General features: G+C 46.1%; 17 protein-coding genes across 30 annotated transcripts; 14 read left to right on the top strand and 3 right to left on the bottom strand.

Annotated features, from left to right (window-relative positions):
• The first annotated feature begins 7,741 nt into the window (after window positions 1-7,741).
• On the top strand, window positions 7,742-10,339 carry LOC119198336 (neoverrucotoxin subunit alpha-like). Its single transcript, XM_037455374.2, has 3 exons — window positions 7,742-7,850; window positions 8,241-9,698; window positions 9,792-10,339. Exons 1-3 carry the CDS (start codon window positions 7,760-7,762, stop codon window positions 10,337-10,339), a joined length of 2,097 nt encoding a protein of 698 aa, XP_037311271.1. The 5' UTR covers window positions 7,742-7,759.
• Window positions 10,340-15,730: 5,391 nt separating this feature from the next.
• On the bottom strand, window positions 15,731-18,220 carry LOC119198340 (stonustoxin subunit beta-like). Its single transcript, XM_037455384.2, has 3 exons — window positions 18,127-18,220; window positions 16,381-17,841; window positions 15,731-16,287 (listed from the first exon to the last, which is right to left on the bottom strand). The coding sequence occupies exons 1-3, from the start codon at window positions 18,215-18,217 to the stop codon at window positions 15,731-15,733; spliced, it is 2,109 nt and encodes a 702-aa protein (XP_037311281.2). The 5' UTR covers window positions 18,218-18,220.
• Window positions 18,221-27,527: 9,307 nt separating this feature from the next.
• On the top strand, window positions 27,528-28,696 carry LOC119198341 (neoverrucotoxin subunit alpha-like). Its single transcript, XM_037455385.2, has 2 exons — window positions 27,528-27,924; window positions 28,018-28,696. The coding sequence occupies exons 1-2, from the start codon at window positions 27,543-27,545 to the stop codon at window positions 28,575-28,577; spliced, it is 942 nt and encodes a 313-aa protein (XP_037311282.1). The 5' UTR covers window positions 27,528-27,542; the 3' UTR covers window positions 28,578-28,696.
• Window positions 28,697-43,159: 14,463 nt separating this feature from the next.
• Window positions 43,160-46,468, top strand: LOC119198681 (neoverrucotoxin subunit alpha-like). Its single transcript, XM_037456107.2, has 3 exons — window positions 43,160-43,339; window positions 44,041-45,501; window positions 45,595-46,468. The coding sequence occupies exons 1-3, from the start codon at window positions 43,249-43,251 to the stop codon at window positions 46,155-46,157; spliced, it is 2,115 nt and encodes a 704-aa protein (XP_037312004.1). The 5' UTR covers window positions 43,160-43,248; the 3' UTR covers window positions 46,158-46,468.
• A 1,900-nt stretch (window positions 46,469-48,368) lies between these two features.
• On the top strand, window positions 48,369-54,498 carry gars1 (glycyl-tRNA synthetase 1). The gene is made up of 17 exons (XM_062559195.1): window positions 48,369-48,683; window positions 49,095-49,196; window positions 49,568-49,670; window positions 49,754-49,895; window positions 50,089-50,177; window positions 50,724-50,800; window positions 50,909-51,054; window positions 51,150-51,299; window positions 51,400-51,562; window positions 51,877-52,041; window positions 52,130-52,238; window positions 52,368-52,512; window positions 52,607-52,692; window positions 52,775-52,884; window positions 53,299-53,392; window positions 53,528-53,718; window positions 54,013-54,498. Exons 1-17 carry the CDS (start codon window positions 48,432-48,434, stop codon window positions 54,136-54,138), a joined length of 2,250 nt encoding a protein of 749 aa, XP_062415179.1. The 5' UTR covers window positions 48,369-48,431; the 3' UTR covers window positions 54,139-54,498.
• A 3,826-nt stretch (window positions 54,499-58,324) lies between these two features.
• ctdspla (CTD (carboxy-terminal domain, RNA polymerase II, polypeptide A) small phosphatase-like a) lies at window positions 58,325-78,529 on the top strand. 2 transcript variants are annotated; one of them, XM_037456187.2, is made up of 8 exons: window positions 58,325-58,907; window positions 70,116-70,282; window positions 71,282-71,314; window positions 72,926-73,027; window positions 76,015-76,071; window positions 76,807-76,899; window positions 76,992-77,177; window positions 77,526-78,529. In XM_037456187.2, exons 1-8 carry the CDS (start codon window positions 58,832-58,834, stop codon window positions 77,649-77,651), a joined length of 840 nt encoding a protein of 279 aa, XP_037312084.1. In that variant the 5' UTR covers window positions 58,325-58,831; the 3' UTR covers window positions 77,652-78,529. The 2 variants fall into 2 exon arrangements, with proteins under 2 accessions (XP_037312084.1, XP_037312085.1); XM_037456188.2 differs by lacking the exon at window positions 71,282-71,314 and having other exon boundaries at window positions 58,327-58,907; window positions 77,526-78,528.
• A 598-nt stretch (window positions 78,530-79,127) lies between these two features.
• Window positions 79,128-88,457, top strand: vill (villin-like). 3 transcript variants are annotated; one of them, XM_037456179.2, is made up of 21 exons: window positions 79,128-79,313; window positions 80,286-80,324; window positions 81,849-81,932; window positions 82,070-82,144; window positions 82,238-82,437; window positions 82,564-82,672; window positions 82,966-83,076; window positions 83,355-83,560; window positions 83,672-83,750; window positions 83,837-83,935; window positions 84,084-84,237; window positions 84,324-84,424; window positions 84,523-84,660; window positions 84,746-84,904; window positions 85,019-85,198; window positions 85,324-85,469; window positions 85,703-85,847; window positions 86,627-86,815; window positions 87,035-87,103; window positions 87,284-87,508; window positions 88,077-88,457. In XM_037456179.2, the coding sequence occupies exons 1-21, from the start codon at window positions 79,269-79,271 to the stop codon at window positions 88,188-88,190; spliced, it is 2,667 nt and encodes an 888-aa protein (XP_037312076.2). In that variant the 5' UTR covers window positions 79,128-79,268; the 3' UTR covers window positions 88,191-88,457. The 3 variants fall into 3 exon arrangements, with proteins under 3 accessions (XP_037312076.2, XP_037312077.2, XP_037312079.2); XM_037456180.2 differs by lacking the exon at window positions 87,035-87,103; XM_037456182.2 differs by lacking the exon at window positions 79,128-79,313 and having other exon boundaries at window positions 80,061-80,324; window positions 81,854-81,932.
• Window positions 88,458-88,578: 121 nt separating this feature from the next.
• plcd1a (phospholipase C, delta 1a) lies at window positions 88,579-98,477 on the bottom strand. Of its 2 annotated transcripts, none has more exons than XM_037456184.2 (15): window positions 98,268-98,477; window positions 94,869-95,027; window positions 92,361-92,589; window positions 92,114-92,243; window positions 91,786-92,014; window positions 91,495-91,696; window positions 91,076-91,220; window positions 90,820-90,972; window positions 90,471-90,617; window positions 90,234-90,390; window positions 90,028-90,144; window positions 89,770-89,948; window positions 89,488-89,623; window positions 89,246-89,395; window positions 88,579-89,145 (listed from the first exon to the last, which is right to left on the bottom strand). In XM_037456184.2, exons 1-15 carry the CDS (start codon window positions 98,296-98,298, stop codon window positions 89,054-89,056), a joined length of 2,256 nt encoding a protein of 751 aa, XP_037312081.2. In that variant the 5' UTR covers window positions 98,299-98,477; the 3' UTR covers window positions 88,579-89,053. The 2 variants fall into 2 exon arrangements, with proteins under 2 accessions (XP_037312081.2, XP_037312080.2); XM_037456183.2 differs by lacking the exon at window positions 98,268-98,477 and adding an exon at window positions 96,792-97,256.
• Window positions 98,478-100,445: 1,968 nt separating this feature from the next.
• Window positions 100,446-113,873, top strand: dlec1 (DLEC1 cilia and flagella associated protein). The gene is made up of 37 exons (XM_062559056.1): window positions 100,446-100,780; window positions 100,890-101,030; window positions 101,130-101,286; window positions 101,404-101,517; window positions 101,603-101,781; window positions 101,876-102,099; window positions 102,904-102,988; window positions 103,071-103,158; window positions 103,372-103,545; window positions 103,630-103,766; window positions 103,853-103,945; window positions 104,035-104,125; window positions 104,225-104,387; window positions 104,544-104,736; window positions 104,840-104,916; window positions 105,058-105,220; window positions 105,320-105,416; window positions 105,559-105,689; window positions 105,815-105,976; window positions 106,074-106,204; window positions 106,346-106,496; window positions 106,603-106,719; window positions 107,077-107,198; window positions 107,282-107,467; window positions 107,540-107,607; window positions 107,687-107,837; window positions 107,934-108,202; window positions 108,448-108,659; window positions 108,830-108,988; window positions 109,088-109,210; window positions 109,306-109,400; window positions 109,514-109,607; window positions 109,710-109,856; window positions 109,951-110,112; window positions 110,189-110,339; window positions 110,830-110,947; window positions 111,044-113,873. Exons 1-37 carry the CDS (start codon window positions 100,697-100,699, stop codon window positions 111,156-111,158), a joined length of 5,124 nt encoding a protein of 1,707 aa, XP_062415040.1. The 5' UTR covers window positions 100,446-100,696; the 3' UTR covers window positions 111,159-113,873.
• A 526-nt stretch (window positions 113,874-114,399) lies between these two features.
• Window positions 114,400-147,370, top strand: map3k22 (mitogen-activated protein kinase kinase kinase 22). Of its 2 annotated transcripts, XM_037456185.2 has the most exons (18): window positions 114,401-115,302; window positions 125,868-125,951; window positions 126,581-126,625; window positions 130,491-130,600; window positions 131,630-131,667; window positions 134,723-134,822; window positions 135,360-135,476; window positions 135,649-135,763; window positions 137,223-137,344; window positions 138,010-138,083; window positions 138,986-139,047; window positions 140,370-140,441; window positions 141,081-141,245; window positions 142,240-142,388; window positions 142,498-142,629; window positions 143,489-143,618; window positions 144,365-144,542; window positions 146,215-147,370. In XM_037456185.2, exons 2-18 carry the CDS (start codon window positions 125,933-125,935, stop codon window positions 146,441-146,443), a joined length of 1,857 nt encoding a protein of 618 aa, XP_037312082.2. In that variant the 5' UTR covers window positions 114,401-115,302; window positions 125,868-125,932; the 3' UTR covers window positions 146,444-147,370. The 2 variants fall into 2 exon arrangements, with proteins under 2 accessions (XP_037312083.2, XP_037312082.2); XM_037456186.2 differs by lacking the exon at window positions 126,581-126,625 and having other exon boundaries at window positions 114,400-115,302.
• Window positions 147,371-148,826: 1,456 nt separating this feature from the next.
• On the top strand, window positions 148,827-153,775 carry cry-dash (cryptochrome DASH). The gene is made up of 14 exons (XM_037455603.2): window positions 148,827-149,124; window positions 149,762-149,934; window positions 150,249-150,342; window positions 150,441-150,571; window positions 150,678-150,826; window positions 151,255-151,343; window positions 151,449-151,522; window positions 151,625-151,714; window positions 151,828-151,907; window positions 151,988-152,047; window positions 152,158-152,315; window positions 152,453-152,572; window positions 152,706-152,882; window positions 153,340-153,775. Exons 1-14 carry the CDS (start codon window positions 149,062-149,064, stop codon window positions 153,445-153,447), a joined length of 1,566 nt encoding a protein of 521 aa, XP_037311500.2. The 5' UTR covers window positions 148,827-149,061; the 3' UTR covers window positions 153,448-153,775.
• Window positions 153,776-154,047: 272 nt separating this feature from the next.
• On the top strand, window positions 154,048-157,258 carry myd88 (MYD88 innate immune signal transduction adaptor). The gene is made up of 5 exons (XM_037455604.2): window positions 154,048-154,490; window positions 154,768-154,899; window positions 155,584-155,761; window positions 156,266-156,357; window positions 156,455-157,258. Exons 1-5 carry the CDS (start codon window positions 154,181-154,183, stop codon window positions 156,610-156,612), a joined length of 870 nt encoding a protein of 289 aa, XP_037311501.1. The 5' UTR covers window positions 154,048-154,180; the 3' UTR covers window positions 156,613-157,258.
• Window positions 157,259-157,473: 215 nt separating this feature from the next.
• oxsr1b (oxidative stress responsive kinase 1b) lies at window positions 157,474-182,283 on the top strand. Of its 3 annotated transcripts, none has more exons than XM_037455601.2 (19): window positions 157,474-158,241; window positions 163,720-163,832; window positions 167,592-167,700; window positions 170,166-170,307; window positions 174,839-174,894; window positions 174,999-175,108; window positions 175,260-175,361; window positions 175,488-175,621; window positions 175,890-175,938; window positions 176,230-176,295; window positions 176,419-176,541; window positions 176,757-176,828; window positions 178,339-178,374; window positions 178,589-178,753; window positions 178,857-178,912; window positions 179,108-179,160; window positions 179,974-180,042; window positions 180,141-180,205; window positions 180,368-182,283. In XM_037455601.2, exons 1-19 carry the CDS (start codon window positions 158,172-158,174, stop codon window positions 180,440-180,442), a joined length of 1,665 nt encoding a protein of 554 aa, XP_037311498.2. In that variant the 5' UTR covers window positions 157,474-158,171; the 3' UTR covers window positions 180,443-182,283. The 3 variants fall into 3 exon arrangements, with proteins under 3 accessions (XP_037311498.2, XP_037311497.2, XP_037311499.2); XM_037455600.2 differs by having other exon boundaries at window positions 176,751-176,828; XM_037455602.2 differs by lacking the exon at window positions 176,757-176,828 and having other exon boundaries at window positions 157,476-158,241.
• An 885-nt stretch (window positions 182,284-183,168) lies between these two features.
• On the top strand, window positions 183,169-185,861 carry slc22a13b (solute carrier family 22 member 13b). The gene is made up of 10 exons (XM_037456238.2): window positions 183,169-183,620; window positions 183,755-183,858; window positions 183,941-184,095; window positions 184,315-184,486; window positions 184,564-184,684; window positions 184,771-184,865; window positions 184,962-185,176; window positions 185,255-185,363; window positions 185,451-185,645; window positions 185,723-185,861. The coding sequence occupies exons 1-10, from the start codon at window positions 183,246-183,248 to the stop codon at window positions 185,793-185,795; spliced, it is 1,614 nt and encodes a 537-aa protein (XP_037312135.1). The 5' UTR covers window positions 183,169-183,245; the 3' UTR covers window positions 185,796-185,861.
• LOC119198760 (xin actin-binding repeat-containing protein 1) lies at window positions 185,806-198,235 on the bottom strand. Of its 6 annotated transcripts, XM_062559247.1 has the most exons (11): window positions 196,713-197,905; window positions 196,332-196,487; window positions 196,128-196,215; window positions 195,697-196,035; window positions 195,482-195,560; window positions 193,869-194,014; window positions 193,358-193,405; window positions 192,481-193,005; window positions 188,035-188,165; window positions 187,251-187,432; window positions 185,806-187,163 (listed from the first exon to the last, which is right to left on the bottom strand). In XM_062559247.1, the coding sequence occupies exons 2-10, from the start codon at window positions 196,457-196,459 to the stop codon at window positions 187,267-187,269; spliced, it is 1,650 nt and encodes a 549-aa protein (XP_062415231.1). In that variant the 5' UTR covers window positions 196,460-196,487; window positions 196,713-197,905; the 3' UTR covers window positions 185,806-187,163; window positions 187,251-187,266. The 6 variants fall into 6 exon arrangements, 5 of the variants coding, with proteins under 5 accessions (XP_062415231.1, XP_037312136.1, XP_062415228.1 ...); XM_037456239.2 differs by lacking the exon at window positions 192,481-193,005 and having other exon boundaries at window positions 196,713-197,013; XR_009942754.1 differs by lacking the exons at window positions 185,806-187,163; window positions 187,251-187,432 and having other exon boundaries at window positions 188,041-188,165; window positions 192,481-192,639; window positions 192,852-193,005; window positions 196,713-197,909.
• Window positions 198,236-248,628: 50,393 nt separating this feature from the next.
• On the top strand, window positions 248,629-261,187 carry csrnp1b (cysteine-serine-rich nuclear protein 1b). The gene is made up of 5 exons (XM_062559230.1): window positions 248,629-248,975; window positions 255,160-255,355; window positions 257,114-257,373; window positions 257,483-257,779; window positions 257,910-261,187. The coding sequence occupies exons 2-5, from the start codon at window positions 255,178-255,180 to the stop codon at window positions 258,900-258,902; spliced, it is 1,728 nt and encodes a 575-aa protein (XP_062415214.1). The 5' UTR covers window positions 248,629-248,975; window positions 255,160-255,177; the 3' UTR covers window positions 258,903-261,187.
• Window positions 261,188-263,157: 1,970 nt separating this feature from the next.
• On the top strand, window positions 263,158-268,489 carry LOC119198928 (Golgi reassembly-stacking protein 2-like). Of its 2 annotated transcripts, none has more exons than XM_037456541.2 (9): window positions 263,158-263,379; window positions 264,557-264,637; window positions 265,098-265,301; window positions 265,471-265,557; window positions 265,677-265,807; window positions 265,924-266,038; window positions 266,130-266,247; window positions 266,338-266,460; window positions 266,696-268,489. In XM_037456541.2, exons 1-9 carry the CDS (start codon window positions 263,314-263,316, stop codon window positions 266,962-266,964), a joined length of 1,194 nt encoding a protein of 397 aa, XP_037312438.2. In that variant the 5' UTR covers window positions 263,158-263,313; the 3' UTR covers window positions 266,965-268,489. The 2 variants fall into 2 exon arrangements, with proteins under 2 accessions (XP_037312438.2, XP_037312437.2); XM_037456540.2 differs by having other exon boundaries at window positions 266,127-266,247.
• The last annotated feature ends 7,250 nt before the right edge of the window (window positions 268,490-275,739 follow it).

Here is a 275,739-nt window from a genome sequence, read left to right as displayed (position 1 = left end):
TTTTCCACAGAGGTCAAGGAATAGTGGTGAGGAATAGACGTTAGGAGGAAATGATCAAGAAGGTGTGGACTGGTTGTGACATCATCAGTCACGTGAGGAACTGCTTTTGCAGAGTGTTTGGACAGACGCGTAACACTTGAAAGCATTGTCACCTCTGAACTAGTGTGTATTGGCTTTTAGACTAACTTGTCTAATTTCTGGGCTGTTAAATAATGAGTCAATTTGTAATATTCAGACAATTAGCAAATGATTACTAATCATTTTGCATATAAAATCGAATCAATGAAACATCACACATTTGAACTATTCTCATTATTTTATTTGAATATCTTTGCATGTGCATAAGTTGCTTTTTTCTAATTGTGGAAGTTCAACTTCAGTTTAAATAATGACTGTAGACAAAATACAGACAAGTTGTTACGATATGTGGCCAAACAAACAGACTAGAAAGCAACAAGGGGAACTTATTGATTATCAGGAAAACACCTATAGAGACAGTCAGGGAACGGCAGACTGGGGAACCGGGAGGATGGATGATTGCTTTTGCTCTAGAGACAGGGTCACAGGAAATGCAAAAAAGAACGTTGTATCTCTGAAATATCTGTTCAACAAAGCAGCCAAGCGCATTCACTACCAGGTCGGTTTAAGCAACGATTTGGCGACGAGTGGATGAAGAACTATACCAGGGGTTTTCAAATGCGGTGAATGTGAGCCTCCCCTTACAGTAGGTAAGGATAGCCGAGCCCCCCCTTCCCCAAAATCCCGTCTGCCTGCCCTAACCCACACATGCCTCTGCAGTAAATGCCATAAGGTTCAATAACAAATGATAAAATGTAAATATCTTTCTTTAATATTGTATTTGAAGACATTTTATTTCTACAACTTTTTTAACCCTCCCTTAATGCTGCCTTCTGTTCACTTGGGACTTGCTGCCACTTGGTCAACTCATCTCAAATCACAACGTTCAGTTTCACTTCTACGAAGACGACCTTCAGATCTACCTTCCTGTGATTATGAACAATTGTTCTGCGCTGGACCCTTTCCAAAACTGCCTCCGTGACATCAAACAGTGGCTTTCCCAGAATTTCCTTCATTTAAATGAAGGAAAGACTGAGTACATTCTGTTCAGCCCAGACTCAACAAACAGTGCCCCCAGTTTTGGTCCTCTGACACCTCAGTTCGCACCCACTGTGCGTAACCTGGGTGTTATATTTGACAAAAGTTTGAATTTCGACAATCAAATCAGTGCAGTTATGAGGGCAAGCTTTTTCCAGCTAAGGCTATTAAGTACGGTCAAACCATTCTTGTCCCGAGCTGACCTTGAGAAAGCTATTCATGCCGTCATCAGCTCGAGGTTAGACTACTGCAATGCACTCTACACTGGACTCAGTCAATCACTCCTTAATCGACTTCAACTAGTACAAAACGCTGCAGCACGTCTTCTCACCAACACTCCCGGTACGGTTTAGGGTGGAGTATAAGGTCCTGCTTTTTGTGTTCAAGGTCATCCATGGCTTGGCCCCCACCTATCTCACCAAATTTGTAACTGTTTACCGTCCAACTAGAACTCTACGCTCCTCCGAACACACCACTTTGGTTACTTCCAAGTTTAACTATAAAAAGTATGGAGGCCGGTCATTTTCCATCCAGGGACCTAAGCTGTGGAACGCACTTCCAGCTCACCTGCAAAGCATCACGGTGTTTCTAAATCACAGTTGAAAACACATCTATTCAGACAAGCTTTTAATACGTAGCCTCCGACTGGACTGCTATTTTTATTTTTATGTATATCTGAGGTTTTAATTACTGTTTTGTTGTTTTAACTGAAAAGCGCCTTGTGCACCTTTTGGCTGTTGTAAGGCGCTCCACATATAAAACTTGATTGATTGATAGGAAACGATGCATTTTACAGCTAATAATTTTTTTCTTCATGTGTTGTCAACCGTCCCGTATCACCCGGGACATCCCGAATTATGGGCAATTTTGATTTGTCCCGTCCGGGACAGCTCCAGTCCCGTTTTCTAATCACAATATACTGTATAATGCAAGGTGATTAGTACATGCAGGCAGCTTAGTTGTCTGGTTTGGTTAAAAGAAAAGTAATTAGGGAGTCTCAATGACTTATTACAATATCTTTGCATTTACACATACTTTTTTAAATCCAGAGTGTTCACTGATGATGACCTTCAGCTGCACTGGTTCCTTTTTGAATAGAAGAGCAGAATCTTTCCACAGAAGAGGAGACACACCCAACTGATTATAAGGCCTCATCATGATCAGAGAAATTCTGTGGAACTAATACTGGATTTACGTGTTGAGACAAACCGACAAACTCCACCTTAAACAGTTCCTGACTAACTGCTGGGAATTATTATTTTTTTCCAGATTGTCCTCTTTATATTTGAAAGGTCTTTTTGATGCATTCTCAGGTAGACAAATTATTAATTATTTTTTGACGATCAATCACAGAAAGAGCTTTCAGTAAGTTGTCAATTAAAAGCTTTGCTTTAAACATATATATATATATATGTATATTTATTGCAAAAGGTTTAAGTGTTGACTTCAAACATTTTTGGGACTTTTAATTTGGCAATGCTCTTCAGTAAGTTTGGATCCCACTTGTTACAAAATCTTTGCATTCACACATACTTTTTTAAATCCAGAGTGTTCACTGATGATGACCTTCAGCTGCACTGGTTCCTTTTTGAATAGAAGAGCAGAATCTTTCCACAGAAGAGGAGACACACCCAACTGATTATAAGGCCTCATCATGATCAGAGAAATTCTGTGGAACTAATACTGGATTTACGTGTTGAGACAAACAGACAAAGACCACCTTAAACAGTTCCTGACTAACTGCTGGGAATTATTTTTACAGATTGTACTCTTTATATTTGAAAGGTCTTTTTGATGCATTCTCAGGCAGACAAATTATTAATTACTTTTTGACAATCAATCACGAAAGAGCTTTCAATAAAATGTCAATTTTAAAGCTTTGCTTTAAATATATATATATCCTATAACACAACATTTTCAATTTACTTACCTTGATGAGGAAGTTGTATCCATTCACAATCTGTTTCTTGTATTATACTGCTTTGAAGGCATGATAGTTCTGGCCTGTCATTTTCTGCACTTTGTCCTTCACCTGTGTATGAATTAGTTAAAATGTGATGTAAATCCACACTGAAAAAAACAACCAGCATTGAGAGATTTTCAGGGAGTGTGGAGGTTGTGAAGAATGAAGGTAGATTGAATCTCACCTGATCACAAATCTTCTGGATGTCCTTATTGGCATCCTTTGTCTCACTCCATCCTCCAGGCATCTGAGCCATTGTCACAAGGTCTGTTGAAGTTAACAGAGAAGTCACCTGTAGATCATGTAAGTAACCGTTAACTCATTTATTTTGCAACCTTGTTAAAGTAATACTTTGAACCTGGTTGTTTCATGTTGTCTGTATGACTCAGCACCGTAACAACACATGGACGAAGGCATGTAAGATGCGCTTCCTTTTAGTACATCTTTAGAGAAATGTAAGTTTGACGTCACTAACATGCGTCTCCCGTTGCATCATAACTACGTAGCTTAGTGAAAGTAAAGTAGGACCCCTAAACACTGTGGTTTTCTTCTTTTTCTAAATCCTCATGAACTCTTCAAACCAACTTTACTTGACCCCATGACGTTTTCCACAGAGGTCAAGGAATAGTGGTGAGGAATAGACGTTAGGAGGAAATGACCAAGAAGGTGTGGACTGGTTGTGACATCATCAGTCACGTGAGGAACTGCTTTTGCAGAGTGTTTGGACAGTCACATCACATACCCCCATGTCCCAATGGAGTTATACAACAGGACTCCAAAGCCACGGTGCCACAAACGCTTCAGTTGGTGTTCTGTTACAACTGCACTGAACGTGAGATAACATGTTTCTTTACCATGTTTGGGAGGATTCTTTGTCTGTCTATTGATGTTGTGTTGCAGCATGCCCTCCATAATAGTGCTGTTGTTGATCTCCATGAGTTTTTCTCTCGCTTTAAATTATGACCTGTCTTAAAGCTGCACGCGTTGCTCGGCTGAACGCTCGCACAGAATAGGTGCGTCAGGCAAAGAAGGACAGACGCAAAGCAAAAGGGTCACTCTTCACTTTAGGCAACAGTTTCGCTTGCAAATGGAGGCGAGAGAGGCAAGAAAGAAAATTGTTCACAGTTTATTGAGTAGCATCTATGAAGCCTGGAAACATTGTGTATAGCAGCAGAGTTTGACAATGGAAAAAGTTGTTCATAGAAACTTCCTTAATCATGACCAAGTTTAATTAAGTACTCTGCCGCAATGTTTTTAATGCATGCACTTAACTGCATTTCTTTTATATTATCTGTGTCTAACAGTAACTCCTGTGCAGACAGAAACTATTTTACATCTAACCTTTAGTGTTAAGCCCACTCTTTTGTCAGTTATTACGCAATAAATGTTACTGTTTGTGGAAACAATAAAAGAGAAGCAGCAGGTTCACTGCAGTTCTTTAAAGAAATAAATAATTTAAAGAACTGTCTGGTGATTCCTATACGAAGTAAAATCCTTTTGGCCAGAACAAACAACTTGGTTACAAATAAATTGTAAAAGGCAAATTGATTTCTTTTTTTCAGCCTCAGGTTTACTGGGTCCAGTAAATATCATATTGTATCTTTCATTTTAGTGGAAAACCTATTGAGAGAACTAGAATCATGTGTATGAAACAATGCACTAATAACTATACATGTAGGTCAATACAGAAATACAGTTATCCACTATTACTTCTTTTCACTACACACAGATCCTTTTCACTGTGTAGTCATTGTAACATAGTATTTAGCTGTCAGTGACTCAAGACCTTAACTTGTCTACGTTCTGGGCTGTTACATCATGAGTCAATTTGTAATATTCAGACAATTAGCAAATGATCACTAATGATTTTGGATATAAAATCGAATCAATGAAACATCACACATTTGAACTATTATCATTATTTTATTAGAATATCTTTGCATGTGTATAAGTTTATTTCTAATTGTGGAAGTTCAACCTCAGTTTATTTAATGACTGTAGACAAAAGACAGACTGTTGTTGTTATGATATGTGGCCAAACAAACAGACCAGAAAGCAACAGGGGGAACTTATTGATTATCAGGAAAACAGCTATAGAGACAGTCAGGGAACGGCAGACTGGGGAACCGGGAGGATGGATGACTGCTTTTGCTCTAGAGACAGGGTCACAGGAAATGCAAAAAAATGTATATCTTTGGTTGAAACAACGATCTGGCGACGAGTGGATGAAGAATCGGGGTAGAAATACTGCAAGGTGATCCGTAAATTGCAGGCAGCTTGGTTGCCTGATTAGGTTAAGAGAAAAGTAATCAGGGAGTCTGGAAGATTCATTACAATATTTTTGCATTCACAAATAGATTATTAAATCTAGAGTGTTCACTGCTGATGACATTCAGCTGCACTTGTCCTTTCTCAATTGAAAAACAGAACCTTTCCACAGAAGTGACACACCAACTGACTGTGAAGGGCTTATCATGATCAGAGAAATTCTGTGGAACAAACAATGGATTTATGTGTTGACCCACACACACACACACAAACACACACACACACACACGCACACACGTCTCTATATACAAAATAAGTCATTGGAAGTTCTCAATTAATTTGTGTGCAGGATTTCCATCCAATACATATGTGCAGACATAACTCAATCAAGAACATCCATTCAATATGCAAAAAGCTCTCTCAATCTTGATGTAACTGACTTCAGCTAGCGGCCGTTTTGTTTCCAACTTAGTTAACCAGAAGTAAACAAACTATTTTGTTGCATTAATCTTGGGAACATTTATTGCATAGATAAATTAACATGTCAACGTTTACATATATAATTTACAACTCCCGATGTAAAAGGCATGAACCAGCTTCTAATTTAGGGTAAAAACATTCACATGAAAGTGTCTACGCTATGAATAAAAAAAGCTCTATGTATAATAATCTAAAAATAATCAACAATTCTGATTAGTTAACATAGGTGTACAAAAAATACCACAATTGACCATGACTTGTTAGTTGATAAAAAATTTAAAATTAAAAAAAATATGCTTCCATGTGTCAGGTGGCGGAGGATTTCTTGTGTTATTATGAATTACAACAATACTTTTATCTAGAAAGTCACTGCACAGATGGGTAAATTGGCCAAACAAATTCTCCGTCTTAGTCTGTAAAATACATGTCACATTGGAAATTGATATTTTTGCATATTGTTAATTTGATATTAAACTCTTTTGGATTTTTAAATCCAATCCAGCTGATACTTTGACGTTGCATTTGTGGCTGGAGGAGAAGTGTTTTGGCCGCAGTGTTCTGTACAGATAGACGGCACATCTACCAAGTTTCCTGAATCAAAGACTGATGAACAACAACATCACTTGCAGGTTTCCTTTGGTTTTCATTCCACAAGGTCGTATATGATCTTTAGACATTCAGATGAGACCTTTTCCAGCAAAGAGGGCAAAAAAACGTGCACAGACATTTATATGAATTTGTTTTGACTCTGACGTGCACAGGCCATGAAACTATGTACGCTGCTGCCAAAATGCTGAAGAAGCTTTTTGTCAGTGGATAAATCACTGCTCTGTTTGGAAAAAAAACTAAATAAACTATATTTCCCCATCAGCCGAAAACAAATATCATGTAAAACAATCTTGTTAGAACAATGCCAACAAAGTTCGATCTTTGGAAAAAAAAGGTAATATTTTGCAGTTAATCAACCTTTTTTGGACTGGACGTGCAAAAGAAAAAAATAATTTGAGCAGATATGTATGGAAGATCTTGTTACTTGTTCTTCTGAGTTTGTATCTCTATGTGGAAATGCACTTATTGTACGTCGCTTTGGATAAAAGCGTCAGCTAAATGACATGTGATGTAAGATCTCAAACTGATGAAACGCATTTTAATTAGTTTAATTGGCGGATGCAATGAGTTTGCTTTCCAATAATGCTTTCCAATCCTTTCAGAACAGCAATACAGACTTGATACGGCCTCTCAATTCATGCTCAATGTTGAGCTTGGATCTGTATTTTGTTTTGAAAGAGGCAACAGCAGTACTTTGTACTGTAGTAAGATGAGAAGTTCTCAAACGTTTGAACTAAAATAAGTATAACTATTTTCCCCACTTGTAATACCACTGCACATAAGTATTAATGTGTTAGCCTTGTTACATTAAAGAGGAACTGCACACTAAAACAGAATTTTGTGCAGGTTACTAAATGTTATAACTGTTCTTTGTTTAACTTTATATTAAATCATTATGATCATTGTCAATGACATCTGACCACAGGTAACAATCATCTCAAGGAGGGTGTATCACAATTCTGTGGTGTGTGGAGTTAGGCTCAGACTTTGGGAGGATATTACACAATGTTAAGATACGGCAGAAGTAACATCTGAAGGCGTGTCATGTGCAGAGTGACAGCAGAGGCTCTCCGACAGGATAAAAGCAGTGGGACGACATCACAGATCATCACTCTGGAAGCTCCAGCTGAACGACCAGGAGACTCTCACAAGACTCGTCTGATCATCACAACTTCCCCAGGTGAGGACAGAAAGAGACAGGTGAACATTTACTGCTTAACTGATCTGCAGTCTGTGCAAAGATATGTCTGTCTGTTGAGTTGATTGCCTGTTAAAAACTAACCATACTGTAATATGTAAAGCTTTTCTTATCAGGTTGGTGAAATGGCCTCAAATCAAATGGAAGTTGCTGCTCTGGGTCGACCTTTCACCCTCGGAATGCTCTATGATGCTCAAAGAGATGCACTGATCACAGGTAAGTCTTGGAGTACACTGTTATTAAAATTATTTTTCTGTATAATTGGATTGAAATCATTTTACTATCTAATCCTCTCCTTTCCTCTCCTCATCATCATTATTTATTATTTAAGGAATTAGCAAATGCCATTTGGTTTCACGACGGAGCTGTGAATTTTCATTCGTTTTTTTAAAAGAATTCTGTATTATTAGCGGATCTTCAAACAGCTAATTAGGTGGCTTTGTATTGTTGACCATTTAATTGGCAAACTATCTAACAGAACAAGTGAACGCAAATTATTAAGTTTTCACGCTTCCCTTCTTCCATATGTAGTCACTTTTAAGATTGATTCAATTTATTCATTTCCATAAAATTATCCTACTGCTTTGTGTTTTCTAATTTTTAAAGGATTGAAGTTGTGGGATGATGAAACTCTACAAGGAAAGACAACTAGAAAGATCAAACCCAGCAGTGATTTTGACATTATTGAATCTGACTCCATTGAATCCAAGTCCTCTCTGCTGGAGGTTGATGATCCTCGGAAGGTCAGTGTCCTCTGTGGACTGATTCAAGTGAAAGGATCTGCCGAATACCTGAAAGATCAGAAAGAATTCAAGAATCAGAGCAGAGTGACTGGTCAATACAAATCTACATCCCACTTGGAACAGTTGTCAATGACTGATCTGATGTCCTTAGAACCCCAACAAAAGGACGTTATCATAAAGAGCTCTGCAACACACATAGTCACAGGCATCCTTTATGGGGCAAATGCTTTCTTTGTGTTTGACAGTGAAAAGTTAGACAGCAGCGTTGAAGAAATTGGGGCCAGCATGAAACTTATGATGATAAAGATCCCCTTATTAAGTGTGGATGACCAGGGGAGCACCAAACTGACTGAGGAAGAAAAAGCCCTGAGTGGTAAATTCTCTTGCAAGTTCTTTGGAGACTTCACCCTTCAAAGCCTCCCTTTCACATTTGAAGATGCAGTGAAGACCTTTGGACAACTCCCACAGCTACTGGGGGAAAATGGAGAGAAAGCTGTCCCAATGAAGGTCTGGCTGATGCCACTGACTAAACTATGTCCAGAAGCTGCGGTGCTGAAGAGTGAGATCAGTGTTGGACTGGTGGGAAGGATGCAGCATACTCTTGTAGATTTGAGGGAAATCCAAATGAGAAGCAATGAATCTCTTAAAGATAGAGTGGTAAAGAACTTTCCGCATGTTACAGAAGAGTTAGACACTTTCCAGAAGTTGTGTCACCTCTATACGTCAAACCTTCAGGGCACCATGAAGAAGAAACTCCCCTTCATCCGTGAAGGTAAAGAAGATGAGAGCTCATTAGAAAAAAGCATTGACAACAGAGACGAGTCCCCATTCAGTCAAGAAAAACTAATCAATTGGCTGGATGATAAGGAGAGAGAAATCAACGTCATCAGATCCTGTGTAGAGACCATGGAGGGAACAAAGATCGTCAAAAATCAGTCCGAGCTCGACAGAGAGGTTCTTGCTGCAGATGTACACAATACTTTGTGCTTTGTTTTCACCTCCACCAAACGAGGCGACACTTACCTTGATGAGATGGCCACATATTTGGACACTCCTAGAATGGGGAGTACCTCTGAAGACGAATGGTTCAACTCAGATGAAGTCTTGAGTCTTATGAGACAAAAAGCCAAAACTTTCCAAGACTTCGCCAAAACACAGAAGAACAACAACCGGATCCGTTTCCTCATCGCAGTCATTCCAAATGAGAAATATAAAGGGGCAACCGTCTACCATTACAAGCAGGGCAAACTGGTCAGCAAAGATTTCTCAGAACCTGACCTTCATCCTGAAAAGATCACGGACAGAAGAGATCTGAACTTGTGTAAGTTTATTTATGCTTTTAAGTCATAGTTAGTTATAGTAAAAGTTCTGCAGAAAAGAAAAACCTGTAAATTTGTTTTGTTTTCTCCATCAGATGCCTGTGATCTCACCCTGGACCCGAACACTGCTTACAATTACCTCGTTCTGTCTGATGGAAACAAGAAGGCAACAAGTGGATCAATATGGCAGAAATATCCTGATAATCCAGAGAGGTTTGATTCATTCACTCAGGTGTTGTGCCGAGAGGGTTTATCTGGGCGCCATTACTGGGAGGTTGAGTGGAGTGATGCTTCTGTTCATGTAGCTGTTGCATACAAGACCATTGAAAGAAAGGGAAATAGTTACTGCTGCCAATTGGGAAATAATACAGTATCATGGTGTTTTGGCCAGGGGGGTACACGTACGTACGAACTCAGTGCATGGCACAATGGAAATGTGTGGCAATCTCCTTTTCCCTGTGGTGGCTGCTCAACACTCGGTGTGTATCTGGACTGGCCTGCAGGCACTCTGTCCTTCTACAAAGTCTCCTCTGACACACTGACACACCTTTACACCTTTCACACCAGATTCAATGAGCCTGTGTACCCAGGCTTCTGGGTTTACCGTGCAGGCAACTACGCCTACCTGCGTCCTCTCGAATAGGACCAATGCTGGTGACTTGTTGGATCCTTGTTCTGTTAATAGAGGGATGGGGTTACAAGTAAAGTTTCAAAGATGAAATGGTATCCAATGTTCGTTTAAACTTGTTGAGTGTTAAATATATTAAGTTACAAAATATTTCATTTTAACAGTTTTAGGCTGAACAAATATGTGTGAATCACATTTTTATTTCTTTTCTTATTGCTTTTAGAACTTTGGAGACACTGATGTCAAAAAGCTAATGCCAAAACTTGTGTAACTACTTTGTAATTGTGTGATGGTAAAGTGGGCTTTGTACCAATTCTGTACCTTAATTCAGACCAAATTTAATAAAGTTACTCTCCCGCAATATTTTAATGTGCATACTTATTGCAGAAGAAAATGTTTTATCTTCAAATGCCAAGTGCATCCCTTTTCTATTATTTTTTTTTATTTTATACGTCTGTTTCTAACAGTAACTCATGTGTACACAGAGACTATTTTATATCAACTAACACACCTTTTGGGGCCGAGAGCCCAGACCTGTGAGAGGTCCCAGCTCAATGAATCCATTCCCTCGTGCTTTTTAATACACACTTAATTAAGCTCATCTAAATCACCTACTAAAGACACAAGTTGTGTTCTAAGACCCATCTCACAAGAATATCTGACAACAGACACACATCCTGAGTGATAATGGTTTCAGGGTCCATTGTCCTTCCTGAGAATTTCAGTGTAAACCACATTTTTTCCCCATGTGTATTTACTGTTCTTTATTACAATAGCAGTGAAAAATATACTGTATTTATTACAATTACATTACATTTACAATACTTTTGAGGAGGAACCTATTTACTACCTATGACCTTAAACTCCAGTTTGTATGTATTTAGAGAAAACTTTTATCCCAAAAGAGAACACTTTAAGCAAATGTGTGTGTACTAAGCAAGAAAACAAAAACCTGCAAAAAGGCTTAAGTTTAACTGTGCCTAACTAATCAGTTCAGAGTAAGAATGTCATGCATAATATTTCAGTGAAGTCAACTAAGCATGTATGTGAGGTCCTGCAGAAATGCATCAAACGTCCTACTACTCTACTGGCTCTCAGGCAGGAAGACCGAGAGTGACCTCTGCTGCCGAGGATAAAATCTTTAGAGTTACCAGCCTGAGAAAGCTCAGATTGGAGTCCACATAGATTCCTCACAGAGCTCAAGTAGCAAACACATCTCAACATCAACTGTTCAGAGGAATGCAGCTGGCAATAAAAGGATATGGGTTCTTTCAGCGTCTTTTCAGTAGTGAACAACAGTAACTTGATCACATGATTAGGGTGTTTTTACAGCCTACTACGTACTGTTGATATAGACAGAAAAAAGTTGGATAGAATGCACTGTGTAGCCTGTGGATTAATATGGAGGACACACGATAGCGTCATGCTCAAGCCAGAGCTAGTTTTATTCTCAGCTGCGTGTGAGTGGAGCCTGAAGCTACATTATCTCCAATAGATCCACCAGCACCACAGCAGCATCTCCTGACGTGATCGTGTAATACCTCAATATAACGTCTGAAAGAATGTAATTATTAACAAAGAAAAAGGGGGGGGGGGGCTGTTTTAAAAAAAAACACCACTCAGGGGCGTAAGACCGCTGACAATTACGTGTTACAGGTACCAGGATTGGTACCAAGTATGCAGATAATGTGATTCTGTAAACACAACACACAAATGACACACAGCTCATTCACGTCTTGGTCATTGCGCTTCGCTCCGCAGAATAACATACTTATTTAACATATTCACAATAAAGTGCAAAACATGGTAAGCTACATGGTAAAGACTTTTAACAGTCTTTTACAATATCACAGGAAATGTTCAGAGCCAACCAGAGTACTCTCGGTGGATGTGACGGCGTGGCGCCATTTTTGCTAGCGCGGCACACCGAACAATAAACTAGACACCCACACAAACCAGGGGCGTAGCCAGTAATGGGCCAGGGTGGCACTGGCCCGCCCACATTACTCACTAGCCCACCCAGGCAAGTTTGATAAAATTGTTTTTTAGTTAATCATTTTTAGTTTATTTTTACTATTCAAATGTATTTTAGAAAATATATTATAATAAAGGTGTAACTGTTTTTGCAATTTAGCTTTCCTCTTTTCTACTCTCTAAAGTTTAATTATTATTTAAGTAATTTTTTTTCTACAAAAAACTGTAGGCCCACCCACTTTTTCACTGGCCCGCCCAAAATACGATTTCTGCCTACGCCCCTGACACAAACACTCATAGATACGGTTACAGACATTCATATGCTAGCAAGCTAAACGCCAAAATAATACTTCTATCCAATGTCATTCATTACTTAATATTTTCCTCACCCATCTGTAAACAGAACACACAAATGACACACAGCTCATTCACTATGGAATGCCATTTTATTCTAAATTAAATAAATGAATAAATTGAAAAATAAATTAAATATGCATTGGAAATACATTGTTAAATAATAAATGAGGCAATAAATACATAAATATTAAATACATTTAATCATTTCATGGTACTTTTATTTCATAAGTACACATTTCTTTATTTCATAATGGTACTTTTATTTCATAATGGCACCTTATTTCATAATGGCACCTTATTTCATAATGGCACTTTATTTCGTCTTGAATTTTTGGGGAACCTTTTTATTGCAGTCCAAACTTTGAGAAATGGTGCTTTGGAACTGTTAGGTTTAAACCCCCAACATTGTATTCAACAACCTGCACAAAGAAAGACACAGAGAATTGAGTATGGTATACTTGCAAGGAGAGTGCTCGGAGACTGTTCAGTTACAATCCTCCAAACTCACTCTGAAGCAGCCTCCGCTCTCCTGGCATTTTATTGTCTTAAAACTCTAGCAAAAGTAGCAAAAGTATGACTTTTACTTTGAAGATATTTTAAAATCTGTACAGTAAAAATGCTTGATATTCATCATGGCAGTAGTCTAGGAGGTCCTTAACACAGGTGCCTAGGTATTTGCCTGGAATTATTGCTAAATCTGTCCAAACTTTGATAAATGGTGCTAAAACGCAGTCTAGAGCTGCCGAAGTGGGAACCGCAAGCCCTAGTATTTCCAAAAACCCCTCAATATGTGTCAAAATAGTATCTGCAGATAACCTATGTTGATCGATTTGATCTGCTAATGCTAGCATGCTATCTCGGAGCCCACCGATGTCTTCAATTATGTCAACACTCTCACGTCCCTTACCCAGCCTTTTTTTGCACACAGCTCTGTTGTCTGTTCTGAATGTGAGAGATAGCCACGCCCCCTGATTTGCATATAAGAACATGAAATGAAATACAGTGCCATTATGAAATAATGTGGCATTATGAAATAAAGTGCCATTATGAAATAAAAGTGCCATTATGAAATAAAGAAATGTGTATTTATGAAATAAAAGTACCATGAAATGATTAAATTTAATATTTATCTATTTTATTTATTTCACATTGTATTTCCAATGCATATTTCATTTATTTATCTATTTATCTATTTATTCATTTATTTAATTTTAAAATAAACGGCATTCCATAATTCACTTCTTGGTCATTGCGCTTCAAAATGAACCTTTGATTCTAAACATTTGTTGCTGTTTGGAATAGATTAACTGATTAACTGTCATTCATGATTGTTGTGTGAAATTGTTATTATTATTTATCAACTAACTAGCCTACTTTATAACTAGCTAATACGAGCCTGCTAACTGAGATAGCTAACATTACTATATAGTATGGTGTGTGTGTGTGTGTGTGTGTGTGTGTGTGTGTGTGTGTGTGTGTGTGTGTGTGTGTGCGAGTATATTTATTTATTTGGGTACTTATTGATCTATTGAAAACATTAATTTTATGTTTCATCCATGATGTCATGGTTGCTAGATACACAGCTGAAATGCTGGATGATGGGAGAGGCAGTAACTGGGCTGGACTCAAGACTATTGTCCAGGTGGCAGTCATCCACCTGGAAATCCAACTGAACAAGATCAATCCAACTCAGAAGAGTCCTCTGAAGAAGAAAGTGTCCAAATCATGTCCATTAGAATGAGGCGGAAGGGCTCTTACTGGAGCGGGTCACCTCCCCCCCAGGGCAGAACACAGAGCCACAATATCCTCACAAGTCAACTGTAAACCCTGATTACTGAAGCAATGGAAAGGTGTTTGGTGACAAAAGCCACAACCCAGGCACAAGAAAGAAGCAGACAGGGCCAACCAAAGGGAAAGAGGTGTCAGATCTGCCCAAGTAACAAAGATCGCAAAGTCAACAATAGGTGTGGGAAATGCAGTGTGCAATGATCACAGCCAGAAACAGGTAGTTTGTCTGAACTACATACAGTGATGAGACAAGAAGGCAAAACAGGGAAAGAGAGAGGAACTGTCAATGACTGGACAGTTACACACATACACACACAATGGATGTTCACTTTTTTCCATTGCTGTTATGGGTAATTTTGTTAAAAAGTGAAAAATAAAGCTATTTCAAACATGAAATCATTCTTGTATGGTCATAAATATAATACAAAACATTATACAAGTGATTATTCCTAACCAAAATGGCATAAAACACATTGATATTAAATTGGGTCATTTTTGACCCGCTTATGGAAAAGTGTAGGGTTCAGTCACTCGTGTATCTAAGGGTTAATATAAAAGATTTGCAGTTCATTGAAAATTACATTTTAAGTATGTGCATTAAAAGAATCGTAGGAGAGTACTTTATTCAACTTGGTACTCTTTAAAGTTCAGAATTGGTAGAAATCCCACATTTACAAAATTACAATTTAGTTATACAAGTTTTACAGTAACATTTGATTATAATAATAACATATGATTCACACATAGAGTTAAATCTAACTTTTAAGCAGAAACCATATTGAGGTTCTGCATCAACTGAATAAGTAAAAAACTGAAAATGAATTATTTTGTAACTATTAATAACTATTGTAAATATTTTTTAAACTTTGGGAATTTGTTAATACAAGTCAATTTCATTTGAATAGCACATTACAACATCAAGGTAGTTCAGAGTGCTTCACATAAAATGATTAAAAACATCATACAACAACATAAAGATTATTAAAAGATTTGTTAAAAGCCTGTTAGGAAACAAGTGTAGTTTAAGTATAGCAAAATTCTGAATTTGTGTTAAAAAAAGTTCAAGCTAATGTTGGATGCCATTTATACATTGAATCTTTACTTACACATAGAATTTTAGGCTCTGCATGAACTGGACATGTAAGTAAAATTAAATATTGTGTAACTTAATAAATGTAACACTCAAGTTAAAGCTAACATTGGATGCAATTTTACCATTGAAACTTTACTTGTAACCCCATCCCTCTATTAACAGATCACAGATCCAACAAGTCACCAGCATTGGTCCTATTTAAGAGGAGGCAGGTAGGCGTAGTTGCCTTCATTGTGAACCCAGAAGCCTGGGTACACAGGCTCATTGAATCTGGTGTGAAAGGTGTAGAGGTGTGTCAGTGTGTCAGAGGAGACTTTGTAGAAGGACAGAGTGCCTGCAGGCCAGTCCAGATACACACCGAGTGTTGAGCAGCCATCAGAGGGAAGACGAGATTCCCACACCTTTCCATTGTGCCATGCACGAAGTAGGGGTAAGATACTTGTACCTCCCTGGCCAAAAGCCCACGATAGGGTATTATTTCCAAATTCGCTACTGTTACCCTTTCTATCAATGTTCTTGTATGCTACAGCTACATAAATACGTTTTCTGAACGAGGCATTATCCCACTCTACCTCCCAGTAATGGCGGCCAGATAAACCCTCTTTACACAACACTTGACTGTGTGCTTTAAACCTCTCTGAGTGTTGTGAATGTGGTTGCCGCTTTGATCCACTTGTTACCTTCTTGTTTCCTTCAGACAGAACAAGGTATTTGTTGACAGTGTTTGGGTCCAGGGTGAGATCACAGGCATCTGATGGACAGAACCAAACAAGTTCAGGTTTCAAGTTTCTACAAAACAGTGATTAGAACAGTGTATTTGACTTAGAAGCATAAATAAACTTACAAAAGATCACATCTCTTCTGTCTGTGATCTTCTCAGGATCAAGGTCAGGCACCGAGAAATCTTCGCTGTCCAGACTGCCCTTCTTGTAATGGTAGATAGTTGCTCCTTTTGATTCCTTATTTGGAATGACTGCAATAAGGAAACGAGTCCGGTTGTTCTTCAGTGCTTTGCTTAAGTCTTTGAAAGCATTGGCTTTTTTTCTCATAGAGGTCAAGACTTCATCTGAGTTAAACCACTCGTCTTCAGTGGTACTCCCCAATCTAGGAAAGTCCAAATATGTGGCCATCTCATCAAGGTAAGTGTCGCCCGGTTTGGTGGAGGTGAAAACAAAGCACAAAGTATTGTCTACATCTCCAGCAAGAACCTCTCTGTCGAGCTCGGACTGATTTTTGACGATCTTTGTTCCCTCCATGGTCTCTACACAGGATCTGATGACGTTGATTTCTTTCTCCTTATCATTCAGCCACTTGGTTAGTTTGTCTTGACTGAATGGGGACTTGTCTCTCTTTTCAAAGGTTTTTTTTAATGAGCTCTCATCTTCTTTACCTTCACAGATGAAGGGGAGTTTCTCCTTCATGGTGCGCTTGAGGTTTGATGTATAGAGGTGGCACAACTTCTGGAAAGTGTCTAACTCGTCTTTAATATGGGGAAAGTTCTGTACCACTGTGTCTTTTAGAGATTCGTTGCTTCTCATTTGGATTTCCTTCAAATCTTCAAGAGTATGCTGTATCTTCCCCACCAGTCCATCGTCAATCTCACGCATCATCTTAGCAGCTTCTGGATATAAAGTAGTCAGTGGCATCAGCCAGACCTTCACTGGGACAGCTTTCTCTCCATTTTCCCCCAGTAACTGTGGAAGTTGACCAAATGTCTTCACTGCATCTTCATATGTTAAAGGAATGCTTTTAAGAGTGAAGTCTCCAAAGAATTTGCAGGAAATTGTAGCACTCAAAGCTTTTTCTTCTTGAGTCAAATTGAGGCCTTCCTGGTTATCAATTTGACTTAACGAGGGGATCTTTGTTACCATAGCTTTCATGCTACACCCGATTTCTCCAACCTTGCTGGCTTCCAACTTTTCACTGTCAAACACAAAGAAAGCATTCGCCCCATAAAGGATGCCTGTGACTATGTGTGTTGCAGAGCTCTTCATGATAACGTCTCTTTGATGGTCTTCTAAGGTCATCAGGTCAGTCATTGACAACTGTTCCAAGTGGGTTGTAGATTTGTATTGACCAGTCACTCTGCTCTGATTCTTGAATTCTTTCTGATCTTTCAGGTAATAGGCAGATCCTTCCACTTCAATCAGTCCAGAGAGGAAGCTGGCTTTAAGAGAAGCATCAACCTCCAGCAGAAAGGACTTGGATTCAATGGAGTCAGATTCAGCAATGACAAAATCACTGCTGGGTTTAAAACTGTGAGTCTTCTTTTCTTGTAAAGCTTTATCATCCCACAATGTCAAACCTGAAAACAAATTAATAACCAACTGAATGGCCCATAATTTAAAAAGACATTTAATTGTCTAATCAATCATAGGATAATCAGTTACTATTACAGCATGTTCGTCAAATAACAAATGAATGTTTACATCTCCTTTGTGGAACTTAAAAGCATGTGATAATTCATTTAATAGTGAAAAATAAAGGTGAGGATTTAAATGAAAAATGATTTCAGTTCCTTTAATGCTTCCTTTAAAGCTGTTAAAGACACAGGTAACTCATTTTAATACCAGTGTAGTCCAAGACTTACCTTTGATCAGTGTATCTCTTTGAGCATCATAGAGCATTCCGAGGGTGAAAGGTCGACCAAGAGCAGCAACTTCCCTTTGATATGAGGCCATTTCACCAACCTGATGAGAAATGCTTTTAACACAGAGACAATTCTACACCTTCACTCAACAAAAAACACAGAAGGACCGAGTCTAGATCAGTCAAGCAGTAAATGTTCACCCTTCTCTTTCTGTCCTCACCTGGGGAAGTTGTGATGATCAGACGAGTCTTGTGAGAGTCTCCTGGTCGTTCAGCTGGAGCTTCCAGAGTGATGATCTGTGATGTTGTCGTGACTGCTTTTATCCTGTCAGAGAGACCTCCGCTGTGACTCTGCACATGATTTGGCACATGATTTGGCAGACACCTTCAGATCTCTGCCAAATCTCAAGATTAATTTATTCCCCAGGTATGCGCCTAACTCCACCCACCACAGCATTGTGAAACACCTTCATTGCGATGATTGTTACCTGTGGTCAGAGAGCATTAACAATCATCACCATGATGTAATATGAACTTAAACAGGTATAACATTTTGTAAACTGCTCAAAAACCTGTGTCAGTGTGCAGTTCCTCTTTAATGTAACAGGCCCAACACACAAAGCAATGCTTTTAATTTAAAACGTTTTGAAAGCTCTTTTGTGGATTGATTGTCAAAAGATAAATAATAATTTGTCTACATGAGAATGTATCAAAAAGACCTTTCAAATATAAAGATGACATTCAGTAAAAATAAATTCCCCAGCAGTTCATCAGGAACCGTTTAAGGTGCTTTGTGGTTTGGCAACACGTAAACTCCAGTATTATTTCCACAGAAATTCTCTGATCATGATAAGGTCTTTACAGTCATTTGAGTGTGTCTCCTCTTCTGTGGAAAGTATTCGGCTTTTCTATCAAAAAAGAAACCAGTGCAGCTGAAGGTCATCAGCAGCGAACACCCTGGATTCATTGATGTACGAGTGAATGTAAAGATATTGTAATAAATCATCCAGAATCCGATGACTTTTTACCTCACCTGTTCAGGCAACCAAGCTGCATGGAATCTACGAATCACCTTGCAGTATATCTACCCCGATTCTTCATCCACTCGTCACCAGATCGTTGTTTCAACAGAGCTGCTACTGCGCTTGGCTGCTGTGTTTAACAGATATTTCAGAGCAATAAGGTGTTTTTTTCTGCTTTTCCTTTGACGCTTTCTGTTCGGATCACTTAAAGCACTGCTATGCTAAACTAGCTGCTAGGTTAAGCTAGCTGCTAAGCTACTTCCATCTCAACATCTAACGTTACCCTGCGCGCTACACAGTCTGCAGAGGAGCACCGTGTCCCTAAAAGACTGTGGTAATAGACTACATCTACTGATCATAATGAGCCCTTTACAGTCAGTTGGTGTGGCTCCTCTTCTGTGGGAAGATTTTGCTTTGCTATTCAAAAAGGAACCAGTGCAGCTAAAAGTCATCAGCAATGAACACACTGGATTTAATGATTCATGTGTGGATGCAAACATATTGTGATTAGTCATTCACACTCCCTGATTATATTTCACCTCATTTTGCACAGATAGAACTTTGTTTTAATTGTTCTAACAAGATGGTTGTAGATTTTACTTGTTTTTGGCTGATGGAGGGATGTCGCTTACTTGAAAGTGATTGCAATTTCTTCCTTCTAATATTTGAAAAACCATAGATGGAAATTTCACAAAATGTAATTTTAATAGTAACTTGTCGGTCATGGACATCTTTTTGTCCTCCAAATTGGGTCTTGACAGAAAAGGTTGAGAACCACACACCTCTGAGACTGTAAAGACCTTATCGCAATCAAGGAACTTCTGTGGAACAAATACTTCATTTACATTGTGATACGGGCCATGCACGCCCACACACACACACACACACGCCCACACACACACACACACACACACGCCCACACACGCACACATATACACGCACAAACACGCACACACACACAAAGCAATGCTTTTAATTGAAAATGTTTTGAAAGCTCTTTCGTGGATTAATTGTCAAAAGATAAATAATAATTTGTCTACATGAGAATGCATCAAAAGGACCTTTCAAATATAAAGATGAAAATCAGTAAAAATAGATTCCCCAGCAGTTCATCAGGAACCGTTTAAGGTGCTTTGTGTTTTGGCAACACGTAAACTTCCACAGAAATTCTCTGATCATGATAAGGTCTTTACAGTCATTTGGGTGTGTCTCCTCTTCTGTGGAAAGTATTCTGGTTTTCTATCAAAAAAGGAAACAGTGCAGCTGAAGGTCATCGGCAGCGAACACCCTGGATTTATTGATGTACGAGTGAATATAAAGATATTGTAATAAATCATCCAGAATCTGATAACTTTTCACCTCACCTGTTGAGGCAACAAAGCTGCCTGGAATCTACAAATCACCTTGCAGTATATCTACCCCGATTCTTCATCCACTCGTCACCAGATCGTTGTTTCAACCAAGCTGCTACTGAACAGATATTGAACAGATATTTCAGAGCGATAAGGTGTTTTTTTCTGCTTTTCCTTTGACGCTTTCTGTAGAGTAAAAGCAGTCATCCATCCTCCCGGTTCCCCAGTCTGCCATTCCCTGATTTTCTCTATAGCTGTTTTCTTGGTAACCAATAAGTTCCCCCTGTTGCTTTCTGGTCTGTCTGCATGGGTTCGCTGCCACATATTGTAACAACTTGTCTGTGCTTTGTCTATACAGTCATTTTATAAACTTTGTATTACATTTGACTCACAATATAACAGCCCAGAACATACACAAGTTAAGGTCCTGAGTTACTTACTGACACATAAATACTATAATACAATGACTACACAGTTAAACAGATCCGTGTGTAGTGAAAATAATAGTTCTCTCAATAGGTTTTCACTAAAATTAAAGATACAATATGATATTTATCTGAGACTGAATTTAGGCGAATGACGCTAACAGCTTCCCATCAGATTAGACTTTGCAATGACTGACACTTTACAGACAAAGGTGACGCAATGTCACTTTTGCTGAAGGTTTAGGCATGTGCAACTTAAAAGATGGAGGGTGCCACAACTTTTCATCAGCGCTTCCAGGGGGCCAAATAGGACAGCGCACTTCCTATCCAGATTAATGACAAAAACGCTATTTTAAATAAGACCAAAATATGTTTATATGTCTGTATGTATATTGAACCAACATAATCACAGCATATATCATGCTCAAATGCATGCATTTTAATATTTTCCCTGCATGTAGTGGCGACTTAGGTTGAAATCTTTCATAGCTAATAGCGTGTCATAGCTGGCTCAAGCTATGCCAAACATCAGGAGCAGGAGACAGTATGAGATGACAAAAATACATGTTTATTAAATTATAACCCTAACAGAAAGAACTTATATGATAAACTGAAATCACATATCCAAAGCCATAAGGATCCTATGAGGTGGGTAGTCAGTAAGTCAGTGTTGTAAGTGTGAATGTGTGAAAAATGGTGTGTGTATGCATGAAGAGAATAAATCAACAGAACTGAAAACACATGGAGAGTACTGCCGGAGCGAAGGCCGGGGCTGCCTCCTCTCGAGTCCCCCCCTCCAACTGGCAGGAGCATGGCATGTATAGACCTGACGAGAGACACCGGGCTCAGGTGCTCTCCATTAGCCATCAGGACAATGCCCCACCCAGGCTCACCTGTAGGGAGACAGTTAGGTAGGCACCATCCACACACACTCATTATGTGTGTGGGGCATCACAAGCGTCTCCAAGCAAACTAGGCACATGGGTTTGCCTTTAAATTCGGTAAACAGATCATCCACTTCCCATTTCACCTGAAAGATACGATTTCTTGATGTGCCTGAATGATTCTTTGTAGGTCAGTGTGACAGTACGTTTTAAGAGGGTAAGATGAAATAAAGAAAAGGAAACGTGAGCATGTAGATAGCTGAGTATATTAGGTTGAGAAAGTCTTCCAGTGAAAGTACTCAAAAGGAAAGCTGACAGTTATCAGTTATCTTTACTTTTCAAATAAGTTTCCAGAAGAAGGAAGTATTGATTAAGAATACATGACCTTATGTATTGTGTGTTACCGCAATAAATTTGTACACTTCTAATCTCCTTATGTTGCTGATTAAACTATTTTAAATGTCTGTCAGCTAAATTGGAAGCTAATTCATACATTCATGGTTCTCGGATAATTCATCTAAACAAATATGAGCATGTGTCACGTGGGAAGTTGCTGTTGCGCAGGGAGGACTCAGACGCAGGATTTCAAAAGGTGCTCTTTATTCCAAATAAGACAAAGTGCTTCAACAGCAGATAGGCTTGACATTAACATAGACAATGACGCAACAGGGGACAAGAGGCACACAGGGCTTAAATACACTAGGGAGGTGCAGGTGATTGGACACAGGTGGAAACAATCAGGCAATCACAGGACAAGGCAGGAAGTGAAGCTAACCCAGGGACACAAGAGACATGAAACTACAAACTAAAACAGGAAGCAGAGCCAAACCGTGACAGCATGTTAACCTTTCGTACCCTGCTGTGCCTCAGAACAGCTTCAGAGAACTGTAGACAAGTAATGTTGTTCTTCATTTGTTGATTCAGGGAACTTGTAGACCTGTAATTATTGTAAGTGTATTTCCTCATTTTAATCTTAGAAGAATGTTCACCTGTCACAGAACACACGGAAGGACACTGTTTCCTGGTTTGTGTGATCAGAACACAAGATATGAAAATTTAGCATATGTATGTAAGTGACTTTTTATTAGGGCTGTCAATAGGGTGGCCATTTCCTTCACGTCAAAAAGGAAGACACTTTGCACGGGGACACGCAAGCAGATATTTGTTTGGTATGATCCGGTTTCAAATTTTACTATGTTTTTCCACCAGATTACATAAAGATGCATACACATACCACACAGCTAATAAAAATATACAAGATACAGCTCATGACAACGTGCTCTTCCAATTCAGATTACATAGGTCTAATAATATTTGTTATGCTAATTAACATGAACAGGACTGAGTTGTATGACATTCTCACCTTCAGATAAACTTTAGTAAGTTCTGCAGCAGCAATTTTGTCATCCTGAGGTGATGAACGTTCGTGAAAAAATGAACTAAGAGAAGAGGCACCTGCTGCACTCCGATTGTTAGCTCGATGCTTGTCACTGCTAGCATGTCTGTCAATTAGGCTTGGGTATCGAGTATCGAGGATCGATTGGAATCGGGACTAGCTTTGCGATTTACCCGGTATCGTTCAAAAGTTTAAAATTCGATTCCTAGTTTCGATTCTCAGTCCGCTGGCGCCGACCGGGAATAGAAACCGCTGAACACCAACGAAGAAGCGTCCACCGGAAGTGTTGGCTAACTATTTCCTTCAGAAAGACCCTTGGTTAGCTAGCTCATTTAAAAATATCTTAAACTTAAACTTTTTTTACCCTGCCTCTTAAAAGAATCGGAATTGAGAACCGCTGGGAACCGGAATCGAAACAAGGAATCGCTGTGTGACGGACAAGCAAATGTCTGTGAGCTTGACTGGTCCGCTGATTACTGAGACTACAGTCAAAGCCTCTTCTGCATTGTCCCCATCAGGTTGTGCATCTTGAAGAGAAAAACAAGACCAGAATAAATCTCTCTCTCGCTCTCCATATACAGTATATATACAGTATATAAACTAGGGCTGTCAAATGATTAAAAATTTTAATCAAATTAATCAGAATTTTTAGTGGATTAATCAGGATTTATCACTGTTTGCAATTACACCTGAATCCTAACCATTTTTTCTTTCTGAAATGCATACCAAAGATATATAACAGGACACAGATACATAATTATTATTATTATCATCATTATTATTTTTTACATAAATACATGTTATTGATATTTGACTTGGTTTAATTCATTCCAGAAAATAATCAAAGTAATGTTATTTGATAAGTTACAGACTGATTTACCTGCATGGCTCAGAAGGGTCTCGAGCCTCTGCAGTTTATCCCACTTTGCTGCGGTCGGCAAAACAAGTTTGTGCTCCTGATGGTCCAGGGCTGCGATGACGGCCTCTTTATTCATGCTCACGCCCTTGACCATTTCCAGCGTCGAATTCCAACGTGTTGGAACATCCTGGATCAGTGGCTCTTGCTTCTTTCCCAGGCTGACTTGTTGTGCTTGAAGCACACAGCATTTGCTGGGCTGTGCTTAAAATGACCGACAACTTTGCGAGCCTTGGCCAAAGTATTTACAAAGCCGCTGTCAGCAAGACTCACTGTGACACTTCTCTGCATCATGTGAGCGACACAGTTAATGTGTTCCTAGCGTGTAAGAGCTCGTGGATTTTCGTCATAACCGTGGCTCTTGACGGTGGCTTATAGGATGAGTCTTGAGACGCCACTTGCAAAACATCAGGGAAACCTGAGTCTTCTACAATGCTAATGTGTCTACAATCCTTTGTGATCCATTTTGCTATTGTGTTGGTCAAATGATCTTAGGTTGATTTTGTTAATGGCCTGCGAACTTTCAGCGTGGACTGGCGCAAACGACTTGCTGAACCTGACGGCCTGACATATGCCTGCAGGTGGCAGTAATGTGTTGTATAGGATGAAGTGCATTCCCTAGAGGAAGAGGTACTTTCCTGACCGGAATAATTTGTCACACTGCGCATGCGTGAAATGTGTTTAAAAATTTGACGTAATTAACAACAAACAACTAATTAAAGTTGTTAACGCGCTATTTTTGAGAGCCCTAATAAAAACATATGGAAAATACTCAATAACCTCAACAGGTTAAAATGCATGCGACTTAGAATGTTAAAATATTAAAAAATAACTTTTCAAAAGAATACATGTCTGAGTGTTGCCTGCAGTACCATTCTGGAACAACTGGGAATTGGAATGAATGCGTCGAAGAGTCTAAGGCTTACTGCTCGTGGAAATTCATGAAGCCGTTCTTCTCAGCAGTGAAGCATAAGTAGGTGACATACTTTAACCACTGCACTTTCACTATACCCTTACAGCCAGAGTATTCGCACCGGCCCTTTATCTCCACCCACACAGGCCAATGGTCAGTGGACTGACGCACAGGTGTTCATGGCACTGATGACTTGCTTCTTGCTTCTTCTCAGCCAGGTCTCCCTCAACATTCTGTGATCAAAGTTCTGTTCTCTTCTTCAAGACTTTCCTCTCATTGCAAAAGCAATTTGCGACTTCAGCTTTGAATTTGAGCAAGCTATATTCATCTTCGTTTGGGACGCCACAGTTTTTGACAAGAGTGAAATCCATCATGTGGAACACAATCTTGTGACACCACTTCCTTGACCCGATCATTGTTCTGTAGAGAGCAATCAGTGAGTCCAGAAGTTCCACTCCTCCCATACTCCTATTGTATGTCTGCACAACACTTAGGCAGGTCACCTGCACTGCACTGCACTTTCTTTTTCTTATCCCATCTTTGCAGAGATCGTTGAGTTGGCTGAGGAAAAGGTTGACAGGAGATGGACAGCACGGTGTCATGCTATTTCACTGCCCTGAGTTGGACTCCATCATGACTTGTGACTTTCTCTTCAAAGGCTCCCCTGACCTTCTTCTTCATGGCTTTATCCTCAGAGAAGCTGCACCCTGTCAGTCGATTTGGCTGCACTGTTCCAACAGTGGATCTTTTGGAGAATGGTCTGGAGATTACCACTGGTGAACCAGTTATCAAAGAAAAGCTTGTAGGATTGGTTGCCTGGAATGATGCTCTCAAGTCGCAGAATGATGTGGCCACTTGCCCCAATATCTGGCATGCAATCCATATACACCACGGTGTCATGGTGAATCCATAATGGCACGGTGCATTTGCATTTACTTTTTAGTTTACATTACTTAATTAGAAAAGACAAACTACACTGAAAAAGGCCAGGAAAAGCCTTTTTTAGCTCATTTTTGGGGAGAGAAATGGTTGAGTCGATCCTCGTTGGGCAGTCAGCAAAAAAAGGTTTTCAAAAGGGCCTCCAGAGAGTCATATTGTGGGGATACGGGACAGGGTCACAAGGGGGAGCCACAGTAATTCAGGAGGTAGCTGGTGGGACTCTTGTTCTCTCTTCTGTGGTCTAATCAGATTGATGCAGGGCAGCTGGGAGGAGTGCACTCATCGCTGGCAGCTGCTGCAAGTCTTCAGGGAGCAGTTAAAGAGGGACATCTTTCAGAGGTTCGGCGCCGAGGGATTGCCGAGTACAGCCTTCCAGACACGCGTTTTCCTGGGTCTGGAGACTTCAGTGGCTTCCATTCCTACGTCACGATGGAGACACGGGACGCCGCCGACGACGGCGGTGCATTGCCGGAAGGCCTGAGTATTTGAGTTGTTTTTGAGAGACATTCAGTTCTACGTTCGGTGCGGAGGATTGCCGGAAGGCCAGAGTATTTCAGTTGTCGTTTGGAAAGAGAGACAATAAATACGCATTTTGTGTTTATACTTTACCTGGTTCCGGCGTTTGCTTTTGGATCCCTCTCACGAGCCGTGACACATATGACAAATTCAAACACTACTTTTGGTTCCTTATGGTCCTAACTCGTATTTAAAGTATTGCATCACAACTGGGGATGTATTGTGAGAATGTAGAAGGCCAAAAATGGGTATCTTGCCTAGAGGCAACATCATACCATACAGGGTTAGAGTGTTTAAGGCCAGGCGAAAAATGTAGGATGCGTTTGGTGTGAACGTACCATAAGTAGTTTTGACTGCACCAGTTCCTGGGCCAGTTCCTTTTTCAGAAGGTCAAGTTCCTTTTTTCAGAAGGTCAAGTTCCTTTTTCAGAAGGGAAAGTTCCTTTTTTAGGGCAAGTTCTTTTTTTCAGCATTAACTGATCTCCAAACAGCATGTAGCGGCATTGACCCACCTCCTCATCCAATGAATGCACAACGTTAAATTAACCTCGATACAGATGAAAATCGAACCATTATCGTGCAAAAGTTCATTTATTTCATTAATTCAACTTAAAAGTGTCAGGCCGGATCGGGAGGCAGGACTCAGACGCAGAGCAGGTTAGTTGGAAGGCAGTTTAATAACACAGGGTAATAACCAGTGTCGGGCAAGTTACTGAAAATTAGTAATTAGTTACATTTACTCACACGATGGCACTCTCGGCCATCGTGTGCGCTCATTGATTGATTTGATTGGTGTATCCGTCACGGCGAACGCCCTCTCTCGTCGGGGGACAGGCGGAACCAATTATCGCCACCTGTGTGCACTCGAGTGGAATAAAGATGCGCACATCTTCATTCCGAGGGGGATAGTTTGAACTGGAAAAACGTTAGAAGAGATCGGATTCTTATCAAGCTTTCCTGAAGCTGTGCGGGATTAAGTAACCATTCAAAGACTGAACAGACAACCGGTTAGATTACCGTTAATCAGCATCGTCATCAGATCCTGTGTAGACATCATGGAGGGAACAAAGATCGTCAAAAATCAGTCCGAGCTCGACAGAGAGGTTCTTGCTAGAGATGTAGACGATACTTTGTGCTTTGTTTTCACCTCCACCAAACAGGGAGAAAAATCGGGGAGTACCACTGAAGACCCGTGGTTCTACTCAGATGAAGTCTTCATCTCTATGAGACAAAAAGCCAAAGCTTTCCAAGACTATAGAAAAGCACAGAAGAACAACTACCGGATCCGTTTCCTCATCGCAGTCATTCCAAATGAGAAATACAAAGGAGCAACTATCTACCATTACAAGCAGGGCAGACTGGTCAGTGAAGATTTCTCAGGACCTGACCTTCATCCTGATCCTGAAAACATCACTGACAGAAGAGATCTGACTTGGTGTAAGTTTATTCATGCCTTTAAGTCAAATACACTGTTCTAATGAATGTTCTGCAGAAACTATAAACCTTAATTTGTTTGGTTCTCTTCATCAGATGCCTGTGATCTCACCCTGGACCCAAACACTCTCAACAATTACCTGGTTCTGTCTGATGGAAACAAGATGGCAACAAGTGGATCAACATGGCATCAATATCCTGATAACCCAGAGAGGTTTAATGTACACACTCAGGTGTTCTGCCAAGAGGGTTTATCTGCGCGCCATTACTGGGAAGTTGATTGGGATAATGCGTCTGCTACAAAATCTATTTATGCAGCTGTTGCACACCGTGAAATGAAAAGAAAGGGAGATGGTAAAGATAGCGAATTTGGAAAAAATGACCAGTCATGGGCTTTTGGCCAGTGGAAAAATAATGCACAACATGAACTCCGTGCATGGCATGGTGGATATATATGGCAATATCCTTTTCCCTCTGATGGCTGCTCAACACTCGGTGTGTATCTGGACTGGCCTGCAGGCACTCTGTCCTTCTACAAAGTCTCCTCCCACACACTGACACACCTCCACACCTTTCACACCAACTTCACTGAGCCTTTGTACCCAGGCCTCTGGGTTTACAATACGGGCAACTACGCCTACCTGCGTCCTCTTTAATAGGACCAATGCTGGTGACTTGTTGGATCCTTGGTATGTTAATAGAGGGATGGGGTTACAAGTATTCAAAGTAAAAATGACATCCAATGTTAACTCGAACTTGTTTTAACACAAATTCAGAATTTTCTTTCTCTACTACTTGTATTTTAACAGCATTTTTTAAAATCTTTTTAATGGTTTTTATGTTTGGATGTGTAGTGTTATAAAAATCATTTTTAGGTTCTTAATTTTTCAGTTGATGCAGAACCTGAAAGTTGTTCCTACTTCAAAGTCGGATTCTATGGAATGCCGTTTTAGTCAAAATTAAATAAATGAACAAATACACGGTAATGCATAATGACACTGCATTTCATAATAAATAAATGAATAAAAACACGGTAATGCATAATGGCACCGTAATGCATAATGACACAGTATTTCATTTCACGTTCTTATATGCAAATCAGGGGGCGTGGCTATCTATCACATTCAGAACAGACGACAGAGCCGTGTGCCGTCGACACCGCTAGCGAACGCGGAAGCACCCCCCCCCCCCCCCGATCGAATTGGGTCGCCTCTTGTCATTAAGGGGTAAAGGTGGGTCCCGAAGCCAGACAAGTTGAGAACTACTGGGCTAAGGGACGTGAGAGTGTCGACATAATGGAAGACATTGGTGGGCTCCGAGATAGCATGCTAGCATTAGCGGATCAAATCGATCAACATGGGTTATCTGCAGATACTATTTTGACACATATTGAGGGTTTTCTGGAAGTACTAGTGCTTGCGGTTCCGACTTCGGCAGATCTAGACAAACGGCCCACCAGTTGAGAAACACTGCCTTAGCCAGCCCTTTTTGCACACGTCTCCGTTGTCTGTTCTGAATGTGATCGATAGCCACGCCCCCTGATTTGCATATAAGAACGTGAAATGAAATACTGTGTCATTATGCATTACGGTGCCATTATGCATTACCGTGTTTTTATTCATTTATTTATTATGAAATGCAGTGTCATTATGCATTACCGTGTTTTTATTCATTTATTTATTATGAAATGCAGTGTCATTATGCATTACCGTGTTTTTATTCATTTATTTATTATGAAATGCAGTGTCATTATGCATTACCGTGTATTTGTTCATTTATTTAATTTTGACTAAAACGGCATTCCATAGGATTCATCTGTATTTCACGAATCACACTTTCTTTTCTATTTCTTTCTGAGCTTTGGAAAAACTTATGTTCAAAAGATAATGTAACTACTTTATAACTTTGTAAATGGTAAAGTGGGCTTTGTACCAATTCTCTTTAATAAAAAGTTTAATAAAGTATTAAATGTTTCATTGTATATATTTATTGTAGAAGAAAATATTTGATCTTTTAATGAACAGCATTCCTTTTACATTACCTTTGTATGTCTCTGTCTAACAGTAACTCTTGTACCTACACAAAATATTTTTTATACATCAACTAACACACCTTGAGGGGCTGTGTGAAGAGAGCCCAGACCTCAGGAATCAGGAAACTTTTATTGCCATAATATGTATGTGTATATGTATACATGGAAATTGTCTTGGCGGTGGTGCATGACAGAAGACAATAATGACGACGTAGTGCAGCAATAAGATAAAAATAAAATAAAAGTATAATAAATCATATGCTATGGGTTAGTACGCTAAAGCTATGGGTTAGTAAGTTAGAGGAGATAAGATAAAATTAGAAATAAAAATAAAGATAAAGTGCACCAGCTAAACAAAGTGACGAGTGAAAGTGACAAAGTGAATGAATGAACATGGGAGTGAGAGTCAGGGGGGGCCCCGGGCTCTGTTGATGAGCCCGACTGCCAAAGGGAAGAAACTGTTGGTGTGGCGGGAGGTCTTAGTCCTGATGGACCTCAGCCTCCTGCCGGATGGAAGGGGCACAAACAGTTCATGTCCAGGGTGGGAGGGGTCGGCTACAATCTTTCTACAATCTTTTCTTTCTTTCAAAGTCCTGGAAGCGAACAAGACCTATGAGAGGTCCCAGTTTTATGAATCAATCACCTTGTGCTTTTTAAAACACACTTCATTAAGTGAATATAAATTACATACTACAGACACGAGTTGTGTTAGACCCATTTCACAAGATGATCTGACAACAAACACACATTCTGAGTGATAATGCTTTCAGGGTCCCTTTGTCCGTCCTGAGAAGTTCAGGACAACCCACATCTTGTCTTAACGGACTAAACTTATTTTTCTGTTCATTACACCAAAAGAGTAACACAATAACTCACAATAACTTTCAAGAGGAACTTATTCACTACTTCTTAAGTTCCAGTTTGTATGTATTAAAAAGTGAATAAACACTTTGTCAAATGTAATGAGTCAAATGTGTGTGTACTGTAAAATAAGTTAGCCGTTTCACTTTATTTTTCTAGGCAAAGTAACTAAAACCTGCAAAATGTTAAGTTTAACTGTGCCAAACTATTAAGTTCAGAGAAGCGCATGCATAATATTTCAGTTGACTCAACTAAGTATGTGAGTATCAACTCAACTAAGTATATTCACAGAGGCCCTGTGAAAATGCATCCAACGTTCTGATGGAACTGGCTCTCAGGCAGGAAGACCGAGAGTTACCTCTGCTGCCGAGGATAAAATCACGACAGTTACCAGCCTCAGAAAGCTCAGATTGGAACCCTGTCCGTTTTCTTGCAGAGGCCAAGGGAAGCCAGGCTTCTTCACTTTAATTCAGAATATAACTTATTTAATCACCATTAATGATTTGTAATGTAATAAAAACAATTTTTAACAGTTTACGTAATACCTCTGTGGTGCATCTCTCTCGTCTCCTATTAGTCTCTCTTCATTCATTATCGAGCGTTTTATGATGTAAAACAGCGCCCCTCTAAATGTTACGTGGTGAATAAGCGTTACTGTAACCGGCAGTATCGGGAGTCGCTTTTAATCTCGTCGGGTAATTCTCACGCACTCTGCGCTGTGTGTTTGTTTTCATGCCGATCATCGCTTTTCATCCCGTCGTGTTTTTCTACCACACCTTGAATACCAGTCCAAGAAATGTTCTCTAACCAGTCTGAGGGGAAAAAGATCAGGGACCACAGCACTACAGGTATGTGCCCCACACTTTGAGAAACACTGGCTAAAGGTCAGTAAACACTCTAGATTTAGTAATCGCTCATCTAAATAGAATGCAATAAATATAGTACATTTTTACCCAGTGAAGTCATTTTTAATGTATTTTTTTATGTGGAAATCTATAAAAGAAGCTCTTTGTGATAAAAATGGAAGGCCATGAGAACAAGGAGTCATGATGAGCTGGGATTGTGCATATTTACCTTTTAAAGACGAAATGCAAAATGAAAAAGGATTTTACAGTTTCTCTTCAAATTGCTTGGAAGCATTGTTCAATACTGAAACCACACTTTCAAAACTCTTCACACAGTCTGCATTTCCTAGATTCATTTTGGCCAAACAGTTAAACCTACAAAACTCACTCAGACCAACAAAACACTTCATACATGTCTCAAAATAAGCTTGTTCCACCAATCACTGGAAGCAGATTCTCATTCAGTAAACATACATGTCACTCATAACACACTGACCTAAAGAACACTAGAAACAGGGAGCATTACATCAATTATGAACTTTTATTGAAAGTTTGAATGAATTTTCATATGAAGATTTCATAACAGAATAAACAATTTTAGATCTATTGAATGTACTAAAGCATACTTATGCAATAAAAATGAATCTGAATTGGTTTTCCTGCACATTTGAAAGGTTTCAGGCTCTCCTTCCTCTCTAAGGCAACCGTTGGATCCTACAGTCAGGAATCAGGAAGCGTTTATTGCCATCACATGTCAGACATACATGAAATTTCACTTGGCGGTTGGTGCATGACGGAAGACAGTACAATAATGAACAACGTAGTGGAGCAATAAGATAAAAATATAATCAAATATATGCTATGGGTTAGTAAGTTAAGATAAAGATAAATTTAAAAAGAAAGTGCACCAGCTAAACAGAAAGTAACAAGTGACAAGTGAAAGTGACAAAGTATGTGCGGTGAGTGAGAGAGTCAGTAAAAGACAATTACTGTATTGTAATAGGAAATGTAGACTCTGTATTGTACTGTAAAATGTATCATCTCACCTGTTGTTCTGCCAAATAAATTTAGTACCATTGGTGCATCTATTGAGCGGTGAAGATTTGGCTGCAGCCTCAGACTAGCCTCTCAAGGCGAGACCATGTTCACATTTACTGTATTTCATTAGACCTTACAGCAGCAGCGGAGGTGCATCTGGACAGATGGGACAGCTATGCCACCCTCTAGAGGCGACTGTTTCGAGACAAACCTGTGGCAGTGCTGGTCAGGGAATTAGGAGCGTATTCAATCCACCCGAGCTGCGCGCTCCAGGTGGTGGGATTGGTGGTGGTCACACACATCGTAGCTTAGCCCCCATGTCCTGATTGGCCATTGGTCTGTGAGTGATAACCCGAATGAGAGACTGACTGTGGCACCCTGAGCTTGACAGAATGAGAATATAAGGCCTGGAGCTTGATTAGCGAGATGCCTTTCAACCGTGCAGGTCAATTGGTGGGAGGGGCACCACCAGACCACGACAGCTTGGACTGATAATTCTTTGATTTTACCCTAGATTTTCTATATTTCAAAATAATTACTGCAGAGATGTTTGAAATTTGTCATCATTCTAATTTGAATGTAGTTGTATCAGTTTTATAAGCAGTGTGTTAGCATATGAAGAATATCCTGCAAATACACAGTGTTTTGCAGTTTGTGGCAGTCGGACGACATCACAGATCATCACTTTGTTGTAATTACTCCCCATGCACAATCTACTGGCCTGTATTTGCCCCCATACTCTTCTTTCCTTAACCCTATTGAGGAATTCTCCTCATGGAGGTGGAAGATATACGATAGTAACCTTTCTTTGGCTGATGAAAACATCTATTGTGATGTGGATAAGAACCTGTTGCCAGATCCACAAGACCGGATAAACATGTACATGTAGGTAATCAAAGCTTTTTCCCTCCCAGGTGTGGAACAGAAGGAGTTTGTATTGTATTTCATAACAGTCAAATTGTGTTCAATGATTCCACTGTGCCTGTACTATTTTTACTACAGTAGTACTTTTACAGGGATGTATTTAGATTTAGCACAAGAATGAAATCTGTATCATCTATTTTGTACAGAAATATTGAATGATTGTACAAACAACAAAATAGTGAAACAATGGGTATCTTGTGTGTTGGTGATCCAAACTAATGTTACGGTTGTTTGAACCAATGAACCCACATGTGAAAGTTTTCTTTAAATATATGATTGTGCAGAGCAACTTTATGAACATTGCAGAGCCTGTGTTACAAGTGAAGACTGTTGTGCATTTTGTATCTAGAGTTTGAAGAAATCAGGAATCAGGAATCAGGAAACGTTTATTGCTATTATATGTTAGACATACATGGAATTTGACTTGGCGGTTGGTGCATGACGGAAGACAGTACAATAATGACAACGTAGTGCAGCAATAAGATAAAAATAAAATAAAAGTATAAAAAAATATATGCCATGGGTTAGTACGCTAAAGCTATGGGTTATTAAGTTGAGAAATAAAGATAAAATAAAAAATAAAGATAAAGTGCACCAGCTAAACAGAAAGTGACAAGTGAAAGTGACAAAGTGAATGTACATGGGAGTGAGAGTCAGTCAGGGGGGGCCCGGGCTCTGTTGATGAGCCCGACTGCCGAAGGGAAGAAACTGTTAGTGTGGCGGGAGGTCTTTGTCCTGATGGACCTCAGCCTCCTGCCGGATGGAAGGGGCACAAACAGTTCATGTCCAGGGTGGGAGGGGTCGGCTACAATCTTTCTACAATCTTTTCTTTCTTTCAAAGTCCTGGAAGCGAACAAGACCTATGAGAGGTCCCAGTTTTAGGAATCAATCACCTTGTGCTTTTTAAAACACACTTCATTAAGTGAATATAAATTACATACTACAGACACGAGTTGTGTTAGACCCATTTCACAAGATGATCTGACAACAAACACACATTCTGAGTGATAATGCTTTCAGGGTCCCTTTGTCCGTCCTGAGAAGTTCAGGACAACCCACATCTTGTCTTAACGGACTAAACTTATTTTTCTGTTCATTACACCAAAAGAGTAACACAATAACTCACAATAACTTTCAAGAGGAACTTATTCACTACTTCTTAAGTTCCAGTTTGTATGTATTAAAAAGTGAATAAACACTTTGTCAAATGTAATGAGTCAAATGTGTGTGTACTGTAAAATAAGTTAGCCGTTTCACTTTATTTTTCTAGGCAAAGTAACTAAAACCTGCAAAATGTTAAGTTTAACTGTGCCAAACTATTAAGTTCAGAGAAGCGCATGCATAATATTTCAGTTGACTCAACTAAGTATGTGAGTATCAACTCAACTAAGTATATTCACAGAGGCCCTGTGAAAATGCATCCAACGTTCTGATGGAACTGGCTCTCAGGCAGGAAGACCGAGAGTTACCTCTGCTGCCGAGGATAAAATCACGACAGTTACCAGCCTCAGAAAGCTCAGATTGGAACCCTGTCCGTTTTCTTGCAGAGGCCAAGGGAAGCCAGGCTTCTTCACTTTAATTCAGAATATAACTTATTTAATCACCATTAATGATTTGTAATGTAATAAAAACAATTTTTAACAGTTTACGTAATACCTCTGTGGTGCATCTCTCTCGTCTCCTATTAGTCTCTCTTCATTCATTATCGAGCGTTTTATGATGTAAAACAGCGCCCCTCTAAATGTTACGTGGTGAATAAGCGTTACTGTAACCGGCAGTATCGGGAGTCGCTTTTAATCTCGTCGGGTAATTCTCACGCACTCTGCGCTGTGTGTTTGTTTTCATGCCGATCATCGCTTTTCATCCCGTCGTGTTTTTCTACCACACCTTGAATACCAGTCCAAGAAATGTTCTCTAACCAGTCTGAGGGGAAAAAGATCAGGGACCACAGCACTACAGGTATGTGCCCCACACTTTGAGAAACACTGGCTAAAGGTCAGTAAACACTCTAGATTTAGTAATCGCTCATCTAAATAGAATGCAATAAATATAGTACATTTTTACCCAGTGAAGTCATTTTTAATGTATTTTTTTATGTGGAAATCTATAAAAGAAGCTCTTTGTGATAAAAATGGAAGGCCATGAGAACAAGGAGTCATGATGAGCTGGGATTGTGCATATTTACCTTTTAAAGACGAAATGCAAAATGAAAAAGGATTTTACAGTTTCTCTTCAAATTGCTTGGAAGCATTGTTCAATACTGAAACCACACTTTCAAAACTCTTCACACAGTCTGCATTTCCTAGATTCATTTTGGCCAAACAGTTAAACCTACAAAACTCACTCAGACCAACAAAACACTTCATACATGTCTCAAAATAAGCTTGTTCCACCAATCACTGGAAGCAGATTCTCATTCAGTAAACATACATGTCACTCATAACACACTGACCTAAAGAACACTAGAAACAGGGAGCATTACATCAATTATGAACTTTTATTGAAAGTTTGAATGAATTTTCATATGAAGATTTCATAACAGAATAAACAATTTTAGATCTATTGAATGTACTAAAGCATACTTATGCAATAAAAATGAATCTGAATTGGTTTTCCTGCACATTTGAAAGGTTTCAGGCTCTCCTTCCTCTCTAAGGCAACCGTTGGATCCTACAGTCAGGAATCAGGAAGCGTTTATTGCCATCACATGTCAGACATACATGAAATTTCACTTGGCGGTTGGTGCATGACGGAAGACAGTACAATAATGAACAACGTAGTGGAGCAATAAGATAAAAATATAATCAAATATATGCTATGGGTTAGTAAGTTAAGATAAAGATAAATTTAAAAAGAAAGTGCACCAGCTAAACAGAAAGTAACAAGTGACAAGTGAAAGTGACAAAGTATGTGCAGTGAGTGAGAGAGTCAGTAAAAGACAATTACTGTATTGTAATAGGAAATGTAGACTCTGTATTGTACTGTAAAATGTATCATCTCACCTGTTGTTCTGCCAAATAAATTTAGTACCATTGGTGCATCTATTGAGCGGTGAAGATTTGGCTGCAGCCTCAGACTAGCCTCTCAAGGCGAGACCATGTTCACATTTACTGTATTTCATTAGACCTTACAGCAGCAGCGGAGGTGCATCTGGACAGATGGGACAGCTATGCCACCCTCTAGAGGCGACTGTTTCGAGACAAACCTGTGGCAGTGCTGGTCAGGGAATTAGGAGCGTATTCAATCCACCCGAGCTGCGCGCTCCAGGTGGTGGGATTGGTGGTGGTCACACACATCGTAGCTTAGCCCCCATGTCCTGATTGGCCATTGGTCTGTGAGTGATAACCCGAATGAGAGACTGACTGTGGCACCCTGAGCTTGACAGAATGAGAATATAAGGCCTGGAGCTTGATTAGCGAGATGCCTTTCAACCGTGCAGGTCAATTGGTGGGAGGGGCACCACCAGACCACGACAGCTTGGACTGATAATTCTTTGATTTTACCCTAGATTTTCTATATTTCAAAATAATTACTGCAGAGATGTTTGAAATTTGTCATCATTCTAATTTGAATGTAGTTGTATCAGTTTTATAAGCAGTGTGTTAGCATATGAAGAATATCCTGCAAATACACAGTGTTTTGCAGTTTGTGGCAGTCGGACGACATCACAGATCATCACTTTGTTGTAATTACTCCCCATGCACAATCTACTGGCCTGTATTTGCCCCCATACTCTTCTTTCCTTAACCCTATTGAGGAATTCTCCTCATGGAGGTGGAAGATATACGATAGTAACCTTTCTTTGGCTGATGAAAACATCTATTGTGATGTGGATAAGAACCTGTTGCCAGATCCACAAGACCGGATAAACATGTACATGTAGGTAATCAAAGCTTTTTCCCTCCCAGGTGTGGAACAGAAGGAGTTTGTATTGTATTTCATAACAGTCAAATTGTGTTCAATGATTCCACTGTGCCTGTACTATTTTTACTACAGTAGTACTTTTACAGGGATGTATTTAGATTTAGCACAAGAATGAAATCTGTATCATCTATTTTGTACAGAAATATTGAATGATTGTACAAACAACAAAATTGTGAAACAATGGGTATCTTGTGTGTTGGTGATCCAAACTAATGTTACGGTTGTTTGAACCAATGAACCCACATGTGAAAGTTTTCTTTAAATATATGATTGTGCAGAGCAACTTTATGAACATTGCAGAGCCTGTGTTACAAGTGAAGACTGTTGTGCATTTTGTATCTAGAGTTTGAAGAAATCAGGAATCAGGAATCAGGAAACGTTTATTGCTATTATATGTTAGACATACATGGAATTTGACTTGGCGGTTGGTGCATGACGGAAGACAGTACAATAATGACAACGTAGTGCAGCAATAAGATAAAAATAAAATAAAAGTATAAAAAAATATATGCCATGGGTTAGTACGCTAAAGCTATGGGTTATTAAGTTGAGAAATAAAGATAAAATAAAAAATAAAGATAAAGTGCACCAGCTAAACAGAAAGTGACAAGTGAAAGTGACAAAGTGAATGTACATGGGAGTGAGAGTCAGTCAGGGGGGGCCCGGGCTCTGTTGATGAGCCCGACTGCCGAAGGGAAGAAACTGTTAGTGTGGCGGGAGGTCTTTGTCCTGATGGACCTCAGCCTCCTGCCGGATGGAAGGGGCACAAACAGTTCATGTCCAGGGTGGGAGGGGTCGGCTACAATCTTTCTACAATCTTTTCTTTCTTTCAAAGTCCTGGAAGCGAACAAGACCTATGAGAGGTCCCAGTTTTAGGAATCAATCACCTTGTGCTTTTTAAAACACACTTCATTAAGTGAATATAAATTACATACTACAGACACGAGTTGTGTTAGACCCATTTCACAAGATGATCTGACAACAAACACACATTCTGAGTGATAATGCTTTCAGGGTCCCTTTGTCCGTCCTGAGAAGTTCAGGACAACCCACATCTTGTCTTAACGGACTAAACTTATTTTTCTGTTCATTACACCAAAAGAGTAACACAATAACTCACAATAACTTTCAAGAGGAACTTATTCACTACTTCTTAAGTTCCAGTTTGTATGTATTAAAAAGTGAATAAACACTTTGTCAAATGTAATGAGTCAAATGTGTGTGTACTGTAAAATAAGTTAGCCGTTTCACTTTATTTTTCTAGGCAAAGTAACTAAAACCTGCAAAATGTTAAGTTTAACTGTGCCAAACTATTAAGTTCAGAGAAGCGCATGCATAATATTTCAGTTGACTCAACTAAGTATGTGAGTATCAACTCAACTAAGTATATTCACAGAGGCCCTGTGAAAATGCATCCAACGTTCTGATGGAACTGGCTCTCAGGCAGGAAGACCGAGAGTTACCTCTGCTGCCGAGGATAAAATCACGACAGTTACCAGCCTCAGAAAGCTCAGATTGGAACCCTGTCCGTTTTCTTGCAGAGGCCAAGGGAAGCCAGGCTTCTTCACTTTAATTCAGAATATAACTTATTTAATCACCATTAATGATTTGTAATGTAATAAAAACAATTTTTAACAGTTTACGTAATACCTCTGTGGTGCATCTCTCTCGTCTCCTATTAGTCTCTCTTCATTCATTATCGAGCGTTTTATGATGTAAAACAGCGCCCCTCTAAATGTTACGTGGTGAATAAGCGTTACTGTAACCGGCAGTATCGGGAGTCGCTTTTAATCTCGTCGGGTAATTCTCACGCACTCTGCGCTGTGTGTTTGTTTTCATGCCGATCATCGCTTTTCATCCCGTCGTGTTTTTCTACCACACCTTGAATACCAGTCCAAGAAATGTTCTCTAACCAGTCTGAGGGGAAAAAGATCAGGGACCACAGCACTACAGGTATGTGCCCCACACTTTGAGAAACACTGGCTAAAGGTCAGTAAACACTCTAGATTTAGTAATCGCTCATCTAAATAGAATGCAATAAATATAGTACATTTTTACCCAGTGAAGTCATTTTTAATGTATTTTTTTATGTGGAAATCTATAAAAGAAGCTCTTTGTGATAAAAATGGAAGGCCATGAGAACAAGGAGTCATGATGAGCTGGGATTGTGCATATTTACCTTTTAAAGACGAAATGCAAAATGAAAAAGGATTTTACAGTTTCTCTTCAAATTGCTTGGAAGCATTGTTCAATACTGAAACCACACTTTCAAAACTCTTCACACAGTCTGCATTTCCTAGATTCATTTTGGCCAAACAGTTAAACCTACAAAACTCACTCAGACCAACAAAACACTTCATACATGTCTCAAAATAAGCTTGTTCCACCAATCACTGGAAGCAGATTCTCATTCAGTAAACATACATGTCACTCATAACACACTGACCTAAAGAACACTAGAAACAGGGAGCATTACATCAATTATGAACTTTTATTGAAAGTTTGAATGAATTTTCATATGAAGATTTCATAACAGAATAAACAATTTTAGATCTATTGAATGTACTAAAGCATACTTATGCAATAAAAATGAATCTGAATTGGTTTTCCTGCACATTTGAAAGGTTTCAGGCTCTCCTTCCTCTCTAAGGCAACCGTTGGATCCTACAGTCAGGAATCAGGAAGCGTTTATTGCCATCACATGTCAGACATACATGAAATTTCACTTGGCGGTTGGTGCATGACGGAAGACAGTACAATAATGAACAACGTAGTGGAGCAATAAGATAAAAATATAATCAAATATATGCTATGGGTTAGTAAGTTAAGATAAAGATAAATTTAAAAAGAAAGTGCACCAGCTAAACAGAAAGTAACAAGTGACAAGTGAAAGTGACAAAGTATGTGCAGTGAGTGAGAGAGTCAGTAAAAGACAATTACTGTATTGTAATAGGAAATGTAGACTCTGTATTGTACTGTAAAATGTATCATCTCACCTGTTGTTCTGCCAAATAAATTTAGTACCATTGGTGCATCTATTGAGCGGTGAAGATTTGGCTGCAGCCTCAGACTAGCCTCTCAAGGCGAGACCATGTTCACATTTACTGTATTTCATTAGACCTTACAGCAGCAGCGGAGGTGCATCTGGACAGATGGGACAGCTATGCCACCCTCTAGAGGCGACTGTTTCGAGACAAACCTGTGGCAGTGCTGGTCAGGGAATTAGGAGCGTATTCAATCCACCCGAGCTGCGCGCTCCAGGTGGTGGGATTGGTGGTGGTCACACACATCGTAGCTTAGCCCCCATGTCCTGATTGGCCATTGGTCTGTGAGTGATAACCCGAATGAGAGACTGACTGTGGCACCCTGAGCTTGACAGAATGAGAATATAAGGCCTGGAGCTTGATTAGCGAGATGCCTTTCAACCGTGCAGGTCAATTGGTGGGAGGGGCACCACCAGACCACGACAGCTTGGACTGATAATTCTTTGATTTTACCCTAGATTTTCTATATTTCAAAATAATCACTGCAGAGATGTTTGAAATTTGTCATCATTCTAATTTGAATGTAGTTGTATCAGTTTTATAAGCAGTGTGTTAGCATATGAAGAATATCCTGCAAATACACAGTGTTTTGCAGTTTGTGGCAGTCGGACGACATCACAGATCATCACTTTGTTGTAATTACTCCCCATGCACAATCTACTGGCCTGTATTTGCCCCCATACTCTTCTTTCCTTAACCCTATTGAGGAATTCTCCTCATGGAGGTGGAAGATATACGATAGTAACCTTTCTTTGGCTGATGAAAACATCTATTGTGATGTGGATAAGAACCTGTTGCCAGATCCACAAGACCGGATAAACATGTACATGTAGGTAATCAAAGCTTTTTCCCTCCCAGGTGTGGAACAGAAGTAGTTTGTATTGTATTTCATAACAGTCAAATTGTGTTCAATGATTCCACTGTGCCTGTACTATTTTTACTACAGTAGTACTTTTACAGGGATGTATTTAGATTTAGCACAAGAATGAAATCTGTATCATCTATTTTGTACAGAAATATTGAATGATTGTACAAACAACAAAATTGTGAAACAATGGGTATCTTGTGTGTTGGTGATCCAAACTAATGTTACGGTTGTTTGAACCAATGAACCCACATGTGAAAGTTTTCTTTAAATATATGATTGTGCAGAGCAACTTTATGAACATTGCAGAGCCTGTGTTACAAGTGAAGACTGTTGTGCATTTTGTATCTAGAGTTTGAAGAAATCAGGAATCAGGAATCAGGAAACGTTTATTGCTATTATATGTTAGACATACATGGAATTTGACTTGGCGGTTGGTGCATGACGGAAGACAGTACAATAATGACAACGTAGTGCAGCAATAAGATAAAAATAAAATAAAAGTATAAAAAAATATATGCCATGGGTTAGTACGCTAAAGCTATGGGTTATTAAGTTGAGAAATAAAGATAAAATAAAAAATAAAGATAAAGTGCACCAGCTAAACAGAAAGTGACAAGTGAAAGTGACAAAGTGAATGTACATGGGAGTGAGAGTCAGTCAGGGGGGGCCCGGGCTCTGTTGATGAGCCCGACTGCCGAAGGGAAGAAACTGTTAGTGTGGCGGGAGGTCTTTGTCCTGATGGACCTCAGCCTCCTGCCGGATGGAAGGGGCACAAACAGTTCATGTCCGGGGTGAGAGGGGTCGGCTACAATCAAAGACCAGATTCTCTCCCAATTACATGCACTTGTCCTTTTTGACACATTTCAATACCATTGTCTCGGCCATGTGATGATTACTGCAATACTTAAATAAAGAGCAAAAGATCTTTGGAGTGCTACTTTGGAAAGAGGAAACAGATGAAGGGGATAGAAGAAGAGCCTATAACTTCAAACAAAAAAAGAACGCTTCACTTAACCGGCAGTATCGGGAGTCGTTCTTAAAAACTTGTTTCATGCCAATCATATGTTTTCATTCCGTCGTGTTTTTCCACCACACCTTGAATACCAGTCCAAGAAATGTTGTCTAACCAGTCTGAGGGGAAAAAAGATTAGGGACCACAGCACAACAGGTATGTGCCCCAGACTTTGAGAAACACTGGCTCAAGGTCAGTAAACACTCTTGATTTTGTAATAATAGCTCATCTAAATAGAATGCAATAAATACAGTACATTTTTACCCAGTGAAGTTTGTCATTTGTCATTAATGTATTTTTTCTCAAATCTATAAAAGAAGCTTTTAGTGATAAAAATGGAAGGCCATGAGAACAAGGAGTCATGATGAGCTGGGATTGTGTATATTTACCTTTTAAAGAGGAACAGCAAAATGAAACAGTATTTTAACAATTTACTAAATACTATAATTTATCCCTGCCTAACTTTATATTAAATCATGATGATCACCGATGCCCACAGGTGACAAGGTTATCAATGAAGATGTTTTTTGGTGGGTGGAGTTTGACTCATAACTTGGGAGGATTTTAGACAATGTTAAGATACGGCAAAAGTAACACGTGAGGGCGTGTCATGTGCAAAGTCACAGAATCTCCGACAGAATTAAAGCAGTCAGACGACATCACAGATCATCACTCTGGACGCTCCAGCTGAACGACCAGAAGACTCTCACAAGACTCGTCTGATCATCACAACTTCCCCATGCTTTAAAATGTAAAGCTTTTCTCATCAGGTTGGTGAAATGGCTTCAAACCAAATGGAAGTTGCTGCTCTGGGTCGACCTTTCACCCTGGGAATGCTCTATGATGCTCAAAGAGATGCACTGATCACAGGTAATTCTTGGATTAATATTAAAATAATCTATCTGTATAACTGTCTTTTACAGCTTTGCTTAAAGCAGTGGTTCCCAAACTGGGGGTCACGGGCGCAGTGGGCAGACAGGGAGGTTGTTGCTTCTCTGGGGTCATGGTTAAGACATAACCATGACTATACAATTGTTTAAAATAAAGAAAAAGAATAAAACATTTTTTTGTTTTTCTTATTGAGGGGGGTTGTACAATTTTCCTATATCCTGAAGGTTTGTGGAATCACTGGCTTAAATGGACTTTGAAATCATTTTCCTATTTACTCCTCTCCTTTTTAACATTATTTTTCATTATTAAAGGAATTATCAACAGAGTATCAACAGAGTTGTGAACATCCATTAGTTTTTAGTTTTTATAGAAGCATGCTGTATTATTAGCTGATTAATTAGACAATTTAATTGTTGTTTTTCTGGTCAAACGTGTCTGTGTTTCTTGCTCTTTTGGAATCAAACAGCTAGTTAGCTGGCTGTGTGTATTTTGGGACATTTAATTGGCAAACTATTTAAATGAATGTTGAACATGACCACAAGTAAAAGAATACATTATTTGGTTTTCACTTTTCTCTTCTTCTAAAGGTGGTCACTTTTTCCTTTCTATTTTTCAGATTGATTCAGTTAATTTATTTTCACAAAATGATCCTACAACTTTGTATTTTCCATTTTTTAAAGGTTTGACGTTGTGGGATGATAAAACTCTCCAAGGGAAGATGATAAAAAGTCCTAAACCCAGCAGTAATTTTTTCATTACTGAATCTGACTCCATTGAATCCAAGTCCTCTCTGTTAGAGGTTAATTCTTCTCTGAAGGCCAGCTACCTTTTTGGACTGATTGACGTGGAAGGATCTGCCAAATATTTGAAAGATCACAAAGAATTCAAGAATCAGAGCAGAGTGACTGGTCAGTACAAATCTACAACCCGCTTGGAACAGTTGTCATTAACTGACCTGATGACCTTAGAACCCCAACAAAAGGACGTTATCATCAAGAGCTCTGCAACACACATAGTCACAGGCATCCTTTATGGGGCAAATGCTTTCTTTGTTTTTGACAGTGAAAAGTTGGAAGTCAGCAAGGTTGGAGAAATCGGGTACAGCATGAAAGCTATGGTAACAAAGATCCCCTCACTTAGTAGTGGGGGCCCTGTTGACAACAATCTGACAAAGGAAGAAAAAAACCTGAGTGCTAAAGTTTCCTGCAAATTCTTTGGAGACTTCACCCTTCAAAGCATCCCTTTAACATATGAAGAAGCAGTGAAGACCTTTGGACAACTTCCACAGTTACTGGGGGAAAATGGAGAGAAAGCTGTCCCAATGAAGGTCTGGCTGATGCCACTGACTAATTTATGTCCAGAAGCTGCTAAGCTGACGAGTGAGATCAGCATTCGACTGGTGGTGAAGATGCAGCGTACTCTTGAAAATTTGGTGGAAATCCAAATGAGGAGCAATGAATCTCTGGAAGACAGAGCTGTACAGAACTTTCCACATATTAAAGAAGAGTTAACAACTTTCCAGAAGTTGTGTCACCTCTATACATCAAACCTCCAGGGGACCATGAAGGAGAAACTCTCTTCCATCCGTGAAGGTAAAGAAGATGAGAGCTCATTAGAAAAAAACTTTGAAAAGAGAGACAAGTCCCCATTCAGTCAAGAAAAACTAATGAAGTGGCTGGATGATAAGGAGAGAGAAATCAACGTCATCAGATCCTGTGTAGAGACCATGGAGGGAACAAAGATCGTCAAAAATCAGTCTGAGCTCGACAGAGAGGTTCTTGCTGCAGATGTAGACAATACTTTGTGCTTCGTTTTCACCTCCACCAAACGGAGCGACACTTACCTTGATGAGATGACCACATATTTGGACACTCTTAGATTGGGGAGTACCTCTGAAGACGAATGGTTCAACTCAGATGAAGTCTTGACCTTTATGAGAAAAAAAGCCAAAGTTTTCCAAGACTTTTGCAAAGCAAAGACCAACAACAACCGGATCCGTTTCCTCATTGCAGCCATTCCAAATGAGAAATTCAAAGGAGCAACTATCTACCATTACAAGCAGGGCATTCTGGTCAGTGAAGATTTTTCAGGATCCGACCTTTATCCAGAAAAGATGACGGACAGAAGAGATCTGATGTTGTGTAGGTTTATTTATGCTTTTAAGTCAAATACACTGTTCTAATGGGTGTTCTGCAGAAACTATAAACCTTAATTTGTTTGGTTTTCTCCATCAGATGCCTGTGATCTCACCCTGGACCCAAACACTGCCAACAATTACCTTGTTCTGTCTGATGGAAACAAGAAAGTAACAAGTGGATCAAAATGGCAGAAATATCCTGATAATCCAGAGAGGTTTGATAAATACACTCAGGTGTTGTGCGGAGAGGGTTTATCTGGGCGCCATTACTGGGAGGTAGAGTGGGATAATGCTTCTGCTTCAAGACGTATTTATGTAGCTGTTGCATACAAGACAATCAAAAGAAAGGGAAATGGTTACTGTTGCGAATTTGGAAATAATAAAGAATCGTGGGCTTTTGGCCAGCGGGCTACAAATGTAAAACACGCACTCCGTGCATGGCACAATGGATGGGTGTGGGGATCTTATTTCCTGTGTGATGGCTGCTCAACACTCGGTGTGTATCTGGACTGGCCTGCGGGCCACCTGTCCTTCTACAAAGTCTCCTCCGACACACTGACACACCTCTACACCTTTAACACCACATTCACTGAGCCTGTGTACCCAGGCTTCTGGGTTTACTATAAAGGAAACTACGCCTACCTGCGTCCTCTTAAATAGGACCAATGCTGGTGACTTGTTGGATCCTGGTTAATATAGAGATCCAATGTGATGAACTTGTAATTTTACATTAACTTGTATTTTACATTAACACCTTTAGGGGCCGTGTGAAGAGCCCAGACCTGTAAGAGGTCCCAGTTCAATAAATCAAACATAATCAAACAAACTCATTGAGCACCTATAAATTGCCTACTACAAACACAAGTTGTTCTAAAACCCATCTCACAACATTATCTGAAATACACATCCTGAGTGATAATAGGTTCAGTGTCCCTTGTCCTTCCTGAGAAGTTCAGCACAATCCACACAATTTGCTTAACTATTAACTACTACTGTTCTTTATTACACAAGCAGAGTAAAATGTACTCTATTTATTACAATTGGATTACATTCACAATAATTATTGACAGGAACGTATTCACCAGAGGTGTGGACTCGAGTCATGTGACTTGGACTCGAGTCAGACTCGAGTCATGAATTTGATGACTTGAGACTCGACTCGACGTACAAAGACTTGCAACTCGACTTGGACTTTAACATCGATGACTCGTGACTTCACTTGGACTCGAGCCTTTTGACTCGAGAAGACTTGCTACTTCCCATGAAAACAGGGGGAAAACATTTTCACACGGCCGCGCCGCTCTGTTTATCTGCATCTGTCAATGAAATGTGCGCCACCTGTATGCAGAGAGCGCTGCCTGCACGACATCCAATCACTGCAGTCCATTTGACCGTATCAACGAGACAGCTCGTTCATGGTTACAAAAATCGGGATTTTTGAACCCGGATTCAGACTCCGATGGAAATCCTCGCCAACATTATGTCAACGTCCGTTTTAAAGTAGTGTAATGAGCTGAGTTAATGTTATTAGTTAATCAGTTATGCAGATGTTGCATGTGTTCACGTTATGCTCTGTTACCAGCTGTAGTTACGCGAGACAACCCGAGTTTTGGGGGGCCGTGTATACGGAAGTGTTCGTTCGGCGTGGTGACGGCCAACAGTGACCGAAGTTGAGTTGTTTTATATAAATAAATGCAGCGGAGTTGCAAGCCAGTCATCGCCTCCTTATTTACGCTGCAGCATTGGGGTGAGCGTTACAGTACTATAACACAGTCACAGTCGATCCACCATTACCCTTCCCTTCGTAGTCTAGGTCTGTGAGGCAGCGCACCATCACCCAGGGTTCCCCGTCCCCACTATAATAAGAGGACTTGAGATTACTCGAAACTAAAATGATAAGACTTTGGACTCGACTTGAGAATTGTTGGCTTTGACTTTTGACTCAACTTGGTACCCCTAATCTTTGACTCGTCTCCGGACTCGGGAGCAACGACTTGAGACTTACTTGTGTCTTGCATAACAATGACTTTGTCCCACTTATGGTATTCACTACTATGACCTTAGGCTCCCGTTTGTATGTATTCAATACCTCAAGTAAGTGAACACCTGATTCGCAAATGTAATTATGCATACTGAAAAAAGGTTAGCCTTTTCATCCCAACCTTCTAAGCAAGGTAAAAAAAACTGCAAAATGTAACTGTGCCCAACTAATCAGTTCTGAGTATGGCTTTGCTACCACAGCATTCTGCTGTCATGACATGCTGTCACATCTAGATGGCGCTATTCAACCAAGGAGCGAGTGACCGGGTGCTGAGTCCTTTCCTCCACAATTACCACCTAAGCCTAAGAATGCCAAGAGTGTGCAAAGCTGTCATCAAAGCAGAAGTGGGCTATTTTAAGAATCTAAAATATAAAACCTACCCTGATCTGTTGAGGATTTTTTTGTTTACCAAATAATTTCAGTGGTGAGTGGCTTTTAATGGATATAAATAAACAGAGAATAAACTGTATCAACATTTTTGTTTCCTGTTACTTGTTGTTACTAGTTGTCCATCCTGTTGTCAATACTCTTTACTTACTTTATGCCACTAGTACTACTACTTACTTAAGTGAATACTTTCTTCAAATGAAAGCAAGAAAAAATGTAAATAAAAAATAACTATGATATTTAGGTCAGTAGATACAAACAATAGTTAGAATTATTACATTGTAATCTTGGTGTATAATTTTGGTGTATCAATACAAATCAAATTTAACATTTCTAAATGTGTGTGTGATAAATTAACAATCCTTTTAGTAATCCTTTTTCATATTCATTTCTGATGAATATGCTGATGCGTCGTCGCCTGTAGCGAAAGGGCTCGACCGGAACACAAGCTGCGTTTACTCGTGTCCCAGATATTTCATCATTCTCTTCTCGCATTACGGCGGTCCATGCTTCGTAGCGCAGCATCAGCACTGCTGAGGAGGACCAGCACTGACATCCCCGCCCTCCGCCCGCTAACGACGGTCCGGATCGCTCGGCAGTCGCTCCGCTACGACCCCAAAAACCGGCCGTTTTCCACGTCGGTCCGCTTGAGTAAGAAGAAGAAGCAAAGCCTGTGGCTGCAGCCGGCGGAAGGACAAACCATGAACGGCAACATTGAAGCGGTTCTGGCCCCCTTGAGGCTGGCCGTAAAAGAACAGGTAACGCTTGTTATCTTATAAATCTCCACCCTAATGAACCGAATGGGTTGGTTGTGTGTCATATATGCTTTAGTGCCTCTGGCTGGTTGGCATTCAGCTCGTTAGCTTGCCAGGCTAACCGGACCTGTTTGCCAATGAAAAACGAGCTATCACCCGCTAGCTAGCGGCTAGCTGCCAGCTAACTAGCACTGTGTGCTATGTCTGCACCCTTTGCCACGTTTCAGTATTCTGCGGTTGTTGCAGACATTTGTGAGCTGGGTGGGATCAAGAGAAAAGGCCAAATAAATGCTGCTGCCTTAAAACAAAAAGCCCCCAAATGGCCGGTTGCTCTGTAAACCTTGTCGGACACAAGTTGACATGCAGGCTCGGTTTTTGTTTATGCCAAATCTCAAGCCACCTTCTCTGCTTCAGGGGGACCTGGTGCGGCAGTTAAAACAGGATGGAGCTCCAGATGTGGATGTTACTAAAGCTGTGGCTGAACTGAAAGCAAGGAAGAGAACCCTGGAGGCCAAGGTGAGTGGCTTTTAATGATATTCCTTCAAACTGATTTAGTTAAAAGTAAAAAAATAATAGTTAATAATTTAACTATTCTAAGCCTGAAAGTCTACTTTATCTCATGGTCTTCATGGATCAGGTGGTGCTATCAGGTGGAGACCACCTCATATAATGTTACTGCCATCGCTAGAAACTTATAAAACACAGCTGCAGATACAGTGTTTAGATTATTTCTACATTCATAATAAGGTATTTACACGTTTGTAACACTTTTTCTGTTCTGTTTCTTATTCATTTTTTTGGAAGACATATTTAGGATAAATTGCACAAATGTGTGGCTTTTATGGTTAAATATATCCATAATGGTGAAAATAAAATGTACATTGCAGGAGCTGTCATTACAACCCAAAGATGACATTGTAGACAGATCAAAGATGGAGGATACCCTCAAGAGACGGTTCTTTTACGACCAGGCTTTTGCCATCTATGGAGGTGAGCCTTTGAAAGCTGAAGGTTTTCGGATGATGCTCCCGTCATCTTTAAGCAACCTGTTACCATGCAGTAATGCTCCCCAGGTGTGAGCGGCCTGTATGACTTCGGCCCCGTGGGCTGTGCCCTGAAGAACAACATCCTGCAGGCCTGGAGGCATCACTTCATCCAGGAGGAGCAGATTCTGGAAATAGACTGCACCATGCTGACCCCGGAGTCCGTCCTCAAGTATGTGTCCCTAAAGCGAGTTTTGTGTGTGTGTGTGCGCAAAAATTCATTTATTATTTGTTTTTATCGCTTATGTTTTATTTATTAATGAAACTAGAGAAGACAGTGTAGCGTGTTTCATAGATTCAGCTGCAGGCTGCTAATCATTTTAAAATATATATTTATTAGTGCAATTTGCTTTACTTTTATTCAGGACATCAGGACATGTGGAAAAATTTGCTGACTACATGGTGAAAGACGTCAAAAACGGCGAATGCTTCAGGGCAGACCACCTCCTCAAAGGTAAGCCTATTGTATTTCGGCCTGTGTGTATTTACAGGCTTTCGACACTACAGTGTAACAACTAAAACTGAGTCATCATGAAAACCAAAAAGGCCCTTGTAAGCTGTTCACGTGTATTATTCATGAGTCTCTGCAGACTGGTGTTGTCAGTAGCTTCTGCTGGCTGACCGAGCTGCCGAGTATCACTGTTGAGGGAGAAGGGGAGGGGCCGACGCAGCAGGAATCACATCGCAGGCTGTGGCTGTGCCAAACAGCAGGCAGAATGAAATGATATGAGGGAGAACATGGTCGTACCTGCTATGTTTGTAGGCTAATAGTCTCATATAAAGAAGCGAAACTGGAAATTTGTTATGTCATGAAAATGCAAAATGTGAGAAATGTCAAGAGACATTTTGACATTTCGAACGTACTTAAACTATGTTCATGTCATCCTGATTTTTTTTTAGCTAATTTTCAGTGCAGTAGTAATAATTGATGAAACTCAAGGTTCCCTTTTTTCAATAATCTTTAGTGGAAGCTTTGTTTTAACGTGTCCGTGTCCCACAGCCCACCTCCAGAAGCTGATGTCTGATAAGAAGTGCACAGCAGAGAAGAAGGCCGAGATGGAGCAGGTCACAACTCAGGTCAGTGTTCGCTGAGACTCAAACCGCTCCTTTGAGGGGTCTATTTTGGAAAATCTTTTCTTCCGACCAATGTTTTAAACGTTTCACGGTGTCTTTTACTGTTTTCAGATGGACAACTACACCCAGCAGGAGCTGACCGATCTCTTTGTGAAATACAACGTCAAGTCGCCCACCACAGGAAACGACCTCACACCTCCCATCTCCTTCAACCTGATGTTTCAGACGTCCATCGGACCAGGGGGGAACATGCCGGGGTAAAAAAACAATACTAATACCACGGCAATTATTTTCTTGACGATTTTTGGTAAGTGATTTATTAGTTGATTGATTTTTCAATGTAACTTTGCAGGTACCTGAGGCCTGAAACAGCTCAGGGAATCTTCCTCAACTTCAAACGCCTGTTAGAGTTCAACCAGGGAAAACTGCCCTTTGCTGCAGCTCAGATAGGAAACTCCTTCAGGAACGAGATCTCTCCTCGCTCTGGGCTCATTCGTGTCAGGTGAGAGATCCACCGTGTCGCCCCGTTGTTCCCTCGTGTGTTTAGTCTCTGTACTTGTGCAGATGACTCGTAGTGAGATTGTATCACTTCTTCCTCGTAGAGAGTTCACCATGGCGGAGATTGAGCACTTTGTGGACCCAAACGAGAAGGTCCACCCTAAATTCTCAAACGTAGCCGACCTGGACATCACGTTATACTCCTCCAAGGCTCAGACTAGTGGCCAGTCTGCACACATCATGAGGCTCGGTGATGCTGTGGAGCAGGTTAGAACAATATTGTCACACATCTTTTTTTAGAGATGTCCTTTTGTACATTTTGAAGCTTCATTCATAAGTAATATGCATATGTAACTAAATGTGTATGATTATTAATTGATCTTGAAATACTGCAATCCAAGATGAAATATTGTATTATAATCTTGATACATATTGCCCACCCGGGGTATTATAACATACACAGTAATAAATGTGATCTAAAAAAGTGGATTCAAGCAAATACAATATTTGACCCACAAACAATCTTAACTCAAAGTGTACTAATTATCTAATTAATTCATATCTTCCTACCTCATTTCAAGGGAGTCATCAATAACTCTGTCCTGGGATATTTCATCGGGAGGATCTACCTCTACCTCACCAGAGTTGGTATCGCCAAAGACAAGCTGCGCTTCCGTCAGCACATGGACAACGAGATGGCTCACTACGCCTGCGACTGCTGGGACGCCGAAGCCAAAACCTCCTACGTAGGTTCTTCCGCCGCGCCGATTCCTGGTGGCTGGGCGGGGCGACTCCGCCCACTTCTTGCTCAAAGGAAATGCTTGTGCCTTGCAGGGCTGGATTGAAATCGTGGGGTGTGCCGACCGCTCGTGCTTCGATCTGCAGTGCCACGCGCGGGCCACGAAGGTCCCTCTGGTCGCAGAGAAGCCTCTGAAAGAACCCATATCCTAAAGCTCAGGCGGCACTTAACGCTGCAAAAAGGAACTCTCCGTTCCCATCAAACAACAAAAGAACATTGTTAAGCAGCCAAATGCCTTTTTCTTTTTTTTGTTATCCTTAACTTCCCTGCACAAAGTTGTCAATGTCGTCCAGTTTGAGCCAAACAAAGGAGCCTTGGGAAAGGCGTACAAGAAGGATGCCAAGATCGCCATGGAGTATCTGTCTCAGTGTGACGAGGACTTCATCGCAGATCAGGAGCGGCTGCTCAGTGAGAGCGGGTGAGTCCCACAGCGTGCGGCGCTGCCCGACGAAAGCTCTGCGCTTTCGCCATTCGCAGCCCAGTCAGTCAGTGTGTTCTCTTCCTGTCCACAGAGAGTTCACCATCGAGTCGGAAGGCAAGTCCTTCAAACTCACCAAGGACATGGTCGCTGTGAAGCGATTCCAGAAGACCCTGCATGGTGAGATTTATTATGTTGCGGTTTATTTTTCTGATTCCGCTACGGCTCCAATAACACACACTCGTCTCCGTCGTCCCCGCAGTGGAGGAAGTGGTTCCCAATGTGATCGAGCCCTCCTTCGGCATCGGTAGGATCATGTACACCATCTTTGAGCACACATTCCACGTCAGAGAAGGTGACGAGCAAAGAACGGTGAGTCCAAAGTCTGGATCATAAACACAAAGGTGATCTGGCAGAGTGATGTGAAAGTTTGAATCCCCTCGAAGATCCACAACTCCTTCTAAGGACTCTTAAAAGATGTTCTGTCAGAGTTCATCTTTGACACACATCATTTAATGCTTGTCGTTATGTAACTGTATTGCTGCTGTGTTTTAGCCAGGTTTCTCTTGAGAATGTGATGTCTGTTTTTAGATATTGGTTGGATATCACATATCTTCCGTCCAATCAGGGTTGATAAGAGTTTAAGAAGTTTAAATCTGTTAAACACATGGCAACCACCTCATTACAAAAGCCGTAATCAACTGCCAGAAATGATGTTTTTATGACTTGATTCTTGTTCTTCCGCTTTGCGTTTAATGAAGTCATTGTCTCCCTTCTTCTCTTCAGTACTTCAGCTTCCCAGCCACCGTGTCTCCCTACAAATGTTCTGTCCTGCCTCTGAGTCAAAACCAGGAATTCATGCCCTTTGTGAGGGAGTTATGTAAGTGGCCACATAATGACAACGTGCCTGTTCCGTCTCCGTCGGCAACCGTGAAAAACAACATGAGCTGCAGCTGTCTCAACGTAGCAATCTTCTCCTATGTTTTTTTTTTTTTTTTTTTCCTTTCTTCCTCAGCTGAGGCGATGACCAAAAACGGCGTGTCCCACAAGGTGGACGACTCCGCGGGATCCATCGGCAGACGTTACGCCAGGACGGACGAGATCGGGGTGGCGTTCGGCATCACCATCGACTTCGACACGGTGAACAAGGAGCCGCACACCGCCACGCTGAGGGACCGCGACTCCATGAGACAGATCCGGGCCGAGGTACAGCACACAGCTTGCTGTTACAAGAGATTACAAGCAGGATCCTACCACAACACCGGGAGAGCTACAGGCTGCGCCCAGTTGGTGTCGCTGTAGCAGCATTGCCCAATGTAGTCTGCTTTGTTGCCCTTTAATGCCTCTCTCAGGCGTTGACCTCATTATTTGACCCTATGAATGAACAGCATTTTGTTGGATGGAGCTTGAAGCCGCTTCAACAAGAGAGCTGATCAGAAGTAGCTGTAATTACACGCACCATTTAACGCAATTAACAAAAGCACATCTTTCTCCCCTCAGGTCAGTGAGTTGCCGGTGATCGTTCGGGATTTGGCCAACGCCACATTGACCTGGGCCGAGGTGGAGAGCAAGTACCCCATCTTTGAAGGACAGGAGACCAGCAAGAAGGACACAGTCGAAGAGTAAAGTTCACTCGTCTGCCAGACACGCGATGAAAATCCAGACATGTTGCGTACGCATCACCAGGAAGAACATGGCAACTGCATTGTGATGAGCTGAAGTGGTGCACCGAGGCCTCCTTGTGTTCTGCGCCACTTCCATCACTAAAATATCATGTCCCCATCATATCTGGCATGGCTGTTGTTTCTCCGACGGGCAGCATTTCATCCATGTACGAACACGTCAAAATGTTTAAAAAGGGAGAAATTATAATCAGGTTTTTGTTGTCGGTGGAAGGAAAAATCCACCATTCCGGTTTTCTGGCAGATATGATTCAGCGATTTAACAATTTCAATTAAAATGACCAGCACTTACTGGACATGGGTATTCAAACGTAATGTTTTCTATCAAGTGTCAGACTCTGCTGCACACAGTGACCAAACAAAAGCTCAGCAGACAAATGGAACAAAGGAGATTGTATCAGAAGCTTCATGTAAGTTCATTTTTGGGCATGAAATGTAACTTAAATGCGAGGGGATGTGGGTTAAAATGCAAAGTGCAGTTAATCACTCATCTGTTATTGTGACATCGAGGTTCTGGATGAAATCCTCATTGGCGAAAAATCATTATTGACTTTGAATATGACTCACGGAACAACTTTATTTTCCGAGTAATGTATTTTGTCTCCTAAAGAATTGCTATTAGTGCAAGTTTCACTGTATTTTGAACTTCATGCACCACTACACAGTTCAGAATTGGCGGATGTCCTTTTCAATTTCTTCCAAACATCCCTCTCGAGTGGTTTCTCCGTCTGCTGAACAATGGAGGATGAGGTGTGTCGGTACAATTGTAGAGCACGAAAGCCGATGTAACACAGGCCCTCAGATACGGTTGAATCACTACAAATAATCTACCGTGTGATATTTGCTCTGCCTGACTTCCCAGAATTGCCTTTTTTGTAAAGACGAGGAGACCTGCGAGATAAATACCAGACGCTTTGCATTTTTCTCGGGCTTTTACAGAGGAATAACAGAACAGGTGACATTTACTGTTTCAGTATCTTTTTTTGAACCCCTTGATAAGAGATTTCTAACGGGACACTGAAACGGAGGGAGCTAAATGGACCTCAGCCATCATTAAATGACCAACATCTTGTTGCACACATAATCTGATCTACTGTAGTGAAGACGATTGGATTCAGAAATACATCAAAATCAAAAAAAAAACACACAGAGTATGATGTATAATCTTTCTAAATGTGCAAACATGTCAAATAGGGTGGTTTGAAAATAACCTCCTGATCTATTCCACCAGGTGGCGTCACAGGCCAATTTAAAACCTTTTAAAAATTTGATGTCTCCCGTGATGCAAATCCTTCAGCGCCAAAGGTGCAATTTTGTTTTGTTATTGATCGTTTAGAAAACCACTTTGGAGCATATTGTGACAGTTTAAGAATACTTTTACTCTGCCAAACATCTGGATTCTGTACAGAGATATTTATACCATTCAGGAGTTAGTTGATTCCATTCTTTTTATAATCTGTTGAGTCTTGTCTTTCCAAACCTTCTGAAACTGTGAATGCACCCACCAAATTGTAATAATGTTACCCTTTATTTGAAGGTTGGACGAAAAGGGACACAACCTCTTCTTCATAGCAGCGAGACACAGACTGTAATCAGTTTAGTTTAATGTCTCTTTGTGGTCATCTTGAAGCTCTACCTGATCTGTGTGTCTCTGTTGGCACCACCCATCGACTTGATGGACCCTTCAGTAATGAATGACTTTACCAGATTTACCCCTTTAGTGTTTAATTGTGCCGGATCTTTAGGGAAACAAGGTGCAAAAGGCCAGAAAAGATTCCAATTCCTTCGTCAACTTTCACCCACGTTCATAAATCATTCAAGGGCTTCGCAGTCCGACAGCACACCGGATGAAAGTCACCTGAAGGCGGTGAGAAAGATCATCTGTGTCCCATCAAAGCTAAAACCAAGCCTGAAGTTATTTCAATTTTTCATCAACGGAAATACGTTGCCTGAGGGAGAGAGAAGTGTCAGAGACCAGCAGTGTTATGTGTCCATGATCAAGGAGTGAGTGCTGCTGAGATCGGCCTCATGTCTGAAGTCAGTACAGCTGCCTCGTGGTTGGTGTTTTATGGCTCTTTGACCCTCGCGCACTTCTACCAACCAATAGGAAAAGGAAGTGTTTGTGCCATGCAGCGACTATTTATGTCCCCTGCAAGCTCCTAAATGTTTAGCTCAGTCATTCTGGACTCAGTGTTGTGGCATACTTCAAGGTTTCATTAGACTAAATGTTATATAATATATGACCAACCTTAAAATTACATAAATACTAATAAAACAACAACAACTGTCAAACAGAATAGTGCTTCATGGATCAACTGTCAATGGGTTGCCAGGTTGTTTAAATCCTGTGTAGCAGGTGCTGATCCCTTCATTATAATCCCGTCATTGGTTTTCTGCCACTAGGGGGCAGTGAAACTAAGCTGTGAACACAGAACCGACACATCGCCTTTATGTCGATAATGCAAACTGCTTTGCCCACTAGATACACATCTACAGCATTTATTTTGACTCTTGTTTCTGGCCGCCTGATGCTCCGTTTTGGTCTCCACCAACTTCTGAGGGAAATATATCTAAATATCTGTCTTTGGTTCCTAAATGCTCCGCTTTGTCCACCGCACAGCCGCTGACTTTGTGTTCTTGGAAGGGAAGTGGACCATTGTTTTTTGTTTTTTTGCTAAGGCCAGAAACAATGCAATGGGAATCACAGGGAAGTTATGAGGCAGTAATCCAAGACAGTAAATCTAAAATAAAGAAGCCTCCCTTGTGCTGAGTTGATCTGCACAGTTGACCTTTGACCTCATCAAGGAATGAACCACCGATCTTTCCCGCGTAATAAACTCTCTCTACCAGTGGAAGGTTTGCCCCTGGAACTAAAATGATTTTCTTGCCACCTCCTCCCGGCGTCCCGATGAGGAATCCTTTGAATTAGTCCATTTCAAGTAGAACCGCTCTGCACTTACAACCTCTGTGTGTCACCACATCTTCAGTGGCAGACACAGTAACCCGACACCGAACGTCAAGTGCTGAGAAGCGATTGTCATCGTGCAAAGTGTTGTGGTGTCAGTTGTGTACGTTTCTGCATGGCTGTAAACATCAGGGCAGAGGCACGGACCCACGTGGAGAGCGTCCTCAGCAGACGCCAGGCTGCACTTACTGCTGTTTGCCATCATGCATGTACAGTTGTCTCTGAGGGGGGGGGGGGGGGGGTGACAGCAAAGGTGAAGAGGGACAGACGCTGAGACGCGTCACTGCTGGCTACGCACCAGAAACCCATTTCATCTTCCATGTTGTTATTCCACGGCCCACCGTGGGATGGCTTGATGGCTTGGGTGACGGTTGGTGGAGGGTGGAGGGTGTAGCTCTGCAGCGCACGGGTGGATGTCGGTTTGAGGGAAAGGGGAACGACGTGAACAACAGATTACAAGGGATTGTTCAGGGATCGTATGAGCTTTGTCAAGTCTGAGGAAATGACAACGTCAGAGTGATGTCATCAAGGTTATCGCAGGATGGGCTTTGGAAGTGCTTCATTTTATACATAAATCCCGTAAAAAGCTTTCACCAAACGAAATTATGCAAAGACTGGAATGAGAAGGATTTACTTCTGTGGGCTCCGTGGACTTAAAGTTATTCATGTTAAATGGTAAAATATTTGTAGGCCATTATTTACAACATGGGTGTCTTATTGTAAATGGATACCATCTTCTGACCCTGACATTATTCAAGTCCACTGGACTAGCTGTGTAAATTCAACACTTTGATGAAGTAAAACAAGATGGTGGAAGATATGTTTCGCCCGTCTCGTGTTTGTAAAGAGCTGCTTCTAAATGCTCTGCAGAAGGCCGAAGCCACTGGGGACACCAAGGTCAACATTTTAAAAGTGAATTTATTAAAATAATCCTGGCATTTTTGTGGAGGCTTTAAAACAACATTTAGTCCATAATTCATGGAGATTTAATTCTCCAGTTGCCCTTTAATATGTAAATAAAAAAAACTGGTGGACTCTTAACGTCACTTTTACCAAAAGTACTACTGTCATAAAACGTATTTCCAGAGGCATCTTTAAAAATCTTGGTGAAGTGAGCCCCCGTCATCCCGCCCTGAGCCCCTGAAGGTGGGCGGACACATCGGAGGCGTGTTGTTGTAGTGAGCGCGCGTGGCACCGTGGCAGGAGGACGGTCGCCATCTCTGCGTAAAAACCGTCGAACCGCATCACGCTGTTCGACTTCGTGGTGTTTGTGTGTGTGTGTGTGCGAGAGAGGGGAGGGGGTCGAAGCCGGAGCGGGCGGGGTGCTGTGCTGCCTGCACGCAGGCGGACACACACACACACACACACACACCTCTTCGATGCGGGACTGACGCTTTGTTTGTCTCCTGCACGTCGGACTGTCCCCTCGGATGTTTTACGGACGCGTCTTTTCTCACTGACATTTCGACTGGCTCGTGGGCTCCCCGCGTGGGTGCGGGTGTGCGGTGCGTGGGGGGCGGTGTGGGGGGAGCGGGAGTCGGGTGAAAATGGGACTGAATGCTTCGAACGAAATGGGATTTTAATGCTGCGAGCAGCGGACGCTTCGTGCGCTCGGCGATGTTTGCCAGGGAATAAAAACGGTGCGGCCGAAGGTGCGTAACATCTCGTTTCCATGGACAACACGTCCATAATAACACAGGTTGCAAATCCGAAAGAGGAGGAGAGCATTTCTTCAAGTCCCGATAAAGGTAAGACGCACAGCAGTTGACAACTGACACACACACACACACACACACACACACACACACACATGCGCACTCGATTTTAATGTGGATTTGCATCTGCAGATTGTTTACGTTGCTCGGTTGCCAAATGTGATCTGCCAGGGGTCGCTGCATAGAGGACACTGGGTGCAACATTAAGACTCGCAGGATCCACAGAGAAGCTCCATTGTTCATCAGGTCGGATGTAGGTGTCACGTTGGAAGTGCATAACAAACCTCATTTGAAACGTTGAAACATTGTGGGACTTTAGTAGGTGATGATGTGTGTGTGTGTTTGGGGGTGAGCTGGCTTTTACTACGGGGGGGGGGGGGGGGTACTCTACCCCTGTGCCCTGTAAAATGCCCCGTGTGCCACCAATAACACCAGCAATCATCAGAGGTCACCAGTTTAGGCGGCGGTGCACGAAGGAAAAAACGTTAAAGTACTTCAGCGGGAAAACATGCACAGCTTTATTATTCTAAAAGAAAACCACTGGAGGCACGGATATATTTAGCCTTCTCTATTACAGTGTACAGCGCTTGGTGATAACCAAACCACGGAAGGCTCAGAAAGGTCCACTTCCAGATGTGTAAAAAAAAAAGAAAAGTGCCTGAAAACAACAGCCCAACAGCTGCTCTACAGATTACAGCGGCTGAAAGAAAACACATTTTCTCTCTGTTGTTTTGCACAAGTCGAGTCGCCATTTCACCATGTGGCGATGACATCAATGACAAATCCGCCCCATCAATCTGGAGCTTTGCAGTTTCATTAACTTTGAGGGGGAGGGGGGGTCGGGTTGTTGAGGACAGTAACACATTTTTTGATTTGAATCCAGCGCACAAGAATATCTGCCACCGCTGCACCGTGTGACCTCACGTGGGACACAGACAGGTGTCCGCTGTAGCGGGGAGGGCGTGGCTGAGCTCAGGGTGCTGACATTCTCCCACCAGGACCCAGCCCCACTCAGCCACAACGGTGGGGGGGGGGCTCTGGAGGCCGGAGGGACCACAGCTTCCCGCTACACCCATGTTGCTCGGTTAAAGAAAAGGTCACCTCCCTGCGACGTTCAGGAGCAACTGCGACCCCTCTGACCTCCTGGCCGGCGTTGGCCTAAATGAGGACCTGGAGGCGATGAGTCGGGATTAATGCGACGCAGCACGTTTTCCGTTGTTCCTTTTTTCCTCGTCAGCTTCCTCCGATCTTGTGACGCCGCCTCGATAATTAAACCCCCCCGTGAACTAACTATCGCTGACAACAAACACACAACGGAGGAGTGTGAAGGATCCTCCAGGAAATTTGTTAGAAATCAAATTAAACCGCTTCCATTAGCACATTTGTTTTTTTTTCCCACACTCTGCAACATCCTGCTCGTCCCCGGACAGTAAATCCCCGACGGCATGGGGAATCTGACAATTAATCTGGCGGGATGAAATCCAGGGTCGGCCGCTCACCAGCGAGGACAGGAGGACGCGCACGTGCACACGCACGCACGCACGCACACACACACACACACACACATTGAGTCCCGGCCCCTCCCCCCCCCCTGGCTCTGTCAAAGCAGACAACAAACAGAGCTTGTTGTCCAGGACACTTACTCTGTGACCTGCTCGGGCTACGCTGAAGCCACAAAGGATCACACACACACACACACAAGCACATGCTGAATATTTCAGAGCACGAGCAGGCTATTTTTAGGTGTCAGTTTCATTTGAGGCAACGACGTAGTAATTTATTAGAGCCGCGTTTCTTTGGTCACTTAGTCAGGTGGAGGATATCTCTTCATGCATTATGGATTGTGTTAAATGAGGGTTGGAGTCGTAATGTGGGCGGTTTCTTTCTTCAGCACCTGAATCGGCTCAAAGTCAACCGCCTCCCGCTGTTGGTGGATAACAGGCTGTTGTTTCATCAGCTTCATCAGTTTGATGATGGTGTAAATATTCTTCTTTGGTAAAACGTGGTACTTAGAGGCCTGATATTTCGCGGGAAGCAGCGCGTGGAGCTCATGAGGAGGCTGAGAAAACCCAAACGAGGCTTCTCATTTCTCAGACCCTTTACGTTTCTGATCTGATGCAACGCGATGCAACGACTGGACAGGCGGCCAGCCTCTCTCTGACTCCGAGGCTTTGGTCTGATCACTTCACAGCTTGACAGGTATCAATGGAGCGGCTGTTTAATCAGATTAGGTATAATCTGAGTTTAGCTCCTCACTGCTGAGCTGCGACTGATAAAAGTGTTTAGCTGCTTGGGCTCCTGGTTGACACCTAATTCATCTCTTTGCAAAGATTCCCTACTTAAATTAGCCCTCAGTAGGAATAACAAACAAAATGTTTGTCATTCCTACTGAATTTGGGCTACATTAGGTTTAGTAGAAATAAGAGATGAACCTCTTCACTAATGCTTTCAGAGAGCCAATAAAGCAAACGTTTAGTGTTGTTCCACAGATGTCTTTTAGACCGTGTTAATGAATCCCTCCAATACTTTCTTGTTTATCTTTAAGTGGCAGTTTGAATGTTCATGTTAATTATAAATGAGACACATAGAAACAGGAAGTCTTGGTACACTCTCGTTAGTTAATCATCGCTCTTGGTCTTTTCATGGTCTTGTTTGTCATAAGAAGGCTAATATTGTAATATATATATAGTAATATCATATCTTATTCTTAAGTTTGCCATATGAATAAGTTTGTCCGTTTTTCACATGGTTTATTGGTTCACCTGAAGTTCTTTATTTGAATCTTTTACTCCTGGGGACAAACAACGAACCCAAAGTGTGTTGTAGTCATTGCATGCATGTTTTTTCCCGGTTGAAGCTGAGTAATATGCGTTTTCTAGAAGAGGCCTAATTGGCCATTCCCCGACGTCATTACTCCAATGGCATCTCATCGCTGCTGCAAGACAATGTCACAGAGCCCATTAGCATCCAGTCTCCTTAAAAACCGGGGATCAAGGGACTCTGTCTGCTTGAGATGTACAATTTCGGATGAAGCAAAGACGAGTAGGACCATGATGTGCATATGGCATGTTAAAATAATTCCCCAAAAGGCTCGTTGGTTAGAAAAACTGCAGCTGAAGCTGTAATTAAATATAAAAATTTTGTGGAGAAAACCCTGTGATTTCACACTCGTTTGAGGTTGTTTCTGGAACGCACTGCTGTAGATTAATAAAGTGTTTATGGTGTGTGGACCACACCTGCAGCGCTGTGTGTGTGTGTGTGTGTGTGTGTGTGTGTGCACCACAGTTGGGGAGCTACTGTGAGTTTTGGCTTCCCCAGAGTCCCTGGCACAGCCTGCCACTCTGTTGTCACGACCGGACTGTGCAGCGGAGGATTACCGCCGTTCTACCCAAACACACACATTGGATCCCTGTGTGCATACAGCGAATTAATTCAGTGCACCGTTTGAACTTATAAAGAGAGAAAGGCTTGAGTCTTTAAGTGCCGGCCCCGTAATGCAGAATTGGGTGTATTTCAGCCAGTGCTGCTCAGAAAAGCTGATTATCTGCACCTCCAAGGATGTGTTGGAGTGTTGGACACGTCTTAATTGCTTTAGTCCAATACCATACTCTGCAGCTGATTGGGCAGAGTTGAATGTTTTTCTTCCATGCCTAAGCCCCTTGACTGGTAAGCTCGTTAACAGTGTGGGACCGGCCTCAGTGTGTGTGTGTGTGTGTGTGTGTGTGGATGCACATGTCTAAACTGGAAGTTGGTTGTGTTAATTTACATCTTTTTTTCATTCATTCGGACTCCCAACTAGAGGTGATGAAATGCTTTTACGGGCTAACAGTAAGCCGCAAATACACGAAATGTCTTTGTAAGTCGGTGTTTTTTTTCATGTCGCGCCGCACAGCACTTGTTTGTGGACTCGCCTGCACCGAGTTCCACAGTATGTTTGAGCTCATGCACAGTCAATCATCTCCTGATGCTCCTGTAGGCTGCTGCTGATGTATCACTCCCTTTTTACTAAAGGTCTTTTTAAAAATACTGTCAAAAAACCATAATGTTGATCTATTTATAAACTTTTATAATTGATTATCATTTGCCAAGAATAAGATGAGAAATTGATAAAAACCTGATTCAATGAATCAGTATGAAAATGTAAGGATTTTAACCCATTACTGGGCTAACTTAAAGCTAACCAAGTAGCATCTCTTGCTATGCATTTGTAGCGCCTTTCCTTTGCATTTTCTTCCTTCTGGATTTCAAATGAGTTTTGTTTTTTCGTTTTTTTTAAAATTGAGACAATGTTTCTCTGGTGACAGAGAATGCATTAGGAAGATCCATGTCCGATTTTAAGATGAAGAAATCTGGTTGCAAAAAGGAAATCCGTGAATTTGCCCTTTAATCACGAGGCGCGGACTGTTAGAGATTCATGGATTTGTGAGACACAGCGAGGAAGAGACGCAATTGCACTGCAATCCGTCCCCGCAGAGGCCACCGGGGGAAAACAGTGTGGGTGGACGCTTTCTTCACTCCTACACTGGCTGACTGTGAATACTTAAACCGCCACTATGGATGCACTTCTAACTGAACAAAGCAGAGAAGCGAGTTCACATCGATGCTGCTCTGAAGTCTCTGCACCGGCTCCCAGTTCGAAATAGAACGTTAATGTAATTCAGCCTGTTCATAAATCTGGGTACAGACATTGTTAGTGTGTGTGTGTGTTTTAAGTGGTGGATCCACATGTTCCAGCCCCGTTATGATCATATATAAATATATATGTATGTATGCGTGTTTGTCAACATGTAATTGGCCCGTTCAAAGGAAGGTATACTTATACGCCTGCCTGCTGCACATCAGAAACTGGACATTTCTCTGATCCCAGTGACTCGCTCTGTTATTCTGTCATTTTTTTCAATACGTTTTTTTTTCTTTTTTTTCTGGGCGTCCCTTCATGTCTGTGTGCTTTGGACCATATGTTTGACTGCATTGTGGGAAAGTTTCATGTTTGAATGTTTGCCTCGAGGGTAGCTCATGCGCTGGGGTTGTTTGTCTTGGAGCAACTTCTGCTTCCAAATATCCAGCCTGGGCTTTAAAGAGACTATTAGTAGGAATTCAAGTTCAAGCTTCTTCATAAAAGGACCTTCTCCTCAGTAGATCTCATGTCATCTCTATTGATTTACAAGCTAGATATACATTCTAGGGCAGGACAAGAGAAGAAACTCCATCCATTCTGGTTTGCGTCTTGTGTGTGTTTTCAGTTTTTAGCCTAATTGACTTCAGCTGTCTTCAGTGTCTTTGAGCTCCTCAGACTCCAGCAGACGGAGGGCTCGCTCTCCCCTGCTGCTGCTGCGCTCGCCGCGTCTCCATTGTTGTGGGATTACATCACTTTTTGCCTTTTTTTACCCGTATGCCTCGACTCTTTCGGCATTCAGAGGCCCGCGGACCCAGTGAGGACCGTTATTAACGCTCCAAAAGCCACAACCCAGGAGGCTGCTTCCTGTGACGGGGCGCTGAGGAACGTGCACCCGGACGGGCTGGGATCAACTGAGCATCCAAGGCCAAACGGACGTTGTCAAAAACTGACACAATGAGAGAAAAGTAGGGGTCAAGGAGGAAAGAGAGAGAGATAGAGGGGGGGGGGGGGGGGTTAAGGAAGAGAGAGCAGGAGAAAGCGCTCAAGTAGCATCTGTGTGTGCGTCTTGGTTTGCGAGCAGGTAGGCAGCCGGGCTCCGACAAGGTGGTGGCCTTTCCCGCGTGTTCATCCCCAGTAATTGGCCATCTAAAAGGGAGACCGCGTTTCATCCCCAACGATTTTCCGTGGCCCCTCCTGAAGCACGTTGCCTGCCACTCCGTCAGCGGTTTGACAGGAGATCATGCAGAGCGTATGCATCTCTTTAATCCACGAGCACGGGGTGGAGCACGGAGGCCGCAGAGGACCCAAAGAGGGACTGTTTGTGTGCCTCTCCGCAGGTAAAGGTGAATACCGCGTGGCTTTGGAACCTCGAGGGGCGCTAAAGGGGGACATGCTGTGTGGGGAAATAAAGAGATGAAATGTAGAGATGAAATGTAGAGATGAACGCCTTCTCGGAGAGCACAGGCCGGGGGGAACTGTAGCAGCAGCACATGCTTCCCAACACGCACAAAAATACATGACCTACTTGTTGGCTCCGTCCGTAGCTCGCACAATTTCAATGCACCTGATTTTATGAACCACAAGCAATTTGTTGCGTTGATGCAGGCCAAGTTCAAGGATGCATCCATATTTAACGACAACTCTTAAAAGAGTCATTTCACAGAATTGACATAACGTGGTTTGTTTATTTGTCGTGCAGGGTTTAGAAGAGGTGCTCACTTACAGGGAGGATATAGGCTGTGTATAAGAAGTGGACACTCGGTGGTTTTGAATTGTTGCCGTCTTTAGTTCATCTTGTAAGCTGCCGTATGTCCTGGAAAGGTCAATAGTAAACTGTTGGGAGTTCCCCTTTAAATTCCATCCGTCAACAGCTCAGCGGATCAACTCGACCTTTGGGATGAATTGTAACAGCTCCAGCATCACCGAGCACACAAGCATGTCTACAATTTGAACACAATCTAACATTCAATCTGTAACTAACCGACCGAGCAGGAGGATTTCCCGTCAGTCAGATGAGGACTAGATGAGAATATGAAAATATCTATGTATAAATAATAAACTGCCGCAGCCCCAGACAGCGTGGGCTGCGTTGCTGCCGGTTGCGTAACCGCAGCAGAGCAGTCAGATCTCCCTCATTATTTCTCCCTGAGCCCTCAGAGGGTTAATTCCCCCGCGCTTGTCATCTCCTTTATTACGCCGAGCGCTGAAGAAGCAGCGCCCCCCCTCCATCATCCCCCCTTCAGGCAGCCTGGCACCGCCACCACGGCGCCCACTCCGCTGCACCCCTGGGACAGTGAAGCAAGGGAAGACCTGCCCACACCTTCTTCTTCTTCTTCTTCTTCTTCTTGTCCCAGAGTCCACGGCAGAAGCTGAGAGACCGAAGCCCCCCAGCAGGACGACGTACGCGCTTTAATCTCTCCGTCCTAACTTCAAATGCAACTGGGTCATGGAATAAATGTCAGTTACATAAGGCCATGTAGGATAAATACACACATATATATATATATATATATGTGTGTAATCCTTTCCGATAAGTAGGGAAATAAGGCCAGAGTGGTGACTAGAGGCTGGAACTGAGTGTGCGGCACCTCCACAAGCTGGAACCCTTCTCAGGCGTCCTTTTGTGGGGAAGTGAGGAGGCTTAGTGGGAGTTTATTTTATCACGCTGTGCTTTTGACAGCAACCCTCGGACCTCAGCGGTGTGACCACACGCAGGCTGCAGCAGCAGGCTCGGCACGTCTGATGCTACCTAACTCCACTCAGCTGTTTGGATGCGATGTGCTTGTGTGTGTGTGCACGCCCCCCCCCTCACTCCCCCCCTCACTGCTTGTCGGTTGCTGTTACTGGAATCCGGAGACAGAAACGTCTTCTTCCTCAGGTTCTCTCTCTGCCTCTGAATGTTGTCAACGCAAGACATTAGATGCCTGGGCTCCAGGCTCCCAGCGTGTTACCTGCAGAGTGTGTGTGTGTGTGTGTGTGTGTTTGTGTGTGGGGAGAGTACTCTTTAGTACATTTTGGCTGCGGCTGAATAAATACTTTACGTCACATATTGTTATGTAAGGCATAGACAACTGGTACCACTTTCAATGAAAGCAGCCCACGCTCCAAATCTCAGTGAAGGCAGGTAGGACACAATCCCAAAGGAAGCCTGCCCACCGGTCGAGGCGATTGAAGGGCTCATTCTTGTCAGAAAGGCTTGGTTTTTTTTTCTTTCTCCAATTGTACAGTAGCTTCGTGTAACACAGCATTAAAATCTCCACGGCAGCTGTTTTTACTCTGCTGCACGTGAGGTACCCGGCTGTGCCATTTAAAACCGACCCGTTTTCCATGTTAATTATTTAAACTGCACATTCAAATGGACCGTTCTCACATTTACCTCCGCGCCCCCCCCCCCCCCCCCCCAAGGAACTGTACACTTTACTTTACCTGGCTGGCTAGTCGGCTAACTGCTGCTGAAGTGCAGTTCAAGGTCTGTCACACAGTAACAAAACCAGCGTGTTCATTCTGACAAATGCAGGTGTGCGGTTGGACTAAACGGGTGGGAAAATGCAGCTAGAAATGTTTATGATTATTAACTTTCTTTTGTCAAATTGTGTGATTTACCCCCCCGCCTGGTAGCAAACATCACCACATGCACGGTTCAAAGCTGCGTGGTCGTCCCGCCGCTAGTGTTCACTGACGGCTCTGACTCCGCCTTGTTGCAGCGATGTTGTCGTTCTTCGATCTGAGCGCCGTGCGGACCGCTCGGGAACATGCTTCTTGCTGCGCTAAATCGGTCGGCGGGAAGCATCTGGCTCAGGCACGATGGATGTCCTGTCACAAGCCCCTTTTAGACGCCCATCCATCAGCTAAAACCTGAAACCACCGTCGTGTTTTCAATGTGGCATGTTGTGTTTGGACTGGCTGCGTACTTTATGTTTTTTTTAAAAGCTGCAGTAAAAAAAAAAAAAAAAAAAAAAAACGAGGCCACCTCAAACGTCTTGGTGCTAAGCCGGGGATCGTATTCCCTCTCAGGAGCTCGGCTCCAGTCCAGGCCGTGGGTCACGGGGGTGATTATCTCTTCCTGTCAGGAATGCAGAGAATTTCCTGCGTTTTCTCCCTCCTTCCGGCCTCGTTAGTGGTCGTGCGTGAACACGTGACCGAGAGCCCGGGCCCCCCCCCCCCCCACACAGGCTAGGCTCCGATTGACTGGAGAGCTTCTGGTCGTGGTTACCCAACGTTCAGCAGGAGCACAGGCGCTGCCATTTAAGGGGTTTTCTTTCTCCTAACGGCTCTGACGCCGAGGCGATTATGCTGATTCGAGCGAGGTGTAGTCAGCGGGTAAATAATTCTGCACCTGCTCTGATGGCGCTTTGGCCTCGCGTCTCTCTCTCTCTCTCTCTCTGCAGGGAGCTTTTGTTAGATACAGTGAAACCACTCGCATACAACGCCCCCTTTATTCCAGTGAGGAGGAACAATTGACTACTTCAGCTGCAGACTTTCTGCTGATTCCTGGACGCTTTAGTGTGACTGATTTGAACTTCCTGCTGTGTTACTGCAGGTCAACACACCCGTATCTTGAATGGCAAGCGTTGACCTTCTGCTGTTATTCTCAGCGCTACTACTCGGCCAGGCGAGTCCCCCCCCCCCCCCCCTCCAGTCACATTCCTGAGCAAGGACATCCAGAGGGAAAAGTTTGTGTCAATCGGTGCACGTGGCTCTTTGCCTATAAACATGTGAAACATATGCTGCGTGCGTGTGTGTGTGTGTGTGTGTGTGTTTGCCCGGCGTCCGGGAGCAGTCGACTCTCAGCTATGTTGCTTGTGTCAGAGGGAGAAAGGAAAGCTCTGTTGGTGTAGGGTGGTGGTGGTGCAGGAGGGGGTGGAGTAAGAATAAGACTCCAGTATTGGCTGTCTCGCCTCAGTGACTCTCCCCACCCATTCTAGGCCCTTTTTTTCTTCTTCTTTTTTTTTCCCCTCCCATTCCAAGACCCCTCTTCCTTCTCCCCCCCCCCCCCACCTGCTTTCGTCTGGGTGGTTTCAGACCAGGGCGGGAAAATGTACACGTTCTCAAAATGGAGGAGAGAATAATGACATCATGGGGTTGGAGGCCAACTTTAAAAACAACATGACACTTCAATAATACTTTTATTAATGGCTTGCAGTCATCTATAGATTATGTTTTTCATTAACCATTAAAAAGCCATTAGATACAGCTTGCAAACATGGGTAGAAATGCCGTTATTCAACGTCAATGATATTCCACCCACTTCAAATAAAAAATCAATCTGCTTTGCCGCTTCACAGTCCAGGAGAACCAACCAATTATAATTTGGGTAATTTTCTGTAAAGGTCATGCCACAGTATAAAGTTTGACATATGTGTTTGATTACACCACATTAGCGAGACTTCTACAACTTTGTGTGCGATTAGTGACCTCCCGTCTCATGGGGTTAATGATTTCAGTGTGTTCCCCCATCGGATGACTTCCTGTCGCGTTCAACCAATCAGTTCATAACAGTAAATATCCAAGTCTACTTTTAAAAACCCCTGGACATAAACAGAGAAATACAGGGTGTATATTTGTAGTCCGTTGGGTTTAATCCGGCAGTGAGTGCGTCACGGATACGGGAACAGAACCTCTCCTTCGATCATCAGGCAGGTTCCAGTAACGCAGGATTTCAGGATTTCCCTGCCGAGAAATTACCTTTTTAAAGAAATGAGAATTTCTGCTTCGGGATCACCTCAGGACAATCGCGCCGTCAGATTCAAGCCTTTGTACTGGAGCTGCCCAAATTTCTATTTTCATCCACTCGCCCTCACAGACAGAAAATATTTATGATTCAATAGTGTGAAAGTAGGCCACGAGCTTCAGAGACAGTGAAGGAGGAATGACGCAACCAGGGACGTGTAGAAGTGTGGGATGTTTTCTCCCCCCCGGAGCTTTGCACCCTTCTGCCAGCTCTTCTGTTTGAGCATGTGACTCTCGTTACGGGTTAAATCGCTTTCAGACTCAGTCAAAGTCATAGAAATGCTTTTTGCATATGGTATATCCAGCAGTCTTAATTCTCTTTTATATGAACGGTTCAACATTTTCTTTCTTGTATCGTCACATATTCAGCTTTTTTTCCCTTTTGCACGTGATACTCATCCGTCTGTCCTCCCCTCTCTGTCTTCCTTGACGTTAATTAACTGGACTTCCTTCCCGGAGGGCGCTCCGATGTAGCCTATTTTCGTCCCCCCCCCGTGCTCCCTAGTGGTGTTGTGCAAGATGAATCTCAGCTCCTTCTGTCACAATAATGTGATGATGCATGTTGAACGCGGTCCGACGGCCACTCCGGGCATCCCTTCTGTCCGGTCAGAGGTTGCTGTGCGTTAACATGAATGCTTTAAAATGCTATACCTGCTCTCAACAAGCGGTTACCGTTGTAGCGGTGCTGTAGTGCCATCCCAAGCCATAAGACGTCTAAGCTACATGGTGTAACGTGCAAAAGGGGATATACGTCTCCACAGAGTACTACAAAAATACAGAAATTGGAAAAGACAAAATGTCAAACCGCATGCAGGAGTTTCCCCATGAAACGGAGCGTGCTGTTGCTGTCGCGCTTCCTGTAACCTGTCGCTTTCTCTCCTTGTCTCTCCCAGTCTCCCAGTCCAACTGCAGCCTGAAGAAGCACCGCAGCCGCGGCATCTTCAGCCCGTTCCTCTGCTGCTTCCGCAAACACAATGACTACAATGTGGAGCCGCCACCCGCCAACAACAAGACGCTCTCTGTGCCCCCGCCGCCCGAAGAGAACGGCGGTCCCCCCAAGGTGAAGCTCATCTTCTTCTTTTTTTTTCTTTTTTTTTTTGCACCCACGTGACTGTGAAAAAAACCTTCTGACATGTCGAGGAATCCCAGTTTTTGTCACAGCGAGCTTGTAAAGTGTTGCCTCGCTGCGCTCCCCTCCACACGCGATGTTTTCCAGCTGCTTGGAACCCGCTGAACTCGGAGGTTGTTTACCGGCTCCAGGACACACGGGCTCGCTTCCCATCTCGCATTCTTCCACATCGGCCTGCGCACGCAACGGCTCACACAAAATAGCGAACCCCCCCCCCCCCCACACACACACACACACACACACACACACACACAGTCTCACTCACCGTCTCACCACATATCCATGACACATGTATGCACACACACACACACACTGCTTTAATCCCCATAAAGTGGGCCTTGTGTGTGTCCGGTGTGATGGATTGCCTGGCGCCCATGCTTTCCCCCCTCTCCTCGCACACACTGACCAGTGTAGTGGGGATGTGTGATGTGACGGTTATGCCCCCCCCCCCCCCCCCCCCTCCCCCTGACCCCAGCACCCCCCTTCCCCCCGGAGCTTCTCCGCAAACGCGTTTTTTTTTTTCAGCCGCCGAGGCAGGTACGCTGGGCTATAAAAGGAGCGACATCGTATCACATTTCCACTCCTGTTTACCTCATTCGGGGCGGGGGGGGGGGGGGAGGAATGCACTGCATGTGGGCAGCGCTGACCCGCTCCGGAGTGAACCTGGCGAACCTTCGCCATAAAAAGCCTGGTTACAGCGGCGGGCCGATTTTTCCCTCCCAGCGGCGTGCTGTTGCTGTATTTCTGGCGGGACGTGTTTGTTGCTATGGCAGCACGCAGCTCTCACTACCACAGTGTGCAGCATTCATCCCTTTTCCTCTGTCCCTCTCCCTCCTTCTCTCTCGTGTTCATTACCATGTGGACGTTGTTGTGTTCTCTCTTGTCTTTTACCACCATGCGCCTCTCACTCTCTCTGTTTATCTTCTGCAGTGTGACCAGGTCCAGGTCATCCCCATCCCCAGTGTATGTATTATTATCTGTTCATTTTTCTCCATCACAGTTACCTCTCCCCCTCCGCTGTGCTTCATCATTCCAGCTGCATGTGGATGTCAGCTTTCTGCCCGCTTACCCTCTAAATCTATTCATTGTCGCTGGGTTCATTTCTTCGTCCTGATGTCTGTTTCTCCTGTTTTCCTTCCATCACGGGAACAGAACATGACATTCATTTCCTTATTAGATCAGATTCATTGGACTTGAGTCTGCCAAAACAAGGGCTTCAATAGTTTTTACTCCACCGGAAATTCACTTTGTTTGTGCTGGAGATGTGTTTAGTTATTTTGGAATCCCCGCTGTGCCTTTACTGTAATTTATAATATTCACACAGCATCCAGCATAGCAGGCAAGTTTCAAGCCACGTCACACGTCCCTCCAACGGCAGGAAGGGCATGTGGCGATAAGGCCTGCTCTTTGCTCCGGGCGAGAACTCTGAAAGGCGACTTAAATAACTCTTTACAGTAACTCAACTTGTTGAAATCAACATAGGAACCAGACAAAAAACAAGACTCTGACATTTGTTATCTTTGTCAAACAGCAACACTGTAACTCAACCCCTGACTACTAACCCATTTAATTGAACTCATTCACTTATAACTGGTTCCAATGTAAGTGCAATTAGATAATAGGTCATTTACAGTTGCAGTACTTTTTTGAGCGTTATCGTTCCGGGGCGGCGTCCCTTGGCCGTGACTCTTGGTTCAAAGCTTCTTTATCTCCGTGCGGCTCCCTGGTGAAAAGGTCAAGGTCCCGGTCAATCACTCTTTCTTTGCTCAACCTGCATGTAATCACGGCCTGCTGGGCCCGGCAGGATGTCATTCAGAGTCCGTGCTCACGGGGGAATTCTTCCCATGATGCAGCAGCGCGCCGTCCCGCGATAAAGACGCGATAGCTACAGACGTCGCGAAAACCCACACAGACGCATGCAGCACGATAGTGTGTACGTGTAAGATGGCAAAGTCCTTGCTCCTCACCTCTATATAGATTTGTGTGATTGTGTGTGTTTCTCTGTGTGTGTGTGTGTGTGTGTGTGTGTGTGTGTGTGTGTGTGTGTGTGTGTGTGTGTGTGTGTGTGTGTGTGGGGGGGGGTCCCCTCTGGCCCCACCATCTGGCCCCGGTCTGCTTGGCAAAGGACGTAAGCTTTTCAATACTGATTTAAGGCTCTGCCATAAATGAGCTATTTACTAATATGAGCTTTCATTAACGATGCTGTCTCTGCAAATTCTTCTAATTGAGAAATCGGACCGTTTTTTTGCACTTTTGATGTCAGAACATGTTGCAGATTCATTTTCTGAAGGTCAACAATATGAATAGTCATCTGTAAATACTAGAAAGGAGTGATAACAATCTATTTTGGAATATTACACCAACAAACAGTAATAAAGTATAATAAAACAATCACCTTCCTGAGGGGCTGTTAAGTGTTTCTTTAATGTTGACCAAGTGATAGTCTGCCTCTCTCTCACCTGAGCCATCATCCATCATCGCACTCTCAATGTGGGTGCATTTTGCAGCAGGTTCCCTATCATGCACCTCTCTGTGTATACACAATAATGTAATATAAATGCATTGTCCCTGCAGCCTCCAGACAAGTTCCTTCTGCCGGAGGTCGGTGTAGACGACTTTGGCAAGAACTGCGTGGTGATCGACCTGGACGAAACCCTCGTGCACAGCTCCTTCAAGGTAATTCACCACACCCACAACCCTGCTTCTCAGCCCGCGAGGGACACCGGGATTAAACCACAATTGGTCCAGAAGACGACATTCTTTGCTGTGAAAATGAGCACGGTGGCAATTATTTTATTTAAAGGCCACGTTATCTCAGGAAGGAATGCCTGTTATTATGGCTTTTATGCACCTAGCTGTCACTATAACAAGGTGTTGGCATGGCAACCAATTCTACCTCCGCATCGTGCAGTTCTTCACTATGAAGAGTTGTTTGGCAGGAAGTGTAATCTCTGTCCTGGGAGAAAAGCTTTTTGTGAGCTGCCTCAGACCTCAGACTCTTTTTTTCCCTGGGAGTCGACCACCGACATGTCGGCGAAACACTAATGTACAATAGCACGATAAAATGCTTGCAACGACTACATGGCTCACATGCAAAAAAAAAAGCATAAAATTAAGGACCACGATTGGAAAAACATCTTCAGCCAAGGAGGATTCTTGATATTTGACAAATGATGAGACCAAATGATGTCCCCCGCCCCCCCCCTCTACTGACGCCCCCGGAAACGAATTCGCCGTGGAAAGTCAAACGAAAGGGAAAAATGTTCGCACACTGCGCTGCACACGCCCATCGCATTCACAAGCCAATACAAGGGGCCACACACACACACACACACACACACACACACACACACACACATGGGTGTGTCAAGTACAGACTACTCTCGCCTTGAATGACCGCAGGAAGAATTTCCTAGAAATCCTGGAGCAGTTCTAATGGTCTGAAATGTTTCATTCTCCTCTCCTGACAAAACAAAAAAACCCTCCCCCCCCCTCCCTCCCCCTCCTTCTCAGAGAACTCGGCTGCACACTTCAAACTCTGAATTAATTTAGCTCAGAGTACAAGCACGTGGGTATGAAATGAGTACGAAATAGATTCAGCCAATCCGTAACTGTAACAAAAAAACCGACAGAAACTTTGGGTTTTCAGTTCCGTTCAGAAGCCTGCAGGATTTCCTGAAGGTTATTCATTTGTAGACGTGAAGTCAGGATGCGATTTTGCATCACAATGTAAAGCGATTCTCATCCGTAAAAAGTCCCTCATGGGAGTTTGACAACTAGTGCGGAAAAACAACCCACACGGACGATTCACAGATGGACATTACATAACACGTCCTGTATTTTATGGATGAAAAGATCATTCCTGTGCTTCAGGATTAAATCCACTGCGTGTTGGACGTGTAAAGATGGCTGATCGGGTGTATGATAATAATAGTAGAGCTTATTTATGTAACACTTGTCTGTCCTTAAGATGCTGAGGCTTGGCTGCTGGGATTTGAACCCATGCAGCCACGAGAGCGAAAGGGGGGGTCGGGTTCTGGCGATACGGCGCTGCGCCTCGTCTTAAGGGCGTTCAATGGGGTCCAGGTCAGGCTCAGCAGTACGATGAAGCAAAACCAAAAGGCAGAATCATGAAAGAAATGTAAGAGTCAGGATGCTTTAACTTTGTGCGTTTGAACCTAGTTCAAAAACAATTGATCAAAAAAGCATAAATATTTTCATTGAATTATATATAATACATACATAAATACATATTTCTTAAACAAAATAAGGAATGCATTAACCATAAATCCTTCAATTATTAAAGGGCCACACAATTAAAAAATAGTTTCAGATGGTGATGTTTTTTTCAAGTGAGTACAGTGATACTGAAGGTATCAAGTGTTTATCAGGTGGAATCTATTCATGTAAAGGAATCATTTCATCAGTAATGAAACGATCCAGACGACGTTCCCTCCACCCGGCCGGTCCAGCAGGAATCCATCATACACACACACACACACACACACTCTTACAGCATTCTCTATCTACTTAATCCCTCTCACACATACGTCTCCCTCCATCACGGCTCTCGCCCTCTCGTATCCGGGCCCGTTGCAGAGCAGCTGTTGTTGTGTCCGGTCTTCACACGATGGAGCGATTCGGCAGGAGAGCAATCGGGAAGATAACAACAAACCTCTCTGTCCCCTCGTCTCTTTGTGTCCCCGGTTCGGGCTCATAACCCGTTCTGTTTTTAGACAACGGAGGCCACAGAGCCGGATCCATCACACGGCTCGCATCGGTCCGTCATCTGTCTGGGAACTGGATCTTTTATTGTGCATTGTTTGACTCCCGCATCACCAAACATCTCCACAGTGGGTTCATTGTTTCACTGTCGCCACCAAGAAGAAGCAAGTGACTTGCGGAGGATCAAAAACGCTTTTTTATTATTCCTACAGCAAACACCCCCCCTGCTGGGTGGCAGGTAGCTGTACCTGCTGAGTGTCGTACCATCATCAGGACGATGTACATTAGTGTGATCTATAAGCAATATACAGACATTTAACAAGTGGTGTATATGTGTGTAAGCGTTGATTAATATCACGGGCAGATTTGTGATGTGCTGAATTAAAAATGATACATTTAAAAAGATTTCATCTTAAGCTTACAAAAGACATTTTTTGCTAATTTACCTTCATTTTTAAATATGACTTCTAAATAATCCTCAATCCTTTTTTTGTATTAACAACAAATCAGGCGCAAAATCTTTTTTTTTTTTTGTGCTGCTTAAAAATCAGCAACTTTTCCTCCTCCGCCACCATGTGACCTTTCTTTTACTTTCCCTCGCGTTCCGACATCACACCGCCATGCCTCCCACCTTATCCCTTCATCTCCATCCTTCCCCCCCCCCCCCCCCCCCCCCACACTCCTCCGCCTCCCGTTCCTCTCCTCGCTCCCCTTTCTCGCTTTTAAAGATGACACGAGTCGGCGCTCCCGTCCCGCCGTTTCTCCCGGGGAATCTGACTCCTGGTTTTTATGTGACGCTGAACCACCCTGTGATTAAAAAACTCACTTTATAGAAGTACTTATTTTGGGGGGGGGGATCTTGCTCCATGTTTCTTTAAACAAAATGCCGTTTATGTGCCTCATTCTCAGATTGTTTTAATCCCTTTGTGTCCCTGCAGCCCATCAGCAATGCAGACTTCATCGTTCCAGTGGAGATTGATGGGACTGTTCATCAGGTACTGTTGCAATGATGTGGAGGACTTTGATAAGTGGGCTTGAATAAAATATGAATAATATGTATTAATTTATAAGATCTCCCTCGGAAGCTGTGGCTCCATTTTCTTCCCCTTGGAATTCATTATTCTCTATTATCTTGTGCGTTACTCTCCTCCTCGAATCTGTTCCCTTTTATTATAAAAAAAATGCGCTGTGCCGTGACCGTGTCACCTGGTAAACAAATGTGTCACAAAGCGTGCCGGATGAGAGATTCTGCCACTGATCTTTTTCTCTGAGAGAGAAGAAGTGAAGAAACGCTCTCGTTGTGACCTGAGCCAATGGGCGTTATCTGCGTCCTCCTTGAAGCAGAAGCAGCCGGACCGTAGCTGTGACCGGGTTCAAGTAATCCAGGATAGGCTTTTTTGCATCTGTGTTGGCCTGTGCTTGGTTACTTGCACTCGGGCTCAGCAACTGACCCCTGGAGACCTACGGAAAGGGGACGAGGACGAGCAGAAATGGTAGAAGAGCCGCACAAAGACTGTTGTTTTGAGGGTGTTTAATCCTCACAGGCATTCTTCAAAGTCTCCGACGGGCTTTAAATAGCGATCTGTGTGCGCAGGTTTTCTTTTGCACAAACACCGGGGTCACATTTTATTATTAGAAATAATGAGCTATCAGCGCCGGTCCTTGTTACTTCGACAGCTGCGTTGGTGGGTTGTTTATTTTTGGCCTTTTGTTTGTTTGTTGGGTTTCAGGTGTATGTGCTGAAGAGGCCCCACGTGGATGAGTTCCTCCAGAGGATGGGGGAGCTCTTTGAATGCGTCCTCTTCACGGCGAGCCTAGCTAAGGTTGACCTTTGTTAGCGCCCCGGTTCAACGCCGCCGCAGGCTTCCGGGGGGGGGCGACTTTAACTCGCTGGTTGTTGTTTTTTTCCGTTCAGTACGCCGACCCTGTGGCCGACCTGCTGGACCAGTGGGGGGTGTTTCGTGCCCGCCTCTTCAGGGAGTCGTGTGTTTTCCACAGAGGGAACTACGTCAAAGACCTCAGCCGGCTGGGCCGGGAGCTCAGCAACGTCATCATCATAGACAACTCGCCCGCCTCCTACATCTTCCACCCGGAGAACGCAGTGAGTCGCTCTTCTCGCCGTCGAAGACAAAATGTCGTCCCGTTGGGGGTGCGGGGAGGGGGCACTGGAAGTCGATGGAGGCACTTTATTGACAGGATGGTCATTGATGGACAAGCTTTTGCATCACAATTCATGGTGATTCAATCATATGTAATATGTAAAAAAGATGACTGGATGAACAATATGGGATCCACTAAGTCCGGGGCAGACTGAAGGGGCAGGAAGGCGTTTTAACTTAATTTATTGAGGCCCTTTAAACGCTCTGGTTCCGGCCACGTCCCAATATGATTCCCTAAACCTGTCTCTTTGCTTTTCCTCCCCCCCCCCCTCCCCCCTTCTCCCCCACAGGTGCCGGTGCAGTCGTGGTTCGACGACATGACGGACACGGAGCTGCTTGACCTCATTCCTCTGTTTGAGGGACTCGGCAAGGAGGAGGACGTCTACAGCCTGTTACAGAGTCTGAGGAACAGGTAGCAGACGGCGGCTCCAACTTCCCTGGCCTCGCCGGCCTCTACGGAGATGCCCGGACACCCCTCCCCCCACCGAGGGGCGCCGGGACTCCCAGCTCGGCTCTAAATCGGAGCGCTTTGGAGTGGAATCCAGAGGCCACAACTGTCAGGATCCTCTTTCAGACTCTTTGTACAGGACTCGTACTGATGAAATATTATGTCACCCTATGTACATAATATATGTTTCTAAGCAAGACTTACATAAAGTAATTTTTCTATGAGACAGTGGAGGTTTTACTATTCCAACAAGTAATATTTTAGTTACCAAAACAACAACAATAGACTCTATTCTTTTGTTGAGAATGGGGGAGGTTTTGTTTGGTTGTGTAGAGCTGTGCTATGCAGGTTGTTGTATCTCGTCTGACCTTTCATTCAAACAACTGTGATTTATCTTCTCTTACAGAATGAAGTGCCTTCATTACTGCGCTGATTTTGTTGTGTCGGGTAATGGGGAGCACATTTTTATGCTGCATATTGTCTCAAATCTCCAAATACATATGAACTACAGTAAATCCTCTGGAGTTGGAAATGTGTTCGACCTGGACAGTGTTTTGCTTGTGAATTTAATAATATTTAATTGGTAAATTTACCAAAGATTTCGAAAATTCAATGCGATGCGTGTTTAAATGACGTCATTTGATCTCCGACACTGACTGTAAATTAAAAGAAAAAAGATTGAAACCCCACTTTATAGATGGAAAAAAAATAATCTTTGACATCATTGCAGTCCACCAAAAAAACATTAAACCTTTGAGGAAGATAGAAAAATTAGCTTAGATAACATGGCATTCTATTTATAGGGAATGCTGAGGGGGGCGGGGGTGCATTGTAAAGACTGCTGTTTGAAATCGTACTGTACGACATCATTAAAGTTGCAAGTTTCGGTTTGCACCAGCGTGTCGTCACTTATAGCTGCTACCTGTGGTCTGCTGTCATCTGCCGTGACGTTGCTCCGTGTCCTCACTGAACGTGTCAATGAGCAACTGCAGGCCAACTATCAGCTTAAGAGGAGCTGACGCGTCGATGTCGTGTTCACGGTTTGTTTCTGCTGCCGCCTGTTGGCGAGAAAATCAGATGCGTGACGGTTTTTCATCTTTTAGTTTGCATTTAAAATGTGTTTCGTCTTGAGGTTTAAAATGATTTCTTAACCTTAGTAACAGCAGTTGACAAAACCATTTTCCCGATGATGTTTTTTTTTTTTTTTTTTTTTTTTGCTGGTCTGGAAAAAATAGCAACAGGTATACAGTATATCATGCATGTTACATTCAATGTCATTTTAAGCACTAAGTGGGCACAAGAGGACACTACTTTGCTCCATTCTCTGATCTGCAGATGCATTACTAATATGTATAAAAAACTGGTTAATGTGCAACCAAGAGGTGCTGAGCTTCATGTGATATCTTGATGTGAACCTTTAGCTTCCGCTTACGTAGCAGCCGTGGATTAGGCATTACAGAGCCTGTTGTTCAAGCCTGAAGCTGCAGCTTTCGGTTTTTTTCTCCCCTTTTTCCTCTCACTTTTACCTTCGTCCCTGAGATATGTGGGAACTGAAGTTGTTGATGGACACGATCATTTTTCCATAATGGATTACAGGGTTGAATCTAAAAATGAAAAGCCGTGGTCAAAGGTAAGACTTTCAGCCTGCGTGTGGACTTGAAGCTGTAGTTACACAACAAATCAGATTCCCCGGCAGGGGTTGCGTGAACCGTTGTAAGACAAAGGCAAGCGCAGTAGATGTATCCCTGAACAGAAAACCTCAGCGGGGGGGTGAGGGGAGTCCCATCTGTGACTCATGCACTCACTGCAACACGCGACAGAAGACGTTTGGAGATGGTTCAAACCGTTTGTGGGGAAAGTAGAGGCAGAGTTTGATGCTTGATGTGGCCTTCAAGGTTGTCCTCGGCTGTGAAAGCCACCCCCCCCCACCCCCGCCCCCCACAACGCGTTCATGCTGTTTCTTTGGATTAACGTCCACGTGCTGCAAAACGACCTGGTTGCAGCATGTAAATGCCTTACCCGCATGTAGCAAATACCACAGGGCCCCCTTCAAAGCCCCATGCTGCAAACCTCCAACAATGTCGAGCGAGTGGAGCACCTTGAGTCCAATTCCCCCTGCTGCCAGCTGTAACGGTTGCTGGATGAGTAATTGGTGCCAAGTGGCCCCCGTGAGGCCCCCGCCTCGGGCCCCTAACAGGAACACGACCCTCCAATGGAAGCAATCGGGACCTCGAGTGCGGCTTGAGTCCATTCTCCATTCACGTGTTGCAGATGATTTTGTCAATTGTCTCGACTGTTGAGTCGGGCTCCGCTCACTCATCCCAACCAGCAGGTCGGAACCCCCCCCCCCCCCCCCCCTCTTTCGAAACAGCTTTGTTTCAGAAGGGGCTGGTAACAATGTGAAGGGAGGCGCGTTGAGGTTGTTGCAGAGTAAATATTGAGGCAGGAAATTGCAGGTGTGTTCAAACCTGGGTGTGGAGACAAATAGACGCAGCGCTCTGTCCGCCACACACACTCCAGCTTGTGCACAGGAGGGAAGCAACACTTTATCACACATCGCCATTCATTTCACTAATCTAACTGCACTCCACTCGACCTACAGGACGCAGCGAGGCCTTCACTCCGCCAGAAGCTAGCCAAGGTACGGTTCCATCATTTTGCTTTGGAGGGAGCTTTCTCTTGACTTTTTTTTTAATATCTCTCTCCTCTCCTGTCTATTTCCTGGATGGGAATCACTGCCGTTTGGGGAGAAGGAAATCTGCATTATCGTATTTGTTGAAGATACGTCTGTAAAGACAGACCTCGTGCTGTGTTTCGAAACCATGTTTTATTAATTGAAGGTGAATTTCCTTCCTTTATTAAGAGAAAGTGACCAAGCCCTTTGTGAAGCCGAGTCAATGGACACTGAGGTGGAACCAGTCTTTCCTGTCCCATTAATGGAAGCAATGCCGGGGCTCAATTCATCTTTTCAGAAATTATTTGTTTATCATGTATCATAATCGGCATCAGATTGCAGAGCACAATGTATGTACAGATGTATGTACAACCAACAATTGATTTTATTGATTGACTAAATTACATTGAGATTTTTCAAAATAATGTTTTTTTTTATTGTGAAAGTAAAGATAATAAATAAAACACATTAATATTCATCAATAATACACCCATACCAAGGGACATTATTTTAGTATTTTGTAGTTTGATGTATAGAGTAGGCACGGGTGTGGCCACTCCTTTACCCAAATGAGATATTTTATATGAGGAACATCATGATGAACAATTCATGTACACTGGATCCTTTTAAACTTTTCCCAATCATTTGTGAGTTAATATCTGTTATCCACGAATGAATGAATAATTATCGGCCTACGAATCACTCTGTTGCGTGTTGTGTTGAGTTGTGCAAACATGTAGCACCCTGTGGTGCAACAACAGCACCTGCGTTGCGGCGGGTAGGCGTCAGCCTCACTGGCTGAAGCTTCACGGCGGACTCCAGATGTTCGGCGTGCCAGATGGGAAACCGTCAAGCGGCTCGGCTCGCACTTTTGGAAAGATCACACCTCGCACTCAAGCGTTAGGTCGTGTAGCGTGAATTAGGCATTAGACTAAATAAACCAAATGTGCCGAATACAGTCTCAGAGACTCTACGTCCTGAAGGCAGGATTCAGCCACTTTAAGGCCAAACCCTGAAACGTCACTAATATCAAAACCCTTTCTTCTGTTTGCTCAGTGTGTCACCTCGTTTTATCTGATTAGCTGAAAACCCTCAGCCCTGATTGTACATTAAATACAGGGCGTGGTTAACATCCTGCCATTGTGCAGCTGACGTAATCTGCCACACCTTGCACCACCCAATCCGTCAGCCACGGCCACGGCCGTGCATTGTGCATCATTCCTTCACCCCTGGAAAAAAAGAAAGATTAGAATCCGAGCGAGACATTAAATTGTAGCCGATCTGTTTCCCCGGAGAACAACTGCAGCCTAAGCTGCCACAGCTGTTTGCCGACGGCACCACACACGCGCGCATCCTGTATTTGCGTTTGTGATGTGAGGCCCGGCAGCGTCCCGTCGAGCCTGTTCACTAGTGATGAAAGCTTGTGCCATAGAGGGTTGAACAGCGTTTTCACCCAGCGTAGGAAACACTTTACACGTGTCTTTGTTTCAGTTCAGCAGAATGATGGATGATGACAATCAAGAAACATTTAAAAATGTCAGCCAGAAGCCCGGCCTGCAGATATGGACCATCAATGTGAGTCTGCCTCTCGAACAAAGATCATATTGTTGTGTGTGTGTGTGTGTGTGTGTGTGTGTGTGTGTGTGTGTGAGTATGTGTGTGTCCACCACTGGTCACACGGGTCTTACTTTTTGTAACATCTGTTTATTCAGAACATGCAGATGGTCCCTGTTCCAGCTCAAGGCTTTGGTAACTTCTTTGAGGGGGACTGTTACATTGTTCTATATGTAAGTACATAACCGGTTTATTTCTCAAAGGGTCTCAACACTTATAAAGTCACGTGACTCAGACGTGTCCGCTTCTTCTGCGCGTTGCACCAGATAAGTCAGAACAAGGGCTCGGGCCAGTCGGCCGACATCCACTACTGGATAGGGAACTCCTCTTCTCAGGACGAGCAGGGGGCCGCGGCCATCTACGTCACCCAGCTGGACGAGCACCTGGGCGGGACCCCGGTCCAGCACCGGGAGACGCAGGGCAACGAGTCTGCTCTGTTCAGGGGCTACTTCAAGAATGGTCTCATGTGAGTGGAACCCGAATGACCACGCACACACTCGTGCCGTGGAGAGACCACAGTCCCTCTCTGTGTGTGTTCACAGTTGTTTTATGACACCTGAACTTTGGTACACGTGCGCTAATCTCTGCACAGCTACAAGAAGGGCGGAGTGGCCTCTGGATTCCACCACGTCGACCCGAACGTCTACAACGTCCTGCGGCTGCTGCACGTCAAAGGGAGGAAGCATGTCACCGCGGCAGAGGTGAGAGACGACGGGTGTACTGCTCGCTGCCCTTTACCTTGACATGCAGATATGACAGGCGCCACACAGCGGGACACGCCCCCTCTAACACACCACGCCTTTCTCGATGCCTGTCAAAGTCGGTGTTAAAAGTGCGACGACCTTAATCCTTTGCTAACATTTGTTTTCTTTTTATTGGTTTTATGACAGCGTGCCCTTTTCATTTCAACAAAGGTTAAGAACTCCTCCATCACAATAAAGTTTGTGCATGCGCGCGTGTGTGTGTGTGTGTGTGTGTGTGTGTGCGCGTGCAGGTGGAGGTGTCATGGAACAGCTTTAACAATGGAGACATATTCCTACTGGACATGGGGAAAGCTATCGTGCAGTGGAACGGCCCCCAGAGCAACAGGAGGGAGAAGCTCAAGGTGATCCTGCACTCAGTAATGCACATGAGGAAATACAGACCCTTTCCCCATCACTTGCATTAATGTATAAAAAATAACTCTCTAGTCTATTTATTTTGCTCCTTTAGAAATTAAACTGGATTAGAATTCTGTTAATGTTGGTTATAACCAAATTACTTAAAAAATCTGGCAGAATAATTATATTGATTTAATTATAAGGACAGCTTGCAGGTGCAAGGGTCAGGGTTAGTTCTTGTTTGTTCTGTGTAACTTGTCTGTAAACAGCGATGCGTTTCCAGGCCGTCTTGTTGGCTCAGGACATCCGCGACCGGGAGAGAGGAGGCCGGGCTCAGATCGGCGTGGTGGAGGGAGGAGCGGAGCGGGACTCCCCGGAACTCATGAAGGTCATGGCGGCGGTGCTGGGCCAGAGGAGCGGGCAGCTGAAGGAGGCCGTCCCTGACGACGAGCCGGACCGTGTTCAGAACGCCAACGTCAGACTCTACCAGTAAGGGCCTCTTGGTCCGTCGGAGGGTTCCCTGCCCGAGGTTGTTTTGGGGGGTGGGTGGGGGGGGTGTTGAACGCGATCACACGCCGCCGTTCTCCCTTTTCTCCGCAGAGTTTTTGAAAACAGCGGGAATCTGGTGGTGCAAGAAGTGGCCACGCAGCCCCTGACCCAGGATCTGCTGCACTCCTCTGTAATTCTCTTTCATCCTTTGAACACGTTGCTCAGAGACCGCTACGCAGGGCCTGCTCAATTATTTCCTTCCCCTCTCGCTGTCAGGACTGCTACATCGCCGACCAGGGAGGCTCGAGTGTGATGGTGTGGAAGGGAAAACACGCTTCCAAGCTGGAGCGGCAGGAAGCTCTCAATAGGGCACTGGTGAGTTTACTTCAAAGATTTCTATATACATCAAGCTCAATGATTATTTAATATGATAGTTCTTCTTCTTCTTCTTCTTCTTTTTTCTTTTTTCGTTGCCTGGATCACAGAGTTGAACAGTAATAATTTATCCATTTTTTTCAACCAGGGCTACATCAAAGCCAAGAAATACCCACCGAGCACCAGTGTGGATGTGATGTCCGAGGGAGGAGAGTCAGCATTGTTCAAGCACCTGTTCAAGTCCTGGAGAGATAAGGAGCAAACTCAGGGTCTGGGCGCCACCTACAATGTGGGAAAGATAGGTAAAAATATATTTAGCGTTTCTATCCTTTCAATGATTATCTATAATGTCTGATTTTGCTGATGAACTCTAAAAAAAAACTCACAGCAAAGGTCGACCAAGTGAAGTTTGACGTGATGGAGCTCCACGCTCGTCCCGAACTGGCGGCGCAGCAGCGCATGGTGGACGACGCCTCTGGAGAGGTTAAGGTGGGGGGAAAACGGTGTCTGGTGCGAAAATGCAAAAAGCGTCATTATTATTGTGTTCACGTCGTTCGTTCTTTGCTAATGTTCCCGTTTGGGGTCAGGTGTGGCGTATTGAGAACTTGGAGCTGGCTGAAGTAAATCCAAGCAGTTATGGACAGTTTTACGGTGGAGACTGCTACTTGGTGCTGTACACATATCAAATATCAAACCAGCAGCAGTACATACTCTACATGTGGCAGGTCAGTCACGTCACGTTTTCACGTATCTCTCTGATGGAGAAAAAACAGCTGCTTTCAATTAACTTGAGCTACTTTTTTAAACCAGGGCCGTCACGCCACTCAAGATGAGATCACAGCGTGCGCCTTCCAGGCGGTCAATGTTGATAACAAGTACAATGGAGCCCCGGTGCAGGTCAGGGTGATCATGGGAAAGGAACCTCGCCATTTCCTCGCCATATTCAAAGGGAAATTCATCATCTTTGAGGTGCTTTTTTTTCTCACTTTTATGACAGCAATAGAATACCAAATATAAGGGCTCAGAATGATCATAAATACACAAATCCTTCAATCCATTAGTCTACATTGCGTGTGTCTTAAGGGTGGGACGGGCCGACCTGGTGTTGTCAACCCTGAACGAGGACCCAGGCTCTTCCAGGTCAGAGGGACCAACGAGCTGAACACCAAGGCCACCGAAGTGCCGGCGAGGGCCTCGTCCCTCAACAGCAACGATGTCTTCGTGCTCCAGACCCACCACGTGTGCAACCTGTGGTACGGGAAGGTACGGACTTCGTTGCGGACACCCCCCCCCCCCCCGTTGAAGATCTGAATTTGTCGTGCGTGCGATTGCATTGTCGCGCAGACGCCTCTTTCTTTTGTTTGACGTGTGCTTCTGTTTACCTGCAGGGCTGCAGCGGCGATGAGAGGGTGATGGGGAGAACGATGTCTGAAGCGCTGTCCAAGCAGGACAAGCAGGTGGTGATGGAGGGCCAGGAGCCAGCTGAATTCTGGGTAGCCCTGGGAGGAAAGGCTCCCTACGCGTGTGACAAGAGGTAAAAGCAAACACAGCGGCAACTTCGCACCTTTTAATCAAGCTTTTTTGTCTTTAACAACAGTTCAGCAGCCGCATGGTAACGACCATCATCAATCAACCCGGCCGCAATGTCCTCTCTATGTTCTCTTTGTAGTAGTACTACATGAAGTTGAAAATAACAACTATAAACACACACACCTATCAAACTACACAGCTGTGAGACTGGGGGGGGGGGGCTCTGTGTTATTTCAGACTGCAGCGGGAGGAGCCTCCTCACAGTCCACGGCTGTTTGAGTGCTCCAATCAAACAGGTTGCTTCAGGATGACCGAGGTGGACGACTACGCTCAGAGTGACCTGGACGAAGATGACGTCATGCTGCTGGACACCTGGGAGGAGGTGAGGGGTTGAATAGATGTATTCAATAGAACAATTTGAATTTGTTTCTTTGACGTTGTTCCAGGTAATCAGGCAGACTGTTAAAGTGAAGCTGGGCAACGTCAGAGGGTTTTGGGCAATCATCTCCCCTTTATTTGCAATTTGTCCGATCATTAAATTAAATTTGATTCTATTTATATATTACCACAAGGAGGATCAGATCAACCGAAATCTATTATCTATTGGTCCATAGAACCACCCTATTCCTTTAACATGTGTGCAGTAATCATGTCTATCCACTAGGTGGAGAAACAGACCTTGTTTTAAGCTGAAGACAGCTTTTAGAGTTCATCCAAGCCACGTAAACAAACACAAGCAGTAAACCGGTTCAAACATGCGCCTACGTCTTTAAAAATGTAATCATTAAATAAATGAATAACAAATCCAGTTTTAGATTCTTTAAAAAGTGGAAATCTACACAGGCTTATTTTCATGAACCATATGTTAAGAACTTATTTTCTGCTAACAATACATCAACTCAACTCAATCAATAACATCAACTTATTCAGGGTGTAATATTTAATTGTGCTTTACCTGTTACTATTTATTTTTTATTTTTACATTTAAACTGCATAAAAAGTGTTGGTATTTGTCAATGGTTGCTGCAGTCTTTTACAATCTGAAGTTGAGCCCTGCTGGAAAAGCATGAATCATTTACTCCGTTATGCTTAAATATGACTTAGTTCACCGCACGCCAGAAGGTATTTATCTTGTCGTCCTTCCTCAAAAAATCCCCTCAGATCTTCTTGTGGGTCGGAAACTCAGCCAACCAGTACGAGATCAAGGAGGCGTGGAACAGCGCGCAGGACTATCTGAGGACTCACCCGGCGGGCCGCGACCCAGACACGCCCATCGTCTGTGTCAAACAGGGATACGAGCCGCCCACCTTCACCGGCTGGTTCAGCGCTTGGGACCCTCACAAGTGGAGCGTGAGTTCTGATAGTGGGAGGCACCGCAGGGCTCTCGGTATTGTGTGAATGTGCATTTCAATAACAACAGCACAGGTGAATTAAAAAGAGACGAAAGCATGTGGAAAAAAATATACAAAGGACACAAAGTCGCACGCGGATTCCGTGGATTGTTGGAAGATTGAAGGCGAACCTGCATGTTTGAGATCTTTCAATCCTGCTCGTTGATCTTCTCCACAGGGAGGAAACTCCTATGAGGAGATGACAAAAAAGCTGAGTGATCCAGCATCTCTCTCACAGATCAGTGTTGTAAGTGATTGATTGACACTAATGCTTTAATTCATTAACAACAATGAAGTTTTATAATAACAACTAATAAAATAATACCGTTGCTGAATACAAAATACTAATTCACGCTTCTCTTAAAGACATGACTGAAAAGAACTGACTAACAGTCTGTTTTCACTTGCGCGTGTCCTTCGTCTGCAGGATCTGAGCAACCCTTTTTTCAATAAGAGTCCCGGTGGTGGAGGTGGTTACAGGGCTCCAGGGGGCCCTGCAGGTTCCCCCACACCCTCTAACCCCGAGAGCCCGTCGACCCAAAGGGCCCAGGCCCTGTCCCCCTCCTCTGGCGGGATGTACCTGGACCCAGAGGTCCTCATCAACAAGTCTCCCAGTGAGCTGCCACAGGGAGTGGACCCCAGCTGTAGAGAGGTGGGGGAGGAATTATGCATGATGATGCTGCAAAGGTTTTTTTTTTTATGAAGATGTATCTTGTTGGAAAATTCTGAGTTAAAATCAATGATGTCCTGACTGCGTTTTTATTTAGGGATCCTGTTTAGTACTTGTTGCATACAAACAATGCATGCGTTATTTGTTTTGTGGTTCATTCAGTATTTCAGCTGCACGGCATAACAATTCACTGAAACAAACTCACTTTGTAAAATTAGAGACAACAAACATTTCAAGGAAGTTCAATTAAATACAAAAAGAAACACAAAAGTAACTCCAGCGAGACACAAAACATGTTCAAGAGACAAAATGAACACAAAGCGTCACTAAATGAGCACTAGGAGACATGAAATGACACCAAGTAGAAGAGCAGAGCAACTACAAAGAGACCCAATATAAACACAAGAAAGTCACCATTTAACAAGTAGTCGTGCTTGTGACTCACTAATGATGATGATTCAGTTCTATTTGGTGTGAGTTTCCTGGAGCTTTGACTCAGAGAGTGCAGCAGAGATCAACCTAACCGTGTCCTGTCCTCTGTGCTCTGAAGGATCACCTCTCCGACGCTGCTTTCGAGAACCTGCTCGGCACGACTCGCCCAGATTTCAAACGCCTGCCGAAGTGGAGGCAGAGTGACTTGAAGAAAAAAGCCGGACTTTTCTGAGAAACATTCGCCGCTGAATTTACAGGGAAACACTTTGGAACCGGTTTCATTGTTCCCCAGACGACGCCTTCATGGAAAGCTGAAGCAGCATTGTATCTGTTGCAATAAGACATTCCGACAGGTCCTTGATCATTTCACATGGTTTTTGTTCTTATTTCTGATTGCAATCCACCATTAACCAAATTAAAGTGATTACAAGTGGTAGAATTAGCATATTAATATGATTAGGAATATACACAAAATCAAAGACCTAATTTACACTTAAATGACAATTATTTGCAATTGTTGTGCTTTATATTTATCCATATTTATCAATATTCCTTCAAAAATTTTAAATTATCTGATTTTCATTACCACTTTATTATGAATAAACACACAGAAGCTTGAATCAGAGACTCCACTGGTTTTATTTAACAGGTTGTGCAAATTTAGAAGAAAGGCAAGACAAGTTTTTCTGATTTGAAAAACTATGTTTGCATGAAATACTTAAGATAAGATGAATAAAACCTCAATAGGTAAATATCAGATGTATTCACGGTATAGTTCATGTCTTGATATGCACATAAGGGTACAGTCAAAAAGTCTTTGAAAGAATTAAAAAGTTGAAAAAATTTACAGTTTTAAAATACTTTCCCGCACCATATACATCTCCATTCACTCTTTCCATATTAAAATACTCACAATCCCAATAAATGTAAAAAAAAAAAAAAGGAAAAAAAAACGCTGAGTCAGCCCCTGCGGCTCGGCACATCACAAACCCTTTTTTTGTTCATGGCATATTTTATAAGAGTTCAATTATATATAGCTTCAGAACTGGACATATTCCTTTTTAAAGAGTGATTTTTTGGGGGGAGGGGATCATCCTAATCTGCGTCTATGAGCATGATGTGCACGAACAGTCCGGCCGAGGAGATGGCGGCGCCTCTCTTGGTGAGCAGCGGGACGTGGCGGTACCCTGAAAAAAAAAAAAGAGAAAACGAGCTTCAGCTCCACCAGCGAACTCGAGCAGAATACACTTTTTCCGTTACACGAAACCCGAAAAAACCCTCCCTCACCGTTCTGCGCGCTGCTGAGCGGGAGGCAGTAGTGCCCGATGAGGTCGTTCTGGGACGCCGCGTCGTAGTCCTCCACCACGAAACGCAGCATGGCCAGCTCGGGGACGTGGATTTGGAACTGGAGGTTATGATTCCACACTGGGTTGAACCCTGCAGGGGAGGCATCGTCGTTCAGCGTGTGTGTGTGTGTGTGTGTGTGTGTGTGTGTGTGTGTGTAGGCGCGCGCGCGCTTTAGACTCAACCGTTGTTATCGATGTGGTGCGTCTCCTTGATGGCGTTGTCCGCTGGGACGCCGTAGACCTCCACTCGCACCAGAGGGTCAGCGATGGAGCTTTGTTTGTCCTTGTTGATTTTGGGTAACTGCTGAGCTGAGATGACCTTTTCGTATTGGGGGAAACAAAAAACACAAATAAGTGACAGGTGTAAAGAGAACATGGCACATGCCAACATTTTTGTTGGCTGGGATCGTCCCAGGACAGAACAGGTGTCCTTCGTTGGTCCCCGTTTGGCAAAACGCTGCTCACCATCACGTTCAAAGTCTTCTTCTGCAGCCAGGGCCCTTCGGAAAGTGTGCTGGGGTTAAACTGAGAGGAAAGGCTCCTCTGGAATTCCGGTTTGAGGATGTAGCCCGACTCGCCGTTGGGCAAGAACCGACCCTGGTTGATGTGCATCTCCTTGGAAGGTGTCTGGAAGTTCAACGCCACTAAAGAACAAATCAGAAAGTAATAACCCGCAGTCTCAACCGTGCCACTCAATATACCAGTAAAGAAATGCGAGTGTACCTATCTGGCAGCCGGCGTTCCACAGGGGAACCGGGTTATAGTTGGATGAGTCGGTTCTGGAGCCCGCGGGGTAGATCCTACTGAGTTTGTCCATGTTGTGATGGATGAAGGCAGTCGCTGGGAAAACACGTAGAAGCTGCTTTCACGCCATGCTCATAATGAAAACGTCGGTAAGGTTGACGACGTCATGGTGTTGTGATGTTTACCTGAATCCTCCGCCAGTGCTAAAGCCTTACTCTCCTTGAAGGAGGACATCTCGTAGAAGGCCTGCATTTCCTTGGCATGTTCAAAGCTGTTGAAATGGACGCTCTTGCAGTAGACGACTATGTTTGAGAGCTCTTCGGCGAGTTTGATCTTTGGTTTCTAAAACGGAGACAGGACAGCGGCTCAGTTTTCGTTGAACCGTGTATTTTAAAAACGCTTTTACCGACACCTCGGCACACCTTCGGTTTGGCTTTCTGTCCGTTCTCACAATCTGCCGCCTCGTCCTCCTCAGACACGGTGCCTTCCTCCACATCGCTGTGACTGCTGAGGGAAACGTTCAGTTTCTTCAAACGCTTCCCTTTGACGAGGATTTTTTGCTTCAGCTCCTGCACAGAAAGCATCACCGTTGGATCCCTTGACTGCCTTTTGGTTACCAAACAGCTTCCCACACAGTAGATATCACAGTAACAAAATGCAAAACTCAACCTCTTGTGTAGGCACATTATTCAAATATGGAGGAGAAGCAGAGGCCTGAGATTGATGCTGTTTTGATTTCGTACCTAGTATTTTCTAGTGACATTTACACACCTCAGGTGAAGGGAAGTCGGTGGGCATGACGTTGCCCAGCGGCTTCGTGACCAAGGCGTCGCCCAGGATGGAGATCAGGTGATGGGCCATGAGCCGCTGCTGGTCCACGGTGCAGTGGTTCTCCAGGGACAGAATCACTGGGTAGTCGGATGTCTGGAGAAGCGAAGGAAACAACCGTTCAGTGAAGGTGACGCCGTCCACGACTGTCTGAGTGAGAAGGACGGGGCGGGCTACGCAACGTCATCATCATCATTACTTTGAAGGCGAATTCTTTGATGACTTGGATAACGTCTTTAAACAGCACTTTGGACGTGAGTGTGTATCCGTGGTAAATGACAGGTTCGCCGTTAGCGCCGTCCCAACAGTCCAGCTCCACACAGCGGCAGCCCTTCATCAGTGCTCTGCGAAGGGGAGAGAAAAGACCTTCATGAAAACCTTGAGTTCAACGCACGCCGACACGTTTAGGAGGTCAACTCCTTTACTGCAAGTATGAAAAAGCTGCAATGGGTTTGCGATACATCGGAGAGCCAAACAAGACACCGACGTGCAACAAAAACCCTTCAATCCACATTTTAATTCAACTACAATGCCATGATGTGGGAAGACTGAACTCAAGGGCCAGTCTCTCCTCGGCTAACGTGACGTCACGTATGATACGGCGGGGGAAGTGGTTACTTTATGTAGGCTTCTGTGCTGCTGGGTCCTTTGAGTTGGTCTGCCATCAGGTACGTGTTGTGGGAGGAGGAGATGTAGTAATGGTTGAGCGGCTGGCGCATGTCCTGATACACCGGCTTGTGGGCCGGGTTGAAGATGGAGCTCTCCTCCTGCTGCATGTATATCAGGAAGCCGTCTTTGGACATGCGCTTCTTCTGCTTCGCTGGTGGACCAGAGGACGGACAGACACGGTGACCACGGCGCCATACGTGGAACTTGACCACGTGACTCTGAATAAAGACTCGGCCCCACCTGTCTGATCCACTTCGTATTTTTCAATGAGCTTGAGAGCGTCCTCCGCGGACGCCTGCTCCCGCTGCTCCTTCAACAGGAAGCCGAGCAGATCTCCGGCGCTCATCTGACCCTCCGTCTGAGCGTACTTGCCGTAAATCACATCTATCTCTTCCCGGTGTGTCAGCAAGTCGTAGAAGAGTTTGATCTCTGGGCCCTCCAGGGTGCCTGAATTGGACTCGTCACATTTCTGCGTGACACAATGAAAAACGCGGTTGACTTCAAGGCCGGCGGACTACGCGTTGTTATTGATGCGCACCCGCTGACCGATTGGCTCGCTGCGACCCACCTTAAAGATCATCGCTGCGTAGGTGTCGTCCACTTGGATGTTGACCTGCCTCAGGAAGTGCTTCGTCTCCTTCAGGGTCATCTTGTTGTCACCGTTCTTGTCCGCTTTCCGCATGCAGCTGATGATCCAACTGGCGTTTTGATTTAAGGATTACATTTGACATTACATTTGACATTACATAGCGCTTTTTTTTGTAACCATGTGAGAAACACGTTTCTTGGCTGTGAGACCCGGAGGTGGAGGATACTGCTCACTGTTCTGCTGGCGGTTGAGGTTCTGCATGTTGCTAATGAGCTTGTCCAGGCCGTTGACCCACTGTTTGGCGTCTTCCTTGGTGGCCGCCATCAGGTCCAGATTTTTCGTGCGGTCCTTGAAGATGATGGAGAAGCACTGGTCCTCCGCGGTGTTGGGGGTGTAGTTATTCAACCCCTCAGACTGGCGGCCGTTGCGCACTGAATCAATGTCATCGATGGAGACTGTTTGGAGGGAGGAAGGGCTTTGTTTAATTTGACACTCAAAGGATTGGAGTAAAGTATCATCAGTCATGATGGTAAAGGTAATAAAACGAAATAAACTCCTAGTCTGTGTTAACGACAAGCGTACAATTAAATTCTCCTTTGTCTTTTTTTTAAAAATCCCCTGTATACAGTAGTTTACGGTGCGTTTGCAGTGTAGGAATAATTGGGAACGACCATGACCTCGCTGGAGGTCACACTGGGGCCTTTAAAGCACAACTTGCAGATCCTCACTCAGACGAGTCAGTATCTGGTGGCGGCAGACTTTTCATTCCAGTGGAAAGAACGCCACAGAGCGCCTCGATGCCTTCACAACTTATCTACAGGAAGGCTTTTGTTTCTTGGTCGCTGCGACCTTCACTGACAAGCCACAACAGTTGAATATTTCCACGCCCAGCAAACACACAGCAACATTGGCTGTCATTTATGTTGTTTTTAGCCTCCTAGGACCAATATTGACTCTTCTAGATGTGTTCTAGTCGGATTCTGAGGGGAATATCTCCTCAGTTTCCTACTTTGACTTTATCAGTGATAGAAAGTTGGAGGCCATCAAACCAAAACAGTGGAAAGACCTTACTTGATTCATTATAGGAATATATATATATATATATATATATATATATATATATATATATATATATATATATAAATCGCTTGATTCTCCCACAATGGCACACATGGGCAACACATAAAACACTATGACTGACATTAATAGTGTTAAACACAAAGACAACATCCGAAGCCTCTGCACACACAGCCATGCACAGCCATGTACATGGGGGGGTCCCGCTGCGTTGTTGAGCAGCTTAATGTACGGAAGGGCTTGCATGGCAGCGCATGATGTAATCACAACAAACCGCCCTCGTGAAAAAAAAACAAGAGCTTAGCTAAGAGGCCACATGTTGAGGCTGGGTTACAATCACATTGCCCCCCCCCCTCACCCCCTCACCCCTCCCTACATCCCGAGGCTAGGGTGTCACGGTTTGGTCTCTCTTCCTGTGTTATTTTGTAGTTTTCATGTCTCTTGTGTTCCTGGGTAACTTCACTTCCTGCCTTGTCCTGTGATTGCCTGATTGATCCCACCTGTGTCCAATCACCTGCACCTCCCTTGTGTATTTAAGCCCTGTGTGCCTGTTGTCCAGTGTCGTGTCATTGTCTATATGTCCCACGCTGTTGGAGCACGTTATCAGTTTTGTCTGGAATAAAGAGCACTCTTTTTGATCGAGAACCTCGGCTTTTGAGTCCTGCTTCCGCCTGCTCCAGCACCGACCCTGACATAGGGAGTCTAGTGAAGAGCGACCATTGTTCCTGGGAGAGTCGGAGATTGTCAAGAATGAATCCAAAGGTCAGACTTCTTGGAGAGAAAAATACGACAGTGAGAAGGCGGAGTGGAGATTTTAGCCCTGATACTATGATACAATACCCTTATCTCTGCAACAAATAGGAGCCTGACAGTGATATGAGGAACGTGAGGTGTTTTATGTATGTGGCCCTGACAGTGTGTGCGTGCCGGTGTGTGGCTCGCCATCGATTAAAATGGCAGCCACAGATCGTGGGAACAAAAAGAAGAGGAACTCTTACCCGTCCATTGGCACTAATAATGATAACTTATTTACAGCCTTCATGGCAACAAATTACCTTCTGCTTTGGTGACGCATCAGAAAAACAATAAAACATGCGCACATATTTCCCCAAACGTTCCGTCAATTATGTACTTCAACACATGACCGTTCCCACGGCCGCGCGCGCGCGTGTGTGTGTTTGTGTGTGTGTGTCCACTGTATCTGCACGCGGAAGATTAGGCGCACTGCTGGTTATCAGGTCTGGCGGCCCCGCATCGTACAGACACATGACGCGTGCATACACACAGCCAGACCCCCGGCTTCCAAAAACCAGAGGGGAATAATCCCTCTCACACACATGGACAAAGAGTCAGGTTTTTTCCAGTTTGCCTTTGGCCTCGCGGTGGTTTGCAGTATCTGTGCGAGTGCGACATCACCACTGCTCAGGGGTGTGTGTGTGTGTGTGTGTGTGTGTGTGTGTGTGTGCAAGAGGGCTATCATTCAGATGTGAAAGGAGAACTCCATGTTGACAGAATAACAGCAAACAGATGAACAGATGGATGTTGGATTGGCCCAAATAGAGAGGGAAAAAAATGTGTTATATGCTTTGTAGAACTTCTCCCAATTTTGTGCATTATGTAAATGCAAAAGTGTGCAAAGTGTAGAAACAACACTCACAAGTCTCTCGCCGCCGGATTTTTTTGTGGGAGTCGTACCAAAACGTCTTGCAGTCATCCTGCAGTTTGAAGAAGCGGTTCTTCTTCCAGGATTTGGAGCGAACTTTGACCAGCTCCCCGCCGCCCAGCAGGAACTGTATATCCGGATCTCCCTCCAAACCTGCAGTGATCACACACAGTTATAATCATTTTCAATACTGAGAGAATCACCAGCGAGGGGCCCTTTCTGTGGAGGGAAATTCTGACTTCAGAAGAATTTGTGATAGAGAGTGGAGCTTAAAAGAAGCTACGACCAACATTCAGTGTGATGTAAAACTTACTATTTTCCCCATGATGCAAACTATAGTTTTTGTTTTACCCGTCATGCCTCCAACTTTGTAACGCATGTGTAATGGCGTTTTTCATCAAAGTTCAAATCACAAGACACCGCTGGGAACGGCCTGTTTCGTGTCATTTCATCTAATCAAAGTGTACTCAAAGGAAATGTTGAAAGTGACGGTTATTTGGGAAATTTGGATTTATACGTTTTATAGTCTCCGCTAGAAATTGCAACCCCAATGAAATCATTGTGGTTATTTTCTCATACTTTAGAATTCTCCCCCTAGAGCCACAGAAGGGATTACACTCTTATACTGTTTTACAGGCCGCTACTCCAAGAATGTGTAAAATCTGAGGTGTGGCCCTTTAAACACAAACTGCATGTCCTTCTATGAAACTTAAGGTTGGCTATGACTCATGGCTCTAACCAAGAATCTTTTTTTTTTTTTTTGTTGGGTGGCGGCCATTTCTTGTGTTTTGATTTTTAAGATTTTTCTATTCATTTAAAAGGCTGATCTTGAAGCAGCCCTAACATTACCTGTGTACAGTCCACTTTTGTAACGTGGCGTATCGTTCCGGTGGGGTAATCTGCTGATTAAGGCCTATTGGGAAAGGAGTGTAGCATCCGGAGGGAAATTAACAATAGGCGACAATGTCAATGTTTAGTTAATTGGTTTTGCCTGTGTGAAGATGTGAGGTAATAATGGTGTGAGTCAGTGGACTCAGGCGGGGCTGAGCTGTCAACATCACGCCATCTTAAAAATGCTCTTTAAACCGAGCCGCAGTGTAAAATGTCTATTGTTGTCCTTTCAGTAAGCCAAAGGGCGTTTGAGGATGAATTAGCACAACACAGCAGTGTCACGGTCGTGGGCAGGATCTAAACATTGCAGACATTTTATAGGCCCCGGATTGCACCACTGACATGCATTCACCAAGGCTGTTTACTCAGTCTGGCTTTCCCTCCCTCCCTACCGTTTAGAAGAGGCTATTTTTTAGTTACCCACCAGGTGCAGGGTTGAAAAGACCGGACAGCGAGGTTTATGAAAGTCAGATTTCTTTTTTTTCCTTCTTTTGCTGTGAAATCAGTTCCAGTTTGTGAGGTTGCCTGAACCGTGAGAGGCAAGCTGGGACAAGAAGATCTCAAGAATTAAGTGGAAGAATGGCTCTGAGGAAATGGGGTATTATAAGGTTTTATCGCACAAGCCGGAAGGGAGAGGGGCTGCAATAAACATCTGTGGAGATCTGAGCAAACGGATGCTGCCAGAGACCCTTTGTTATAAACAAGATGGATAGAATCATCTTCTTATTAGAGCTTTATTAACAGTTAGCGTTTTATTTCTCTATCTTGCTCTTTTTTAGACTGACTAATGACCACCTCTTTGTCCAAATGAAGCTGAATTTGAGGCTCAACATGACGAAGAGGAAACAAGTCCCCCCCACACACACACACACACCACCGCTCCCCTTTACCCTGTCTAAGTTGCCATGTTAACAGAGAATCGAGAACGAGGAAACCTTCCTACGTTAACATGTGCCATAACACACCTGTGTTGGCAAAAGCAAACTACGTGGACTCAGGTACGTTTGAACCTCTTGGAGGACTTACCTAGACGTCTCACGTTCTCCTGCGCGACTCTTCTCTGCTGCTCCCGGAGCGCTTGCTCCTCTGATTTCGTCCTTTTCAGACGTTTATGTAAACAAGACATTGTTTTTTTTTGTTTTTTTACATTAAAAACCAGGAGAAATCCAGGACGTTTTGTAATGTAAAGCGTTCGTTGTGCAGTCCACACGTCGCCGCCCCTCTCTCCCCCCTCTCTCCCCCCATGGGGGCGGGTCTAAGCCCGTCTGCTCTGTGGTATCCGCAGGTACGTCCAGCTGTGCTCACTCAGGTGAAGACTTCTACGCGGTCTATAGTAGAACGGTCTCTCTATATGCAGTCTCCGTATATTATTACTGTTAAAACATCGCGATATCATGGGATTCGGACGCTTCTGGTCGGTTCTGGTGACGCATTCAGGAATTTTGGAATAATGTCTCTCCTTCCTCAAAGCGGAGTCTCACTTCCCATTGATTTAAGAATGGAGAATACAATACGGTACTTTACAACTAGAAATGCATGTTACATCTGCGCAGTTTAAGGACTTTTATTTGTGTTTTTGGGCGTGGCTGCATACGTCTGTTTCTAATCATTTAAGAGGAAAAAATTCCCGATAAGTCAGTTGAATCCTCTTTGAGTAGTGATGTGTGAAATAGCGCCACCCCGTGGTGTTTTTTCGTCCACTGTAGTCTGCTCAAACACCCCAAAACGTCTTATTATTATAGTCCCCTGGTTGTGGACAGGCATGAGACCAGCACGTGTTGGGTATTCTGCTAATGTGTAAAAACGTGGTATTGTCCCAGCAACAAAAAGTAAACCCCCAACAGAAGGTTACAATGGCAAATGTCAGAGACAGAAAAAACGGTGATGTGTCAACATCGCTGAGGGGAACTACACCACAAATATACCAACAAAAGAAAAAAATGAAGTAATTGCATATATTATTTATCTTTTCTCTAAATAAATTCCAATCCACTGTTTGATACAGACACATAAGTTTACAATTGTATTTTAACTCTCTCCTGACGGATCTCCCTGCCAACGCCATTCGACCTCTGCAGTTCATCCAGAATGCAGCAAATCGACTGGTCTTTAACCTTCCGAAATCCTCCGCTCTCTCCACTGGTTTACCAGTGACTGCCCGCATCCAGTTCAAAACACTGGTGCTCACGTACCATGCTGTGAATGGATCGGGTCCGGTCTATATTCGGGACATGGTCAAACCCTACATGCATCCGCCAAGCTGCTTGTTCCTCCATCACTGAGAGAAAAACACTCTGCGAGGTCACGACCCTTTTCCGTCCTGGCTCCCAAATGGCGGAACGAGCTCTTTGACGACATCAGGCCCGCAGAGAGCCTTTATATCTTCTGAGGCAAACTAAAGACACACCTCTTCACACTACACCTCGACTAAAAGCACTAACAAATTGTAGTCTTGATATGAAACACTGATATCAAGCAACAGGCTTTGTGGGTCCAACTCACCGTATTTCCCAGCCATTCCATTTGACTCCATTCTGATTCCAGTCAGGTTAAATCCTCACAGGCTCGTTCCTATCTCCTCTTCCACAGCAGCGTCACTCGTATTTTACGAGAATAATCACAACCATTCACTCGTCTGTTCGTCCTGCGTAGGGAATAGATGCAACGTGCTTGTGTGTGTGTGTGTCCCTCTGAGCCGACCCACACAGTGCACAGTCAATAGCAGCCTGTCAGGCTCTAATGCAACGTCAGTCCACACCCACTGCCACACCGGTCCGACAAGTCTGACAGCGCCGTGTTTGTCATTAAAACGTCCCTCCAGCTCCCTGACGGGGTGAACCCTTTACACCTATAGATGGAATTCAACACCTGCACTTGGTCCCCCTTTGAAACCTTGATAAGATTATGTTAGGTGGAGGCTTTAGATACATCCCGTGCTTAACTGAGCGCTGTGATTTGTGCTGGGCGTCGCCTCGGTGTGGTACAGACCCGTCATTCATAGTTTGCTCTAGCCTCTCCCCTGCTGCGCCTCACACTGCACAGTAAGTGTTCAAAGTGTGATTAATCTGCATGACACCGTGTCTGTAATCATCATCACATGGTCTGTCCTGAGTAGTGTGAGATGATTTATTATTCATTTTATTTGTGTTACTTTTCTTGTGAAACAAATACTGTGATGACGTAGCAAATAACGCTATAAATAACCCGTAGACAAACAACTAACCACTCCAACATGATGTTATAAGTAGTGTGAAGTATTATTTATACTCACAATATCAATCACATTTCTAAGAAACAGGAACTTAATAATTAAGTTGAGCCCTGTCCTACAATAAGGGCATTTTGCTGTTTCCCAGGAGGGTAAGATGCTCAGAACTCCAACCGTGGTTGTCTCTCAGAAGCTTGACTGCCTTGTGGACAGGCTCCTCCATGGTGCTGCCCGCCTGCAAAGCAGTCAAGGTTCTAAGAGAGTTGGAAGTTGTTGATGATGATCACTTTTTTCCAGGCTTACCATGTGCTGTGTCTGCTCTTGTGTCAGGACCTTCAGAAAAGGAATAACCCAGAAATGTGGCGTATCTACAGTCTTGCTGTTTTTGTGAAGCAAGAAGCAGTTACAATCAAATGAGTCGGGGCAAGAATATAAAAGAGGTCACAGTCTGACAGTCTGATTCGTCGAGGGTCTCCAGGTATACCTGCGCGAATTGCTCATGTATCTTTTTCTCTTCTAGATAAATGTTAACTTTTTACCTTTAAATGATCGACGTGTCCAATTCTTCTCATCTCGTTGGTTATCCTGCGTGCTTTGCCCACCTTCTGGGAGCAAACAGGTCAGTTTCATGTTGTCGTTGTTGGTGTTTTGGAGCATTTGACACGGTGGCTCTTGCTGATGTACATGAGGGGGAGTAGACAGAACGCGCTTTGTGTGTGTGCGTCTCTATTGTCGCTGTATGTCCAGCCTGTGCTATGAACTCTAATGGCGGGGCAAGTCTCGGGGGGGTAAATAAGCAATCTGTGTCTGGCCAACCGCGAGCTCAACAATCGGCCTCTTTGAGAATCCCACTTGAGCAACGGCTGATGGGCACAGTCAAAGGGGTTGTTTCTGGAATCGCTGGAATCTCTTTAACAAAACACAAAACAAAATTTACAAAAAAGGAATTTAGAAAAAGCGCCACTTCTGGTGAAGCTTGTCTTTTTGCCCGTGGCGGACACAGCTTTGAGAATACCTTCCGTTGCAGGATTGGCACCAACATTCCCTTTCAGTATCACACGTTTGCATTGTAAAATAACAGAGAGCTGCTCTTTCCAAGTGACTTCTGTGAAAATAAGTCACACGGTTTAATTGTTTGATAAACATTATGCTCCCAACGAGTTAGTGATTTTGGCCACTGTGCCAGATGAGAGTAACAAAAGAAATAATAATATATAATGGGTTTGCACCTTCAACATACACAAATAATTTATTATTCACAGCAGGAAAACGTTTGTTCTTCAGCTGATGTTGCATTGGTGTGTTACAGTTTTATAAATTCCTGTGGTGGAAATAAAGCAAGCTGGCTAGTGAGCTTTTTTCAGTAATGGTTTGTACCCCCCCCCCCCCCTTTCCCAAATCCCCAATCCGCACATTAATAACGTTGATAACGATGGTCCCAGTGAACCAGTGACTTCGCTCGTCTACCCACAGCGGACGTGTCATTAGCTGTTGCTATGGAAACCATTACACAAACATGGCGGACAGCATCGAGCCCAGCAAAGACGCCGCTGCATGTTTGCAGGTCGTCTAAAGAACAATCCGCTGACGCCACACGTCACTGCTGACGTCGCGTTGGCGCGCTGACAAACCGGTGCGCGTGAATTGACGCGGGTTCACTTAATTGAACGGTGACCCCACGTGACTTTGACGCACAGCACATTTAATCCTCGGCGCGGACACCATGCAGGACGAGCCGGAGACAAGAGAAGCCTCTCGTCCCGATCCGTCCTCTGACGCGCACAGGCCCGCGTCGACACAGTCGCAGGTATGCACACCCGTTGCTATGGTTACTGAACCTCATTAGCTGTAATGATGAAGAAGAAAAAAACAAAAACAACTTCACGTTTTAAAACAATCCCTGTCTCGTTCATCAGGACATTTCTCACGTGTTAGCGAGCACTTTTAAGGACCTGTACACAAGAGACGTCATTGGGAGAGACACTCTGTCCAGCCTGGTGAAGACAAACAAAGGGCGAAGCAGCCACCATAACACATATGTTGTAGAGCTGCAGCAGGTAACCCGACAACGGCGTTGCTGGGACTGCAAACATTCATTAGAGGAAATTACACCGTTTTTTTTATGAGTGATGTCCTTTACTTTCCAATCCCCACAGGCTCATTGTGAATATGACCGGCGTATGAAGGAGGCCGACATGCTGGAGAGTCACATCATCGAGGCCAGAGCTCGGGCCGCCGCCACAGAAAGCGCGGCCTACGAGAGAATGAGAGAAGAGATGGGAGGCGTTCAGGATCCCCGGGCCCTTCTCACAGGTGTGAGGGAAACATTGTCAGGAATGATCTCACACTGTCTTAAAAATGACCTGTAATTGATATATCCGTTGAATGTAAAGAGATGTTATTTGACGTATTTTGAATGTCTATTTTCAGTCGAATCTGCCTTTTCATGGTGTGTGGACAATGATCTTCTCAAAAAGAACGGCCTGATTTCCCCCCAGGACTACTTACCTTCACAAAAACCACGGCATAGACCTCCGGCACCAAGTAAATCTCCCCATTTTGGATGAATCCTAAAATATCATGGCCAATGTGTTTTGGCTCCATGTTTGATTTATTCTTCTCTCGTCAGTAAAATCGAATCCCGCCAAACCTACCGTCGCCATGCACGTGTCCAAGGAGCCTCGGGATGACGGCTATACTCCAATGCCCAGCCCAGAAAGGGTCGTCCAAGGAATGAATGAGTCAAAACGCAGCCTGACTCTCGATCCCAGCTCAGATATGGCAAAGAGTAAGAAATCTACCCGAGAGGTGAGGAGCCACAAGGTCTGAACCAGCGATTCTGAGTAACCCTGGGAACAAAAGGGAGGCCTGATCACACCGTTGTTCCGTCACTATGTGTCAGGGGGCCGACCAGTCCAAAGCCAGACCAAAGTGGAAGGGCGAGCCCAGCGCAAAGGATCGGGCCGAGGGTTGTGAAGAACTCCAGAGGCTGAAGGATCGCCAGAACTTCCTCCGCAATCCTCGCTTCCTTCCTCCGAACGCACAGCAGGGCGAAACGTCCCTCGTCCGCCCCGGAGCAAGAGTGGAGAAGAAGGAGCATGTAAGGAGCGTGATGGAGAAGCAAAGGTAGCTGGAGTGTGCCGAGTAAATTTCACAGTAAATGCTTGAGGAAATTGGGTTAGAATATAAAATCCCTCTTCAGTATTAAATGCGTTGCCAGGTTGTTTCAGTCAATATAATTCATTCTATTAAAACACCTTTAATAATGTTGTGCTGGCTGCACATTGCGAGTATAAATGGATTGTGCCGAGCTTGAAATTACGCAATACACACGTCTTATCAGAGTGTAAAGCCGAGGTTGTATTTCTACATCTTCAATTTAACCTTGACAAAACAATCGCATTACAAGAAACGAACGCGTCACATGGCCCGCATCACCTCCTTTTGCAGACTGACTGAATGTCAGCAATTGGATCTTTGAAAATTTTGAAAGATATATTTTAACACGGCTGCGACCCAGAAAAAAAACACACACAGAAGGTGAAACGAGACACGTCCTGCATTAAGAGCCAAGTATCCATTAGGAGAGACGGGTTGGCTTGTATTTTCATACAAGCACTCCACTGGCAGGATGTGGTGCACTGTTTGACAGCAAGACTTGTGCTAACTATAGTAACAGAAGGTCAGGTTCATGTTTTATATACATGCATGATCCTTTATACCTTTATGCTTAATAGGTCAGCTGATTGGTTGGAATTGAAGCCTTCTGTCCTATTTTAGTGCAGCCCCAGCTTTGATGGAACCATAAAGGCCAAAGACAATATTTTCTTTGTCATGTATGGAAAGTGAAAACAGAAATGTTTCCTTGTGGTTTAGAGGCTTTCTGAATAATCTGAATAATTGTTTTTTGGTTCACGTTCTTCCTGGAAGCTCAACGGAAAATCCTCCCCCAGCCTTCCTGGCAAAGCCTTCAGAGGTGCTTTTCACTGACTACAGCGTGGGGCATGTTTATGAGGTATGCTTCATATTTTACACAACAAATAAATAGCTTCTTTTCAATGAGTAGTGTACCATGGCATGCCCTTTTCCTACCCCAGGCCTCTCTGGAGCTGATAAACGTGACTTCCGCGAGCCGCACTCTCCGAGTCATCGCTCCTACCACTCCTTACTTTTCTATAGGCCTGGGTGAGCCCTTTTTTCTTCGTATTTTGATCGTACTGCATTCCTGTTCCTGCTGAGAGGCGGGTCATAATCGACTGTAATTGCTATCCAAAAGGCACGCAAGATCCTCTGCAAATTGTGATTCCCCTGTTTTGAATATTGTAACAAAAACTACAAGAAGATAAGAAGCGCACATGGGAATTCATAGGGATTCATATTAAGGTTATGTCTCTGCAGGGAGATTCCCTGGCGAGGGCGGCGCTGTTGCCCCGGGGATGAGCTGTAGGTACACGGTGCGCTTCGCCCCGGAATCCTTGGGGGACTACGAGGACCAAATAGTGGTGAAGGCCCATGGCGGACAACGGTTCGGGGTTCCCATCTTGGCCAGAAGACCCCCGCCTATACTCACACGTGAGCCCCACGCCGACGCGCCCACCTTGCGCTGTTGTGCGCTGCTCACTGGCGCTTCAATCGGGTGCCCTGATTATTGTGCAGTGCCAAGAGTTCTGGACTGCGGCGGTTGCCTGATCGGAGGAGTGCGATCTCTCGAGTTCCCGTGCCGAAATGTCAGCGTCAGCGCCGGGACCTTCTGCGTCATCCCGAAGAGCCAGTGGCCGGCCTCGAGCCTCAGGGTAACAATCCGTCCGACACGCAAGACGCCGCAAAGCTTTGAGCTCCAATAACCAGCATGGCGTTTTCTTTCCTTTTCTTTGCGTAGTCCGTGGCAAGAAACTTCTTCTGCGAGCAGCCGCCGTTTGCGATCGGCCCGACTCTATTCGCGCTGCAGCCAGGAGAGGCCACTGTAGTGGAGGTGAGTGGATTGTGGGGGCAAAAGAACTCCCGAATAAATCCTCTGTACGCACTGAGACTGTATGTGTGTGTGTGTGTGTGTGTTTGCAGGTAAAGTTCTTTCCCATCGCTGCTGAGAGGAGCCGTCAGGTGTTCACTATTGTGTGTGACAACTGCCAAGTCAAAGACATTTCCATTGAAGGTGATTCTGAGTCGGGGATCAGGAAAACGGCGCCCGGCGATAAAGACCTGGTGGTGTATTCACTGTGCTTGTGTGTCGTCTGCATTGTGAGTCTCCCAGGTGAGGGCCAGCAGATTGCACTGGAGCTTCTTTCTGTATCCGGGGGGGAGGAGCCTCGCGTGGCGGCAGAGGTGCATGACCTCACCGCGGAGCACTTTGTCCGCTTCGGCCCGTGTAACCCTCACTGTGTGCGACAGAAGAAACTCATCATTAGAAACAATGTGTAAGCCTCACCCTCTGATACGTAACCCCCCCCCCCCCCACTACGAAACGTGTCTCCTTGTTTTTTTAAATAAACGTTCAAATGAACCGGCACAAGGGGAATAAGAGTCTCATTAGATATCTCATTGAATCTCTCTCTCTCTCTCGGGGGCCGAAGCCACTTGGAGCTGCCGTTCCACTGGCAGATCGTGAAGCCAAAGCTGCGCCCGTTCCTCCCGGGGGAAACCCTGGAGTCTTCCCATGTCCAGGACCACCTGGCCGCAGACAGGGTTTTCCATGTCAGCCCCCTAACGGGAGTCCTGCCGCCCTGCCGGGATCAAGAGTTTTTATTCACCTTCTGCCCCGAACAAGTACGGATCAGACAGTAGAAGACAGTACTTTTATCACACAGCTTTTCTGTCTCCCGTTTGCAATCTGAGAGATGATTTTGTGTCGTGTTTGTGTTTTCTTAAGTTGAAGGATCATCACAGCGTCTGTCACTTGGTCCTGAGGGATAATCCCCATCTGCCAGCAGATCCCTCTGACAATGGGTAAAGCTCCTGTGACTTTGTATGCACAGTGGTATGAGGTCATCAAATACAAAGAAGTCACATCACGCAGCAAGCTGAGCACACTTTATCTGACAAAGCATTGGGTTGTATCTGTGTGTGTGTGTGTGCGTGTAAGTCTAGTGTCCTTCAGCCCGTGCGCATCGGGGCCACCGTGGGCGATGTCATCGCCATGGAGATAGAGGTGAAGGGATCAACAGAGCCGTACCAGGTCCTACTGGAGCCCTACGCGGTTATTATCCCAGGAGAGATTTTCATTTCCTCGACCACCCGCAGGAAATTCAAGGTTTGTTGGAGTCACTTTTTCTTCCGCTATGAATGGCAGAAATTAAAATATGTCGTACCCACATTTACAGATATCCATGCTTGTTTCTGTGTGTGTTAGATGTGGAACCACAGCAAAACCTGCATCTTTTTCCAATGGGAGAAAATGTGCAGCAGCGGCTACATAATGGAAGTGGAGCCCCCTGCTGGCAGCATAGGTGCGTCACACAGTTCAACCCAGAACGGAATCATCCTACATTTACTGGCTTCGCTTGAATTGGTAAATTATGAATTGTAAACACATGTTCATTTTCTGATTTGTCGGTTTGTTGTTGATCGATCTGTCCTCCGCGGGTCAAGAGGAAAACGAGTGTTTTGACTTCGACCTGATTTTGAGTGGAGGGAAACCGGAGAAGGTTGTGACCAGTGTGGTCTGCCACATAGAGCACCACCACGAGCCCGTCACTCTGCCCGTGGAAGTCTGTTTTAAGGTAAGAACAAACAAAAATACTGTATTATTCTGAAGTGCTAACGTGTTACTGTGGCGATAATGGATTACAGTTGGTCTGCGAGCTGAGACCCCTTCATGTCCATCCTTTGCTTTTTTTTCGGACAGGGCCCCACAGTGACCCTCAGTGAGCCCAGTGTGGACTTTGGGCTCATGAGGCTTGGGGAGGAGACCCACACCACTCTGCTCCTCACTAACGTTACCCATCTGGAGGCTTCCTGGACTCTGAAGGAGAGGTGTGACAGCCAGCAGGACCACCAGGACACGCAGGTTCTATGCACACGCCGCTTAAGAAGGCTTCCTCAAAATAGCGAAACCTTCGCAGCAAAATAAAAAAATGACATGTCCACGCATCTCCGTGGCGCAGCTCTCGGTGGAACCAGGCGGAGGCGTGCTGCCCCCCTCGGCCTCTCGCAGCGTGGGCGTGCGATTCCGTCCCCGCTTCTGCCGGCGATACGAAACAGAGCTGCTGCTGGCGGTGGAGAACGGCACCGGATGGTAACGTTCACCGTCCCCCCCCCCTCCCCCTCCCCCTCCCCCTCTCTCTCTCTGAGATGAAACCACCGCTGACCCTTCCCACGACGAAGGAAGGCCACCTTCAAACGTGACGTGGGGGGCCGTGTGCGTTTCTGTTGGCAGTCACCTGCTGGTGCGCGCGGACGTGCACGCTGCCCGGGTGTGTCTGCTGGGCTGCCGGCTGCTCTTCTCTGAGCTCCACGTGGGGGTTCCCGCCGAGGCCAGCGTCACTCTCTTCAACCAGACCCTGCTGCCCTCGCGCTTCAGCTGGATGGTACGTCATGTCACCACTTCATTTACTGTGAGGGGAGCGAAGGATGCGTTCATGGGAGAAACCCCCCCCCCCCCCCTCTTCCCCCCCCCTCCCTCTACCTCCCCAGGCTCAGCTCCAGGGTAAACAGGCTGCAATGTGTGAAGCCAGGTTCGAGCCCTCCTCCGGCACCCTGGGACCTAATGTTAGTTTGCAGATCCGAGTGCATTTCATCTCTCACACAGATGTAAGTATCGAGGTTTTTAAAGTCCCAGTGGAAGTGAAGTTTTCTTCTGTTTCCCCAGTGACCAGGATGAAGTTAAAAAGAGCTATTTTATTCATATCCTCTGCATTTGATTAGACGTAAATACACGTCATATTTTGCTTTACAGGAGGAAAAGAGGACCAAATTTAGCTATAACAAATTAAAATAAATACATGTCCATATGTTTTAAATGGGTAAATAATATTATCATTCAACCTTCATTGAAGACTCATCACCTGAGTACGGGAACGCAAAGGAGGCAATTCTCGTTCTATACTGTGATGAGAGCAGCTAAAAGATTCCACCTTTAATAATGCTCATATTTGTGTCTTTGTCCAGCTGGATGTGACTGAGGTGGCCGCTCTGTGTGAAGTCCAGGGGATGAGTTCTCCTCTTGTTGTTGCAATCACGGCTTCCAACACCCAAACTCTCCGCGTGTCCTACTCACTGCCCACAGTCTGGTAGTAACCTCGGCTTAAAGCCTGTTATCTCACCACCTCCACTGACCCCACAGCACAAGTGACATTTTCCCTCTTTCCTTTAGCTCTCCTCCAGATGGAGACAGACCTTCTAAACTGTTGCTGGACTTTGGCGGCGACGTCGTTTTACACCGAGCCGTAACCAAGCAGTTACTGATAACCAATCAAACTGCCATCGCGGCCCCTTTCCACATAGAGGCGGATTATTTCACCGGCCGTGCTTCGAAGCCAGATATCCAGTCAGAGAAAAGGTATAAAAAGCTTTTTTGAAAAGGAACTGGCTCCCTAACCCTAAATAATCCATTACGGCATTTTAATCACAGACTGACATACGTCAAGAAGCCCCTTCACCCTGTTCAGGCCCAGAAGGAAGCAGGAAAAGCACTGGAGGGTGAGCTCAGCTTTTCCTCGCGGCGCACACTTTCCAAAACGCAGTGGGTTCCGTGCAAACGTCCCGTGTCCGTCGGCAGAGTTCGTGAGCGGCCTGCTGGCCCACGGGAAAGGGGCAGCCTTCTTTGTCCGTCCCAACGCCGGCACGCTGGGACCCTTTGAGGCGCAGGCCGTGGACGTCACCGCCTACACGGACATGTGGGGCGAATACAGAGACCGCCTCACGTGCAAAGTACGACGCCATCGCAAGTCACAAGTGACGGCTACGTAAAGCTTTAGAAATGACTTTGCGGAATGTTGAAAATGTCCTTTTTTTCCCCTCCCGTGGGTGGGGGACCTCGAGCCCACGTCCGTCCCCGTGCAGATGACGGTGACGGGCTGCCCGCTCTACTTCCAAGCGACGGGCCCACGCCAGCACGGGCAGGAGCAGGTTCCCGGCTCCTCCTCCTCCCCCCACGTCGGAAAGGCGCGTCCCGATGGCATCGGGCCTGTGTCGGTGGGACAAATTCCCGCTTGCGTCCTTAGGTTTGGCGCTCATGTACCCGGAGGCGACACGGTGTCTCGTTCTCTTCGCATCAACAATCCGAGCCCGTTTGGTAAGTGGAAGCGCGGCCGGTTACAACTACCCACAATGCTCCAGGTGTCTCAGCTGAAGGCTTTCTGAGAGGTTTCCTGAGCTACACCCGAGCTCTCAACTTGAAAGAGGTCTGCTTCTTAGTCTGTTGGTCCCGATACGTGGACTACTGGGACCTCTCAGACCCTCACTGTCCACGCCCCCCCTCCCCCCCTCCTCCGTGGGGGTCAACAGAGTTGTGTAATGTAAACGTTTGCGCCCCACCAGACATTCGCTTGGACTGGGAGACGTATAACGTGGATCCGGAGGACGACAAGCTGGTGGACCTCGTGGTGGCGTACGGAGACGCCTTTCCAGTCAAAGGCGCCGAGCCGTCCAGCGGGGCGTCGAGCGCCTCCGGTGGGACTGTTCAAGCGGCCCGGCGGAGAAATACGACCCCGGGCTCCGAGGGGACGAGCTCCTCCGTCTGCGGCGCGGCCGTGAGTATTGTTTTAAAATCCCGACGCGGATGCATGAACATAAACTTGAAATGACTTTTATGTGACGACGCCTCCGCTGGGAAATTCTCGCGCCGATGCCCCCCCCACCCGGCGAGGGAGGCCTGGCGTGTGCGGTCGGCTCGAGCCAGCTTCAGTTCTATTGATTTCAGAGCGAGGGAGGGGAGGAACGTGTGTCCGAGGAGGACTGCGACGAAGAGGAAACCTCTCCTTATCCCGCTCCTGCAAAGAAGAAACCGATCTCGGTTCACATCAGACCTCACGTGGGCACCCGCTCGGATTACCCATACTGCATCACACCCGAGCAAATAGTACGTCGGCGAGGCTTGGGGCCACACACACACACACACCCGCTCGGCCACTCTGCTTTGAGCCACCCCTTTTATTGTATTTTTTTTTTGTCTCCCAAGGTGATTCCGGCAAAGAGCAGCGGCACCATCCGCGTGTCCTTCACGCCTTCGGCTGTCCCCGGGTCGGGTCGCGAGTCCAGATGTGCGGGCCTGGCTCTGGGCTTCATGAGTCTAGACGCCGAGGTGACGCAGAACGCGGTCTTTCCCAATGTTTGATCCTGTAAAAGACCAGAAGGAGACCCCGAATTCCCTCCACGCTGTTTTGTGTCTGTCGACAGTCGGCCGCCTGCGTCCCGGGGAAAGTGGGAAGAGCACAGGGTTTGGACCTGGAGCCCGTCAGAATGGATCTACTGGCAGCCATTAAGCCCGCAGTGTGAGCAATTATATTCATACCGAGTCCACAAAGCCCCAAAGGAATTCCTTAAATTAAAAAGGGCAAGAAGTGGTCTGATTAACTTTTTATATCCCCCCGCCGGTTCGATGCAGGCTGGTGGTGCAGATGGAGGAGGAGGACGACGACGACGGGGTGCTGCGGTTTCACGCCTCGGCTGGTGATTTAGTGACAGCCGAATCGGGGGAGGTCGGTCTGAAGAAAATCTACAGCACTAATCAAACGTCCCCCCGAGACGCCGGCGAGCGAGGACGCGCCATCCATCGCTTCTCTGCTCTCTTCTTCCCGCAGCCGGTGGTTGGTGAATTTGACACCGCGCGGGGCCTGCGGTTGAGAAACGACTCCGCCGCGCCCCTCCGCTTCCGGCTGGAGACCCAGCCTCCCTTCAGGGTTCTCAAGCAGCGGCTTCTGGTGCTGCAGCCTCAGCAACGCGTGCAGGTGAGATGGGGAGGTCATGCTGCTGGATAGCACAACCACCGCATGCATGGGCAGAGTGATGTTCCCCCTGAAGGACTCTCCCTGCGAATGCTAGGTGAAGGTGGCCTTCCACTGCTCCCTGCCCCTGCTGGATCACGCAGACCAGGCAGCCGGGGAGCTCCCTCCCGGGGTGATGCTGATCCAGTGTGGAAGGGAGGGAAGGAAGCTGATGTTCCAGCAGAACCTCCTGATTCACCACAGCAGCAACGCCCCGCAGGTCAGACGCTGTGCGGTGGGGGAATGACGTGACTTCATTATTTATTTAGTTATTGTAAACACTCGTGTCTGTGCAGACGGTGCCTCTCTGCGCCCACCTGTCGCTCGCCACGGTGCGGCTGTCCAGGGGAGGCGTGGACTTCGGCTTCTGCTACGTGGGCCAGACGCAGATAATAGAAGTCAACCTGTCCAAACACGGGGCCCACACCTACTGGAGATCCGTCATAGGTATCTGCCCATACCGCACACACATTTCGGGGGGGCATTTTCCAGTAACGCACTCATGAAAGCTACACGCCGGTAAAGGTAAATCTTTATAGTTATCAACAACAGCAACAAAGAAAGGAGAGAACAGCCACGGCGTAAGCTTCATTGCGTCTGGAGCTTCGACGCCTGTTTTCAGGGTGAATTAAATGCTCTGGCATAAACTACAGAAAGTAAATGTTATCGTTTCGTTTTGCTAGATTTGCAATTTTTCTTGCCGGCATCACTGTTGAGCCGATGGGTGACTGACTCAACCTTCTTTTAAATACAATGAGTTTAAAATACAACCATTTCTCTTTTGTTTGCTCTAATAATGAGAAGGTCAATTACGAGTCACCTTCCTTCCTTCCTTTCAGATCGTCAACCTGTAATTGCCTCATCTGTTTTCCTGTGTGTGTGTGTGTGTGTGTGTGTGTGTGTGTGTGTGTGTGTGTGTGTGTGTGTGTGTTTGTAGAGTCCGAGCAGGGAGACTCTGGTGTGTTCAGTGTCACACCGGACTCCGGGCTCCTCCGCTCAAAGGAGCCGCACGTCACCGGCTGCAGTCAATGTCTCCAGATCGGCTTCACCCCCAGGTCACAACCCGCAGACATTATGAGCCCCCCCCCCCGACATCCCAAAAAAAAAAAAACGTGCTCGACTTTGAGATGGTTGCATCCGATGTGTTGCAGTGAGAACAGAGAGTTCAAGGCCGCCGTGGTAATCCGGTCCCCTCTGGTGAAGACCCCCCTCAGCCTGCAGCTCCAGGGAGCGGGATCCTATGACGAGGTGCACAGGTCCAGCTAGATCACCTGCTCTCCTCAAAGCAACCTGTGCATTCATTCTTATGGAAAAATGTAAATATATGTAAAGAACAACTTGTCAGGTCTCCATCACTTTATTATATATAAATGTACTTTTATTGGTAAGTAAATGATGATGCGAGAGGTTTGCTATCAACACAATACATTTAATGGGATGAGACCTAACTAGCGGGAGACAGTCACTGAATCACAGCCAAGATTTATACAACTAAATATGAAAGTGAGTTGAGTATGACACGTGTAGTGCAATACGCTCACTCAGCTGATATTATGCATTCATGTTACATATTAAGACTCAAGGTACAATGCCATTAGCTATGTGTCACGCAAGCATAAATGGTATCAAAGCTGCACTTAATTGCCTCATTAGAGGAGATGTTAGAAAACTGTCTTTGTAACCGCAGTACCAAGTTTTGATTTCTAGTCCTCCCTTGGAGTCCAATAAATCGTAGGCAGCAGCAGGAAGCTCCCACTCCAGCCCCAGTGCACATGGACACTGTGCGATGAGCCCTGCAGACACTTTGCACAACAGGGAAATACTGGGAAGGATTATCAGCAAAAGCCTTCTGAACGTGTTTTTCTTCTCCAAATGAGCTGTGGGGCTGTTCAACACTGTCTGAACAGATGGCTGCAGCTTAATACTCATCACAACAAATAACTAATTGCTATTATCTTCACCCCAAAGGTCCACCCAATAATACACCATGTACAAACTTAAGTTTCATCCGTCAAAACAATTCCACCGTTTTCTCCTCCAACGTGGAGCCCACCTGACTGGTGAGTCGACATCCGCCCCGCAAAAAGATTTTTCCCATGAATACCTTTTCAACTAAGATGGAAAAAAAAAGGCAGCTACAAGGATAAACAAAAGTTATTGCTACAGTATTCATTTGATAGCATGTCAAATCGGTGTGATTGCTGTTCACGAAACTGCAAATTTAACCCACAAGAAACACACACAAACAACCACACACACACACACAGACACCGTTATTGTTAATAACAGCAGCCTGTGGCGTTCATCCACTGCACAGTTCAGCGGTACAGAAGTCCTGAGAGGGATGCAAATGTCCAATTGATATTCAGTGCAATGAAGCAGTCTCACAACAAAACATGTCTGATCACAACAAAACATGTCTGATCGACGTGTTGAGCTAATCTGAAGGGGATCGATGCCGTGGACAAGGTCAGTGGAGCCTCCGTTGTTGTGTCTGGTCAAATATCCCAAAAGGAAGAGACAGGACTGCCCAGATTTACCTTTCTGTGCCCGTCATTCACAATGATGGTGTACAGGTGGTCTCTTTCTGTAGCTTGAAAGCTCCTGGTTCTGAGTGTCAGGAGCACGACACGTGGTTAAAGATGAGATAGAACACACCGCTGCATGGTCCGCTTCAGTGACAGGGCCCATTAGTCTGGGGCTCACGTCGCCGCGCTGGCTTATTGAACACAACGTGCCGTACGACGTGCCAGATAAATAAAGGACACGGGGTCACCAGTGTGTCCATATTCAACAGATCGGATTACAGATGTAAACAGGCAAGATACAAGTTGGTAACACACGGTAAAGGGAGGAACTTTTGGTAAATAATGAATTAATTCAATAACAATAACTAGTGCACCATTTATCTTTATGCATTTTATACATAAGCTGCAAGTGCTTCCGCTGCCTCTTGTACTCAGCAACTGTGATGTCCTAACAAATGACATTCTGTCAGATAAAAAACAGTGTCTGCACCTTCAGGAATAGCAATATGCCTTTGAGCTTAAATCACAATATACATACATTATCCAGCAGTCTAGCAAAACGGTCCCTCAAAGTTTTCACAATGGCCGAACCTAAAATACCTTTCCATTTTTCTAAAGGTGGTTTGTTTGTTGTCATTTATTGTATTATTATATTTATTAAATGAATATGTATTTCATCATTTCTGTCTTTCTTTCGATATGTTTTGTAAAACATGCTAAATGAAATATAATAAAATATATATGAATCGGCTTATTTGATGAAATTGCACTTTCTTGTTTCTTGTTCTTTGAGTTTGTATCACTACGATTACAAACTCCAAATGTTTCATCTAAATGACATGTAATTTAATGTAATATTTATATATATATTCTTCGTTATTGATGCGATAAGGTTTTCTGGTAGTGTCTGTGCCACAGAATGAATAAATAAGCACCGGCCTGTTGCCGCGTGCTGTTCTTGCTCCATGTGTCCACGGGGAGGCGCTGTTTCCCGCACTTTGCCGCCGCCGCCGCCTTGGAAACGCACCAGCGGAGAGCGTCACCGCTTCCTGGTGCTCACGTTGTTGATGACGTCACAGGCGCAGATGATCCAGGGAGAAACTCGAGCTCGTCTCCGTAGTGTGTGTGGAGACCAGCAAAGAGCAGGCTGACACAAGATAATAATAATAATTAAAAAACTTTCCTCTGGATCGCATCAGCCATCGCAGCGTATTCCTCTCAGTCAACATGAGCCGAAGCGGAGCTCTTTTGTAATTCTTCAGCACTGAGCGCAGTTTCCGGAAATATCGTTCCACTGTTTTTGGGTGAAGATTTTGCTTTGCATCTGCTGGGATTTTTTTTTTCTTCTCTTTTTTTCCTCGCTGTTCCTGACGTGTTTGTTCGTGATAATTCACTCTCATCCTCACTTCGTCCTGCAGCCACAGCTGCAACATGGAGACACATTGATCACAAGGTAACAGCTCAGTCTCCATTTTTGTATGTGAGATGACTGCATTTATACTGTTATTTCCTGTTTATAGAAAACGCAATGCCGCTGCACTTAAGTGGTGGTTTCAGATTCTAAAGTTTGTGATTTGTAGTTGAAACAGCTGTTCTTATAAAACACAACCGTGCAGCAAACTTACTAAATAGCACTTGATGTGAGGAAGTGGGAACTGTTGCCTTAACAACCACAGATGTTTCATTTCATGTATCTATTCATGTATCTATGTGATTGGATCAGTAGAGGTTCACAACCAGCCCCATATTTAGAAGAACATTAGCTAGGTGGTTTTGATAAATCCATCTTGTTCATATTCTTGCTCGAAAAAGTGTTTGCAATTTTTTTTTTTTTTTTTTTTTTTTTTACAAGTGGGCATTTCCTGTCTGAATCCCTCTGTTCACATGTTTTCATGTTCAGTTCAATTTTGAAACGTTCGAGGTCCGATTTCGAATTTCTGGGAAGTTGTAAATCACAATATACATACATTATCCAGCAGTCTAGCAAAACGGTCCCTCAAAGTTTTCACAATGGCCGAACCTAAAATACCTTTCCATTTTTCTAAAGGTGGTTTGTTTGTTGTCATTTATTGTATTATTATATTTATTAAATGAATATGTATTTCATCATTTCTGTCTTTCTTTCGATATGTTTTGTAAAACATGCTAAATGAAATATAATAAAATATATATGAATCGGCTTATTTGATGAAATTGCACTTTCTTGTTTCTTGTTCTTTGAGTTTGTATCACTACGATTACAAACTCCAAATGTTTCATCTAAATGACATGTAATTTAATGTAATATTTATATATATATTCTTCGTTATTGATGCGATAAGGTTTTCTGGTAGTGTCTGTGCCACAGAATGAATAAATAAGCACCGGCCTGTTGCCGCGTGCTGTTCTTGCTCCATGTGTCCACGGGGAGGCGCTGTTTCCCGCACTTTGCCGCCGCCGCCGCCTTGGAAACGCACCAGCGGAGAGCGTCACCGCTTCCTGGTGCTCACGTTGTTGATGACGTCACAGGCGCAGATGATCCAGGGAGAAACTCGAGCTCGTCTCCGTAGTGTGTGTGGAGACCAGCAAAGAGCAGGCTGACACAAGATAATAATAATAATTAAAAAACTTTCCTCTGGATCGCATCAGCCATCGCAGCGTATTCCTCTCAGTCAACATGAGCCGAAGCGGAGCTCTTTTGTAATTCTTCAGCACTGAGCGCAGTTTCCGGAAATATCGTTCCACTGTTTTTGGGTGAAGATTTTGCTTTGCATCTGCTGGGATTTTTTTTTTCTTCTCTTTTTTTCCTCGCTGTTCCTGACGTGTTTGTTCGTGATAATTCACTCTCATCCTCACTTCGTCCTGCAGCCACAGCTGCAACATGGAGACACATTGATCACAAGGTAACAGCTCAGTCTCCATTTTTGTATGTGAGATGACTGCATTTATACTGTTATTTCCTGTTTATAGAAAACGCAATGCCGCTGCACTTAAGTGGTGGTTTCAGATTCTAAAGTTTGTGATTTGTAGTTGAAACAGCTGTTCTTATAAAACACAACCGTGCAGCAAACTTACTAAATAGCACTTGATGTGAGGAAGTGGGAACTGTTGCCTTAACAACCACAGATGTTTCATTTCATGTATCTATTCATGTATCTATGTGATTGGATCAGTAGAGGTTCACAACCAGCCCCATATTTAGAAGAACATTAGCTAGGTGGTTTTGATAAATCCATCTTGTTCATATTCTTGCTCGAAAAAGTGTTTGCAATTTTTTTTTTTTTTTTTTTTTTTTTACAAGTGGGCATTTCCTGTCTGAATCCCCCCCCCCCCCCCCCTAAGTATTTTGAGTCCAACCTGCTGTGGGGTAAAAGTGAGAAGGATGGAAGCTTCGTCCGCACCTCAACCAGACCCGACCTCCTGAGACAAATGAGTTTTTAATCGGGCCATCGTGTTCATCAAACCAAACCAAATGTGTCTCGAGCCGCCGACTGACCAAACCAGTCCGTTTGGCTGATAGCGGTGCCGGGGTCCCACGGTAAATACGCCAGCCAGTAAAACGGAAGCAACCAGTCTCTGATTGTGTTTTGATAGGACTAATGGGGAAGAGGGTTTTTTTTCTTTTTTCTTTACGCGGGGTTAAACCAAAAGTCCTCCCAGCAGAGAGAGAGAGAGAGAGTTGGTGCTGCCGTCCCCTCCGAGTGTCCTTCAGAGGGGCCAAATCCACAGAAAGCCTCGGTGCTCGCCAGACGCCCACTGACCAGGGGGCTGGAGGTGAAAGGTTGCGGTTGAGTCATAGAAACGGGCCTATTATCTGCCCTCGAAGGCCGGTTCTGGACGTCGCCTGGGTAACGGCAGTCAACAAAACATGTTTGCAAGCGCCGTCGCTTGTTAACAGGCTCGAGGCCGGATTATTGGTGAATAACCGCGCGCGCCGTGTCTCTCGGCGGAAACGTGGGACTTGCTTTGCAAACTATTTCTTCACTTTTTACAGATTCTTCAGTTTAATTCAGAGCACAGACTTTAAGCTTTAAAAACAAATGAAAAAGCTGTTGGTTGCATTATGGGAAAATGACCGCGGATAAAACTGCTGCCTTCGCTTTCGCCTTTTTCCTCCCTGATCTGCCGACTGCGAGTCCAAAAACTTTGTGAAAGAGCAACATTAAATAGCTGGAGTAACCCTTTCCAAAACTCTAAGCATTAACCTATAACTACAACGCAAACACCCTCTATTGAATCGAAGCTGCAGACATACCTGCCTCACGCACATGTGCCCGAAGCCGTACTCCTCCAAAGAGCTCAGACAAACCTTCTTTCCTTCCATCTTTGTTGCAATAAGTTGAATATTTGCAGACCAAATACTTTCCCCCGGAACATAATAAATAAAAGCCCACATGTGTTAAAACCAAGCTGTTAGGTCCAGGGATACCTTATTATTATTATTATTATTAATAATAATCAATGCTAACACAGCCTGTCAGAGAAAATAAAAAACAAGTAAGCGTTCTCAGTCATCTGCAGAGACGGGGAGAGCAGCGATCAGAGTGTCGTGTCTGCCAACAAGCGAATTAACCAGCGACAAGCCAATATATCCCTGAAGAAGAAGAAGAAGAAGAAGATGTCACAAACCCACAAGTGGGCTGTGATTCACCTGGAACAGGTGTGCAAAGCTGGTCAGACCCGCTGCTGACTGCGTCGGCTTCTGCACCGGAACGTTTTATTTCAAACTACACTTACTCTACTAATTTTTAACAATAACAGGTTGTTTCATGAAGACCAATCGCAAAACCATTATCACTCCTGAATTGGAGCCGACCGGTTTTAGAATGTAGTCCGTGTCCCCCCCCCCCCCCCCCCCCCCCCTCTCTCCCCCCTCTCTACACAAACCAAGAGGAAGTTGTCCTGGTTGAGCTTTGTCTGCGCGGCGCGTCTGACCGCAGGGACAAAGCCACCAGCGGGCGAGGACAGCCGGACAGACACAACACCGCCACACCGGACTCGTACGATGACCCCGAGGACGGCTCCGTGCAGCCGGTCGGCTGAAGCTCGGCTGAACAAGCCGTGGCGTTTGGTTGTGTTCTGATGTGGTTCGATACGTCTGCAAAAGGAGCGCGGCGTGATCCGGGCTTTCTTTCCTTGTGTTTCTCACTGTCCGCTTTCCCGCTCGGTGGCCCCCTCGAGGGTCAGGAGCCCAGAACCCGAGGCATCCTTCATGGATGAAGCTGTTGACGTCCACCACGGCCGCGTTTCTGTGGAGGGAAACGGCGAGGGAATGTGCTCGTAATGGCATGTCTCTGCATAATGGAAAGGACAGCTTACACTACAGATTGTGCGATTGCAGGCGGTGGATACACTGTGGACAGCAGGAGAATCGCTCCTTCATTGAGGCTATTTTTAGCCGGTGTTGTGTGGTAGATGATGATGATGGTAGATCTACTTATCTGTGAGCTGATAGAGCCGCTATCACTTTCACTGAGGAGGATCCTCTTACACTGGAGTCTGATTGGTACAGGTGGAAGGAAGCAACACAGCGAATCCAGTCCGTTTGGAGTACTGAGAGTGGTTAATGCAATGAAACTGGGGCCCAAACTTAGAATCCATTAATTATTTAAGTCACATTTGGTCGTTTCAGATCCTCAAATGAGAGGATCTGTTGTTTATTAGGGCCTGAGCCGACTGCAAGTCGGGCGAAAGCCCTATTGAAATTGCAAGAATTCTTCTTCTTCTTTTTATTATTTCGCCACTTCGAACGCACTTTCGGGGACTTCATCATGTTCAAAAACTCTTGAATTTTTGCACGCGCATTAGAAGTGCGCAAAATTGACGTATGATTCGGGTCCCGCAATTAGAGGAGAAGAAAAAGAACTCTCTAGCGCCCCCCAAAGTGGCCGCAATGTTAATTTTTTTTTTTACTTTCACCGATCGACTTGGAACCTTTTCACACAGGTTCTCTTGGATGTGCTGTACACAAAAAAAATTATGGTATGCAAATGCGCCTACCGTTTTATGGCCGCCATTTTGAATTTTGTGAAAAACACGTTTTTGCGAACTCCTCCCAGACGCTTGGTCCGATTCTTACGAAATCTTCGGCAAAATGATCGTTGGCTCGATGCGATCAAAAGTTATTGAAAGAATGTTGATATCTCATTTTTCAATAAAGTTATGGACCAATGAAGTTTGTAGGTTTGTGTCCTGAAAGTTCAAAGGCCTATAACTTTTTTTTTTTCTAACCGTCATTTTCACCAAATTTTGAGGACATGTTCACAATGAGTCCTAGAACATCCCCAAATTTTCCCAGAATATTTGAACATTAGGGGGCGCTGTGGTGATTCTGTGTATTTTTGGCCATTTCCTTCAATTTTTGCATTTACAAACGAACGAACTCCTCCGAGAGTTTAAATCCGATCCATTTCAAAATCTGGCAACTGGTTCCTGACACCCTTGGGGTCAAAAGTTATTAAAATCAAGAGTTTTCATAAAACTACCTGGGCGTGAGCGTGCGTGCAGTTTGGACAATTTTGGAAGATTTTTTTCCAGAACGGAAAATGGTATAACTCCAAGGAACATTGATATTTCTGGCTATAAATGTATATTCATGATGCTTGTGTAGGCCTTTAAGTAATGCCATGCAGTGATTTTCGAAAAAGTATAGCGCCACCTATTGGCTTAGGTCAATGCAAAGTTTCTACATTTACATGTCCATTTCCTAGCCCTTTAATCTGATCAACTTCAAATCTGGGAATATAAGACGTAAGACTGTGACGATGGCTCACAGTGAGAATTGGGAGTTTTGGACCAACTTTGTGGCTGTGACGTCGCCATATTCGCATGAAAGTTCAAGCACATCTTCTGAGCCTCGGCACACTCCAAAACTCTTGAAAACCTCTGTGAGTATCCTACGTGATGACCTTTACAGACCTGATGTGCAGTTTTGGATCAAAAGTGAAAAATTGCCTCCATTGCGCCCCCTGGAAGATTTTGACGAAGCCCCGCCCGCACCCTGTTTGACCGACAAGTCCGCTGATTTTTTACCAAATGTATTAAAGGGAGACTTAAAAAAGTCTCTGAGGAATTTTCTCTAAAACAATCAGGAAGGCAGTTATAATTTATTTAGTGTGAATATTACCTCAATTTTTGGCGGAGAGTGACCAATCCTATTTTAGTGACTTTTCGAATTCTCAAATCCATCTGGAAGAATAGCTCAGTGAGTAAGGTGTTGGCCCCCCGATGCAATGGTCGTGAGATCGACTCCCGACGAAGTCATACTTTTTTTTTTTTTCTTCTTTTTTTAAACGTGTGTCCGGCTGATCTAACGGACAAAATGATTCAGTTTACTCTCCTTGCTGAGGTTATTAAATAACTGTACACGTTAGAGCAGCTGTGTCACACTCGTTTCAGCCACATACGGCTGCTGGGGACAGCTGCCGTATGTGTGGAGCTGGAGGGAGGAGCTGGCGTTGCAGCCCGGTACGGTCTGGACGGTGCAGCCGTTCGCCAGCGTGTCGCGAGTTTGACACATCTAACCTAGAAAAATAACACGGACAGTTCAATATATTTACATCTGAATTTAAATACACGTATTCTGCCACATACGGGTGGAGATGCAAACACGTTTTGGGATTTTACTAGATGTTACGGGGAACTGTTACGTTAAAGAACTCAATTACCCAGCAGTCTTTGTTGACGGACATGCGCAGAGTAGAGGGCGGCTCGTAGTGTCGCGTGAGTTAATGCTGTTATCGCGAGAGGTCGCCATTGGAGCCTCTGCGTTGAACAGCTGCAGGTCCAGTTGTATCCAGTCAGTATTTTATATTTTAAACTGCTTACTACACACCTATGCTTACACCCAAACGGACTAAACCAAGTGGAGATGCTTTGGACGGTGAGTGATGACTTTTTCCTTGTGCGTTCTCCAGTCTTACCCACTTAAATAGCGGGGATACTGCGGGGAACGTGGTAACAATGGCTCGTTTCTAACAGCTGTTTGAGGGAGAACGGTATTAGTATGTGCTATGGACTTAATTGCCAACATTAAGAGCCTGTCATATGAGGCCAGACGTGAGTCGTGTTCTACATTCAAGAGGGTTTTTATTTAGCACAGCCCAAAGCAACCTAAATTTGATGACCTCATAACGACCAGCATACGTCTTTTAGCTAAGCTAACTACTGTAGCTTCACGGGGATAAAAGACCCCTCTTCACGCTATCAGCGCCACTTTGTTTACGTTTCCGTGTGCCCTAAATAACTTTCTATAATCTGCCCGCAGCCTGCAGCCGGGCGCAGCTAAATGACACGTAATGTATTGTGCGTCTTCAATGCTTTTCAATATGTTATATATTTATTGCCTTCACAATGAGCATGAATCTAACATTAAATGATATGATTAATACGCCCCTCATTCCAAAGAAATAATATACACACGTCAAGCTCATTATGGAGTTGAAACAACAAATTACTAAACTGTAAACAGTTAATATAAGAGAAAAAAATATTGTAATCAAGATAAATGTTTTCAAAACGTGTGATTAACTAGTCAATTGTCTATAATCTGTTGACAGCCATAATCGTATTCTGATAATACACGTTGGTGCTCAAATATTTTCAGATGGCCCGTGCAAAGTCATGCCACCAGTCTGAGGACATCACTGGGAATGGCACATGGGACACGTGGCTTTCAACTCCAGCGAGGTGGGAAAGCATTTCTTTATGTATATTTTGTTCTGTCTGCATAATTGTAAAAGACTTCTTCCCGCATTCGTACAACAGCATTCCATATCGTGTGACTGTCGATGGATGTAATAATTTGGCCTTCTTTTTTTCTTCCAGCACACGGCACAGGTTGGCGTCACCGTGGGCAATCATGGCAAAGTTGACTGGACCACAGCGGAAAATGATCCTTCCAGAGAAGAAGTTATTTACTTCTACAATGAATGGAAGAGTTACAACTTCCAGATGACAGCTCTCCGCTCATCCTTCTGGGCAACTTAAACATCCGACAGAACTTATGTGACCCTACTGCGTTTTATTTTCTCCTTTAGCTCTCATTTAAGTATTAAAATTCGCTGTATTTTTGCAAGAGAGGCACCAATCCTATTTGAGTGACGTTTCGATTGTGAAATTGTATTGGACCATATAGGTCATCTGCAGAGCGTTGGCCCCTGGCGCAGTAAACCAGGGTTTGATTCTTGGCATGCACAAGACTCCTCATGTGACTTAAAATGAATCCAGAATGCAATATTTGTTCAGTATGCAACGGCAGTGATTTATTTAGTCATGTTTGGTCATGTTTTGGTTTTTTTACATGACAATATGGTTTGGTACATGCTGAGTTAATGAATATACATTCTAAAGTGCAATGTCCATATGTGAATAAGAGTTGTATACGTTTATCATAGTCAATATGGTATGGAAATATCCCTTATGTAGTTGGTCAATGGGAACTATAGTAGGCAGTAATAACAGCTAAGGTAATTACAGGTGGATATTTCTGTGAATTAACCTTAAATGAGACTGCATCTATGATATCTAAGATATACAGGACAAGAAAAATGCACTGGATGTGTATATGTGTTGAATCAATTATACAGACGCAAACTGGAGAACGAGACAAGTGTTGCTGTGATACTTATTGTGGTCATCGTGCCCGAGACCCGTAACAATTACTCCGCAGGTCTTTTGCAGCGGGGCAACAGCCCGGCGTCGGTGGATTCCGTTCGCGAGGCCGCAGATTCAGGTTTGAATGGCAGCCCCGAGAGTGATTTGTTTAGTCTCTTTAGTCTTTTTTGACCCGCGAGCCCGGCCGACCGCCGCCCCACCCCGACGTGCGAGAATAGGCGAAGGCCCGTTCATCGCTGCTTGCAGCTTTAATCTCTGAATTATTATTTTTTTAATTTGACTTCTTACTTTGTCAAATAAAGAAAGCAATCCTAAGGTGTCTCGCTGGGCTTCGGGTGATTAATGAGGCACTTTTTTGATACTTTACTTTTGAGAAGAGAGCGCATTTGTCTACCAAACCCTGCTTTAAGTCCACAGCCCCTTAGCAGAGTGTCCGCGCTTTAGCGAAACGCTAACTACGGCATGCTAACATGCTCACAACGACAATGCTAACGTGATGATGATGTCAGTTCTGCAGGTAACTGGTCAAAGGATGGGGAAAAAACAGAAACATTTGTCCTCATGGTGATGCTAGGTGAAATGAGACTTGCTCTATTAAAAGTTGAAACAAGAGATACACATGTGCAAATCATGGCATCAAATTGAAAGGGAAACTCTCCCTAACCCTCATTTTAATTGAAACATATGTCATGCAAAGAGTTATTCAGCCTTGTGTCCCACTGGGGAGGACGCTGCATCTCTTCACAATAACTCCTGTGAGACAAAGTGAGAGGGAGCCGAGGTTATGATGAACGAGCTCGGAGGCCCCCACGTGGAGTGAGTTTTTTTTTTCTGTGTAGAAAACCGCGTGTGCAGGGCGACTTCCTACAGTCTCTCATTACCCGTAGCATGGGCCAGCTTTAGGGTTCTGACTCATTGGCTCTCGTTGAGCGGACGGGACACCACCACCACCACCACCACCTGTGGCCTTATATACACAGTCAGGTCACTCCACCAATCGCCCTTCACTCCCTGCCGCTGTTGCGACTCAGGCAGTCTGCCGGGTGTTGTTGAGCGGCTCAACGCCTCCTCGTGATACCGGGCCCTGGGTTGCATTACATGTGACCTCATCAACGCGGCAGGTTTGTGTCGTTTTGTTTTGGATACAGCACCGTCAGCCACACATGACTCGTAATTGTCAAATGGCACACCATTGTTTTTTTTTTTCTTTGGCACACTGCGCGATGACGGCATATTGGATTCGTAGCTGGTCCTTTTGTCCACAGCGAGATGAGAAGATTGACACGTCTGTCGGGGTAGACATGAAGCTAGAAGCTAGCTGGTTAGCTTAGCTTAGCATCAAGGCTGGAAGGACGACTGTCCAATGGTAACAAAGAGTCTCTCCATGTCAAACAGTTCATGTCCTCAAACTCACGGACGTCTTGCCCCCCCCCCCGTCTTGCCGTGTGGTTTCTGTTAAAAGGTGGAGAATGGAAACCCTGTGAGCCCAACACGCACGTTTGGAGGGTCGATTCCTCTGTTGTCAAGACGTTCTGTCCTAGTGCTCACGCCGCGGCAGCTGGAGACCAGGCCTTCCACTTCTCCGGTCCAAAGGGGGAGGGCTGGTGGGGGTTTCCCCCTCAGAGGCCGACGGCCAACACTGTGTTGTTTTCTTGGTTGGGGAGTGATGTAATAGAGCAGAAAGACGCTAGACGAGTGCTCGCGCGCACGCACCCGCGGGCTCTCCTGCGTACTCTCGGCTCGGATTCTCGCTCAATGGTTTCCAATCTAAAAAAAATAATAATGCCGTTTGTGGTTTGAGGAGCACGGCTCTGCTCTGTCTGTCTCATGCCATCCCCCCACGAGCCCACCCTCCGCTCTTGTCCTCTTCTTTTTAATTAACTTCCTCTGTCACGTCGACAAAAGGCAGACCCCTTGCCAGTGAAGCGTTGGGCCAGACTCGTGATTTTAATCCACATACGTCCCGCGAATCCAGTAGAGAGACGGGGGACCGTCCCGTCTCCGGGCGAGGGCGAGTGGCGATTCGTCATCTGATCCTCAACGAACCTGCCGCCTGCCAAGAACCGCGGGGAGGACTGGGCCGGCGATCTGTGGGCACCGCTAGGCGAAACAGATGGGCCATCTGCTGACTCGCTGGCGCGGGACGGGGCTTCTCTGCTCCCGTGTGCGTGTGAGCGTGTGTGTGTGTGTGTGTGTGTGTGTGTCGGGACCACGTGGTGCCAGGAGACCACCTGTCCTGTGGCTGTTCTTCATCTCTTTCATGTACGGTCAGCAGCACCATACTAAAAACAGCCTGACACTGAGCCTTTTTTTTTAAGGGGGGGGCGTATCGTACCCAACTTCTTCTTTTGCTCCCTAACATCAAGAGTATATCAGTTGGGTTTTGGGGCTCAATTTGAAGTTTGACCATATTTGGCGTTCATGTTGCGATGCTTTTAGAACGCCCTGCTCCCTGAGTATTATTTGTTACAATAACTCTTGTGATCTGTGCGACTGACGGCAGCACTCTGCTCGCTGCCCTCGGGCTGTAACATTTCCGTCTGGGTTGCTTCTTATGGAAAGTTTTCCGGGGCGACACAAAGCGGGAGCGTCTGTGTCTGCGGACCGGGCCGCAGCGCTTGTTGGCGCCGACGCGTACGACGTGGGGACCGGGGCTAACCAGACAAAACGTACGCTCGGACATGTTTATAATGGCCTCTACAAACTCAATCTGCCATACACTCCTTTGCTCATTTTATTATTTATATTTATTTCTTTTATATTTTTCTTCCTTGCAAGCATTGTATGATTCCTCCTGATTTCATAGACACTAACGTGCCATCCACTGAACACTGTAGTTATGCTCAAACAAACGTTCTTGGTCTTGGTTACTACAGGCAGCTTATGGTCGCTAATGTTGAACAACAAAAAAACACTGCTGTGCAACTGACACTGACGTGTGTTGACTTTTTCTATTCTTGCGTGAATGGCCTTCACGAGAATCTAATGGTGAGTCATCGATAGGCTGGCTTTCAAATAAGCCTTTAATCTAGCAAAGAGAGGCCTTTTTGGGTCCTGCCTCGGCCCGTCGGTCACAACACACGTCTGTGGGTGACGCTGCGTCACGATACACCCAGCAGGGACCTTTTTAATATGACAGGATTCTGGACTGCGCTTATTCCTCTTCCCCTTTTACTCTAAGCTTTTATCGTAAGAAAATGCTTCCCATGCTTTGTGTGTGTGTGTGTGTGTGTGTGTGAGACATTTCTTTTCAGCTTTTCCGGATGTGACTCTTTTTTTTTGTATTTAAAGACAGCTTTTCGCTGAACTCTGTTCTATGAAACGGTGGTTTGACGGCAACAGCGTGAAAAGGGGGAAGTAAAGTTGTTGATGTCGATGTCACCAGTGGAACAAAAAACCCCCCAAAAAAACAAGCTAAAGGTCTTTGCTGCATTTTCTCCATTAAGGGAACCCGACAAACGCCTTTTTTTCGCTCTCCATCCTAATGCATAAAGAAGGCTTTGTGTCCCAAGTGCTCATGGTCGTTACCTGGCTTTCGCCGCGGGATCCTCGAGGGCCACGGGGCTCCTCTTTTCAGAGTGTGCGGCGGTAAAGAGACATCAGGGCATTCGCAGGGTCGTGCTCGTCGTGTTGTTATTTGTTTGCCAGGATTAAAAACCGGGACACACCAGGACACACTTCTGGTAATAAAGATTATTGACTCAAAGCTTTGTGTTGAAACTACCACCTGCGTCCTGTTTTTTGTCATTGTTTTTCGTGCAATCATAGAACTATTATGGCCGCCGGGCTGAAGGAAAGTGGCCCAGTTCTTGGATGTTGAAACAGTCTTGTTTTTGTTTTTTTTCGCTCTCAGGATGAAATCTTCGCTCGCAGAGAGAAGTTGAGCTCTGGGCTCGAGTTCAACGGGGCCACTTCCTGATGATGACAGTAAATATGAGTGAGTACTATGCGGTATAGCACTGTACATACAGAGAACACACAAACACCTCGCACAGCTCCGGGAACAGAACTGAAGAAAAGGCAACACAAAGCGCCTGTTTTGACCTTGCTTGTTTTTGCTCTTTTTAACAATGTTGAATTCCTGTTTTTGTACTTTAGTAATTGGCAAAACTCGCGGTGCTCCCTGCAAAATATTGAGTATACCGCTGGTGCACATTGTATTTATATTCACGCCTACCAAGCCTGAACACACATATTCACTCCTACATTTATGCAAAACCATTCCCCAACACAACACACAAGAGAACGCACACACACACAAATATATACGGAGTTTCTCTGCATACCCCAACTCCAACAACAGATTCTCTCTATTAGTGTGTTTGCATGTGCACGGGTTGGCTTTTCCTGTTGGCTTCAGGAGTTTAAGACTTGACCTGTTGTTAACTGGCCACAGTACACAAAGCTCCAAACATCGAGTCTGTACTTGTGGTCCATGCTTCTGATGGAAAACTAAGAACAATGCGCTACTTACGCACCATAACCGAACTTCAGGGCTCAACCCTGGCTCTTTGATTGTTGCCTCCACTGAGATCCAAAACCGCGTTGTTGCCTTTGTTCCCGCAGATGACGGCCTCCAAAATGGACCGGGACCGCACAGGAACTCGCAAGGTAAACCTCTTATTGTCTCTGAGGAGGAATCAACATGACAGAAGTCTGGTGACCCTTTTTTTTCTTCGGGAATGCGGCGATCCTCTTTCCCGTCGAAGGACGGTCAGTCTGTCTTGTTCTCTCCCACGCGGCGTTAAATGGAGCCACGCTGGTCGGGATCGCCGGCGTTCCTGCTGGTCTCTGCTGGCGATTAGCATCGCTAATAATTCACATTTAATATTCAACGCTAAAGCAACAGACTTGATGCACAGTAGGTGTAAAAAAATGATAATCGCGAATCGGCGTGTATTTGAAAAAGCTCTCCTTTTAAAGAGCTCATTACTGACTGGTGAAAGTATGCGCCGTATGTGCAGGAATGTCGCACACTTTAGATGTAGGAATGATAGCGGGCATTCTCCGACGAAGGACTTTCGGTAGAGTCCTTGTGCAAACATCGATTGCGCAACCGTATCTTGCATCACGGTAATTATTCTCGGTGAAAGATTAACGTCGGGGGTTTAAACGTTACACCCACTGGTCGATGAATTATCTGTGTCGCAGTTTCGATAAGCGGCAAGGTGTGCGTTAGAAGAAAATGATCCTTGCTCAATGCGGCCCGTGGTGCAGATCTGGGGACACATTTGGCTCCAGCCGCTGCCGCTGCCGGATCCTTTGCAATGATGTGTCTCTCGGCACCAGGAAATCCCCTCAATGTCCTCATTCAGGCTGCGCGGCTCTCACACACACACACACGCGCGCACACCCGCGCGCGCACAGTCGCTGGCCATTACACAAACCTTGTTAGCTTGCATGTTGCAGCAGTTTCGGAGACAGCTACGAGACAATAACTCCTTTGCAAGTCAAGGTCTTTATCTACACACAGACTGACTGTGTCAGCTGACTTTTGGCAGAGACCGTGACTCCTTTTCGGGCTAAAAGTTTCGGACCGGAGTTCCGACCTCGTTCTCGGGGTTAGCCTAAGAAATAAAAAGGAGTGATGATGCAATGCCCAGCAATCAGCCTCCATTGTGTAATACTGCTCAGTCTGCTTAGCTTCCTGGAATCCCCCCCTCCTTCTTACGCCTGTCACATGAAACACAAGACGAAGGCCAGGAGAGGAGCCGGCGGTATTCCCGCCCGTCCAAAATACCAGAACGGCGCATTCTCAGCCGTCCTTTTGGCAACGTTGGCTCAAAGGTTTTTTCGAGTGTTCCTGCAGTCGGCTTTCTACGAGGCCGCCGCCTCCGCCGCCGCTGAGGCTGCTCGCTTTCCACTGCGATGGCGGTTAGCCTTGGCCGGCCTCGGGCCTGGCAGCCGCCCCTGCCGGGCCCGAGGCCTCCGGTGATGTCATGACATTAATTCATACGCCGCCACAGCCCGCCTCTGTACCGCCACCACCACGCAATTCTCACACTCTCGCCACCCCCGTTGGCCCCAGCCAGCCCCCCCCCCCCCCCTGCTTTTATCCTAATGGGTCACATGCACAGGCCTCGACCACAAAGAGGAACACGGATGCACAGATGCAGAGGCTCTGCTGTTTGTTTTGTATCCTTCACAGTACTCTGGGTATTCTGGAGCTCAGAGAGAGGTAACGCACACTCTGCTCGCCGTGCATCTACAGTACGTGCGCTCTAACACCACACCCCCCCACCCCTCCTCCCCCTCTTCCTCCCCCGTTGTCTGTCTTTGACCGATTCAAGGGAGAGACCCATTCATTCCCCGGCTGTGGAACAGCGCGGTTAGCCGCTCTCCGTATTCAGGGCAGAGAGACGGTGACTCAGTTCCTTCCCGTTTGGGGCGGACCGCCCCCCCCCCCCCCCACCACCACCACCCCGGTCCGGCCCGTTACTCGCCCCCGTGCGCGTATGCTGCGAAACACCAAGACGTCCTTTTTGCCGTTCTCGCCATTGTTCCTCTTTGTCTTACATCTTAAACGTCACCTGATCTTATCGCCGGTCGCACAATCCACGCAGTGAGTTTACGGACCTGCTGCCCCGGAGGGGAATGTGCTGAGGAGGCAACAATCGCAGCACTCGATAAGAGCCGTGCCTACGTGATTGTTTCATAATCCTACTTAGTTCTCAATCATTTTCGTTCTGGTGACGGCGTCGAAGTCTGTGATTATTTTTTTTAATTCATTTTCCAGATTCTCCCTCTCTCTCTTGGGCTCGTGTGTTTGCTTTGAGGGCTGAGCTTTTGTCGGTGTGACCCTTACTTATCGCTCTGCCTTATTTATCTTCTCTTTAAGTGGAGAGAGAGTTGCGCCGCTCCTCACGTCACCTCCTGAAGCTATATCGGGACGGTCAAACAAGGCGTCCGCCTCTCGGCTGATGTGGTTTGACCCCGCTTTATTTTAGCTGGAGGTTTGGGCCGAAGGGGGAACGTTTGAATGGGACCCGGTGAGACCAACCATCCGATTGAAGCTGCGTTTAAAGTGAGATGACGTAACTTTTAATGGAAGAAATTATACAAATGGAATGGAATAAAAAGGTTAAAATATGACTAGTAGCTAAACTTTCTAGGCTTTCATTAAATTCTAATTATCATTAATTGCAGCCATATAGATTTCTGCCTTCCCTAATACAACAATTGGATTCTTACATTCCTAATCTAGGAGTGTAAAATCGGTGTCTGTGTGCGTTGCCCTTGGCCGGCAACAACAACAACAACAACAACCAAACAAGATCATGTCGTCCCCTATCAAGGACATTCACCGTGGTCTTCCACACACACACACACACACACACACACACACACACACACACACAGACCCTTTTATTTTCCAGAATGTGGTCTTTCCTGCAGGTGAGGTTTGTGTTGCGTGGCGCACACCTGGCGCGCGTGCCCTCGTGGATGAACGTACCCGAGGCTCATCTGAGAGGCTGGCGGGAGCCGAGGTCAACGACCTCTTCTTTATATTGTAATCACTGCACTCACATAATTGGTTCTATCAAAGTCTCTTGATATGGTAATGTGTGACATGCTCATCTGCATGATTGCCCCCTTCAGATACGAGTGAGAGAGAGAGTGTGTGTGTGTGTGTGTGTGTGTGTGTGTGTGTGTGTGTGTGTGTGTGTGTGTGTGTGTGTGTGTGTGTGTGTGTGTGTGTGTGTGTGTGTGTGTGTGTGTGTGTGTGTGCGCGCGGCAGAAAGAGTGAAGTGGGAGATGAGGAGTGAGAAATGGAACACGGGCTAGTTGTCTCTTGCCCTCGCGGGTTCGCTAAATGATTTCTTAAGGGGCGTAATGAACGCTGTAGACCTGCTCCCCTCGAGGGGAGCGAGGTATGAATCTGAAACGCACTCGACTCAGCTTTTGACGAAAGAGAAGAGATCAATCTTTCGTCTGATTTGCGGTAAGTGAGATTTAAAACAAACTGCTTAGTTCCTGACGTCTCTCCGTTGATGGAGAACGAAAGAATAAAGTAGATAATAACAAAGCTCCAGGCCACACACTCGCCCCACCCCCCCTTGCAACAGCCGCTCATGCACACACACACACACGCTGCATTATTAAAGACCCCTTTCCCTTCAACGGCTTTTGTATGCAGAGTGCAGAGTTTGGGAAGCGCCAGCGTCGTTAAGTCTATCCGCAGCATCAGAATTGCTGAGTTTATTGAAACCTGAATGCCGATGCACGCCGGCAAAGACCCACGCTATTAAAACGACGCCTCGCTCTCCCCTCTCCTCTCAGAGAGAATACGGCGTTTTGGATTTTATATAAGAGCCAAGCCGCTGGATACTTTGCACTGCAGAAGGCACCGGCCAAGAACAGGAAGTTACAGACCAGGTGTCGCCTCATTGCGGGTCCAACGGCGCTGTTTTCGCAGATTTTTTTGTCATAATAAAAGCGCTCAAAGTGATGCGTTCTAACCTTCCCGTGTTTTTAGATGACGAGGAGGCGCTCAACTCCATCATGAAGGACCTGGCGGCCCTGGGCCGCTGCTACACCCAGCCACACAGCCACAAGCCCAAGAACAGGAGCGTGCTGTACAAACAGGTAGGCGGGACCTCGTTCGAGGCGGCGACCGCGCTCAAAATGCACCTGAGTGATTTTCCCGACATCGACCTCTGACCTCCTCGCGGGCTCCAGTGGTGGCTGCGATCCTTTCCTGTCCTGTTTTCCTTCTGTGTGACGAGTTAACAAATAGTGGACTACTTTTTCCGCTGCGAAGCGTCCCGGCGATTCGGCCGGCTCACAGCTGCCGCTCGTCATGCGAACTGTAACTCTAGTTTTTACAGGTTGAGTGTAGTTCTTCTTCTTTTTTTGGAGTATCACATTAAAGCCGCCCGACACTCTGCTCAATGACGGAGTCACGAACCACACAAACCGCGAGCACAGCGGTGCCCTTTTACCTTTCTAAGTCAAAGGGCCACTCGTCATTCAGGGGTTTTCACACAAAACCTCAGCGTCTCTCTCTCCGATTTTTCTCTTCTGCGGACCAGGGCCCAAAGTCACGTGACGGTTTGTGCTGCAGTTTAACATGAGACAGAATCACTTCCAAGGATCTGAGGCCTTTTAGAGATTAAGTTTACGGCCTCCCAACAGCCTCGTGCCTCTCACTGGAGTTGTTTCCTTTTGCGACGGTCCCCCCACCCCCCCCCCCCCCCCCCCCCCTCCGGTGGAATGATAATTGGCATCTGCTCTTGAAGCGCCGATGTTTATGATGAGCCATAAACAAAACGGCGTGGAGCAGAAAAAAAGCCTACTTTTTTGAAGCAGTCGCCGGCGTTGCTGTGATGTCACTGCTAGCTTATCACCATGACCTCATGCAGACTTCCAGGCTCCTCTGGATTCCTGTCGCCTCGGGTAATGACTTAGAAAATAGGAACCTTGCTATGTGTCATGCCATCTTTGGAGTTAATTGGAATATATATATTTTTTGCATTGCAGAAAAAAGAATTCACCTTTGTGAAATATGTTCTAATTGTAATTCTCTCTAGTTTCTAGCTTTCCATTCAAATCCCATGTTTTTTTGGACTCTCCACTTCCATAACTGCCCTCTGTTGTTATTTTTCCCCTCAACAGGATTTAAGAGTCAAGCTGGAGCATGAGAGAGAAAAACGGTATGTTGGAACCTCCGTATTGTTTTTTCTACTCCTCTGTCCAAACCTTAACTCTTCAGATGGGATCTTTTTGTTATGCTTCGCCTTGCCTGGGATTTTAGTGTCTCGTGGAAATCACGGTTACGTGCCAGAGCGGCAGAGAGAGAGAGAGAGAGAGAGAGCGAGAGAGAGAGAGAGGGAAAATTCCTGCTTTGACATTTAGCCGGGGCCCTTGTGTTTTCAGGGTCCGGAAGGGGCAGCCCGAGAGGGGGGGGAAAAAATGAAAGCGAGGCACTGAGCAAAATAGACAGTGTCCAGTCTTCCAGGGATGCCCCTCTCCCCCCCCCCCCCCCACCCCCCCGAATGAATATTTAATCTCCCGTGTTTACTTGTGCCCTCATTCTGTCCTCAACATCCTTCCCACCACCAGCCTCAACGAGCAAAGCATGGTTACATGAAGGCTTGTTCCCACCAAGGTGCCTTTCAGTGTGTTTACCACGTTGGAGCACTTTGAAAGCTCAGGCGCCCAGTAAAAAAAATAAAAATAAATAACCGAGCGTTTGAACCCAGAGAGGTTCCATGTATGGATGCAGCGCGAGTCTCTCTGGTCCTCCTCTGGCCCTTGGCCTCCTGGTAGAGGTCCATGTTCACAGACGGACTGTGTCCCCGTGAAACCCTCGTTCCCCCTACCTCAGGTAATTGAAACGGGGGGGGGGGGGGGGGGGGGAACAGGCCTTGGTTCAGCTGGGCTGTGATCAGAGAACCCGCAGGCTGTCAGCAGTGAGGCAGGGAAGGGCAACGGCTTCACATTGGCCCCCTCGCCTTTTTCACAGCCCTAATTGGCTGCTGCTGAGCTGGAGACGTGTTTTTCATGTGCTTGTCTCTCTCTCTCTGTTGTGTTTCTGCCTCCCTCTGTTTCTCCGTCTCCTGTTCCTTCTCGAGAGCTCCCCTCACACCACGCTGCTCCCTTGGAAAAGACTCACAGAGGCTCGTCCTGGAAGTCTCCGCTTTTTTTTTTTTTCATCCTCTTTGTTTTCATATATACTAGACGCATGAGTCCAGAGAAATGCCGTTGTGGCTTTGTCACTGGTGTTATCTACTGGTGCAAATGGTCAACTGTTTGCTAGCCGGTTAGCTACTTCAGCCGATGGGTGTGCTAATGAAATAGTTTCATGAAGAAAACAAGTTAATGCAGGATTAATGTTCGTATTTTTAGGGGAAAAGGAAAAAACATTGAGCAAAGCTGAATGACATTAGTAGTCTAGACGTTAGCAGGCGTTTTCTGTCTGCTGCTGGTTATTTGTGCAAATACTCCCAGTAAGAAAACACGAGCAGTACAATACACAGTTTATAAAGGCACTTGTGATGAATATGATCAAATTAGATTACTAATCGTCACGCAAACTTCCATGTCCTTCAAGACATGATGTATTTGAGTAAGTAAGTAACGTCACATTAGATCCCAATCATAATCCAAGTTGCGTTCCGTCCCGGTGTGAATTCCCCTTTTTCATATCCGAGCAAAGCACTTGAGGCGTTGGGAGTCCCTGAGTCAGGATAAACCGTGTTTGTCCGTCCACAAAGAAATGGAATTGGACGCTCTCTCTTTTTGTTGGCAAGCACTGAAGGCTGGGGGCAGGAAATAGGAGCTGTGTCTCTCTCTTCCCCCCCTGGCTCTGCCTCAGGGTCTCCTGCCAGAGAGAGGAGGAACAGCGCCAGGCCGTATTTTGTTTTGTTTTGTTTTGGTGTGTATGTGATTGTGTCCATGAGAGGAGGAGAGCGTGTGCCGGCATGTGTGAACGGCCCTCTTTTCACTTTGCAAATCTTTTGCGTCCACATGCTCGCAGGGAGGAAGGAAAGCCGTATCTTTTTTGGAGCTGCATCCTCACAGCCCCCCCCCCCCCCCCCGCCCCCTTCACATCCCTCCAGCTCTTTATCAGACACATCATCGGCGAGTATAAACAGAGACGCAGAGCGCTTCGCCGCGCTGCCCCGCTCGCCTCTGATCTGCGGGCCTCCCTCTTCCTAGAATCCTCTCCTCAAATGGGGGAAATAAATAAGCGGTCATTAAGATAGCCGCAGCTCTGGCCTCTGATGAGGAAACGCTGAGATGAAAACAGGTCCCTTTTTTTTATCAGGATACTATAAAGAGATAGTGGGCTGTGGAGTCTTCAAAAGCACAGAGAAGGCAGGCAGGAGGGGGGGGGGGGGGGGGTCGGGGTAGAAAAGAGAGGAAAAGAAGTGCCGGCGAGAGTCTCTTTCTTTGCTTTTATTTTGTCCCTTTTATTTGCTCTCTCGCAGTGTGTAAATTTCTCCGCGTCTCCGTATCTGTCAGTCTTTTTAAAATAGGAGGGAAAGACACACATCCTGCTGCTTTTGCTGTCGCTCCAGATTCTTTTCTTTTTTTTCCCCTTTCCTCTCAGGAAGCCCCCCCTTCCCCCCCCCATTCTGCCTCTGTGCGGGCTCAGTGGAGGGGCCCTCGCCGCGTTGAAACAGTGGCCCGATGCACACACTGATTGCGATGCACACGCGTGCATGCATGTGGAGTTTTTTCCCCCCACAAAACACACACGCACGCGCGCGCATCTGAGCAGACTTCGCAAACCAAACAAGGGCCGCTAAGCGCCGGACAGGGAGCGCACGTGGGCGCGCACGGGATAACACACACACACACACACGTATACGCTAAAGGTTGTGTGCAGAAGAAGAAGCCCTTTGGCACCGGCTCCTCTCTCGCTATCTGCTCATAAAATGGATAAGAAAGGTGTTTTCCTACCTGAGCGTCCAATGCAAACAGGTTTGAACAAAAAAAGAAAAAAATGGAATGAATAAGATAACTAGATTCACCCTGTCTGTAGCTCCTTTTTCTGTGTGTCATAACATTGGCATGTGGCATTGTGTCCATAAATAACAAACTGGGGAACTAGGAGCAAAAAGCTGCCACTCAGCTGCCAACTGGGCCACAATCTCACCTCGGACTTCAGAGTCTGAGGTGAGCTCTGCGGCTTTGGTGGCCAGACGCGACAGCGGCTCCCTTTCCCGACCTCTGACCGCGCCGGCGCTCTCTGCTTCCCAGGATCATCCCGTTTCAGAGGCCGCTGAGGATCAAGGAGCTCCTGCAGAAAGTGACCGAGGCCTTCGGCCAGCAGATGGACATGTTCTTCATGGAAAAAGAGGTACGAGGACAGTGTTAGAAAACAAGAAAGCTATACACGAGCTTGCCGTCTTTGCGTGTGCTCTGTTAGTATCTCTAATACAACATGCATCATATTCCCTGATGATTATCAAGGCTTTAAGGGAATTCTAAGGGAATATCAATTACTCTACCTTAAATTCATTAAGATTACATCCTTTTTACTGAATGAACCATCCGAATTCAGCGCTACTCTCCTGCGAGAGTCCAAATAAGCCTGAAGTACGTTTTAAGCGGGAATGCATGTTATTGGGAATCAGTGTGCATACATCTGGATGAATTAGCCTTGGATTAACGGCCCCCCATTCACTTCATTTCTTCAAGATCTTTCCGTGTTTTTTCACTCTCGGGTTGTGTTATTGAAATGCAAATGGTAATTTTGTGGGCGAGGTGATTCCTCCGAGCGACAACAGCTCCTGCACGGCGCCGTGCACGCGCTGATGCTTTGTGATGCCACCGTTCTGGAACCGTGGGGAATTGAAAGGTCACACGCGCGGTATGTCTTCCTCGTCCTTTGCAGTTGACGCTGCCCCTGAAGACCCAGGAGGACCTGGATCAGGCGGTGCTGACGCTGGGCTGCAGCTCGGGGACCAACGGGCTGCTCAGGATTCTGCTAAAGACGTCTAAGAACAACCACGTGAGTGTTTGGAGACGCGAAACCGCTCCTTGCAGACATGACGAGACATGCGTCGAGAGCTATCCTGCGTTGGAAAGAGCTCCAGGTCGGCGCCGTGACGCAGTGCCGCCCCTTACTTCCTCTGTCTCTGACCGATTTCTCCTTCTCCACCGGCGCTTCTTTCTCGCCGCAGTACCTGCAGGTGAGCAGCAGGGACAAGCAGAGCGAGATGAGGTCATCGCGGTCACTCGGAGATCTGAAGGGCTCCCTGCTCAAGGGCTCGGAAAGGGTGCGCAAGCACTCGACAGGTGAGCTGCCGTGCGGGAGACACAAGTCGATGACCTCCCCCCCCCCCGCCCCCCCGGCCCAATCGCAGTGCCATCGGAGCCCCGCGAGGGTCGAAGCGCAATTTGCCACAGGGGGGGGGGGCAAACAGCTAAATCCCGCCGATGCCCGAGACGTCTTTATCACCCGCTGAGCCCCCCGAGGGGGCGGCGCGTCGACGCGGCTTTTTACAACGCAGACGGATGCCAAAGTCGTAGGAATGTTAATGGAAAGATGAGGGACGTGCTTCGGCCGACGGACGAATGCAGATTTACAGCCTGAGAGATGTCGGGTCAAAGCAAGGACAAGTGTCTGCTCAGGCTGTGAATCTAAAGGGCTCTTGTCCGACTCCAACACACCACGCCTTTAATTCTTTAACGGGTGAAAAAGTGGCGGCAACGTTGCTCACCTAGTTTTTAGCGTGTGGATTATTTAAGGTGTAGATTATTTTATTATCCGTAGTTGCATTAATCCCTTTAATTTTGAATGTAAAACTACTCTTTTAGGGCACTCCAAGGTATTTTTCTTGTCATCGTGTCCCACCCAGTAGTTTGATCACATGACTGTTCTGTTGTCCCTCCTGGCTTTGTTTGGAAACGCAGTGTGTCGCCTTAATTTGCTGAGCTCTCCCCGCCGTCTGAATCTTTCCGCTCCCTCAATGTCAGGTCTATCTATCCAGAACGGTCAAAGTTGCGGTCACATTTTTCGCTCCTCCTTGTGGGCTCCTCTGCGTTCTCGCGCCGCGCCTGAAAGCGTTTTTGCGATGGCCGTCGTCACCGATCTTTCTCACCTGCCACCCCCCCCCCCCCCCTCCCCGAGTCATACGAGTCGCATAGAATCACCCCTGCGCTCTGTGAATTCCCTCGAGTCAGCAAGGACCGAGGTGGAGGGAGTGTTGGCAGATGAGGGGGGAGGGGGGGGAGAGGAGAGGCAGTAAGACGGTTGAGTGGAGATGTGACGTGACCCCCTGGCCCCCGGGTACCTCGGTGACGTTCAGGCAAGGAAAGAGGCGGAAAGAAACTTGAGTTTTATCTTCCAGTCGTACGGCAGACTGTCAACCGCTCCTGTACATCTTGGGGCACCTATTGGCCTCGGGGGCCCTGTGTTTTTTTTATGCCGGCAGCCCAGCCAGCGGCCAGCGGACCTTCGGCAGGTTCTTCTGGCGCCGTCAAGGACGGGTGCTGCCGCCGAGCCGGGGGAGCGTTTGTCACAGTAATTGAGGTTAGAGGTGGCTAGCAGCGCGGCGCAGTAAATCACTTCTTGAAGCCCCAGCACTGTTGAACTTGTCCCCCCCCCCCCCTGTGAATAACACCGTGACGCCGTCCTCTCCCCTCTGACCCTCCCTCCCCCCTCCCTCGCCTTCGTCCCTCGCCCTTCACCACTTCAACGTCTGCCTTTTGTCGTTCTCTGATTGGTTTATTTTCCCTCCGTATGATGTCCCAGGTTCCCTGCACACGGGGCGGACGTCCCCGCCTCCCGGCAGCGTCCCCGAGGAGCAGCAGCAGATCGCTCGCCAGGGCTCCTACACCAGCATCCACAGCGAGGGCGAGTTCATCCCCGAGAACGTAAGAGCGCGTCGAGAAGTGCGCTGGATTGGTTTGCATTGACTTCGACAGTCGCCGGTAACCGGGTCGTCTTCAAGGGAGGCCTGCTGGTCAGGGGCACTCTGCAAAGAGCAAACACGGGGACTAGACATTTAAAAAAAAAAAATGTAAAATTTCAGGACAGCAACTGCTGCTATGGGCATTTTGGGGTTTGTTCAACAACTAGCAACACTTTGTATCTCTTATTATTCCCAGTATTATGCCCAGTATTCCCATTACCGAGTGTTCCCTTGTAGTTTATCTTAATCACTTATTAAAGGAAAGAAAACCAGAAAGCGTTAAGTTTTAGTTGTGCGTCTTTTGGCTGAATGAACTGGTTTCATCCTGTCATTTATTATTGTGTTGCAGCAGAGCAATTACGTCCTCAGTAAACATGATAAATCCTCTCACTGCGACGCGGGAAGATCCCTGGACGGTAGTTCACGGCTTACTGTGCATCACATACACGGGGAAGCTCAAGTAGTTTAGTTATGGAGATGAAATACAGTTCATTATTATTGACTACATTTCATTATTATTGATCGATATTCGTTGCACACGACCAACAAAAACCTCATGTTGCACTGTAGCAACTTGACCGCATGCTCCTGTGACCCTCGATTCTCTTGTGTCATTGCATCCGTCAGATGCTGGATCCCTTCGGGAGCGCAGACAACTCGCTGTCGAGCAGTTGTCAATCAATAGATCAAGCGCTGGACAGGTGAGTCACTGTGCGATTTAGATGTGGACGTACGAGACTCTTGTTTGTTTGAATCGCGGCGCTCGTAGGCCCCGTTAACGCACTCAGAGCTGTCCTCGCATGTTGTAAAAAACACACACACACACACACACGCTCGTAAAGCTCTGCACGCCGTGTTTAAAGGGCAGCAGAGAGCGTCACTTTGCTGTGTTGCAGGAAGAGAAAGGGACACGGAGTGGGAGACGTGAAGGATTGAGCAAGAACATGGTGTATGAGACAGGAAACAGTGAGCCAGGAAATAAAAAAGAAACGTGTTGAAAGAGTGAGAGTGAACGGAGGGGGGGTGAGAGGGGAGATATTGAATGTTAATCAAAAGGAAAAAGAAAAGTGAGCAGGAGTGAGGTTGAGAGAGAGAGAGAGAGAGAGAGAGAGACGGAAACGGCGCTACCTGCACCAGGCTTATCTGGGCTCCAGGCTGCAGAACAATGGCAGGAAACCAGTGCATGGAACTTTTCCCTGCGAGGGGGGGCATGCGCGCTCCTTATCCAAGGGTCTCGTGGCCCCGCGCCGCCCTGTGGTCAACAGTGACGTCACTCTGTTGGGACAGCTTGGTACGGGAGGGACTAGATGTAAACTGACCCATTTAATGATAAGTTATGTTTCACGGGGCCACCCAGCGCCATTAATGATGCAGAGGCGCTTAGCTTATCTTTCCTATTTCAGCACATTGTTGTCGTTTCACATGGAGCTCAGTTGTTTGAATGCAAAAAGTCATTCGGAGGCCTTTTGTGCGGCTTTACGGACTGAAGTTTCCCGACCAGCAGCTGTAACCAGACTCTGTTTGAAGATAAGGGGGAAAGTGACTGACTTAAAATAGAAAATCCTTTTTCAACTTTCTCCCCCCTGTTCTCTTGTCATTTCAGTCCTCCCTTCTCGCAGAATAACCGTGACAATAATTACCTGAACCTCAACTATGAATACAAAGGTAAGAGGGGAGAGGAGCTTCCCTGCTCTCCAACTAAAACACTGCACAAGGATAAAGAGAGCCGCACAAGGCGTGTTCATTATCACAAAGTTTTGTCAGTTCCTCGTTCTCTGGTAATTAAATCAGTTTCACAGAAACCCGAACCAAAGCTCCGTTCATGCAGATCCTGATTATCTAAAAAGGTTTCCTCACAGCGAAGACCCTCTTGAGATTACTAATGAGGAGGGAGATGATATTTTGTCATGGTTTTATCTGGGAGTAAATACTTAAAATGAGGGATGGGTTATTGTGGAGATATTTAATATCTCGCTTGCATTTCTCGTGCCTCAGTCGGTTGATGAAGGGAGTGTGATGCCATCATAACTCTCCCTGCTTTATCTTCCTTTCCGTCTCCTCCGTGTCCCCTTTGTCAATCTCATTCGTCTCTCTCACCTTTACACTTTTTTAAATTTTCTTCAAACTCCACTTCCTAAACGACATCGCGGCTTTCTAGTTTTCTTGTCGCCTCTTCTTCTCCTTCAGCACTCTCAGTGCTGTAAATTAAAAAAAAAAACTAAAATAAGTTAATGTAGCTGCAGCCAGCACTTAAAGACGCAGTCGGGCACGCCATGCATGCACGTGCCTGCACACACACACACACACGTATACACACTCCCCCCAGATGTAAAGCTGTGTGGCCCTTCCCTGCTCAGGGATAGAGTTTTTGTTTACCATTCCCAGTGAGTCAATTTTTCCTCTCCATCCCGCGCTGCCAAACACAGAAAACAACCCCCGTCTCCATGGGATACGGCCTCAAAAACAGTGCGAGGGGAGGCAGTCATCTGACAGAACAGCTGCTTTCAATTGCGAGCAGCTCCACTACTCTCCATTCAGTGTGTGTGTGTGTGTGTGTGGGGGTGTTGGGGGGGGGGGGTGTCAGTGCTTGCCTGCGTCAGCAGTGCTCCCCACCTGCCTTCAGTTACTGCTCCACTGGGCTAAGGCTAAGCTACTAAGCTAGCGCACGTGAGTCGGTGCCATTCGACAGCTCCAGTTGTGGTGCACACGAGGCCCTCCTCACCCCCCCCGTCGCGCTGCTTTTGAACTCAACTTTCAAGGTTGACGCTGCGGAGATGAGCGAAAGTGATGTGGTGTCCGTCCTTTGTGTTGGCCGTCATCGTTCGTCCTTCCCGGGCCCCGTTGTGTTCCCGTTTCTGACTCACTCCGAGCCACTGGAAGCGGCGCGTTGGGGAGCCCGGTTGCCATAAAACAAGATTCCCTTTGTTGTTGAGGCTCCGTTTTACTCTCCTGACTTGACAGCGGTGCCTCTTTTGCTCCCTCTTCAGGTCGCCATGGGAAAGGGGGGACTTTCCCTCGCCAGTTCCAGTTGCCCAATCGCAGCAAGGACTACGGAGACCGTAAGAGACCGGCTTTGCGAGAGCAAACACAACGGGCCTATTGTTGCACAGACTGAACAGCTATGCTGCTGTGTCAGAAGGAGGAGACAGATTCCCATACCACTACTTTCATGTATTCAAAATCCTCCACAGTGCCTCCTCCTCATTTTTTTTATTTTTATTTTTTTTTTACACATTCTTTTGCAGTCTGAATAGAGTTGGTACATGAAGTGCTGGCTCGCTGTTCCAGGCAGCTGCTAGTAATTGCTTACTCAGAGGCTAACCTTGGCTAGCAATGATTTACGTTTCCCCCGCGCTGAACCCGAACTTGTGTAAAAACACAGCGCCCTGCTTCCTGTCTGAGGGGAAGTAGGACCGGGTGGCGAGGAGCCACAAGCTCATTTCATGCACAGCACCTGTAAAGTGTCTATAACCAGTGTCAATCATTCACAGTGACGAAAAAAAACCCCACATAAACGATGCAGAGGCCTGTGTGTGAAGTCATTAAAATGTCTTTAATATACGTGTGTGTGTGTGTGTGTGTGTGTGTGTGTGTGTGTGTGTGTGTGTGTGTGTGTGTGTGTGTGTGTGTGTGTGTGTGTGTGTGTGTGTGTGTGTGTGTGTGTGTGTGTGTGTGTGTGTGTGTGTGTGTGTTTTCAGGTCGCAGGACGCTCCCGCGTAGCTTCATGCCGCAGGAGAACCTCTTCCAGCTGGTTCCTTCTAGTCGCACCCGCAGCTATAACGGAGACAGCACGCTGCAGTACAGCGACCTGCGCTCGCTGGGCCGCACCGCCGACAAGAGCTGCCAGCGCGGCACCGCCAAGTGTGAGTAGTCCGATCGGGGCGATCTGACGACAGAGTGCGTCCCTCGGCCTCCGTCGTGTCGTATCTGTATGGTTCCTGTGGGATGTTGATGGATGAAGAACGTTCAGACTCTTCTTCTGCACATTAAGAATAGTGAGATAGGCCTGGTTGACATAATTCCTATAAATCTGATCATATATAGATATATATATCTATATATGTATAGCACCACATGTCCGCAGCATTTCTGCAGTCGTAAACTTGAACATGTCCTGGCTTTAAAGAACAAACTTCCCTATATAAATAAAGAAGACGATCTCTCTTTTGGAACAAATCCAAAAGTCTCAAACAGAATTCTGGCCTCAATTTTTTTTTCCTAATTCATAATCCTGTTTACTTACTTTAGAGAATTCCAAGTTTATATACATATTTATTTACGAATATATATATATAATGTAATAGTTTATTCTCCAGTAACCGCTATGGCTGTCAAAGCTGTTTAAATTCTTAGTAGTAAGAAGGAGTAGAACTAACGTACAGTAATGTACTGTACGTCACAAAAGGCAGAATTCCCCTCCCCTCAGCCGTCCACATCCTCACTAATCCCATTTGTCCACACCACGCACTGCCCAAAAAACGCCTTTGTCACGAGACAAGCTCTGCTCGGCAGTCTGCGGCGTCTTTCTCACCCACAAGAGACCAAACTGTCGGCCACAAAGAAGCCTGTTAATACCAAGACAAAGTCTCCGAGTCTGGGCCTGAGAAGACGAGCGCCGTGGAGAAGAAGAAAAAAGTGTGTTTTTTTACTCGACTATCGTGGGTTTCTCCATCTGAGAGGGTCTGCAGTGGGAATTATTTAACAACCCCGCGGTGGATTTTCTGGCGTCTCGCTGAGGTTTGCTGTGTCGGGCCCCGCGGTCAGGTTTTTTCGGGGGGCCCCGCTTCAGGGCAAACAAACAAAAAAAATGACTCGAAGGAGGGGGTTTTCATCACGCGGCTCTCCCGTTTTCTGCAGCGCCGCGGGCGCCGATCAACTGGCGACAGGGGAAGCTCCTGGGGCGCGGGGCGTTCGGGGAAGTCTACCTCTGCTACGACGTGGACACGGGCCGCGAGCTGGCCGCCAAGCAGGTGCCCTTCGATACGGACTGCCGTGAAACCAGCAAGGTGGGCGAGTTCACCTCAGGCCCACGCCCTGATTCGACGGTGCTAAATCAAAGACGCCAGATGGATAGATTGCATGTGATCATAACCGTGACCCTTTCTCTCGCTGCAGGAGGTGAATGCGCTGGAGTGTGAGATCCAGCTGCTGAAGAATCTGCGTCATGAGCGGATTGTTCAGTACTACGGGTGCCTTCGGGACCCCGAACAGAAGAAGCTCACCATTTTTGTGGAGTTTATGCCCGGGGTGCGTATTTTTATTTTTTACTTTTTTAATTTCAGTCAGGAAGATGGATCGAGATGCAATGAGGCTAAAGTTATGGCAATGTCGTAATTTGACTGGATTTGTCTTCAGAGAGACAGGTCTACAGACGTTGAGAGATGAGCATCCAGTCACCCATCTGCAAAAAATCTATTTTGAAATGTCACCCGTCGTCCACAAACATGCCTTTTGTGGTTGATTTCAGCAGAACGGCTCACTTTATGGGACCCTTTTCTCAGTAAACGAGCGCCTTTAATGAGCCACCGTCCCACAGCCTGGTTTTAATATTTCCTGGGCTTTTTATTTATTTTTTTTGTTTCTTCTTCTGAGGGCCGTTGAGTGTCTTAGTCACACATTCTCTGAGAATTGGGCATGTTTGCGTTTCACTCTAGTTTTCTGGCAGAGGAAAGAGGGGAAGTGAAAAAGCCAAATGTGTGTGTGTGTGTATGTGTGTGTGTGTGTGACTGCTCTGCACCACCGCAGCTGACCAATAACACTTCCCTCCCCCCTCCCCCCCCGGGAATGAGGGCATGTGTCACTCTGAGAGCCAGAGAGCCGTTGAGGTGTCCTGGCGACAGCTGAGAGTGAAGAGTGAGAAGTTGTGTTATCACTTTGTGGGTCCTACAGCGCGTCCCAGATGTGACGGTGTCAGAACTTTTCTGTAGACGAAGAACTGAAAGCAGAAGAGCTCGTCAAAAGAGTTTTGAGCGTAAATCGGCATAGAAATTGGCTCAGGATCTACTTTTCGCAGTAAAACGAAATAAACTGGAAACATGTCCGTATGCATATATGCAGGCTGACAATGAGCATCTCTCAAACTCGGCCTCCCCTGCTGTCTCTCCAGGGCTCAATAAAGGACCAGCTAAAAGCCTATGGGGCCCTCACGGAGAAGGTAACGAGGAGATACACCAGGCAGATCCTCCAAGGAGTCTCCTACCTGCACAGCAACATGATTGTACACAGAGACATCAAAGGTAACAGAAACAGCCATCCCGCCAAGGTCACGATTTGCAACGAGTGAACACACACACACACACACACACAATCTTTTCTGGTGCTGAGAAAACTCCAGGGTTCATTCATTTTATTCTGGTTGACATTTCCTCATTTGGTTACTCACCGTCAGATGGAGCCTAGGAAAGAATATGCTTTTTTTAAACTCCCCTTTGAGATATTTTAGGCCTCATGCTGGTGAAATCGGCTGGTCTAAAAATGTCCCCACACCGGATGGAAAGGCTTTTATGGCTCGGCGGGCCCCGTACCGCCGTGGCTAAGAAGGGTGAAATCTACCGTCTGGTGGGGGGAAAAAAAACAAAAAGATCGTAGATGTCACAGGACGCAGGCAGGCCCTGTGAGAGCATGTAGGTGGGTGGGACTTTCCAATCTCTTTTCTGCTGCACCGCCATCCTAAAGTGGGTGTGGGGAGGGAGTGACGCGTACATTACGTCACTGATCAAACAAGTGGAGCTTCTGGAGGAAAAAGGGGGATAGCCACCGCTTTGACACTTTGGAAATGAGTCTGCCGCTGCTGCGTCACCACAGACTCAGCCCATCCATAGGAAAAGTTTTACCTTTCCCCCGAGGTGGTATCCGCGCCACATTCATTGAACCGCCAAACCGTAAAAGTGTCCCCGACAGGATTTTGGCAGTCCTCCGGAGAGACCCCCTTTGAGCAAAATGTCTGAGCTCATTTTTTTTTTTTTTTTCTTCGTTCCACCAGGTGCAAACATCCTGAGAGACTCCTCGGGGAACGTGAAGCTGGGAGACTTTGGAGCCAGCAAACGAATCCAGACCATCTGCATGTCTGGTACGGGAATCAAGTCTGTCACTGGCACCCCCTACTGGATGAGCCCGGAAGTGATCAACGGGGAGGGCTACGGCCGCAAGGCTGATGTATGGTAAGGAATCTGAGCGGTTGGAGCTGTAATGAGGCCCACAGGGGATACTAGACTGCCGCAGCATAACGTTATTTATTGCAAGAAGAAAAATACACGGTCGCAGTGAAAGCAATAAAGTGAAAAGCGATACAGGCAGTAATAGAGTAATACAATTTAGCAGTCGCCAAGACATGAGTACTACCTTAGATGTGAATTACCAAATGCAATAATAATTTGTGTTGCAGGGTGAATTCACATGAAATCTTGTAACATATATTTAAATGCAGGTAATACCACATTTGTAAAGTTTATGGTGAGATTACTATGTTCTGCACCCGGGATGATTCAATGCTGCTGACAGTTCAATTCATAAAATACACTCACCGGCCACTTTATTAGGTACCCCATGCTAGTAACGGGTTGGACCCCCTTTTGCATTCAGAACTGCCTCAATTCTTCGTGGCATAGATTCAACAAGGTGCTGGGAGCATTCCTCAGGGAGTTTGGTCCATATTGACATGATGGCATCACACAGTTGCCGCAGATTTGTCGGCTGCACATCCATGATGCGAATCTCCCGTTCCACCACATCCCAAAGATGCTCTATTGGATTGAGATCTGGTGATTGTGGAGGCCATTTGAGTACAGCGAACTCATTGTCATGTTCAAGAAACCAGTCTGAGATGATTCCAGCTTTATGACATGGCGCTTTATCCTGCTGAAAGTAGCCATCAGAAGTTGGGTACATTGTGGTCATAAAGGGATGGACATGGTCAGCAACAATACTCAGGTAGGCTGTGGCGTTGCAACGATGCTCAATTGGTACCAAGGGGCCCAAAGAGTGCCAAGAAAATATTCCCCACACCATGACACCACCACCACCAGCCTGAACCGTTGATACAAGGCAGGATGGATCCATGCTTTCATGTTGTAGACGCCAAATTCTGACCCTACCATCTGAATGTCGCAGCAGAAATCGAGACTCATCAGACCAGGCAACGTTTTTCCAATCTTCTATTGTCCAATTTCGATGAGCTTGTGCAAATTGTAGCCTCAGTTTCCTGTTCTTAGCTGAAAGGAGTGGCACCCGGTGTGGTCTTCTGCTGCTGTAGCCCATCTGCCTCAAAGTTCGACGTACTGTGCGTTCAGAGATGCGCTTATGCCCACCTTGGTTGTAACGGGTGGTTATTTGAGTCACTGTTGCCCTTCTATCAGCTCGAACCAGTCTGGCCATTCTCCTCTGACCTCTGGCATCAACAAGGCATTTCCGCCCACAGAACTGCCGCTCACTGGATGTTTTTTTTCTTTTTCGGACCATTCTCTGTAAACCCTAGAGATGGTTGTGCGTGAAAATCCCAGTAGATTAGCAGTTTCTGAAATACTCAGACCAGCCCTTCTGGCACCAACAATCATGCCACGTTCAAAGTCACTCAAATCACCTTTCTTCTCCATACTGATGCTCGGTTTGAACTGCAGGAGATTGTCTTGACAATGTCTACATGCCTAAATGCACTGAGTTGCCGCCATGTGATTGGCTGCCTAGAAATTAAGTGTTAACGAGCAGTTGGACAGGTGTACCTAATAAAGTGGCCGGTGAGTGTATATTCATACTGTAATAAACGTGCAGTAAACGTGTCAGTTACATGTCGTTCCAATGTTCTGACAGTCAACCACATCTGCCGTATGTCCTCAGGAGCGTCGCCTGCACTGTCGTGGAAATGTTGACTCAGAAACCTCCGTGGGCCGAGTACGAGGCCATGGCGGCCATTTTTAAGATTGCCACCCAGCCTACGAAGCCCATCCTTCCGGAGGGCGTGTCCGACGCCGGCAGGGACTTCCTGCGGGAGGTGTTTGTGGAGGAGAAGTGGCGGCCCACCGCCGACGCGCTGCTCAGCCACCCGTTCGTCCAAGGCAGCTTCTGAGGCCTGCCGACCCCCCCACCCCCCCACCCGCAGCTCGCCTCCCCTCCTCGCCTGCCCGCTCCATCCCCAGGACACTCCGCCCACCCTCCCCACCCCCCCCCCCCCCCTCCAGCCTCTTCTCATCAACATCACTCGCAACTTCCTGTCCTGCCATCTATCGCCAGCGTCTGCCTTGTGAGGAGGCCGGCACCTCTCACCAGCTGCCTCAACCCGAGATCACTCACCGAGAGGCCGGGGAGGCGGCTGCTGGACCTCCTGAGTCCTCCGAGGCGTGGCGGCGTTTCACCCCCCCCCCTCCCCCCGGAGGGGACTGAGGAGAAAGCACTTAGCAGTCTCACAGACTGCTGTCCTTTTTAAACGTGAGCACGGGGGGGGGTGGGGGGGGAGTGACGTGAGAGAGCGGTGACTCCTCAAGCTTTCCCGGCGCTTACACTCCTTCGCCGACGCAGAAAAGCGTCTTTCTTTAGCCGGGATCGCGAGTGACTGGTTGACAGGGATCACATCCGACAGTGCTGCGAGTCAGTCATCAGCCTCACTGATCCGATCGTCGAACCGAGATGGTGAATATGTTTCTATGACGTGCTATAACACCTTTAATTAAAGTCATCTCGGGCCGATGGCTTTTCTATTATCACCTAAAGAAATGTAAACCTATTGTTGTCAACGCCTTACAATAAGAGTTTGTAAGTAAGAATGTCTTCTTTTTTTTAAACATCTTTGGAGGGTTACGTCACCCTATTTTTAAGGCGCCCAGAACAGCCTTTAGAAGGATTGCCAATGTTGCACTTTTGATATCACGCATTGAAACATTTCCAACATGCAGGATAATCAACCGAGATATTTTTCTATATGAAACATTTTTTATATCATTTCATAAAGAAGAATTGTGTATAAAAGAAGAAAAAAAAAAAAAAAAAAGAACCAAACCTTCGCGTCAGTGTGCAATGTCGATTTAAGCAATACCAACACTACTGTTGGAGTAGGTGACATCCATTCCAGCTTCCCAGGCTGAGAGCCTCGAGTCCATCGGAAGAAGTGGCCAAAGAAAAGTTGCAGAAACCTCTGGCTAAAATGAATGTGCAGTATTAGTCACATTGGTTTCGTCTCCTCAGAGCCCTGTAGCCTTTTCTATGTTACGGCAGCTTTTGTGCAAAGTAGCCTTTGCACAGACCAAAACCAGATGCACTGACGTCACGTTGTGGCGTCAGCATGATAAAGTCGCGGAGTTCAGACGGAAGCATCCCGTTTACATTTTTGTTGTAACTTCAGAATGAATCCAGTCACCCCATGCCTTCACTTTGCTTTCCACACTATCTGAACGGGACACGCAATGACTATGCGTGACAGCACAACGCCCTCTGCGCGATGTCGTCTGAGAGGATATTACAAGTCGCCAAAAAAAGGGGTCATGGAAGAAATGTGGAGCCAAAATGCTTGAGATGGAGAAGAGATGAAACTCAGAGTGGGGTTTTTTTTTCTCGATGTGGGACTTGTCCGTGGTATAGTGGAGCTCAACGAACGATCAAATCTTGTTCTGACCCTCGTCAGTGCCTTATCGGAGTCTGCCTGTTATCACAAATGTTCACTGAGAAAGCCGAACGCTTCTTAATGCGGTAATAAGGTAAAGTGGAAGGTGTTCAGTAGAGAGCACACACAGGATTTGCTGAAGCTATTTTGTATGGAGAAAAAAAAAAAAAAGATTATACTGTAAATACATGTTGTTCTGCACTTTTGTATGAAATTTCTTTACATTATATACAAATCTATTTGATGAAATGGCAACGTTATACAGTAGGTTGTACTGTGGTTTAGACAGGAGTAGGTATAATCGTCTCTCGGAGAGCTGGTCGGCAGTATGAACACGCCGAGAGGCCTTCGATTGGGACCGTTTGTTTTGTCTTAACGACAAAGCCTTGAAACATAAAATGTATCAAGTCATTGATCTTTTGTACATTTAACTTAATAAATCCAAGGTCTAAGACTATTTCCCTGTGTCGTTTTATTGTGTTTCTTGTGAGCGCATTTCCCTGAAAAGTTTTTTTTGTCTAAATATTTTTGATAATACCGATTCAAAGCACTACATTATCTGAGGTTTACATTATATAATAAATCAATTACAACGTTTTCTCAGCAGGTTTTGATTATCCATTAAAGATAATTCTTGATCCATTTGTAGCTCCAATTTATTAATGATACAACCAACGCTTTCCACCTTTGCAATTATTATTATTTTTTTCTCTTTAGTTAGAAATGTTCATAATAACATGGATTGTATGTGATATATACTTTATTAGGTACTTTTGGAAAATCTACAAATATTAATAGCTAATAAAAAATAGGTGATATTCTTAACCCCTTTCAGTAAAGTCTCCTGCATATTATAACATGCATGTAATGACGTAACAATTATCCATCAGAATCGGTCTTCCGACGTGTCCTTGTGAACCGTCTGCACTGAACGCCTTACGAAACCCGACGTTTGGTAACAACGTGTCCGACGACGTGACGGAACCAGTCTGCCCGAGCAGCAGGCACCGAGGACGGGGCAGAAGCGGCTTCGCGACACCGACGAGTTGACCTGCGCTGCGTTGTTGAAGTATATTGAAGTATATTGAAGTATGTCCACGTCGCGCACCATCATTTGTTTACTGAGAAACGACCTGCGTCTCCACGACAATGAGGTGAGTCCACGAACGTCTCACGAACGGCGAGGAAACGAGTCGTTGTTTACGGTCAGAGCCCCGTTTTAAACCGACAAGCACACGTTTCCGGTGGACGTCGTGTGGCTGCGTGTAGTATTAGCGTTGTCACTACGGGGACGTGTTGAGCATAACATTAAACTGTTAGCTAACGTTAATAAGTAACAGTTAGCATGAAGCTAGTTTTTTTTCCGCCAGCAGCAGGAGCAACATTGCGACTTCCGGTTTTTATTAGTTTAATAATTTACAGCCTGTTCTTCACAGTTCCGTGACTAAATATATATTTTCAAAGAATCTCCCAATTTTACTTTTGTAAGAAAATTAACTACGGGTCTTATAGTTATTTAGGAGAATATTGGCACTAACATTAAACGTTATTTAACGTACGACTTCTGGTTGGATTTTTCAAAATAAAAGATGGCTTTTCAAAACTGACCAGATATTAATTTTGTTTACCTATAGTTTCCCAAAATAGCTAAATAAATTTCAAGTTATTTGTTTTAACTAGTATAAACCATAACACACAATTATATTTTCAAGAGAGTTTGAAATTGACTAAAGTGTTTTCAGAAAATCAAAGATGATCATATTTCCCATATTTTTAACTCTTTACATGCAGCTTTTCCACTGGGCCCAAAGAAATGCAGAGTACATTGTCCCACTATACTGCTTCGACCCCAGACATTATGTGGGAACGTACAACTACAACCTACCAAAGACCGGGCCTTTCCGCCTGCACTTCTTACTGGAGGGTGTCAAGGACCTCAGAAACACAATGCTCAGCAAGGGCAGGTAACTAAACAGCTGTTCCTTGACTGCTCTTCCTGTATGTATCCCCAATGCATGCGTCTTCCTGTATGTATCCCCAATGCATGCGTCCTATCTTGTTCTATTTGTGTTGCTGAATATGTCCAGAGTGTAGATTTGCCTTTGTTATAGAATTTTAAAACCCATAATCTTTTTTTAATTTTTTAATTTTTACAAGATTAAAAAAAAACATTTGTACAAACCGTTTATTCACTTTTGCTGCTCTCTACCCCGGATGCAGCTCATATCTGGGACTCATTTTGTGTCCATGTGATTCTTTTAATGTGTGTGTGTGACAGCAACCTGGTGGTGAGACGGGGTAAGCCAGAGGAGGTAGTTGCAGACCTCATCAAGCAACTGGGCTCTGTCAGCACTGTGGCGTTCCATGAAGAGGTACTTCCAACTAGTCTTTCTCTCCCCTCCCCCCCAAAAAAAATTGCGTCTCAATTACGCCTGCTCGTGATTTTTAGAGTTGTAACTTCACGTTCCAGGTGACCTCGGAAGAACTGAATGTGGAGAAGCGAGTGAAGGATGTCTGCGCGCGGATGAAAGTCAAAGTTCACACCTGCTGGGGCTCGACGCTGTACCACAGAGACGATGTTCCCTTTCACCACATATCCAGGTGAGCCAGAGGATACGGCTGTGCTGGGAGACAAAGCATCCGTGTTCCCCTTAGCGTCCTGTTTTGGATTCTGGGAGATTAAGGGCATTTCTTCCTGGTTTGTCAGGCTGCCTGATGTGTACACTCAGTTCAGGAAGGCAGTGGAGACCCAGAGCAGGGTGAGGCCTCTGTTCCCGGCCCCTGAGCAGCTAAAGCCGCTCCCTGAAGGGCTGGAGGAAGGAGCCATTCCCACAGCAGAGGACCTGGAACAGACAGGTGAATAATGACCCAAGAGAGATTCATTCATACAATCTTGCACTTTTCCTTTAGTGTCTTTTGTGTTCTGTGAATTTCCTGAAATGTCTTATCAGTATGATTACAAAAAATTCCTGTGCATTTATTTTATGGTCTTATTAAATTTACTGTTGTATAAATGTCTATACATGCTGCTGGCAGTAAGGAAGCACAAATTGCTCATTTTATGCAGCGCCTCTAATAAGTAAATCGACACTGCTGCTATTTTCAGGATTCAAGAGGCAGACTGCTGAGCATAGATTTCCTCATTAAGTGCCAGCGAGCCAGCAGACCGGCTCAATCTCTGTGTACAAGATTAAGCTTTGCCTTTCCTAATGCACATCAGGGACAATTTAACACGTATGAAATCAGTAGAATGCTGAACTTCTTCTCTTGTTTGGTACTCGTAGGGCCCGTGACTGATCCTCGCTCAGCCTTCCCCTGCAGTGGTGGTGAAAGTCAAGTTCTGGCCAGACTCAAACACTATTTCTGGGACACTGTGAGCACGGCACCATTACAAACCGGCACTAGTTTGCTGCTTATAAAATGTAGAGAAAAAAAACACTGTATTAAAGATGTAATAAATACGTTTTCTGTTTCGTAGGATGCAGTTGCAACCTACAAGGAGACTCGTAATGGCTTGATTGGTATGGATTATTCTACTAAATTTGCACCGTGGTAAGTGTTCTTGTATAATTTCATCTACTGCTGAATTCCACCAAGAGATCAATGTTCCATACCTATAGATGTATCACTAAAGGTGTTCCACATGACTTGCAGGCTGGCGATGGGTTGCATTTCACCCAGGTATATTTATCATCAGATCCAGCAGTATGAGAAGGAGCGAACAGCCAATCAGAGCACATATTGGTGGGTCCGGACATGATGGTGGATACAAAACAATAGAAATATCAAATCTACTCTACTATAAGCCACGGTTTAGTCACAAGCAATACAAATGTGTCTTCATCGCTGTCTTTCAGGGTCATTTTTGAACTTTTGTGGAGGGATTACTTCAAGTTTGTAGCCGTTAAGTACGGAAACCGACTGTTTCAGATCAAAGGTAAAATTAGTAAATCTTTTCAACATTAAAAAAGGGCAGCATTATAAATGAACGTGAAGCTCATGGTGGTTATATCTCAGGACTTCAAGAGAAATCCGTTCCGTGGAAGAAGGACATGACGCTGTTCAATGCTTGGAAAGGTTTGCACCACCCTCGTACTTCACAGAACATTCGGCATCGAAAATTCAAGTAGTGTCGTTGAAAGTGTACGCGCGGTGCGTTTGCATATCTCTCTCATGTGCTGCTGCAGAGGGACGAACAGGAGTGCCCTTCGTGGACGCCAACATGAGGGAGCTGGCAATGACGGGCTTCATGTCCAACAGGGGGCGGCAGAATGTTGCTAGCTTCCTCACAAAGGACTTGGGCCTGGACTGGAGGATGGGGGCTGAGTTGTTTGAATACCTCCTGGTAAGCAGGTTTCTAAGATAACGGATTTAACTTTCAAAAAGAGGACTCCTATTTTTGGAACATGCAATAGTTTGATTTGGAATCTTGTGGATTAGCCATTGTTTACGTGTAGATTCTTTTTAAATGTTCCCCCAAAGATTGACCACGACGTCTGCAGCAACTATGGGAACTGGCTTTACAGCGCCGGCATCGGAAATGATCCCAGAGAGAACAGGAAGTTCAACATGATCAAGCAAGGCCTCGACTACGACGGCAATGTATGATTGAGGACACGCATGTTTGTTTCATTTCCTTTTGCACTGTTCGGAGTCCCCCCCCCCCCCCCCCCCCAGCGGTGACGGATCCAGGAGAATGGGACACACTGGCGTTGACCGTGTGTGTCCGCTTTAGGGCGACTACGTGCGACGCTGGGTCCCCGAGCTGCAGGGGATCAGGGGGGCTGACGTGCACGCGCCCTGGACCCTCAGCACCCCCGCGCTGTCGCATGCTGGCGTGTCCCTCGGCGAGACCTACCCCACCCCCATCGTCATGGCACCTGAATGGAGCAGACACGTTAACAAGAAACCAGTGAGTGCGTGAGAAAAGGGAAGTGGAAAGTGTGATTAGTGGTTTCTGCTGTGAAAGCAGTTATTCAACCTTGTGTAAACCACGCCGTCTCTTAATATCAAAAGGAGATTTTCCATAGAAACTTCTACACAAACAAATGGTTTACTTTAAAATCAATAATCGAATCCACTAATAAAGTTATATATAACAATACATCAATCACATGAGCCATTTTTCTGCAGAATTAGTACTTTTACTTTTCATACTAAAACATAAGCTGCGTTCCCTTACTAAAGTATGATTTTAAATGCAATACTTTTCCTTGTAATGGTGTATTTATACATAAGTAAAGGACCTGAATACATCTTTCCCCTCTGGCAAACAAGGACACCTATTGAAGTGTTTAAAAAACTGTAAATGAAAAAATTAACGTTGCGTGGCAGTAAAGGCAAATGTTTGTGTTGCTGTGTTTTGTCAGAGTGGCGCAGGGCCTTCGCCGAGAGGGAGGAAGGGCCCGTCGCACACTCCCAAGCAACACGGGGACAGAGGCATCGATTTCTACTTCTCCAGAAGTAAAAATCTGTGAGCCGTCTGAAAGGAAACGCTCAACAGGCGGACGGATGCTCATAGGACGGAAGCTCCAGTGACGCAGGACGTGCACCGTCGCTGTAGAACCGGAGTTGTTCGGGAGAAGTTGTCCTACGAGCATTTGAGGAAATGCATGTGTGACTTGAATTCCAGAATGTGGTGCCATTGTTTCTTGGTAAACATAACCCCCAAAAGTGCCTTCAATGCACTTGTTTCCTGTGACACTGCAGCCAGTTGATAAAATCACAATGTGGTTTTAAGTTTGAAGCAGTGGAACATTATCAGATGATTTTTTTTATGCAGATATTTTATTTTCCTTTTTATGCTTCAGAAATTTCCCCATCTGTGACGGTTATACAATAAAATTGTGAAATGGAGAGATTTTGTAGACACATTTCTGCCTTTTAATGAGGTGATTAAAGGAGCGGAGAGGTGGAGCCAATCTTTCTGTGAACTTGAATGAACATGAATGTAATCAGCAATACAAAAAAATCCTTTAAGTTCCTGGTCACCAAATACCAACTGTGCAGTGGGGGAAGCGCACTGTTTGGCCCCACTGGTGCCCATGTAAACAGCAACTCTCCTCCCCCTCTCGTGACGCGGCACTCCGCGGCTTTCATCACTTCCTCTAGTTGTCAGACTGAGGAGGCCGGACGTGTTACTCTCGTTACAATGTTTCGCGGTTTGTTTTTCTGAACTAAAGCCCGTCGTGTCCGGAGAACTTTGGAACTATGGCCTGCGTGGATTCGGAGGTTGACTTGTGGACCGTTCCTCCCGTCGCGCTCAATATGGGCGTGCGTAAAAAGTTGGGACTGTACCTGAACCCCCGGAACGCGGTGGCCGCGGACTGGATGACCGTGGCTGAGGGAATGGGCTTCAATTACCTGGAGATAAAGAACTACGAGGGGACTAAAAGTCCCACCGAGTCGGTCCTGGAGGACTGGCAGGCCCGCTGCACCGACGCGACGGTCGGGAAGCTGCTGTCCATCCTGGAGGAGGTGGAGAGGAGTGACATTGTGGAGGACCTCCGTCCCCTGATGGGTGCGTTGGTGTCATTTGGACTTTTTAAACTTCCGATGGCGCAAATATCCGTCACAAGCAGTAATCATGTAAAGCGTAATGGTGCTTTTTTTAGCGCGCGCACGTGCGTGCTCGCGCTGTCGCCACTTCAGGAAGTGATTCACACGCTTCAATTCTCCCGTTGCAAAATCAATTTAAGCGTAAAGAAAAACTTTCTCTGTGAATTATTGTTTTGTGCAATTATGTGCGTATGCGCGTGCACTGTCGTTTACGTGCGCATCTATTTTTTTCGTGCCAGTTGAGGACGTCAGGAAGTACTGCGAGAACCAGAAGAAGAACGCTAAGCCGCCACTGCAGGTCCCAGAGGTGGACAGCTGTGTCCCTCGCACCACGGAGAGGATTGGAATCACGCTGCAGGACGACCCCGAGGGTCAGTGCTTGGTGAAGCTGCTGTTTTTTACATCTAGAAAAGATCTACCGGGCAAAGCGTGCATTAATTCATTGAATCATTGATTCTTCAAAGAAGTTATATGACCCTCGGGTGATAAAACAATATACATTCACAGAAGTACTTCTTTTTTTTATAACTTTCTATCAGTCTCCTCTATTGTTGTAGTATTTCAACACCGAAAAACAATAGAGTAAAGTCCCAAGAGTGTGTAACTCACCCACTGCAACAGTAAAACACACTGAATGAGGCCCAGATTTAGTTAATGACCATTTTGCTGCAAAGATTGCACAGCTGTTGTCTGTACAACTGCAAGAAAATAAATTGGGATTATGCAAGATGAAAAGAGGAAAAAGACCTTCAACAATTAGTGTTACTCATGTCTTCATAACAACCTTAAATGTCATGTCGTGGCCCGCAAAGTTATTACAAATGCGTGACTTAGCAATGTCATGTCATCGTAGCACTCAATTCAGATTTCAGAGAGTGACTGCGGCATTATCTTCTGTGGTGAGCTTTGACACACTTTCGAATTCAAATTGTCACTAATCACTCATGGCTGCACAGCCGCAAGTGGTCATGTGGATTTTTTCTATCCTGCTCATACTTATGGAAGTACAAATATGTGTTATTGAATTGAAGACAATGTAACTGCGTTGAATCCAGGTGCTCCCGAGCTGTTCGACGCCTTCATCTGCTACTGCCAGAAGGACTTTGAGTTTGTGCGTGCGATGATCCGCGAGCTGGAACAGACCGAGTACAAGCTGAAGCTGTGCGTGTTTGACCGCGACGTCCTGCCGGGCTCCTGCGTCTGGAGCATCACCAGTGAACTCATTGAGAAGAGGTGGGGATATCGACACGTGCAAAGCGCCGGCCCTTCTGTTGCGAGTCTGTGCGAAGTTACATTACATTACGTGTCATTTAGCTGACGCTTTCATCCAAAGCGACTTACAATAAGTGCATTTCCACATAGCGATACAAACTCAGAAGAACAAGTAACAAGAAAGTACATTTTTCATCAAATAAGCAGTTTCAAAAACATGTTATAGAAAAGTGCCATTAAGTGCTACGATTTGTTATAGTGAGCGTGTAGTGAAGTGCGAAGTGAACGCGGCCTTCTGCTCATTAACAGCTAACACAATAAATCCCACCTTTTACGGCTCCATGTTAATAATCTGCGCAGGGAGGGGGGGGGGGGGGACATTTGGGATTGAGATTTCCTGGAAACAAAAAAGCTGTGATAGTTCTCATAACCACGTCTCATTAAAGCGCCCAGAAAGCAAGAAATCAAAGTTTTCTTAAAATATGCCTAATATCTATAATTGCTATTATGTGACCATCTGTGCAGGTGCAAGAGGATGGTGGTGGTGATTTCTGATGAATACCTCGATAGTGACGCCTGTGACTTTCAGACCAAGTTTGCTCTGAGTCTCTGTCCCGGTAAGTTGCATTTATGTTACGTTAAACAGCTACATTCGTCCGACTTATGTGTGTGCATGCACGCTACTTATTTTGTCCTTTCTTTCTATCTATTCAGGAGCTCAAAATAAACGGCTTATTCCTGTGATGTACAAGCCAATGACAAAGCCGTTCCCCAGCATCTTGCGCTTCCTCACCATATGCGACTACACTCGGCCCTGCACACAGGCCTGGTTCTGGGTACGCCTGGCGAAAGCGCTCTCACAGCCTCACTAGGACCAGGCCGTTGTTTAAAGGTGTTGTGTAGGGTTTGGATAATGACCAAAAACATCCCAAGTTAAAGCATATACTTTTGTTCGTGATCTGCGTCCTGGTGGCTCCTGAACACATTCTGAGGTTATAAGATATTAAGTATTATGATTGAAGCTATTTGGGATGACATTGAGATTTCTGGATATTGTCACTATGAAACTCGAGCTGCACAAGGATACCAAATATTAGTTCTCACTGCACATAGCCATTATTAGATTCCAACAACAATAACATAAGATGTGCCTGCCACTGTTTTGTATTTATGTGGGGAGTATTGGCACACAGGATGTGTTAGGGGACGATCTACAAAATTATCTATGATAGTTTCTTTGCACTTCCTCTATTGACTCCATTCCTAGGTGAGATTAGAGATTAATAGGAAGCGCTGTTGTGATTCTGATTCCACTTATTGAATGTTACTGCCTTCTGACACCTGCCTTTCCATTTGAATTTGTACTTTTTATGTATATTGAATTGAATGTACCGCTATGTTGAATAAATGGTCTAAACAAAATATTTCTTACACATATTTTAAATGTATGATGATTTTTATGTAAAAATAAAAAGGCTCTGTACTGTCACAAAAGCGCAACATGTTATAATTTTCTCCAGCACGTGTCGTGATTGTGTAAATCCTGCATGTTATAAAGTTACCAACAGAGGTGTCGCTATTCGAATGCTGTAAAAGACTCAGTAAATTTTACAGTAACAGATGAGCATCCAATCATAGAGCAGAAAACGAGTGTACTGTCCAATCAGAGGACGGAATATTCCTTAAAGCAACACGCCTCTTTTGACACAGTTAATAGGATATCCGGCCCTGAGTATAGCGGTTCAGGTAGAATGTCCTAACCGAATGACTAAACGTGCTTAAATTAATTAAATTGTACCGGGTTAGGAAGGACTGACAGTGCCGTGAGTTCATGTTGGCAAAACATAGCTTTCATGTTTGCTTTAGGAGACAAACAAACGCCTGCAAGGCTTTACTCTAGGCAGAATTTAAATAGTGTGTAAAGTTGCCCGCCTTGACTTGTATTTTGGGCATTTACCCACAAGTCTTTACCCTCTTTTACCTCATATTTTCACACTCGTTTCAGCGCCGTCTCTTAAATATAAAGTAACATTCACAGATGATCTGTCACGCGGAAAGTCCTATTGTGTGTAGCCAAAGTTGAAACAGTCGCTGCACGTTGGAGCGCCGCACTCCGCCGTTAGCCCAACCGCCGGGTTCCTCCTTCCTCCTTCCTCCGCTCCGGAGCGGTCTGCGGTCCCACACTCAACATGTCCGCCGGGGAGCTCTACGTCCGCTCGGCAGGAATGCGGTAGGCGGGGCCGATCACGCTGGTGGTGTCAAACTTTGAGGGGGATGACGGGAGTGCGGCAGGATTCGATAAGGAGGAGAAGCGTCGTCCTCGTTTGGATTACTTTGACTCCCCTTTTTTTTTTTTTTTAAAACACCCAGTCTATAGATTAACCGCCTCCTTAAAATATAGAGGACGTCCCTCTCAGCGCACTCCTCAGCCATGTCGGAGGACCTGAGCTCTCAAACCTGGTCCATCAACAAAGATGATTACGAGCTGCACGAGGTTATTGGTAGGTGATGCACAGCTTGATAGCCTTAACGCGTGTGTTGTTTTCCGCCGTTAGCTGCATCGCAAAAGGCGGCTTGTCGCGGCTAACGCAGGCGCCGACATCTCCCGAGTGGAGATGATGTACGTTAAGTTCATCACGTCGGGCAACTTGGCCATCCCAGCCGGGCGGTGTTGTGACTCGGGGCAACGTTTTCAAAGTTAGCCCCCCCCCCCGTTCACCGGGGCTATGCCGAGGTGGTAAACGAGCGTCATAACGTTAGTTACTGCCTTGCCAGGAGATGACTATTTGCTGGGGAGAAAAACACGCTTTATTTCGCCGGTCGAGTGTGCGAACAACCGACGCTAGCGTAGCATTTGTATCTGGATGAAGGGCGTCGTATGGATTTTAAATGTCAGTCTTGGTCGTTTATGTATAAGACTGAACCCAACCGGACATTTCTTTAATACGTGTATACCTTTTTAATTGAATCTGCCATCTCTGGCAGAGACCGTGGTACACATGCTATGCCGGTGCGCGTGCGTGTTAACGCCCATTCTCAGTTATAATACCATTGACTGGATATTCAAACATAAATGCACCCCAAAACCCCTCGTTGTTAGTACAGAGTCCGGAGATTATACTTCCCTTCGTTTTGGGCGATTTACCGGCTGAATGAATCCATTAATCTAGAAGGTCTTTTTCCTTTTTTTCCTCATTTAACACAATAATTTCTTATGCATTGCCACGTTTCCTCCAGACAAAGAGGCTTTCTCACACCTTTCCCTGTGCCCGGTGTCTTTTCGGGTTGGCCGCCCTGGGGAATGACGGCTGTTACTTTTTGCATAGTTCTCCCTCCATAAATACCTGACAGTGTCCCACCTACTCTCTTCTGACTTTGTTTTAGCAGACAGAGCAAAGCAGTTCACTTAACCTAAAGGGGCGTGCGTGTTTACAGAGGGCCCGTTCTGCAAGCCCAGAATGATATATATATATATCTATATATCTATATATCTATATATATAGATATAGCTATATATGTGTGTGTGTGTGTGTATATGTATGTATATTTCTTTTAAAAGACTTTGGGTTTTACCTGTAACTCATTTGGACATTCCCTACCTTCTTGGAAAATTTGGATCCGGGGCACCGCACAAGATAGCGCCCTGTTCAGCTCAGCGAGCACACAGATAAAGCCCCCCTTGTGCAGAAAACCAGTTCTGTGGCATTTCCTTACGCAGTGTGCGACACAAATGTGTCAGCGCAGGTTTGAAAAGTGGTTCGCCTATTTCAAGGTCGGGCTGCTCTCTGCTCTCCTGCAAATCGTTGAGCTGATCGCCAGTGCCGCTCTTCAATCAGAAGGAGCTGGTCCTCGTGTGAGGTTGTTTAAAAGAAGTTGATCTTTAGATGTGACTTGGTGTAGTTATCCGTTTCTGACCACCTATACTAGATTTTTTTTTTCTCCAGCCCCTAATATTTCAATGTGGAAATATCGGAGGATAGGCTTTTCCTCTAAATGGACACAGTGAAGAGCTCTTGCTGTTATCATGTAGACATCACATTAATTCCCGAGTCACTTCTTTTATGTATCAGCTTGACATTTGCCTGGAAAAGCGCTTTTCTAAATCTCAGTAGATTTTCCCACTCTAGAAAATAATCATGCAATAGATACCTCCTGTATGGAGAACTTGATAACTCAACTCTCCAAAGATATCGCTTGAGCTTTTAAACCAGTATTGTGGGTTAACGTTGCACAAGGGGGAGGGTTGAAATGTGTATTCAGGGGGAGAGTGGGTAAACACAAACGCAGCGTTGGGTGAATCAAATGTGTTGTTATAGACAGTTCCTGTAAAGAGACTTTTAGATGTGATTGAGCTGTTTCTCAGCTTGCACCTGCTTGGCATTTCTGCTAAATTAAAAAGGTGTGTTTTTCTATAGGTCATTTCTGATCTATTAAGGTGCTACCAGGTGATTCAGTGCAGAAGGTGCACGTGCTTGAAGGAAATCACAATTGCAGCCGGCAGACCTTCTTTTGTGTAGGAAATGCACAGTTAAGATGTATATGGGTCAATGACATGACTATTTTTGTCTCTGAACCGTTCTTTTAAACTAGTTGTATTAATTCATGATATATGTACTGTATATGTGTGTTCCTTCTTTAAAACCTATCCACTTTTAATACATTTTGAGTATATTCAAATTGTTTTCATGTTTTGACCCCTTAAACCCTGGAGCTTGTCAGGTGGTGCGACCGTCCGAGCAAATAATGAAGAAAACAATTTAAATGGGTATTTAAATGTTAATACAAAGTAAAATATTGAGTATACAACAGAGGGCGTGTGTGTGGAAGTTAAACCATTCAATGGGCTGGTTCTGATTCTTAAATGCAAGACCTATTTACAAGTTTATCCGATATTGGCCCTTCTTTGTAACGCAGCCCAGATGTGTCCCACAGGAACACGGGTGCTTGTTTATTAGAAAGTCTAAACTTGTACATCAGGTGGTTTGTTATTAGCCAGATGAAGCATTTACTTTTAAATCTAATTTGGAAATGGAGAAATGGCTCTGAACTGTTGAACTTTTACAGGCAGAAGCTTGATTCCAATTTGTTGGACTGAGTCAAAGAGTGAAGGACTTTAAAAAGAAAGCTGATCAAGATTTCCTTCATTTGGTGTTTTGGTATTCTAAGTAACTGAATTTCTGTTAATCTCAATACATTACATTGACCAAAACATTTTTGTTGTACATGAATAAAAATGCAATTATGATAAATGTCAGGTGATTCTACCTAATCAATAATTAATTTAATCCTTAATACAGTGTGAAGCACTATTGTATTGAATGTATTCATTTCTATTTCTGTATTATTGTTTCTCTGTTTAAATGTAAAATCTAAATAAATACCTGGTCAGGAGAACATCATTATTGAATATATTAACGACAATGTGTTAGGAACAGTAGACACAACGGATACTAGAAATTTCTAATATATATTCAAATAAACAAGAGGACCTTTTCCACGGTTCACACCCACCCACTGAGTTTCAACCTATATGAAGGTTATATCTAGAGCTGCAAGCCTTAAAGGCCATTTCTGTAATTTTGTCAACTTTAAATTCAGGATTAATTATTTTTTTAGGACTTTACACCCTGGAACACGGGAGAATAAACGGTAAAATGTTTGGTGTTCACATGTTTCACAGTACCTTTTCGACTAGCATGTAAATGTCAGCCAGGTATGCTTCAGCTGCCAAACGGGCCTGGTGAGGAAGGGGGAGGTGCTGCCACCCTGTTGGTGACGCTGACCAGATATGATCCATGTTATGTGAAAAATCAACTGCAACACAGAATGTTCTGTCTGGACCTCATCGGGTCAAATGTTTTCAAATTCACTGGGGTATCATCGTTGGTTAGGATTCCACCTCTCTGCTCCGCTATGTCGCTTTTCGAACGGAGTTTGACGAACGCAAACATTCCAGACGCCGACGTCGACTTCCTAAAGAGCAAACATGTCGGCTCGCAGGTCAAAGAGCAGCTGCACGTGTTATTCTAAGTTATAAACTTGACTGGACTCGGGCTGTATGTGAAGAAGAACATCTTCATGGCCCACAGCACTAATTGGCAGGTTACAACATCCAGCACATGGGTCGTGTTTTTAGAAAACATGCTTGCAGAAAACATCGGGTGATTTTTTTTTTTTTACAAAGATCACGATTGTTGTGTCAATGTTTGTTTTTTTCTGCAGTGATCCACTCGTCCCACCCTGCCTGCAACCTTTTCGCCACTATCTAGAAGAGACCTTTGAATATGGCGCCTTAGCAGATTGCAGCTCAATGTCTTTTAAGAAGCCGACACATTTAACCGGGGAATGAACGCTTATGACCATACCGGATCACTACCAGCTCTTTAATAATTGCTGGAAATTGTTCTAAATGTCAAGTGCTAATAAGTTATTTGGCTTTTTAACTTAAAATGTTACTGTTACAAAAAAATAACAAGTCGAACAACAACTCGTACGTCAACACACCACATCTTCAGCGGACAGCTGGCTCTTTATGTGATTGCACCTAATGTGGTAACTTAATATATATCAATTTGATTTAGCCATCCACATCCAAAACAAGTACGATCTTGTGTCCGAGGCCTCTGGAAGAACAGTTCATTTGTGCCTGCATTCGTAAAAAGGCGGATTCCGGTTCCGTTTGTCATCTGATCATTTCTTAAATTATCTACAAAAACAGAAAAACACACCGACCGGCTGTATTAGAGCCACGACTACTCTGACCGGAGTAACCTTGACTCTCTGACCGCCTACTGTTTAGCCTATATTGGCTTGCAGAGCCTTTGGGCCCCCGGACCTCAACAATATCCACCCCTCCTATTTCAACCTCCCCAAGCAAACGCACACACACACACACACACACTCGATGCTCATCAGCGACGTGTACAGGGCAACTGGCTCCCGAGGTCCGGCCAAGGCCCCCTTCTTCCTCCCATCACTGGCCGGGCTTCAGAGGCTCGTCTGGTATTACTGCCGGGGGAGAGATATTTACAGCGCCCCCCCCACCCCTCGGCCCCACAGTGTTGTGCAACAGCGGAGTGGGCAGCGACGTCTTGGATGCTGCGGAGTGGAGCCGTGCCAGCAACACGCTGTCGGGAGTTTCCAGGCAATAGACGGCACCCACCGCAGCCTTGGCTGTAGCTTTTCACATGTGGTCTTCATTTCAAATGAGAGGACTGTTTTCTATCTTTTTAAAATACCTCCATACCCAACTGGCTCGCAGAACTCTCCAGACAACGAGCACTTTGTTGATATTTGGGCATATGAAGATGGCGCAGGAGGTTAAGCAAAAGCTCCACCATCACTCACGAGGGCCGGATGCCAGAGGACAATGTGCTCCCAACATTGCTCATCTGCACACTCCAGAGATGTTGTGGCCATGCGTGTGTGTGTGTGTGTGTGTGTGTGTGTGTGTGTGTGTGTGTGTGTGTGTGTGTGTGTGTGTGTGTGTGTGTGTGTGTGTGTGTGTGTGTGTGTGTGTGTGGCGTTTAACACGAGCCCTGAGGATGCGGTGAAGCCACCTTACACAAAGCAGAGCACACACACCTCTCCTGGAGGTGGATATTAAAGGCTTCTCTTGACAGCCCAGTTTTGGAGGATTTCATCAGATAATAATCAACTTTGTGGTCCGCCTCGTCTGGCGGAGTCACCGGCTCCTATCGGGCGGGATTTGGGAAAGCCGACTCAGTGAGTGAGGAACGGACGGCTAAGCTGCGCCGGAGAGGAACCGGATGAACGATGCAGAACTCTGCTTAACCTTGTCCGTCTCGGGAGGATTCAAAAGTAACGCTGAAAAGTTTGATTTACTATCCCGCAGTAGCCATTCACTTTGGATGCAGAACGGGGGTTCGGGAAGGACCGAAACATTAAAAAGTCCACGAATGGATATGTACTTTATGTTGAATCATAATCGACCTGCTGCGTTTGTGTCTGTTTTTCAGGGAGCGGGGCCACGGCGGTGGTTCAAGCCGCCTTCTGTTTACCACGCAGGGAGAAGGTGGCCATCAAACGTATCAACCTCGAGAAGTGCCAGACCAGTATGGACGAACTCCTGGTAAGAGACGCCAGAATAAACCCACTCATCCATAATAAGCGTAGGAGACCGGAACGTCCCACTGAACTTAAACCGTTTTCAAAAGTAAATCGACATTATTTGTGACAACAAAAAGAGATGACTAAATAAGATCTTAGTGGAGTGTGTGTGTGTGAGATGTCTTCGTGCCCTCGCAGCAACAGATCTCCCCTCTGGACGGCGCGAGGTTCCACCTCTGCTTTTCATTACTCCATTTTCCTCCGAGGCCTCCCCCCCCCCGCATCCCCCTTCACACGCCACCCGGGTAGTTCTCTGAAGAAGGAGCCCACTTACTGCCGGGAAACTATTGGGAGACCACCGCGGCACATCTTCCCCAAGGTCTTTGCACCCTCAAAGCAATCCTGTGGCCTGTAGGGATGATCAGACGCCTCCTTCGGGGAGTTTCCTCTGCAGCAATGTAGAAAACTGCACGTTAGATGTCCATGACCTTTGTCTTTGTCCCAGAGCTCCTCGTATGTCAGGGGTTTTTGACGGATTGGAGCAGTCGTAACCTGTGGGCTCGTGCGACTCCTTGGAGGATCACCTCCACCATTGGGGGGGGGGGTGGAGGTGATCCGCGTCACATTGAACCCAGATTGCCGGCTTCAAAGATGATGCCGCGAGTTTAAAAGAAGCTGGTAAATCCTTGGTTGTCACCACGGCAACGATCCGTCCGGGCGCGTCCGTGGTTATCCCTGGTCGCAGCGGCTCGGTGGGTAGGCGCCTCGGCGGTGACACGAGTCTGAAGAGATGAGGAGGGGGCGATGTGTTTGTATTTCTAGTGCGTACTTACACAACTGATAGACTTATCAGCTTAAACTATTCATTGAAACGTATGAGACACATCGTGAGTGGCGCTGCGCGGTAACAGCTCGTGTACAACACAGTGTCTGTGTTGGTTGTTCTCAGCATTGAGATCACATTTTCATCGGTGCCCCTATCAATTGCAGTTCTGGCTGTGGCCTTCCTCAGTCGTTTCGTGTGTGTGTGTCTGTGTGTGTGTGCGCTGCAGTGTGATTGGGTCGGACTGTGTGTTTGCTGACGTGACATTGCTCATAGTGGTTTCTCTGTCTCTGCCATCGATGTGATTCGTTGGCACCAGTCGGTGGCCCAGCATTGTATTCAGGGACAATAGCTCATTTATTTATTGCTCAGCCTTAATGTCCCCCGACACAGCAAATACTGCAAAGGATGGGGGCTGATGCTGGAACACATAATTGGATATATTTTCTTATTCGGAGGCTTACTTGTGGACATGAGACTTGAAACTTGCATTAATCATCATATCATTTTTCACGTTATGGACACGGTTGTTCCAGCTGTGCTCCCCTCTCACTATACACACACACACACACACACATGCCGCAGCAGTCCACACACAGCCTCACCTTTTTCTCACTTACCGCGAACAAACAAGAGCACAAAAGATTTTCACATATCGAGCTCTCAAAGAGCACCAGACGACGCTTTTAACGCATTGGACTCAAGTCCTTTTTTCTACGAAATACAAAAACCTCAAGCCTTGTATTTAAGTGGCATCGAACATCTATATTCTTCAAGGTACCTCATCGAATACAACAAGCCCCGCGTCGAGACACCACTAATGCCGGTAGATAAAGGAGTGATGATAATACGGACACACGCATGGTTTGAATTGCTCAGATGAAGTTATGAGGCGTTCTAAGCAGACCGGATGTGATTGATTGAACGTGTATCACGATGAGGTCGTGTTTCCCTGATGATCACATACTCGTCACCTTCCGTGTAATGGCGGCTTATTATATTTCCCAGTGAACCAGCGGGAAGCGGGGTTCACTACTCACACATGCGCTCCATCCTCGTAAAGAGGACGGGGGGAGGGGGGGGGGTGTTCCATCAACGCGGTGGCGCCTGAAACACTGCTGCTTTCATTCACCACACGCTTTGCTGCGGCGGCTTTACAGTCATCTCAGACAAAGAGGCTCTCGCGTTGTCTGCTGGGAAAAGATGTGAAAAGCTGCCAACTGGCGGAGCATGATATCCTCCCGGTTATCCCATTGTTTTGTGTTTTTGGGAGGGGGGGGGGGGGGGGGGTAACCCTGGCCCACAGTGCTGGGATATCCTTCCCATTCCACCGCGCTGAGAACAGAGAGGGGAATGGGGGGGGGGGGGGGGGGGGGGGCTGCTGTAGCCTGCAGAGAGCGCTGTGTCGGTCAAAAAGGTCCGTGGTGCTCAACGTGAAACTTTTTCCCCCCCCTTTTTTTTTTAACACGTCGTACCCGTCAACGGCGTTCATGTCCCCCACTAAGACTCGGGCTCCCAACCCTCTTGTGTCGTGATTTATTTAATTTTTTTCCACTTTGACTTGGCACACGGGGCCCGCCGCTGCTTCCCTTATCGAAGTGCTCTCGTTGAAGGCCACGGGCTCGATAGGAAGATGTGTAAGATGAGCGTTTATGCTGATGAAACATCAGGCGCCGACCCACAGGCATCTATTGATTTGTTGTCGCCGGCTTGTGGCACACCACGCTCAATAGCTGTTTCAAATAACACTCTGAAATTTGCCAAATGGTCGTCTGTGGTTGAACCCGTAATTACACGGGAAGGTCGATATTGATTTCAGCTCAGTGCTCTAAATGAAGAGATACTGCAGATCTGCTATATAAACCCCACCTGGACCTCTCTGTACGTAATACATGTGAAAAATATTGTCTCTATGAAAGGTTGCTATTGTAAAATGCATTCTGCATTATAGCGTTTTAATGTCGCCTAAGGGTGGATGTTATCAATGATTGTGTATAAATCCACCAATAATAAACTATTAAATGAAATGATACGTTGCAGACAAAAAGTCCCAAACCCCCAAATTTACTAATAATTGTCAGTTTTGTTTTGAGTTTCTAAAATAATTGTGACCTTCAGTTTAATTAGTTGTTTTTTTGACTGTGCTACAAGCTTGAAAACATTAGTTTGACACGTCATTAATAGTTTTCAGTCATATTTATAGTATTGTTCACACCCTGAAAAGCTCACCTTTTTAGTGTTTTTAATTTCCGTTTTAGCCGTAGCCATCTGAACAGGTGCCTCACTTGACCATAAAGTGCAGAAAAAGAAATGAAACCTCCCAAAACCCTTTTAAAAGTCAGCCAAACTCTTTTTTTTTTTCCTCCGAAAGAACCGTCCAGCCCCAAATGACGCGAGAGCAGTTGCTGGAGTGATGGATTAAACTTCCACGCCATCATTATCTCACCTCCCTCGCCTTCCAAACTCTCCCTCACACACACACACACACACACACACACACACACAGGCTGTCTTCTCACTGCTGCATAGCTATGCGCTGCATTGACCCGCCCTTCTGGCTACTGACGTCATTAAGAGCCAAAGCGTGGCACTCATTTTCAACAACAGCGGCGGCATTAAAGGGATTTTATTGAGACTTGTGTTCATTTTATTTCCCCCGGGCCTTTCTAATAATGTTTTTTTTTTTACTTCTACCAAATGAGAATACTGGCCATCTGTCTTGGATAAAAACATAAGGGCGAGTAAACTGTGTTTCGTGGGTCATTTCACAACCACAGCAGCTTATTAGAACTGATGATAAACGCTGTTAATTAAGAGCGGCTCTGGTGTAAAACGTAAGTCGCATTATGCAGCGTTTTTGGGGTCAGTGGCTAATGGATCGTCACCGGATCGTCTCACGGGGTCCCGCCTTTCTGAATCGTAGATTTGTGTCTGAATTGAACTTTCTACTCCTCACAGAAAGAGATTCAAGCCATGAGCCAGTGCCACCACCCCAACATCGTGTCTTACTACACCTCGTTCGTGGTGAAGGATGAGCTGTGGCTGGTCATGAAGCTGCTCAGTGGTGGTAAGTGCGTGTACATCTACCACAGTTTGGTTCCTGCATGAACCACCTTCCACTCACGGTTCAATCGGCTGTGTGAGCAGCACCAAAGAGGACTGAGTTTGTCTTACAGTCACATCGAGGGTCCAGGGTAATTCTTTTTTGAGGTGCGCCTCATGATGAGGCAGGGGGCGGAGGGGGAGGAACGGGGCCGCTCACCGCCTGGCGGTGTTAATGGTGATTGCAGGGAGCGTGACGGCACTGTTCTCCCTCGGGTCCGAGGCTTTGACTCGGCAACGGTGCCGGAGCTAATGACAGGGCAGAGGTAATAACAGCCGGCATCGTGTCACCCCCGGTGGCAGCGCTGCTATTAACTAGTCAGGGGGGGGGGAGGAGGGGGCACCGTGTAGAACAAGACCCGAAGGATGCAGCAATCGCATCTGCTCCTGATTGTTTTGTTCAGTGGGAAAATATTTGTGGTTCCGGACACGAGCGGCGTGTGGATTAATCCAGGCGTCCTTTACAAAAACATGTCAAGAGCAACGGGCTGATATTGGTCTTCAGAGTCCACCCTCCCTCGTTCCTCCGTGTAAACAGCGTCCTACTCCAACGGACAGAGGACAGGTGGCGTGCCAGGGCTCCCTGACTCGAGTCATGATCCGCTTGGGTCCGGGAGGGGGAGTGAGGGGGTGGGGGGGGCACTGTGCCAGCCAAGCGACGCTGGGGCAGGCCGCCAGCCTCCCAGCAGGAGCCGCCACCACTCGAGACGGGGGCTCTCTGGTTTCCCCTCACCCGAGTTGCACACAGGCCTTTGATGTTGGATTTTTATTGTGCGGGGTAACTAGATGGACCACATAGTACCAGAAGGCATCGCTGAAGCCGATATGGGACTTCAAGCTAAACTACTAAGAGAGATCCATTCAGGAAGCAAATTTAATCTTGATCTGCATAAGGCCACGTTTGTCACTTATTTCTGAAAAATCCAACACGTACCAACGTCACCGCGGTTCTTTTGGTTTCATTTTCGCAAATGTTTAGGAGTGAATGAAGGGCAATGCCTCTTGGGTGTGCTATATTAAACTTTATGTCACATGTCATTCATCCATTATGCATCCATCCATTGAGCATAATCCTCCCCCCCCCCTCTCGTGTGTTTGAGGCCAAACCTTTGGAGCTGACAGTCGTGGTGGTATGCAGCACAAGCGCTCGGGGCTCTTCTGGGGAATTCTCAATGTGATGCGAGCACCTGTTTCCCTGTAGGAACCCGCCCCCTTGATACCGCTCTCCATACCGGCATCGTTACCGATCTCCTCCTCTGGCCCCAAATTCATGTGTCTGGCTCACCTTCTCCTGATGAGCCCCTGCACATTAGCTCCCTCGTCACTTTCCCGTGTGATGGGCCCTGGACCTGCTGGCGCCCCCTGCCCATCGTTCCCATTGCCCCCTGTCACCTCCTCTCCTCTCTTCCGCCATATCAGACGAGGCGGCGTGGGACTGAGTGCGGGAGCATTGAGAGAGGAGGGTGGGGGGGCGAGTTGGGAGAACAGAAGAAGAAGAAGAAGCAGCAGAAGAAGAAATAAAAAGGTTGTGTGAAACAGGCCGCCTATTCTCAATGAGCTTCAAAGAGCCGTCACATCAGAGACGCCAGGCTGCACTCTCCTCTCGCTTCCTGCCAATTCACGCACACAATCACGTGCACCCACACAGACACGTGCGCGCACACACACACACACACACACACACACATCACACATCTGGGTTGCTTTTCCCGCCGTTCCTCCTCCCGTCCTCTTTGAATCGCCTGCTGAATCACGTTCTCTGACGTACGCAGTCACTGCGCGAAGAAGAACCCGTTGAACCCACCGTCTCTCCCCCTCCCTCCCTCCCTCCCTCCCTCCCTCCCTCCCTCTCCCTCTCCCTCCCGCTCTCTCCCCCTCCCTCCCGCTCTCCCGCTCTGCCTCTGCGCCGAGGCCTCCCTGCGGTAACGCCGCCTCGCCTCAGGGCCAGCGCCTTCTTCCGACTGCCAGCTGTGTGCGCAGACGATCTGATTTAAAGTCAAGGGGCCGAGGCTAAAGTCGCGTTGCTGTTGAGTCACTGCGACGGTTATCTGAGTATTTATAGACGCGCTAATGATGGATAGCACTGCGCGCGTTCTTTGTAACCGCGGAGGTGGCCGTTGAAGAGAGCCTGATGACAAAGTTTGTGTGATTCCCCTCGCCGCACAATTGATTGTTCTGCCACATTGGAAGGTCATGGCTACGTTCATGGTTAGAGGACTTTATCTTAGCACTAAAATCTGTCTCCCTTGAACTTCTTTGTGTATCCACAAGCTAATTGATCCAAACACTACATACTATCTATCATACTACTATCCACCGGGAAGTATGTGTTGTTGTGATTAAGTTTATGTTTCATTTTCTAATGATCTTTGTGAACTTCTGTCCTGTGTGCGTGTGTGTGTGTGTGTGTTTCTTTGTTTTGTTCTCCAGGCTCGGTGCTGGACGTGATCAAGCACATCATCTCACGAGGGGAACACAAGCAGGGCGTCCTGGATGAGGCCAGCATAGCCACGGTGCTGAAAGATGTGCTCGAGGGCCTGGAGTACCTGCACAAGAACGGACAGATCCACAGGTAACGTGTCTCGTGGCCCCCCCTGCACTGTGGTGCTGTGATAGAACATGCCCCCCCCCCCCTTTCTATCACCGCCAAGACCTCACCTCGATATTGATACTGTCTCTGTTGCTCATTCTAAGGTTGTGTCCTTGCTGGTGCTGCATTTGAATATCCAGTTCATTCTGAAGAAGCTTTTACCAACTTGCTGTTATACACTCTAATATTTTATCAATACATTACTGTATGTCCATTTTTCTTTTCATGGGATGTAGCGTTTTAATGGGAAATATTTTTCTCTTCAAGGTTCAGGGGCTGCGATAATACTTCATCTTAATTACAACACATGGAGACATCGTCACTCATAAAGATATATCTGCTGATGCCAATTCATCGGCTTCATGAATGTTCTTTTTGACTTAATCGTGCCCTTCGTCAGCTATCTGTTGCTTTCGTACTCTTTTCATTCCTGGTGTCACATATCCCCCTCCGTCTTAGTCGAAAAGGTAATTAAAGTATCCCCTCAACGTGCACAAGTACATTCATGTTTTTCATGGTTTAATGCAGAGCTAAATACACGGAAGCGATTAGTCTTCTGTCCACTGTGCCACCGCGTTAGTGGTACTTTAAGATGGCAACGTTTACTCCTAGAGGTCAGGAGCTCTGCACTGAGATGAGGCCGTATGCTTCTCCAGCGGGGGGAGTGGTCCGCCAGAGGAAGCAGCGTTGCTGTGTGTGTGGCTGACCACTAAAGTACCGTTTTGAATGAATCCAAAAAATCAAACTCACTTTCCAGCTTTAAAAGTGCAATAATAACACAAACCTTCAGTGTGTTAATGCAACAACAACTACTACTTAAAGTTGCCACAAGCCATCTGTGACTATAACTCACATGTATAATCTTTAGGAGGTATGAAGTATGAGTATGGAATGTGTGACAGGAAATGAGATCTCTACAGGAAGCCGGTTCAATACTTGGCTAATATCCCACACTCAAGCTGTTACAGTGAACCCCTGAGCCACTGGCTTTATTTAATATTCATGACTCACTTTCTCATAGTCTTCCCCCCCCCCCCCCCACCTTCCCATTGGCACACATATGGCCGGGACAGGCTACATGTGTAAATAATGCACCGCTTTCCGCCTCGGTGAAGTGCTCAGCGACTTGGATGACCAGCGCGCCCACAGCGAGAGGCCACAGTCAAGACCTCGACCCGCATTTCACGTGGGATGTGGAGATTAGGAGGAGAGGCCGCATGCTATGCAATCGATGGGTGGGGATGGGTGTGCCTGTGCTGCAGCATTTAAGTGTCCACCTCCAGCATAATAATGTGACGGGGGTCATCGGTCATCTTCAAGGCTTCCTTCCGCTCTGTAGCCCCTCAGGAGACATCAGGGAACCAATGAATCCATCAGTGATTCATCACTTCTGTCCTCCCTCTGAGGGAAAAAAAAGAAATGGCTACGGCCCAGGAGCTGGAAATAGTGGCGCTTCCCATCCCTGTTTGAAGATGGGGCATACTGGGAGGGGGGTGGGGGGGCAGGCAAAGGGAAAAGTGTCACATGGCAGTCCAAGACAGCAGAGAAGCAATTAGAGTCTCGTGGCCCGGGTTGTAGCCTCCAGCAGACATTTACCACCAGGCGGAGAACTGCTCCACCTCCACCTCCACATCCACCCGAATGTGACTGCGGGGCTCTAACCGGAGCAGCAGGTGGACGCCACGCACCTGATTACACAGGAGTAAGCAGGGATTCTCTTTTCAATTGAGTCTCCACGTAGATTAGGTAATGCCTCCTCCGGGGGGGGGGGGGAGCCTGGCATAGAGGGACATTTTTTTAAATTGATTTGAAAGAATAGAGGAGAATGGAATTCAGCAGTATGGAGAAAAAGCAATAAAAGAAGCACTATGTTTGTGGTCAAAGGGGGACGGGAGGTGTTTTGTCTCCACGGGGGGAGCATCGGGGACACAGCGTCCCACAGGTCCCTCTTTGACAGCCCCGTTAGAGGCACCAGGATGTGATGTCACAGAAGGTGACCCGCCGGGGGGGGCTGCCAGATGAGAGCGATCCGTCTTCTTGACACTTTGATGCTTTCGGAGCTGCTCCCACCTGGCTGCTGCCCGCTCGGCATTCCAGCAGGTCATAAATATGACCACGCGTTTATTTTAATATTCTATGATGGTATAATACCTGTAGTGTCATTTTATGTAAGTTAACAAGCAGGAATAAGCATGTCAGTTATTCGTCTGGCTTAATGCCTCAGGAGGCAGGAGCTGGGACTTTAACTGCAGGGTCTATTTTATTTGTTCCCCCTCTCGGCGACAGTATTTCTTTGAACTTGCATGGTGCATTGTGTCACCTCCTCCTCCTCCTCCTCTTCCTCCTGTGAATGTTAATGACTGTCTGCACTCTGCAGCCTCTGTCGCTCCATTGCAGTCTGCTGCAGTGAACCAAAGCTTTGTGGTTCTTAAAAGACGCAGGTCGGCCACCATCACCTCTTGCTTTGTGGTAGGTCCCCTTTTTGTGTGAACTATGTGAACAGCTGTATGGACGTCACATAACAGAACATTTAATCTCGGCAGGTGTTAAAAATGAGTTTTATGCCGAAAGAAATGTGGAGAGTGCGATGATGAGTCAGCAGGTATTGCGTCATGGTCCAGTGGTCATTCATCCCGGACCGACTCATTAAAATAGAGCGCTTTGTTTGCTCAAATCACAAGTGGGGAGGACAAGACTGGACCCGCTTAGAGGGGGGAGGAGAGAAGGGGGGCAGTGGTTAGGTTAACCAGGAAACGTATTTTTGGGAATTTGTCTACCGGCCTCAGGTGGTCCATTTTTTTTTTTTTTAGAAGGCGCCTTCAACGTAACGACTGAGTCGTTCTTGAAAAGGACTCCCGAGTCCAAGACCTGATACCACCCAGCCGCTGTCTTCGGGGCCAGTCACTTTCTTTAACTTTGGGTCTTTTCAAACCCAGTGAGGGAAGGACGTCACGTCCCCCTGCTCCATCCGCCCTGGGGGGGGGGGTTACAGTTACATAACAGAGCATCTCTGTCACGTAATCGGAGCTGGAGCAGGATACAGGGAGGACTCAAACGCAGGGTACAAGAAGGTGCTATTTATTTCACCAAATCAAACCGAAGCCAAAGAACGGACGTGCACAAACCAGGACTGACATGGACAATGACGCGACAAAGGACAACTGGCACACAGGGCTTAAATACACAAGGGAGGTGCAGGTGATTGGACACAGGTGGAAGCAATCAGGCAATCACAGGACAGGAAGTGAAGTTACCCAGAGACACGAGACACAAGAAAGCTACAAAATAAGACAAGCAGACCCAAACCGTGACAATCTCTCTCTGCTGGAGAGCAGCCGAGGCTTCGATGCGACCCCCGCGGTCCTGCACAACTGTTTCTGGATAATTCCGTCCCTCCCAGCAGTGATGTTGCCCCCCCAGTGGGGAGCCCGGTGTTGCTTTTTTTGTTTTCAGTGACCGGTGGTGCTAATATGTCACGTGGCCACGTGGCCCCCCGAGGAGGCCTTTAGTGAACAGAGCCCTGACCCAACGTGCATTGTGTGTCTTCAGAGGGTCGCCTGTGAAGAATCTGGAAGGAGTAAAGCCAGACTGCGCTCTCCACCTTCTCCACATTTCTGCTGCGGTAATTCAGGAGGCCATGTGATGTATTATTTTTACAGTAATCCAGGGAAATACCCCTCAAGGCTTAAGTGGCAGGAATCTTTCCAACCATCACAATTACCTCTCATTTGCTCCACGTGTATCTGGTATTTGGGGAGCTGAGTCATTCTTCATATCTCTGAACCAAGTACCCCACTGACTAGACTTGCTCTTTCATCGACACCAATTTGTTGCATTTACCGGTGAGCAGAAGCTATGAGTGTGTGACTTCGGGGCCCCCGTGTGGTGGCAATGTGGACTGCGCCTCCATATGCTGCATCTCCGCCTGTGCAGTGTAGGATCTGTCTCGAGGCAATCAATGCACAATAAAATTGTAATTGAGGACAAAGTCTTTCTCCTGTTATTCCCTTTTTAATACGTTTACCCCCCCCCCTCAAGAGCGTGTACAGCAGTAAAGAACTGAGAGTCCCCTGTGACACTGTTACCATCCTTTTAACTTTTTATTTCCTCCCCTTTCACTTGACCCTTTGGCTTAATCTCCGAAAGTCTGTTGCTATGGCTACTGTCTGGCCGGTGAGGTGGCAGGATTCATCCGGTGTGATTCTGAGCAGACGTGTGTGTGTGTGTGTGTTGCCAATACATTATACCCAGATTGGTGAAGCTTTTGCTATTCGGTAGAAATTAATGATCCGGCTTTTTAAAAGGTTATCAGTAAGCAGTAAAAGAGATATCCTAAGCTGGATTTAAACTCAAATATGAATAACTGTGTGTCCTCGCTCTGACTTTAAATGCCTTCCGTCGTCTACGTCTTCACTGTTTGATCCACCTGAGCTGCTTCCCTTTTTCCCTTGACAGCTCCTTAAGAGGCGTTTTTTTCATGTGTCGTTAAAAATCCTCGTCTTGTCTTCCACAGAGATCTCAAAGCTGGAAACATTCTCCTTGGGGACGACGGCTCAGTGCAAATTGCAGGTATTTGGCGCCACGAGGCAGCTCCGCCTTATTGCACCCCCCCCCCCCCCTCCACGTTAGAACCAGTGTACTAACATTTAAACTGCTCTCATCCCTCCCTTCAGACTTCGGCGTCAGTGCCTTTCTTGCCACAGGTGGTGACATGACGCGAAACAAAGTGCGCAAAACCTTTGTGGGAACGCCATGCTGGATGGCCCCAGAGGTCATGGAGCAGGTCCGTGGTTGAGCAACTAAACAATAAGACAATATTTGCAAGTTGCTTAAGAATATGAATGCTAATCAATTCATTTCCTCCATGAGCACAGTGTTCGAGGTTGTGGCGGACATCGCAAATACAGTTCAATGGTGCATTTCTGCTTCCACAGGTGAGGGGTTATGATTTCAAAGCAGATATCTGGAGTTTCGGGATCACGGCCATTGAGTTTGCCACGGGGGCCGCGCCTTATCACAAGTACCCACCGATGAAGGTGAGAGTACCGCGGAGGAATCTTCGCTCACCAACACACGTGGAGTTTAATGACACGGAACAAACGCCGAGTCAGTTCCACTGGTGTCGGGTGACCTTTGAGCAAAAGTGTCTCCGTTTTGTTCAGGTCTTGATGCTGACGCTGCAGAACGACCCCCCCGGCCTGGAGACCGGCATCACGGACAAGGAGATTGTGAAGAAATACGGCAAATCCTTCAGGAAGATGGTGTCCTTGTGTCTGCAGAAGGACCCGGAGAAAAGGTGTCGGGCTCTGATGCTTTCACACAGAACCCCATTTAACACTCCCAGTAGACTATGTGCTACTTCTAAAAATAAGAAATGTGCAGTTACGGTCAGTCAATACACGGTCAGTAAACACAGCTTTCACTGACCCCAGTCCCCCCCCCCCCCCCATTTGTTTCATTGACTCAACTTGCGTTGTACATTTTCTCTTTTCTATTCTTAGGAGTATGGAAGCAAATCAAATTCAGTCAAACAAGAAATTCATTGTCATTCTGCTGCTTTTCAGGCCGACCTCCTCGGAGCTGTTGAAGCATAAATTCTTTCAGAAAGCAAAGGTAGGTAACTTCTGAGACTCCATCAGTCACACGGATCCCTGTTTCAGGCACCGACAGGGTTTAGTGCAAGAAAAAAAGAATTAGTCATTAGGCATCAAGAGATAACCCCCCCCCCCCCCCCCCCCCCCCCCCCCACTAAAGCTCCTTCACACTCTCAACTTGTCCTTGTGTCTGGCTGTTTTTTAAAAGGCTTTAAAATAAACCAGAAGGAGTCTTTTAATACGTATCAAAGCAGTTAGATCTGTGAGTGATGCAAGTCTTGATCTTTGCTTCTTTCCCCTCCCCTGACAGACTCATGAGTATTTACACGAGAGGCTGCTCCAGAGGGCGCCCACGATACGGGAGAGGTCAAAACGGGTGAGGCGCCAGCAGAGGTTTCACGCCGCACGCCGTGCCCCCCCCCCCCCCCCGCCCCCGCCGTTGCCCTCAGAACAAGATGATCTCATGTCTTCTTTTTTTTTTGGTGGTGGTGGTGGTCAGGTGCGGCGAGTGCCGGGCTCCAGCGGTCGGCTCCACAAAACGGAGGACGGCGAGTGGGAGTGGAGCGACGACGAGCTGGACGAGGAGAGCGAAGAGGGCCGACTGGCCGTCGCCGCCCTGCGGGTGAGACGAGGCTGCCGAGGGCTTCGGGTCCCCTTGTGACGCGAGCCGCTCATTAACACGTTCGGTGACACTACAGACGTCTTACGGTGTTTAAATTGTCCGTCTCGTGTCCCTGCAGCAGCATGTCTGTCCTTTTCTTCTTTTTTTTTTTTTTGTTGTCCCTCCACTGAGTCTCTGTTTGTGTGTGTGTGTTCTTTCTGACGGCCAAGGAGCAGCAGGCGAAGCCTGTTCACGCCACCAGGCGACAAGTGCGCTTCTCCTACCCACTCGAGCTGCCTGCGTCCAGGGTTGTTTCACTTGCCGCCACGAATGCAGATGGCGCTCCCCTAACAAGGAAGGACTCTCACTGCACTGTGTCAGCCAGGGCAACACCTTGTCCCCGGGGAGACAGCTGTTAGAGTGGGGGCGGTGTGCAGATACACGGGGGGGGGGGGGGGGGGCTTATGTTCTTCTTTATCATTATTGATGAGCGAGGTCTAAACCGGCGAGCGCCGCGTGGCTTTAGAGGGACCAATCGCGGGACGTTGAGGACGCTTTCTGCAGTAGGCGATAATCTGCGCGTGCTGCAGGTCACACGCGAGTCCACTTTGACCCGGTCAGGACCAATTAGTCGCTACTGTAAGCCAGATGTTCTGTGTCTCATGTGAAGCAAAAGAGTTTGTTCCCACATAGCTACAGATATGTTATACCCGAACCCTTTGTGCAATTTATCTGAGATTTGAAAAAAGGAACTTAGTTGATACTGTTAAAGGTTCACGAGTTACTTCTGAGGGAGCATAATTCACCCCAAGTAGTGAGAGTCACCCTTCCTGGAAGCCATCTGCATTTCTATTTCTCTTTCTAAAACCCTTTTTATTTATACTGACCAAATCACATTTAATCAATACGAAGCAAATGAAATGATTTTTTTCTACCCTAATTATCGTCAGGGATTCTTCTTCACTGGCTGCTTGTTGGCAAACTGAACCATCCATTCTTACACCAGCTCTACTCGGCCTTTCATCTCAAAACAAAGCAACCATCATAATGCATCATGTTGTTAGAGACTGGATCCCTGAGGTCATGTGATCTCTCACATCATCCAGATGCAACATCACGTCCTCTCAGTCGACCTCAGTTTGCCTTCATTTGAGCCTGCGGGGCTTCCGTCCGACTCTTGGTTCTTTTTGGAGTCGGTTATAACGTTTTTCTGTTTTTTTTGCAGATAAACAGTGTGACCTTTTATAACAGTGTGACTTTTTTTCCTTATTTTGTGTCCACTTCTGCCGCTTCTCTGCTTTTTAAATCTAATAGTTACATGTAGGCGGGCTGTATGTAAAACACATTTTAGCAGTGTGAATGTGATTTTATGTCATGGAAGTTATCATGCATTGAGTTAAAATACGCAAAAGATCACACTCCAAAAATTCTTTCAATATAATAGTCTTAAAATGTATTAAATGGCCATTTTTCAAAGATTGCCACCCCACTTGACACCGTGTGGTAAAACCTACTGTTGATCCCACTTATACACGGTCACATGGCCATCTCAGCACCACATAGCACAGTGTAGGGGAAGTATTGTTAGCCGTCGGTGTCTCTGGTTTCCTCCAATGGCATCGCCCTAGAGGACAAACCGAGTGGAGCCATAAATGAGAAAAGTGGAGAACAGTGAGCCGTTTTTTTTGAATCCGTCTGCCCCTCCTGCTTTCTGTGTGTTCTCTGCATCAATGCGGGCTGTTTTTTCTGCTTCGCCCCCTGAAGCCGTCACCGCGATGTCCTTCTCTGAGTCTCATATTCTCTGTCTGCTTTTAACAGTCACCGAGGGTAAAGGAGGGATCGCAGAATTCAGAGGTGAGTTTCACGAGGGGTGATACTTAGTGAAATGGGGGGGCTGTGGGCAGCAGTGCTGCTGGGATTAAATGTGTGTTTATCGTTTAGCTGCAGCGCTGCAGGAAAAAAGATGAAGAATTTGTAGTCACCTCCGTTTTTGAAAAAAAAAAAAAAAAAAGCCCCCAGATTGTCAGTGCTTGTTTTCACTTGCTGAGGCCTGACATCCCTGCTCCAGGTCTTCCAGACTCCGGAGCCCTTCGGTAGTCCGGTCCAGCCCACGGCAGCGGGCGAGTTTGAGCGTGGGCTGCAGGTCCCACTGCAGCCCACGCCGGTCAGCACGCTGCCCGCCGCCCAGGCTGCTTCTCCCACACCAGCTGTACCCACTGCTGCTCTCTCACAGGTTGGTCTGATGCATTTATTTCAAATGAGTCTATTCCACTCATTGTTCAACTCTTCGTTTTTTTTGAAGCGCTCATTCTACTCAAATATGTGCATTTTTGCAGGTGCAAGCTGCCCCCAGCGACGTCAATGCCCCCATTAGTTTGGTATTACGGTTAAGGTATGTCTCCCCATCACCACATAAACATCAAATAATTGTTAGTCAAAGCTCCATCATTTCTACGAGCCTGATATCTTTGTTTTCCTGTATTAAGTCGTATAAGTTCCATCAACCAACAGGTCATATATTAATAATAATAATAATGATATATATTGTAAGGTAACTCCTCTTCTTCTCCGTCTCTCATCTCCTCAGAAATTCAAAGAAGGAGCTGAATGACATCCGCTTTGAATTCATGCCAGGGAGAGGTGAGTTAAGTTTCTGTGTCATTCAAAACCCAACCTCTAGTTGCTGGTAGTTAAAGACTGAGGTCAAGACTTCGTAGAGGCCATCCATCCATCCATCCATCCATCCATCCATCTTCAACCGCTTATCCGGGCTCGGGTCACGGGGGCAACAGCCTCCAGCAGGGGACCCCAAACTTCCCTTTCCCGCATCTACCAGCTCTGACTGGGGGATCCCAAGGCGTTCCCAGGCCAGTGCAGAGATATCTCCACTTAGTCCTGGGTCTTCCCCGGGGCCTCCTCCCAGCTGGACGTGCCTGGAGCACCTCCCTTAGGAGGCGTCCAGGGGGCATCCTTAACCAGATGCCCAAACCACCTCAACTGGCTCCTTTCAATGCAAAGAATGGCTGAGCTACTTCACCCTATCTCTAATGGAGACGCCAGCCACTCTCCTGAGGAAACCCATTTCGGGCCGCTTGTACCCGTGACTTAGTTTTTCCGGTCATGACCCATCCTTCCTGACCATGAAAAGGCCATCTTTGGTAATCAGTCAGTGAAACTGACCGTTTTTTACCTCATGTTTTGTCAAACTTATTTAGCTGCATCAGCTTTTCCAACAGAGCTGACACACCAAAACCAGCTTGTTCCAGTGTTCATCAGCACTGACAACAAGGTGCCTTTTTGTGGGAGGGGCATTTTTTGTTGCCGAAAACCATTAAATAGAAACCAGCTATTTGTGGAAACGTTTGAGCCACAGTTCCGACCTGCTGTGTGTTTTACTTAAATCCGTCTCTGCGTCCGTCTCAGTTGGTCTTGTATTCTTTTATGACTTTCCAGACACGGCGGACGGCGTGTCCCAGGAGCTGGTGTCAGCAGGCCTGGTGGACGGGAGGGACTTAGTAATAGGTCAGTAATTAAAAAGAAGAAAAGTACTCCATAATGTGCGTAGGGCCGCACCCGCACATGGTCTAACATCTGCCTCGAACGTTGTTTTCTTTTTTCAGTTGCTGCAAATTTGCAGAAAATAGTTGATGAACCTCAAGCCAATAAAAATGTCACTTTTAGACTGGTGAGTGCATAACCCTCGTCTGCAGGGGATCTCTTGTGTTGGTCATTCACGTCGTTGTAGCTTTTCAGATGAGCAGCGCTCGTCTTTTGGTCTGTTGCTCGTCACTTCTGTGTCTCCTTTGAGGTTTTACACTTTCTTCCTCTTTTTCCCCTCACGTCACAGGCGTCTGGAACGGAGGAGTCTGAGATGCCGGACGACGTCAAACTGATGGGCTTTGCTCAGCTCAGCATCAGTTAAACTGTTGAACTACCCGGGGGCCGCGGCTCGCCTAAAAAAAATGTGAAAACACAACAAAGAAATACAGTTTGATTCATTTCTGTTCCCGTGGCGTTGAAGAAACCCCGACTGCCAAAGAAAACAGTACCTTTTTTTGTCACCCGTAGGATTACACGATGCCATGTTCAATTCAGCAGAAGCGTCAGACAGTAAAAGAATCCCTCCGAAAAAAAAAAGAAATGTTTACAGCTTCCGTTATGTGTAGAAGGATGCTGGAGGATCTCAAAGGAGCCGCCACGGCTCTCCTTTCTGCTCTCTGTTTAGTATGTGATGCATTTGCACAATCTCAACTAACGCCCTTGAATAAGTGTAACAATGCCTTATATTCATCAGAACTACTGAATGCACGTTTTTGGGGAAGTCCCCACTTACCATATGAAGCATTATTCCGTCTGAAATGTTCAAATGTGGTTTCTCTCGCTCGCGTCAGACTTTTTATTTTTCACTTTGACGGACGGTACGATGCTGCTCACTGAGCCGGCCGAAGGACGCACTCCTGCAGCCAACGAGCGTGAAGCGGATTTACGCTGTCCGAAGGAAGTGAACGTTCAACAGCCTCTGAAAGGACAACGCTGCTTTTATTCTCTATTCCTTGAAATAATTGGCGTCTATTTTCTGCACGAAAAGACCAAAACCAACAATGTGTTTGATTCACAGGTCAGATATTAGACAAACCCAGAAGCCTCATACTTTATGAGTGTCGACACAACCAGCTCCAATAGCAACGGAAGGTCTCCTGAGGAAAGAGATTGAATGATTACACGTACACAGATTGCTGTGTTCTTAAAGTGATGAAATCCTCAAAGAATTCACTAACAACGGGAAAAAGTAGGGAAAAGGAGTTGCTGGCATTGTAGTTATGAAACAAAAAGCTTAACGACGGGCCGAAACCACAAGTCTTGTGTGCGCCTGTCGACTATTTGTGTCCCTTTGGGGAATCCGTTTGCCAAGAAAAAGACTTTTAAGTGCATTTGTGTTTATGGGGACGAAACACGAGAACTGGACTCAACCCTCTTCATGTAAATAACGTTGTTCTGCTTTGACTTGTTTTTATTCTGAGCGCTTCACTCTCGGCCTTCCTTCCCCCCCACGGAACACGACGACCTTCCGTCACTATACCGTACGACACTTATTTACTCCGTGAGGAGTTTGAATATATATATCGTTCAGTAAAATGTCCCCAGGTTTTAAGCCGAGTCCCGGGCCAATCAGTGTGCAGCTCTTGGTGAACACCAAGTGGAGAAGTGCAGCTGCCACATTAGAAGGAAAATACACATCCTGCTCAGAGATGTCACATGATGACATCTGCAAGATCTTGATGTTACGTTTAACATTAGCCTCCAGTAGACGACCAAGAGTTGTTTTTGTTTGTGGTGTCTTTTTGAGATGTAGATCTTGTGTAGATACCTGAAATATTGACACACACACACACACACACACGTGGGTCGGCCCTGTGAAGGGGAATTAATGTTACACTACATTTTTAAACAGCAGTGTGCGTGTTAGTGTGTGTGTGTGTGTGTGTTGTGTAGATTGAGCCCTGCTTCTAGAGGTTCATGGCTGTTCTCATCCTTTCTTCTACCCTCGTCTCTCACTTTACTGTCACAGCGCGGTGGCAACTGAACAGATGACCGACAAAAAACACTTTTGTCCAGGCAATAACTCATCAGCCTGTAATATATTTGAATTTTCCGGCAGTTTTTAGTTATTTTGTTCTTTCATTTGGTCCTTTTGTAGTTTAAAGCATGTTTCTCTTGGGTTTTTATTCAATAAAGAATGAGCATATCAGCCTTCTCTTGAAACTTTTGTTTTAATCTTTAGTAAGTTGTTCTTGTAACTATATGCATAATAGTTATTCTTACTTTTAGTCGTTTCACTGTTTGAACGTTTTTCAGGTTTCCTGGTGTCTGTATCTTTATGACCAAAATGATCCTTTTAGAAGCCCAGAGAAAGTAAATTCTATTCAAGCCATTTGGTTACACACTTTTCAAAGATTATTCCAGTAAATGGTGAAAGGTACAGTATACGGCCGTATCATCATTTCTAGACTCTAATCGACAAGCCGAGATAACCCTGATACATTTCTCCTATATTGATACAGCTCTTCTTAGAGATACTTTATAACCCTTTTTACAGAATCTTATCAGTAAGTTGGATACAAATGTGTCCTTGAAGAGGGAGCACAACATGATCTCAGCAAAAGGGAAACGCATTGAATCAAAGCTATTTACGGAATAGAACCCGTGTGTTTGCTCAGCGGGGTTTTCACATGACCTTGAGCTATTTACCAACTCTTTGAATCCATATGTTGGTCTGAAGTGCACTTTTTTTTTTTTTTTAAGTTGAAGTAAAAGCGATGGACAGTCAGTGGGTTCCTGCTGTCTCTCGTATTCCTCCACATTCCCTTTAGGCCTAACGTAAGGCGGAGGTTGGGAGACGCAACAGATGAGACTCTTTAAAGCCCCTTTGTGCGCTCCACATTTGCTCATGGAGCAGGTACGGCGTGTCGAGGAAGATGAGCTGCATAACACCTGGACTTCGGCATTAGAGACCCTGACGTCACATTTTGACACTTTGGTAGTCTGTTTGTCAGCAACATACGGGAGGTCATAAAAAAAAAAAGCACTGTGATTGTCAGTTTAAACATTAACCCGCGGGATCAGAGTCAGGTCGGTCTGCTGCACGGGTGGGGGGCGGGGGGGGGTGCTTGAAGCCGGACCTCTCTCTGTCCCACGCTGCACTCCTGGAACACCCGCACGCCAACATGAGCAACTTCGCGCAGATCCTGAAGGAGATCGGGGAGTTCGGTTTGTTCCAGAAGCGCTTGGTGGCGGCGCTGTGCATCCCCAGCCTGTTCACAGCGTTCGACGTGATCGGCCAGGTGTTCACGGGCCTGAGCTTCCCGCATCACTGCAACACCGACTGGATCCTGGAGCGCGGGCCCAACCTGACGGACGAGGCCCGGAAGAACCTCACCATCCCCGTGAACGATGCCGGCGCCTATGAAAGCTGTGCCATGTTCTCGCCTGTGGATTTGGACTTGGAGATAATTGAGGCGTACGGGATTAACACTACAACTGGATGCATAAATGGTTCTGATTTTTTGGTCCCCGAAGGGGCCTCCAGCATTGTGACAGAGGTGAGGGACGGTTGTTTTTATTCACCAACAGAAAGCAACACCTGTTAAAAATTCAATTTAAAAAAACTGTCATTTTCAGTAATTTAACGTTTCAAAAAGTGTTTTGGACCCTCCTCTCATCTTCCTCTCGTCAGTTCAACCTGGTGTGTGACAGAAGCAGTTTGGTCGAGGCGTCACAGTCCATCTACATGGCCGGCCTTCTGATCGGGGCGCTGGTTCTGGGGCAGGTGGCTGACAGGTTGCTTTTGACTTTTGACTCATTTGGCCAGCGATAGAATTTGGAGGATTTGAAGGCTGAAACGTTTTTATTCTGTCCGTAGGTTCGGTCGACGCTTTGTGGTCCTGCTTTCACTCCTCCTCTTACTGGTGTTTGGTGTCGGTGCTGGTTTCTCACCCAACATCTATGTTTATATTGCTCTCAAATTTCTAGGTGGCTTCTCCATTTCAGGCATCCTCATTAACGTATTTGTCATAGGTATGTAAAACCTGTCTTCATGTCTTCTTTAGGAAGTCTAGAGGATGACAAATAGCACTTATAGATATGATCAAATAAGGTATAGATTAGATTGACACTGCATTTGCAAAGGGAGTTGTTTTTTCTAAAGTTAACTTAATGCAGTACTGTGCATTTAACGTCTTTAATAATGATGTCAAACATTACAGTAGAACTTGTCAAACTTTAAAATCTTTGAAGGTGGGGAGTGGAGTGCTTCCTCCAAGTTCGCCTTGTGCACCATCATCTGCCACTCTACTTTCCCCCTCGGCCTCATGCTGCTGTCTGGCCTCGCCTATCTGATCCCAAACTGGAGGATCCTGCAGCTGGTGCTCTTCAGCCCTCTCGTCGTTGTCCTGGGAATCTTTTACTGGTCAGCGTCCTGTTGGACCGCGTGGATGTAATGTTTTGGATCCGAAACTTATAATAAAACCAGTAAATGTCCATCAGGATTCTTCCAGAGTCAGCCCGCTGGCTCATCACCCAGGGCCGGATGGAGGAAGCCGTGAAGGAGGTCCGGCTGGCCGCTAAGGTGAACGGACGGAAGGTCCCGGAAGATCTGCTGGACCGGGTGAGTTGAATCAAACACAATAAATCTCTGAAGATTAAAAAAAAAAACACTTAGATCAAATGTAAAATGGATCCCTGTTTGTTTAGCTGGACAATGAAAGTCCATCCAAAAAGGGAAGCATGTTGGACATCTTCAGGATATCATATCTGAGAAAACGTGCACTCATTATGAGCTACGTGTGGTGAGTATTCATTCAAACCACAACCTGCTGCCACGTCTTCAGCTTGGCCCACATGGCTCCGACATCAAGTTGAGATATCTCTCATTCTTTTAATAGGTTTGGAACAAGTCTGATGTACTATGGACTGAGTCTGAACGTGGGAAACTTTGGCCTGGACATCTACCTGACGCAGTTCGTCTTTGGCTTAGTGGAGTTACCCGCCCGCGTGGGCAGCTTGCCCCTCATCCAGCACTTCGGGAGGAAGAAATGTCTCGCTGGGGTCCTGTGTTTCGGAGGTGCCGCTTGTCTCGGGATACTTGTTATTCCAGAAGGTAAATTGTCGAATGATGAACAGCAGCTTCGCCATTTTGCCCGATGTCATTTTGTCTGAATCACCATTTGTCCGTCAGACCTTCCCGCGATGGTCACCATCATCGCTGTACTCGGAAAGTTTGCCGCCACTGCCAGTTTCTCCATAGTCTATGTTTATACGGCAGAACTGTACCCCACCACTCTGAGGTAAGCCATAGTCTCCCGGGGAAGGTACAACGGTGACATGTGAAATGCTACGATGACGCTAACGGGGTGCACGGTGCGCGGCGGCAGGCAGAACGGCGTGGGCCTAAACTCCATGTGCGCTCGCGTGGCGGGAATCTTGGCTCCGCTGATCCGGCTGCTGGGCGTCTACCACTTCACCGTCCCCATGGTGATTTACGGCGTCGTCCCCGTTGCCGCTGGAGGTCTGTGTTTGCTGCTGCCGGAAACGCTCAACGTCGAGCTGCAGGACCACGCCGAAACACGGTGAGTCGGTGAACTCTTTGACAACAGAGTGGAAAGGAAAGGGCAGAATGTGATGATCTTTATGTCATTTATTACAGAAAACCTGAGAATGAGCCTCAGATGCGACCCTTTAATAAAGACGAAGAATCCGGAAAGAGCACGAAAATGTAAACAATATGGATGTGTTTTCTCTCTTTTATTTTCAGAAATAAATTGCTTGATTTTATCAGAATGCAGAAAGCAATTGAATCATGTTGACCTTATTAGATATGATTTTATTTTTTATTGTTACAATCTGTGAACAAATGATTTACTACTGAAAAAGATATGGACTGTTTTATATCTGGGATTTGTATTTATATATTAAATAATGCATGTGTGTTTGCTAATACATTTATTTTGTTTGGGTTTTCTGTCCTGAATTAATTCAATGCTCTCAGAGCGTATTTCGATCGCAACGGGACTCTAGAGATGAACCGTGAATCGTTGTGGTATCAATTTTTCTTTAATGTTTAAAGAAATGAGTGTGTTGTCGCCCCCCAGCTGCTGTTACGCAATAGGCACAAACTACCAGTACAAACATGGCAGAGTACTTCTCCACCGCTGCTCACCATTGTATGAAGTGGGTGCGTTAGCTTCTTGTTTAATGTAACATCTGTTTACAGCCCCGACTGCACTCTCCTAGTTGCTGCATTTATTGTTTAAAGTTTTGCAACACTGTTTTTCCGTATATAGGAAAACGAGTCCAAAGGCCGCTGCATGTCACGCGTTGGTGTGTTCGGGTAAAGATGATTTAGCAAGATGAGATTTATTGCTTCTTCTAAGGCTCAGCGAATATATTTGATCAATCCGGGGGTTTGAAATCAATGAGGGCCTTCTCTCGGGGCCCACTGGGAATTATATTTTTGACTCTGATGTGCCTGTATCCTTTCTTGCAATATGTGTCAAAATACATATATTTATTAACATGCGGCAGGTGAAATAGACTCTACCATCAAAGATATATTTCATTTTTTTATTGAGAAATGTTATTTTCGTTTCATAATTTGTAATCATATTTTATAACTGAAGGTTATGAAATGAGTAGATTTACACCCACTATGATTCCATTTCTTTGTACATTTATGCAGAATGTAGTCATTTTATTGAATTTGATCAAAGCGTCAGGTCCACAGGCTCAGTTTGAAATGTTCAGACCACACTATCAACATGACGGGTAGAAATGCGCCTGTTGGAATAAAGTACATTAGCATTGAGATAAATGATGATAAATAGGAATCAAGTGAACAGGTGATTTTTGTGATTATTTTCTTTTTTCCCGGTTAACATTCTCAAAGCCCTTTGAATTACACAAAAAATGTTTACTACAATTTGTTGTTGTTGTCAACTGAACTAAAAAAAGACAAAGCCGAAGGTGATTTAACACAACGGACTGTATGATTAAGCCATTGTTGGTTTGTGGGTTCATTGCCGGTACGTGAACGTGAGAGGTTTGGAGAGCCGTCGCACGGTGCCCTCATGCAGTCCCCACCCAGTCGGCTGAGGACAGAAGACAACAGAACACAGCGTTTGACATGCGGGGCTCGGTGTTCATGGGCGCTCGGTCCGTGGCCTGCCGGTACTCACGGTGGTTTCTGGGTTTTCACGCCTCAGACTCGATCGCCAAGTCAGCGACGTTCCCGAGGAGCCATCGGTTCTTGTGTTGAGCGCGTCCGAAGCCCTCGTCGTAATTCCCTTTTCTTCTGAACAGTTGTTGGTAGTGAAATATGCAGTAGAATTCTCCATACAACGGCGCGTAATTGTGCAGGCTACAAATGAGCACAATGTCAGGCACACAGTTCAATGTTGCATTTTGTAAATCATCCTGCTGTAATGGTTGCATAGCTCTGAGCCTCTTAACCAGTTGACATTTTCTGTCAGGACTAATGACTTCAGTTCCAGCATTTACATTTCTTCACTGCAATGCAGCAATTTGCCAACATACAACTTATACTTGTGTTTGAAGAGTCAAAAGGTCGGTGAAAATGTATATTTAACTTTAGTTTCTTTTGACTTCTGGTTATCTGTGAGAGAATAAGTGCTCCCAATTAAACTTTTAATCTGTAAAAAACATTTTATACTGCTAAATAAAATCAAAATATTTGCTAAAAGAGACGCAAAAAACACATAGGTGAGTTTGACAAATCACAGTTTTTTGTTTTTTTCAATGAATTAATCAATCAATGAATCATTCATAGATTTTAAATATATTTGGCAACCATTTAATTTATTGTAGTCATTGGCCTGGATATAAAATCACATTTAAGAGATTATTTTAATTCATTAATTTTGACACAGACAAGAAATTGATGCTGGTAATTTTTGATCAATTTTGCTGGTGATTTTTCTGTAAAACATTTCAATGTCTCACCTTAATTTGTTCTTGCACTGTTTACAACAAAAGCAACTTTGATGAAAAATGTATTTGTCCGCAGTAATTTTTTCCATCGGATAAACCTTCTTCAAACAGCCTGCACACATCTCAGGACAGGCTGGTTGAAACTGAATACACAGAAATGAGACCATGCTTGGTTAAAATCAGAAACAGTATAATAAGCATCAACAAACAGTGATGCAGAATGAAATTCAAAAACACAAAACAGTTTTAAAGAACCTAAACAACAAATAAACCCTCAAAAGTAAGAAGAAATGAACAGGCGATCATAACAAACCTTATACATTTGCAAAGTAAATTATGTACATAACAACTTTGTCGGACAACGTATGAGAACCCTTTGCTCACAGTGGTTCAAGGTGTCTGATTGATTGGCAGCTCGGTGATCTGGTGACAAACTGGACCGACCGCTGCCTGACCCGCCGACGTTGGATCCTCCGGTCGACCGGCCACAAAATTGGAAGTTTTGGAAGAATAAAACCCCTTTTCCAAATGACCATTCCTCTCGTAGTCCTCTGGGACGGTTTTGGTGCCCAAAATACTGTTTCCCTCGCGGTCGGTCCACACCTCGAGTACGCTGAGCTCTCTTTTGGGGGCGGAAAGGCATTTCATTTGATCTCCTTTAGGGGGCTCCTCCCTTCTTCTGTTTTGAGCAGGACTGTTGCACGTCAGGGTTTTAGTCGTCCGAAATTTCTCCTCTGCTTTCGGGCCGATCGGGGTCTCCGGCGGGAGCGGCTCTGACTTGTCGGCCTTCCTGGCAGCCGACTGGATGGAGATGAAGGCGGGGGACGATGGGGGGCTTGCTCGTTGCTTTGCCGCCGGGCTAACGGGCGCCGCGGCGCTCCCGCGCGTCCGCGGGGGTTTTACTCTGCTCGACCCGATGCTGATTTTGCCGAGGCTGCCGGTGGGCGGGCCTCCTCGCTGGTCGCTTAGAGACTCCTTGAACAGGCACGACAAGCCGGCGATATCCGAGTCCGATTTCAAGGTGGACACCGAATAAAGAGCCTTCCTTATCGCTTCCTCTACGTCCGCCAGCCTGGCTAAAGTCTGTTTTTTTAGAGTCATGACTTCCTCACTGGCTCGCTCGAGATCTCCAAAAACATGCGCCATTGAAGACCTGCTTTCGGGACTGTGTTTCTCCAATGGCCCCCGCCCTCCTTGCTCCTCCACGTCTGCCTTTGTTGGGTCGTTGTTGTTGCTGTTGACAACCCAGTCGGGAACGTTCTCAAAGACTCCCCTCAGAGACCTGACGTCCACGTCGCTGGTGTCCCGTTCGATTTCTTCCACCCGACTGAGGAGGCTGTGCAGCTCCTCCTGCTTCCGCAGGTTGTCGACAATTTCCATGGCGGCGGTGGCGTTCCCTCGCATGATTTCGTCCATGTGAACAGACAGCCGCTGGCGGCGTTCGTCCTCCGTCTCCCTTCTCACTTTCTTTTCCCTCATTTCAACTTTGCTTACTTGCATCATTTTCTTTCCTTCTTTGCTGTCAGAGGGTTGTCTAAAGGTTTTGGGGTCATTGCCGGATGGACCACTCAGAGTGTGTCGAGGTTCCTCACCCACATATGCAAGAAATGAGTTGTTCCCAGGGGTATTTTGGGGGGTTGTGTTGTCAAGCTGAGCAATTTGAACTCTTTTGTGCTTTACAGGAGCAATCTTTGCTGACAATTCCATTTTACCTCCAAATTTCTTACATGCTGCATTAAAATCGACATGGCTTTCATCTGTTTCATTTGTGTCTTCTTTTGGCGGGAAGTCCTGGGGGCTTTTCTCTTCTGCTTTAACATTTATCTCCTGCTGTAGCTCAATGTTCTGATTATCATTATCACTCACTAAGATAACAACTGAACCACAGGCTTCAATTTCCTCAGATTTATGCATAGCTTCGTCAAAAAGTCTGTTTCTTTGATGATCCGCCAACAAGGGCCCCGAGTCTGCACCAGCGTTCGTTTTGAACAAGCTTGGCTTATCTTCGTCTCGATGCGACGCGGATGTCATCGCCAGTGGATGAGGAACCGTGTCCTCGGGTCTCACGGGATTAGTTCGGGTTTCCTCTGGATTCTTCGCGTTGGCTGGTCGAGCGTCTCTTTGCTTTGCTTTCAAGTGCTCCGGCTTTGGTGGGACGGCAGGCTTTGGACCAACGGGGCGTCTGCTTTCGTCAGCGACGGCACTTGCAGCCGGTCTATTTAGCTTTTCACTTTGTCTTGGGGGCTGCGCGTTGGCCGCGGACACTTGTTCCCCCGAGAACTGTTGTCTCAACGGTGCTTGACTTGATTTAGGTTCTGTCGCACGGCAAACCTCCTCCTGAGGAGGCTTTTCCACAGACGCTGCACCCACATTTTCTGATCTTTCTTTCTGAGGTCTGGACGTGTTTCTGTAAATCATCGCTGCTCTGAAATCTCCTCTGCTGACATTGATGTTGGATTTCTCCAGGGAATCCAAAGCTGCTTGAAGTTTACCCTGAAAATCAACCTCCTCGTCCCCTTGCTGTGCAGCAGGGGTCTCTGGACTGTGTACAGACGCCGTAGCAGCTTTGGGTTGTTTATGGACCACTTCTGCGCCTTTTTGACCCACTTTGCTCCGTGTCTCAGTAGTTCCTTTTTCTTCAGAATTAGTGTCTCTCTCCGTGTTCTCATGTTGGTTGTCGGATTTATGTTCTGAGGTAACATCGGAGGTTGACGGGAGTTTTTTCCATGTTGGTTCCGTTTGTTTTAAATCTGATTTGGCCTCAATTGTTTCATGCTGGAGGCCAAGTGTCGCAGTTTGGAGGTTTGAAATGTCGTCCTTGTCGTCTACCACACCAGGGTCGGCCCGGTGTACCCCGCCATCGTCCTGTGTCTCCAGACCATACGATCCCTTTGGTGCTTCTTCTTGTGTTTTGCCATCACACTGTCCAAAGCTATTCTTTACTTCTCCGTGAATGCAGTCTGCGGCAGATTGGGTACGGCTTTCCCATGCATTTTGCTTTGGTCGGGTTGGTCTTTGATCTCCAGAGAATATGTTTCTCAGCCTCTTGATATCCACTGGGACCCACTCTGAATTCTCCTCTGCTTGATCACCTCCCCGTTCATGATGAAGCTCTATTACTTCACCAGAAACAGTTTGGTTTGGAGGGAGTTCTTGTTCTTGTTCGGTTGGCTCGGCCTGAAGAGCTTTCAAATACTCCAAATCTCCTTTTTCAATACAACCCTTAAAGAGTTTTACATTCCCCTTTACTGTGATTTCCGGCCGTATGGATTCATGATACGTTTGATCTTGGGGAGTTTCTAGAAGGCAGCTTATGGTTGATTTAATGAGCCCCTTTCTTAGTTCTTTATTTTCTGTGTTTCTCACTTCCTCTCTTTCGGGCTCTGGTTCATCATACTCTGCACCGTGTGGAGGACAATACGTTTTCACATCTTCCTTATCAAAATAATTGTAGAGGGAGTAAACAATGACTTCGGGACACCTGTCCCCATCCTCCTGCATGACGATTCCTTTCTGCAGAGAGTTATCTTGATTGAGAATGTCCTCAACGAGCTGAACCACATTGGCTGTTTTGAACTCTGTGTCTTGGTTGGCGGTGGAGTGATGCCGGTGTACGGGCACACTCACTACTGTGGCCACCATGCTTCCTTCGCTAGCTTCCTTTATGTACGTGATGTGGGGCTTTAGGTTTGCACGTGGAAGCAACTGGAGCATGAAGTTTTGTGCACCACCTTCAGCCACCTCGTCATATCCGATCTCGGGCCCACCCTGTGATAGTGTGAATTTGGCCTTTTTAGCTATCATTGTCTCATATACCTCAATGATTGAGCCATCGGAATGTATGCAATTGCCATGGTACAGGGTATGAAGTGTTTCTTTGATGTTCTCCACCATCGTCTCAATGTCGTCCTTGCTCTGGTGTCCGATTTTGTCAAATGGCATTGATTCAAACAAGTGGGTTCTGTCCTTGACATTAGTTATCGGATAGTCCTGAGCTGCCCCACTGTCTCCCGCTGGGCTTTGTGATTTGGACGTATGCATAAGAGGATGCTCTCTTTCTATGTTTGTTGGGATAAACGGGTTGTTCTGGAGAAGAGCTGCACTTGTTTTGATTTTTTCCTCGAGTTCTTCTGGATCCAAAAGGCTTGTAGGCTCATTCTCAAACACTGTTTCACTATTAGAAACCTCGGGGTCACAGTCTAGACCAACCATATGGACACATGGGCCCGGTTTATTGGGTGGATTTGTCAAATCCAGACATTTGGAACGCACATTGTTTTTGTTATGTTCGTTAAAGATGTTACACAATTCAAACTCCTGTGTTTGTTTTTGGACTGCTCCTGTCTCATCCCCAGAAATAGAAACTTTTCCCTGGAACTTATTATCTGGACTTAGGGTGGACATGTCCACATATTGACTCTCAAATATTTTTTTGGTGGCCTGAACATCTATTCTTACCATGTCCTCAGCAACATCTTTTTTAGGATCTGGACTAGACCCGAGCCTTGTGTCATCCTCCACGAGCCCTTCATCACCGCCATCACGTGGCCTCTCTTCCTGCTCCTCGAAAACAGCTGATGTTTTACTGACATCGCGTCTTTCCACTTTTCCCACCACCTTGTGCATCATGGGGGCGTAAGGATACACTTTGTTACTCGGGGCAGAGTTCTCAAATATCAAGCATCTTGAAAGGACCTCTCCCTCGTATCCAGTTTCAGCAGCTGCCGCCCCGGTCTCCCAGCTCAAAACCTCAGCGAGCTCCTCGTCCACAGCTGCATCTAACATCCTCAGCTCTGGGTGGGTGTGCTTCAGCAGCCTTCTCAGCTCACATTTCTGCCGCTGTTGGTGCAGCCTTTGTTTGGAAAGCTGGGATGACGCGGGCGGTTGGGTATGTGCTTCCGAGGTGTCTACTGGTCCTGGCTTCTGACTGGATGAAGGAGTTGCAGGGAGGTCACCTTCCTTTGGTTGGGATTCTTCGGCCATCTTAGAAGAGCAGATTAACATTCTCATAATTGAGTCTTTTGCAACAGAAATTAGGTATCCGGTGGAAATCATGCACAGGGGTGTGTCAACATGCTTCCGGCAACCAGAGCGATACCTTCCGGATCATGCCACTGGATGCGCTCGTCACATGCCAGGCGACAGTGGGTTAGCTGAGCTCCAGGGCAACCAGCAGATGCATGATAAACCAATTAAAACGTTGAGCAGAAGACGTCTGGTGTCTGTTTCTTGCAACTCAGAAAAAGCAAGCATTTGGTTTTTGAGTTATATAATAGTGTGGAAGTTATTTTCGTGACAATGCAAATTAAAAAGCACACTGTGAACTTCTAATTACCTTCGTTGCCTTGATTCTTTTCCCGGATTCAGCTGACTGCACTTGTGCCTGCACAGAAACAAGGCCAATGTCAGGTTGGGTTTTCCTGACACAAGTAATGCCCTTTGAATATTTTTATCATTATACGATACCTTTTAGTGTTACGTATTATATGACAGCTATAAACCTACTTTATCCACAGGCTTTGTTGAATACACTTCTGATTGGTCATGATGATTTAAAACATTTAGCCCATAAAGACGATACCTGACACAGAGGCAGTACCTGGGTTTGGGATATTGGCAGATAAAGAGTAACAATCCCACGCAAGGGTTTAATTATTAAGCTGCATGCCTCACCGTGCGGGGAAGCAACTTTTATACCTAAATAAACGTAGGGGCGTTGCCATCTCAACTTTAAAGAACAAAATCTGATGAATTAATGCATAGATAAAAATGTACTTGATTGCATCGTTGGTATGTGCGTGTGTTTTTCGCTGTATCTCTTGTAAGACGAGCGGGCAGATGTTTACCGGTCCCAGAAGGCTGCGTGTTGAGTCCTGAGGGGCGACCTTTGACAGGTACAGAGCGGACATAGCTTTGACCGAGACACACAGTTTCTCCTTGGTTGGGTTGAAGGAGCCGTCTTTGAAATCTGCAATTGACCTCCTCTTTTCCTCTGCAGACACATCACACACAGCAGTGTCAATAAGAAAATCTATCTATGTTACTGTAGCACACAAGTTTTAAATAAGCAGATGGTCAAAATACAGTTTTATTTTCAGAAATTAAAACTAAATCATGTCAAATTCAAACAGAATTAAAACAAGTGGCTCTTTTTTAAATGAATGACTTCCATGTTCGCATCCATGTCACCAAACTGTGTGTAAACAGATGGCAATTTTAAGGGTCACCCGTAATAACACTTTCAAAGCCGATACGTGACAGCTGCCATGTGGTCGAGTTATAAATGTAACACGCGTGGTGGAGCGGCACGGACACCGGACTCCACTGACACAAATACAGACGGTCAAACCGAACCGAACCAGCCAAGTCACTGCCGCCACAGTTGACTAAGCACAGAAGAGCAAAGTAAACACACACACCTTGCAATTGTTGATATAAAGACACAATCAGCTGTCAACCCCGAGCAAACACCTGACTAGCTATGTTGGATTTGGAGGAGTTGGACTGCTCCATTTAGGTCAACCTAAAAAGTCTCAACAGCCGGATTTACTGCACAAACTATCCATCATTGGCAATACATTACTCTCTCTCTCTCTCTCTCTCTCTCTCTCTCTCTCTCTCTCTCTCTCTCTCTCTCTCTCTCTCTCTCTCTCTCTATATATATATATATATATATATATATATATATATATATATATATATATATATATATATAAATGTATATGAGTACACACGTATTCAGGAGCATACAGAAGCCATTTAACATGCGGGTTGGATTCCCTCTGGGATATTGGCAGATAAAGACACAGACCATACGATGAAAATACAAATCTCTACTCACAGAAAATGGACAGCTCCCTTCTGACCTGCCTGTCTTCTTATTTCCTTTGAAGCTCTGTGAACGCTAGGTCTGATTTCCTGTTGGTCTGATAGTGGAACCTCTGCCTCTCTGCCTCTCTCTCTGCCTCAGTCCTGCCCCACTGACAGCCGACCCTTTCACCCTCCTGCACTTATTCGGGACTATTTCTGTCTTGTTCTGGAGTGGCCTACTATGCCCACACCAGGTGTAGTCAATCACTGCTCCTCGCGCAGTCACCGTGCTGGTATTCATCTCCATTCCACCGCTCCACCCTTTTCATTCATGCCGTCCGCAGCTCCGACTTGAGTCACGGGACTCCAAGACGGCGATCCAGGAAGTCTTTACCAGGGCTACAGTTCCCTGACCGGGGACGCATGTCTTGGTTGGATCACATGCTTCTTTCTGCTAGGAATGTGTTGAGTTCATTTTCAAGGAATGTAATTCACGACTGGACTTTTAATCATTTGTTTCCGTCGTGTTCTTTTCTCAGTGGCGAGCAGCCTCAGTGGCCTCACCAATGCTTCACTGGTTGGAGGACACAGTGGTCGGGATCAGCGGTTCGACACAGAGCCCTTTTTGTGAACTTTGACTGGCACTCACCGGCTTGAGAGGCAGCGATTGTTTCAAAATCAATGCCCCCTATTGTTTTTCTCCTCTCCACTCGTCTCGGTTTCGCCACCTAGAGAGAGAAATAATGAACCGTCAATGCCACTGCGTAGCCTGATCTCTTTGTACGGGACATTAGTACGTCTTAATTCTATTTTCAGGAAGTAGCACGCTTGAAGTTGCACAACAGACATGTCCATAAACCATACCTGTAATGATTGTGCCCGTCGAGTCACGTGATCCTTTGCGTATGTTTTGGCGGCTTCAACCTCAGCGGAGCTCTTCCCCTCTTTGGCCTCCCCCTTCTCTGCTGGCGTGGCATCTGCCGCCCCGTTTGGTGACGAGGGGCTCACATCCCTGAGCTTGTTCTGTGTGGCCGCCTTCGCCTCAAACAGAGCCTTCAGGGGCCCGATGGAGCCAGCGCTGCTCCGAAGGCTCCCCATGGACTTACTGCGGGTCAGACGGCTTTTGTCCCGTTCCCTCATGTCGTTTCTCTTCATCAGAGACTCCAGACGAGTCTCTTTACTCTCCGGAAGGTATGGAGCAGGCTGACAGTGACGCACAAGATAAACATGCGTAATTGAATTCATTATTTCCCCCCCACAAAAAAAAACGGAGGATGCCTTGAGTCCCATCTCACCTCTTTAAGGACCTGCTTGGGGTTTGCGTTACCATCATTCACAGAGGCGTCTTGAGTAGAGGTGCCTTCTTTCTCTGTAGTTTGATACCTTTCAAACAAAAACCCAACATATGACCGACTAACAGTCAGACAGACACCGTTCGGATGCTTTGTGGACAGGACTGCGTGTGCATTAGCTGTCACAGAAGACGAGGTTCCTGTCACCTGGCAACCAGCTGGGACACGGACGTGATCTTGTCCCGCGGAGCCGCCTCTGGGCGGGCGAGCCGGTCGAAGAACGAGGGGCCCGCGCTGAGCGACTGGGAGCGTCTCAGGTTACTCTTCCAGTCCATGGTGACCCACCACGTCACAGTATCTCTCCTATTTGAATTCAGTTTAACACTAATGTTAGATTGTAGACAAGAGATCCCTTCATCTACTCTTAAGGTTAAACATTTCCACACGGAGTTGTCCAAAAGGCAGGTTTAAACATGCCGAGCCCGTACGATTCTGAGGGCAAAAACAGGACATCATCGCGTAAGAGTGTAACCGCCAAACTTAAGCGAATGTTTGGTGAAGTCGAGGTTCAGAGTGGAGGGGGGTTACCTGGAGGAGCTCGCTGAGCGTCCGTCTTCTGGGAGAATCCGTGACACTTCCTCAGCATCACGGGGACGGGCGCGCGGCGTGGAACGCCGGGGAGCAAAGTCCTTTTTCTTTTCCTCATTACCTCAGGACGGTGTAAAGTGGTTTATGAATGTGTGAAGAGTAGCAATCAACAGCCTAGCCTAGCCTCTTTCATCACTATCGTGGGTTTCATGGAGAATCCTCGATGGTCAAACGAAGCTCGGATGCAACACGCCACCCATTAAGATGTGAAAAAACCTTTATCGGTCTTGAGGGGAAGTTGCGTAATCACAGCAGAAGGGGGTGAACACTGACAATATGGGAAACAGGAAAATGTTGATAGGATGCAGCTGTTTTGCCTTGATAGCGTTCTGTGTGGGCTTGTTTGAGAGTGAAATCAATGATTAACACGTATTCTCAAGTTACAGATTTACAAACTGACAGTGCAATATAGGAGCATGTGACGAGTGTACCGTGCACTAAAACACCGATCATAAGACGGGATTTACAGTTCAAACTTATTTTATCTGGAGATTTCTAAACAAAAGCATCCAAATATTTTTTCATATTTTGTAAAAGGGTCCTCATTGGAATTGGAACTGTGCACTAAATTTGAATACAATTTATATTTCTTAACAAACCACCATTGGTCCAAGATTGCCACCATACTTAAGAGAAGGCAGGGTGAACCATTGTTTCTGCAGCATTAGAATACATACGTTCACATGATTATTGTTATACAGCATCCCTATTTATTGAGTCAGTTCAGCAGTCTGGGTGCAATAACATCCTCAGTTATATTGTTGTGTTCCCGATAGATAGAGCCTTTGTTGTTATGTGAATTTGTTAACTGTGGCGCTTTACTAATACATCTTTGATAATGGAAATAAAGATGGAATCTCTCCAGGAGTGTGCACAAAAGCCCGAAGATCTGAGAGGCTTTGGTTAATGTTGCCCTCTTTTAAGTCCGTAACCTCATTTTGAAATGGCCAACAAACAATTACAGTTTACTGCTTCTTTTGAAGGCTCCCGGTCCTTAAATTAGGCTTCATCTGGCTGCGGTTCGGTGGCCTCAGACAGCCAGCGAGGAAACAAGCCATGTGGAAATTCATCTCCACTGAGGAATTCAAAGACCAGCTGAGCCCCCCCCAACACACACCTTTGACCCCTCACCTGACACACGCTGCACTAAAACTGCATAAACTAACAACTGTGTACTGTAATGAAGCCTTTCCAGGGAGTATATTTGTAAAAATAAAATGGGAATGTAAAACAAACCAGTTGCACATCACTCGTCACAGCATTTCGGTTTTTTTTTTCAGGTCATTGCTGTAATTAGGTTGTGGGGTTTCTGGTTGGTGCTGCAGCATATAATCACGGTGCATTTATGAGACAGCCAAGAGACAGGAGGAGAGGGGATGTTGGTATTAATGCCACCTTGTGGTAAAACATCTCTATTACAGTAAAATCATGAAGGTTGGGAGAAACTACATTGCATTGACAAATATATATATATATATATATATATATATATATATATATATATATATATATATATATATATATATATATATATATATATATATATATATAGAACAGCCTTCAGTGTCATTCCACCGCCCCGCCCATCTACTCACCTGTTCCCACTGGAGATACCTGACCTTCTTAGCCTACGTGCTCACCTGCATCCCATTACCTCCTCAGCCCTCTAAGTACATGTTGCATTCTGCTGCAGCGTCTCGCCGCTGTATACAGTTTTTCATATTACAAATTTGAGGTATGTTTACCTATGCATATGACTAATCTTACTTCTGTGACCTACATGCATCCAAACGTAGTATTTTTACATTGAGGGAAAATACAAATGCACCTTTGAACACTTCTGAGTTTGTATCTCTATGTGGAAATGCACTTATTGTAAGTCGCTTTGGATAGAAGCGTCAACTAAATGACATGTAATGTAATGTAATAATATCTTTCATCTGGGGTTCCCTCGGTTTCAGCATGCAGTAAAGGTTGGAGACAATGGCAGCTTTATACAGGACACACAACTCATAGTCACTGTCTTTAGTCCTCCTTTCTGTTAATCAGTCTTCAGACAAAGACGAGAGCAGCAGCAGCAGCAGCAGCAGCAGCACACACCCCTGGGGCAAAAATGAGAGCTCCAGCCTTCCTCCGACTACAAACCTCTCCCCTCCCTTCAAACCCCGTCTCCTGTCTCTGTCTCAAAGGCACTGCGGAGATGAAAGGGAATATGCAATGCTCCCTTTGACTGTGAACCGTGCAGTGTTATTAGGGGGAGGTTTACTGCCCTGGTCTGCCTTTCAAACAAACTTGCTTACAGCAGCCAGATGTTTTTTTTTTTTTTTTTGAAGGGGAGGGTCCGTGGCTGCTCGCGTGGAGACGTAACCACCGCTAAGGGAACGCGTAAAACACATCCCATGGACACACGCGCATTTCTGGCTGTGTTTTAAACGAGTTAAAGAAAACAAACTGTGTTCTTTGATGACCGTAGTGCCATTGTCCCCCCCCCCCCCCCCCTGCGTGGCCTCCTCCGGTTGCCCAGCAGGGGGCGCCAAAGACCACCGGGACGCAGCGCGCTGCCGCGGTGGAACCACATTGGGGTCACGGGGGAACATCGCGGTGGGGGCTATTCGAGGCCAACCCGGATTATTTCAGTGCACCAAAAATAACCCCGGAACGCACCTCAGTGAGAACAGAGACATCGGTGGGAGGGGGGGGCAACAGATGAGGTCAGCGCTGCTTCGCAATGTTGTGGCCGGTGGTGACGTCAGCATACGTGTATTTACCGTCAGAGGCGGTGAACTCGACGTTTTACCACAGAATCGCTGCTCCCTTAACCCCCCCCCCCCCGGCGGCGCGCACCGTTTCTCTCGTTCTTCCCGTCCGCATCGCTGAGATTCCGCTGTGACGTCGGCGCGGCGGCTGTGCACGACACCATGTGACCCCCGGACATTGCACACGCGCACACGCACCTCGCGCACATCCCAGCAGTCAGGAGTTTCAGCCGGAAGATGTGTGACGTGCGTGCACGGCGGCGCGTTCCTGCTCGGTTTTATGATCCAGTTGACCCACAGCCTCCTGGGAACGACTGGTAGGAAAACACGTGTCAATCAAACTGTGAACTGATTGATTTCCTTCTGAAGCTGTTTGATAGCGATTAAAAAAAAGGACTCGACCGCTTTGGTGAGCTTGAAGAAAAAGTGACTCTTGAAATCATTTAGGCACATGTTGGAATATCTTATTTCTTCACGTGTCAGCCATATGTCCCATCTGTAGACCAGATACCACCCTTATAGATGCAAAGGCACACTTTAATATATTTACGTTGCTAATGAATCGTCAATGCAGTGACAGCGTGACTTTAATTCTCTTTGACAGGAAACAAGTGTCAGTTCAAACGTGTTTGCCTTTCCCCCTCCTCCTAAGAGGTACCCAACGCCTGAGTATGATGCATAGCATAAAATAATGTAAGTCTTTTGTGCAGTGATCAGATAGCTCACAATCCTTCACGTTATTAGTGAGCACATCATGCTCCAACTCCAAATATCATCCATCTGTTCTTCCTGACATGTTTGATGTCTGAGCGGCACACAGAGAACAGACGAGGATTCCCTGTTTTTACCGTCATTTGGATGTGGATTTACCTCAAAGCAGTAGTTTTTTTGTGACATTTTTTTTTTTTATACCAAAACCAAGAGAAGCCTACTGAATGTTTGAGAGGAAAACCTTGTACCAGCAGAGAGGACGAGACTGGCAAGTTGTTTCCCATCGCCACCAGGCAGAGGAAAACGCAAGGAGGGGGGAGGACAAGGAGCAAGGTGTGTATATATATTTATTCTTTAGCTGAGTCACAAATCGAAGAGACAACTGGAGATGAGCCAAAGCTCTGGAAGGAATCACAGAGCTTGTACTTCATGCAAGCAGGAGCCCCGATGCTCATCGGTGGTTTCTGAGCTTTCAGCACATGTTGCATTAAGATTTAATTAAGGATAAGAAAAGAGTTAAATTGTTAAACCGCTGAAATCACCAGCAGCGGTCCATGATCACCTCGTGTCCACACGAGAGAAAATACACAACTTTCTGCTCTGTTGTCAGAGCCCACGAATTGATCCTAATTAGGCGGAGCAGTCCACCAAGGCTGCAGTGAAGGAGCACAGAGAACCAGAGTTCTCCCTCCCCTTGTTCTCCGTGGCGGGTCGTTGGCCCGCTGAGGGAGTCTTAGTGTCACGAGGAAAAGTGTATTCGTTCCATCGCTGAAAACAAAACAGAAAAACAAGCTCAGGAACACGCGTCAGCTTCCAACACATGGATGTGATTTGTAGAAACTCTCCCTCTTTTTCCTCTGCGGAGAACATGAGTCGTGTTGTGCTGCAGCTCATTGCGCGCGCGTGTGTGTGTGTGTGTCTCTGCAGGTGTGTGTGTGTGTGTGTGTGTTATGCCTGTAGGGGGGAAACGTACATCTGAGTGGGAGTGACTTTAACCTAACCAGGTCCCCTTTTAACCCCCCCCCTGCCCCCCTCTGTCCATCTGAAGCCCAAATAAGCCCCTCCCACCGCGAGCCTGCACGAGCAGTCGCAGGCCTCTCCCCTGCGAGTGTTTGAGTGTCACCGACACAGTGCACGTTTTTTTCGCGGGCCGTGGAGGCGGCCCGAAGCTTTTAAGCTGCTCCGCGGGGCTTTGCTGAGGCTGCTCAGAGAAGGGCCTGTGTTTGCCGCATGCCTGGAAGGGCGGGGGGGGGGGTGTGTGACGGCATAGCTGAGCACTGGAGCATGGTGCCCGGGGTTTCACATAACAATGCCGGGGGGTCGGAGGGCCGGCCCTCACGGAGCCACTGCACCGGGCTGTGCACGGCCACGGGCACGGCTCTAGTCAGCCGGCAATGAACAACGGGGTCAATCTGTTAAAGCACCTTTTTCTCTTTGCTTGATTGGGCGAGAAAGAGATGCTTTTTAGGTGACGGCGAACATCTCGTATGTGTGTTTAACCGATGAAGTGATTTGCATACACTTAGATGTTTGTGTCCGTTGTGTCGAACTCTGCAACCCACACAGTTTCTCGGGCTGGATTTAGTCGAAGGGTGATTAATTGAGATGCAGATGTAGGAAAATGTATTTTTAAAAAGGTGCTAGGGGGGGGGGGGGGGGCAAACACACACAGTGTACCCTCCTGTGCAGAGCATGTCCTGCAGGACTTAATGTTCGCTGCTGTCGATGTCGCACACACACACACACACACACTCCCTCCCTCTGGATTCAGACCGTGTCGAGAGCTGGAATATCAGGTTTCCTGTCTTTGTGCAGAGTTTGTACTCACAGCGTCACCTTTGTTCCCCCTCTGTCAGCACACAGCGCCACTGCATCGCAGGCACTCTCGTGCTCTCTGAGGATACGCCGGACCCCTGGCAAACTGTCACCGGCGAATTTAAAGTGGCCAGGAGAGAATTATTACAAGGGGGGGGGGTTAAAACCTGGCTTTGTATGCATTCAGGCAATTAGCTGCACAGGAGCAACAGTGAATCCTAAAAGCGTTTAAATGAGATTTTTCTTCCTTCGCTTTGTATGCGGCTCATTCATGGTTTCACTCTGTGAAAATGTACGGGTTGTTGTTTCTACGCATTCCCTTCTGCCGTGGAACCCCAGATGACCCCGCTGTGGCGCCAGCAGGGGCTGGGCACTGGGAAGGAGGAAGAGAGGAGGAGGAGGAGGAGGAAATAAGGAGGGGGGAGGAGGGGGGGCCTAAAGGGAAAGTGTTAGTCAATTTATGAAGCTGGAGACAAAGATGAAAAGCACAAAATGCTGCAGCGCAGTCGCATGCAACCTGTGTGTGTCTCTACCGCTTGAACACACTTCCTGTGTGTGTGTGTGTGTGTGTGTGTGTGTGTGTGTGTGTGTGCTCGCCTTTTATCTCATAAGCCTGTCCTGAAGTCGTGGTAACGCTTGCAAGTAATCAGCTGGACCAGAAAGAGGGTTGTGGTTTTGCCTGTGGGCCGCTGCAGCCCTGCCCTCCTTTTTTTTTTTTTTCTTTTTTTTTTGAAATGCGATCCCATGTGCGAGACGTCACGCAGCTCCTGGAATGTCCTGCGTAGAGACAGAGCGAACTCAGAGGCCAACTGTAATCTCTTATCTCCCGCTGTGACACACTTTGTTCTGCAATACCGTCAAACTGGGCGCCTATCTGCGCACCGCTTATCGGCCAGAAGCCACAATATTGGCATTCGTTAGCGATGGAGGCATGTTACAATGTCACGTGTTTTGAAAAATAAAGAAAAAAGCCGTGTGATCTGGTGGAGGGCCCAGACGTGTATTTCTTCTGATTAACGGGGCCCTTTGGTGATTCCTTTGGTGATCGGTTTGCTGATCACAGGGAGGACTGCTCGGCTTGCGTAAACACATGTGTGTCTACAGTAATGTCCCCCCGTCGGTTACCTCGGTTTGGGCTTCTTGGAGGCCCATTTTTAACAGTCATGAAGGGCAAAAGGTCACGGAGCTGAGGGCATTCAGCAGACCGGAAGGCTGCAATGAAAAGATGTTATTGGTGTGGTTTGAGAAGTGTGGGATGGAAGTTACTGGAGCTTTGCTTTATTTGGGAATTAAAGTCAGGTTGTCTGGGTTTTTTGTCATCCACGCAAACGGCATGAGTAAGTATATAAAAACGGCATTTCTTTCAGTTTTTTAAACCATTTCAACTCGCATCAAAGCTACGCACCAAACGGCCTCATAAGGACACAAGGAGTGGTTTTGATTATCCCGCCCCTCTCCACTGGAGGCAGTGTTCTGCAGGCTCCCAGCATGCAGGGCAGGATGCTACTGTAGACAATGATGCAATCATGTTGCATTTCATCACACCATTGCCGCATTTGCTCCCCTTTGTGTATTTGTCGTGCATGTTTCACATGATCAATGGGTAGGATCACGTGAGCCTGTGTGAGGAGACTAATTGTCTCTGAAAAACATGTACATTTATGAAATTTATATCATTTCTTTATTGCCCCAAAACGTCTGACAACTGAACTGCACTTTCTGTTGGGGTGAAATTTGTATCTGACTCCTAATTTTTCAGTCGCATGTGTGGTGCTTCACATGCGGAGCCCCCCCCCCCCTCTTTTTACACAAAGCAACCACATGTGCATGTGTGAGTTGTGGAAGCTATGAGGGCTAAGCACACCAGCTCAGCAATGATGAATTACTGCAGCTTTAAAATCTCTTCCATAGAAATCGCACCCATGCGTGCCCGTGTGTGTGTGTGTGTGTGTGTGTGTGCATGCTTGTGCGCGTACAGCATGAACTGGTCAAAATCCTCTTCACCTATGGATCAACTGATTTTATAGAGATTATTGCTTTTACGTCTCTGCTTTAACCCGAGCGCTTCTCCCGATTTACGTTTCGTCTTTTAAATCCCACACCGCTGAATCTCCCGGGGGGGTTGTATCTGGAGATCTGCACTTTCTCGAGGCCAGGGAGGTTAACCCCCCTGTAATGTAATTCATGTACCGCGGAATCCAGCTACAATCGCGTGTCCTGTTGCCGACTCGCGGGATCAACCCCCCCGACCGGGGGGAGCTAGGCCCCCACTTATCGCCTCGGGTGATTTGGCGAAAAAGGCGGCGTGGCCTCAGATCACGTCGGCCGAGGGACGTCAGAGAGTGAGACGTGAAGAGGTCTCTTGTTGGAGGGTGGTTTTAAGGGGAAATGTGACAGCCTGTGTGTAGTGAGATGGGCCTCTCTCTCTCTCTCTCTCTCTCTCTCTCTCTCTCTCTCCCTCTCTCTCTCTCTCTCTCTCTCTCCCTCAGCACCGTAGCCGGCCTCCACCGGCACGACTCCGGTCACCGTGGATATTAATACACTTCTCCGCCACTGAGGAGCGAAAATATCTGACAGGCGCTATTTATAGGCCCTCGCAGGCGGAATCCACGGCAACGCGAAGCCGGGCCGATTCTGGAGTCGTGCTCCCCCAGGAAGCCGTTGGGCCCCCCCCCGGGGGCTCGGTGGCACAACTCGGGCCACGGCGAGGTGGGGGTGGTGGTGGTGGCAAACGTGAGTGGGGAGTACTGTTGTGGAGTGTACAGATGAAAGAGACGTGCATGTGCTGGTTAAAGCCCATGTGGTGTAATATTCATGCAGGTGTGCACTCACCTTTCAAACACACTTCATCAGTAATGGTCTCCACGGATTGATGTTTAAAAAAACACAGTGGAGTAATCTCCAAGGAATGTGTCCGCTTATGCCGTTATTAATCATGCGTGTGATCAGACGTGAATAGTCGATGAATCACACAGCAGCAGATTTAATAGAGGCGGGTCCGCTGGGCGGATTGACCTTCGTTTGGCTCGCAGGGAAACCGGAGTCACTGCGACACCAACCGGTGAATAACGAACCCAGGGCACCTGGTACTGTACCTCCTATCTCATATTATGGGATGTGTTGTGTTGCGGCCTGAAGGTAGCTGGCACTTTTGGATTGGGACCCGGAGCTCAGGCAAGAACATCCTCCCGCGTTCCACTCAGGATGAGTTTTTGGAGGTTACTTTGTGGATCCCTGAACTTTTCCATTCACCATTACATTTCGGATTCAATTTCAGAAAAAAAAAGATTTATTTCACACTGACCCCCCCCCCCCCCCCGTTCGCCCACTGCTGCTCCACCATCTCCTTCTCCTTTTGCTGTTGTAGCAGAACCTGAACGTGATGTTCAGTGGCCATGACACATCTCAGTGGCCCCGGGGGTCGGCGTGCTCCTCTTCTTCTAAACTCCACAGCAGCAGTGTCCGTGCTTGTGTGTGTGTGTGTGTGTGTGTGTGCATCGCAGTGAGGGACGGACACACACACACACACACACACACACACACACACACAGTGGCAAACTCACCCTTTTTGTGCCGACGTTGCGTCGTCGTCAGTGCGAGCGCAGGAGGGTGATCGCCTCCTGTTCTCTGAGAGAGTGCGCTCCGCCTGAGCTTGTGAAACAGGGGAGTCACATGTTCCTCGCCGTGTGCTTTCCGAGGCCCGTCTGCTCACCTGGTGGTTGCCATGGGAACAGCCAGACAGCGGCAGACTTTGCACCAGCCTCCCCGGGGGGGATTGTTGAGAACAGAGAGACAGTTTAAGGGCGAGGAATCTCTCTGGGTTGCATAAAAAAAAAACTCCAAACTTATGTTTTTTTTAGGGTTGTGAATTTTTAGCGGTATCAGCAACTTTTTATTTTTACAAATTTCATAAGGGCTCTTTGTTCTATTTTGTCAAGGCACAACATTTTGAAACGGCTCTCAACAATCAACTTCATATGACTATCCCACTGTGCTCTTTTGGGTATTTTAGACAAAGGGAGTAATGTTCGCGCACACCGAGGCATCGCAGCCGCACGTCTGAGGTTAAAACACACATGCTTTGTAATCTGTTAGTATGTCAGTGTCTGATCATTTGCATTCCCATGAGGGGAGAACAGAAAAGCTCTGTTGTCCTTTTTTCCCTGTGTCCTAAGGACAACCCCCAGCTGGACCAAGCAACGCTAAGCTCTTGTTCTTGTGGTTTTTAGGGGATTTCGTTCTCCCTTAATTGTGCCTCCCAGGTTTTTTTTTTTATTATGCTGACGTTTGAATAGCGAGATGTTCCCTGCTTTATCGCACCAGTTGCACACTTCTCTCCTTTGTGTTTTGCCAGCTACCCTGAGAGAGGGGAGGAGGAAGGGGGGGGTGGGGAAGCGAGAGGAGGAGGAGGAGGAGGAGGAGGGGGGAGGCTGCTGGGCTAAATATATTTGGTGGATGTTGAGCACTACATTTCATTTCTAGTATGTGAATTGATGATTTTGTTTTTTTTAAGACGTGCCTGGACACACACACACACACACACACACGGCACCGTGAGCGGTGTCCCCGGCACACGTGGAGCCCTCGTAGTAGGTTTCAGCCGTGTGTTTATGTCTCGGTTCTTGGGTTCTCGCTCTGATATGTCTGGAAAGAAACAGAATCTGCCACCTGTGATCTATCCTCCTTCACCCGCTACCCCCCCCCCCCCCCCCATTCCCTCCCTTCCTTTCCCCTCTCGCCAGCTCCTCCTGCTCCTCCCCGTCCCAGCTGCAGGCCCTTTTTTGCGGCCAGGGGTGAAGCAGGGTGCAGCTGCGGGAGTGAAAAGACGACGAGGACGACGGGAGGGGCATAAAGCAGTGGGGGGGGGCGGTTCGAGCCCGGGGCGCTTTTATGGGGGGGGGGTCGGGGGGGGTCCGGTTCCGGTTCCGGTTCCAGGACCACAACAACAACGGACGCGTGAGGTTCCCCAGCAGCCCCCGCAGGGAGACGCTGACATAAAGCGGCTCCCGTTCCTCCGTCCTCTCTCTGTTCCCGCCGCCGCTTTTTCGCTCCCCCCCGACCCGGTTTGTCCCTCGCCGTATCGTAGAGACCCGAGCCTCCGTCACGCCGCTGCCGGTGATCAGGCAGCGTGCAGAGGGAAGGAAGTAACTCACCTTGCTGCCCCCCCCCCCCCCGTAAATCTCTGGCTCCCATTTCCCCTCCCTTGTGCTTTTTTTGTGTGTCTGTCTCGCCTGACCTGTGTGCAGGGCTCCTGGTCCAACCCCCCCCCCCCCCCCCCCCCCCCCCCCCCCATGGGCCTCATGGAGGATCGCCAGAGGTCACTGTGTGATGTGCAGCTGCAGGGCAAAGCGGAGGAGGAGGAGGAGGAGTCAGAAAGTGCTGACTGCATAGGAACGCCCCCCCCCCCCCCCCCCCCTCCTATGCTGACGTCACGGTCACAGATCCAGCTCACAGCGCTCAGACTCCCGCGCTGCCTCTGTGGTGCAGGCAGCACAGCTGGAGACGGCCCCGCTTGGGAGGAGGGAGCCCACGGTACTTTCAAAAGAGGGATTTTAAATGATTTGAAATTGATACGAAACGATATTTTATAACAGTTTGGGGCCAAATAATTAATGACTTGTTGCTGTCAGACAGCAACCCCGGGCTGCCAAAGCTCCTCTAACAGAAGAAGCACCAACGACACGTCCAGACCCTGCCTCCCCGCCCCCCATTTCCATCGTCTCTTCTCACCTGTAGGCGACTCCCCACTGTGGCCCCCCTCAGGTGCGGGGGGGGAGATCCCTGAGCTGGTTTTCTACCTTCTACCTCAGACTTGAGACTCCCGGCATGCGGTGAACGAGGCGGGTTGTCTCAGTCGAGGGGGGGGGGGGGGGGGGGGGTCAGGACGGCGTCTCAGCGCCTCCAGGGAACGCGACGGAAGTATCTGACTTTTACACAGATCGTTATCGGCTGGAAAAAAAACGACGCTCGGCTCGTTTTGGATGCTCCGAGGCAAAAAAAGATCCCGATGTCGCACTGATTCGTCTCTTCTAGACGTATCACGGCGCTGATCTAATTTCTTAGTTGTCAGACATAAATTGCTGGAACGGGGGGGGGGGGGCAAATCTCTGAATAGTTAATGAGGAGGTGTGAATGAAAACGGGGCAGACGTTAAGATCCCAGCAGTGTCGTGTTGTCGCAGATCTTCAACAATCTTTGGCGGCTTTTGTTTCTTGCTGATTGTTGTCAGTCATCTTGAAATCAAAGACACACTTCCATTGTGGCCGGGATTAATTCTTCAGAATTTAGCCGATCTTTGGGCCCCTTTAGGCTCCGTGTGGGAGGAGAGTGGTGACGGGCCGTGTGAGGGTCAGACTTGGCTCGGGACCGTGTGTTTTAAAAAAATTTTTTATCCTCTTTCAAATACCATTTTAATTGAGGGGTTTCCTCGTGAAAGAACGTCAGGGTGTCGCTGTGTGCTTTGAATGAAACACTCTGCAACGGCTCTGTGGCTGATTCCCCAGAGGCAGTGAACGGGTTGAGATTAACACAATTCTTGGGTTTTGGCAGCTGCGATCTACTGTAGATTTATGCCACGCGTATTAATCATCTGGATTATTTGGGGGTTGTTGTCATTGACGGCTCATTTGCTGTGAGAGCCGCACTGCACAAGCCTCATTTTAAAGACATTACAGGCTTCAGTACCGTCACTGCCAACTGGACCCATTTTAACCTCCTTTATCACAAGTCTCAAGTTGATGTATGACATATGAATGTATTTGAATCGGGTCTTTGTACCACTCATAATTTAAAATGACAATAGATGTAACAAATTGTAAAGCATCAATTGTCACTCACTGATATGAATTTGCACGGGTCATTTTGTTTAATAATTCCCATTGTTGTCCCTCTGCATTATAATCACGTTATAATGCACTACAATGTGATCTAAGTATTATCTTATTACAAACTAATTATCAGTATACATAAGTGTGTTTATCATTTTAACATTATTATTATAATAATTAGGAAGCAGTAGAGTGACATTGCGGTCCCCGCTGCTGGTCTTGAGTGCAAAATGGGTTTATAGATTATAAGGAGTGGTCATGGTGTCTCGGTCATATGGTTGCCCCGGTAACCAATTCAGGCATAGCGGTGCGTAAAAAACTCTAATGGCAGGGAAGCGGTTGCTTGGCGACCCGGACTCTGGGAAGTCACGGACCAAATGGACAAAGTCAATGAATCAGTGGCTCAGTGGCGGAACGAAGGATTATTCACCCCCCCACCCTCCTCATGTGCCCCCTGATCTGTGCGTCACATCCTTTACCCACCGGACTGGTCTTAAAGGCTGACGTTAAAGCTTTGACAATATTATCTGTATGTACACATGCCTTTTCTTTCTATTTTTGGTGTAAAAATTGAAACAATTTGACCTGTAATGTATTATTTAGACTCATCCAGAGAGTGTGGATTGCTGTAATCACAAATTTGTTTCAGAGGTACCTTTTTAGACAAAAGACTCATTTCACTCTTCTTTCAACCTCTCCTCATATTACATACTCGATCTGGACAAGGGTACCACACTTTGTCCGCCTCCAGGTTTTCATGAATTTAAATATAAATGCAAATAAAAGAAGAAATCTCTCAATATACCGTAACTCACAAAAGTCACAAAACAGTCATGTCGACTATTACAGCACATGACATGAACTAAAGAAATAAAGCTAAAGAAATACAAATGCACAAGATTTGGTGATGTCACACGACTTCTTGTGAGAGTCGCATAACGATGAGTCACTTGATGTGGACCTTCACTCGCATGTGAACCGTTTGACTCTGATGACTAATACAGGCTAAAGACTTGTTAGACTGCAGAGCGTTTTCGACATAACAGTTCTAATAAACCAGAATGTTTTTTGGACATGACACACATTTACATAACCAGCTAAGTTGAGCTCAAGCTCTCTAGCTTGTTCAGTTAGTGCCAACTAAGCCAGAGCCTCGAGCTGGGGCATCTTTGGACTCCAGTGTCACGACTCCCTTCAAACGAACACACCTGTGACGAGTAGGCGGAGCGAGGGGAGGAGGCGGAGGGGTTCTCCACCTGCGGAGTGAGACTGTGACTCAGGCTGAGCTCGGCCCTCGCGACGGATCACCGGATGACGGGCTCTTCTCTCTCCCTCCCTCTCTCTCTCTCTCTCTCTCTCTCTCTCTCTCTCTCTCTCCCGCTGCACATGAGTCACACTGGAACAGGAAGTCTGTGCCTTTATGAATGAAGCACGTCAGAAAGCTGTTCACTGTTATCAGCATGAATAGAGACGGGAGCGGCGCACGTTCGCAGAGTGCGTGACGCCTTTTGTGAAACCATTGGTTATGGCGACAAAGAGACACACAAAAAAAAATGGAATAAAACAAAGCGGTACCGACAGGTGCGATAGATAGATCTTCATCTAATGACGTCACGCAGTGGATACTAACGCAGCGCCCCCTCACACTCTATTGACTCCACTATATTTGCTCTATTGAGGACCAAGCTGTTTGTGTTGGGATGAAAATAGCACACGACAGCACACGCGTATCACCCATATGTGGTAGTGGGCAAATAGAGAGAGTTAAACATAGCGACAATCCGCACCGATGCGGTACATGGAGGTACTTATGTCATCTGGTCGGTCTCCAGTGAGTCTCCTTATAGTAGGTGCTGCCTGTCGTGTCATAGCCAGCAACAGTGGGCTTAAACCTCCGCAGGCAGAGCGTTGGTTACTGCTTGTTGATGACTCATGCTGCTCATGTGCTGTGGATGACCATGAAAATATGACCCCCAAAGTAGATGTTTGGCTACTGGATGTTTACTGTGATTGTTGTAGTGAAGCCGGCTTGTCTTGACTTTTTTTGCTCTTGCTTTTTGGCGCACAACAAGCCGAAAGTGAGAAACTGGAATCATATTTCTCAAAAGTTTCATTAAAAACATTTCTCTCCCTGGAAGCTTCTAGGAAAAAGAAGGAAGCCTCCAGCCCTTTTGCTTAAAAAAAAAAAAAAAAAAGAGATGTTTTTCCAGGGAGCGATGGACGTTTTTCCCAGTCTGCTTGTTTTTGCTGTGAAACGTGATGCCCCCGTCGGGACACACCACTCAGTCCTCACTGGGGACTTCTCGGGAACAGAGGGCTGCATCTGCAGAACAAACAGCACGTCGCCCTGGCTCACTACCATCCTGCCAACTGGCCTCTCTGCTGGTTACCATGGAGACCAACTCCTGGAACCAAAACATCGCTTCAACTCAAAAAAAAAAGAAAAAAAAAGTCGACAGCTCATCAATCTAAAGAAATATACTTTTTTTTTTTTTTACATGCTTCCTGAGCGAATAGAGTTTACAGAAAAAGTCACCAATGCCTTCTTTTTTTTTTTATTCCCGAGGGCACCAGAAGGGACCATATGGCGGAGGACTCTAACCTATAATAATAGACAAAAGGCTGAGCTACGCCTTCCCTCACCTACAGCAGCCTCCCCCGTTCACCCTATCGGCGGAGAGTCAGTCGCCATGGTGATAGAATATACGCTGACAAATATTGTTTGGGGGTTGGGGGGGGGATTGTACGAGGCTTGTGCTCACTGCCAGTGCCTTAGTCTGGGAGGGGAAAAGGCTTGGCACACCAGGAAGTCTCGCCTCCAAGTCTTGCAAAAATAGGACACGGTTCAAGAGGGGGACTTTTTTTTTAATTTATTCTTTTTTTTTTTTTTTTAAGTCTCTCTTCAGGATCTCAAGAATGTGTTTTAGATCTAAAGCAGAGGGTGGGAGTGCGTTAGTGTGTGCACGTGTTCCACTACGGAGACAGTAAAAAGTGTGTCATGTTCAACCCACTGTCACCGTGATAGACTGCGTGGAACCGATGTGCGCCTGACCCGAGACTGCATGTCCTCTGTCTTTGTCTCTGCAGCTCTCTCTCTCTCTCTCTCTCTCTCTCTCTCTCTCTCTCTGTCGTGACTCACATGTTCTCCTGTACGCCCGCAACACACAGACGAAATCCATGACTTGATGATTTCTGGCTGTGCGCCGTGAGTCAGCCTCGGCACATGCCTCCTGCGTGGTGCTGGTGCTGCTGCTGCTGCCCCCCCCCACCCCCCACCCCCGCTTTTGCCATCAGTTTTTTTTTTTAGCTGGCGCTCGTGCACGAACGAGCTGTTCTGTACTCTCACGTGAAACCAAACAGATTCTTCGGTGTATCGTTCATTTCACATTGCCGCAATTGCTTTTTTTCCCGTCTGGCACGTGTACGGCCACTCACTCGTCTAGGATGGGCCTTTTGGGGGGGGGGGGGGCGTACTGCTTGTTCAACAGATGTTCAACAAGATTCCTATTAAACACATTCATAAAGGATGGGAAGTGCTCATTTTATTCTCCATTGTTCTATTCAGCAGAAACCCATTTTTTTTTAACCTCCTAGTTAAACGACCCGTATTCTATATATTATATATATTTATATATATATAATAGCAGGTCACTGCTATTATATATATTTTTCCCCGAATAAAATAATGCATTCGACAACAATATTTTGTCTATCGCCACAATTTTGGAATGTATGTGTGAACACATGAGCACCTAGGAACTGTCTCTATTTGTGTCAATGGAAATACAAACAGGAAGTCTGTGACCTGTTCAACCAATCAGCTTTTAGCTTTTCTTCTGGTGGGTGTTTCCTCAGTGAGTCACACGTTCCTCAAACCGACTTCAGAAGTTTTCACAGGAGCTGGTCAGCAAATAACCAAACATTTATAAATACATTTTGTGTTTATTTCATACAAGAAGCAAATCAACTCACTGATTCCACGAATCACCATTTCTCATTGTTACAGAATGATTTAAAGCGAAAGGGGAACAAACATTAATGTGGTTATGACATAGTGTGTGTGTGTGTGTGTGTGTACGTGTGTCAGGCGGATTGTTACGTGGCCGGAGATCAGAGGTCAGAGTTTCGTGTGCCGGTGGTATCAGGCTGCAGCCAGGTGTGACGTACAAAGCACACACACACACAGACACACACTCTTTCACCTGCAGCGACACACTTATGCACTGCGCTACACTGTGTCACTAAGATCATAGTCGTCAAGTTAATGAGTGCCGAAAATCAGCCCTGTGACAGCCTGCTCGTTGTGTCACAGCCATTTTGGGCTGTGTGTGTGTGTGTGTGTGTGTGTGTCAGTTTTGGGGTCTTGAAATACATTCTGGTGGATTTAATACAGCACATTTATTGCATTGTTTGAAAACGGGGGGAGTGAAACATTGAAGTGAACTAGCGTCTCTCGTGGTTTGAGAAGACAATGAATTCATCCACCTTTTTGTATACAGTCCACGTTCCTAACACACTGCTAATCACATGCCATTCAACAAAGTAACCACAAACAAAATTGACACAATATGTTTTTCTACTTTAATTTCATCAACAGCCATCAACACTTGTGCATAAAGCAAGAGCTCGGTTGAGGAAAGTGTGATTCTCTTCCACCCTGTATTCAAAAGTTCTCTTTGCCACGACTTATTTCATAACCGTCTTTCCAGTCACACCGTGGGAGGTGGAACAATGCTGGGATTGCGTAAGATTTCTCCCGCCGTCGCCGCAGCAAACGAGGTCTCCCCGAGCTGATGTGAAATATTAGTGTGCCGTTACCCAAACGGTGTCACTTAGATGAAAACGGGGGGGGTGAAGCTCCCACTTTTATGAAGAGCAGGCACTGCAGACCGGGCCCCAGAGTCGCCAATAAAATACGTTTATGGCCGCCTGTAGATGGGCTCGTCAGATACGTCTCTGTGTATTATTCACAAGATAACTGGTGTGAAAAGTATTGCATTCTGGGGGCTCATGAATCTGCGCGGCCTGTCTGACGGCTGATGACTGCCCCGTTGTTTTATTGACTCATCATGTGCAGTCTGTGGCACCACACCTGGCTGGGCCATTCTAATGTCTGCGGTGACTGCTGCTCCTGATGGGACGTGTTAATCCTGCACAAACACAAACACACACACACACACACCCACACACACACACAGGCCTATGCACAAAGTTAATATTCAATCATTTCCTCTCCTCTTTCCTCTTCGGGCTTGTGGTCCCAGCCGCCCGGGCTCCTCTCGGAGAGCTCGCAATTAGCTGATCACAGAGAAGCAGGTCAGGGGTCAGGCGCCGGAGGAAAGGTCGGCCCTTCTCCTGCGTGGGCCATTCCTCCTTTTCAATAACCCCCATCGTGTGGGAGGGAGGCTGGACCTCTAAGCTCGTTATCCGGGTTAGGGACGGGCTTTTCCTAGATTTTGTTCGTTTTGATCAAGCAGTTCATCATTTGCTTCATAAAATGCTGCAAAAGTTAAAAATGACAGCTATGCACAACTTGTTTGATAAATGTTAAAGTGCCGGAGGCACGTGGGCAAGTACCGCCTCATTGTGTCAGTCGCTCCGTCTCCAGGCAGCATGTCTGGTATGTAAACGCTGAGGTGCCACACAATTGGAGAAATATGCTCATCACGGCATCTCCTTAAGCCTCAGGAATGTGTGATTCACACAAACACACACACACACACACACACACACAGGAATGTGCATCCACACGAACGCACACAGAAATCCTCGGCCTGGTGACAACAACAAAAACATATGATTGAAATTGTATTATTGACGTTTGAAGTAGCAACTGACCACAAATCAAGAATCAGATTCCAATCAACCACAATACCAATTGTGTAATTTTTTTTTATTCATTCATGTCTGTTTTACGTGTTGGAGAAAATAGCTACAAACCTGTTTTCATATCACATTTATTTATTTAAATGTTATGATGAAGGCCTCTGCTTCTACCAAAGATAAATTAGGAAACAACGAAGTATAACACAAATTACAATGCAGTTTGAACATATATAACAAATATCATTAAAAAGGCTGAGGGAAAAGGCCCAAGTCGACTCTCAAGAATCTGAGCGGCGGAAATATGGAGCAAATGTTCCCTGTTAACACACGCATGAGTATAATAGATCAACAAAAAGTAACACAAACGAGGAGCCGGCGTTAACACGAGCACAGGCGCAATGAAAAGTGCACGTGCATGAATATGATCAGACAGTTGAAACACACTGACTGTAAAGCATGAATGAAATTAGCTAACGTACACCTGACTTTAGTGCTGGGCCTAAATTAAGGTTATCGTGTCTAAGTAGGTAAACTAAAGCCATGCCCCTCATACCTGTAGATTCATTGGTGCTTGATGAGAAGGACGGAATCTAATCACGTTGCGGTTACATGTCGGCCTGCTGCTAGATTTTAAATTTGACTGAAGTTTCAACATTTTGGCACCATGATAATTACTTTGTTATTTTCTAAACATTTGGTGACGCAAATTTAAAGTGCCTGCATTTAAACTAGTTTCATTTTTTTTCAATTGCACATGGGCCACCAGTACATCTTATTTATTCTTCTTCCCTCTGTTTTTTTCAAATCCGAACAGAAGCATGACGCACCTGAGCGTTCAAACTCTGCGACCACGACGCGCTAACCGCTAATGCCGAACAGATGTTCCCCAGCTGCCGAAATGAGACAAACTCTTCCTGCACGGCGACTGGTTTCATGGCGGCTTTAGCTGCATTAAAGGCGCCGCCGCGGTTTATTCGCTCGCCGCGATACGAAATCCCATTATATGCCAGCTAAACGGCTATGACCCAAAGCCTGGTTCGGGAGCGAGCAGGAGAAATAGATCTGTAACATGCGGAGGCGTTTTCTTAAACGGGTTACGTGTGCGTCGGGGTCACTGGCAGCAGGCGAACTGCGACTTTGACCGACATCCGGGAACCGCATGTCTCTTACTTCTGGTCGACCTGGCAGAGCAGGAAAAAAAAAAGTGCTTCTTGTGACCCACGGGGAGATTAGACGGCGCCGCCCGCGACTGACCCGGCTGCACAGATGGGTCACGTGGGAGGACGAGACCTCCTGGAAAATGGAACCAGAGGGAGAGATAAGGTTTACTCGGAATTGGCAGCGAGGGTCGTACCTGCTGCAAAGCCTTTATCTGGGCGGACAGCGGTTCGCAGCCGGCATTAGCATTTTACACCGGGGATATGATTTATCAAACCACGCGGCAATCAGTGACGGGGGGGGGGGGGGAGAGAAAACTTTAATCAGCCCGGGGATATGAGGACATGTGGCTGCCTGATTAGACCAGTCACCTGCCCACCGAGACCCACGTTCTGAATGTGCGATGCCGGGATGCCAGCAGGCGAGGGACGGCCCCCGGAGCCGCCAAATGCCACCGCTGAGAGAGACGCGCGTCTCTTCGGCGAGATCGCGGTCCTGCTCGTACACACGGGGCCCCCGGCCGGTGTGAGGGAGACGGCGAGGTTAAGGGACGTGTTCTTGTTTTACGCAACAGGCTTGTTGTGGTGCAGTAATTCCCTTTATTAATATATCAATCCATAAACAACACAATAAAGGTTTTACTAATACACCACTGCTCTGTGAGCCATATCCCTGAAATGAACTAATTAAAGCTGCAAAGCACGTAGTTGTACTGAGCTAAGAAGGCAACTTTTAAGTAATTTAAACACATTTAAATGAGTCTTTGTCTTAGTTGAAAGCAGTGAATTATGCACACAAAAGACATGCACCTGTCTTGATTACTGATATGCAGCATTGTCCACAATCCCCTAATACGAGCAGAGGTAGTTCTGGCATATCTGTCTTGTTATTAACACGTCACCTCTTTTGTTTTGGCTGCAGGACTCTTAGCTTCAGAAGGGAGAGCCCCCCCCCTCCCCCCCCCCCACACTGACCAGTCCTCTACAAGGCCTCCTCACATTCCGAGGTGCATTCCCTTAAGAGGACATGCCATCAGTACTTATTCCACGAGGAAAGGAAGGGAGGAAACAAGTAGGCCATGACGGCGTTATCTGCTCCTCATGCCGGCGAGGGCTGCGTGTCCTTCGGGGGGGGGGACGTCAGAGGGGACAAATAGACAAGCGGCGTGTCTTAATGGATGCTGAGCTGGAGAATGACATCCTGCCCCCCCCCCACCCATCGCTCACACCTTTTTTTCTAGTGCTGTGGGGGCAGCTGACTTCTGCGGATGTTCCCCATTTAAGGCAAAATGTTTTTTTGGGAAATTCCAACAAGCATTTCCCCTTCATGAGCTTCCTCTTTTGGGGGGGGATTCATTTTCAAGTAGCGTAGTGGGGGGAAAACCTTGCTGATGCTGATGTTCAGGTGTGGTTGGTGCGACCGGTCTAGATTTACAATCTGTCACCAGATGTCCCACCGACCTGCCTTCATGTGATTAGGTTGTTGTTTTTCTGTACAGTCTTTCAGAAGATCTCTCAATTAGTGCTTCTTAGTGCTCGGTGCATTAGAGCGACAGGCACGTGCACGGATTCGTGCCGCTGCGCCTGTTCTCCGTCCAACGTGTGGGCAAAGTGACCTGCTATAGCATAACAAAGGGAAACTGTTTCTTGCGTCATTGAAATAAATAATGCTTTTAAAAATATCGGGGGGGAATGTGCAACCGGAAGGGACAGTCTTTTGTCTCCTAATCCCGATAATCTTTGTGAAATCCCTCAGTATCGACTTGGATTAAGTCTTCAGCTAAGATCCACCCGGCCGTTATTAAATGTTAAGGGGCGTAAGCCTAATTAGGCGAAGAAGTCCGCTGTTGGGACAGTCCTGCTGGCGGCAGACCTTCGACCACCAGTGCAGGTTCACGTGCACCTCTTCCAGGGATCACTTATTCATCATTGATCCAAAGTGTTGCTTGCTTTCTGCTGCATGCACACTTATACACACGCAGGTGTTTTGTGGAGCCCTATTAAACACATGAGGACAAACTTTTCTCAGTGTCCAACTGGTAGGATGAGCGATCGGGTGTCCCGCCCTTTGCCAAAGTGTCACAAGGAGTGAGAAAAATTGCTGTACTCTCACTGCTGTCTCAGACAAACGATCTAAAGTCCAGTCACACCTCTCGTACCCGAGAAAACCTCCAGACGAGGGCGAGGGAGTGATACAGAAATGAAAAGTAAAGCAAAACAACAGCTCTCCTTTTTCCCATTATAACCGATACAATGGTGCATTAATAACACTCAGGGCTAATTTCTCTGTAGGCAACATGCTCCATTTCACACTCATTCTGTCTGTCTGTCTTTAGAACCCCCCCCCCCCTCCCCCCCCCCCCCACACACACACACACACCTCCATCTTCCCTTACCTCCCCCTGGTCAGCAAAGTGCTGATATGTGCTTATTTTTCCTCATCCATTACCGGATTAATGAAGCGTGGATCGTGCCAATGCCCATACGGATCCTCCATACTCAATACTTCAAATGAGCTTAATCACCACGCACTCCCTGATCTCGTGCTAAATTAAAGAATTGCCCGGAAAACATACTGATGACTGGACTCTCCCAATTTTCTACAAGAAGGGTTTATCACCAATATTTCCCCGCTCTGACTCGCTCCGCTGTGGCTCCTTGAGTATTTTACATCGAGTGGAGCCATTTGACAGGTTTTTTTTTTCTCCCCCCCCCCCCCCCCCCCTTCTTTATTTTTTTTGTTTGGATACGGTGCTTAATGATTTCCCTGTGTTCTGTGACATGTAATGCTCCCTGTGCATGGGGATTGGCTTGTGTTCTGGGGAGATAGTGCTCTGCCTTGTAAGACGCAGGGTGGTGTGTGTGTGTGTGTGTGTGAGCGCGCACTAAAGGCAGCCGTTCTCTTTGTTGTCCACATGTCATGATGGATTTGGTCATTGCCAGCAGTGAGCGAGGCTGACACGAGAGCATGCAGTGTGCCTCCAGGAAAACACAAGCTTAGCCCATTGTGCCCGTTTCACAGCACTCGTTTCCCACTGCAATGCCCCACTGTCTAATATGACTGTGGAATAATGCAGATTCAATCAAAGCCCGCATGCTCAAATCCTTTTACTCCTCAAGTGATGTGCCATTTTCACCCTCCTTCATTCCTTTTGATTAATGGGTGTTTTATATCCTCATTATTTGTTTAACATTGTGTGTTATTTTAGTATTCCCATGGCTGGATAATCTAAATGGGTGCTTATTCAAATGCATATAACGCCACCGGGCTAATTAATCAGCAAATTCCAGACGGGGACACGTATACCGCACGGATGTATACGATAAGAGAATGAATTAATTATTAATGGCTACATGAATTTCAATTGGTTAAGTCAACATTAATATGCGTTGTATGCGGAACGGTTCATGTCCAGGTGTTGGACTTCTCACGTTCCCCCCGTCTCCCCCCCTGCCTCCGATACCTGGAGAACGGCAGCTGATGCCCGCTGTGCCCGAGGGGGGGGGGGGGGGGGGGGGGGGGCTCTCTGCGTTCTCGGCCCCTCTGACCCACAATCCTCTCCTCCACTGCGTTACGCCGAGTCCTCAGAGAGCGCCGTTAATCCCCCTCCGCACTCCCAAATCAGCCGGCTCATATTTGCATAGAGATATCAAAGAGACTGAAGGGGAGCAGCACGGGGCTTAGGCTATATCCACTGCAATATGCTCCCCGCCTCTGCCTGCTTAGCGGCTCCCCTCTTCTCACCTGTATCGCTTTTAGTGCAGTCCCCCCCCCCCACCCCCCCCTCCCTCCCCCCGCGGAGTTGTCGTTTCTCAGGATGCTCATGCAGCATCAGGACAATAGATCTGTTTTAAGTGGCAAATTGCCTGATTCATCAGCAAGGACAAAACCCCTATTGATGCCATCCGTCTCTGACAATTGAAAAGACCCCCACGAATAAATCATTCATTCTGCTGTCAGCTAATGTAACGTGCAAACAACATGCATGCACAAGACACTTAATGGATCCTCGATGGGGGGGGGGGGGGGGAGGATAGCTGTGAATCGACCCATCGCTGTAGCCCTTGTGCGTGGAGGGCGGGGTGTGTGGTTGTGTGCATGCGAGTGAGAGAGTGTTTTTGCGAAGGAGAATGGCATTGGCCTTGCCTTTGCTTTATGCGCGACTGACCGCGTTCAGCCCCGAGGGCAGTGTAAGAGAGAGAGAGAGAGGGGGGTGGGGTCACATTCTGCTGCTGGGTGGAAGCCCGCTGTATTGCCCCCGTCATGCTGCAAACACCCCACAGGCTCATGCAGGGGGGGGGGGGGGACAGGAGTATGTGTGTGTGTGCATGCTCTCCCTCCTCCTGAGCACCATCTGCTACCCCACTAGTGAGCCACACAGGATGAGGCCTGAGGAGGGGCAGCTGGAGGGGGGGGGGGGGAGGTGCTGCTGGGGGGGGGAGGAAGCGCTTTAAGTATAGCCCGTGTGCTGCACTGGCTCTCTCCTCCAAATCCAAATGCATCCTGCAGGATTCAGTCGAACGAGATGTGCTCAGAGCACCCGGCACACAAAAAAAAAAGAGAGCGTGCGGTTGCAATATTGGACATTAGACCCTGATTAACACAATGTGGAAAATGTAATGGGCCCCGCAGACTCCTGCTGAGATCAGGGTAGGGTTACCGAGGAAGGGCCGGCGCCACGTAATCCTGCTTTTCACCAGGCGGGCCGCTCCTTTGCAGCAGCCAGCGGGGGGGGAGGCGCTCGCGAGTGTTCATTGGCGGGCTCGGCAGGCGCTCGCACTCCAACCGAACCTGTGCCCGAGATCCCCGGATTAGACGCGGCCTGTCTCGCCCCGCGGGCCCAACGTGCCGCTCATCTGATGATGAAACCGGAGACGCAACGTTGCCCCGGTGCTCCGGAGTGGTGGCGAAGAAGGAGACCGGTGTTTGTTCTGTTTGTAAACAAAGGGGTGTTTATTTCAAGGCACGCAAGCACAGTTGGTTCTTTTTTTTTTTGGTTCTTTTTTTTTTTATGCGTCTATGAGCAAAGCCTAAAGTCATTAATGTTAATGTGTGTGTGTGTGTGTGCATCCCCTCACTATTCCCGGCGCGACTCTATATATAGGGCTGTAATGATAGCCAGCTCGGGGAGATGAGAGTAGTGAATTAATAAGCCTCGGTAGAAGATCTCGGCACCGTCTCTAGACAATGCCTGGGCTCTCGGTGGAGAAGCAGGATGAGATGAGATGTTAAGATTTCTTTTCTTTTCTTTTTTTTTCCTTGCTTTTCCACTGAAAGCCGAAAACGAATTGAAATCCGGTGGAGGCACAAATTGTTCCATTTCAGCTGGAAATTCATGTCTGTCTCAGATGCGTCTTGAAACTCTGAAGCCAAAGTTTGATTTATTGATGAGCCCCGGGGAGCCGCGTAGCGTGTTTCACATTACGATGAAAGGGGTCGCGGGGTTAAATTAAGGATTATAGGCATCAAGTCTCTGGTGAATCAGAGCCAAGCAGCAGCAATGCTGAACACGGAACAAAAAAAACCCCAAATAATTAGTTGTGTGAGCTGCACACACGGTAGAGACAGTGTTCTTCTCTCTCTGTCCCCGAGTCCCCTTCAGGCGGTGCGATGTGAGGACAGGACCCCTCCCAATGTTTTCCGCTCCTGTGATGCTAAGCCAGATGAGCCAACGTCCACCCAGACGGGGTGTGAGCCGAGGATAAGGTGCCCTAGTTGCCATGAGTGATTGACTGCCTCTGTCACCGAAGGGAGGGACAGAGGGGGGTGGGGGTGTATACGCGTGTGAAGTGGGGACACCATGCACAGCTCTCCCCGGTTCCCAGAGCTTTATGACGTGCCGCGTATTGTCCCTGGAGGGGCGGCGGCGACCGGCAGGCTCCCAGTGATCTGGCGACTGGGTGGCAAATGTGTAGCCTTCCTGTTATCAGCATCCCCCCCTCCCCCCACCTCCAGATACGTGTATGTGGGTGGCTGCCCGGCTTGTTGGGTTCATGGGAATGTTTGATGACGACATCATCATAAGACATTGTTATTTTGAAAAGAAATCAGCGCAAGGTCGCCGCATCGTGAAAATAAATGAAATCGGCGAAAGGTAATTTGTGTAACGCAGATAATAAAAGTGTCCCTGAACTTTATTCAGCTGTGTTCAACGGTGATGTCGTCCTGGGACTGACCTTTTTCCACACAGAACTGTATGATCCTTCCCGACTTTGACTGAATTCTGCATGTTGTGGTCTGGTCAGTGTTATGTTCAAAAATGAAGAAACACCAGACGGACGGAAGACATCTGGGAAAGAAATGGTTAAAATCGGAAGTATTTAATAAAGGAAAAAGTGCTGGTCTGCAACCAACAGACCACACGGCAGCACAGTGAGCACCACATAGTGCCACCTCTAGAACAATGGCTGCCTACAGGTATTTATACAGATCAGTAAAGGTGTGAAAGTCAGTGGCCCCGCCCCCTGGGAGTGGTCTCCTGCTGAGTTCAGTGTAGCTCGGATTTCAAATGTCTCTCAGTCAAGTTGTGGTTTCATCAAGCATTACACGCATGCATTTCGGTTGGTTACGTTACATTGAACACAATCATAACTGTACATTGATGTTCTATTGATTACAGTTTCAAAATTACAGTGGTTTTACAACATTACTTTATTGAATACATATCTATAGAATCATGGTTGTATTTTGGTGTACACTAAATGCAATTTATTTATAGTTAATTCATGAACCTGGTCGTCAATTTATTTTTAATATCCTACAGTACAGACATCAGCACCAAAGGCTTTGAGACCAGATATAAGAGAAAGATAAAGCCACATTAAAATAGCGATTTAACGGTATAAAATAAAGCTAGAAGTCAGTGAAGCAGAATAGTCGTGTGGCAGTTACTCGACTTATTCTCTCACCCCTTAGTTTCATTTTAATGAAAAAGGAAAGTAGAAAAGTTGAGGACATGAGTCGGCAGGTGGCTTCAGCTGGAAGGTCCCGCGTACGCCTTCCTGACGCTTTCCCCCAGGGCCGCGTCCAGGTACGGGCCCCCCCTGCTCGTCTAGTGGTCCCCGTGCTCTATTTGTGCGTTGATAAAAAGGACGTCCTGTCGTGCTGTGGTGCATTCTAAAGACAGTGTGATCTTCTGACACCGTTGCCCGGGGAACGGCCTGACCTTTTTTTTTTTTTTTCGAGGCTGTCCAGTTGGAATCTCAAGTACAAACTGGATTGGCCTCTACAGAGGTCACCCCCCCCCCACCCCCCCACCTCCCCCTCTCTCCTGTTCACTTAAGTCAGTGATTTTTGTGACACAAGCCCTTAATCCAGACAGAACGGAGAGCAGTTTTTTTTTTCCGCCCGTGCCATGCAGCGCCACTCCAGGCATCTGTTCACCGGCATTAACATTCAACCCGAGCAAAGTCACATTCAGGCGCTAATCAATCGATCAATATTTGCTCCTCTGTTGCATTTACTGCAAAGTGAGTGTAACAATGTATAATGTAGCCGGCTGCTGTGTTTGCTGATACGCACGGTTTGTCCTCAAAGCTCCGGCGGCGACTCGGACTGTCTCTTTGTCCCCTTTTTGCTCGATGGCCGTTTCAGTGTTACAGCGTAACGGGTTTAAAATAAATAAATAAATAAACGTTTGTTCCAGTGGGAGATCATGTGAGCTCTGTGCGTCCCTGAGGATGTCAAGAGAGAGCAGAACAGACCGTCCTCACCTGTTTGCTTTGTGGCCACCATCTGTCAGGAGGACGCAACAGTCACTTGCTCGTGATGGCGGGATTAAACTAAGGTGAACATGTTGTCAGGGAGGTGGAGGAGGAGGAGGAGGGAGGGGGAAGTCAAATTGAAAAGCTAGTATTGCTGTTTATATCAGTTTGTCGCTCGTTGACATTTTCATTATTCTCATCGCGGAATTGGCACAACAGGAACCACCTGAAAGTGGCGGCCTCTGTGAGGTGTTTAAGCCTCATTCTTTACTGCAGGCCTCCCACGGACCGCAGCCACACCAGCTCTCCGCTTTTCAAAGGGACCTTAATCATTCTAATACGAGCGCTGCTAAGTACCCCCAATAATCACTTTGATGAAATGGAGAACATTTTAAACAGACCCCCCCCCGCACCCACCCTCACCTCATTTCAGCTTTTCACCCTGCCTTTCATCATTCTTTTCATCACCGGCAGCATTGACCAAAGCTGGATCCTGATGCGTAATTTACAACCTTTCAGCTGCTTCAACCATCTTGATTCATCTCTGCCTTCAGCTTTGTCTGCATTTCTCCAATCAAAGCGAACAATCTGGTCAATTTCAGCTGGATGGTTTGTCCGCCCCCCCGACCCTGTTAATGTCAATTCAGATAACAATTAAAAGGATTATCGGATTTGCGTTCATTCTGTGGCAAAAACACCCAAAACAAACTCCAGGGAGAAGCTCGTGTTGCTCGACGTGAGCTTTGACTCTTCACAATGATTTAAACACGGTGAAAAGTTCATCATTAACTGTCATCCAATGGGCTGTCCCACGAACAAGAGTCAACAAGTGTACAATCGCCTCAGTTAAAAGCTTTGCTCTGTGCCAGCTTGAGCTCCTGCAGAATCTGGGACAAAGTTGGTCTTTATCTGCAGACCGTAACTGGAGCAAAAGTGCCGGAGTTAGAATATAGGCTGAGATACGCTTGCAAAATACCACTGTTTTCACAGAGGTCAGGCCACGTGATTCAATAGTTAGTGTGAAATAAAATAAAAACGTTTGATACTGTCAATATTTATGAATCAAATATTCAATTTGCCACAGAATGAACATTTTAAATGAACATTATTACAAAATACAGTTGTGTTTATATATATGTATATGACCTTTTAGTACATGCAGGTACAGAAAAAAACAGCAATCTAGACCGCAGTGGTTGATTTTAACACAAGTTATTACTTTACTTTATTACTCTGTCCTTTTTGTAAACGTTTTTAAATTCACGAAGATGAAGATGTGTCGTGTCAAGGAAATGAATTGTATTGCCACAACGTGTGGATGGGAGGGGGAGTAATGTAAGAAATAAGCTATAGTGCAAAAAAAACTAAGCTCTTGTCCTTTTGAGTTAAATATAGACGTGTTGGACGACTTCAAACATAAATCCATGCATGTTCATCAAGACAGCTCCAATTCAATCTAACCCAATGTCAGAAGGAGATAGAAACTAAGTAGTGCAAATGAGTCCTTGTTGACTTATTTATCACCTCTTGTGTGTTACCTTGGTATCTCTCTCTCTCTCTCTCTCTCTCTCTCTCTCTCTCTCTCTCTGCCTTTTGGCAGTTGCACTGCCTTGTGGTTTATTTATAACCACATCTCATCATTTATTAAAAACTCAGTCAGTGGGGCAGGCGGAGGAGCATTAGGGAGCGAAGTCGACAGGCTGCTCGGGAAGCCTCCTCCTCCTCCTCTTCCTCCTCCTCCTTCTCCTCCTCGTGCCAAGTGGGGCTGCTCCTACCCTCGCGCATCGCACCCGGCGCCAAAAGCCCGCAGAGGCAGGAAGACAAAAAGGGAGCAGGGGTCGAGAGAGAAAGAGAGAGAGAGAGTCGGTCTTCTATCGGATTTACACAACCATGAAGGGATGAGCAGTCGCTCTGATGACAAACCCAGCAAACGGGTGTTTTATCAGACGAGTGGTTGCCTCTGGAAAAAAACAACGTAGAAACGAAACATCAGGAGAAGTCAGGAGGTCTCAATGAAAATCGGTGGACTTTTATTGTGCGAAGAAGTTCCTGCCTTTTGAGGTCAGACTCAAAAAGGTTTTACAAAGTAAACTGTGATTGAGTATTCAAATAGTTTCTTTCTCACTGTGGCTGCTGTAGTGCTTTTCTGTTGAACAGGTTTTAGTTCCAAAAAGATTTGGATGACTATTTTGTAAAATAGATCTTGAATAGTCGTAGAAATATGACCATATAGTTGGTTAATATTAATAAATTCCTAAACATTACATCTTTTAAATGATCACTACACCCTAACACCAACTCATCCCCCTTCTATAAACTTGCATCTAATGATCTAACCGTGTAGATATTTAGTTTTGGATTTAACCACCACTGCCATTTCTGCAGCCCCCCATAGTGCAATGAATGGAATTCCACTTGTGTTGCTCAAAAAGACTTTGCCTGTATCCGTAGTCAATAAATGCAACCTGACACTCTTGAGGTGCTACCAGCTATTCCAGGGGCAAAGAGGGAAATATGTTTTCTTTTAAATGGGGTGAACTGACCCTTTAATGGTCTCTGCATTCCTGCCCAGGCCTTCCTATTGTCCACCAACACAAATTCTAAAAAGTCTCCCAAACGTCAACGAGAAAGGACGGACCCTCTGGTAACCCCTGTGAGGAATGTCCCACGGGTGTTTGACGCTGTGTGCGGAGAGAGAGAGAGAGAGAGAGAACGGCACCTCCCAAAAGACGCCCGTCTGTTCAAACACGGCGCCGCTATCCAACACTATGGACGCTCCGCTTTTCCAATGCACAGACTTTGGTGGTTTAGTTCTTTTATAGCTTGTTAATCGTTACAAGACGAGATGAAAAGAGCCCGTTTTTTTTCTTTGCCGAGGCCCATCGCACTGGCACCCCAGCTGCATCAACACAGTAGCCTCGCTACTCACACATTGCTGTCCGGGGGCCCCTTCCTCTACTTTTTGCCTACAGCATGATGGCAAAGGCTCGAAACTCCACGCCAACAAATATCACTTTTTGTTGACCATGAGATTCGCTAATGGATGTAATGTAATATATAAAGTGTTAGCCGGAGAGACCCCGTATGATTGAATACATATTGTAATTTCCCAAGTGTATATTGTTAATGTAATTATTCACTGATGAGATATTCTTTGCTTGTCAAAGCCGTCTCGATGAGTATGAACATTTCCAGCTGCAGAATAAACCCCCCCAAAAAAAGAGACCTTTGAAGACAGCAACAGAGATTTTTCTCCCCTGCCCCCGTCCCGGGGTTATAGCGGTATTAATGCTCTGAAAACTGCAGCGGTTTTCTCAGCGGTTTGTCTTCCACCTACAAGCACAGAGTTAATCCACCAGGATCATTTAAAGTGATGCCACAATTGCATCAAATTCCCACACGTGTTGCACGCTGCGCGTTAGCAGCGGCGAAACAAACTGTGACTGTGTGACCTGAGCCCCGCACTCCTGTGACCTTTGGTCTGCAGCGTCCTTTGCACACGACGAGCCCCTTCGGGGGGGCCTCCGCCTGTGGCCTCCTGCAGGGCGACTGACGGCGAGATAAGAGAGGCCTGACACAGAGAAGAGACTCTGAATGATCACTTCGTATAGATTTTCTTTCTGTTTGAGCGTCTGACAGCCGAAGAACCCCCCCCCCCGCACCACCCCCTCAGAACAGCCAAAGTCATTGCACAAAGCACAGAGAGCGAGCCGGCAGAGCGTGGAGCACCTGAGTAAATCCTAACCTGGTTTGACGGAGTGGGATATTGAAAGCAGGTGAAAGGGGATTGTGTGCAGAACGGTTCATTAAAATAACTAAGCCGGTGACGCATCCACGCTGCAGACACTCCTGTCATAATGTATGGATGAGCAGGTCTTTTCCCTTTGATCCGTCCTGAGCAGAGAGGCATCAAAGGGAGCCGAGCTGGGGGGCGGGGGCTCTCCCTCTGTTTGGGTCTCGGGTCGGTAATGAATGGGGGGAGTCACTTCGTTGGGTGAGGAAGTTGTGTGACACATACAGTAGTTCCGCCGCATGAATTGCGGCGCTGACGTTTGAGTAAACGCCAGTGGCCGTCGTTAAAAGGGGGCGGTCGTTAAAAGGGGGCTTATCTCAGATGTCACACTTATTTCCCTGCCACACCGGCGGGGAGCCAACGCGAGGTGATGCACCTCCGGTGTCTTCCGTGCACCAGGTTGTTGCAGCCCAGGCATTTCCCTCTCTGTGTAATTGAGAGAGCGCTCTGTGATATTTACATTTATGATGATAGGCGGTGTACCTTCCCCCCCGGCGGATAGGCACTCCATCGACCTCGACACATGTGTGTGTGTGTGTGTCTGGGTGTGTGTGTGTGTGGGGGGGGGGGGGATCTCATCTAACGGGGCGTACAGAATACACATGCTTTACTTCAAAGTGTTACCGTACGTTAGTTTGGCAGATGTCGACCCTCTGAGCCCACAGGGAGTTGGGGGGTGGGGGGGGGGGGGGCACAGATGCACAGTTGGCCCCCACCACTGCAGAGACAGATTCGGCTCCCAGCAGCAGCAACACCGCCGGCTTAGCAGTGCTTTTCAGTGTTCTCGGAAGGGAAGCCGGCCAGCGATCATGTCCTTGTAGGCACATCTTAATCTATTAATCATAGTGTTGAAGTACATCATTTGTGGTTAAAGTCAACATTAAATGTTAAATAGCGTGTGTGGAAAATATTGTGGGATGGATATCAAGCTTTCGCTCAGTTCAAGTTTTTACATTTTTTATTTATTCTAACGATACAAGTACTCGATGAAGTGATGATAAGCCTGGTAAAAAAATATATATATATATCAGAGCATGTTTGTAAAGCAACACTTTATTCCTGGACATAACCAATAATGAAAACTACTACTTGCCAAAAAAGAGGTCTCCTAAGGCTATATATTGTGTTGTTGTTTTTGCTAGCGTTTAGGTTCTTCGTCAGAACTGTATTTTGAACGTGACTCAAAAATTGAAACGTAGAGGCACCATTTCATCTGGCTTAAAACCACCACAAACAGTAGAAAAATACATCATTTTTTATTCAATATTCATAGGGGTGTGTGCGGAAAAGTTGATTAAAACACTTTGGTCTCATGATCCCGTGCCCCTCAACGTGGAGCGGGAATGGACACCCACGCACCGAGCACATGTTGTTCTCATTTCCTCAGGCGAACTTTTTAGAGACACGTGACCAGTACCACTTGTCTGGCAGCCCGGTAACACCGCGTTAGACATTGGATCTGTAAGAAGGGATCGCCCACAGCCGTGCTGCTGCTGACCCACCGACCCAGTGTCACGAGATAAGATCAGGACATCAGTCGCCCCTGATGAGGTGCCGCCTGCCGCGCTGGAGACACTTCTGGTTTCCTTTCCCCGGCCATCTGCCAAGTTACCTCGTAGCAGGCGGGGGGGGGCGGAGAAAAAAACAGATCCCTCCTTGTTTTCAGACCTCTTTGAAGTTTCCACGGCATCAGCAGAATTGGGGGGGGGGGTGGGTGTGCCTCGGGAAACCCCAACCCCCCCCGTTTCGTTGTTGTCTTCTGGGTAATTTCAAGGGCTCGGCCTCGTGTTTTCCAGACTTTTGGTTTTGCACACTGACATCATGCATTCCATTTGTGAAAATCACCTCCAGAAGCAGGCCCGCCAGCTTGTGTTTGTGTGTCTGTCTGTCTGTGTGTGTGTGTGTGTGTGTGTGTGCTATGTAGTGTAAACCGTGTCATCATCTGCCATCGATAAATACAGTACTTCGCCGAGTATGACACACGGCTCCATTAGGGATCCAGAGAGCCGTCACCTGTTGGATCCACGTGACGTAATCCAGCCTTTTCCGCACCTTTCCCCGTCTGCCTCCGGCGAGGGAGTCGATTATTGCATCTGTAACATTTCATGTGCTACTCCTTCGTGCATTTTCACAGGACATTGTGTTCCGATGGGTCCATTGTGTTGCTTTGATACCGCAGCTGAAATAGCCAGACTAATGCCAGCAATAGCTTGGGGAAGATTTAAGGGATAACGGCGGGAGAGCCATCCTGTGCGTCTTTTCCCGCCAGAGGGACCCGAGCCTTAGAATAACAGGCTTTAAGATTAAGGAGGAAATATTTTCTGCTTTCGCTCACAGTCAGTACGGCTCACCAGAACGTTTCCGCGGGAATGAAGTCAGAACGTCGCATGCGGCCGATGGTGATGAGTAACAGGGAAGGAGGTTTAGAGGAAAGCGGTGTGACTGTACACCATTTGCAAATCGTAAGATGATATATCTTACGATTTTTTCCCCCCGGAGGGAAGAAACAGGCAACTTTGTGAATGCAGAACTGGAATATCTCGTGATTTTAACAAGTCATCGCAGGAATTCCAGTGTCCTAACCTCCATAAGGTCGTCTGTTTCTTTGGCTCACCGGGTCATTTTAATGGCACAGACAGGTTCCAACCGGTTCTTTTGAGTAACCTGACCCCTCAGCGCTCACCGACTTACCTTAAAATAAAATAAAATAACCACCCCCCTTTTGCATCTCACACAGTGTCTCCTCACACTGAGGGATCAGCCGGATTCACAGACTCGATTTAGCCTGTTAGCATGCTAACATTTCCTTCTTACCGGTGAGCAATAAGTCAGTTTGCAGGCATCATAACCACGGGGGACTTTTCCTCGACCTCGTTTGTGGGACATTTGAATGAAGCATTGAATTCCCATGAACCTTTTCATGGTTCAACTCTCGGGGCCTGTAAACGCTGGGTTCCTCCTCGTCGTATACATTCATTTGTTTTAATTCAGCAGTACGTCTACGCACAGCCCTATGAATGGGATCCCTGTTAGAGGGGCCTGACCCTTCAGCTGAGCCAGTTAAAGTAGAGGACCGGGTGGTAAAAGAAACACACAGTTATCCCTCTAATAATTCCAGTAAAGTCCTATTTATGAGAACTACTTCACTCATAAGATCACGATCGAAAATGTAATTTATCTTAAAAATCTGGACCCCATGAAACAGCTTATTCTCTTATTCAAAGCTCAGGTAGGTAAAGTAACTCTTTCTTGTGTGTGTGTGTGTGTGTGTGTTGAGTTAGTGTCACTAGTGCCATAATTATCAAACGCTAGTTTAAAATAACACGCGGCGCTGAAAACCCCCAATTAGAGTGCGAGGCCCTCTTGTCACCAAGCGCCCAAGCTGTCACGCTAATGGCAATCTTGTGAATTAGGAGCACTTGTTCTCCTGCCTCCTTCGTCTTGACAACCGGGTCTGTCTTTGTCTTTATTTCCGTTTCCTCTTTTTTTTTTTTTTTTTTTGCCCTCCTTCTTGTTCTTTTTGATTCTGTTTTCATTCACGTGGCACCTGGAGTCGCCCGTTTTTTTTTTTTATCTCTTTCACCGCGGACCCCAATTCTTGGGTGCATTCAAAGGATTTTAAATGAGCCCCACCGTCCGCCCCCCCCCCCTCCCCTCGCTGCCGAGAGCCGCTCCGAGGGACTGATCTGACGCGGACCCCCTGCGGAGCTTGTGTATGATGGGTATTGACTTTACATTCAGCCTGCTCACTCTCCCAGGGCCTCCCTCGGAGAGGTGAAATGAGGTTGGCAACTTTTGCCTGTTGCGAAAGGCGCCTGGCGAGGCTCAGAATGCAGCACTAATTCATGGGTTTTCTTCTGCCTTTTTCTTTTTTTTGTGAATGTGGTTTCATCAATGGGGACAATACGCAGATATGAGGGACAAATTCTTCAAAGGCAGACAAAGAGGTTTCCACGCACTCGACCCCCGACGATGTCCGCATGCCCGTCTGAGTGGTGATGTCATCCCGAAAGAAAAGGAGTCGCAGCCAAGCACGAGACCGTCTAGGAGCCAGAGCATTAGCATAGAGGCTAGACAGGTCCACTTTCAGACCCAATCACCCTGAGCTGTCATCTTCCCGTCGCTCTGAGCCCTTTCAGTCCCGAAATAACTCCCGAATAACATTCAAAAAGAAATGGCTGTTTTTCCATTTAAGATATATTTCCCCCCGCAGAGCGCCCGTCTCTCCGCCTCGCTGTAATTGGGGTGTGACCTAAATACGCGACGGCGCTGCACTTGTGCGAGTCTGCAGCCTCATTGACCTACATGTGGGGAGAACATTGGCGAAGGGCTTTCGCCCGGGATCGATACTCCACAAACGTCCTGGCGCCGGGCGCCGCGCTCGCTCCCCTTGAATGGAATTAAGCCGCTCTCGTCGTGGGAGGATCATCATTTGGACTGAGCTTGTGAATAAATACAGTGATGAAAGCACCGTGATTGATGATCAACCTGTTTGCCTGCCCTTTTTAAATCTCTCATTCACGTGCAATATGGAAGGTTGATGAGGTTTTCTGTCTTTTCTCTCGGGACAGAGTTTGGTTTCTTCGTCCTCTTTCCGGTGGCTTCCCTCCGCTGCTTCTCAACTAAACACCTGTATGCTGACCTGTCGAGGCTTTTACAGTCTAAACGTTTCACCTGTGCTGCTGTAGTGTGGCCCATCCTTTTTTCGGCCTTCTTTTAAGAAAATGGGGGTGATAAAACATGTTTAAAACATAATACACTTATTATTAGGTTTATTCATCAGAAAAATTACTATTAGCATAATAAATAATACATTTGTTAATAACTATATTTGTTTTTATTTTAACAAATATGTTGGATATGTGCGTAACTTTGGAGAAAATGGAATACCCACAAAATATTGTAAACACGTTACATTTTTGGGGAGAAGAAGGAATGTGCATGCAATGACGTGTTGAGAGTTCATTAGCACAGAAAAGTCCTATTTATAACGAGGTGAGACAAAGGCTTCCATCAAAATTCATTAGGGCTATTCCCCGCGGTCTTGTAATTGATCGTGACTGATCCCCCCCCCCCTCCTGTTGATGCCCGCCCCTTTCCTACTGTGAACCCCTCAGTGAGGGGGGGGACTTCCTCCTCGCTCTTCTCCCCAGCGACAACAGTTCTTACCCCCCCCCCCCTCCCTTCCCGGGGTAACCAGGCTCGGTTTGGTTTGGTACACATGCCCTGTAATTAGGAGCGCCCCCCCCCCGGGTCTTGTAACGTCCATGAAGTAGAAGCAGTTTGTGAGGAGACGCGTAAACTCAGAGACGCGGCGCTGTCCTCGCCGAGGTCGTCCATCATGGGTGAGAGCTAAAGGCCGGGCTAGTTCCAGGTTTGGTCGCCTCGGGGACGCCGCTGAGTAGCGTTTGGTCACTGTCCCCTGTCATAGATGTGAGAAATGATTGATACGTGTCTTTGTTCATCCGTGTCTATAGAGTGAAATGTTTGGTGTTGATTACGTCGAGGGCAGCAAACATCAGATTCATGGAATTAAAATAGAACTCACGGGCCATTTTTCCATGTCTTTCGAAATTGGAGTCAAGAGTGGCCTCTGCTCCGAATAATCTGCAAAGGCTTCACAGAGCGATCGGATGGTCAAATGCTTTGTGCACCTTCAGGGATTTCCTTTTATTGATCTGACATGCAGGGGAAATCGATGATCACGGCTGCTCACGGAAAGGACATTTCTTTATTGCGTGTTATCCGTCTGGCTGCACTGAAAACAGAGATGTAAAAAAACTGATTTCAATCCCAATAACTCGTGAAGTTCTCCGTCCACATTTTGATTTGACTCATTAGTTCCTAGATATTTTTCATCCGTGTCACTGATGTTTCACTCGCATGTCAAACCCTTCTCTTCATGCACGACATCCCTCTTTTCACTTGTTGGGAAGTTGCTTTTTTCTCTGACCAGCAGCCCGAATTACAGGCAGGAAATTGAGAGCAGAATCTGTGCCAGAGGGTGTGTGTGTGTGTGTGTGTGTGTTTTGTAGCAAAGGGTGTTTTGTGGAGACAGCAAGTTGGATTGTGGATCCTGTCCCCTGCTCGGCGCCATGAGGCCCACGCACAGGAAGCTTCCCCTGCTAAATACAGCTGACCCCCCCCCCCCCCCCCCCCCCCCTCCCTCCCTCCCTTCCCCTCCTGCATCTACAGGTCTGCTGCACACTGAGAGCTGAACAGAAAACCCGAGTTAAAGTAGCCTCGTTTTTTTTTTCTTTTCTCCTCCCTTCTGCTGGTTCTCCACCCCTCCGCGGCTGTGAGTTTTTAATGAGTTCTCTATTTGAGGCTTTTTTGTTGTTGTTGGAACTCTTTCTTTTTAGGTCCCGTATTTGTGTGTGCGCGTCCGTGACCGGGACCTGACCTCACTGCTCGATCATCACAAAGACACGGAGCTCCACTCAGAACCCCCCGTGACCCCGCGTGACCCTCCGGAGACCCTGTTCAAAAAGCGAGAAACGGCGCCTGTGGCGTCGGGGACCATCGTCCTTTACGGCGTCCCTCTGCTTTCGCCGGCCGCCGCTACACCCTTCCTTTGCCCGGTCACATGCCGAGCGCCGGCCTTTCGACCCACAGACAGAGTGCGGGGAAGCTCCGAAATGAGGCAACGAAGACAACCACACCTTCGTCAACGATGTCCTCGCTGTCCAAAGGCTGGTTTGTTATAATCTTCAAACAGCAGAACAGATGGGGGGGGGAAGGAGTCTCAGTCTGGCTGCGTTTCAATCTCCTTCGTCTTCGAATCAATGAGAATCCTGTGCATCAGCACTCTGCAAGCCACCGAGTCATTTGATGGCAAGAAATTCGGGGTTTGGCTGTGGACGAATAGGACTTTTTTTTGGGGAGGGGGGGGGCAGATTTAAGACGTGTTCACGCCATTCAAGACCAAAATTGCATACAGTAAAAGGGATCTATTCAGACAAAAGGCCGTAAAGACAACGTCGCCAAATGATGGGCTTTAAGTTGACGTGTTAATCTGGGAGTGGTCACATGTCCAGCAGACACAGAGCAGGAAGCAGCTAAGCTAACGTTGTTTGTCTGCTGTTTGGCGCTGGACGGGTTCCTGAGAATTGAAATTGTGGGAAATTGTAAAAGTTCACAATTAAGCATTTTGCAGAATATTTAAGTTCTAAATTACCGATTACGTTGCTATATCCAGAGCTTAGCAGGACATTTAGGGATGACAAGCAGAAGCGCTGATCGCAATAAGCAACATGACGATGTTCAAGTGTTGGCCCTCCCCAACACAATTACTTCCCTCATAATTTCACATGCAACTAAACTGCACTCAATGACATTTTCAGGGAATTGCAGTTTAAAAATAATTTGACACATGCGGTTGACAAAAAAAAAAAACTGCTTTAGTCTAAGGAGTAAAACCATCTGGTTTATTTACTTTAGCTTAAATCTCTCGAGAAATATATAATTCAATGTGATTTTTAGGAGAACAGACGGCGCAACCACAGGTACCCAGACTGAGAAGAGAAGTCTGACAGCAGCTTCTCACGGCTGGTTAGACTCGACACCTCGCTGTCCATGCCGTGCTCACCCAGTCTCCCCCCCCCCCCCCCCCTCCGTCACACGTTGCTGTTTGTTTAAAAGCACGATTTGAGATACCGTTGAATTACTCCTTATAAAAAAAATGAGTTCGTTTAAGAGAAAGGACGACGCAGTGATCCTGATTCACATTCCCGCTGACATTAAAACGACAGCGTGTGTCTAGTGTAGCATTTTGTCTTCTTTTGACTTCCTGTTCTGTACGCTGAGCCTCAGCCGGGGGGGGGGAAGGAGGGGGGGGGGGGGGGGGGGGGGGGGGATCAATACGCTCCGCAGGAGGTGGAAAAAAAGACCAAGCTGAGAGGAAGAGACTACAGGATGAGATGGGACGGACGGAGACAGTTATGATAGCTAATGGGAGGACATTTCCCATTCCACAAATGACCCACCAATCAGTATGTGCGTAACTGCTGATGAAGTAAGCAGAACATTCCAGCATGAAGACGTGTAGCTGTACAGGGGTGGGGGGTGGGGGGGGGGGGGGGGGGGGATCAAAGTGAAGCAAGGGACCACTGATGCTCCCTTATCTGGAGGGTCCTAGCTCCCTGATAGATTGCAGTTCTATCTAAGTGGCTTGTCTTAATGTGATTAGGGCCCTCTGAGCCCTCACAGCGCAGGGAGGACCCTTCACTTATGGGACCTTCTCCATGTATGTTAACAGAAGGAAAGAGACGGGTGGGGGGAGGGGGGGGGGACTGGTCTTGTTCTACCCACTGGGGACTGTTCAAGCTGGCAGTTTTTCGTTAGATAATCAGGGGACGTGAGAGCGTTTATGGTCATTAATCACTTAGCGTGTGTGTGTGTGTATGTGTGTGTGTCATATAGGAAGTAATTAAACTGTGAAAAGTGAAATGAATGATGGGAATGCAGTGGCATTGACGCGCGTGAATGGGTGACTAATCGTGAGGCGTAATGACACGTGATACTGTAAAGCATTTTATCGTGATTAAATAATCCAATTCTGTCAAATGACAGTTTCCCCCCCCCCCTACATTTATTAAGTGCCGTGACGACATCACAACCAGGATTACAGGTACGAAAGGATTCTTTTTTTTTTTTTTTGGACTGATCAAACGCAGATGTCCCCGATAATTGGGGCATTCTGTGGACTTTCCACCGGGGCTCGCTGGCCCCCGAGCCGTAATCGACCGGCGGCACAGCAGCCGAGCGCTGACAACCAAACATGGGCCGAGTGGGCTCAGCTGTGTGAGGTACTCATCTGCTTGCTGTGTATTAATGGGGGCTTTGGAGTGCGCCTGAGCTCTGCGGGCTCCTCATCCCCATCGCTGTTGTGCAAAGAGAGGGAGCCTAATCCTATCTGGCCTGCAAATCCTCCTCCGGGGCCCAGACGGTGTGGAAATAGGCAAACCGGTGCACAGGCGCCATGACTGGCCCTGTCTCTGTCTTTTGTACACTTAGTCGCACATGCACAAACACGCACGCACACACACACACACACACACACGCAAGCGCGCGCCTCTGGAAGGCTGCCAACGCCGCTGCAGTCACAGGTGAGTGCCGTCGTTTACAGCAAACAAAGACAGGGATTGTCGGGACACTTTTCCTCATCAAATGCGGTGCACACACTCGTGTATCGGGAACATTTCGCCATCGGTAGGTCAGGAATAGAAAAAGGGCCGACGAAGAAGTCAAGACCCTGTAAACGGATCCCTCGTTTTTTCAAACTACCTTTTTTTTTTTGCGTTTGAGGAGGTCGAGAGAGAGAGAGAGCGAGAGAGAGAGAGAGAGAGAGAGAGCGAGAGAGAGAGAGAGAGAGAGAGAGAGAGAGCGTGTCCTGCTCTCAACTCCGGGCTGTGCCAAGCTCTCTCTTTACAGTGAGGCAGTCTGCCAGTCGATTATTACACTGTGGGCCGAGCGAGCCCCGAACCCAGCGAAAAGAAAAAAAAAAACCAGCGGGCCGCGCCTCCTGTTCACCAAGCCGGAGAGAACGGGCCCTCTAATTGTTTGCCTCGCCGCTCCGCTCTCCTTTTCATTTCTTTTTTTTTTTTTTTTTTTCTCCAGCCAGCTACATTATCCCTGAAATGACAAACACACTGTGTTATTTTGGGTGATCCACAAAACTGCAGGAGTCAGTAGGTCTGCATTGAGACACACACACACACACACACACACACACACACACACACACCGAGGACAGTCGGTGCCAGGTTTTGGTGCGCGAATCATCCACCAGAAACAAAGCAGTGCGCGTCCAACGTTGCCTCTGTATTTAAGGAATAAAACCAAAACTTTGTTTTGATTTCAAATGGTAGGTTGTCGTGCGGGGATTGTTTTCCGTTTGTTTCGAGTTTGTACATGTCCTTTTTCGGGACTCGATTTTAGCGCCGTTCCTTGAGCGGTTGAACTCAAGTCAGTTCTGCTCTGTGACGCGATCCGGTGGAGCCTGCAAGTCCAAAAGCAACTTAAAAATGTGCCCTTTTAAACGCAAACAGGGATGTGTGGGGGCTGCTCGTGTTTGTGTAACTGAAACATCTGAAAATAAGAGGAGGAAACACATATTTTTGGAGGCAGGCTAACGGTTTCACCTTGTGTCCGCTCTTAATGCCGAGCTAACAGGCCGCATTTAATCTATTTGAGAGCGTTATCAATCTTCTCGTCCCACTCTGCAAGATAGCAAATAACCAGTTTTCCCCAATTTCCAGATCCTTTTTGATGTTTTGCCTGTTTTCTTCTTCTTTTCAAAGCACAAAACAGTGCTGTGATACTCAGACGAGTTGTTTCAGGACTCTATCAATCAGCCTGACAAACCCCGAATCATCGCCCCCCGAATCAAAATCATTCCTCACCGATTAGGACCCATCTTTACTGCTGTGAGGCTTACGCTCCTACAGCTGATCTCGCTCAGCCCTGCAGAGTCCACAGATCGGGACTAAAAAGGGGGAGTGGACCAACACACTGGGCCGTACGGTGTGGGAATCAGCCCGGTTTTAATCCTTTGTCATTATGCAGCAGGCCCTGCCCCGCAGGACATCTGCTTTTGTCAACGCGGTTTCAGGGGAAACGCCGAGAGAAACCAACAAGTCACCTGTGTCAGAGACGGAGAGACACACCCCCGGTCCCGCCACGCCGCCTCACACGCACTTCACTGAGGTCTTGGTGTTCTTTCCAACGATGTGGGGGGACAGTTTGCTGATGGCTTCTTAATTTTTTTTATCGCCGGGTTACTCAACAGCCGCCGAAAAAAAACGCCACGGAAGCTCTCCACGCCATGTTAAGTCCGGGTTAATAAAGGTGAAAGGATGAGTCATGCTTTGAAAAACAAGAGCGCGGTGGATTGAAAGCGATCAAACGGCCGCAGGAAAGTCTGAAATGAGGTCAAGCAGTCAATTTGTGAAAGTGGAAAAAATAATCTAGTCTACAAGACGTATTTGATCAAAAAAAAAAAACAATTGCTTAGTATAAAAAAAAACATGCAAAAACAAAAGGGGGCAGCTGATTGAGTTTGTTTCTTAAAGAGGAGCATTGGAGAGGCAGCGTGGCCATCAGAGGAAAGCAGAGTTGATGGAAAGGATACTAATCTAGACCTAATCCCCTCAGCATCTGTCACTGATGCATTAATCAGACAGAAGGGAAACATGTTATTCTGTAATGCCTCCTCTTATCTAAAAAGCCAATGTTGTTGAATTTAGACCGATTGGATGTGGGTCACAAGTTTCTAGAAACAAACGCAGAGAAACCAGTTCAGCCGTTCAGCTGCTCTAGTGCACTGGGCAAACTGAGTAAATGGTTTGTGAAGGATTTCCAAATTGTTTGTAATTAGATCATAATAGATTTACAAGCTAAATATTTTGTTTATTTACTGCTCCGTGTTTGCTGATGTCAGGAAAAGCGCGCCGGGTTTTAAATGGAGACTCATTCGCTTTCCCATCGGACACCTGGAACCGCAGCACCTGATCCAGCGAAGAATCGACGGCAGGAAGTGACGAATAAATAGACACCGCGTTTAATTAATTGGAGCATCGGGTCATTAGCGCCGCCCGTTCTCACCACAGAGACCCTTTTGTCATCGGCGGCATGACAGTCATTACTCTGACAACTGTTGAGGGATTCGTGGCCCGGACGGATGGAGATGCGCGGGATGAAGTACTGTTGAGATGATTAACAGCACCTGGAGGTGTGATGCCCGCTCAATGACGGGGGGGGGGGCTCCTCGTCCAGCGTTTAATCATCACTCAACACGTTCCTGAGGCCCCCCCCCCCCCCCCCCCCCATCAGTTAGAGAGGGAGCTTACGTTTCAGGCCAATCCCAGCGGGGCTTTCGCATCCAGAGGATGAGCCGAGGGGGCGAGACGGGGCCCCCGGAGGCCCGCCCGGATGCGTGTGTGGAGTGCGCCGGTGTGATGTCATGTTAGGACTGAGATGATTAAAGTAGCCACAATGTGCATTAAAACCTCAACAAAAAAACAAAAAAACACCACAACGATCTGCTGCCTTAATCTCTCCACAAAGGCTCAGCTTTTCCGTGAAAAAACACTCCTTCTGAAAACATGTTTACACGGGCTGAGGTCAGCCTGCTCGGCCCTGATTGGATTCACTTGGTTGTGTGCATTTGGTCCCGTGACATCAGAGACAGAAGTATGCACAGGATTGGTGATCGTTCTTTGCGCATGTGCAGCCACACGCATGCAGGATTTTAAACAAGACAAAAAAAAGTAACTCTGTTAGCCGGATGAACACATTGATTGCGCCATGACACATGAATGGGAAAATGATTCAGAAGGGAACAAATGGTCCCTTTGGCGTATGGCGTTTTTTTGTTGTTTTCATTTTCATCTCCGCTTATCTAGATTAGTCTCATTACGATCAGAAATCTCCTTTTGTAAGCAACACGGCAGCAGCGGCGCATTTGGGCGTCAGACAGCATTAAAAACGCTACACAATCAGCCAAACAACCAATGAAAATATTTGCATGTGTCGTCTTTTTTTTCAGTTTACGTCGGCCGTGACACGTGAGCTCCTCTTCACTCTTCACTCTTCACTTCTCACTCTTCACTAATACGTCGGGTGTCTGCGTGTGTGACGTGGCGCTGCCTCTCTCCGTTTCACCCCCGCGACCTTCCTCCCCGGTACACAAATATTGCTCATTACACAGGGGGGGGGGGGGGGTTTATGTGCTCGATATCGCTGTTGACCCTCAGTCTCCCTCTGGCTCCTGCGCCCCTGCTTCTCTTCCACATCTCCTCCCTGTCGAGGGCTAGTTACCGGCGGGGCAGTAAATTATGGTGGCTGGGCTGGGATTAGGTACGAGAGGGGGGATGTCTGGGAGGCAGAGTGGAGGAGGAGGAGGAGGAGGAGGAGGAAGACAGCAACTCACTCACACACACACACACACACACACACACGTACCCACACAGATGATTGTCTCTTCGTATGCCAGACAACTGACTTTACTGCTCCTCTGCCTCCTCCACCTGCAGATTGTGCTATCAATCAATCCAATTTCCTTTTTGTTGTTCTGCCTGTTCTGCATATTCGGTGGTTTGAATCCTGCCACACATCCTAAGGCTGAAAGGGACTGTTTCTGCACGGTGGATACATGAGTTAGGAATGTAAGGCTCTGTCGAGGGGAGGGCCGTTGGTTTTATCGTGCCATGCAGAGAATAACTGACTTAGGAAATAGCTGATTTTTTTTCTTAAACCAAAAGAAAATGCTGTAATATTTAGTAATATTGTCCATGTTTTCATAGATTTATAACTTATTTATTTATATCATTTTATGGTTATATAATTAGTAACAGTAACTCGTCTGGTGTATTCTTTTTTCAGTATAATCCCCTCCCCAATGACGCAATCTTTTTTTTTTTTCTTCTGTTCTATTTCGCAACTGCACGTGCGGATTCAATGAATTGTGTTAGGTCGATTTTTTTTTTTAACGCAGTGCGTCTCGGGGGGGTAAGAGGAGCCTGTAGTCTCAACATAGGGGATGACCTCAGCCGTGTCCTTTCCTCGCCTCCTACTGTGGACGGACTGTGTACACATGGACTCGCGCTCAAGGCAATCGATGGAAATAGAATTTCTGCAGGGATTTCTCCACCAAATGACCTGGAAAACCTCACGTGCTTAAATTGCGGGATAATGCGTGGTATCTCCTGCACGTCCAAGCACTGGATCTGAATTCCTCTGGACGCGACAGTCATCTTTGGCTATTAGCTTTCTTCCTTAATCAGATCAGATAATGTTTCTCTTTCTTACACCAAAGGGGATAGTGCGCTATTTTTGGCGCCCCCAATATAAGGGCACTTTAATGTTTTAAACATCAAGTCCGCGATACGCTAAAGGAACAAATCCACTGACTAAAATGCTAAACCATTTCAAGGCGGCCGTCTTGGTGCGACTCCAAACTATTTGGCATTCCTCCCTCGGTCCTCTCTGCTGGAAACATTTTTTTTAAGTGATAATGCGTACCCCCTGTGTACCTCTCAACGATGTTTGTTTGTTTCATGAGCGTGCGCTGCGTGGTTCGGCGTGTGGGGTCTTCTGTGTCCGGAGAGAGAGAGAGAGAGAGAGAGAGAGAGACCTGCTCCAGTGATTAATGGGGGTCCGGGGGGGGGGCGGACTTGTCCTTCACATGAGGAGGGAGAGAAAGGCGGGAAAAGGTGGGAGGCCCCTGAGGTCCTGGCTCGCTCTGTCCTCCCCTTCTCTGCCCATCCATCCTGCTTTTCCCTCCTAAATCCTAAAAGAAGAAGAAGAAGAAGAAGAAAACGTACTTTTACTCCCACTCCGTCCTCTCCCTTCCCGTTGGCCCCTGTCCTCCGTTCAACTCGAGCCTCGGGGAGCGCGCTCACACGTGCACACAGCCACAAAGTGCCAAAAATTTGAAGAAACACATTTGGGGGGGGGGGGGCAAAAAAGGTCCAGTGAGAGAAGAAAAAAAAAAAAGATAAAGTGAATTGTCAGGACAACACAAACTCTGCTTTTGAAGAAGAAGCTGCTGGTGGAGGGCGAGGAGGCCGCTGTGAATCCCTCTCCCTCCCCCCACCTTCCCTTCCCTGCGGTTCGGGTATGCGGCCCCTCTCCTCAGTGTTAAACAAGCCTTTTAAATAGGCTTTAACCTGGGCCCACCCTCAATGGGGCCATTGTGAAACGGATGTGTGGACAGTAGTGCTCGGTAAACACGCGCTACTTGTCCCTCTTCTCACATTCTCAGGACATTCTGCCCCAGCTCTCCCACAGGTTGAAGCTGCAGTTTATATATATATATATATATATATATATATATATATGTGTGTGTATTGGAGGAAGTGTGTGTAAGATTAAGAGAGAGATACAGATGGAACAAAACAAAAGAGCTCAAATGGAGCGAGAGAGAATAGGGAGGAAATAGCGTGTGTGTAAGAGGAGGGGAAGCTGTGGTAAAGTAAGCAAGTGATGAAATACCATCGAGACGTACTCCGTCTGTCAGTCCATAAAACTGTCTGTGACCACTTCTCGTGTCCCGACATCCACCCGCTCCACTTTCTGTCAGCACGAAGCGACTGTGGACTCATTTAGTTTAACCCGCGTCAGTCCGGGGGCTGGATTTCATTATCTTCCCTCTCCCCGGGTCTCTTAATTGGGCCTCGCTGTTGTTGTCGGCCCGGCACCTCGATTTGGCCCGCTTGTGCCCGTAGCCGTGGTAACGGCGGCACGCTGTGATGCAGATTCTCCGAGCCTCAGCAACTCCAAGCCCCCCCCCCCACCCCCGGCCACCCCCCACCTGCTCCTCCCCTGCCGTTTCCCCCCATTACCAGCGCCGTAATGTCCTCCATCCCCCTAAAGTGAAAAAATGCCACTCATTACACGCCACGGGGTGATTTTGTTTGCTGACAACAAACCCGCTGAAGAGCTAAAAGCTGAGATTTGGTAAAACTAGTACAAAGCACAAGGTACTCACATTCAACCATGAACAGAAATAGACCAAATAGACCAAAGTAAGTTCTGATTTCCCAGCTGTCTTGCTGCGTACGAGTTGTTAGGAGGTTGCTTTCGCTGGAAGTTCCAGTAAACCGGCTCAGTTTCTCCCCGACGCCTTTGTGATGTACTGCTTGCTCTGAAATTGTTACACAGACAAGCAGAGAAGAAAAAAAAAGAAAAAAAAAGAGGAAGTGCTCAGTTTGTCACAGGAAACCCGGCGGTGTGTGGTTTCCTTCTCCATGTGTCAGTGTGACGCGTTGAGGGACTTCCATCATCACAACCGAGACCATTCTCCCTATTCGTTGCCGAGAAACGGCTTCGCCCCTTTTTTTTTTTTTTTTTGTCAGAAGCCAATTGGTTTTTCTGTAAATCATCTCTGTAAATAACACTGACACCGGTCAGATGTACTGATGAAGTGAAAGTAAAACTTACACGTATGATTTGCATCTACATGGTGTACACGTAGATGTGAGGTCACACCAGCGCGCGTGACCCGACCCGTTTTGGGCTCTTCATCGTCATCGGAGGGAGGCCTCCTCCTCCTCCTCCTCCTCCGTCTCTTCTCTGAAAAGCACGCGTGCCGCATAGTAAACATTTCGATGAGGAAGTGCTGCACCGAAAGGAAAATAAGCAGACGGGGGGGGGGGGGGGGGGGGGTGAATTTCACTTTTGCTGCATGGCGCTCATCTCAACAAAGATGTCCGCCCCGCGCTGCCCGCTGTACGCCACGTGTTGATTTCTGGGCGATAGGGCGCCAGGCTTCTTGTGAAACCTCGTAGGACGAGTGAGCCGACGACATCGCCGCCCCCCCCCCCCCCCCGCCCGAGCACCCGGGCAGCGGTTCCACGGGCACCGAGAAGACGGCCCGACCGCAGGATCCAGGCCCGGAGGGGGGGTTCTGGATAACGGGGCAGTGTGACTGCGGTGGTCCGTAGCAGGGGAGCCCTTCCTGGGACACTGAGCAGATCATGTTCAGTTACAATATGCTTTTTTTTTGTGTGTTGTGTTAATTTATTCTTCTTCATTGATTCATTTTTTCTCGAGCTGAAACAATTGATTCATTAATGGATCATTGTGTCAGTGTGATATCAATCACTGTTCCACCCCCCCCCCCACCTTTTGTTTCATTATTATTCCAGATTCGGAGACAATTACACAATTTGGAAAACCCTTTTAATTTGAGTTGACATATTCATTTGTCTTGTTTTGTCAACCAAAACCAAAATATCTTCAAATTCTGAAAAGGAGCAAATATTCACTTCAAAAAGAATGAGGTGCAAGTTTTCTTTTTTTCGCAGCCGATTCCTTTTCTCGCAATCAACTAATTAATTAACCAATTATTCTCACAGCAGGGTCACTCTTTGTCATGTGCTTAGATAATGACACTCTTTTGGCATTTGGACTGTTGGTTTATGCAGAAATGTTTCACTATTTCCTAACATTTCACAGAGCATAACAATTTATTAGTTAATAGACAAAGGAATTCAGAAGAGTAATCGATGTTTTAATTGTTTTTTGAAGCCCTACCTTTGGAAGTCGAATTATCCATTTAAAAAAATGAAGGTACTCTAAAGTCTTGATGCCTTGAGTGAAGCTATTCTTTTTATAGTCTATTAGGCAATCAATAACATTATGTCAGGGGGAAGTCTATAGCACATCGCAGCGATGAATAAAACATCGAACAAACGTCCTGGGAGAAACGATCCAGAATGCATCAGTCAGGCGGCCCTCACGCTGCCAAGTAAACAAAACACAAAGTGGCAGCTTTCTCCCCCCTATAGCGCAAGAAGCAAAAAGATCACGCATACTGTATGGGGGGGGGGGGGGGGGGGGGGCATACCAAACATAAAGCTGGCTCGTCAGTGAATGAACGGAAGCACTGAACAGTGAACATTTCTTGTCTCGGTGTGTTTGCGGGGCGACAAACAAAAAAAGAAAAATTTGTCTCAACACCGAACTCATGAACATCACCTCAGAAGCGGCTCAGAGACAATCCCAGGAGGCACAATGACAACAGGCCGTACCGTTGACCGTGGAGCCTTTGTTCTTCCCGACGTTCTTAGAAAACATCACACGTCCTCCCTCATCCCTCGTAGGTGGAGGAAAAGGGGAAGAGAGGAAGAAGTGACCTCTCCTTTAATGGGCGGCTGATGATGTCATATCGCTACACACACAGATTCTTTGGTCTCCAAGTAAACCAGCTCATCTGCGTGCTGATTGGCTGGCTGGCTGGCTGGCTGGCTGGCTGCGAGAGGGGGGAGGGTGTCTCTTTTCTTCTTTCTCTCTCCCTCTTGCTTCTGGATTAATCCCCGTGCATGGGTGAGCTCATCTCCTCTTCTTCTTTTCTCCCACTCGCGTAACTTGTGTCGAACAACGGCCGTTCGCTACGAAACCGTCCGGTGGAACGTGCTGATTTAAAAGCACTGCTTTGCCATTTGGAAGACGACCAGGTGCTTCGAGTCTTTTTAACCAAACACTTAAGCGTTGAATTACTGCTTAAAGTCCAGTAAATTAGCTCCTAGCGTGCTTTCCTCCGCTGAATCTATTTCCTCAAAGTGCTCTTTTATTTCTTTAAATATTGAATTGATTAGTTTCCTCGGCTGTCATGAACACTCCTCTGAACCGTGCAGTGCACTGGTTGCCCTCTGCAGTGAAACACAATGCCTATCACGGTCCTGTCTGGGGCTACAGGTGACCAGCTGTCTGCCCGTGTTCCTCTCCTCTGGGACAGCTGGAGCTATCAATCAGTGCCCCCCCCCCCCCCCCCCCCCCCCCCCTCCCCTCCCTGCTGCCCCTCCAAGCCTTGTTTTGTCCGTCTGCCGCGGTCTGACCACCACAGCAACAACATCGGGCCGTCTCTCCTCCAGGGGACACTTCTCTACCTCTAACAACACCGGAGTTGTTGGGGGGAGGGGGGGGGGGGGGTTCTGGGAGAAGCTTTCTAATTGTCAGCTGACATTTAAAAAAAAAAAATCTGTATCTCAATGACTTTGGCGTTCCGCCCCTTACCTTTGCGAGCCCTTTTGCGTTCCGTTGTGATGGCCATAGATATATACAGTATATATATATATATGTATATAATATATGTAGTTGAGCCCACTCCACACAGCACGAGCAGTCACAGGCCTTTCTCCCTCCGCAGATGGAAAGCATTGAAGCCCATTATTGTGCTTTTGGAAGGGGCGTCTTCCACCATGAACTCTCTGGCACACTTTTAAAGAGAGTGGCCTTAATGTATTCAGGCCTGATTCAGTGGCTTTGGCACTCGCAACCCCCCCCCACCACACACACACACACACATACAACTGTTTCCCTTTGAGGAGCGAGTGAACATATGTGCGTCTCACTGTTCCCTGGAACTTTTCTTTGTTTATCAGAAAGGGAAACGACGGCCCTGACGGAGGACTTCAAAGGGCAACATTAAAAAGCATGAGCTCCTCCGCCAAGACATTTCCTGTTTATCTCAAGAGACTTCGTGAAGGACACTTCATGAAAAAAAAAAAAAACAGCAGCAGAACTCACAACAGGCCTTTGTGCTATACCACAACCTTACGTAACGCGCGGCCATCAAAACAGCTTTGCCGAACCTGTCAGCGATGAGCTGTTTGCTAACGCTGCTGCTATAATTAGTCTGCCAAACCAACCAAAAACCCACAGACCAGTCAGAGTGAGGCAGGATGTCTGAACAGAGGGTTAATTGTTAAAAGTCAGTGATTATCAGTCGTTTCATTTTTTTTCTTCTTCTTCTTCTTCTTCTTCTCAAATTCCTCAATAACAGGGCCGAGGCTGGTGCCCATGTGACCGGCCGGTTTCTTCCTGCAGGGCCGCCGCGTGTGGTTCATTGTTTGTTGTTGTGACTTTAGAGAGTCGCAGGGCGACAGGGAGGCTAATTGGGTGGAGTCCGTCTGGATATTCAGACTCTCTCTCTCTCCGGCTCGCGCTGGGGCATGGACGCGTCACGCGGACCTCGCCTCCTCCCACTGCACACCTTAGACACACCAAAACAAAAGCCCAAGCGGAGGTATTGGATCTGTTGTCGGGGCGGAATGCGGATGACAGTGTCGCGTGATTGTGTACTTCACCACTCGTTATTTACTGAGCACATTGTTGTGTTGCCCTGTCCTGCCTTCAGGCAAATTTAAGAGATGTTTTAGAAGGAGTGAAAGTGACCAGATTGTTATAATCTGTACAAAAAAAATAGGAATCACTCTTTTTTTCCCTTCCAATTTCCCCTTTAATCGCATTTGGTTCAATTAGCAGCGATCCAAAGGCTGCCACGTGTTTTGAATGGTACAGTATGTGAGGACATGGATTACACTAGTAGTATTAATGGGGAAATGTTTGCATTGACCCTTTACAAACCTAAAGAAAACATTAGAGGTATCTCTTTTAACCAACATATTGTTCACTTATCAGTCAGAATCTGGCTTCAATGTGAAAACACACACGTGTTTAATGTCCAAACGCCCCCCTCTTTGACATTTACTTATATTCCTTTGGGCACATCACACACATTACCTCCTCTGTTTGTTGTTATCAGCAGGTTTTTCTCACATTTTGCATTTAGATTGTAAAAGGTTGCATGGCCGTGTCTGTTATCTCGTCACAAAGTCATTCACTCTTTTCACGTGCTAATTTTACAATGCAAATGTCATTATGTATCACTCGTAAACTTTGGAAAAGATAACTTGACCAAACCAAAACTGTGAGCTCCATGAGCACTAATGGAGCTGTGTCTGCTGTCGTTTAGCTTGATGTGCTGGTTATGCTATGAGGGGGAGGTCCTAAACGGGGCCCCCGGGCTCAACAGGGTAGTGACAATAGGGCCCTCTATTAGCAGGAGACAATTAGCATACCTCTGTGTACACAGCTCTAGGAGCCCTCTCCCCAAATGTCGGAGACATGGTCAAATTCAGACCCCTCTCCATCATTTTAAAGTATTTTTTTGTCCTTGGTGCTGGTGACCCAAACTCTGGTCCTCAACCTCAAACTGTCATTTAAACATGTTCTTTTTGTAAGGGTTAAACACACCAGAAAGTTGTCATTAGTATCAACCAGAGAGCTCATTTGTGAATTCAAGTAGTTTTTTAAAACTACTAATAAAATGAACTATTGTAGTGCAAAGCTAATTAAATTAAAATAATCAGTGGAGGTCAGGCATGTACATCAGTGTTATGATAAAATGAGTGGCTTCCTTTGAAAAGGAATTTCACTCATGAGTTCCGTGAAGACGAAAGTGAGTCATTTAGTTTCGTCATTTAATTCCAGCTTAGTCGGCGTTTCCCTTTAACTGGAAATAACGCTGAGCATCCCAGCATCACAACACCTCCCTCATCACTGATCGAGAAGATGTGGTCCATCTTCTGAAGACCTTTTAGTCAGCTCAAAAATAATCAGGGGTCCTCTTAACGTGGTTTATAAAGTACAACAGTCACTGAAATCCCACTTGCTGTCAGTTCGGAACATTATTTCCAGACAACATTGAGCGTATCGTGTCTGTTCTGTTAAAACCACTTATCAATAACCCATCAGCTTATCTATCTATCTATCGATCTATCTATCTATCTACCCACCCATCTCTCTGTTCACGAACTCACCACCAGAGGCTCCTTAATGGCTCATGTGTGACTATTTTAATTTATTTATTTTTTAAAACCACACATCTCACTATTAATATCATCGCAGCACAATAGCCGGCCATATGCGTGTCCTCGCGCAGGTACGCGGGCGCAGTACGCAGGACGGGCAGGAAGCAGCGTGGGCAGCCTCCCCGTGTCACCGCCTGCGTCAGACCAGACGCCAGTCAGGAGGGAGTTTTCCACTGACGAACAAGGCTGCGCTTCTCGGCACAGTCTGCCACAGACAAGGGAAGCGCTTCAGCTGGTACGGAGCCCCGTGCGGCGCAGCGAGAACAACCCGGACAATAGCACCGAGAGCAGCCTTGTTACGCGGGGATAAAGCGCTGTATTTATTCCTTCTTTTTTTTTTCTTCTTTTGGGGTGGATTACTTCCACGCGTTATCCACCCCCCCACCCTCCCTCCTCAATCGGCTGTCTACCCAACGCTGTTTAGTCCCCGATGGTGATCGGATACCCGAATTGGTGGTGAGTACAGAAGGCTGCATGTGGGGCTGATTGGACAAAATGTTTTTTTTTTTTTTGTTGTTGACGCGTTTCGCCTCAAGTAGTTTGAGCGGTGTCCCTCTTTGTGTCGGAGTGCTTTAAACGAAGCGACGCGGTGTCACGGATCGATCGGGAAGGTGTCTCGGCTGGATTCCGTGGAAACACACTTTTGGTCGTTGAACTTACTGCCGAGCTGTATCGTGAATATGGAGCGACGCGGTGGCGAGTGAGTGAACTAATTGGGCTTTTCGCGGCTGGTTTTGCGCGCAGGTGAGCTCACGATCTGCCTCGCGAAGGGAACGGAACCGTGTATTGATTTGGGCGAGATTCCAACAAACCGCTTCACCCGCGTATCGATCGATCGATCGATCGATCAACCGCTGATTAATCGGGTATTTAGAAACTTCCCCGGCTCACCGCGGGAGGGGTCGTGCTCCGCGTTACGCGAGTGGGTTTCGGGCTGTGGATTCATTTCGTGTGTGAACTGTTGAGAGGAGGTCGGCTTTGTGTGGAGTTGTTCTTGTTCACCTCGGCGCTGCTGGTGCGCCTTTTTGTAAGTAGAGCGACTCCTGAAGGCTCTTTATCTGAAGCGCCCGCGCGCGCACACAATCACGCACGCGCGCACACACACACACACACAGACGCACACACACACACACTCAGCTGACAGGGCCGCTGTCATTAGAATTAGCATTAATCATGAGGAATGATCGGGTCTCATGCCACACGGCCTGACGATCCGCACGTTCGGCTACATTTAATGATTGATTTTTTTTTTTTTTTGTAGCGTTTGCGCCGCGAGCCAGGTGCAGAAACGGAATGTTGAGTGTCTTCATTGTTTGAATAATTTTCAGCAGCAAACGGTTCTGTGTACACAAGCAGTCAAACGTGAACATGCTCTGATGGAAACGGAAAAGCAGCGGATGCGTTTGTCTGTTTGTTTGTTTGTTTACCAGATGATGCTTATTCCCGTTAGACGCTGTAATCACACTATTATCTGGGGCTCCTTTTTTCTACACAGCTAGACTCTGTATGTTTGATAGAGCGGCTGAATCAATGACATCGTCTCTAGCGCGACCTCACCCGGATCTTTTTAGAAATCCTGTTTTCTGGAAATAGGCTACAGCGAGCTGAATGCTCCTTTGTTTACAGAGGGGAGGATATATAGCACTTGCTGCTGTGCATTGCATGCGGTGTGCATGTCCCAGGAATGTGCAGGGGATGTTGAATAACTCTTCATCTCATGATTTAAAAATGGATCTCACGTTTTTGAACACAATGTATAGCCTGCATCTTCAACGGCATGAAGCTACGAAACGGTCTTTGGGATATTTGGAGGAATTTTCAGCTATATGACAATTACCATCCATACCTCCTGACTCCCCTTCCTCTCCATCGTACGGATTCTGTGCTCGCCAGCCTTGTGGGGCCTGCAGCTGTCAGTGCAGATGATCTGGATGGCCACTTCCTGTGCACCGCAGTGTGCGTTTCACAACCCCCAGGAAGCTCACGTACACACTTTCGGTGTCCGTCCCAGGATGCAGCAGCGGCGCCGGGTTCAGACAAGGTAGCATGTGCCCCCGCCTCGCTTTGGTCACGCGGGGATGGAGGGCCCCCCCCCACCCATGCCTTTGTGCCTGGAGACGTGAGAGGGGACGGTGACTGGGGGGCGGGGAGGGGAGGGGAGGGGGGTGGGGGGGGCATGCAGTCTGCCGACGGTCTTCCTCGCAGCGCTGGAGAGCTCCCATCTGCTTTTGTCCTCTCCCCAGCATTCCATACTGCAAGTGTCCCAGACTGGAGCACAACCCCTGAACCCAGAAGCACCCCCCCCCCCCCCCCCCCCCCTCCCCTCCTCCTCTCTTCCTCCACAAGAACACACACACACACCCACAGACACACACACACATTCAAAGCGGCATGTTTACTGTTATAAAAAGGGAGTTTTCTTCCGATTTTCCTGAACGCTGCGTTTTTGGTACTCACAGCAGTTTCCGATCAATAGAAGAAGAAAAAAATCCCAGCTGCATTTTTGTGTTACTTTCAGCCTATACGTTTCCCAGGAGTCACTCCACGACCTCTCTCTGCATTACAGCTTCAGTAAAACCACCGTCGCATGCCTGCATAACAGATTAATGACAGCTGAGGGCATGTGAGGTCCATGTGCAAGCTAATACCCTGGCAGGTGTGGCCAGCGGAGGTAGCTCGCACTGCTGCCTTATGGGAGCAGGACTTTCCAGTGGTTTAGCAGTGGAAAACACATCTGGGTTGGATAGAGCCCGTGTTCTTCTCTCAGCAGCACAGCGAGAGTGGCGCGGCCAGAATGGAATTCCTGCGGCCTGGAGACACGAACATTATTTATTTGTTTTGTACGATCCTTTCTCCTTCTTCCCGGCTACCTCTCCCCGTTTTTTTTTTTTTCTTCGAATCACACTGTGCCGCTGGGTCGGGGCGGCTGGGAACAGAATGTTTATGTGGCGCAGTCACAACAAGCTCTGGGGCTTCAGGGAGAACAACAGGGCTCACAGAGCAGAAAACAGGAGCCCTCGCTGCTTTGTTCCAGCAGGTGGAGCGCTGCTTCTGAGCAACAGCTGAGTTTTAAGAAAGGAGCCAGTGTTCCCCCAGCTGTGCGCGGGCTGGAATCCAGCCCGCCGCCCGCCGCCGCCGCCACCTTGATTGCACTGATCAATTAGCCCCTGTCTTCTCCGTGACAGCAGCTGGAAGTGAGAGGTGCATGGCAAACCAAGAGGCGGCGGCCTGCCCAGGCACGCTCCTGTGCGCGCACACACACACACAGGAAGACTCCCAGGTTCATCATTATCACATTTTATGAGCACTCAACTCAGCCAGTCAGTAATTCAGGCACCGCACACACAGGGTTGCCAGAGCACCATGTAAAACGCTGTGGTGCCGGCTGAGTTTAGTGCGACTTGTCCCTCCCACCTACTTGGCGGCGCAAGGGGGCAAAGTCAACCGTGAGTTGTCCCGCTTTGCATTAGGAGTCAGTGTCAGCTTAGGCCTGAACACACAAACTCCCCCTGACCCTTTGTAGTTTTTCTGTTTTTTTTGTTGTTGCTTGTGATCATTTCTAAAAATGAATGCAATTTGTCAACTTGTGTTTGTTGTCATGGGAAATAAAAGGGATAATTCCACCCACTTCTTTTGAGCTAAAGTGGTAGCAATGTTAATTGCTGTTTAATGTTCCTAACGAGTGATGGGATTCAACCTCCACAGTCGGAATCATTTTAAGAGGCCTCAATAAGAACTTGAGGAGCTGTCTGCAGATAAAATGGCTATAAATTGGGATTCTGAATTGGTATTAACAGGCTGCAGCGGCGCATATCAAGATAATCCCATTCGACTGACATAGTTGTGCGTCTGACTCGAGCTGTGTGGTGCTTTCTGGTGACAAATCTCCTCGCCAGAGATTTATCTTCCCAACTCTGTGACAACTGGCTAGGGAGCACCTCGGCGGATGCGTCCTTTTATCTGCCTGCCCGCGTGTGGTTGATGGAATGACAGTGATGCATAATTTAGTGCGCGTTGAAAACATGCTGTGCTCCCTCTCTGGCTCGGCTGTCCGATCACATCCACTCTGCGCTTGGGGCGGGCGTTCATAGGCTCTGCTTTCTTTCTTGCCGAGCCGGCCCCTCAATTCCTCTTTCATCTTTTTTTTTTTTTTTTTTACCCCCTTTTCCCTCCACGCTCTTGCAAAACGAGTAATTGCGCGATTGTTGTCTCCGTTTTAGCCCCCGAGTCCCTTGTTCCGTGGCGCTGCTCTTTTGGGCTCGTCCCGTGGGCGCCGCGGCTGAGAAGCTCCAGATTGACTACAAGCCGTCCCCCTCGCCGGGATTAACCTCTCGCCATTGTTTCTGCCCGTTGAACAGGATTAACAAATCAATGTGTCAGGTAGACTGCAGTCAAGAGACAATGACCCAGTTCTGACACCACTGCCCCCCCCCCGATCCCCCCCTTTCCCTTCTCCCTCTCCTCCCCTTCTGCCTCACTGCAGCTTTTAATTAAAAAGACTTTGCTTAGCTGGCGCTATGCACTCCCCTGGGGATGCCTCGCGGCTTTTGTTTTCGTTTTTTTTGTTTTCTCAGGGAATTGGGGTTTTGTTAGTGAAAAATGCAAGGTGAACCCATGTGCGCCCCTCTTTTCTCATCCCCACGTTGGCGTTTCCAACACTTGTTGTCTGATCAGTGATCAGACAACAGACGCTGCGCCCAGGTGCTTCTAAATGGTTTCAGGGCAGATGCGATAATATTAGTAGCTGTGAAAGGCAGTTGGCGATTTTTTTTCCTGCTCGAGTAAGTTGACGCATCGGTATCGAGCGAGAGGCTTTCTCTTTGGGGACTGTAAGAAACGCTGATGTGGTCTCAATGCAAAGGATGCCTTTTTCTACGTGCAGGGACGGCATGAGCCAACTTGACCTATTGCAAGGTGATTCATTCATCATACGTTCACTGGGGACAATGATATCTGACTGCGGCAATAACAACAGCCCCCTATACCGCTGCACCGCTGCCTCCACTGCCTGTTCAAAGGTGTCCGCCTCTTGCACTTTTGTTTCACCCTCGTCAAAATGCGAGACCGGTTTTGCATGATTGCTCCCTGTTGCAATGCTCGAAAATGACTCCCTACTCGGCGTACCTGCTCAGGCGTTCGATTGCCGACGCTTACATAACATCGCGATGTCACACACGAGGCATGCGGGTTGCGGGCCCTGCCTTTTGACACAGTCAGAGTTTTCCTCGAAGTAGTGGTGACCGATGAGGCCCCGTTGGTCCGGCAGCTTGGTACCTGTGCGTCTGAGCCAGATCAGCCTGATTATTAAGTTAAGCTTGATTTATATCAAGCCAAAAAACAACAACGTGTGAGTACAAAAAATATCCCCAAATCGATTACGTGCTCGAGCTGCAGCAGCTGGAAGGGATTTACCCAATATTCCAAAAGACAGTTCACAGTCTGATGGTGAGATGACCTCTTCAAAGTACCAGCCGCATTTCTTTTTCCATTCCACGTTATTACAGGGAGTGACTGCGCTGGAATTGAGCCCAGTTTTGTCTTGTCTCCGCCTTGCCCCCTCACTTCCTCATCCTCTGTCCCTCCTTGTCTAAGCTAGCAGGGGGCCCGCTCACCCCCCCCCTCCCCCCCGGGCCGCGACGATGACCCGCCTTGCCTGGCGGTCGTCGGCGCCGTTTTTTCCCAGAAGACGTGCAGAAGGTTGTCTGTTGTTTGTCAGGGCGGCGTGACGCGTTAATATCCCAGAACGGTAAAACACACCAGCAGCAGTAAACCTCCCGTCTCATTCGACCCGTTTGTTTTTCTTGTCTGTGGTTCCTGTGCTTTTCCTGGAAAATGCTGATGTGATTTGGCTGAGCTGTGAGGGCATCATTCATTGACTGAAACCTTTTTTTTTTACTAAAGATATTCATGGAGCTCGCGCGTAGTAGAGGTTTTACAGGTGTTAGCGCTATAATGGTTTTGAAGATTAGAAGGGCGAATAGCGTTCTCTCTCCTCGTGATGATCTTTTCCTCCATGCCTCGGTCTGCCTGCCTGTCTTTCTCTCTCTCTCTCTCTCTCTCTCAAAGGATTGATTGTTTTTATCGCTGAACCAGCAGCCCCTCTCAAGGGAGCTCTGCATGCTGCAGTTGCATAATAAAGCATCTTGGATATGCATAGCTGTACATATTTACCACCAGTGCCATCCAAACACATCAAACGGGACGATGTGAGAATGTGCCCCCCGGCTTTGGCCCTCGTATTTGATGGTGCTGCATGAAGGGAATGATTGAAATGAATCAATGTCTGAATCATTGTCACCTCTCTGCTTGGTTCTTCTCTGTAATCAATGCATTCGCTGAGCTGATGGGATTTCGAAGAGGGGAAAAGGGTCCAGTAATTGTTGCCTTATGCGAAATAGGCCTGATTGATTGCTTCCTGTGCTATGGCTAACTTCCACTCTCAGCTGAGTGCAGCACGAGATTGGGACGCCCACAGCCTCGGTAGGGCTGAGCACAGGACCCGCATCATTCCAGTAACGCTGTAGATGGCCTGTTTGTGTGTATGTGTGTGTGTTCCATGAAACAACCCCGATTTCTTTTTTTGTTTTTTCAAAAGTGTGCACCATCTGCTAACATCCCCTCCCTCCGCTCTTTCCTGCAGATTGTTCGCGCTGACGCCATGAGTGGGCTGCTCAAGAGGAAGTTTGAGGAGGTGGGTGAGGACCCATGGTACTCCTCACCCTCCTCCTTCTCCTCCGCCGCCGGCTCAGGATGGGACTCGGCGGGGGAGAGCTGCTACTCGGACACCCTGGATTCCACTCCCAGCAACCCCAGCTCCCCGGCAACACATTTCAACAGTGAGTGTTCTCTTCTGGCGGCGATAAATCACAGGAAGAGCTGATGGAAACATGCTTTCTAATGCGTTCTTTCGCCTTGTTTTTACTGCCCTGCCGAGGCTCTGATAACAAACCCATAAAAGCGAGGTGGTTTAGGAATTTAGGCTGCTCGCAGCCTATGAAACATTTCACAGATATGATTTCAGACATCTGCAATGAATACCCCTTGTGATTTCATGCCCTAAAGCTGCCGAAACGGCTCTCCCTCTCCAGCTTCTTCTCGGAGCGTTATTGACGGACGGCGCCTCGCCTTTCCTTGAAAAGGTGTCTGTCGAGCAGCTTCCGGGTGCTTTTTTTTCCCGGGGCCGGTCCCCTGAAGGACGGCCCCGGGGTTCAAGGCTGGATTTTAGGGGAGAAGGGCAGAACGGTTTAGGTGGGGGGAGGGGGGGGGAGCGTGGCAGGTTGCCAAGGCTGGGAACACACAGCGCCTTGTCTGAAGCCCGGGCATGCACCCAGCACAGGTGCTGAAAGAGGCTGGGTGAAGGGATACTGAAGAAAAAAAGGACAATCAAGAAAGGAAGGCACGCAGACCCATTTAGAGACGCAGATTGTGCAACCCCATATAATCCGGTGTTTGTGTTGGACAGAAAGTTGCCTGCCATTGTGAAGTGAAAGGGGGGGGGGGGAAGAAACAGCCAGTAAAGCCCTCCCATTTAGAGGCGGCTGAGAGGGTATCATTTGTCTCCTGTTGGTGTCATAAGCCTGACTGGATTTGATGGATGGGAAATGGAACTGGCAGTCGGTTTCATCTGTGTCGCCCCCAGCGGCAGGTTAAGATGAAATGGGTGGGCCATTGTCTGTACCTGCATTGGGATAAAAGGTTGGCTTTTCTACCTCCTGAATTATTGCACCAAGTAAACATATTTTTCCATTTAAGGTCAATGGTTCAGGGTGTGTCCCTAGGGGGGAGAGAGAGAGAGGTGGCTGACAAAACAGGAATGTGCAAGGAATTTGCCACCACAAAGTGTAATGCTCAACACATGTCAGTATTGGCATCCTTTCCTGCTTCATGAGAAAAAAAACTCTCTGCAGTAAATAGTTGTTGTCTTACAAGCTCAAAAGTTATGTTTAATATTCATTGGCCTGAGGAAGTTTATATTACAATAAAGCTTGAATAACTGTATTTATCGGAGAATGGAAAGATACCTCGTAGCTTGTGCTGAATATCTTTAACAGAGCAATGACCTTTTCACTGCTTAGCTCCTGGGCTGCATGTAGGGAGTGTGAGCTTGCATTGAGACCTGTGTGGGCAGTTGTTGTTGGTTTTTTTCCCCCCTGTCCTGGGAGTGCCACTTCCATCCTCCGCCCCTTCCGGAAGCCCCGAGCATTTACTCGCCCATTTGTGAAACTGGCAGCCCTGTTTCCTCCTCTGTGTTGGCCACCACTGGGAAATTCCAGGGCTGGGTGCTGTCTGTCGAACACTGGGACGAGAAGACATGAGGTTGGGTGGTTTCTTATTAGTTTAGGTTTCACTTTACAGGATGTGAGTCTGTGGAACTCCTGTTGGCGGTGTCTTTTTAATTGAGTACATGATAAGGCTTGGTTAAGGTTAGGGCAATGAATCCGTGGGGTGTCCTTTTACAGTCCGTTCAGTGGGTTTAGACTTGACATGGCGTGTCACTATGCCATCTAGTGGCACGAAAGCAAGGGTGTTGCTCAGAACACCATCCTCCCCCATGGACAAAATGTATTCTAAACCCTCTCCTTCTGCGTCTACAGCAACATCCATCCTCAAGAAATCCAAGAGAGTGCGGCGTGGGAACGTGACCTTTGACCAGGTGACGGTGTTCTTCTTCCCCCGGTGCCAGGGCTTCACCAGTGTTCCCAGCCGCGGGGGATGCACCCTGGGCATGATGCAGCGGCACAGCGCGCTTCGCACCTACACGCTGGCCGAGTTCGCTGTGGAGCAGCGGCTCCTGCGCAGGGAAAAGTTCCTCAACAGGCTCCGATACGAAAAGCTGGAGGCTCTCAAGCTGAAGGTGAGCAAAGTTGCACCTCAAGTGTGTGTCACATCGTCACGTAAAAACTTCCCCGGTCTCTGATACAACGCGTTCGACGCAACAACCACTCATGTGACTGTCTCTCCAGCTGACCAAGAATGGAACCCAAGAGAATGAGGAGGCGGAGCGCATGACCGTGGACGACATCCCGGAGCAGGACATTGACATCGGTGGGGCCAATTTGGACGAGGGCTACTTCCTCCAGCCGCACCCGCCCAAGCGCCGCTACGCGCTGCTCAAAGCGGCCGGCGTGAAGAAGATTGACAAGGAGGAGAAGAGGCAACTGCATGAGCTGAGAATCTCCAGGGAGAACTGCGGTTGCGACTGCCAGGGCTTTTGCGAGCCAGAGACGTGTAGCTGCAGCCTCGCCGGCATCAAGTGTCAGGTAAGCCCCCTCCCCCCAAAGAAACGGCAACCCAACCGCGGCGTACCAATGAGGGCTCCAAATCCTAATGCGATCGAGACTTGTTGTCCGTACGTCACGATTAACTTCACCCTTCTACCCGCCCCAACAGATGGATCATTCCTCGTTCCCATGTGGCTGCACCAAAGACGGCTGCGGGAACACGGGAGGCCGCATTGAGTTTAACTCCACCAGGGTGCAGACGCACTACATCCACACCATTATGAAGCTGGAGCTGGAGAAGAGGCTGGAGGAGCAGTCGAGCACGGAGGAGGAGAACCCGACCGCCTTGTCGGCGCTGCCGTCCTTCCCCTTCAGCTCCGAACTGGCGGCGCCCGGCGACAACAGCTGCAGCAGCGATATGACGGACCTATCGGACTCTTCCGGTCAGAGCGACGACTCTGAGGGAGGCGAGGGCCAGTGTGAGCACCTCACCCGGCTGGACGTGGACGAGAAGGGCCTGAGCCGCATTTTGAGTTTCAGCGACGCGGGCAGCGGGTCGAGAAGTTGCCGGGAAGGGAGGGACCGCAAAGGTCTTTGCTGCCCGGATCAGCGGCAGGAACAACAACAACAACAACAGCAGCAGCAGCCGCCGTGCACGGAGGCTTTTGGTAGCTTCAGCATGGTGGACTTTGCCGACGAGAATGACAACATAGAAGCCACCCTATTGGACGATCACACGGACAATCGAGCCACGACAATCTCAGAACTTTTGGACGAGAACGCCAACCAGGGAAACGGCCTGTTCCACGGCGGCGGCGGCGTGCCGCGCACGCCGTCGCCGACCGTCGACCGCTCGGCGAGCTACAACATGGACCTGAGCCTCTCCTCGGAATCGGACCTGGAGTTCTTTGACGGTTTCCCCTGCTTGGGGCCCAGCTCGCTCTACAACTCCCTCAAGGAGTACGAACACATGGACAACTTTTTCCAGTATCAGTTTCCCAGTTACCCCAGCCTGCCTCCGGCGAGCGACCCCGGGACCTGCCTCCTGGAGTCGCTGATTGGCCTTTCCGAATCCGTTCCAGAACCCCCTGCCACATTTACGGACAATCAGCTGTTGGAGGAAGCCATGAAATTGTCTGTGATGGAGTCGGTCAAAGTTTGACAAGACGGGGGGAGAAAAAAATAAATGTGTGGACTGTGCAAGGAAAGAATGGGACCGAATATGCACATAAAAAAGTCAATGTCAACGTGGTATTTTGGAGGAAGCTGTGATTTCCATCTTGCCTAATAAATGTTCAAATTCCAGACCCGCCTTCAAACGTTAGCAAAGCAGTTTGGGATTATTGCTGTGTGAGATGGCAGCCAGTGTTAAAAGTAAAAAGATGCAAAAACCGAGATCAATTTGACCAGGCCTATAGAAACCAATGATGGCTCTCAGTTCCTAAGAAAGCTCTTTTAACCAAACCAAGATCAGCAACCATATGCTAAACAGGAATCAACCTTAAGTGGGGCCCGGTCGGGAATCTCAACACAGCTGAATGTGCACCTCAGGGAATTTTATTTCTAGCTTTCTAGCTTTTGGAGGCAATGTATGGTGACCATTGCTGTGACGGCCTTCGTAGGAAACCTGAGTCCAATCACAACAAAGTCCTGTTGGTGTTTTCCTCCTTTTGGGCTTCCGCCCAGATGACTCGACTATAGGGTCCTCCGTGTGCTGAATCCTGAAGCTAGTGGACTCATTCTCTTCGAGATCTCTCCAAAGGGTCTTGTATGGTACAAAAAATGAAAAAAATCCCTCTGAAAGCTCCTCGATCAGCACTTTATCTGTGAAAATAGTGATGTTTGAATAGGCATCGTTGTGGTTGTATGGGATCGATTCAACAGTTAAACGCTAAATTATGGAGTTTCGTATTTATGAGCCAGGTAACTAGAAATAACGCTCATATCATTCAAAGCTGTAGCTTGTATTGTCTATTTTTCTTTTTGTTTTTAAGTTATTTCCTTCATGATTTTATTCTATTTATTTCAGATAAAAGCCTACTTTCACACAAGAAGCACTGTGGTCTATTGTTACCTTAAAGTGCAATCTTCTTTCCTTTTTTTTTTTTTCACCCATTTCATATTCAGTGCTATGGAAATTGGGACCACAAGTCCAACAAAAAGTATTTAATATCTATTATCTTTTGCATTTAACTTTTTTTTTTTTTTTTTAAATAACTTATTACACCATAATTTCATTTGCTATTTAATTTAAGACATTTTAGCAATAAAATTGGGTGTTGTGAAGTTTACTGGATGTGCCTGCTTATCAGGGGAGCCATGCCTTCCAATGGCGTGTGCACAGTGCTTCCATTTAAGCGTTGGGACTGAGAACTGTGGAATCTCCCTAATCACTGAAGCTAAATTATGGGTCTATTGTATCGCTGCCTAATAATATAACCATAGAAAAATACACTAATATTTTGTAACTAATTTATGTAGGTTGAAAAAAAGAATTCTAATCACTTACAAATTGAATATTTTATTAAGAAAGCAAAATTAGTCATTTTCAATCTGGGACAACCTTTGTAATATATGAATTATAGAGAAATGTATACTTCGCTCTAGCATTCTGAAATATTTTTAATAGGCAGTCTTATGGTTGGATATCTTAGAAATGCCACTAAAACTAAATAAATTGCAAAGATCAATTTGATTGTACTCTGAATTGCTTGGAAGTCTGTGACTTGGGTTACATTATGTACTAAATATCACATGTAAAGGGTTCTTGTGCAAAAAAACTGAATATATTATACAATTTTTATTGCACATATGAACCCTAACAAAATGAAGCCTCATTCCTAAAAGAACAAGACCTTTCAAAGGTGAATCTGTCAGCAGTGTGAACAGTTGAGGACACTAGAGAGTTGATGTACATATCGCACCCTTTCTACAGCTGTTTCAACAGCCTTTCTGGACCCTTTAGAAATTATGCATGCAGATCCTGTTTAAAAACCTGTTCTGATTAATTGTATACTTTGAAAAAGTGCAGAGTGCACGTTGGAAATGTATTATTCGCTTTTTGCCTTTTTTTTTAAATTACTTTTTTAATCCATCCGGTATATGTTCTAACGCCAAGAAGAGGGCACTGATTAATGCAAGCAAACGTTTGTTTCTCTTGTATAAAACATCAACTTTCATGAAGAAATGGCAACAGTGAGTGTTTATCAATGTATGTATTACAGTACAGCTTTTTTTAATTTTATTTTCAGAGAACGTGTCTTACTTTTTGCCTTTTGTGTTGTACATATTTCTGCTTGAATGGTCCTGCAGAGCAAACAAAGCTGCTTTATTTTTTACATATTCACACTTTAACCTGCTGTTAAAAAAAAAACAGTCTCTTTCATCTAAGCCATTTTGACAGCCTCTCCCTCCAAATAATAATAAAAAAAACATTTTCTAAATGCTTTTGTTTGTCACATGCTGATTTGTTAGAGCGAAACCATGGTGCAGTTAAGCAAATGTCCCTCTTTTATTTATCTTATGGATATTTTAAGGAGACTTTCCAAGGGGAAATCATGTTTAGTGGTTTCCTGTTCTTTCCTACAAAAATCTGTATATTTTCTATAGCATTACAGGCAGTAGATTCTTTTGGAATTTTTTATTTTTTTTACAAACCACTGGAATTCTTCTGTGGCTTTTGGTCTCCATGGTTAAGGGAAAAAAACACTGATGTCATGTGGTAGCCTCCTGCATGACTATCGACACAAACCTATGGCGAGAAATCCCAGACAAGACGGAAATGTTGCATCAGTGACTGCATATAGCTCAAAATGGCCAACGTTAAGAACATGTGGCTCTTTTTAAGTCTTTATGTAGATCTTAAAGGAATTCTTTTAGGTTTTCTTTGATGTGCGTACATTAAAAGAAAGCTTTATTGCCATGCTGGTTTGCCACTTAAGACCAAACCTAATGTAGGCCCAGTTTCTTTGGTGTTTCTACTCAATCACCATCAAAACATTGGACGATGAAAACGTTCTTACGAATGTTTCATCTTACTTTTGTTGTCCCAGTGACCCTGGAACTGTGGCCCTTTAAACGTGGCCCCATATACAGACTAGTTGCAAGCATGGTGTTTAGTCCAAACATGAACCACTGCCGCCACCCTTTGGCTAAACTAAGAACTACAAGAAAACATCTCCATGTAAACATAATGACTGAGATGCAAATTGTTTTCAAGCAGCTCAGAGGTCTTCCTGTTTAATACACATTTTAATTGGACAAGCATTGATATTTGATTGGTCAATGAGCCACTGGTGAAGAATCACTGACCATTTGAGACACTTGGTGTTCCTTTAAATTAGACTAATAAGAAAAAAAGCACAGGAGATACCATAGTTTTGTTCCTATCTACTTGTGCAAAGCACTGCAGCTCTATGATCATAGCTGAGGGGAAGTGGGGAATCTGAATCTATCCCCTTGGGCCACTGCTGTAAAATAAAACGTGCTATCGAACTTTGACTTGACCCTTTGCCAAGGTCTCCGGTGCTGCCAAGGTGGACAGTAATAATTTCCACACAGGGGAACTGCTCACTGCCACCATACGTATAGAGGTCATACTCACCCACACACCACACGGCACAGACTAGCATCCATGCTGACAGGACATTAACAAGTTACTAATGCTCAGTGAGAAACAAGAAATTGACTTCATTTTGTCACAAAAAGGTTCATAATTTTATATGAACAGGAAATCTGTTTTTGTTTTTAACTTGGTGCATTTTCACTTTTAGAAAACTTTTTTAAAAAAACAGGCCCTATTATATTTTATCATGGTGGGAAAAGAGCAGGTGCATTACACACAGGCAAAAACATCTAAACCATCTGTGTGGGGAAACATTTTCCAACAGAAAACTGTTCAAATTGATGCACAACCAATAAATAGCAAAATATGCTCCACTATTAGCTAAGAGTGACGTCATTCATTTTAATATTATGAAGAAAAGGCAGATTTCAGGTAGACAATACAGATGTGTAATTATGAAGGCCCCACACAAACTATAGGAATATGGAGGGTTTTAGCATAATTGTTATTTTTAAGACTAAACAGTCTTTTTAGCATTTATGTCTTCTGTGGGAATATCCAGTATTATGGATATAAAACCCAAATGTAGGCCGTCATGATGTGATACTTCAGATAACAAATATGCCAGCTACCGTCTTATTTAACTAATATCCAAATGTATTACGGACCTCCTGAATGGTCCTGAATAAAACAACTTTCCAATCGCTTACTCTGTTGCCAGGCAACCGCATGGCAAACTCAAGCAAGGGCGGCTAGTCGAACTCCGACTGCTTGATATCGTTGTTGGCAGTTATTCTTGGTTACAGCTCGATTTTTTCTGACATCCTTATTGATTCGCTTTGCCTGGCTCTGGGTGCTGCTGCTGTCAACCTGTCCCCTGTTGGCGATAGCTAGCTTGAATCCGCAGTAATATCCTTCAGTTATGACTTCTCACTGTGCTTTACTTCAGTGACATTAAGGCAGTTACTGTATTCACGTTATTAACAGCTGTTAACAGCTGTCGAGGACGATGGGTCTTCCGCAGAGCTCGTTTTTGTCGGACGGGGGAACTCACAGTGGATATCATGTACACGGGGTATGTATTGCAGTGCAAGGTTAGCCAAACGCGGCCATGGGTGTGTCCCTAACCTTACAGCGAATTTGGTTTAGCCATTTTAAAAAAGCTCGCCGCATTTCTTAATGAAGAAACACGGCATTGTCACCGTATTCTGTATGTGTCGCGACTCGCTGAACCTTTAACGGTGTCCCATGATGAGGTGGCATTTGGCCCCCCACCCGGACTATTGCTATTTGTTCAGGAGCGGCTCAGTCTACAACCGGATACTAGTAGCCGAAGGATACATTATTCAGCTAAGTTAGCTATGGTTACGTATGTCGGAGCTCTCACAGTGACACGGACTGAGCGACACGTGATTTAAACGAGTTTACTCATTTACTGAGGTCAGTGACGGTCTCAAGTCGTGAAGCTGTTGAGCCTGTCAATCAGCCCAGCTAACTACGGGTTTCGGTGGCACCACTGAGGAACGGGTCATAGGTCATGTGGGTCATGAAGGTCACGATGGTCATGCTAGGGTGTGTCGAGGCGGACTAAGGCCAAACCTGGTGTTCAGGAGAGACAGAGTTAAGGGTTGTGTTAGCTTATGCGGCTAAGAAAAAAAGAACAGCTAAATCATTGGCTTGTTGACTCTGGTCAAGCATATGCACAACCAGACATTAAAGTGGGATGAACATGCAAGTGGAATGAGTGAGGACACTGACATGTGTGACGTTCAAGTCAACTTCAAATATAGGTTTATTGTTATCTGCATAGAAATGAATGCAGTTATTGTGTTGCCTTTTGCACACATGGGGCCAAAGTGTGACAGCTGTCCTATTAGTTTTGATTGTTTTGTTTATGTTTTTGTTGACACTAGGGTGCACCGTGCACTAGGTTTGGCACTCTTGGCATCGCGAGAGGTGTTTAGGTAGCAGATGTGTGTCAGTGGGGAGATGCACCAGAAAGGAACATGGTTTCTAACACGGCAAAGAAGATGCAGGAAATCTATGTTTGAGATCACAGAATAAAACATCCTAAACGGCAAAGCACGACTGGACATTTTGAATGAGTAGCAAACCGATATTCTCCCCAAATTCTGACCATTTCAATATCTATAGTTACCACACGGTGGGGAATTTATCATGGCACCTCTTATCAAATCAGCTGTACATCAATGGGCAAATTTCATGTATTTCTATCCATATCCATATTTCAGCTCCAAGAGGAGTCGCCGGCTCGGAGGGCGGGTCTGGAGCCCTTCTTTGACTTTATCCTCTCCATCGGAAATACCCGACTTGTAAGTACACTCCTGTGATGCGTAAGTATATTGAGGTCCGGAATGTGTACTTACCATCGATGGGCCTATATCCATCCTATACCAGGCCTAGAGCATACTAGTTGGAGGGCTGGTGATGCTAGTCACAATTGTATGAAACTTGGCCTCAGTAGAGCTACCTGTTTATCTCATACGAAGTTGCAGTTTAATCTACTATTTTACTTGACACCAAATATGAACTTTGTTGTTTTGGTATTGGTCCCTCTTCACTCATTTTTGGATTGATTACATGTACATTGATGAGTGCTTCCGTCCTGTGATTTGTGCTGCTAACCCACATTCAAAGACCGTCTTTTTTGTTCCTAACAATAACATTTAAACATCAGCCCTTCTTTATAACCTGGGCTGTACAGTCCTGTTCTTTTATATGAAAACTGGTCTTCTGTTCTTGCAATGGTCCACATTTGTCTTGTTTTTCCAGAATAAAGAAAGTGACTTGCTGAAGGATCTTCTAAAAGCCAATGTGGAGAAAGCAGTCAAACTTGAAGTGTTCAACTCAAAAAGCCAGCGGGTGAGGGAGCTGGAGGTGACACCCAGTAACATGTGGGGGGGTCAGGGTCTGCTGGGCGCCAGCGTCCGCTTCTGCAGCTTCGAAGGAGCCAACGAGAACGTTTGGCACGTCTTGGTAAGTCAGGTCCAGCCTTAATACGGGTTATTCTTTAACTTTCTTCGGTTTTATATACTTACTCTCCGTACACTACAATATAACTGGTACCTCCTAATTTGATACTGCAAGCATGGAAATATACTGATGTGTTATTGTCCCATATTTTAAAATAAGCATCCCTTTTCAGGATGTGGAAGCTAATTCCCCTGCTGCATTGGCTGGCCTTATCGATCACGATGACTTCATTGTAGGAGCTGACCAGGTGTTGCAAGATGTACGTTCTTTTTCTTTAATCTTTGTATTATTCATACACATGAATATAATAGGATACTTGTATTCATGAACAAGTACAATGCCAAATCCTAATGTCCTGTCTTTTTCTCCCTGTTGCAGTCAGAGGATTTCTTTTCTTTGATTGAAGCCAATGAGGGAAAACCTCTGAAGCTGCTTGTGTACAACACTCAGACTGACCACTGCAGAGAGGTAGTAGTAACACCAAATGGAGCGTGGGGAGGAGATGGAAGGTAGGCATTACGTCTTTGAGTAGCCCAGATCTCTTCTCATCATGTCAACCCTAGTAAAGACACAATCATCATTAACACTAACCCCCTATTTTATCTTGTTTGTCTTGAACTATTAGCTTGGGCTGTGGCATCGGCTATGGCTACTTGCACAGAATCCCAACGCGTCCGGCTCAGCCTCAATCCGCTGGGACCGACAACAGTGAAGAGCTGCTTGCAAGCGGCCACGCCGAGGTCACTCATGTTTCTCTTAATCCTCTGAAATGTCCCTTGGAAGTTACATAAGTCTTTCCCTTGTCTAAAACACAGAGTTCTCCCTCAGCAGGTGCCTTCCCTCGATGCAGGTCGTCCCTCTAGCGTCCGTGAAATAGATTTGAATCCAATCGAAGGAGCTGTGCAGGACATGTGTGCACCCTCGTCTACTCAGCCGGCTGTGGACTTGGGTAATAATATTTCAAGAATCATTCGTTTGTTATAATTGCCGGATTTCTTTTCCATGTATTTTCAACACAGATTAAATGTATGACTTGCAGATATTTCCCGTGGATCCAAAGCGATGACTCCAGACGTGTCGGACACGGTTTCCACCAATGACGTGGCCCAGAGCTCCATGTTTGCTGAATATGGAGATGACTCCGCTGATCCGTGTAGCTTAGGTAAGTACTTCTACAACTGATTGGAATGTGATGCTGGATGGATCAATCCCATGTGTTCAATGCCACCCAGCTTTTGTTTGCAGGTCCTGTGTGCCTGCGGTCATTGAGTGAATCAGTTGGTGAAAACTTTTGTCACATTAAAACAGTCCTCCCAAATGATAGATTCATGAACGTGATCTATATCCTATGGTGTAACTTTCCTTTTAACCGCTTGTTTGTTCATGTATTTTTACAGATACTTCATCTTTTGACCAAGGAGCTTTATCTCCAGAGAGGGAAGAAGTAGCAGACCCCCAGGAGGCTGAGCAGGAGGAAGTCATCCACCAGATCGCTAACACGTCGTCGAGCAGAGAGACTGGGGACGACCTCGCAGGCCTCCAAGTCGCCGCAGGGAGCCCGAGTGACGCGAGTATCCCAGAGGGGCAAAATACCAGTTCTGAGCCCTCGAGCTCAGTGAATGTCGATGAGGAGGAGACGGCTGAGACGGCTGCGTCACACAGTTAGGATGACATGAGCATGAGCAACCTCCTCATCAACTGGCGATAGTAGCATTGGTGGGGATTTGGGATACAGAATGCTTACCATGTGATTGTAAGTGGCATCACTGGAAATATTGTTTAAGAGTTTATTTTTTATCCCGGTACCATTGCCGCATGCTGAATTGCACATTTCTGACAAGAGAGATGGTTACTACTCTATGAATGTACTCCTTTAGCTATCGTCTCAACATCATGCAGGATGAAGCCTTAGTAGAGTCTTAGTTGCTGTTTAAATGCATCCTAGTTTGCACTATAAATGTTTCCGGTTGGATGTTTTTATTTTGGAATTTAAGATGAGGGTGTGTGATAAGATTTTTTTTAAATCTCAGGCATTTACCATTTAAGCCACTTTGCCTTGCATCTCATTTTAAATACCTGCCTTTCTTATGTGTATTTTGATACACATAATCCCTTTGTATAGATTTTTATTCAATCATGCTTCATTTTTATGGATGGATGAAACAATTCATTTCATTTTTTTTATTTGAAAGCAGATTCTCAAATACCTGCTGTAGTCAAATGTTTTACTCTATCGAGTGTATGCATAAATTGAAGGATTTCAATGTCAGCGTTTAGTGTAGTTTAACCACTGTAAAAAGTAATTGCGACCGCTCACAGATATTCTGAAGTAGGACCTGCGTACATTCACAACATAAGAAATATGTTGACGTTACTTCATGCTTCAAGACAGCAGGTGTCAGCAAACCCCCTCATCATAGATCCCGACCAGGGAAGCTTCAGATTTCCTCCGAAATGATCCATGAATCATTTCAGAGGTGATGAACAGAGACATGAAGCTGAACAACGTCTTTACCAAAAAAAAAAAAAAGTCATCTTCACGAACTCGTCAGGGATTTCTTTGTTCGATCGAGCTGATCGGAACACGGCTCGCGTCACTGAGGGGGAGCTTGACAGGACCGATCCCTCACAGACCCAGTGACGTGATGCATCATTCGTCCCATTCCCCTCTCCCAACGCTGCGTAGATACAGCTTTGGCAATATGTACGTTACCCACTGGGTTTGTTGGGAAATGGGCTAAATGCAGAATCAACCATTAATTAAAACATGCGTAATCTCAATACCTCTATTTGTATCCTTTGTAATTCTATATCACAACCACCAAATATTGGTGAGCCCCAGGAAATGCAAAAAAAAAAAAAAAGAGAGAGAGAGAAAAAGCTAAGCAGGGACGATACAAAAATAGAGGGGGAGTACGCCTAAATAATTTACCGGGGCCCTCCTCGGTCGAAGAGGGGGATGGGCATTGAGGGAAAGACAGTGTGCGGGGGAAGAAGGACGAGGAGGAGAAGCGTGAAGCCTTCCTCTCACACACCTGCATGTGTGTCAAAGGCAGCATGCTGTTTTTTAAGAGGAATATGTAGCCGCTCAGTACCTTCCACGCTGCGCACCCACTGAAATGTAACCGCAGTAGCGATGTTGGAATTTTGCGGGAAAAAATAAACGCCTCAAGCTTCTCAAATGAACAGCACGCATCGGTGTTCGTGTTTTGTCTTTCTTTTTTTTTTGTTTAACTTCTAGTCTCGGCGTGAACCATTTAGTTTGCAACATGGATATAAAGCTCTATTAGAGCCAAGAGTCAAAAGCCAGCAGCTGCTTGCAGTGGGAAGCCACGAGGTGAAATACAACATGGGGGGGGGGGGGCACCTGAGGAGGAACATGCTTTGCCTTCCTTCCTTCCTTCCTTCCTCCTCCTGAGGCTGTTTGGAAGGACACTGTGATGCAGATGAACCCACTTGTCAGCTCGGCTTCATCTCAGCCCCCCCCCCACCCCCCCTCGTACTGGGCTCACAGGCACCAGCATAGTGCCTCGTTGCCTCAGCCTGTCGTTGCAGCATGACGAATTGTGGAAAAGAATAACTAAGGAAGAGGGGGGGGGGGGGGGGCGTGGATTAAAGAGCGAGAAAGAGTAACGATAATTCCTCCACTGTGGACACGCATCTCCACTTTAAAGTTCACGTTGCCTGAATGATGCAGGGTCGACGCTGTCACAATTAAACGGTTCAATTGGCACGCGCGGAGCCTCCGGGGTTCATTAAAACAATTCAACCTCCCCACCTTGATCACACATATTTTTGTAACCTGGGAATGATGTGACTAAGCGCCGTCTGTGTCACACCATCGGTGTCTGTGTATATAGGTCGTTTTTAAATTCATGCATGAGGATTATAATTCTGTGGAGGTTGATTTCATCTCCTGCGCTCGGCTTTGAGTCCGATTCTATTCAAACAGGATACACTTATTTCCTAAGTAATTCCTAAAGTATACATTGCATTTTACATTAGTTTACTCTTACGTTATTGTTCCACACATAATGTGGCCTCAGGAGGAATGCTGGAAGGAAATAAGAAGTTGTTAGTAGCTAATGTTGACTATTGGAGATGAGATGCAAAAAATAGGAAAGCAATGTTGTCTGTTGATTCTCTCTGGTTTTGTAACAGCAGCTTGTTAGTTTTCGTTTAGTTTTCTGTGTTTAAACAAACTTTGACTTGTTATCAGTGTTATTACTCTCCATCCATAGGGGGACGTGAATTTCAAGGGTATCCATGCAATATTGATCAAGGCATTGCACTCCACTACAAACCTCAACATAGTGACACCGCTAGAGGAAAAGCATGGGGATGATTATCTGGGAACCATGAACATCTGTAAAGAATATTGTTTCAATCCATTATGTGGATTTTAAAAGTTTCCACTGGATAAGAAGAACGTTTTTGCTGCAGCTAGATGAAAGTCGATGGATATCCATCTTCTCGGCACCGTTTCCTGGCAATCCATCCAAAAGACGTTGAGATACCTTTCCTTTCCATCCCTTGAGTTACGCTGCCAGCGAAAAAATAGACATCCCAAAACATCCAGTAGGATTATTTGATCTAAAAGGCAGTTGTGCCAAAATGCTTACGCCTCTCACTCGTCTTCCCTGCCTTAAGTCCATCTAGTACCTTTTTTGCTGGTTTCCTGGGGACAACAGAGCCAGAGATAAAACTAATGGAATGCAGCCGCCGGGTTCAGAGGTTCGGAGGGTGGCCTGATTTATTTCTAATACTAATTGCCCTTCAGGCAGCCATATGCTAGTGTTTCTCAACCCGAAAAAAAGACCTCACTTTTATGGACGCCATATTTCCTTTACTGCTTTGAAAATTGTCACCCAACGTCTTTCAGATGGGTCTCTTAAATCTGAGGGGGTCGGATTATTTCGGTTATATTTGGACAAAAATTCCATGATTGGCTTTCTGCATAGTATATATTGTGCAGCTCTCCTGTTTTTGCTAAGCCACTCACAAAGTATGCAGGACGTATGCAGGACGCATGTAGGGCGTATGCAGGACGCATGCAGGACCTATGCAGGGTGTATGCAAGACACATGCAGGACCTATGCAGGACGCATGCAGGGCGTATGCAGGACGCATGTAGGGCGTATGCAGGACGCATGTAGGGCGTATGCAGGACACATGCAGGACCTATGCAGGGTGTATGCAGGACGCATGCAGGGCGTATGCAGGACGCATGCAGGGCGTATGCAGGGCGTATGCAGGACGCATGCAGGGCGTATGCAGGGTGTATGCAGGACGCATGCATGGCGCATGCAGGGCGTATGCAGGACGCATATAGGACGTATACAGGATGCACATAGGACGTATGCAGGAGGCATATAGGACGTATGCAGGATGCACATAGGACGTATGCAGGACATATGCAGGGCGTATGCAGGACGCATATAGGACGTATGCACGATGCATACAGGACGTATGCAGGGTGCATGCAGGGCGTATATGCACATGCTTCAGGCCACTCCCGTTACACGGTGCCCGTTGCTAAACCCCGTCCTGTTGTCTCTGCTGCTGTGTATTGCCCACTTTTGTTCTGTTGAGACACAGCCGACGAGACAGCGATGGGGAAAAGGTTTGTCTCAGCCTCTCCCGGTGAATACGAGCGGATGAGGAACGGAACCGTTCCCTTCTGTTCCCCCCTGGGCCTGTGACACGTCCGATGTGACATCTCACCACCACCCAGGCCCGCTTTGGAGCTGATAGGGAGCCGTCTCTCGGGGTTAACCGTTTGTGCTTGAAATGTGCTTGGATCAGCCTGAATGTCAGAAAAACTGGGCTATCGTTTTTTGTCAGCTAGAAATGATTTTGGGGTCATTGTTGGGCGGGGAAGCTGGAGCACTCCTACGAACACGTAATCATGCTCTTATTTCCATGAATCCTCGTTGTGACGTCAGAGTTTCACATCACATCCAACCAAATAAACAACTAATAATGGAAACATTGTGTTTCGCAATTGACTTCTGGCCCAGATTCCACCAATTGTCCACTTTCACGGCACTTATGTCCAATTGTAGCTCCCTCGACGGGCTTTGTCTCCGGCGTGTGCACGTGTTGATGAACAGGTGATGATGTCTGAGCTTGACAACGCCGTGTGGGCCAGAAAAAAACACTCAGAACCCACCTGCTGTGTCCGAAGAGGTGTGTTTCTGCAGGGTGTCAACGCCTGTATGCTGCAGGGAGGATGAACTACGTCAGCTCTTCAGACCAAAACAGAGGCACCTTGTCATGGAGTTTTGGGGAGAGAGGGATAATATATATATATGTATATTAGTGCTGTCAAGCGATTCAAATATTTAATCACATTTATGTTATTTATTAATCACAATTAATCACACATTTTAATCTATTCTAAATGTCCCTTCCTTTATTATTTTCTATATATATCGTTTTCATTTTAATGCTCTCGTGAACATGGAAAAGGGGATTGGCTTGCTTTATGCAAATGTTTTATTTTACTGAAAAACCACATTGCAAAACAGTGCGGTACAAAATAAAATTTAAGTGCACATTTCAGGTAAACAAGGACTCAGCATGTAGTGCGGTTAAAAGATCACAGGGCTACACATGAGTGAATATCTGTAAGCAAGTTATTCTTATGTAAACATCTAAAGCATGATGGAGCCTCAGTGCTCCGGCTCTGGGCATCTGTTCATTTGACAAAACCTGAGCCCCCTAGACATGGAGAACAGTAACAATCATGCAGTCCTTTTCGGGAATGAAAATTGTAGAGACACACACACACAGAGCGAGAGCTGATAAGTACAAGGACCAAAAATGACCAAAACTGTGGTGGAAGCATGAGCATTAAAGTGGAAATGTTATCAGGTTGGCCCAGAGCCGCACAAACAGCGAATCCCTTTTTCTGTAATTACTTTGCAGAGCAGGAGAAAATGGCCGCCGAGCTCTTCTCCTGCCGTGTGAAAGCCTTACGTTCATTAATGGTCCGGCTTCCCTTAAGAGCTCTCCAATTCTGCCCCCATTTGTGTGCCTAATGCACACTTAAAAGCTCCATGAAATCTCGGCCCGTTCGTTACGCCTTCCATTAAATCACTGTTAGAGTTGATGCTTTAGAGATGTGTCATAACTACAATAAACGTTTTCAATGGGCGCGTGTAAGCCCCGCATTGTGTGTCCATGGGGACGAGAGGCCCGATCCATAAAACGCAGACTCTTATTTACACAGCGAGAGGCAAACAGAGCAGCAGGTGGGTCCAGGCTGGCCGCCTGCACCTGGGGCTGCGATGGCTGTGATAAATGGGGATCAGAACACACCCTCCGGTGACTCAGGCTGGTCACTTATCTCCCGGTGAGTCATCGGCGGCTCCTCCTGTCAACAGCGACTCGTCTCACACGCAGGAGCCGGAGGGGGCTCTGAGTGTGTGCGTGCATCTGGATGTGTGTGTGTGTGTGTGTGTGTGTGTGTGTGTGTGTGTGGGTGGCTTTCAAAGCGCTGATGGCTACTTTCCACTGTGGTCATCCAGCGTCCTCTGACCACGTGACCGGATCTCGTCGAAGACACAAGGCACGAGAAGGCGCAGGCTCACTGATTTCATTCCTCCTCCTGTGAGAACATTGTGTTCTCAGGTTAATTAATGTCTTAGCGTTAACCAAATCACTCTGTGTCATCTTAATTGGTCGTTCTTTGTGTTCTACCTTGGTGCAGAAAAGTTGCGTTAAGCACATCTTCATTATGTAAAACTAAAAGAGCCAAAAATGATTCAACACTAGGATAATAATGGTTTTGTCATGGAAACAATGTGTTCTGCCTTCAATCTTTTAAATAATGATCATTAAAAATATCTTAATCTCCAACACACAAGCTTGTGGTTTGTGGTTTAATTGATTGCATTGTCTCCATCACTATGGCAACTGGAAATTACACCGGCGACATAATTACAGGGTGCTGCAAGTCTGAACATTCATGAGATTGACTGCTTTTTTTTCTCCCATCCTTGTGCCTTCTCCACCTACTTATTTTTGCAATACAGCTGCAAAAATAGTGCTCGCGGATTTTAAATTATAACACTGGAGGGGAAAAAAGCATTGAGATCCGAGCACCACGCTAACGTAGCTCATCGTGTGGGCGTGACGCCGCCGATGAGCCCTGAAGTTGGCCAGCTGGGGGCTGCTGGTTCTTCTCGTTCCCTCGTCCCCTTGTCGTTTCCAGGCCCCCCGGATTCCCGCGATGACATTCCAGGCGGCACGTAACTCCAGTCAGCGATATGGAAAGTAAGTCTCCTCACAGCTTCCAATATGCAGCATTCACAGCTATGTCGTGTGCTCATAACTCTGTCAGACACCATCTGTTTGGAGATCCTTTTACCTTCCTTCCTTCCTTCCTTCCTTCCTTCCCCAGTCAGAGATCACAGTTTATGCAAAATGTTGTCAAAATGCACGTCAACACAAGTAATGGATACACCACAAATATAACACCAGCTACACCGTATCAAACATCATACTCTGCTTTGTTGCAAATACATAGGGCTGCTTTGCTCCTCCCATCCTTGACCACCTGTGGCATCGCTCTGTGGCGACCTCTCCTTCCCCTCTCTGCTGGTCCCTCGATGACCTCCAAGAAGCGCATGCACTCGAGTCAGAAACAATCAATCGATTGAAAGGGCTAAGTAGGATCTATCCGTCAGTAAAGGCCTCTGGCAGCTCGCAGCGGTCTTACGTCTGCTTCTTCCTTCAGAAGTCGGATGATTTGGGTTCAGAAGTCAACGGGGCGACTGGAAACAAAGTGTTGTAGAAAAATGGAAAAAATGGGTTTTTAAAAATAAGATAAAAACACATTTTAGGGCTTCACATCTTCACCGCCAGCCACTGAAGGAGATATTAGCTTCTTCTGTCTGGAAGTCATGACTTATGCAATAGGTACCCCATGTTAATTGATTGAATTTGTCCTCTCAGATAATGTCGCTCCCAGACTGCCGTCAGGGGCTTTTATCTCCACCCACCGTTCAGTGTGCCTAAAGGAGACTTTCATCTGCTCTGTTGATTTAATAATAAAATGACTGTGATGTCCGCTCGCCGACACACGGACGTGGAGAGATAGATAAGCCCTCTCTACGGCCTAAACAATGAAGATATTTACCAAACAACAAAAGCTGCCATAGCTGAACCAAAAAAAAAAAAGACAAGCCGTTTCAATCTCAATTTCATTGTACGTATTTATGGATCTGAAGATTCTGATTGGGCACAACAACATGTGCTCTGCAGAGGTACAACCAGTTATGAGCTGCCTGCCTGGTGCTTAGTCTGTAATTCAGTACATTAAACCAAGTGCATGAGTCAGCTGGATTTGTCAATCTCATTTTTCCATGTTATACCCTGCAGATCTGTGACAAGAATAAATAAACATGTATTCAATTTAAAATGGCAACGCGGCTTATTTATTGTTAACAGCAGAGGCGTATTGCCTCTACAACAAAGCCATAATCAATCTTTTCTCCATGTTTCAAGTAACTTTATTGAGATCTCATGTTGTTGTGATTTGATCCCATTTTTTTTGGCAGCTCTTGCAAAAAGAGTCATTTTTCAGACTTCATCGTGAATACAAAAACAACCATTAACTCTCCTTTCAAGTGCGACGCAGCCACATTTTCCTCCTCTGTGCAACGAGTACATAGCTCGAGAGACTTCGGGGGGGGGGGGGGGGGGGGCAAAATGCCACATCACACCACCAATAAAACTGGCCCGACGCAGAGTTACTGCACTCGTCGATCCCGGGTTCTTACCTTCTGTTGATTGCTGGTGTAATTCGGCCTGCCAGCAGCCCGGTGATCAGTGGTTATGTGGCGTGGGTGCTCCTCACCTGGCCCATTCATCTGCATACGTCACCGTTCCACATGACTCATGCCCCATTCAGTCCTCCCTCCCGCCCCCTCCTGCTCCCTCTCTCAACTCTCCTCTTCGCCGTGTCCCCCGTCTCTCTTTGAAAACACAATACTGCACAACCACATACACACTGTGCCCCCTTTTTCTTTATTTTCCATGCAAACAGGAAGCTTTTGGGGGGGGCGGGGGGGGAGGCCCATAATTACAGAAATAACTCACGCTGAGGTGAAAATGTGACAATTTCTAGAGGGAAAAAGGTGGCTTGTTATTGAAAGCTCAATAAAGCAGCGTGACCTGATTACATCACCACTCTGCGTTTACTCTGCTCGATATCTGGCGTGACGTATTCTCTGCCGAGTTTCATTTCAGTTTCATCCCCGAAATAGCGTATCGCATTCTCAGTCTCCCATGCAGTCTGCCAGGCTGCTGTGTTGACAGCTGCCTGGTCGCTCAAAAAGACCCCCAAGGAAAAAACAAGTGAGAGAATAAGATACCGAGAAACAGGAGGGTAACAGTTGGTAGGGCTTGAATCTGTCTCCATTGATCATGTGCT

This window comes from Pungitius pungitius, chromosome 19 (assembly GCF_949316345.1).
Source record: "Pungitius pungitius chromosome 19, fPunPun2.1, whole genome shotgun sequence".
In the NCBI taxonomy this organism is placed as follows: domain Eukaryota; kingdom Metazoa; phylum Chordata; class Actinopteri; order Perciformes; family Gasterosteidae; genus Pungitius; species Pungitius pungitius.
Note: the sequence above shows the minus strand (reverse complement) of the source record. Positions and strands in the feature narration are given on the sequence as shown.

What these genes read in the sequence shown, in the direction of transcription:
- LOC119198336 (XM_037455374.2), top strand. Translation starts at nt 7,760, where the DNA reads ATGGCCTCAAATCAAATGGAAGTTGCTGCTCTGGGTCGACCTTTCACC. An exon ending in AAGAGATGCACTGATCACAG is followed by an intron (nt 7,851 to 8,240) that starts GTAAGTCTTGGA and finishes TAATTTTTAAAG; the next exon opens with GATTGAAGTTGTGGGATGAT. An exon ending in CAGAAGAGATCTGAACTTGT is followed by an intron (nt 9,699 to 9,791) that starts GTAAGTTTATTT and finishes TTTCTCCATCAG; the next exon opens with ATGCCTGTGATCTCACCCTG.
- LOC119198340 (XM_037455384.2), bottom strand. Translation starts at nt 18,217, where the DNA reads ATGGCCTCATATCAAAGGGAAGTTGCTGCTCTTGGTCGACCTTTCACC. An exon ending in AAGAGATACACTGATCAAAG is followed by an intron (nt 17,842 to 18,126) that starts GTAAGTCTTGGA and finishes ATTTGTTTTCAG; the next exon opens with GTTTGACATTGTGGGATGAT. An exon ending in CAGAAGAGATGTGATCTTTT is followed by an intron (nt 16,288 to 16,380) that starts GTAAGTTTATTT and finishes TCTGTCCATCAG; the next exon opens with ATGCCTGTGATCTCACCCTG.
- LOC119198341 (XM_037455385.2), top strand. Translation starts at nt 27,543, where the DNA reads ATGGAGGGAACAAAGATCGTCAAAAATCAGTCCGAGCTCGACAGAGAG. An exon ending in CAGAAGAGATCTGACTTGGT is followed by an intron (nt 27,925 to 28,017) that starts GTAAGTTTATTC and finishes TCTCTTCATCAG; the next exon opens with ATGCCTGTGATCTCACCCTG.
- LOC119198681 (XM_037456107.2), top strand. Translation starts at nt 43,249, where the DNA reads ATGGCTTCAAACCAAATGGAAGTTGCTGCTCTGGGTCGACCTTTCACC. An exon ending in AAGAGATGCACTGATCACAG is followed by an intron (nt 43,340 to 44,040) that starts GTAATTCTTGGA and finishes CATTTTTTAAAG; the next exon opens with GTTTGACGTTGTGGGATGAT. An exon ending in CAGAAGAGATCTGATGTTGT is followed by an intron (nt 45,502 to 45,594) that starts GTAGGTTTATTT and finishes TTTCTCCATCAG; the next exon opens with ATGCCTGTGATCTCACCCTG.
- gars1 (XM_062559195.1), top strand. Translation starts at nt 48,432, where the DNA reads ATGCTTCGTAGCGCAGCATCAGCACTGCTGAGGAGGACCAGCACTGAC. An exon ending in ACCCCGGAGTCCGTCCTCAA is followed by an intron (nt 49,896 to 50,088) that starts GTATGTGTCCCT and finishes ACTTTTATTCAG; the next exon opens with GACATCAGGACATGTGGAAA. An exon ending in CGGCTGCTCAGTGAGAGCGG is followed by an intron (nt 52,513 to 52,606) that starts GTGAGTCCCACA and finishes TCCTGTCCACAG; the next exon opens with AGAGTTCACCATCGAGTCGG.
- ctdspla (XM_037456187.2), top strand. Translation starts at nt 58,832, where the DNA reads ATGGACAACACGTCCATAATAACACAGGTTGCAAATCCGAAAGAGGAG. An exon ending in AGAACGGCGGTCCCCCCAAG is followed by an intron (nt 70,283 to 71,281) that starts GTGAAGCTCATC and finishes TATCTTCTGCAG; the next exon opens with TGTGACCAGGTCCAGGTCAT. An exon ending in TTGATGGGACTGTTCATCAG is followed by an intron (nt 76,072 to 76,806) that starts GTACTGTTGCAA and finishes GTTGGGTTTCAG; the next exon opens with GTGTATGTGCTGAAGAGGCC.
- vill (XM_037456179.2), top strand. Translation starts at nt 79,269, where the DNA reads ATGGATTACAGGGTTGAATCTAAAAATGAAAAGCCGTGGTCAAAG. An exon ending in GGAAATTCATCATCTTTGAG is followed by an intron (nt 84,905 to 85,018) that starts GTGCTTTTTTTT and finishes GTGTGTCTTAAG; the next exon opens with GGTGGGACGGGCCGACCTGG. An exon ending in TGCTGGACACCTGGGAGGAG is followed by an intron (nt 85,848 to 86,626) that starts GTGAGGGGTTGA and finishes AAATCCCCTCAG; the next exon opens with ATCTTCTTGTGGGTCGGAAA.
- plcd1a (XM_037456183.2), bottom strand. Translation starts at nt 96,891, where the DNA reads ATGTCTTGTTTACATAAACGTCTGAAAAGGACGAAATCAGAGGAGCAA. An exon ending in GACAGAAAGCCAAACCGAAG is followed by an intron (nt 90,391 to 90,470) that starts GTGTGCCGAGGT and finishes TCTCCGTTTTAG; the next exon opens with AAACCAAAGATCAAACTCGC. An exon ending in GAACGCCGGCTGCCAGATAG is followed by an intron (nt 89,949 to 90,027) that starts GTACACTCGCAT and finishes TTTGTTCTTTAG; the next exon opens with TGGCGTTGAACTTCCAGACA.
- dlec1 (XM_062559056.1), top strand. Translation starts at nt 100,697, where the DNA reads ATGCAGGACGAGCCGGAGACAAGAGAAGCCTCTCGTCCCGATCCGTCC. An exon ending in CAACAATCCGAGCCCGTTTG is followed by an intron (nt 108,203 to 108,447) that starts GTAAGTGGAAGC and finishes GCGCCCCACCAG; the next exon opens with ACATTCGCTTGGACTGGGAG. An exon ending in AGCCTCAGCAACGCGTGCAG is followed by an intron (nt 109,857 to 109,950) that starts GTGAGATGGGGA and finishes TGCGAATGCTAG; the next exon opens with GTGAAGGTGGCCTTCCACTG.
- map3k22 (XM_037456185.2), top strand. An exon ending in TGTTCTTCATGGAAAAAGAG is followed by an intron (nt 134,823 to 135,359) that starts GTACGAGGACAG and finishes CGTCCTTTGCAG; the next exon opens with TTGACGCTGCCCCTGAAGAC. An exon ending in GGTGCGCAAGCACTCGACAG is followed by an intron (nt 135,764 to 137,222) that starts GTGAGCTGCCGT and finishes ATGATGTCCCAG; the next exon opens with GTTCCCTGCACACGGGGCGG.
- cry-dash (XM_037455603.2), top strand. Translation starts at nt 149,062, where the DNA reads ATGTCCACGTCGCGCACCATCATTTGTTTACTGAGAAACGACCTGCGT. An exon ending in CCCTTTCACCACATATCCAG is followed by an intron (nt 150,572 to 150,677) that starts GTGAGCCAGAGG and finishes CTGGTTTGTCAG; the next exon opens with GCTGCCTGATGTGTACACTC. An exon ending in AGTTGTTTGAATACCTCCTG is followed by an intron (nt 152,316 to 152,452) that starts GTAAGCAGGTTT and finishes GTTCCCCCAAAG; the next exon opens with ATTGACCACGACGTCTGCAG.
- myd88 (XM_037455604.2), top strand. Translation starts at nt 154,181, where the DNA reads ATGGCCTGCGTGGATTCGGAGGTTGACTTGTGGACCGTTCCTCCCGTC. An exon ending in GGACCTCCGTCCCCTGATGG is followed by an intron (nt 154,491 to 154,767) that starts GTGCGTTGGTGT and finishes TTTTCGTGCCAG; the next exon opens with TTGAGGACGTCAGGAAGTAC. An exon ending in AGTGAACTCATTGAGAAGAG is followed by an intron (nt 155,762 to 156,265) that starts GTGGGGATATCG and finishes CCATCTGTGCAG; the next exon opens with GTGCAAGAGGATGGTGGTGG.
- oxsr1b (XM_037455600.2), top strand. Translation starts at nt 158,172, where the DNA reads ATGTCGGAGGACCTGAGCTCTCAAACCTGGTCCATCAACAAAGATGAT. An exon ending in AATTCTTTCAGAAAGCAAAG is followed by an intron (nt 175,939 to 176,229) that starts GTAGGTAACTTC and finishes CTCCCCTGACAG; the next exon opens with ACTCATGAGTATTTACACGA. An exon ending in AGGGATCGCAGAATTCAGAG is followed by an intron (nt 178,375 to 178,588) that starts GTGAGTTTCACG and finishes TCCCTGCTCCAG; the next exon opens with GTCTTCCAGACTCCGGAGCC.
- slc22a13b (XM_037456238.2), top strand. Translation starts at nt 183,246, where the DNA reads ATGAGCAACTTCGCGCAGATCCTGAAGGAGATCGGGGAGTTCGGTTTG. An exon ending in CATTAACGTATTTGTCATAG is followed by an intron (nt 184,096 to 184,314) that starts GTATGTAAAACC and finishes AAATCTTTGAAG; the next exon opens with GTGGGGAGTGGAGTGCTTCC. An exon ending in CGGAAGATCTGCTGGACCGG is followed by an intron (nt 184,685 to 184,770) that starts GTGAGTTGAATC and finishes CTGTTTGTTTAG; the next exon opens with CTGGACAATGAAAGTCCATC.
- LOC119198760 (XM_062559244.1), bottom strand. Translation starts at nt 196,459, where the DNA reads ATGGACTGGAAGAGTAACCTGAGACGCTCCCAGTCGCTCAGCGCGGGC. An exon ending in GACGGGCACAATCATTACAG is followed by an intron (nt 195,561 to 195,696) that starts GTATGGTTTATG and finishes TTCTCTCTCTAG; the next exon opens with GTGGCGAAACCGAGACGAGT. An exon ending in AATCGCTGCCTCTCAAGCCG is followed by an intron (nt 194,015 to 195,481) that starts GTGAGTGCCAGT and finishes ATGTGTCTGCAG; the next exon opens with AGGAAAAGAGGAGGTCAATT.
- csrnp1b (XM_062559230.1), top strand. Translation starts at nt 255,178, where the DNA reads ATGAGTGGGCTGCTCAAGAGGAAGTTTGAGGAGGTGGGTGAGGACCCA. An exon ending in CCCGGCAACACATTTCAACA is followed by an intron (nt 255,356 to 257,113) that starts GTGAGTGTTCTC and finishes CTGCGTCTACAG; the next exon opens with CAACATCCATCCTCAAGAAA. An exon ending in TGGAGGCTCTCAAGCTGAAG is followed by an intron (nt 257,374 to 257,482) that starts GTGAGCAAAGTT and finishes CTGTCTCTCCAG; the next exon opens with CTGACCAAGAATGGAACCCA.
- LOC119198928 (XM_037456540.2), top strand. Translation starts at nt 263,314, where the DNA reads ATGGGTCTTCCGCAGAGCTCGTTTTTGTCGGACGGGGGAACTCACAGT. An exon ending in AGAACGTTTGGCACGTCTTG is followed by an intron (nt 265,302 to 265,470) that starts GTAAGTCAGGTC and finishes ATCCCTTTTCAG; the next exon opens with GATGTGGAAGCTAATTCCCC. An exon ending in CTGACCAGGTGTTGCAAGAT is followed by an intron (nt 265,558 to 265,676) that starts GTACGTTCTTTT and finishes TCCCTGTTGCAG; the next exon opens with TCAGAGGATTTCTTTTCTTT.